The 253,482-nt window shown below is 45.7% G+C and overlaps 1 protein-coding gene, 1 long non-coding RNA gene and 2 pseudogenes across 5 annotated transcripts; 3 read left to right on the forward strand and 1 right to left on the reverse strand.

The window, feature by feature from the left end:
* Window positions 1-48,124: 48,124 nt before the first annotated feature.
* KANK1 (KN motif and ankyrin repeat domains 1) lies at window positions 48,125-226,443 on the reverse strand. Of its 4 annotated transcripts, none has more exons than XM_028150504.2 (13): window positions 226,378-226,443; window positions 170,100-170,225; window positions 111,538-111,656; window positions 77,572-80,253; window positions 62,432-62,629; window positions 61,670-61,778; window positions 60,265-60,507; window positions 58,723-58,810; window positions 55,465-55,684; window positions 52,996-53,138; window positions 52,122-52,322; window positions 49,790-49,888; window positions 48,125-49,171 (listed from the first exon to the last, which is right to left on the reverse strand). In XM_028150504.2, exons 3-13 carry the CDS (start codon window positions 111,572-111,574, stop codon window positions 49,109-49,111), a joined length of 4,083 nt encoding a protein of 1,360 aa, XP_028006305.2. In that variant the 5' UTR covers window positions 111,575-111,656; window positions 170,100-170,225; window positions 226,378-226,443; the 3' UTR covers window positions 48,125-49,108. The 4 variants fall into 4 exon arrangements, with proteins under 4 accessions (XP_028006305.2, XP_054583727.1, XP_054583726.1 ...); XM_054727752.1 differs by lacking the exon at window positions 226,378-226,443 and adding an exon at window positions 209,376-209,464; XM_054727751.1 differs by lacking the exon at window positions 226,378-226,443 and adding an exon at window positions 170,683-170,785.
* Window positions 144,389-146,514, forward strand: LOC129151780 (uncharacterized). The gene is made up of 4 exons (XR_008558415.1): window positions 144,389-144,449; window positions 144,786-144,866; window positions 145,049-145,133; window positions 145,918-146,514. It is a non-coding gene; the product is annotated as an uncharacterized LOC129151780 (long non-coding RNA).
* On the forward strand, window positions 149,406-178,741 carry LOC129151759 (uncharacterized; annotated as a pseudogene).
* Window positions 213,030-232,330, forward strand: LOC129151760 (lysine--tRNA ligase-like; annotated as a pseudogene).
* Window positions 232,331-253,482: the final 21,152 nt, after the last annotated feature.

Consider the following 253,482-nt stretch of genomic DNA (forward strand, 5'->3'; position numbering starts at 1 on the left):
TTTTTTACAGAGAGGAAGGGAAAGGCATGGAGAGCCAGAAACACCGACCAGCTGCCTCCTGCACAGCCCCCACCTGGGGATGTGCCCGCAACCGGAATCGAACCTGGGACCCTTCAGTCCGCAGGCCGATGCTCTATCCACTGAGCCAAACCGGTTAGGGCCTAACAGGTATTTTTTGAATGCCTACTAAGTGCTGGGCTCTGGGCAGGATACCAGGGCTACAGTTCTAAAAAGCATGGATGAGGAACTTGCTCTCTGGAACTTCCATTTTACAAAGAATCGTAGAAATAAATGTATTGTACAGATTGTGAGGGGTGTTCCGAATGAAAGTCCATTAAGAGGTGTGGCGACAGGTCATGACAGGCTCTCGTGGCTGTGGGATGAAGGAGGCTTTTTCTCTGAAGGATGCGCTCAAGTAGTCAGGCCAAGAGTGTGCACAAACGGCAGCTGGAGGGAACAGCAGCTGGAGGGAACAGCGCGAGTGTGGTTTCTCATCAATAATACACTTATCTGCAGAAAATGGTGGAGCTTTAGTTTCATTATAATAAGACCCAGCGGTTGGTGCACTTTGCAGCTTCCTGAGTGTTTTCCTGAAGTGGGGCAGGCTGCATCATTATTCCAACTTTCAAGACAAGGGAACCAAGACTCTGAGTTGTCAAGGTACCTGCCCAGGTCACCGATTTTCAAGAAGGATGGAGCTGGGGGACCTGCTCTGGTTGTTCAAGTATCTCGTGTTTAAAAGGAAACTTAAAAAAATTCCCAGAAACAAGCGAGTTTATTTCAGCAGCAGCCTGGTAGCTCATTTGACGCTCAACAGAAATAACTGGCGGTTTCCTGAAATAAATGGCATTTTGAATAGGACAGGAGTCAGGAGGAAGAGGTCCTGGCTGTAGATTTAACTGTAAGTCATCATCATAAATATAACTTGCTTCGTCAGGACTGTAATCAGGTTCCTCTGGTCGGAATGGACTGAGGGGCCGCCGTGCAGCGAGTAGGCCTGGCTGTCAGACTCTGAGTAATGCGATGTTAGTGCTACAGCCATGGACAACCGAACAAATTTCTATGGAAATTACTTTTAATATTGAGTTACTACAACATAATGGACACTTTTTTTAAAAAAAGATTGGCTAAATCAAAGAACATGAACTCCTTTCATCATTCATAAAATTAAAGATGGAGCAACAAAAAGGCTTGAAATCAACCCAATCAATAAAAAAACACTGTGTTGGGTCTTTCCTTTTGTAGCCAGAGATGCATCAATATGTTCTGTAAAAGGGCCTGCAGCAGCGTTCCTCGCCCTTTCTGTTCATTAGCACCCCCTAAGGAGAACATTTTAATTTAATAAATTTAAACCAATTTCTTGAGTGTAAATAAAGTTAAATTATACAATATAAAATGCATGTTAATTTAATTCTTTCCTAATGAGAGAAATTAAATATTAAGCAATAAGATTTTGTCAGATAGGGTTTGGCTTTGGAGGACCACAAACCATGGTAATATCTAGGACTTTTTTGTCACCTAAGAACCAATTTTCACTTCTCCTCCTGTGAAAATTCACGGCCTAAAGGAGAAGCAAAGAAAGAACACATGAATACACACACACACACACACACACACACACACACACACACACATCATAGAGCTACATTATCTGATTTAAAAAAATATTTTTATTGATTTCAGAGAGGAAGGAAGAGGGCAATATAGAAACATAAATGATGAGAGAGAATCATCCATTGGCTGCCTCCTGCACACTGGGGATCAAATCTGCAACCCGGGCATGTGCCCTGACCGGAAATTGAACCGTGATCTCCTAGTTCATAGGTCCATGCTCAACCACTGAGCCACTCTGGCCAGGGGCCACTTCCTTAAAAATAAATCTACTTCTTTCCCTCTCCCTCTTTTTTCTTCCCTCCCTCTTTTTTCCTCTCTCTCTCTCTCTCTCTCTCTCTCTCTCTCTCTCTCTCTCTCTCTCTCTCTCCTTCTCTTCCTCTCTCAATCTTTCTCTCTCCCTCTCATTGTCTCTCTCAGCGATATATATGTCCAAAGTCATCTTGGTTTAAAAAGAGGAAAACAGAGTATAACTTATGTGATAGTCATTCCGCTATCATGCCACCCTGACAACACAGCTGTGCGGTACGTATAATCACCTCCACTTCATGGATGAGGAAACTGAGACACAGAAGTTTAAGTAAAACTTGCCCAAGGTCATGAAACTATGATTGACAGAACCCAGATATGAACCCAGGACTTCCTGACTTCAGAGCTCCCTGCTTCCCAGACAGTAGACCTCCCATAGCTCCCTGATCACAAAGTACATGGTTTCGGGTGAGCTCATAAGCCACTGAGAACCCAAATAGAGCCTACAAGTGCTAATGCCTACAGAACACTTGGCCAGGCTGCAGGAAATGTTACGCTTGCATTGTTCATCTGATCCTCGTAACAACCTTATGGAGCATATATGATTACTGTTCACCTTTCATAAATTAAGAGGCTATTTAAATAAATTCTGAGAGGATAAGTGCTCCCAGCTTTTAAGCAGCAGAGCTGTGACTCCTACCCTTGTCCCCTCCGGTGCACAGCTGTAACCACTGCATAGAGAGCCTTCTCTGATATGGTTCTGAGGCTCTGGGCAGAGTTTGTCCTCGGGACCACGTTCCCTCCCCTTTCTCTTCACTTCCCTCCTGGTTTATTCTTCCCAACTCCCTTGCTCCCGTTCCTCACTATAAAACTTATTCATCTTGGGCCACGGCTGGGAAGCAATCTGCTAAACAGGTGTTAATATAGTTTGGAATTCCTAGCATTTGCCCTTCAACAAAGAATACCTGGAGCCCGGCCGGCGTGGCTCAGTGGTTGAGCATTGACCTAGGGACCAGGAGGTCACGGGTCGATTCCTGGTCAGGGAAGATGCCCGGGTTGTGGGCTCCATGCCTAGTGTGGGGCGTGCAGGAGGCAGACGATCGATGATGTTTCTCTCTTGTTGATGTTTCTATCTCCCCACCTCCCTTTCTCTCTGAAATCAATAAAAAAATATATTTTTAAAAAAGAATACTTGGAAACACAAAACTGTGGACAACAAACAAGATTGAATAGGGATTCCACAGGTGGGAGGAAACGCAGGTGGGGAAGGTGTTTGGAGGCTGAATTAGGGTACTGACTGGAAGTGGATGGCATCCTCAGGTGGGAAATACAAGGGAATTGACAAAAGGGACCATTTTCAGAGGTGTGAGGAGGGCTCTGAGAAACCCCTGAGGGATGGTGCGGCATCTTGGGGCTGACGTCAGCAAGAGCCATTCCCACCTAGACCTGAAGGAGCAAGGGAGGAATGATCCTGGGAACCCAAGAGAGTTGCTAAAGCTTTGAAGGGGGCTGCAGGGGCTGTGCCTTCAGCAGAGACCCCAACCCAGCCTCCGGCCACCCAACAGGGAGAAACACTAAGAAAAGAAGAATCCTTGCCTTTTTCCTGCCCTCACAGGTGGTATGAGTGTTTCCCATTAATCACACCCAAATTGGAAGGAAGGAAGGAAGGAAGGAAGGAAGGAAGGAAGGAAGGAAGGAAGGAAGGAAGGAAGGAAGGAAGGAAGGAAGGAAGGGCAGAAGTTCAATTGTAGATTAAAGAGATTAGGGGATTTGTAGACTCTCAGAGGACAGGAATCCACCTGTCTTGAAATCAGGGCATGACTAAGCAGTGCAACAACAATCCAGTAGGTGGCGTAAATAGGCCATTCATTTGGAGAGACTTCCATTCCTCATTGTCTTGAGATTTGGGAAAATTTTTCGTCCCTTTTCACTCCCCTTACTTAACTACAGAACCAGGGAAATCCTTACCAAAAGATCCACTGAACAATTAAAATACTTTCTTTTCATATCCCCGCTCCCCCAGGATTCTCAGGTCAAAATTCCTCGTCTCCAGGTATTTCTATGCACACTTACCATCTATTTTACCAAATATATGCTGCCAATTTATTTCACCAACAGAGATGAGAAGTTGTATATGATGCTAGATTTTGTATATGAAATTAGATTTTTTTTTAAATCAAAGCAAGCTACTTACAATTGGTATAATAACTAAGAACTTTCCAGAAAGCCAAATGCAAGTACGAGCCCATGGTATTTACTGAAAGGTCAATTTACACTGAGGTGGCCCTTCTGAAACCAATTATCATTATAGAGTTTTCCAGATGAAAGATTAAAAAATAGAATGCTCTTGCATGATTTAACACGATAAGTTTCTCTTTGAATTAGATCTAAAATTTCCCAAAGCAGATGCAAGTGTTCTTACTCTCTTTGGAATCTATGAAGTTGGTTTAGTAAAGGAACAAATTATGAATTTATCATAGTTTGGAGTATACATAGGGCTGTCCCTTTTGTGTTCACATGAGCATTTTGGAAGGCAAATAATTTTTTTAATGTTTTCATTATAAAATTGAGTAATATTATAGAAAACAGTAAAACGTTTAAAAGAAGGGGGGGGGCGTGGAATTACCCTACCTCCAATACTCTTTTAGAAAGTCCTGGCAATTTGATGTATTGCCTTCCTTTTCTTAAGCATATCTTCATTCATTCATAGAGCAGATATTACCTGACCAAAGTCTATTCTGGGACCTGGGGGTCTAATAGCAAACAATAAGCAATGCTCCTGACATCACCGAGTACACAAGAAAAGCAATAAATGAGTAAGCGAAACATGGAAAAGTTCAGTCCTTCACCAGCACTAGGGAGAACGCCGAACAGGTGATAAGGAGACGTGAGGTCTCTTCGTTAGATCAGGTGCTCTGGGAAAGACTTGAGTTATCAGGAAGGAGTTAGCATGTGAAGAGAGGGAAAAGAGCATTCCAGGCAGCGAGATAAGCATGTGCAAAGGCCCTGCCAACAAGCTGGCTGTGTGAGGAACCAGGAGAGGCGCTGCGTGACGGGAGCACAGTGCGGGACAAGGCAAGAGAGAGGAGATGTGGTCCGAGAGCCAGGCAGGGGGCCGATCATGCAGGCCTGGGCAAGAGTGTGGGACTGTATTGTTAATCATTGTATATACATTTGTCAGAACACACTTGTCATCCTGATTTTCCCCTGTGATGCTATTAATATACTTTTCCTCATGTCATGTCATAGACTCCAAAAACTTCACTTAAAATTAATACAGCCTGGCCAGCGTGGCTGAGTGGTTGAGCATCGACCTATGAAGAGGAGGTCATGGTTAAGTCCCGGTCAGAGCACATGCCTGGGCTGCAGGCACAATCCCCAGTAAGGGGCATGCAGGAGGTAGCCAATCAATGATTCTCTCTCATCATTGATGTTTCTATCTCTTTCTCTTCCTCTCTGAAATCAATAAAAATATAGTTCTAAAACATCAATACATAAAATTCTATCAGGTAGATATTTAATCATTTATTTAACTACTAGAGGCCCGGTGCACGAAATTCGTGCACGGAGGGGAGTTGTCCCTCAGCCCAGCCTGTACCCTCTCCAATCTGGGACCCCTCAAGGGATGTCCGACTACCCATTTAGGCCCGATCCCTGGGATCGGGCCTAAACGGGCAGTCGGACATCCCTCTCACAATCCAGGACTGCTGGCTCCCAACTGCTTGCCTACCTGCCTTCCTGATTGCCCCTAACCGCTTCTGCCTGCCTCTCACAATCCAGGACTGCTGGCTCCCAACTGCTTGCCTGCCTGCCTTCCTGATAGCCCCTAACCGCTTCTGCCTGCCAGCCTGATCACCCCCTAACCACTCTGCTGTCAGCCTGTTTGCCCCCAACTTCCCTCCTTTGCCGGCCTGGTCACCCCTAACTGCCCTTTCCTGCAGGGTTGATCACCTCCAACTGCCCTCCCTTGCAGGCCTGGTCCCTCTCAACTGCCCTCCTTTGCAGGCCAGGTGCCTCCCAACTGCCCTCTCCTGCTGGCCATCTTGTGGTGGCAATCCTGTGTCCACATGGGGGCAGGATCTTTGACCACATGGGGGCAGCTATATTGTGTGTTGCAGTGATGATCAATCTGCATAGTACTCTTTTATTAGCTAGGATAGAGGCCTGGTACAGGGGTGGGGGCCAGCTGGTTTTCCCTGAAGGGTGTCCCTGATCAGGGTGGGGTACCCTTGGGGCGTGGGACGGCCTGAGCAAGGGGCCGGTGGTGGTTTGCAGGCTGGCCATGCCCCCTGGCAACGCAAGTGGAGGCCCTGGTATCTGGAATTTATTTTCCTTCTACAATTGAAACTTTGTAGTCTGGAGCAGAGCCAAGCCTGAGGCTCCCTCCGAGGCCCGAAGCCATTTGTTTTGGGGTTATAATTGAAACTTTGTTGCCTTAAGCGGGTGGGCCCGGCCAGGGTGTGTGGAAAGCTTTGCTTCCCCTGTTGCTGGCGGCAACCCTGGCCTGCTCTCTCAAGCTCCATTCTGCCACCATTTGTTTGAATTTGTTTACCTTCTATAATTGAAACTTTGTGGCTTGAGTGGAGGCTTAGGCCTGCAACGGCTGGCAGAAAGCTTGGCTTCCTCTGTTACCTAGGAAACCTTGCTCACTGTGGCTGTAGCCATCTTGGTTTGGGTTAATTTGCATGCTCGCTCTGATCGGAAGGTGGGCGTGGCTTGTGGGCGTGGCTTGTGGGTGTGTCGGAGATATGGTCAATTTGCATATTTGTCTATTATTAGATAGGATTTTCCCTTTGGTAGGCATATCCTCTTAACAAACATCCCTGGGTGGCAATATGTCCTCATTGCAAAATTATCTCCTTTTAGACAAATAATCTGATTGCTATCTGTTTTAGTTGTTAATGATTTGAGTTAGTTAAGGTAGAGCTTTTTGCTTTCCTTGAGGAAGTTCATTTGCAGACAGTATGTAGTACAGGATCAGGCTTGGTTATAGCAAAGATTGCCGGCAAACCACCAGAAGGTAAGTGAAAGGCATGGGCCAGATCCTCCCCTCACAGCCCTCAGAAGGGACCAACCCCACCTCTGTGTGTCCTTTCTTGATCGGGGACTCCAGCCTCCAGCACTGTTGAGACAATACATTTCTGTTGCTTAAGCTGCCCACTTGGTGGTACTTTGTGTGCAAATCGGCAAACTAATACAATACCCTTGCCTGCTGGTTACCTGCTGAATGAGGGGTCTGAGAACAATGTGATTGTCCCTTTGGAAAGTGTGTAAAAAACCCCATCAAGCCCAGAACTACTTGATCTTTATAGCAGACCCATTTGTGGCTGTGGACCAGAGTGCCACAAATTGCCCAACTACTAATTGCAAAGGTTTCCTGAAATCCAACTGTGATAGCCTGTGGGGTTCCTGGAGACCTTGAATTGTCTGGCCTGACCCCGCAGGGGGTGTTCGAGACTAATTGTACTGCCTCATACAATGCTGTCGGGAGAAGCGAGGGTCTGAACTTAAGCATCCTGGGTAATTCTTTGTATTTTTACAGGTATTTCATGTTCTCATTTCTATGCAGTGCAGTACATGGTAATGGTTTTAAATATTGTTCCTTTTCTTTCTTAAAGGCTGTTCCCTTGTATTATGGGAAAACTCATATTACTGATCAATTTTATTTATTTATTTATTATTTATTTATTTATTTATTATTGTTTAAAGTATTATATATGTCTCCTTTTTCCCTGATTAACACCCCCCCCCCCCCCGCCACTCCCGCCCCCCAGGGCAAGCCCCAGTGTCCGTGCCCATTGGTCATGCTAATATGCATGCATACACGTCCTTTGGTTGATCTCTGACCCCCCTCCTGATCAATTTTAAACCCTTTTCTCCTAGTTGTCATTTCCTCCAGCTGTCCCCAGCCCGTCACTGGTAGTGACGTCACCGAGGGAAATGGGAGGTGGGCAGCAAGAGGGACAACCATCTCCCTCTGGCCCACTCATAGCGGGTGGAGGAGAGCACAGCGTGGGGCCACAGATACAACCACCCTTCCTTTCCCCAAAGCACCCGAAGGAGGTGACCCTTAGGGGAGACTGACACTGGCTTAGACAACAAAATCCCTTTTCGGAGGACTCGACACGGAAGTTCAAAGTCTCAGCACAAAACCAAGTGCTGAGACCTTCAAAGCCTTTGTCCTATTAAGGACTATTAACCGGAGTTGGCAGGTAAAATTATGTTCTGGAGGTGAAAACATGGAGGGCAGAAAGTGAAGGAATTGTGCACTGCTCAAATTAGACTGTCGTTCAGGCAGGAAACCCATCGCCTGTTGGGGCAGTTGAGGCCAAGGACGCCAACAGGGCCAGGAAGGAAGGAAGGGCTCTCCTGCATTTCCCGCATCCACCTCCACATTCTGTTCCCGAAACTGTGCAGGAAGAGTGGGTTCACCCTGAGCTGGCAGCTGAAGTCCCCGGCCCATTTCCGCGCCTTTGGTTTTTTCTCTCCTTTGGGTCTGAAAATGATTCTGGTTATCAGACCGCCTCAGGTGTTGGCCTGTGGAATGCCTTTGCTTTTCAGAAAGCAAGGAAATGACCAAGAATTACAAAAAGGCAAGCCAGAACCACGGCATTTAGAAAACAACCATATTAGTCTGCCAAGAGTGGCCTTTGGAGGGGAAAAATAATTGAATCAGTGACTCTGAATACTGTGCCGCTTTGCATGACTCATTAAACTGCTATTTTCAACACGTCTGCCTCATACTGTAAGAAGGACAGAATCCTAAAGCAATCTAGACATTTGAATTCTTTTATATCTGAAAAGCCTTGTGGTACAAGTGCCTTCAGAGGTGAGCACAAGCATCAGTTGAAATACAAGAGAGCCATAATGGAGCTAAACTTGATAAGCCACTCAAGCATGACCCAGCCTCTTAAATCAGAATGCACAATTAATTGCTGCTCTTTTATTTATTATCCTTAATCCCTCATTGGATACCATTGACTTGCTACTTCCTAAGATGAGGCCATAGCATAGGCGGGAATGAATAATTTTTAAAATTATGAAGCAATTTTTTTGGTTACAAACCTGGGCTCAGACAATGTAAATTCGAATCATTTCCTCTTCCCAGCACAGCAACCTCTGAACTTGAAGAGGGCATTCATTTTTTCTTCCTTCTCCCCGTAGTGGGCAGAAAGTCAGGAATATGCAGATCCTGGAGGTCACTGGTCTTGTTCTTGCCCTCACTAAGGAACTGGCATCATTCCCACAATTCCTAGGGACTCCTCATCCATACCCTGAAATCTCATTAAAGGCCTATATTCTATGAAAACTGGTAAAACTGTGTGAACTAGCCCTTTCTATAGCCCTCTTCCATGCCACCTCCGACTTGTTTTATTCGTTTGATCAGGAGATAAGGAGTTTTTTCACTTTGAACTGTCTGTGGTTTCGAGCTGAGCCAGCCTAATGAATCAACAGAATTTGATGTGAAGGGCATCAGGAAAGCCACTTTTCTTCCTGTTTATCCCACAGCTTTCTCCATTGTTTTGATGTTGCCTAAAATTCACTGTTAGCAATTTCATCCTTTGTCTTCATTCCCCTGTGAAATATATATTCTCTTGGGCAGCATAACACTTTAAGCATTACCCGCTGAGCCTGAATCAGTCTGTAGAAACCTATCCTGAGAGGAGGCCACGTGAGGGACTGAGAACAGGGACCTAGGGCAGCAGTGGTGGGGGAAGGACCACACGGAAGGGAGAGACCTAGAGAGCAGACAAACAATCCTCAACCCTCTGATTGGAAATAGCATTGGCCCTAATGTTGGGAGAAAAGGATTAGCATAGTTTGAAATATGTATATCCCAAGATGCCTTATTTAAAAAAACTAAAGAAAACAAAAAACTACTCCTGATTATAGAAGTCATTGACGCTTATTGTAGAAAACCTCATAAAATGTAAAAATACAAAAATGCCCATAATCTTACAATCAGACATATCTAATCCTTTGCTACAATGGCATGTAACTGATGTTATGCTTTATGCAAAGTTGTTTTTCATTCTGTCTTTCTAATTAACATTATGTTGTGAGCATCAATACATGGTGATTTTTCATAGCTGTATGATATTCCATGATTTATTTAACCAGTTCCCTATCAACCTTTGTCATTACAAATGCTAATAGCCAGCATTCACAAATCTTTCTAGGTCCTTTTCTAGCTGGCTTGTGTCAGTTAATTCATGCCATCTTCACAAAAGCCCAAAGAGGAGGCACAGGTATTAGTCCCAGGTTAGAGACGAGGGAACAGGCACAGAGAGGTAAGTCACACGTTCTAAGTCACACGCTAGCAAAGAGTGCACCCAGGATTCAAATTGAGATTAAGAGCCTGGCCTCTTAGCCTTTCTGCACAAATCTGATTCTTTTCTTAGGTTACGTTGCCTAAGCAGCGTCTCTGGGTTCAGGAGCAAGTTTTCCCTTTTTTTCTGGTGTGGCTCAGTGGTTGAGCATCAACTTATGAACCAGGAAGACACAGTTGGATTCCCGGTCAGGGTACATACCCGGATTTCGGGCTTGATCCCTAGTAGGGGGCATGCAGGAGGCAGCTGATCAATGATTTTCTCTCATCATGGATGTGTCTATCTTTCTCTCCCTCTCCCTCTCTGAAATCAATAAAAAAACGTATTAAAGCAAAAAAAAAAACAAGAAACGAAAACAAGAACACTTGTGTTGCTGCAGCTGAATGGCTCTGTTTACATTTTGCCTCCTATCGCTGAGCTGACAGGGGAAGGAGGGAGCCTGCTCAGAGACCCGAAGTCCTTGAATTGTGGCAGCGTTGGGGATTTCTGAAAGCACATTCTGGCCTGGCCGCCCTGTTCTTTGCGTTGCCTTGGATATGAGGTGAATTATCAGCGCCGCTCCTTGTGGGTTGCTTTTCACTTTTCTGTTTGTTTTCTAACCACGGTCAGGGAGTCAACGACCGGAGTCCTCCAGCCCTCTGTCTTCAGAGTACAGCGTGTGCACCGGGACGCCGGCATCGGGGAGTGCCCTGCAGCGTCAGCCGGGGCCAGAGGGCAGCCTGAGCTGGGAGGCCTGGGTATTCCCTTGGGTAGTTGTTTATCTGTATGTTTATTTGTTTTTGACAGAAAAGACTTTTAAATGTTTCAGTGGGAGGTTGGTTAACCGGATTTTGGACTACTCATTCAATGGAACGGTATAAATGAGGTAATTTGGCATGCACTGACATGGAAAGATGCCCGAAGCATTCTTTTAAGTAGAAAAAGAAAAGAAAAAAAAGAACAAGTTACAGAACAGCGCCCGTCATACAATCCCATTTTTAGCATATGTACCGGTATAGCAGAAAGAGTTCTCTAGAAACTGGGGTGGGGAGGACTTAGGGCCTTCCGTTTTCTATCCTGTGCATGCTTATATTCCTTGAAATTTTCAGTGGACATATATATTACTTTTAAAGTTACAGCTGACCCTTGAACAACATGCGTTTGAATTGCACAGGTCCATTTATACATGGATTTTTTAAAATTTAATTTAATTTATTTTTACATGGGTTTTTAAATGTAAGTACCTGTATTGTTTTTTATCCGGAGCTGGGAGTCTGCAGATGTGGCAGGATGACTGTATGCATAGTTCTGTGCTATTTTATACAGGGGACTTGAGCGTCCACAGATTTTGGTATCTTTGAGGGGTCCTGAAACTAATCTTCCATGGCTAGCAAGAGACAACTAAGTTTTGGGGGAGTCAAAAGTTATAAGCAGCCCTGGCTGGTTTGACTCAGTGCTTGCAGGGGTCCTCAAACTTTTTAAACAGGGGGCCAGTTCACTGTCCCTCAGACCGTTGGAGGGCCGGACTATAGTTTAAAAAAAACTATGAACAAATTCCTATGCACACTGCACATATCTTATTTTGAAGTAAAAAAACAAAACGGCAAAAACACCAGCATGTGGCCCGCGGGCCGTAGTTTGAGGACGCCTGGCTTAGAGCATTGGTCCTTGGATCAAGGGGTTTTGGGTTCGATTCCGATCAAAGTATGTACCTGAGTTGCAGGTTCGATTCCTGGTCCTGGGTCAGGACGTGTTGGGGAGGGAATCAATTAATGTGTCTCTCTCACATTTATGTTTCTCTCTCTCTCTTCCCCTCCTTCTGTCCTTTTCACTCTATCTTTAAAAAAATCAATGGAAAAAAATATCCTTGGGTGAGGATTAACAAACAAAGTTATAAGCAAATTTTTGAGTGTGCAGTGAGTCAGGGATCCTAACCCCTGCATTGTTTAAGGGTCATCTGTAATATAAAACCAACAGACTTTATAGGAAGGTAGAACACTTGGAGTGTAAAATTTTAACAAACATATAAACTCATTTACAAATAGGGAAGATACAGAGAGAAGAAAATGGAAGCTAAGGGAATCTAGTACAATTAGTTCCACAGTACTAATTGAACCAGTATTTGGGAAAGGGAAATATATTTTCCCCCTTGTGTTTTCAAACATTTTAGTAATCTCATTGTATAATCACTACACACTATTTACATACTTTAAGTGTAGATGCAAGAAAGCATGAAGTCATATTATAAGTAAACCCAAGGCAACTCTGAAAGGCAAGGAGCGAGTGTGGACCAGCAGCTAAAAGTGAAACCGGGGGTCCAGGTTACTTGGGTTCTTGCCCAGGCTTGCTGTGTGATCTTGGGCAAGCCACTTGGCCTTTCTGGGCTTCAGATTCCTTATCCACCGTCGAAGCGTTCAACCCTGACTGCACACCAGAATCACCCGGGGAGCTTTTAGAACACCCTTGTCCCGGCCGCTCTGGGGTGGGGCCTAGGCAGGCTTCCAGGTGATTCCGGTACTCAGACAGGGTGAGGGTGTTGGCCAGCCTGGGCTCAGGGAGCGTCAGTTCACCCACCCCCTCTCTCAACCCAGGCCCTGGACCTACTAGTGGTCGTTTCAACAAGCGAATAAGTAGATGTTTATGTAGCTCTTGGAGAAGAAAAGTTTGAAAGACACCATTTGGCCCGATCACCTCTTGGTTTTGAAAAGTGGTTGCTCTTTGCTCATAATAACCAATTTCCGTGGGGCTTTTCACCCGGCATTTGGATGTAAAGAGTATGCATTTTTAAAGCTGTCCAAATGCCTATTTATGCAGCAGACCATAACTCCTCTCTGGATAGGCTGCTATGCTTTATCAAGTAAATGATACACATTTACAAAACTGTCTGGAGCGGCATTTACCTGAGGGACTGTTATTATTGTGTTTGAATTTTTTTTTTTTTTTGAGCCCTATGGTTCATTGGGTAAATAATACCTTTTAACCAATTTTTAAATAGACGTGTCTAGCAAGATGCCATTTTATCAATCTTATCCACTCTCGTACCTTTCAAAGAGGGCTCTTTTAGATTGTTTTTATTTTAAATTTCACATTAAGATACTTTACCAAAACACAAATAAAAGGATCAAATCTTTAAAAACTGAGTCAGAAGCGTGCATCTGGCCTCTGAATTCCCCCGCCCTTTTGGTAGATAAAGAGACTCTCATAACTGTACCTTCCATGGGCTCCTTCAGTTTCAGGGCTAAATTCAAGACATTTTTGCCTTTGTGGGAACATTGCGGAACAAGGGGGACTTACTTAGGTAGGATTGTGAAACGGAAGGACATCAGATAGGACAGGGATGTGTCAGCATGAGTCATGCGACCCCTATAAGAAATAGGGCCAGGGCCTCAGAAGTGACATGGAGATCCCCCAATAGAGAAGGGAAAGACTCAGTAGAGGACTGAGAATGTGTATTGTAGATAAGACCAAGGACCTTGTATGGATCACGGTTCTTTGTTGCAGACAACAGAATCCACTTCAAGCTAGTATAAGGAAAACGGTTTTCACCAAAGGGTATTCATTGATCGACAGTCTCCAGGGAGGCCACACAGGCTTGGCAGTTACCCATAGGAACAGTGGAGCTAAAGATAGTGCAGCCAGAAGAAATGAGGAATCGGAGCTTAAAAGAGTGGTTCTCAAAGTGTGTTCTCAGACCAGCAGGATCAGCATCACCTGGGCGTTTAGTAGAGATGAAAATTCTCAGGCCTCACCACAGACCCACTGATGAGCAACACTCAGGATGAGGCCCAGCAATCTGCGCGTTAACAAGGTTTCCAGGTAATGCTGATAGACAGTGAAATCTGAAAACCACAGGCTTAGTGAGACTCCAGCAGAAGGAATCTGTGGCTGCTGCTTCCTATTCGTTAGCGCCTAGGAATTTAGGCACTGGATGCCCGAAACTCTGCCACAGCAGCCCCAGAAGAACCAGGTGCATCTGCCAATGCGTTTGCAAGAAGAGTCCATCCCCTTGCACATGGCTGCTGCCTCACGTTGCTCACTTCCGGCTCAGGGACTCCTGTAAGTCATCCTGCAGGTAGGAACCAGAACCGTATTACGTGCTAGCACCCTATTTGCAGAGGACATGAAGGAACATGATTTAGCTTTCCAGTTTATGGTACAGGAATAAGCTAGAGGAGATGGGAATGGGTGTTGAGAGAGCCAACCTTTGTATCTGCCATTAACCTGATGTCCCTTGTGGATGCCCAATGACTCTACGTACTAGCCAGCCTGTTACAGCAGAGGCGGGTAGCCAATGAAAGCTCTTGAGGCTGGTCGCCCAGCCCTAACCCATCAAGGACAGACAACACCCCACAGAAACCCCAGCTCTGGGACCTTCACCCCAGACACTGCCTGGAAATCAGACTTTCCCCAGGATTCAGGGAGCCTCAACTCGCATGTAGTCTGGGCTCACTGTAACTTACACATCCATGACAGAGGTGACCTCTGGCTTAAAGAAAATAATTTCCTCCCTAGCTCCCATTATTTAATTGCAAATTAAAGTAGAAGGTATTTCTAAAGGTGCCATGATAGAGTGTATCGCTTCCCCATACTGAACATTGAACAACATTCCATCCAACTATTTGTACTCACTTCCTTACAATCAGAGCAAGATCCTGATAAATAAATCTTTATACTTAACCCACACGTGTCCTATTAAATGACATTGCTATAGCAGTACTGATGGTGAAGTATGTCAGGGCTCTGAATAGCAACGGCAGTCTGTTTACTTGGTGAGAGCTGCCCAACCCCAAGGTCTAGGCTGGCCAGGAGGATCACGATTCTCAGGCCTGCTTCAGCCTGACAAAGGCTTACCTCCTCCTGGTTCAGCTCTTAATTCAAACACCAGATCCTTAGAGAGGTTCTCCTTGAGCACCCCAAAGTCGTGTTGCCCTCCCAGAAGGCACTCCCCATCACGTCACCCCGAGTCATCACCTTCTCATCCTTCTCACTCTCTGATGAGTTCATTTGGTTTTTTTAAATGTCTGTCTCCCCACCAGAACATAAGCTCCGTGAGGATAGTGGCTGCCCTAGCAAACTAATAGAGTAGCCACTGTGTACTGGGTGGGCCTCATTCCCTACTATCAGCTAACTCCTCCTGCTTTCTTAGACATTTTAGCACAAATGAGTTTAGGAGAACAAGACTTTAGAGTTTTGAAAAATGGTCTGATACCTTATTAGGTTATTAGGCATGAGAGCAGATTAAGGAGGACAATCAACAAGGCATCAATCGCTCTTGGACTCAGAAAATTATTTCAGCAGCAGCTGTAGCCCCACCAGCTGCTTTTGCTGTGACTCACAGGCATGAGAGCAGCACTGTGCAGTGAGGCTCCGGCACTGCACACACGCTCACCAAGAGAGACCCAGTGAAGAGCCAGCACCACCCAGTGTGGTGCCAAGGTGCCCCCCACATCTGCGTCCCACTGTGGGCCCTGTGGAGTCCATGTCCCTACCATGACGGTCTGGCTGGCCTCCAGCACCTTGAGATGTCTGTGCATTGAGTTATTTGCTTGCCGCCCAGCTACTGAGTACCACTGAGCCATGACATCACATCTGAAATAAGATCCGCTTCTGAATCTATAAGCTGGAGTGGCCTAATGAGAGGCTGATGTTGAAGGGACAGAGAAATCCAGAGATGGAGAAGGAGATGGACTTGATTAGAGAAACTCAGGGATAAAAAGCCAATCACTTTTCATTTTTCAAGAATCATGCCAAACTTATGGTCTGGCTAACATATTTTGCTGGAATGGAAGAAGTGTGCCTATTCAGGAAGCCAGCTGCCTCTTTCTGTACTCTGTGCTTTGGCTTCCTGATTACAAAGGCCTTTTCTCTTTGAGTTCAGTGACAGAAACCAGGGCATCTGCCCAAGGGAGGAGCCAGGGTGACCTTGAAGAGAGTGTTGTGGCCTTTCTGGGTCTAGGTGGTGACTTGACTGATTCCCCTACCTTGCCTAATTCCTTTGGGAGCCCTGGTCATTGTGAAGCCATCGCCACTGTCTTCAGTTCCCACAATGGCCTTCTCCCTCTACCTTATTGACCCCCCGAGAATGGCTATAAAATGATGAATCCTTAGAAAACCCTATAAAAATGTTTCTGTTGCAGGTTTGTTTCAACATAATTTTTGACATCTGAGTGCTATCCAATGGATCCTTCAAATGAACCTTCTCCAGGAGAGGCTTCCAGATCTGTGATTCGGTGCTAAATTGGAGTTGGTGTGTTAGTGCCACCGAACACATGTTATGGGAAACACAAAGTCTTATCCTTAATGTCATGGCCAAGAACACACTTAGCTATTCCTGTGATTGGTTTATAATCTCCATGCAAGTCACTGAGGAGTCAGTGATGGGCTGGAGATAGCAATACTGAGCAGATAAAAGAACCAAAGCAAAACTGTGGTCCATCTACACAACGGAATACTGTGCTGCCATAAAAAAGAAGGAATTCTCATCATTTGCAGCAACCTGGATGGAATTGGAGAACATTATGCTAAGTGAAATAAGTCAGTCAATGAAAGAAAAATACCACATGACCTCACTCATTTATGGATAGTAAAGAACATTATAAACTGATGAACAAAAAGATAGATACAGAGACAGTAAAGCGTCAAACAGTCTGTCAAATTACAGGGGGAAGGTTAGGGAGAGGTGGGAGAGATAAGAGATCAACCGAAGGACTTGTATGCATGCATATAAGCATAACCAATAGACGCAAAACTCTGGGGGGTGAGGGCATGTATGGGAGTGGGGTGGGGGGGACAATGGTAAGATATGTACACATATAATACCTCAATAAAAAAATTTAAAAAAGAGAGAGATGTAAATGCCGAACAAGGGAACCGATATCTTAACACCAGTCTGGTAACACAGTTGGTATTCTGTGCTAAATAAAAATAAGTTAAACAAACAAAAACAAAACAAAAAAGAACCAAAGCATCTTAGTCCCCCAGTCCTCAGCCTGCCATGAACCGTGGAGTCCAAGGTGGCCCTCTTCCTATTTGGTACCAACACTGGCCCCTGTTCTCTTACTATCCTTCCCCATCTGCTTCAGGCCTTTATTAGATCAATATTCCCATTTCAGCTTCCTTCCTTCCTTCCTTCCTTCCTTCCTTCCTTCCTTCCTTCCTTCCTCCCTTCCTTCTTTCCCTCCTTCCTTCCTTCCTTCCCTCCTTCCCTCCCTCCGTTCCTTCTTTCTTTCTTTCTTTCTTTCTTTCTTTCTTTCTTTCTTTCTTTCTTTCTTTCTTTCTTTCTTTCTTTCTTTCTTCCTTTCCTTCCTTCCTTCCTTCCTTCCTTCCTTCCTTCCTTCCTTCCTTCCTTCCTTCCTTCCTTTAGTGTTTAATTGAAAATTATATTTGTAGTTTCTAAAATATTGATCCGTAAACCACTTTCTTGGTAGCACGTGTGCCAATGAAAACAAAAGGTGAAGAACTGAACTAGTCTCTCAGTGCCTTCCAACCACAAGGGGGTGCGGACAGAAGTACAACATTACTGTGTACCAGATCAGAAGAGAACCAGCACTACAGGTCAATAGCACTACAGGCTACAACAGTCTGCCCACCTGGTAACCCAGAATTCAGTTCCCCCACCTTCTATACATAAATGTACTCATCCTTCTTTCATTCCCCTTAGAGCCCAAAAGTCCTGTCCAGTTTCAGTATTAAACAAAAAGTTCAGGATCTCATGACAGTCTATACTTTAGTGAATGAGGCAGCCTCATCATCGAACTTGAGTATGGCTCTCTTGATCTGGAAACCAGTGAACTAGAAAGATGAGCTATTTGCACCCCCTACTCCTCCCCCATTATGCAGTGGCTAAACACTCCCATTGGGAAAGGGACAAATGGGAGATACTCAACAGTCACTGGTCCATAGCAATTCTGAATAGGCTAAGAGTAGGCAGACACTCCAAGACGCCTCCACCCCTCCACTCCTACAGGGATGGCACATTTCTTCAATCGGCCCTGATTCAGCTCCCTGGAGGTCCTTCCCTTGTCTGTGTTCTCCTTTGCACTTGACTCTGCTTTGCTTTTACACCACTCGTTTTGATATGATCTGAATGGGACATGAGTAAATGACCTCCTGGCAGATGAATAGCTTTCTCAGCCTGCTTGCAGGCCCGAAGGTGGCTGAGGGAACCAAGGGTCATTTAAAATATCAAGCAGTTACAGACATTTTTTAGGCTAGGCTAGTGGTTCTTTAAAAAAAAAAACATTGATGAGAGAGAAACATCAATCGGCTGTCTTCTGCACACCCACCACTTGGGGTCAAGTTCACAACCCAGGTTGTGGCCTGACTGGGAATTGAACCAGCAACCTCTTGGTGCACAGGATGATGCTCAACCAACTGAGCCGCACCAACAGGTTTCAAATAGCTTCTTGATCCCTTGCTCTCTCTCTTCTCCTTCTGGTACCCCTATGATGTGGATGTTGTTATGCTTGACATTCCCAAGGCCCCTTAGACTTTCTTTTTTTTTTAATTCTTTTTTTCTTTGTGTTGTCCTGCTTGGGTGTTTTCTGTTATTGTGTCCTTTAAATTGCTTATCTAATCTTCTGCTTCATCTAACCTGCTAGTGTAATCTTGATTTCAAATGTTATATTCTTCATATCTGACTGGTTCTTTTGGTGATTTCTATGTCCTTTCTTATGCTTGTTATCTCTTAAAGTTCTAAGTTTATCCATTCTTTCACTTAGTTCCTTGAGCATCCTTATAACCATTGTTTTGAATTCTGTATCTGGTAGAGTGCTTATCTCCATTTTATTTCATTCTTTTTCTGGAGATTTCTCCTATTCTTTCATTTGGGACATGTTTAATTTTTAATTTTTAAATTTTTTTTTTTACTTTTAATTTTGGCTGCTTTTCTGTATTTGTTTCTGTGTATTAGGTAGATCTGCTATGTCTCCCAGTCTTGGTATGGTAGCCTTATATAGTTGTTGTCCTGTGTGGTTCAGTGGTGCAGTCTCCCTCATCCCCTGAGCTAGGTACTCCAGGAATGTCCCTTATGTGGGTTATGTGAGCTCTTTGTTGTAGTTGAGTTTTGATTGCTGTTGGCCCATCCATGGATGTAATCGACCCTGAGGCTGGCTGACTATGAGCATCGACCCCACCACAATGTAGGAGCTTTTATGTGGGGGCTAACCTCACAAAGTGGAATTAGCCCCAGCAGGGTCTGGTGCCTGCCAAGATGTCCTTTGGGTGTGCCACTGGTGGAGCTAACTGAGTCGTGCTCTGATGTTGTCTGAAGCCCACCACCGAGTGTATTGTTTCCGGGGTCTCTTGAGCGGCACTCCGGTGCAGGTCAATGTCAGACGCTGCCTGTGACCAGTCTTGAGCTACCTTTTGGAGCTACAAAGTGATCCACAGTTTGTGGCGGCCTCTGCTGGGCCTGAGTGCACTTGGAAGGAGCCAGGCTGTGTACCACCAGGACCTAGCCGGGGAGTAGGTCAGCAAAAAGTTTGTTACTTCAAGATCTGCCTCTGTTTGCCGGCTGCCTGTTAGGCTCAGTCACTGAAAGAGCCTCTGGCAGGAAGCGAGTTGTGTGAGTAGGTCCTCAGTAAGTCACCAGGTAGGGGGGGGGGTGGTGTTCACCAATGGTGTTCACAGACTCAAACTTAGCCAGTGCTGGGCTGAGGACACTCAGCAAACGTCTCAGGGGTACAACAAAGCCATCAGGGACCTTCCAGGGGCCTGTAGACCTTTGTGGTGGGGCGGGGTCTCAGGGAGCCCTCAGGGTGAGGCCAGCGAGTTCATTAGGCTAAAACAGTCTAAGATCTGGCCATGTGGAGGGAGGGCTCTTCAAAGAAATGGTGGTGTCAGTGAGGTATAGAAGGGAAAACTTAGTCTCTCCCTGCCCATCTCTGCCACCCCCTGAGTCTGCCCGGACCTCCTCAAGAGCCTTCCAAGAACTTCTGCACCACAGACCCAGGCTGGCCACAGCCAGTGACTTCTCCACAGGGTGAAGGCTTGGCAGGGCAGGGCCACAGGGAATTGGTAGGATAGGGCTGGTGCATCCCCCCAGGCTGATGCCATATGAAGCGCAATGCTCGACCCAGGAAAGATGGCATTTGTGGGTGGTGTGGGACATGGATGCAGCACAGGGACCTTGGCAGCGGTCCCTCCAGCCCTCTCCCTGTAAGACTCTGTTCTGCTCTGAGCTGCTGTCTCTCTGCCAGAGTCTGGGATGAGTGCCTGCAAAGATTTTGTGTGTTGTCCCTTTAAGAGGGCTCCTGGTTTTCTACCTTACCTCTCTTCCCTATCTCTACCTGGCAGATAGAATCCCCACTGGTTTTCACAGCCAGATGTTATGCAGGCACCTCTCCAGGCTGAGGAGCCCAGCGTGGGGTTGAGAACCCTCACTCCTCAAAAGGTACCTTGACAGCTGAGATTTCCCTGCGGATTGTCTATTGTCACACATGGGGTAGGGCTAGCCCTTTTCATGTCTCCCTCCTGCCTAGCACTCTGGCTGGGACTTCTTCTGTAACCCTTAGTTATAAGACTTCTGTTCATCTTCATTTGGTTATTCAGGATGACTGTTCTATAATTTGGTTGTCATTTGCATTTGGTCCTGTGAGGAGCTGAGTATAAGTTCCACCTGCTTCACCAACAACTTGCATCCCCCACCCTCTCTGTATCTTCTGTGCTGAGGTGTCTGTCCAGAGCTTATGCCCCCTGTTTAACGGGTTGTTTGTTTTTTTATTGTTGAGGATTAAGTGACATTTAAAAAATACGTAGATACCAGTTCTTTCTCAGATCCGTTTTGAAAACACTTTCTCCGATTCTGTGGCTTATGTTAAAACCAGTTAGAAGACAGAGATCTGCAAAAATGCCCTCCTCTCCCTTCTCTCCTGCTCCCCCACCAGCAGGGGCTTCTCTCTCTCTCTTTCTCCAGGGAGAGCCCATCTAGAGAGGATATATGTTCTCTGCTCAGACAGCTCCCATTTCTGAGCAGACAAGATACGTCGCTGACTGTGGCCTCACCTGGCAGCCTCACACCAAGTGGACTCCACCTGACCTGACTTTGAATGAGATGACGGCTCTCTCCCTCCTCCCCACTGAGCAGAGTCCCGCTCACAGACGCTGGATGTGCTGGGTGTGTGGGCTGGGCTGGCACAGGACTGAGGCAGAGGTCCCCGCTGGAGGACCTCTGTGGTTTGGGTGCTGTGACCTGCCCCAAAACCTCGATCCTGATGCGCTCACCTTCTGGCAACTTCCATGCGGCCCCTTACGAGATCCCTTCTGCTCACACAAGGTCAAGTGGGCCCTGCTGTTGCAACTGAGAACTCCCCCTGGATGGAGCACAGTCACGGTGGTCCTTGGCTGCCTCCCTAGACCTGCTTTCCTGACAGAGAGGAAGGAGAGAGGGAGCAGGCCCCACCCTCCAGTGTCCTGGGCGGCAGGGCCAGGCCGCTCAGCTCAGCTGTTCTGGAGCAGGTTGGGACTGGTGTGGGCTAGGGGTGGGAGTTGGGGAGAGGGTAGATGGATGGCTCCCAGCTGGGTTTGTCACTCTCAGGTCCCTTCATCTCCTCCACTCCCACCTCTCCTCCTTTCTTCCTCCCTGAGGTCTCAGCCCCAGGTCTCCTCACCCCTGCTTTCCCAAACAAGGCTCGAAGTGGACAATGTGACCTCAAATGTAGGGTACTGCCCCCAATACCCTAAAATCATGTTTACATTAGACCAAGAATCTCCACTTCTGGAGACCCGTCCTAAATAAAGATGTATGGACGCAGAAGTTCCCTTCAGCGCGATGATAGGAGTGAAGAATCAGAAACGGCTCATGGTCCACAGCAGGGGCGTTGGGAATTCTGATGTGGGGACACAGACAATGCCAAGGAGGGAGAGGACTGACTGGCAGGGTCCACCCCTTGGGAAATGAGGTTCTGGAAGGGAACATGATGCAGAATCTGTCCTGCCCACTACCCCCAAGTGCACACACACATGTGCACACATGAATATGCAGAGGCAACCATATATACATGCATAAGCATGTGAACACAGGCATCCATACATGTATGCATGAGTGAGGGAACACAGGTACACACCTGTGCACATGCAAACACAATGTGCACACATAGGGAAGGGGCTGGAACAGGGAGCACCCCTGTCAGGGCTCTTCTCCCTAGGAGGAACTCGTTCTTTACTTGATTCTGAATTGCTTACAATTCATTATTGTACAATAATAAGCCTTTTATTTTGGTCAGAAATACTATAAAAATAATTAAATGATATACTTTACTCCATAGATGACTGATCAATGAATAACATTGAAAACATGACTTTAATATTGTTAAAACTATCAGTCACACATGCATTATAAAAAAATTAGACATCATCTCACGCAGAAGATAAGAAATTTGCAGCTCCCACCCCAGAGGTGACCATCAGGAGTGACTTGGTGGGTCCCTCTCAGGCTCTGCCGCTCTCATTCTGTTTGTCTGTCTCTGTCACAGGGAGACTCATTCTCACTTGTATGGATCTGCCTGTGGAATTCACATGTGTGTGTTCTAACTGCTAGGATCCTGGATGCAGAGAGTTAGTTCACGTGTCTCACATGAGAGGACCCCTGGGGTCCTTATCTCTGGGCACATAGAGACCCGGGCACCCACTTGAGCAGCTGCTCAGCTTCCCTCCTCCATGTGGACCAGGATTGGTGGATCCCATGCCCTCTCCATGGACATTGGAGGTTTTATCAATTCCAGGCTATTTCATCAGTGCTCTGATGGGCAGTCCCAAAAATCTATCTTGGAACAATTTGGCAAGGATTTCTGTGGGGTAACCCCTAGGGGGAGCACTGCCAGGTGCAGGTGTGCCCTGTGGAGCTTTGGCAGGTGCTGCACACTGTTCTCCCAGACGGTGGCCTTTCCCCTCCTCCCCAGGGGACCTGCGGGGGCCTCTGCTGCTTCACTTTGTCCCCAGGGTGGTGGCCACCAGCCCAGAAGCCTGCCGGTCTGATGGCGACAGTGCCCTCTCCCCAGTGTCCACAGTGGGTGTGTCCCCATCAGGGAGGTGGGGCCTCTCTGACATGGAGAGGCGTGTACACTGCCTCATTGGAAGTGCATGTGTCTGCCCTTTGTCCCTTTAGAACACGCCTTTCCAGAGTTCTCTGCACCCCAGGGAGGTTACACCTCTCTCTGGCCTTGGGTTGTGAGGAATGCTTTACAGCTTGAGGTTTGTCTTTCTGGATTTCTGCATTTTTCTTCTTTTTGTTTTGGGCACAGGAAGAGCCAGCCTTTGCCAGACTGGCTTCTGGCCCTGGGGCCACACCGAGCACAGAGCCCCTACCCCAGAATTATGCACACACTTACTAAAAGGGCTTCTTTTTTCTTTTTACATCTGATCTCTAATCCATGTGGGATTTCCCTTTCAAATAACAAAAATGCTATTTCAGATAAAAACAAACAAAAATATGTGAGCACCTATTGTAAGATCCATGTGTAGGGAACGTGCAGAGCAGGTAACAGAGCAGAGACAGAAAGCAGGCCAGGGGTCTCCAGGGGCAGGAGGAGTGGGGAGTGAGGACTGTTGGTGCAGGGTTTCCTTCTGGGGGATGGAACATCCTGCAACTGGACGGTGGTGATGCTTGCCCAGCATCTTGAATGTCCTTCAGGCTCAAGAATGACACCATTTAATATACAAACTATAATTTTATTTATTTATGAAGTTCAATCACTCCAGGGAGAAACAATACATAAAATAAGAAAGAAGAATAGAGAAAAACAGAAAGACCCAAAAATACTCCGAATAATAACAATTAAAAAATAAACAATTGAATAACCCCATGAAGAAAAGTGAAACATAAAAAGGAAGGAAAATAGAAGGAAAAGGTCAACGAGGGGAGGTAGCACCAGTTTTTCTGAGGGGAGACGGCGAGCAGTCTCAGCCTGCGGCTCTGGAGCTGGCGCTGCTGGGCTTTCAGGAGGCAGCTCCTCCTCTGAGGCAGGACCCTGGGCAGGTTCCAGGGGGGGCTCCTCATCCAGGGGTGGTGGGGCCTCAGTCATGTCTGCAGGTGCCTCCCAGGCCGGCCCCGGCTCCACAGCTGCCACCGGAGAGGCTGATGGAGGTGGCAGGACCTCTGGAGGTGCCCACGCCTCCAGCTCTTCATCCGACTCCTCATCAGACGCCTCTGTCTGGACTTCAGGTGTTTCTGCAGGAGCCTCCTCTGCCTCCTGGGCCGGTGCTGGGTTGTGAGAGGAGAAAAGATCACCCACATGCCTGCATTTCCTTGTGCCCCCTTCACCGCCCTCCGCCCCCCAGGATAGAACCCAGGCCAGAGCCTTCCAGAGAAGCCACAGCCCAGGACCCACCACAGGACGTCCTCCTCGCTGACAGCCCAGCAGGTGGGTGGTCTGAGGCCGGGCTTTGCCCCTGGCCAGGCTCTGGGGGTGCTCCCTGTGTGCCTGGCACTGAGCCCTCCCCACAAGCTCACATGCACCTCCCCCCCCCATTCTATTCCCACCTTCTCACCCTTGGGCTCTGCCTCCTCGGGCTCCAGGGACTCTGGCCAGGAGTGATTCCCGTGGGCATTTGGCCGCATGTAGGCACATGCTGGGAACTTCCTGGGGAGCCTGGGCGCCTGCAGGCCGGGGCTGGAAACTGGATCCAGGGTGGACCTTAAAACTCTCTTCGGCCTTGGATTCCAGGTTGCATGCCACCTCCAGAACCTGGGTGGCTGCTGTCCCGCTATGACCCGAGTTAAGTCCTGCAATGACAGTGACCGGCAACCGGCCCAGAGATCTCAAACCCTGCCAGGCCCTAGTCGCTGCTGCTTCTGCCCCCTGGACCTTCTGCTCCCGGATCAGGCCCGGCCCTGTGTCTGCACAGACCTCCACCCAGCGGAAATGAGAGTCACCTCCAGGGCTCGGGATAGACCTCGGGCAGAGGGGGCCACCCACACTCTACGTCCACCCAGCCAGCCTTGACCTGGGGTGTGAACATGACTGGTCCACCAGGCTTCTGACCCCTCCTCAGCCTGTTCTTGCTCAGGCCCTTTCTATGTGAACCCCCTGACACACACACACACACACACACACACACACACACACACACACACACACGGAGGGGACATCGGGCTGCTCAGGTGGGGTCAGAGTGGTGGCCTGGCCCGCACACAACCCCCCTGGGCCTCCCTGTGTTACCTCTGGCTTCAACCATTTCAAGGGCGACACAGGTCTGCACTGAGGATCGAAATAGCGTGGGCCACTGCGGAACCCACTCTTATGGCTGCTTCTCTTGACGCCTTGGTCTCGGAACAGGGGGAGACAACACGAAAACATGGTGTCCTCTCCAACGTCTCTATCCGAGTGAGATGGGAAGGGGCAGTTATAGAATGTAGCTGCCTGGTTACCGGGTTCCGTTGGGCTCCATCGTCAGGAAGTGAGGTCACTGCTCTTGTGTGAGGAGGTGCTCTGGGTAGGGGACCCAGGGGTGACCTCACTTCCTGACGATGGAGCTCAACGGAACCCGGTAACCAGGCAGCTACATTCTATAACTGCCCCTTCCCATCTCACTCGGATAGAGACGTTGGAGAGGACACCATGTTTTCGTGTTGTCTCCCCCTGTACCGAGACCAAGGCGTCAAGAGAAGCAGCCATAAGAGTGGGTTCCGCAGTGGCCCACGCTATTTCGATCCTCAGCTCAGACCCGTGTCGCCCTTGAAATGGTTGGAACCAGAGGTAACACAGGGAGGCCCAGGGGGGTTGTGTGCGGGCCAGGCCACCACTCTGACCCCACCTGAGCAGCCTGATGTCCCCTCCGTGTGTGTGTGTGTGTGTGTGTGTGTGTGTGTGTGTGTGTGTCAGGGGGTTCACATAGAAAGGGCCTGAGCAAGAACAGGCTGAGGAGGGTCAGAAGCCTGGTGGACCAGTCATGTTCACACCCCAGGTCAAGGCGGGCTGGGTGGACGTGGAGTGTGGGTGGCCCCCTCTGCCCGAGGTCTATCCCGAGCCCTGGAGGTGACTCTCATTTCCGCTGGGAGGAGGTCTGTGCAGACACAGGGCCGGGCCTGATCCGGGAGCAGAAGGCTCAGGGGGCAGAAGCAGCAGCGACTAGGGCCTGGCAGGGTTTGAGATCTCTGGGCCGGTTGCCGGTCACTGTCATTGCAGGACTTAACTCGGGTCATAGCGGGACAGCAGCCACCCAGGTTCTGGAGGTGGCATGCAACCTGGAATCCAAGGCCGAAGAGAGTTTTAAGGTCCACCCTGGATCCTGTTTCCAGCCCCGGCCTGCAGGCGCCCAGGCTCCCCAGGAAGTTCCCAGCATGTGCCTACATGCGGCCAAATGCCCACGGGAATCACTCCTGGCCATTGTCCCTGGAGCCCGAGGAGGCAGAGCCCAAGGGTGAGAAGGTGGGAATAGAATGGGGGGAGGTGCATGTGAGCTTGTGGGGAGGGCTCAGTGCCAGGCACACAGGGAGCACCCCCAGAGCCTGGCCAGGGGCAAAGCCCGGCCTCAGACCACCCACCTGCTGGGCTGTCAGCGAGGCGGACGTCCTGTGGTGGGTCCTGGGCTGTGGCTTCTCTGGAAGGCTCTGGCCTGGGTTCTATCCTGGGGGGCGGAGGGCGGTGAAGGGGGCACAAGGAAATGCAGGCATGTGGGTGATCTTTTCTCCTCTCACAACCCAGCACCGGCCCAGGAGGCAGAGGAGGCTCCTGCAGAAACACCTGAAGTCCAGACAGAGGCGTCTGACGAGGAGTCTGATGAAGAGCTGGAGGCGTGGGCACCTCCAGAGGTCCTGCCACCTCCATCAGCCTCTCCGGTGGCAGCTGTGGAGCCGGGGCCGGCCTGGGAGGCACCTGCAGACATGACTGAGGCCCCACCACCCCTGGATGAGGAGCCCTCCCTGGAACCTGCCCAGGGTCCTGCCTCAGAGGAGGAGCTGCCTCCTGAAACCCCAGCAGCGCCAGCTCCAGAGCCGCAGGCTGAGACTGCTCGCCGTCTCCCCTCAGAAAAACTGGTGCTACCTCCCCTCGTTGACCTTTTCCTTCTATTTTCCTTCCTTTTTATGTTTCACTTTTCTTCATGGGGTTATTCAATTGTTTATTTTTTAATTGTTATTATTCAGAGTATTTTTGGGTCTTTCTGTTTTTCTCTATTCTTCTTTCTTATTTTATGTATTGTTTCTCCCTGGAGTGATTGAACTTCATAAGTAAATAAAATTATAGTTTGTATATTAAATGGTGTCATTCTTGAGCCTGAAGGACACTCACGATGCTGGGCAAGCATCACCACCGTCCAGTTGCAGGATGTTCCATCCCCCAGAAGGAAACCCTGCACCAACAGTCCTCACTCCCCACTCCTCCTGCCCCTGGAGACCCCTGGCCTGTTTTCTGTCTCTGCTCTGTTACCTGCTCTGCACGTTCCCTACACATGGAATCTTAGTGCCTCTTAAGCCTGCTCACATATTTTTGTTTGTTTTTATCTAAAATAGCATTTTTGTTATTTGAAAGAAAAATCTGACATGGATTAGAGATCAGATGTAAAAAGAAAAAAAGAAGCCCTTTTAGTAAGTGTGTGCATAATTCTGGGGTAGGGGCTCTGTGCTCGGTGTGGCCCCAGGGCCAGAAGCCAGTCTGGCAAAGGCTGGCTCTTCCTGTGCCCAAAACAAAAAGAAGAAAAATGCAGAAATCCAGAAAGACAAACCTCAAGCTGTAAAGCATTCCTCACAACCCAAGGCCAGAGAGAGGTGTAACCTCCCTGGGGTGCAGAGAACTCTGGAAAGGCGTGTTCTAAAGGGACAAAGGGCAGACACAAGCACTTCCAATGAGGCAGTGCACACGCCTCTCCATGTCAGAGAGGCCCCTCCCTGATGGGGACACACCCACTGTGGACACTGGGGAGAGGGCACTGTCACCTCAGACTGGCAGGCTTCTGGGCTAGTGGTGACCACCCTGGGGACAAAGTGAAACAGCAGAGGCCCCCGCAGGTCCCCTGGGGAGGAGGGGAAAGGCCACCGTCTGGGAGAACAGTGTGCAGCACCTGCCAAAGCTCCACAGGGCACACCTGCACCTGGCAGTGCTCCCCCTAGGGGTTACCCCACAGAAATCCTTGCACAATTGTTCAGAGATGGATTTTTGGGACTGCCCATCAGAGCACTGATGAAATAGCCTGGAATTGATAAAACCTCCAATGTCCATGGAGAGGGCATGGGATCCACCAATCCTGGTCCACATGGAGGGAAGCTGAGCACCTGGTCCACATGGAGGGAAGCTGGGTGCAGAGGTCTCTATGTGCCCAGAGATAAGGACCCCAGGGGTCCTCTCATGTGAGACATGTTGACCTGACCCCTCCTGTGAGACCATATACATGTAATTTTAACACACAGACCATCATATGTGAAAATGACATGACACTGTATGTAGAGAACCCTAAAGATTCCACCAAAAAACTACTAGAACTGATAACTGAATTCAGTAAAGTAGCAGGATACAAAATAAAAATCCAAAAATCAGTTGCATTTATGTCGACCAATAATGATTAGAAAGGGAAACTGAGAAAACAATACCATTTACAATTACATATAAAAAATACCTAGGAATAAATTTAACCAAGGATGTAAAAGACCAGTACTGAGAGAATTATAAGACACTAAAGAAAGAAGTTGAAGAAGAGCTGGACCAGTGTGGCTCAGCAGTTGAGTATCAACGTATGAACGAGGAGGTCAAGGTTCGATTCCTGGTCAGGGCATATGCTGGGGTTGGGGGCTCTATTCCCATTAGGGGGCCTGCAGGAAGCAGCTGATCAATGACTCTCTCTCAACATTGATGTTTCTATCTCTTTTCCTCTCCCTTCCTCTCTGAAATCAATAAAAATATTTTTAAAAAGAAAGAAATTGTAGAAGATACAAATAAGCGGAAGCATATACTATGTTTATGGATAGGAAGAATGAACATCATTAAAATGTCCATACTACCCAAAGAAATCTATAGATTTAACACAATTCTATCAAGATACCAATGGCATATTTCACGGAACTAAAACAAATAGTCCATAAAATTATATGCAACCACAAAAGACCCCAAATAGTCACAGAAATCTTGAGAAAGAAGAACAAAGTGAAAGGAATCACACTACCTGAAAACAGACCATCCTACAAGTTTACAGTAATCAAAACAGCATGCTACTGACACAAAAACAGATACGTAAGTCAATGAACCAAAATAGAAAGCCCAGAAATAAACCTACACTTTTATGGTCAGTTAATATTTGACAAAGGAGGTAGGAATATATAATGGGGTAAAGACAGTCTATTCAAAAAATGGTGTTGGGAAAAATGGACAGATACGTGCAAAACAAAAAAGGAAACTAAACCACTTTCTTACACCATACACAAGAAAAAACTCAAAATGTATTAAAGATTTATATGTAAGACTCAAAATTTAAAAATCCTAGAAGAAAACAGAGGCAGTAAAATCACTGTATTTCTCATAGCAATATTTTTTCTGATGTATCTGTTTGGACAATGGAAACAAAAGAGAAATTGAACAGGAGTACATCAAACTAAAATGTGTTTGCACAGGAAAAGAACCATCAACAAAATGAAAAGACAACCACTAAATGGGAGAACATACCCACCACTGAGACATCTGATAATTAATAATCAAAATTTATAATGAACTCATACAACTTAACACCCAACAAACAGTCCAATTAAAAAATGTACAAAGGACTTAATGTACATTCCTCCAAACTGGACATACAGATGGCCAATAGACATATGAAAAGGTGTTCAGTGTCACTAATCATCAGAGAAATGCAAATTAAAGCCACAATGAACTCCCTGGCAAAGGGCAAGGAGACCCCGATTGGTGGTGTTGCTCTTCTATCAGTCAGGGCAAAGCGGATGCACAGGCCTTACTTTATTCTAGCTTGATGCCTGTGTTGGCGGCTAGAGCTGTTTCATGCGTGGGGCACATAAAAAAACAACAACCACCACAATGAGAAATCATCTCACACCTTTTAGAATGATTATTATCAATCAAACAACAAATATTGGCAATGATGTGGAGAAAAGGGAACCCTGGTGCACTGTTGGTGGGAATGCAGATTGGTGCAGCCACTGCAGAAAACAGTATGGAGTTACCTCAAAAAATAAAAAATGGAACTGCCTTATGACCCGATTCCACATTTGGGAATTTATGCAAAGAACCCCAAAACACTAATTCAAAAGAATACATGCACCCCCATGTTAATTGTAAAGTTATTTACACTAGCCAAGACTTGGAAGCAGCCCAAGGGCCCATCAGTAGAGGAATGGATAAAAAAAGCTGTGGTACATCTTCACAGTGGAACACTACTCGGCCATAAAAAAAAAAAGAAGGAAATCTTACATTTTGCAACGGCATGAATGAACCAGTCAAAAAAAGCCAAATACCATATGGTTTCATTTATGTGTGTAATCTAATGAACAAAATAACAAACAAAATAGAAACAGACTCACAGATAAACATAGCAGACTGACAGCTGTCAGGAGAGGAGCACTGGGGAGGGCTGGGTGAAAAAGGTGAAGGGATTAAGCAAACACAAAACAAAACGCACCTCATAGACAGAGACAACAGTGTGGTGGTTACCAGAGGGAAAGGGCAGTGGGGGCAGGTAGAAGAAGTAAAGGAAGGCTAAATGGTGACAGAAGGAGAGTTGGCTTTGGGTGGTGAACACACAATACAACATGTATTATAGAATTGCACACTGGAAACGTATACAATTTCATTAACCAATGCTACCCCAATACATTCAATAAAAATAAAAATAAAAAGTATTGTACTGGTTTCCAAAACCTTGAAAACAAATGGAGAAACATTTATTCACAATGGCTCTAAAAGGTATTCATTTCTTTGTGAATTCCTTAAGTTATTCTGTGTTCGGATTGTGCTTTCTAAAATGGAAATGTGTTCAATAAAGCTAACAGAAAAGATAAGACCCATGTTTTGTCTGCTTTACAAAAAGACTTCTGAACCCTCACTCCAAATAGGTGAGGGGTCCTCATGATTACAGAGCACAGAAAACTGCACTCACTGCCTGCGGGCCTTGTCTCGGTGATGGTGCTGCCTCTTGACCGGCTCACCACGCCTTCGTGGGGGGATGTCCTTCTCAAAAAACACAACTGCACCTCCTCTGGCGGCCGTGCTTCCCTGCGGTGTGGTGTGGGGGTGGAAGAAGACCTCAGCCAGAATGTGAAGAAGTCGGGTTTTGGCTTAATATACAAATTATTTCTATAACATCAAGCAAGGAACCTCACCTCTCCGGGTTTCCGATTTTGTATATTTAAGTGGGAACCAAAAATGATACTGGCATCAGTGGATTCTTCAGAGGCAAATAGATAAGTCAGCCCACACATTTGACTTTCTCGAAGTTCATTGCCTAGAGCAGCGGTCGCCAGCCGGTGGTCCGCGGACCACTGGTGGTCTGTGAGGTCCGAAAGGTTGGCGACCGCTGGCATAGAGTATACCCGGAAGGGCTTTATTAACGCTCACAGCAGTTCCCTTCTAAGACCTAACTCTGGGTCTGGAGGAGGTTTCCTATCTGTAACCTGCTGCCACTGCTGCTTGGGTCAGGCTCTCTTGTGTTTGACTGAACACCCTCCAGAATGCCAGTTCCGTTTCCAAGGACCACCGCCTCCTTGGTTTCTCTCAACTAACACGTAAGATTCCTGGCAAGTTGCCTGGACCAAGAACCAACCACAAACCCAGGTAGGCCAATCAGTTTCTGGTCTTTAGGAAATTGGAGGTGGGACTCTAAGAGCTACTGCCTGAAGAACAGCCTTACCGTAGCACCCACCGTTTCTGCTCCTCATCTTACTCAGTGCCTCAGGAGAGACTTAAGCCCTGGGGCCATGGACTGATGGCTCAAGCTTCTTCCCAAGTCTGCCCAACAGTTATTCTACTCATTTCTTTCATTTGACCAGGAAGTGCTCATTGGTCTACGATTTATAGGCATTTCATTTATGATATTTTAAATTTTTTTATTGATTAAGGTATTACATATGTCCATATTCCCCATTGCCCCCCCCCCCCCACTCCAGAACATGCCCTCATCCCCCTGCTGTCTCTGTCCATTGGTTATGCTTATATGCATGCATACAAATATTTTGGTTGATCTCTCTCCCTTACCCCCACCCTCCCCTACCTTCCCTCTGAGGTTTGAGCATTTGATCGATGCTTCTCTGTTTCTGAATCTGTTTTTGTTCATCAGTTTATGTTGTCCATTATAATCTGCAAAGGAGTGAAATCATGTGATATTTATCTTCCTCTGACTCGCTTATTTTGCTTAGCATGATGCTCTCCAGCTCCATCCATGCTGTTGCAAATGGTAGGAGTTCCTTCTTTTTTACAGCAGCGTAGTATTACATTGTGTAGATGTACCACGGTTTTCTAATCTACTCATCTGCTGATGGGCACTGTGATATTTTCATTTACTCTTTGCAACAACATCACACCCATTTGGCTTTCTAGAAGTTCAATAATGAGAAATCCAGAGGCAGGTGTTACGATCACCTGCATTCTATAGATGTAGAAACTGAGGCTCAAAAAGGCCAAGTAACTTGCCACAGTCTCGGCTATAAAGGGGGAACCAGGGGTCTAAGTTAGGTCTTTCTGATTCCAGAGCCCTGTTTCCCTGGGAGTATGGCGGTGCTAGTTTTCCCATTCCACAGAGCTGAGGAGGTCTGTGGTCAGTCACATGGTGATGGTGGCACCATCCAGTGGTGGAAGGACTCCATCCTTCTCAGACACTCCTGAGGACAGTGCAGGGGCCAGGTGTAGACACAGGGTGGCAGAGACCATAGGACACACCGCTCCTCTAGCCTGGACTGAGTATAGTCTTGCTTCTTGCTTTCTGTATTCTTTTAAGTTAAGAAAAAGATATGCACAACTATTAAATACATACCCAAACTATAAATGTTTCATAATCTGCTTCATTAGTGAACAGAAACACCCAGCAGAGTAGGAGTCAGGCTTTGGGTCTAGTGAGAAATGAGGGGCTGGAGTTTTCAGCCACAAAATGGAAAGAGCAGTAGCTGTGATGATGAAATAACTTCCCGTCCTGAGATCAGCAAGGGAGGTCAGTGTTTGCCTGTTTAGTCTCTTACTTAACTGACTGACTGTGCATATTGCCTGGATTCTCTCCAGGTCATTGGATATACACTGAGTGGCCAGATTATTATGATCTCTGAACACACAATAATCTGGCCATTCAGAGTGTGTGTGTGTGTGTGTGTGTGTCTGTGTGTGTATTAGAGGCCTGGTGCATGAATTTGTGCATGGGTGGGGTCCGGCCAGCCTGGCCAGAGGGAGGGGACATGGGCAGTTGGCCGGCCTGCCTGCTGGTCAAACTCCTGATCGAGGGGACAATTTGCATATTAGCCTTTTATTATATAGGATATACACTGAGTGGCCAGATTACTATGCATTTAGAGATCATAATAATCTGGCCACTCAGTGTATTAGGAGTGTATTGTCCTGATCAATTCTGATTATCTACTGATATATCCACTGGTCTGGATAAGGCTATCCATTGTAATCCTTGTGGGAGGGGCATGCTGTCAACAACATGCACATATTTCCTCGGTAAAAAGACCAGTGTTTGATGTTCAGAAATGAGAGAACTCAAGGAGCCTGAACTCTTTGTGGAACACAGTGAGGAGAAGTTATGAGTAATAAAACGGGTGACCTGAGGGCTTACGGTTAAATCCCTGTGGTTTGGCTTCGTTGGAGAGTATAGGAGGAATGGATGGGCTGAACCCGAATTACAGAGGAACCTGCATCATGTCAGACCGCAGAGGAAGTGAGGGAGCCATCCAGTAGCTTTAAAAGGAAATAATAGCCCTGGCCGGTTTGGCTCAGTGGGTAGAGCGTCGGCCTGTGGACTGAAAGGTCCCGGGTTCGATTCAGGTCAAGGGCATGTACTTTGGTTGCAGGCACATCCCCAGTGGGGGGTGTGCAGGAGGCAGCTGATCGATGTTTCTCTCTCATTGATGTTTCTAACTCTCTATTCCTCTCCCTTCCTCTCTGTAAAAAAATCAATAAAATATATTTTTAAAAAAGGAAATAATATGTCCTCGCTGAAGGGGAACAAGGCTGGAGGTGGGGAGAACCGAGTAGGACCCTCCTGCAGCAACCCAGGGGTGGTGGTGCCCTGAACTGAGGGACCAGCAGTGGGAGAAGGGGATGGCCATGAGCTGTTGGGAGGTGGGACTGTGGACATGGTGACCACCTAGCTGATGGATTTCATGTTGTGCGTGTGAAGTGCTTAGCTCAGTGTCAGGCCCACGGGAAGGAACCGATACGTCTCAGCTGCTATTGAATGGGAGGACAGGTGAGGGAACTGTTGCAGAGGAGGGAGCCTGAAATATGTGGGATGGGAACAAGCCTTGAACATTCTACAGCGCAAAGTGGAGCAGTGGTGGCAACAGTTAGTCCAACGCTAAGATCACAGGAGCGAATGAAGCCCACATATCACCTCACAGCACATCCTGATGGCAGAGAAGACCTCCTCCTCCTCACACCCCACAAAGACACGCTGGAGATTCCTCAGAAAAACCTTCCCAACTGCCCAGCGGGCTCTTTTTCACCCACCAGAGCGGCTTGCCTGGGCTCAGCACCACAATGGAAAACCCAAATCTGGACATGGACATCTGTAGCTTACGTGGTCGCCCATGGCCCAGCTGTGGTTCATGCTCACCGGGCAGCTTGGGGACAACGTTATTGTGTGAGTGCCTGTGTGCTCTGGGGAGGGATGCCAGAGAGTGAACGTTGGGATGAAAACAACCTGACCGCAAGAGAAAGAAACGATCTGACCTTAGCAGGACAGCTAATACTTCTAGCGGGCCTGTGCAAGTTCACAAGATGTATTTACAAGCATGGTCTCAGTGAGTTCCTCATCGCTTGCTTTTCCGGTATCGCAGGCTTGGAAAGCAGCTGTGGGTGCTCTTTGGCTTTCACTCTGCAAGTTCCTGTCTTCCTGGTCAGCAAGTCACATGACCTAAATGTAACCGGGGCAGTTTGGGTGCTTGTGTGACTCTTCTGAGGCCTGCACCTGAGTGGCAGAGTGCTGGGTAGCCTGTCCGTTTTGCTGGGTTCCTGCTCCCACGGATTCTTTCTTGCCCTGGCTCTGGACAGGGTCTTAGGCTTCATTAGAACAGAGGGTGCCCTTCTGTGAAGACTTCTGGGCCAGAGGAGGTGTCACAGGAGCTGCTTACAGAGCTGGGGTTGGACGGGGTTTTACTGAGTGCCAGAGTCCGGCTCTGGAACTGTCGTCTCCAATCTGTGGCAGGAAAACCAGTTCCTTCCGTGGGCTGTTTCACCCTGATTTCTGTGGTACCTGACTTCGGAGGTAGGAGACGTGGGTTAACACTGGTGTGTTGAAGCCGAAGGGAAGTGGCTGGGTGCACAGAATAGCAGTCTTTGCTATTTTAGTAGGCGGTGGCTCCCCCAGGCGATGGCAGGGCCAGCAAACAGGTCACTTTGGAAGGACACCTTAGGGGAGTCTTGTCACAGCTACAGCCCGATGTGCCGCGGCAGGTAAATAAGTTCCGTTCTTGTGGACCCCTCAACTGAAGTCCTTAGACTTCCTGGCTGAACCCACAGCCGGGAGCACTGAGGCAGCCACACGCCAGGGACACGGAGTCCCCTGGGGCTCAGGCTTTCTAATAATACATTTTCTCAGCGGCGGCGCCTGGAAAGTAAGTGTCCTTGTGTGTTTCACTGGACACAGCCAACCGCCTTCCTATTGCCCTCGCCGTGGGGTGGGAGTGATTTCCTCATCACTTGCTTTTCCAAGTATAACTCACTGCTTGGAGAAAGCAGCTGTGGATTCTCTTCAGCTTTTTTCTACTAGTTTCTGTCTTCCTAGTCAGTGAGCCACATGACCTAAACATAGCAGGGCCAGGGTGGTTGGGTGCTTGTGTGGCTCTTCTGAGGCCTGCAGATACTGGCCTACCCCTTGCTGGTCCAGGCTGCAGTGGCCTGGGGTTTGAGACTCTGAGGCATATGGGTAACTGAGTACTTACACTTTTAGATTGTTGTGTCTTTGAGCACTCTAGAACTTTTTAGGGAACCGATTTTGGGCCCGAAGGACTTTTACTTGCCATGTAGTTCCTAGGTCACCCTGGTTAGGGGAGGAGACGGTCCCTGAGACCCAGGCAGAGGTTGGGGCCGTGGATGCTTGTGTAAAAGACCGGTGTCCCTCAACTTCCAGTCTTGTCCCTGAAACAAACTTGCCTTCTTGAGTTCATCTCAGATAAAGGGCACCTTGACTGATTTCCTTTTGGGATCAAGTCTCTAACATTAAAAATGTAATCCCAGTATGGTCGGTGTGGCTCAGTGGTTGAGCATCGACCTATGAACCAGGAGGTCATGGTTCGATTCCTGGTCATGGCACATACCTGGCTGTGGGCTCGATCCCCAGTGTGGGGCATGTGGGAGACAATGATGATTCTCTCTCATCATTGATGTTTCCATCTCTGCTTCTCTGAAGTTAATATGTATATTAACTTAAAATCCCAGTGAGACCTGTCGCTTTGGCCCGGCTTTGCCTTAACTGTGTGACCTTGACCAAATCACTTAACCTCTCTATGCCTCAGTGTCCTCATCGTTAAAAAGCAGAAAGTAATGTTGTACAACTACCTCATAGGTTTGTGGTGAGGAAAAAAATATCAGTTAACATATATAAAGCCCTCAGAACAGTACCTGGTATGTAGTTCAGTGCTATACAAGGATTGTTGTTTTTCACTATTTGAATCCAGAGCAGAATGTGAAATAAAAGGGTATCATAGCAAAAGCCACTCAGAGCTTTCGTTTCTCCATTTTAAAATGAGGTGGTGATATCAACCCAGGTATCCATCAACCGATGGATAAAGGAAATGTAGCATATGCACACCATGGAATATTATTATCTATCTATCTATCTATCTATCTATCTATCTATCTATCTATCTATCTATATATAAAAGCCTAAGTGAATGTCCAACCAGTAGCTATGACGCACATTGACCACCATGTGGCAGATGCTCAATGCAGGAGCTGCCGAGCTGCAGTGACCTGGCAGCTGCGGTTCTCAGGTGACACACCCAGAACCAGAGAAGAAGGAGCCCTATTCCAGGGTGCGGTCATCTGAGAACTGCCCTCTCACAATCCGGGACCCCTAGCGGGATGTCAGAGAGCTGGTTTTGGCCTAATCCCCGCAGGCCAGGCTGAGGGACCCCACCGGTGCACGGATAGTTCAGTCATAAAAAGGAATGAAGTGCTGACACATGCTACACCATGGATGAACCTTGAAGACATTATGCTAAATGAAATAACCCAGACACAAAGGACACATACGGCATGACTTCACACATGTCAGATATCTAGAAAGGCAAATGCAGAGACAGAGAGTAGCACTGAGCTGTCAGGGGAGGGGGCCTGGGAAATGGGTAGTTATTGCTTGATGGTTACCGTTTCTGTTACAGATGAGAACGATTTGGAAAGGGATAGTGGTGATGGTTACAGAACGTGAATGTACTTAGCACCACTGAATTTTACACTTAAAAGGAGTTAAAATGGCATACTTCATGCTATATCTATTTTACAATTAAAAATTAAAAATGACAAGAGGGAGAAATCAGCTAACTTTGAAAGAGAAGGCGCTTGCTGTAGATCCGGTTTATCAGGGAAAATCTGAGCTGGTAATGACATTAGTCTGAAAAGCCCTTTCCAGCCTTAGCCTCCTTTTCCTCCGGCACTTCCATGCCCTTTGTTTCCTTCATGGCACATCTTGGGACAAATCTCCCCTGCCCCCTACCCCCCAATTTCTGTTCCCACAGCTCTCCTCCCACCTTGGTGCCACCTGCCTCAGCCTTTCTCAGGTGCCTGCTGCCCTACAGCAGGCTTTGGGTTTTTCTCTACTTGTGTGGCTGTTTGTCAACTATGTCTTAACCCCTCGACGACCAGGGACTGCATCTTCTCCCGCTTTTATGCTGCTCCCTCCACTCAAGTCCTAGAGTCAGGATGAGTCCAAATGGGTGCCTGAAGATGACCCCCCCAGAAGTCCTTGCCACGAGGAACTAAAAGTACAAAGGACCTGCTTGCACCACGTTCTGGATCTGGGTTTTCCAAACTTTCCAAACTTCTACCCTACCCACTATCACATACCTCTTACCTTGCGACCCAGAAAACACACACACACACACACACACACACACACACACACACACACACACACAGGTAGTTTCATGAAGTGACACCATTATTATATGTGCTAAAATCTTAGATTGCTGGTTTATTTGGTTTTTAAAAAAATGCTTGTAGTTACATTGATTTTTTTTTTTGCATGTGTAACATTTTATTTCTTGAAATTGTCCATTAAAAATGAAAAGAAAAAGACTGACTAACCTGCTTGGTGAACCAAAGCTACACTTACATTTTCCAATAGCTGTCTCAGTTTCCTTATAATTCAACGCAATGCGTCATCTCTCTCTGAGGAATCCCTCGGCACTAAGGCATGTGAGTCTTGCTGAGAGCCATATGCCCAGATTTCTGTCTCACCATCCCTACAACACAGTGGGATCAGTGGAGATAACATTAGATTGATTTTTGTACCTATGAAATCTTGTTTGAAAAAATACCATTATTGGAAGACTGACTCATGCTTGGGTGTGCCCACTGCTGGCCACGAGGGGGAGCTGATAGGTCAGGCTGCACAGAGGAATCCTAAACCTGGCAAAGGGCTTAGAGGAACTGGAGGGAGTGGTCTCAGTGCTGGTGGGGCCCTCAGGAAGCCCATGCAAGCTCCCACAGCCCTTAGCAAGCCCCTCACAGAGGGACCAGAGGTGCTCGGTCAGAATTGATTTCGTTGAACAAACATGTCTCTAGTGGATTTAGTTGAGTGAACTTTTCCTGGTTCACCCTCTCCTCGGGGAACCATTTAAATGCAGTGTGTGAGCTTCTTGTTGCATTTTTGGCTCAGCACTCAAACCCTCTTCCTATGAAGCAGCATAGAGCTCAGCTCATCCCTTTCTGTCCTTCAGATGTGTGACCGGCTGCCTTCAGACTTGTCTTGAACACCAAGTAGAATCTGCCTCACTGCGCAGAAAACCCTGCTGTGCCAGGAACCCTCCTCTCCCTCAGTCAAAGAGGCCGGGTCACTTGCCACTTTGGTTGTGGGGAGGGAGGGATCCCTGGGAGGGAGCTGAGGCCGCAGCACAGCCTGGCGCAGGTGATCCTGGAACCCAGGCACAGAGGAGATCTCCGTAACATCGAAAGCCAACTGCGCTGAGGACGCCCTGGCCTGCCCTGGGCATTCTCCATGATGCGAATGAAAGGAAACATCTATCTTAGCTCCAGCACAGCTTCAGCGTCTGTCTGCAGCGAGGAACTGCGGGCCACTAGGCGTCGCAGCCTTCTTCAGTGAGCACAAGGAGGGGCAGCCACAACGGGGAACCGCCATTCTCCAGTGCCTCACAAGGTGCCAGCTGGGTATCATAGTTCTTCTCTTTGCTCCTCCCATTAGCTTCACTTTTCTCCCATCAGCACGGCTCTCAGGCTTGACTAAAGTGATGACCACAGCCTGCTCCATCTTTCTAGTAGGATGTGGGGTACATGCCCCAATATTTTGAGATTTCAGTAGAGAGCTTATATTTAGAGTGAGCCAGAAGGGTTATAATGCCCTTAAGCAAGGGAGAATTCTTCTCACTTCTCTGCCAACTCCCTGCCCCCTCTCCCCTCAACATCACTCCCCCGGCACGCCACAATGTCCAGGCTCCATGTGCTCCCATAGGCGGGGATCAGCTATCGAAGGGGGAGGGGTTAGCCCTTTAGTAGCTGCCCAGAGACTGAGCCAGAGGGACCTGGAAGACTGCCTCAGAGCAATTCCATGGACTAGAGTTCAGAAATGTCTGTGGGGCCTCTCCCTGTTGGCCACGGGACGAAGCCTGTGGTGAAAATCATGCTTGAAGGTCATGCTTGTCTGCTAAGAGCTTTGGGGGATTCTGACACAGCTCATGCCACTGTCCTCTTTGATTCTGCCGGCAGGAAGCCAACGCTGTGAAGGTCAGATTCCCCTGCTCTCCAGTGAAGGCTCCTCGGTGAGGACTGGCTGGAGCCATCTATCCTCCCTCCCTCCGTGGGCCTCACCCTGACCCTCCTCCAAAACAGCCTTTGAAACGCACTCCACGACTCTCATAACACTCTCCACTTCCAGCTGCTTGGGGCTACCACCCCCGTGATGCTCAGGTTACCATCTTCTGTCCACTGCTTAAGTTCACCGCCACGGGGTGCTCTGAGGCAGGTGACTCCAGGTAGGGGCTCCCCCATGGTGACAATGAGGCCTCTGCGTGGAAGAGGCTCTGCCACATGTAACTGTCTCCACCCTTCCCCACAGGTATTGGAGGAGGTTAATGGAAGGATGGCTCTTGAGCACCCTCCCAAGTCCCACTGAGAACTACTCCTGGGGGAGGACCTCACTATGATGAACTTATTGCTCCAAACTTCTTGTTTATAGCCGAACACTCTAGCATGCGGCTTTGCAATTCTTCTCACGAATTAAAGAGGCAGGATTTGTTTCCCAATCTCCTTGAATCCTGGCTGGCCTTGTAACTTGCTCGGGCCATAGAAATGATGAGGTGCCGGTTCTGAGCTTCAGTCTCCAGCAGCCTTGGCCAGTTGTCCTTCTTGTGTCTTTGTGCGAGTTGTGAGACCATGCTTGGGCTACTTGGCTGCAAGATCAGAGTCACGTGCAATGGAGCCGAATCGCCCTCAGCTCCCTGACCAAAGCCAGCCTGGAACAGCTGACAGCGGGGAGTGCCGGCCAAGGTCAGCGGAGCCACCTCACTGACCACCCAGACATGTAGCAATACATGCTTATTGTATGTCACGGAGGCTTTCAGGCCGGCCTGCTACACAGCATTACTGTGGCCATAATCCGCTCACATGCCCCCCTAGAAATTAGAGAACGATGCACCCCTTGAAGAAACCATATGTATTAGAAGCAACTTTCACCTTCAAATAAAATGGGTTCCTGCAGATTACTTCTTCCTTTGCATTGCTTGGAGCTGGTCTTCGACTCTAGATGTGTTTAATATCATGGCAGAAACCAGAGAATGAGCACCAGAATCGAAAGTCACTTTTTATTAGGCATCAAACGAACACACGTGGGAGAAGCAAAGCCAAGAAAAACGGCGCTTACTTCTGTTTGCATGGACGCCGGCTAATACGGGACTTCCCTGCCCAGGTGGGGTTGGGTGGGTTGTCTGTAGCAGTTACTATCCCTCATGTTGGCATCTGGAAAACTCCTGTGCATGTAGAGGTCATAGTATGAACCGATCACTGACAGGTCATCTTTATAAAACGTATTGGCGGGCAATGGCAGTGTGTGGCTTCCCTCATTTCAATGCGGACCAGAAGCACAGGTAAAAACCTGGCAGAGCAAGCCCAGGAGTCAAAGTCTCTTGTGCTCTAGCAACGGCAGGGTTACTGCCTCCCAAGCTGGAGTCACTGAACTCTCACACAGAAAGGTGAACTCTGACTGTCCTGCCTGTTTAAACGTGACACAGACCGGACCACACAGCAGGGGTTTTTTATGGCTGTCACCAAGCTTCGGGCTATTGGTGATATACTTGGTCATACACCCTAACGATGACTGAATGAAGCGTGTGGGACAACTTCATTCGTGTTCTCTGGTCATTCACCGCCTGCTGCCAATCAGGGTCAGCAAGCGTAGCTTCTAAAAGTGAGCCTTGTCTCTCGGAGATGAATTTAGAGGCGGGGGAGGACAGAAACAAGTGGCCTCCGGTTTCCCAGGGAAACACTGATTTCTCCACCCTCTTCTTACTCTTCTCAATTCAGTCTCTGGCCCCAGAGCTATGGGCACACCCTGCATGCCTCTGGGCAGGAGCCCCCTCGGGTGGGTTCCTGCTCCCATGCGCCCCGTGGCTTCCCTCACAGATGCTTCTGTCTCCGACCTTGGCGTGCGCATCCCGGAGGACGGCTGCCCTGGCCCTGCACAGGGACGCACTGTGGGCCTCTGCCCGGTGGCGGCAGGAGAACACAGACATGGAATTCAGAGGCGGCAGCTGCGGGAGGCTCCATGCAGCACGCCCTCGCCTCGGGCCCCCACTGGGCTTTCAGAACCAGAGGGTGATTCTTAAAGGAGGATCCACGAGGGAGGGAGCCGGCGCAGAGAGAGAGGCCCCGTGGGATTCGCGTGAAGAAAGATTTTCTTTCTTTCTAAGGATAATACGTGTGTCATTTTTCTTACATGGCGGCTGTGATTAAAGTCACGTCCTCTGGCCAAAGGCGAAAACCCAACTCTGGATAAATACAGGACTCTACACACTGGATATATTGTACAGGCTGCAGAGAGACCGATTTGCCAGTAAACAAGTGCACCTTTGTAAAATTCAGTTTTTAAATCGAGGAGCAAAGGGCCCACAGGAAACTGGCTAACTGCAAGGCTTAGTCACTGGAAACTGCAGACAAACAAAACCCCACAAAGCATACAAACACCAAGGAGGCCAGCAGGTGCCGCGGGTGGGATGAGGGAAGTCTCCTTGTAATACTGAACACGCCTTCCCCTGGAGCAGCAGTTCGCAAAGTGCGGCCTCTGGACCAGCAGCAGCAGCAGCACACCGGGGGACTTGTGGGAAACACCAGTCCCTGGGCCTCGTCCCAGGCCTACGGAGTCAGACACGCTGTGGTCTGTGTTGTCACCCTCCCCGCCCCGGGGGATTCTGGTGTGAACTCAGGTTTGAGAACTGCAAGTTTATGAGATCCAATCTGTGTCAGAAGGTACATAGCACATGGCTATCCTTCCCCAAGAGATGTAGCCTTAAGGCATCTATGTAACATATCACCCTCTCTCCTGGGCATCTAGGATGGGACTGAAACAGACCATCCTCAGGAAAATTAAGAAAAGCATCATTCGCCCGGCCAGTGAGGCTCAGTGGTTGAGCATCACCCTACGAACTCGGACAGTGGTCGGCAAACTCATTAGTCAACAGAGCCAAATATCAACAGTACAACGATTGAAATTTCTTTTGAGAGCCACATTTTTTAAACTTAAACTTCTTCTAACGCCACTTCTTCAAAACAGACTCGCCCAGGCCGTGGTATTTTGTGGAAGAGCCACACTCAAGGGGCCAAAGAGCCGCATGTGGCTCGCGAGCCGCAGTTTGCCGACCACGGAACTAGGAGGTACAGTTCCATTCCTGGTCAGGACACATGCCCAGGGTTGCAGGCTCGATCCCCTGTAGGGGTGTGCAGGAGGCAGCTGATCAATGATTCTCTCTCATCATTGATGTTTCTATCACCTTCTCCGATATCAATAAAAAATATCTTTTTAAAAAAGAAAAGCATTATTCCAATACTCTTCCATGTTCTGTAAGCCACCTGGTTACAGCGGCACCCACTTTCTATACCAATCAAGAAAACCTAAGCTATGCTGTGGCAACGAACCTCTTGCAGATGTCCCTAACTTAGCATGCTAAAGGTTTATTTCTTGCCCCCCATACACCTGGTGACACAGGTCAGCAAGGGAACGCTACCCATCACTCAGGAACCCAGGCTGGTGGGGACGAGGACATGCCAGGCCTAACTGCAAAAGCAGGCGAGCAGCACCCAGAAAAGGACGGGAGAACCTGAGGACAGCCCGGATGACCACTGTACAAGGTTACGCCTGGGCCACGGCAGCCATCGGATGCTACGCTGCGTATTAACAGTAAAGAAAAGGCAAGGCCAACACTTCTCAGTTTTAGAGTCAGCACCTCTTTGTTCCCACTGATCTTCACATCAACTAAGTCTATACCGTCCCCCCACGGTCTTTTTTGACCAAACTTTTTCATTCTTTATATTAAAAAAAAAAAAAAAGAGTATACACACAGGAAAGTGCACGAATCCTGAGGATACAGCCTGATGAGTTACCACAAAGTGAACGTAGCAGTGGACGGTCATCGGGCACTCAGCGGCCCTCAGGCTCCCTCCCAGCCATCTCCTCCCCCTTTCCTAATGGGAACACTCTCCCGATTCCCAACATCACGCTTCAATTATTATTTTACACACATGCATTCCGCTAGCATGTATCAGCCAGGCAGCAACTTCTCAGCCCCGGCAGGTGGTGTGACAAACCCAAGCACAGTAGCCGATCTCTGTGAGCTGCCTGGAGGAAGACTGGTTCGATGGGGAGGGGGGAGGGGGGAGGGAGAAGGTGGGGGTGGGGGTGACACTATTTTGGACAGGTTGGGCCATGAGCTCTCTGAGCTCTCAGGGACTCAACCAAATTAATGAGTATTGTCTTTACTACCTGTTTACTTGCGCACGTTCCGTATTTCATACCTGGGCAGATGCCCTCACAGCCGGAATCGCTGCTGCCTGACAGGTGACGAGTAAGTGACCCGCCCAGTCGCCACTGGGTCTCCCGCAGCCGACCGCTCCAGTGTTGAACACGGGTTGTTTTCTCGTTCTCCCTTTTGTACAGCCTCGCCCTTCCAGGTGGGTCTAGGGCTGGGTTAACTGGCTGGGGAATGAGGAACAAGTGAAATTGATTTTGGCCCAAATACAAGATTGGCTTTTGGTTTTAGGGATAGTCCTATGCAGCTTCCATTCTCTGAAAATTAGGAATATAGTTCCTATTTTCTTGCCTATTAACTGATCAAAGGTCTTCATGGAGAAGCAGTGGGCAGTTGGTCTCCTAAAATGCCAGCTTCTCCCCAGATGTCTTCAAAATCAGACACACCAGTACAGGCATGCGCCCATAAACATGGTGCCTTGCTTTCCTGCCTCTCTATAAAACCCCTGCAGGCATTCGGGCCCCATGTCCTGGGCACCATTAAATTGCTGACTAACTCCATCTGTCACAGTGAAGGGCTGACTGTCACTTCCCAACCTTCCCCCCACTTCTCTCCCCCCCCACCCCCGCCCAGGAAATGGCCAGGGACTCTGGTGGGTGGGCAGTGAGTGTGTGCAGCTCTGGAACACTGTGGCCAACCACTCAGCCACATCCTTTGTGGTCATCATCTTCAGCAGATGTGCCTTAAATATACTTTTATAATCAGCTGGCTTCCAAATGACAGCCGTGCTAAGTAAGCAGGGAGTTAACATATGATTAGTAATTTCCTCATGGCACAAAGGAGAGTGAAATAGTCTCTGGCTAAGGCTGGGGCTTAAAAAAAAAAAAAAAAAAACCCCACACAAAAACTAAAAAAAACCTGTGCTTTCAGTAAAAAAAGAAAATAGAAAACTGTCTTTATTCCAAAGCCAGAGCAACCGGTCACGGCCTTCTTCCTGTGCAGGAACATTGCTGCTTCACAAGGAAGTGGGGAAGGAAGAGATTAACAGGAAAACATTCCCAGAGCTGCCTGCCTGCTCAACTGCTGTCACTCATGTACTGAGCCGCCCCACCTCCCTTCCCCATCAACACACACAGATGGATCCGTGGCAGCAGGTTCCTGGCCTTCTAGAAATGACTCCTCCAGGCTCCACCCTGCCTACCTGGTTTAGAAAAGAACGTAAGGGTAGTGTTCTCATCATTCAGGAGTAATACAATTCTCAGCATGCACCAAAGGTCACACTGAGAGACCTCAGGGAGGCTCCTTAAATATTCCCAGACCTAAAGAAGCAGATCTGCAGGGTGGGGCCCAGAATTTGTATGCCCACCAGCTCCCTCCGGAGATTCCTATGCTGCCGTGACGGGGGAAGCTCACACACAGTACCACAAAAATAAAGGTATCTCTGCTTGCAGCAGGCTTCCCCCTCAAAGGGACCCTGAGCATTTAAAGAAAGATTACAGCTCATCTGTTTATGATTTCCCTTGAGGGGAAAATTGCAGTTTTCTGACCTGATTCCGTCTGCAAGCACTATCACCTATCTGCAGTATTTCAGTGTTACATAAGTCAGGGAGAAAACTGTGCTCGTGGGAGTATCGAAAAATTACCGGTAGGGACCCAACATGTCATTTACTGTGGGGACTAGTGCTAGATAGTGTTGGGGGTAACTTTCTCCAGAAGCAAGGCCCACCTCTGTGGTAAGTATGGGGTTTAGTCCATTCAGTCCTAACAGCAGGACAAGGTGTCAGTTTTACTTAACATTGAAGTCTCCGAGTTCCCATCGCTCTGTTCCTTTAGTCTTGGGGTCGACTCTGGCCTTCAGCTGCTTCTTCTTCTTCTTTTTTTTTTTTTAAACCCTCACTTGAGGATATGTTTATTGATTTTAGAGAGGGTGGGGAAACATCAATGTGAGAGAGAAACGTCGACTGATTGCCTCCTGTACCCACCCCGTCTGGGGATCGAACCCACAACCTAGGTAAGTGCCCTGGCTGGGAAATGAACCTGCAGCCCCTTGGTGCATGGGATGACCCTCCAACCAACTGAGCTACCCAGCCAGGGCTGGCCTTCAGCTTCTTAATTTCCAGGGCAAGGGTGTCTGGAAAACTGGCTTCTCCGTAAAGCTGGAAAATAAAATCAGGTCTCTCCAGCCCTCTGCCAGCCTCTCTTGGGGACCTTGCCCAAGCGGTGCCCCCACAAACCCCTTTCTGTATTTGTGCCTCAATAAACTGCAGCTGAGCCAATGGGCAGACTCAGGCTGGTTCATCCAGTGTGCCAAGACCCCAAGGTAAAAAGCCTTCAAAGGGCCCAGTGTGAGCAGAGCAAACACGGCACAGGAGCAGACGTTCCCCAGGAGCTAGATGTGTCCTGAAGACCTCACTCCGCGGGAAAACAAGCACTCGTTTTCTTTTCGCGAAATTCAGCACCAGAAGTCTGAAATGGCAGCACGCAGATGTAGGAATTCATTCTCTCCAGCACCGACAAAATCACCTTCCTTTCTCAAATGCAACAATGAAAATTCCCAGGATCACAAACCACCGGAGATACAGCCCCCCTTGCTCAAAAGGCATGTCAGGCGGTTAAGAGGCAGAAAACTCACAGCCCCACTTCTCTTCAAACACAAACACTCTTCTGCTTCAATTTGCTGTGCGACTTCAGAGCTGATGGAACTTGGCCTTCAACAACTACCTGAACCTAAGGTTAGCCCAAATCCCAGAGCTGGCAGATCTGTCCCAGGAGGGAAAGAGATGCTCGTGACCCCGGCACCTGTGGCCTCCTTTTCATGCTTCACGGCCCTTCTGCCCAGAGGCCCCGGCATGAACTGAGCCGTCCCTCTGTTACTGCCCCATGTTGGCCTGAATTGCCAGCAATGTTTCTCCAATGCCTCCAAAATCCTTCTCTCCAAGGTGCAAACGTCTGAGCTCGTGAAAACAGGCTGTCCAGTGCAAGCACGGTGATGACACACACACACGTCTTCTGTTGGGAAATTCTAGTCTCTGGCCTTATTCTTGAGCTCAAGAATGAATGAGCAGAAGAAAGGAAGGAGAGGAAGACAGAAAATAAAGGTTGAAGAAAAGCCTCAGGGATCTTTTGGCGATGCACCTGGCTCTCGCGGATGACCTGGGTTAAAAACCCACCACCAGCCACTCTGCCCCAACACCTCGTGTGCATTTTGGCCACCGTGCCTCTTCACCTTAATGAGATGGACTCGATCCCCATTACTTTTTAGAAAGGACTTGGAGACAGGTGCTGCCGGGCCATCGGCTGTCTGAAATGAAAAGCCTGCCTGGCTCCGTCTCTCCTTTCCCGTCCTCACGGGTTCCCACCAGCACCGGCAGGTGCGGCCAGACTCCGAATCGAGGTGCGGTGCCTCTGCACGTGAGAAGAGCGAGCTCCTCGGCTCCCCTTGGAGATGACCCGCCTGGTGAACTGCTTGCCTAACGAGGTCTTGAGTTTCAGACTCGTGACGTGCAACCCGAGTACTGAGCAGAGCTGGGGCGCTCTCAGGAGGCGTCTTCTGTTGTCGGGGTGCAAGCCCGGCGGACCGGGCACTCGGCCTCCCCGTGCAACCCATCAGCTGGTGCTGCCACTGCTGTATGTCAACAGCATCAGGCAAACGGCTGTCAGAGAGGACGCAGGGACGAGCAGAGAGCTTAATGAAATTTTATTTTGAAAATATGGCAAGAGTCTAAGGCACTTCAAACATTTAAATACATATGACCATGGTAAGTGTGGCATGGTATAAAGGAATCCATAAATACGTGGAGAACTACACAGTGTTTCTCTAGAGGCAAATATATAGCCGATTCCCCTAACACAATTCAACCTTTGTCATCAGGTAACGGAGTTGTGCAATTATTAATAAAAATATGGTACTGTTACATGTAGTTCTTCATGTCTTTTATTACCACGGAATATAAAAGTTGAAAATACTGTGTCAATTTTATATAGATACCTTTTATATAAAAAGTCATATAATACATCCACCGAGATAAAACCAACCGAAAAGATTTCCTTTTGTACGTGTTATACTCTTTTTTTTTTTTTTTAAGAGTTCCATCTTTTCATTTTAACCCAGAAACCTACCAGCCCAGGCCCAAGTTGCTGATGACCGAAGTCATCTCAACTTGCTTTAAAATAATACAGACAGACAAAACAAAACGTCAACAAAACCATCCTGGAATGGAATTTCTGAAGAGCTTCCCAATAGTTCCACACCAGTAAATACAAACGCTTGAGGAGAAACTGAGAACACGGTGCCAGCGAGAACCCGACACTCAGCAGCGGCGGTGGGGGCGGGTGGAGAGGAGGCGTAGACGTTGCCCGCTCAGGTCAGGTTACAGTTTCCTAAGACTGTTCATAACGGAGCAGAGACTCAACAGCAACAGCGACTGGGGTCAAGTGTGCCCTCCACAGAGGGAAGATGGCCGGAAGGGAGGCGGGATGTGCCCGCCGGCAATCGCTTGCTGGCTCAGCTTCCACCCTGACAGCTCCAGCCTTCCGTCCTGGGCTTTTTGCATTCTGTTTGCTGGTGAGCTCAGGCACAATACGCATACATTCAGTATCTGTCACCCCAACAGGAACAGTTAGCAGCTTCATGGTGGCGTGTAAATGGATGGCTATTTGTACATAATCAATCAAAAGAACCTCGGTGGGTGGGACCTGGAGATGCCTTCCTTCCAAGCCTAGGGGTGCCCTAGAGACCAGGAAAGGGAAAAAATGGGGGTTAGTATGTGGCCTCAGGCAGATGTGGCCTCAGGCAGATGTGTCCTCTGTGAACAGGAACTCCGTCTACCATAGCTGACAACCCCCGGTGAGCCAGAGACAGAGAGGGAGCTGGAACACAGAACACAGGTCCACCAGCAGGAGGCGCTCAGGAGCCAGCTGAGCCCAGCAGTGCTGCGGCCAGCTGTCCTGGGAAGTCAACTTCCTGCCAAGACTGGATTCTGGGACCACAGGCTGCTATTCACATTATCTGCATTTTACCAAAAAATGGCAGGAACGTGGCGGTATGTATTAGTTGGCTCGGGATGAGCCATTTGAATAATTCTGCCCAGAATAAGCCCTCCATGTGAGGGTGTGAGAGTGCGTGTCTCCTGAGGACAAGCAGGGGTCCGTTCTCCGCTGTGCTAACCATCAGCACTCCTGGCCTTCTGAGTGGGGAAAAGGGATGGACACTCTTGGGTTCCAGACTAAAACGTCCATTTTCTGAACCCTCACAAAACCTGTGCCTCCCGTCACCGCCCAGAGGAAGGGGGCCCACCTGTCTGGTGGGTTCCAGCCTGTTAACAAGTGCCAAGTGCACAACACTGACCGGAGACTGGGCTTTGGCGAAGTTGACGTGGGCATAGAGGAGGACGGCGATGTCCTTGTGTCCCGCTTCCAGAGCGATCGAAAGCGCGGTGCTGCCATCCTTAAAGGGGAAAGGAACAAGCCAGGTTGGACTTCTCAAGACGTCCAGACAGCCAGAGGGGAAGAGGCAACGAAACAAAATACCCTCCAGTAATGGATATGGTCCCCCAAATCTGGCCATTTGTTCCGTCCTTTAAAGGGGAACTTTTCTGGACCTCGATGTGCTCAGCTCTACGAGGACAAGGACAAATGAGGCACGGTCCCCGCCCTGAGGAAATCACGGTCAACGGGACAGTCACCCTGTGTCTTCGCCTCACAGTGGTCGGCGTACAAGCCTGCACACTGTGAGCCCTGGACAATGTAGGCTGCCCACGGAGAAGTCTCATTCAACCACTGTGCCCACCAGCGGGGACAGTAGGAGAGGATGGAGGTAGAAACGTATTTTAATCCCCCCCCCCCTTGTAATTACCAATGAGCAGCAGGCATGTACCATGGTGTATGTTTTGACAGCCTGCAGTTTGCCTAAGATCTCTTAATTTTCCTCTTGGGGAGAGAGCTGGTCCTGCATCCCTAACCACCCCTGCGGAATGCTGTGCGTAACATCAATGCGGAAGCACTGAATCCCGCTGGCTTGGATCTTATGGAGCCCTGGCTGTGTGGCTCACGTGGTTAGAGTGACGTCCAGATACGCCAAGCCTGCAGGTTTGATTCCTGGTCAGGACACATATAAGAATCAACCAATGAACGCATAAATAAGTGGAATAACAAGTTGATGGCGCTCTCTCTCTCTCTCTCTTCTCTCTCTTCCTCTCTCCCTTCCCCTCTCTCTCTAAACTCAATAAAAGTAATTTTAAAAAAAGAAATGTATCTTATGGAAATATGTGGAAAAGACTACATATGGGAAAGAAAAATTATCAGCAAAATGTTTGGTTTCTATTAAAACTGCAGGGATTTAGATGGATATAAAAGAGCATCAAGGCAAACAACACTATAACTGAGTTCCTGTCTAGTATTGGAATAAAGATTCCTTCAGTCACTGGCCACAGGAAACCCTGTGCATGAGGTCTGAATCTTACGGGCCCTCCCTCCCACTCGGCCTTCTGGGAGGCCAGCTGGGTGCCCGCCCACTCCTTGAAGGATGAGGAAGTAGACCATTAGCTGGTGACCAGGAGGTCTGGAAGTCACTGTGGCTCTAGGGCCTCATATTACCATATCCACAAGCTGTTCTTCGTTGAAAGAGAGTAGAAGCAAAAGCCAACCGACAAAAACCAAGACGCACGGAACACAGTGTTCTTGAGGGAATGAGGCAGGACTGCGGGGCCGCTCCTGCCCAGCCACCGCGCCGGCAGAAGCAGGCGGCCCTCGCGCCAGCCAATCCCCGCCACTGGCTGCTCTTCCTGCTGCCTGGGGCCCACCGGGACCTGAGGTCCAGTGCGGAGGAGGATGTTTTTTCCCTCTCACTTTTTAGTGTTTCCAGTTAAGAGGAAGCTCTGGTCCCAGCCTGTGCTCCACAGAGATAAACTTTTCAAAACAGAACCAACCCAGCCCGACCTCTAGGACCTCTGGACCTTTCCACCCTGTCACCACCCAAATGTTAGTTCCGACGAGAGGAGCAGCCTTCCTTAGGATGTTCCCAGTCAAGGGTTATCTGGGGGTGGGGGCAGCTTAGCACCTGCGAGAGGAGATTGGACAGATGACGATGGACCAGCCCGAGCAGGAGGGGAAAGATGTGCTGAAGGGAGCCAGGGCCGGCCAGCATCCCTGGCTGATGAACCGTCACTCCCGTGGGCCCTGGTGACGGGCACACCTGCCTTTACTTCATTTCCCTGGGCAAGTGTTTCCCTGTAGTCGTCACGGTTCTAGCCACCCAATAACCCCGACTTGTGATGGCTGGTAATCCGGATTTCCAAATGGACCGGGGACCTGGTCCTCTCAGTGGACTTAGAAGTTGCCTACATCTGATTCTGTATTGTAAATCTGTTCATTCCCCTTTACTAGTAAAGGGGAATGAACAGAGGCTGGTGGTTCTCGTGCCTGCCCTGCACCTCCTTCCTTTAGTCAATTTTGGGGTGAGGTCTATTTATGGCTCCGCCTTTGGCTTTAGTTAATGGAGTACTAGCTGGCGCACAATAAATGCTGCCAAGCGGGGCCACGAAGCGAGGTGGCCTGGGTGGCGACACAAATCCCCAAGGAGAATCAAGGAGGATTTGTTTTCTGCCCCCCGGCCAGGTGGCCCTCGCAGAGCCCCCCGCTGTGCCCTTGCGGCCCCCGGCCCCAGCGAGACAGACGCTCACGTTGTCCTCCAGGTGGCCGTTGCAGCCGGGCTGGGCCAGCAGCAGCTTGACGATCTCCACGTGCCCATGCTCGCTGGCACACATCAGGGCGGTGGAGCCCTCGTCGTCCTGGATGTTCACGTCAGCACCGCAGGCCAGCAGGCCCTTCACCATGTCTATCCGCCCATGGCTGACCGCCAGCATGAGGGCGGTCTGTCCTGCCTGCGCAGAGAAATGGCAGTGAACTTCAGAAGTGCGTACCGGGCCGGCAGGGTGTGGCCTATCAGTGGCGGGAGGGGCGGGGGGGAGGGAGAGGTGTGTGTGCTGGGGGTAAGGAGCGGGGGGAGGGGGGTGGAAGGAATGGGGGAGAGGCGGGAGTGTGATGACAGAGGGGAAAAATGGACGTGGAAGCATGCGGGTGGAGGCAGGCATGGAGCAATCAGCTTCTCCTGAGCGATGAGCTACGTTAATGTGTGAGATCATCAAGTATCGAGTCAGTTTCCCCCTTTAGCTTGGAGGCTCTGTCTCATTATATCAAGGAGCTGGAAAGTCAGCAGATGGTCAAGCACGTCAAACTAGGAACACATCTGAGCTAGGGGCACCCGGCATGCAGACACCTGGTCGATGTGGGGACTCGCAGTCACCGATAGGCAGGCTGACCTACAGTTTACGTGCACACGGCTCCCGGCAGAGGACGGAGAAGTTTCCAGTGGGGAGTTCAGGCCAGTATTCCATTGAGCGTTTGGTCGTCTGGGGCTGCCAGGTAGCCACGTGGACTCGGGGCGGGGCCGGTGGGTGAGTGCGCAGGGGTGGGAGGGGGTGTGGGGAGCCGTGCAGGTCAGAGCTGCGCTAGCAAGCACGGACACGAACGAGCCCGGGAAGGAAGTGCGCTCACCTGGCTAGCTTTGGCGTTCACATCCCCACAGCCAAAGAGCTCTTCCACAACCCGCATGTCCTTCTCCGCTTCCACGGCGGCCAGGGCTGCCAGCATGATGGGGGTGTAGCCCGCCTTGTTCTGGTGATCCACGTTGCACACGTCTGCAGCGACAGGGGTCTTGTTTAGGGATAATTCCTCTCCTAACAGGCACTGAGGGGATGGTGTTGGGAAGAGCCCAATGAAATGGCCTCAGGAGGTCCAAGCATAGGAGTGACTTGGAAGGAAATGTGAGGGGTGGTTTTATATCACACAAAAAAGTTACTCTTTTTTATTTCATGAGGCCGGTGAGCTTTCGGAACATGTCTCGTTTGCAAACTGGAATCGCGTGGCGGTCTGGGAGGCTGTTCTAAGTAATGGTTGCTGTGAAGGATAAACGATAATGTGGCAACTGGACGTTGGTCTGTGTTTAGGAAGTCACTGTTTTGGAGTGAAGAAGGCAGTGAGAGCTACAAGTGAAAAAGGTGTGTAAAGGCCTGTGCACGGAATCTGAATACGAAACCACGACTCATTCTGAGGCCCAGGCTTTCTGCATCTGACGTGTGGGAGGCCTTTAGAAGCAGAGTTTCAATCACACGACACCTACTCTGGGAATTGTGGTCTGAGCAAATGCAGTCAAGTCCCAAACTGCCAGGGACTAACAGACCCTGTAAACCAGACCTTTCCTATTCCTATAATTACTAAGAGGTCTTCTGGGGCGACATTATCCTCCAGGCCTTTTAAAATTCCTTCCGCACTAATAAAATGAAAGGAATGGAGGGTGCAGGAAAGACACTTGTGTGTGTGACCAAATGCAGTTAAAATGTCAGGATGTTTCTATCACATGGAGGAGGTACCATGAGACCTTCCCCTGAGTTCTGAAACGACTGTACCCCAGGGACATGTGGCATCTGCAGCCGTGCATATTTCTGAATGTAGGAGAGGAAAAGGCTGTGTGATGGAGAAGCGGGTGAGCAGACGTGCTCTGCGAGGCTCCTCAGCATCTGTGACGTTCGGTTCAAACACACTTTATGGAGCCACAATCTCAGCCTATAATGGTGGTCAAAGTAAATCCAGCCCAGCCAGTGTGGTTCAGTGGTTGAGCATCAACCCATGAACCGAGAGGTCGCTGGTTTGATTCCAGGTCATATGTCCGGGTTGTGGGCTGCATCCCCAGTAGGGGGACTGCAGGAGGCAGCCAATCGATGCTTCTATCCTTTTCCCTTCCTCTCTCTCTCTCTCTAAAATCAATAAAAACATATATATATATATATATATATATATATATATATGAAATCCACAAAAGTGATTAACCAAAGGCATCCAACAATGGAATTAACTAGAATCATTTAATTTACCAAAATATCTTGTCCACACAAAATATCCAAGGCTAGGTTAGTTTTATCCTAACATGGCCCCTACGCCGGGAACAAGCAAACTTAGAAGAGAAAAATGGATAAATCTGCCTGGTTTCTTCCCTGCATTCATCCAACATCCACCAAACAGAGCAGGAAAAGTTGGGCGGCTGGCTCAAGCAGCAGCATAGGAGAACTGGGCAACTTTATAGTCATGTCCTAAATCAGCCGTCCACATTGTGTTTTCATTAATCACACCCCAGGCACTGTGAACTCTGTATCAGCTACATAACTGAAGTGGAAATAGGGATTTCAAAAATAAATCAAATAAAGCCTGAAAGAGGGGCACAAAATGGGGGGAAATCTACAATAGTGTCAACAATAAAATAAATACATAATAAGTAGATAAATCAAAATGCTTTGGGAACTGGGCTGCTCCATTTGAATAACAAGTGGAAAGCTCAGCATTTCTCAAAGGGACCCTCCCATGTAGTGACCCCTTGCTTCCTCTTTAACACATCCTTTGGCAATATTCTGAGGTGGCAAGTTCCAGTCACAAACAAGAATCTCCACAATTCTCACGACTATGGTTCAGATACAAGAGTAACAGTTTCTTCGCTCTACGCCGATTTCCCAATAACGGGGTGTATTTTGGCGGAAACGCGGATGATTCTACCATAATCCATCACAGAGCCTTTGCTTGGTCCCCACACTCCTCCCCGAGCCAGGTGGCTGGAGGTCGTGGAGCAAGGACAGAGGGAGCAGCCAGGGGCACCAAAGCCATGCCCCTGGGCCCCGGGGCACAGCCTCCCGGGAGCCGACCCGCTACCCGTGCACGATTCCAGCGGCGGGAACTGCGGCCCAGGGATGCCCCTCGCTCGCCTGCAGCTGAACAGCAGCAAGAATATCCTCCAAACCTCCTCTCAACACGGATCTGGAGTCTGTCACCCCGTTTCGTTTCCACGCCACGCCTCCCACGCGGAGTCAGGCGCTCCCTGCCTCACCATGTGGAGGAGCAATGGGGAGGACTACAGGAGGGCACGGAATGGAGGCACTGACCGAGCACCCTGTGAGAGAGGAGCCCACGGCCACGTACCCGCGTCCAGGAGCAGCTTGACGATCTCGAAGTTGGAGTGCGACACGCTGTAGTGCAGGGCCGTGTTGCCGTTGCCGTCTGCCATGTTGATGACATGGCGCAGGACCTCGGGGGACACGGCCGCGAAGGCCGCCAGGTAGTCCCCCACCATGGCCGGGACCGCCGACTTCTGGCTGGACACGCGGAACCACTCGTGCTGCAGGGTGTTCAGGCAGAACCGCTGCCAAAACACCAGGCCAGGCCGTTAGTGCTTCTATTTATAGACTCCCTGGGACCCAGCTGGAAGCCCAAAGAACCAGCCTTGTACAGGCAAAGCCCATGCCCTCAGCTCTGGCTGCAGAAACAACAGCGAAACCCAGAGCCCCGGGGGAGGCCTCAACTTCCACACTGGGTCGTCCCTCCTGCTTTTAACCTCAGACGTATTGTGACTTCCCTAAGAGGCAAAGAGCCCTGTCCGAGAGTTCACATTCTGGCTCTGCTTCTCATGGGCTGTTGAAGACCCTGGGGAAGACACTCGTCCTGTGCCTCAGTGTCCTCATCTGCAAAACGGGGACAATAAACATACCTTTCCCTCCACGGTGTGTGTGGTAGAATGACTGAGGCAATACACGTAAAACTCTCAGGCCTGGCTCCAGTTATTACGGAACTATGAACATTATGTAGTTACGCTGGCCGTGCAAATGATCTTCACAGTAATTGGGACAGAAGACATTACTCAACCCACACTTAATTATGCTGCTCAACTCCTTCAACATCTCCACAGCATGAGGCTGGGAGACCATAAGCATGGAGCCGGCTCAATTCCCACGCCAATATTAAGGTCATGTTCAGCCACGGAAAGGGAGGAAAAAGCAGATCTGGGACAAATTACATTTCCCATGAGGATCATCTGCTTTTGCTCATCAGCCCCACTCGCCTCCCCCCTTAGGGTGTGGACACATGACATGTTCTTCATGGATGACCAGGTCAAACTTGCACCGCATGAAGTTCAAGGGGCACAGCCAGTGCTGGTGATGGGGATAACTATACTTTTCTCATGGGCCCTCTCTTGTGCGAGGGCACCATTCATCTGTGCTTTGCTTCTCTTTACAAGATTAAAAATGTATCAAAGAAAGATGGAAAGTCTATGTCAAAAGCCACAGAACCCAAGAAGTCCTCTTTCTATAGGCAGGTTGAGATTGCAGAGCTTCCCTCTCTATCTTCTTGCCCCTGGTTATTAAGTTTTAGCCCCTGCAACCATATTTTTGGTCACTCATTGAAAGGGGTCCTGGCCAAGAAAGAATTCTTCTATTTTTTTCTTCTTTTTTTCTGCCTCCTCTTTTCTCCCCCCCCCTCCCTCTTTTACACATTCAGATTTCTATTTCTTTGGAGTTATAACACGGAAGGAAGGGGAATTATGTCATCTGGTTGTCCTGACTCTTGTTATGGCTAAATATCCAGTGTCCTATAGGGTTATATGGCCCCTGACATTGTGACCATTCACATGTCCACTACTTTTCACAGCACAACACTTTAAACACTTTTTGCACGAAACCAATATTCAATGAACAAAAATGTACCGATCACGGAATGTGTGCCTGACACTATGCTTGGCAATCTGGGGTCGTAGAAATGTGAAGACTTCCCTGAAGACCACATGGCCTCGTATGTTGAGCCAGATTAAAGAAAAAATATATTATGGCTAAAAAAATCAGGGGCCTGAAAGCACCAGTTTTAAGTCCAGTTTAAACCTAGTGGGAAATAGTCACACATTGCAGTGATGTTTCATGGTTTGGCTATTTGTGACCAAGGTTCAGACCAGCATTTAGTGCATCACTGATAAGAGTTCAGCATGTAGTCTGATGTCCCCGCTCGGCCAGGAATTTGATGGAGCATTTCCTTCTGTAAACATCACTGCCACGCTCCTTTCAGCACACTGACTGAATGTCAGGACTTGGCTGGCTCTGATGAAGTTAAGTCTCTATAGCAGCACACACAAATATGAGATGACACCATCTTTCTTTTTTTTTTTTTCTTTTAAAATACCATATACTGAGATTATGTGATTTAGTTTGGATAAAAACAAAACAAAAAAACATGAACCCAGTACTCAAGACAGGTATAATCGAGCCCCAGCACTAACTAGTAGCTGCCACTCTAGACAAGATGTATATAATCTTTCGGGCCTCGGCTAAAGCAGGATGAACCAGAACTGAGGGGCCTTGTAGGCACACGCCCACGCACTTCTCACGCCTGCGACAGTCACCCCCAGCTCTTCTTCAGACTGTGTCTGCTGTTCAAGAAGGAAATCTAGTGGCCTCTCCAGGGTTAGATAAGTCCTTACATCCCTCTAGCCCTAACATTTTGGTTTTATAACTCTCTAATCCTGTGAGGCTTATCAATCAACTCCCGAGCTAGCTGCTGACTTAAGTTAACCCGCATAAAACTTCCCATTAAATCTAATGCTAAAATGCAAAGATTCAGCTGCACATTACTGTCTAAAACAACACAAAAAAACTACGTTTTCTCAGCGCACTGAATAGAGCTGTCAACACCAGGGCTGGTCTGACCTACGAAAGAAGCCACACATCGACTTCACCGACGCCTGAGAGGGCGACAGACCTGGCAATGGGTCGGATTCGCCACTGCCACGGGGACGCGGCTCTGTCCCATACCGTGCCCCTCGCGCTCACTACGGCAACCATCAGCCCCTTTGCTGTTTGCTTCTGAATCTCTCAGCCTGTGAGATGACGCCAGTGCAGTTTATTCCTAAGTTTAAAAATAGTGGCAGCCTGCATTCCACACCAGAACATAATATGCAGTTTCGTAATTAAAAGGAATGCTGGCCTTGGCCCAGATACGTTTTTTCTTTTTCTTTTTTTTAAAAACCCACACACATATGCTAACGTAAAAAAAAACACACATCTCGGGTGTTGCTCCCTGGATCACAAGGTTTTGTAAGTGGAAGCAGCACACGCAGAAAGGTGCCGAGGGACTGCAATTAGCCCTGCCCTCCCTGTGCAAGTATGCCTCGCAGACGCACCACCCCTGAGAAAAGTGCAGGTCGAGGGGGATATCCGAGATTGGGCCTCCGGGAACGGCTCAGCGTGACCCAGGGAGCGAGGCAGCAGGACGCGCGCCCTGCCCACACAGGCTAGAAATAGTCTGGAGCCGAGCATGCTGGCAACAACAGCTCAGGGGCGGGCCACAGCTGCGTGACCATGGTGTCCGCTCGGCACTTTGCACAGACTGGGGACAGTGACTGTAGATCAGACTCACCATATCCTTGCTGGTCAAAGCTTTGGGGTCATTTATGTTATTTTTCAGTAAGTTGCATGCGGACAACATCTTTTCACTTAATTCATACCTGAAAGTGGGGGAGGGGGGGAATAAAAAGAAAGAAGCTCACGACTGGCCATAAAAGAAAGGAAAGGCATTTTTATCTCAAACTCTGTAACACTTTAAGAGACAAGAGGCCCCACGCCGAGCCAAGCTCATTGCTCGGTGCAAGGTGCTTCCCTGGAGGGGGTCCAGGCGCCCCTGGGTGGCCGAGGGCGGATGCTATGATACGGGGCCAACGCCTCCAACCCGAGATCACCAGAGATCACGGCTTTTCACGGGAGCAGCTTTAGGCCTCACCAGTTTGAATTTTATGACATTATTGTGGAAGAACATTTGGATATTTTTCACCCCTTTCGTTCTGAGTTCTTAAAAGTGCTTTTTATTCTTATGGGGTTGAAGAGGTCTGAATGACCACATACCCATTACGCTGACCAGTAAACCACACGTCTCAACTCACATTTGGTGAGCCAGGAATTGTTTGTTGAACCCACATGAAGTGTAAACTTAAAAATCAGAGAACATAGGATATATACAGTATATCTCAATAAAGCTGTTAAAAAATCAGATGGCAAGACATCGAGCCATTTGAAAATACTTGGAAATATAAACGAAAAATACTTACCTTGTCTTAATACAGTTAAACTTTCACTTGCCAAATTTTAAAGAAGGCAAGCTTTTTAAAATGTTCTGTTTATTCCATCACAGAGTGAAAAACCACACTGAAATTTCCATCTGTTCATTCTCTCTGGTTTTATAGGCACTGCTGCTGTATTGACCAACTCTTCAAAATCGACTACATTTTATGTGCGTGTTTCAGCCGACCAGTGTTTACTGGATATTTCAGCTGCTGTTTATGATATTTCCAAAAACCATTCTTGTAGTGTTCCCAATCACTCAACGCACAACCAAAAATAGACGTGTGACTGGTTACATCATCTTTACAGTAAATATGGTCTTTGGTTGAGGCCAAAAAACTGTCCCTCTCACACACAACGATCCTGTAATAACAGTACTGAGAAGCGTATCAAGATAAATGACTGATGGTAAAATCTAAAACCTTAAGAGAAATGTGCTGGACACAAAAAACTCTTAACATGCCTTTACATACAAGATGAGTTGTTCAAACAATGGAACCCTTAGAGGCACTTAACAGCTCTATGGACGGTGGCTCCAGTATACAGTTAGATAACAAATACTTAAAGGTGAAGGAAATAAAGGTGACCAAACACATCTAGTCGTTCTCTTTGCTACTGTAAGAGATGTAAGAGTGATCACCTTCTTCTACACTTGTCCTTATCAATATCACGACAAGATGTATGCATCTCTGAGGAACAGACCAAATTTAGCTTCCCTTTGGAGATTGGGGAGAGATTAATAAGCAAATGAATACCATTGCAAAATCTCCCTAAATGGCCAACTCTACTGCCAAGTACATTGAACGTGGGAAGGGGGAGGGGAGGGAAGGGGAATGTACCACACCTCTCTCTGATTTCCACCTTCTCAGGTTCACATTCTTGAACCTGCATTTCATCTTCCACCCTGGCGGACTTGCAACCTTCCACATTAACTGCTTGGTGCCCTGCCGCCATGCCCCGAGTGTCTTCGTCCTCCTCGTCCTCCTCCTCTTCCTCGGGAGGGTACTCAATGACATCACACTCGTCATCTGACTCGGAAGAAGAGCTTTCCTCTGAGCTGGAATCATCACTTGAAGTTGTCTCATACCTAGGTGGCAATTGGGAGTTCAGGAGATGCACGGTGTGCCCATCAAGACCCCGTGACAGAAATGTCTACGAAGGGAACGCTGAGGACCGACTCCAGAAACCTCACCAGTGCTTTTAGTCCCCACACCAAGCACGTCAGACGTGCGGCCAGTGGGCTGCCTGCCTCGTTTATTTAACATGCCTGCCCTACACTGAGCAGTCCGAAGGAAGGTCTATTTAAAAGCCTGGTAGTTCTGAATGGGTTCTGACTGAAGAGGGATAACCTGCATTGCCAACTGGTACACACACACACACACACACACACACACACACACACACACACACACCAGAGGCCCAATGCATGAAATTCGTGCAAGGGGCTCGGCCCTCACAGCCGCGGTGGCTGCCTTGGCCCTCGCAGCCCTGGCTTTGTCCGGAAGGTCATTCAGCTGTCCAGTCTAATTAACATATTACACTTTTATTATTATAGAGGGAGAGAGAGAGAGAGAGCACTTCTTGCTTAGTATAAATCACAGGAAACTTTATCATATAAGAACTAGGTCTGCAGTTGTTCCTTTTTTTTTTCTATCCTTTCAATATAGATTGATTTAAAGGTTGGAAGACCAACAGGCGTAGCTATTGACTTGTGCCAATTAGAAGAGAAGGAACAAGCAGGTAGTAAACATTCTATAGAGAAAACAAAGAACTGACAGCAGGACCGGTTTGCTCTTCAGGGGCAAGGCCCTACAATTCTGTTTGCAAACACGGAGCGCCAAGCGAAAACAGCCCGTTTTGAAGGAGCGGGCGACTCTCCCTGGCCATGGAGTGACGCGCTCCGTCTCTTCCTGTCTGTGTCTGAGTTCTGATACAGGTAAGTACACGTTGTCCAAAAGTGCAGGGAACCTGCTGCTTTTGTCGAAGACTATTTTTTTTTTCAGGTCAAAGGTGAGAAGATGTAAATGGCTCAGCTTCATCGGGTATCCTTTCAAGAGTGACAGATCCTTAAAGATAGCAAGAGGGGGAGAGGAGAGAAGCCCAAGTGCCCCTTTCTTAGGAGGGAGTCTTCCATCACCAAGACGTGGCAGCATCCCAGGCTAGGCACCTCTGAATAGAACCTGAGCAGGCAGGAGGCAAAGGAGACAGAAACACCCCGTATAAATGCCGGCACCACCATCTTTCCTTACCCTCCATTAATGCCAACAAACTGGAGATTCTTTTTCGCTCCATTTGAATCTTTGTTGCCATCTTTCTTCTTCATGATGGACTTCAGCGTACTTTCATTGTTTGCGCATACTGTGAAAACATAAATCAAGGCGATAAAAATTAACATAACTCATACCCATACAAGTTCAGTGAATAGGTAATCTTTCTTCATGTACATTTAGATTTCCCCCCTCATTCATGTAAATACAGATCTTGGCATGTATATATGAGAAACCTGCACAAAGTCATTGGAAAATTGTGTGCATGCATGCATGCATGCATGCAAAAAAAAAAATTTCAAAGTTCCACTTAATAATGTTCTTTATGGAAAAGAAAAACCATTAGTACTTCCAGACATAACAAAAGCAGCAACTAGCGTGTGTACCAGACTTCACTGTTTATAAAGTGATGTCGTGTCTCATTTGATCTTCATAAACCATTTAGGCACTAAAATAAGGGTTATTATTATAACTTTTCTTCAGCTGAAATAACCTGGGGGAAATACATGCCTTCCAGACTGTGAAAGAGGGAAACGCTGTTTAAAATATTTTCTATTTCATAAAATCAGGTGAGTTTTCTTAAAGGGACCACAGAGCTCTTTCTTTAGTAATCCTAAAGCTCGCCTAGGTCCACCTCCAGGTGAGTTCGTTTGTTAGGCACAGGGACCTCAGGTTGGAACGCCGGTGCCGCCGGCCTGGAATGCTGACGCCGGGAGGGGCTGGGCTGGGCGGGAGGAAGGTTACCGTAGAGGCCAGCGGCTATCTGGTCATCTGTCAGGTTCACTGCAGACAGCGTGCTTTCCTGAGAGGGGAAGGTGTCCTCGCTGCAGACGGGCTCTCCTTCTGTGAACCCCACCTCCCGTCCGAGTCGGGATGTCTGCGTGTTTAACGGTCCTCCTGCCTGTTGGCCTCCACACCTACAGGTGTATTCCAAATTACTTCCTGTCAGGAAGGAGAAGGGGCAAGAAGTGTGTAATTCTGGAACCAAACCAAATGGACTAAATGGTCGAAAATAAAAAGATTCTTGCAACTCATCATTTTCTTAAGTGTTCCTCCCCCACCCCCCACAATTTCTTTTTGCATTCGTGGAACTACTATCCAAGCCACCCAAACGCAAACCCCCAAGGCCTTCTTGACTCTTAATCTTTTCCTTTATTAGCCTATCCGAAGCTTCTCATTCTCTCTGCTCACCGAGCCTTAAGCTGGGCCACCAGTATAGCGTCCTGACGGTCCCACTTCCTCCTTTTTCCCCCTCCCGCATGCTGCTGCAGAGCAACACTCCTGCTCAGCTCAAATCCCATCGTTACCTCAGCTAAAACGAAACCTAAAAAGTTCCCCATCACTCGGGAAACACAGAGCCAGAGAGTCTAGATCATTTGCAACCTGGCACCAAGGGACCTCTCCAAGTTTACTGCCCTCTACGCCTGGGGTCCTTCCTGGGGTGGGGACTGTATCCCGGCAGATGGAAACACTTCTGTTATGCCCTTCTTCCACCTGGCACGCTCCTCTCCCCCACCTCCACATGGTCAAGCCCTCCCATCATGCCCTCTTCTGAGTCTTCCCTCACCTCCCTAAAGAAAAATAGCTTGCCTTTCCCTGAACTCTCACAGCCCATCCTTCATACCCTTACAGGATCTATAACACAAGGCAGCAGGTGATTTGTGTGACTGCATGAGACTCCCCTCTAGTCTGTAAATATTTTAAGGACACCAAACATTTCTAACCAACTTTGTTTCTCTCACCACACCTACCAGATTGCTTTTGTGTATGTTAGGTACTTAATATTTGTTCACTGACTGAAGCAGAAAAAATTGGATGAAGTACTATGCAATTAATGTATATAGGTATATCACAGAATTTTCAATATGGCTAACATGGGAAGATATTTACAATATATGGTTAAATGAGAAAAGCAGATATTAAAATTCTCTGTATGGCATAATCCTATTAAAACATGTTAATATATTCACACACAAAAACAGAAAAGTTATCCGAAAGCTATGATGATTTTAACTTTTCCCTGTATTTGCCTTTATTTTTTCCTATAGTGAACATTGATTCACTGTGCTCAAAATCACTTTTATCAAATGACTTAGCAATTTCATTTCTAGAAACTTTATGCTGAAGATGTACAAAAAAAATATATAGAAGGATAGTCCCTATTTCCCTGGGTAAAACAATAAAAAGAGGTGAATATCACAGAGTGCCAGTAAGAAACAGATGTGGCCCTAACCGTTTTGGCTCAGTGGATAGAGCGTCGGCCTGCAGACTCAAGGGTCCCAGGTTCGATTCCAGTCCAGGGCATGTACCTTGGTTGCGGGCACATCCCCAGTAGGGGGTGTGCAGGAGGCAGCTGATTGATGTTTCTCTCTCATCGATGTTTCTAACTCTCTCTCTCTCTCCCCCTCTCCTTTCCTCTCTGTAAAAAAATCAATAAAATATATACTAAAAAAAAGAAAAAGAAACAGATGTGATAAGTCTGGTACATTTATACAACGAAATTCCACACAGCCATTCAAAATGTTGATGTAGGTGGACATTTATTAACATAGAAAGATGAGCATAATGTGTTAATGAGTTTTAAAAATAGGCTATAAAGATTAAGATTACATGAAAATAAAAATTAATAAAAATAGGCTATAAAATAGTATAAAGAAAAGAAACCTATTTTGGTAAATAATTATATTTATACCAGAGGCCCGATGCACGAAGATTCTTGCAAGAATGGGCCTTCCTTCCCCTGGCTGCCGGCACCGCCTTCGCTCCTGCCCGGAGCTGCCTTTCCACCTTCCCCCACTGCGTAGAGGCCCAGAGCGGCTGGGGCGGTACAGAACGCCTGCGTCCCATCCTGCCCCCAGCCGCTTGGCACCTGTGCATGCAAATTAACTCGCCATCTTTGTTGGGTTAATTTGCATAGTCACTCCTGATTGGCTGGTGGGTGTCACGAAGGTACTGCAATTTGCATCTTACTCTTTTATTGGTGTAGATGAACACATATTAGAAAAAGCCTGGAAGGATATGCAACAAACCTATTTAACACTGCTTTTGTAAGGCTAAAGAATTATGGGTTTTTATAATCTTTTCTTCATTGTGTCTCTATTTTCTAAACTATGCATTACAAATATAAGCTTCTAGTACAACCACAAAATTGAAATCTACACACAATAACGTCACATGGTAAGAATTTGATCACAACATTCTTGGACAAAAAAGCTTTGAAATCCCTTAGGAGAAATTTAAGTACTGATTGCATTTCGAGGCAATCAGAAGAAAAAGAACCATGATAGCCTATAAATCTCTTCTTGTCAAACTCCATTTTCCATAGGTTCACCTGGGGTATTTGTTAAAATGCTGATTCCCAGGCACTTGCTGCCAGAAAATCATTCTATAAATCAGGGCATTTCTGACCCACCTTCCCCCCTGCCTACACACACACACACACACACACACACACACACACACACACACACACCACTGACCCATTCACAAGCGATTTTGATGCAGCTGGCCCACTTTGGAAACTACTAGTTTAAAACAATACTGTAATAAAAAAAGGGTAGAGGGAGGAAAAATGTTCAATGTGAGAGATTATGAATTCTGAAGGCCAGGAAGGTTCAGTGACTTGAAGTCACATTTTGTAATTCTGTGAACAGCACTTTGTCCCCTAATCAAAAACACAATGTTCCCTCCTCTAGCTCTGAAGGTACCTCCTGGTAATTCCTTCACAAACCCACCTCCCTCCTCAGCTCACACACACAATACTGAACGCAGCTCTCCAAGTATTATTTAATGCCCCATAACCTGATGTGTCTCCCAGCAGCAAATATAAGATGTCTAAAACGCCTTTGACTTATTTTAAGCAAATAAACAAAACAGGGGATTTATCATCATTTATCTTCATTCCTCCTCCAAGTACATTCATCATTACTTTGAAATTACTACAGTAACCTCTAAAGTCTCCATAGTAAATCCCCAAGGCCAGAACATTCTTTCTAGAGAAACACCTTCAATAAGCATTTTCATAATTACTGTATATTTGCATGTTAAAAATAATTATTTTTAACATGCAAATATACAGTAATCGTTACTATTATTATTGAAATCTTAAACATAAAAGTAGATGGTGTAAGAAATCCCTGTGTTCATTCAGCGCTGGGGCAGCAGCTGGAAAGGTGCCAGAGACATCGAGGGAGAAACAGAACTGTCTGGCTTTGGGGGGAGGGTTGGAAGGGCAGCTTTCTCCCAGACAGAACTGCTGGCAGAAGCCATTGTTCCTTTGCTGAGCCCTCCCCCTAGAGCTGGCAGGAGGGCACCACGTCTGAGTCTCTTATTAACCTGCCTAACACTGTTAAGCCTGTCCTGGTGAGACCATGCCCCACCCAACTTGTGGGCCCACCAAGCCAATTCCAGTGGCTTTTCCATACAAATGGCCTGTCTTGGTTCATATGCTACAGACTTTCTTGACATCTCTCAAGGGTTCACAAACCCCCAAATAAGCAGCATCTGGCTTTGGAGTGCCCCAAAGCTCTTGCTACATAGCCCCAGGCCTGGCATGCTGGCAGCCAGCCTCAGTTCATGGTTTGGCCTTACCTGGGCACCTCCAAGCCTAGCACATGTAGTAGCCATCTGCAGATCGCTTTGTAGCTCATGCCAGATGGTTCCAGGCAGGGCACAGGAAGCGGCTGACCTTGGCCTGCACCTCTTGGGAGACCAGAGCCAGCACACCTGGTGGACAGCTTCAGACCATGCTGAAGTACCACCCAACCACCTCCAGGAGCGACACATTCAAGGGGCAGACTCCAAAAGGGAGGACTCATTGGGAACCAGAGCTCAGCTGAAGTGGGCCCTTCTCTGTGGCAGGCCAGCAGCAATCAAGGCTCAACTACAACAGGAGCATGCATACAGCCCACATGGGGTGGGGAGCTGGGGGGCACAAGTGGAGTACCTACTTTGGGTGACCAAGAAGGCTACACCATTGGGCATATAGGATACCTAGGCTACTTTGCCAAGACTGGAAGACATAGCAGCTCTATCTAATACATAGAAACAAACACAGCAAGACAGCCATAATGAGAGACAAAGAAACATGCCCCAAAGGAAAGAATAGGAAAAAAACTCCAGAAAAGAAATACATAAAATGGAGAGAAGCAATCTACCAGATGCAGAGTTCAAAGCACTGGTTATAAGGATGCTCAATGAACTTAGAGGAAGAATAAATGAACTTAGTGAGAACCTCAACAAAGAGTTTACATAATAATGGAGATAGAAAACATAAAAAAGAATCAGTCAGAAGTGAAGGATACACTAACTGAAATCAACAGTAGAGTAGATAAAAGAGAGGACCAAATCAGCAATTTGTAAGCCAAAGAATCAGAAAACCCCAATCAGAGCAGCAAGAAGAAAAAAGAATCCCCTCCAAAAAGAGGCCCTGGCCAGTGTGGTTCAGTTGGTTAGGCATCGTCCCATATGCCAAAACGTTGCTGTTTCAATTCCCAGTCAGGGCACATGTCCAGGATGCAGGCTTGATCCCTGGTAGAGAGCATACATGAAGCAGCAGATCGACGTTCTGCTCTCACATTGATGTTTCTCTTTCTCTCTCCCTCTCCTTTCCCCTCTCTTTAAAAACCAATAAAAATATTAAAAACAAACACCCTCCTCCCCCAAAAGAGAACAATGTAAGGAGCCTCTGGGGACAACTTCAAACATATCAACATTCACATCATGGGGGTGCCAGAAGGAGAAGAGAGAGAGTAAGGAATTGAAAACCTATTAAAAAAAAAAAAAAAAAAAAAAAAGGAAAACTTCCCTAACCTGGTGAAGGAAACAGACATAAGTCCAGGAAGCACAGAGGGTTCAAAACAAGATAAACCCAAAGAGGCCAACACCAAGTCACATAATAATTAGAAAGCCAAAGATTAAAGACAAAGAAAGTCTTAAAAGCAGCAAGAGAAAAGCAGTTACTTACAAGACAGTTCCCATAAGACTGTTAGCTGATTCCTCAACAGCAAAACTTTACAGGCCAGAGGAGATTAGCACGAAATATTCAAAGTGATGAAAAGCAAGGAGCTACAACCAAAATTACTCTACCCAGCAAAGCTATCATTTAGAATCGAAGGACAGATGAAGAACTGCTCAGACAAGAAAAAGGTAAAGGAGTTCACCACTACCAAACTAATATTACATGAAATATTAAAGGGTCTTCTATAAGAAGAAAAAAAAAAGGATAAAAATATGAATAATAAAATGACAATACAAACCTATCAACAATTACTTTAAATGAAAATGGATTAAATGCTCCAATCAAACGACATATGGTGGCTGAATGGATAACAAAACAAGATCCTTACATATGCTGCCTACAAGAGACTCACTTCAGAATGAAAGACGAATAAAAACTGATAGTAAAAGGGATGGAACAAGATATTTCATGAAGATGGATACAAACAAACAAAAGCTGAGGTACAATACTTATATCAGACAAAACATAGTTTAAAACAAAGGCTATAACAAGAGACAACAAAGGACCCAGCAAGTCCACTGCTGGGTACTGATCCAAAGAGTCCCCAAACACTAAATCGGAAAGACATCTGTATGTTCTCTGAAGCATTACTTACAATAGCCAAGACAGGGAAGCAGCATAAGTTTCCATCAACAGATGAATGGATAAAGAAGTTGTGCATATATACAATGAAATAGGACTCAGTCATTAAAAAAAGAAAAAAAGGAAAGAAATCTTGCCATTTGCAACAACATGAATACACCTGGAGGGCATTGTACTGTGCAAAGAACGACAAATGCCATATGATTTCACTTATATATGGAATCTAAACAAAGTATATAAGCAGAACAAACAGGCTCATAGATACGGAGAACACATCGTCATTTCCCAGATAGAAGAGGGGTTGGGTGGGGCTAGGTGAAAAAGGGAAGGGACTAAGAAGTACAAATTGGGAGTTACAGCACAGTTACGGGGATGTAAAGTACAGCGTAGGGAATATAGTCAATAATACTGTAATAACTATGCATGGTGTTAGATGCGTACTAAATTTATTGAGGGTGATCACACTTCATAAGATACACAATAAATGTCTAATCACTGGTTTGTACATCTAAAACTAATATAATATTGTACATCAACTGCAATTGAAAAATAAAAAAATATTTTTAAAAAAAGAAAGGAATCCCTGAGTTCACATCACCAGCTCCAACAATGATCAGAGCTATCTGGTCTCATCTTTACTTCCTCCACCCACTCAGAATTATTCTGAAGCAAGAGCTAGAGATCCTATCACTTGCATCCATAAATATTTTAGTATATATTCCTAAGACAAAGAACTCTCAAAAAGAACTATAATGCTAGAACTATCAAACCTAAAAAAAAAAAGGATAATTTCTTAAAATTACCACATTATCTGGTCAGTCTTCAAATCTGTCCAATGGTCTCTTGAAAATGTTTAAATCAGAATCCCAGTCCTATACTTCCATTGGCTGCTATGGTTTTTAAGTCTTTTAATCCATTGGTTCTCTTTCTTTTTAAATACAGCTTTCAAAAAATGTTTTAAAATTGAAGTATAATTTATATACAATAGAATGAAAAAAAATTTAAGTGTAGAGTTGGTGAGTTTTGGTAAATGCCCGTGTAACCACCCCCAAATTAAGACACAGACACTTCTAACCACCCAGTAAACCCACAAGTCCCCATCCTTCCAGATAATCTCCCCAGCCAAGGCAACCACTTCTCTTCACACAGCTTAGCTTTGTAAACTAGGGCTTTTTAAGGGTTCTCCAATCAAGGTCCAACTGCTCAAGCAGGCATTTGAGGATACTTCTTGATGAGTGTGGATCGATTCTTCTTGCCTGTGGGATTTTTTCCCTGCTCAGCTACTACCGTCTACTGATTCAGAGTGGTCTAGTGACTTAATGACTCCCACTTCGGTGACCTTCTCTACTAGACTGTTCTACAGGCCTGCAATTTCGGCTGCTTTTGCCAGTTAAGTTCTACCCACACTCTAATCAAGACTGGGCCCCAATTCTCTCTCTATAGCTTTTTCCTATGACACAATTCCACTGACACCTCTTTTCCCCCTCCTTGTCCTGACCAAAATATATCCTGCCCGCTGTTTTCTCTGTTTCATGTGAGTCTCCTCCTGGAGAATGTAAGCTTGAGTCTCTTGGTGCCATGTTCATATCTGGTGTGCTCTTCAGTGCTTAAAATAGCCCTGGACAATAGAAAGCCTTTGGTAAGTGCCTATGTAATTCAACTGAAAGTCACGAGGATTCTGTTTAGGCTGACTAGCAAGGCAAAGAACAACATTAAATATTAAACCAATTCTCATTCACTGAAATCAGAGGGAACTTGTCACCTTTATTGACAGAAAATGTTTTTCAGATGGTACTGAAACCCTGGCTGATCTTAAATGGCCCACAAACAGCGGTGTGGACTCGTAAGACCCATCGTAGTTATTGGGCACACGTAAGATCACACACGCACTAGCATGAGACTGTGACAGTTGACTGCTGTGTTTAAGTAAAACACAGGGAAAGTGCAGCCAAGAAAGCCAGAAATAAAGCGGCCAAGAAAATTCAATGGCCTCAACCTCAGCGCCTTTTAAAATCACCTGAGTTGGAGGTGGCACTTTTAAAAATACAGATGTAATGAACTAGCTGCAGGTGGGCCTAAATATTAGTTAGTTTGTTTTTAACAGCTCCCCAAGTGGTTCTAATGAGCATCCAGGACTGAGAACCAAAACAAAACAAACTCAACTGCTAAAAACAAGAGTTTAGACTTCCATCTGGTTTCAATCCATCAACTTGGGTCATGTGAGTTCTTAGGAATTACTGGTAATTTAGTTATTAACAGGCCTGGACCCCTAATGGTAGGAATCCCTGACAAGCAGTAAATACTACCCAAACAATATGGGAAAAACAACAAACAGGAGTAACAGGAAGCGCCCTCAGAATTCTGGCCTAGATGCTCCAAACTCCCACCTGGGGAGTAAGTGAGCTGGGGAGTGGGCAACTTTGGTCATGAACTCAAAATTGCCACAAAGGCCAATAAAGCACAAGCCTCATTTTATGACTTGACCAGATGTGATGGCTAAGAGAGCAAGTGACAAAAATATGATTTTCTCCTCGAAAATAAGAACCACTTCGAAACATTAATTCTTATTCTCAAGTGTACTTAGTGATTAATGTATGGATAGTTATACTAGCTAAGGCAAACTATAATGAAAAATAAGTAACCTGAAAACATTTTTTTTTTTTTTACTTTCTTTAGAAATGTTAAAAGCAAATTTATTTGGTAAGAAAAGTTATTCAATGAAAAATAGAACTGGAGGAGTTTTAAAGAGATCCCCTTCTCCAGTTTCCTCTGAGATGTTTATTCACCCAGAATGGGTATCTGTGTTAGGAAAGAGCAGTGCTTCTCGATCTGTTGATTTTTTAAAAAATTTACTAAAATAGATTTTAAAAGTTGCTCTGTTCACACATTCCAGCTCTTCTGGCATGCTAACTCATATTTTTATTCACAATGTCGAGTGCTTTCTGAAAACACAACTAGGGACAATTAACCATGTTACGGTGCCAATTTTGAGCTAGACACTGTGATAGGATTTTTAAAGAACACTTAGCTTACTTGTCAAGAAGAGGTAGGACTGAAATTTCTGAATCATTACGGAGGCCACTCAATGATTTAGGTATTTTCACAAAGTATAAGAATTCAAAGGGATTTGAAATAGTACTTCTAGTTTTTCCAAGAAGAAAAGAGCTTGCACATGAATTCACCCTTGTCAGCCCACACGTGGGTTTGGGGAATAGACAGAGGTTATTTATGAAGGATCACCTATTTTGGGTACCTCTTATGACTTTTTTTTTTTTTTTTTTTGGTGGGGGGGAGGAAGTATGTAGCTTTGGTGGAGAAGGGACAATCCCTTTCCGTTTCTCAAGCACCGCCTGAATGCCACTACAGGTGGTCACCAACATAAACAGTCAACTTGAACTGGCGATTAAAAACTTTCACGGCCAGAGCTGCAGTTTAATAATTTCTAGGGCCACTTTAATATTTTCTTGAGAAAATGCCAGACAGCTGTTATGAATGTATCTAAAAGTGGGTACTCAGAAATTAAAATGTTAAGAGTAGATTAAGAATCAGATTCTTCCTCACCACAACCCCACCCACATCTAATTACACACCATCCCAAGGCAACCCAGAAAACCCACACTGACAAGCTGCAGTGACTGAAGCTGGGTTGAGCAGATGTGCTCTCTGTTCCTCAGATTGAGCTAACGTCCTCCTCTGCTCCCCACGCTCATCCCCTCCCTTGCCTCAGAGAGCTTGATGCCAGCTGAACAATTCCAGCACTGTGTATGTGCACACTATCTGGGGGCTAACATATACTGCCAGGGGTCATCATTCATATTTGTGCTCTATGTCTCGGCTTCCCAAGTCCTTCGAGGTATGGGACCACTCTCTCTCTTTGTTGCAGTGCCACACTTTGCATATAGTGGACACTGACTGCATAACTATCAATGGACCCCAAAGGAGAAGGGTACAGAGCAGACTTGAGACATCTTTATTGAGATACAAGTGACTTGCTGTTTAGAAGAAGAATAAACAGCGGTAGCCATCATCCCCACTCAACAATCCCTTGTCATTTATGAATGGACGTCAGGAATTCAAAGCCATTTCGTTCTCACAAACCACTAATCTCTGTGCTTTAGCCAGAAATTGAACTGCACATTTTAGGATTCGGTCCGAGTACACGAGTAGGCGTCAAAGTAAACCTGCATCTTTTCCCCAGGCGGCACGTGCATTTCACTAGTACCCACTGAACATGATAAAGCATCGGTTTAAAAACCAGGAGGTCACGGTTTGATTCCCACTCAGGCCTGGGGTTGCGGGCTCCCTCTTCAGTAAGGGGCGTGCAGCAGGCAGCCCATCAATGATTCTCTCTCATCACTGATGTTTCTCTCTCTCCCTCTCTCTCTTCCTCTCTGAAATCAATTAAAACATATTTTTTTTTAAAGAGGAAGATTTTGAAATGAGTGTCAACTAAAGGGCTCACAAACGGGGTGAACAGATTTTAAACTCTGTAAAGGATTTTTCTCAGGACTGGAGTACTTTTCCCCAAGGTCTGAAACCGATCTGCAATTTCAATCCTTCTGAGGGTCGTTATCCCCTTTGAGACTCTGATGAAAATTATGCACTTTCTTCATAAAAATTCCAAACACAAAAATGTTCATGAAGCTATGGACCCTAGGTTAAGAAGCCTCACTCCAAGGCTGTTTATTCCAACAATATTTCCCTGAAATAGGGCCTGGGGTGTGCCTATAGGGTTGGTGATGGTGGTGGTGGATGACAGCAGGAAACCCATGAATTTTGGAAGAGTTCCCCAGCTGAATCTGATGGGCAGTCTGGTGAAGAGCTAGTTTCATATGAAAATTCTGCTGAAAGAGCCCCCTGCATGAGAAATCTAATGCATCCTTCTCATGTTCTCATGACACAGAAGGGCGTGGAAGCTCAGGCTCTCCCTTTCCACAGGGATTCTCCAAGTTCCTGGACAGCCAGTGCCAGGACCAGCTAACTACCTCTTGACAGTACATACTGCAGGGTGCCAGGAATACTCTGATGCTCTTGTAGCATTGATTAAAAGACAATTATTATTTAAAAAAAAAAAAAAGGTACCAGGACAAGTAAATGTTATTATTTGAACGAGGAGAAAACTAACTAGAAATGGTATTTTGTAACAATTTATTTCCCTGCTTTTGCTTTGGCTCACATCTCTGTCTACAAAACTGCTTTCACGATTACGGGAATGACTTCAAGTTCATAAACTTTTTAACAAACCCGAGATAAATGAACAGTGCAAATGTGGAAGCTGATTTAAAACGCAGTTCTTCTGTTTGAGTATGAGAGATAAATTTTCTATAACTCATGTGGCAGGCAGTTCAGTTCCACCATTATAGATAGTTTTGTTTGTATTTCCTCAGAGACAGTTATAATATATTTAGAGTATTTGTAACTGCATGTCATTTGTCTAGAATTTTCTCTCCTGTTTCCTCTTCCAGAGAGAAAGAAAAGAAAAGAAATATTAACCCACTCCTCAAACCAAAACAATCCGATTGATTTACAGGAAGCATAAACATTCTTTTCCTAAGGTTTCTTGGATAGCAGAAACTTATTTCTTCTTAAATTCTTAATTACAATCTACTTATTACCTATATAAATAATACATGAAAGTTCAATTACTAGGAATTAAAAAGTATTTTATAGAACATCTTTGGTCAGCACCAAATTCAGGGAAAATGTCTGTGATCTGTTACGTGACAAATGCATAGAATATGCATGATTCAACTTTTGTTTAAAAAAGTATGCCTCTAAAATACAGCCCCATTCACATACACACTTGTATGTACCCGACACACACAGGAGGTCACCCCCTGAGGGCATGAGGGAGAGGCTGTCATTCTTTATTTACGGTCTTCTGAACTGCTATTTGTTATGAGCACATACTTGTTATAATTTTAAGAAAATGGTCGGAGTTTAGGCATAATAAAGCTGCTAAAAATAATGCTCTTTTGCATACCAACAAGTTATACCCTCAAATCTTCAACCATAGGCAAGTTTAAGAGAATTTTCTAGACTGGACGCTAATATACTTAATTTAATTTTGGCTTCGTTTTGGGCTTTCACGCAGACTCTGAATGAGCCTGAACTGAAAATTTATTCTTCCTACTTCGTATTTTCCCATTTTTATCTATATATATTTTTTATTTTGATAAAATTGTTAGTTGGGGAGGCATAATATAATTGGGGGAAGAAGGCAATGGCCAGCCAGAATGATGAAGATGAAAATTTGGATTAAAAACAGAAGATCATTTGTACTATTTCTGTTTGGCAATTTGTTCTATGTCCACATTTCCATTTCTGGAAGTACTAAAAACAGTAATAGCAATGACGGCCAGCATTTATTGAGCATTTATATACTCCGTGCTGCAGACTGTTCCACATGCTTTCCTCTCACTAACTCATTAAATCTTCATTTCAACCCTGTGAGGGAACGAAGACAAGCTGTCCTAGTGGCAGAGAAAGAATCTGAACCCAGAATGTCTGGCTTTGGAGCCCAAACTTAACAGCTCCTTCGCACTAAAGTATTAGGTTGACATAACATACACAATCACTTATATGATCTTTTTGGTAGATGTCAGACCCAAATTCCCTATCATTTTATTTGGAACAGAAAGTCTGAAATGAATACCTTCCCAAACTCCAGTATGCCTTTTGGTACAGCAATATGCATGAAACACTGTGTGTGAGCAACACGGTTTATTATATGGTGTGCACAGTAAGCCTCAGGGCATTCTGACACACCTTTAATCTTCACAGCTTGCAGGTACCGCCGCTCTCGCTAGACCATAGATCAAGCTGCTTTCATTTTCAGTTCATAGAACAAACACCAGATAACAAACATTTAACATCCTGGGTTGAGTCCCTAACCGAATTCCTTCTTCATTGGAACTTTAAAAGCAAAACGCTTAAAATACAAATGTGATGTGGATTACAGAAATACTTTGAAGTTGTTCTTGTGCGTTCTGAGAGGGAGCTGCCACTACGACCCAATAAGTATTATTAAATATATTTATATTTTTGCTCACCAGTGCTGTGGCGCTCGTGCGTTTTAGCCGATTAATGAGGTGTGCATGTGCAGGGTCAGACCTAAACAGAGATGTGTGGGACATCGGTGTGACTGGAAATAGACCAAAACACACTGTAGCACAGCCAGACGCCACTTTCTTCCCCCTCTTGCTGTGCGGGGTGTCAGGCAGATTACCCCAATGGTTCAGCTGAATATTTTTGTCAAGAATGTGAAATAGAAGCCCCAGTTTGGGGAGGAGGGAGGAAGGCTGGCAGGAAAATGCCTTTATAATGGATGATCTACTGTACCATCTGTGTCTGGAGGTATTTTAAGGGTTTTATTTTGACTTCAACATCTGACATCATGATTTTTAAAAAAAGAAGTGGAGAGAGACATATTATTAGTTACTTAAGACTCTTGCTTCAGTCCACATATCATTTTAATCCTGTTTACTCTAAAATGACTCCCCTGAACATTTATTAGACTCCTTTGATTCTAAAAGGCAAAAACGCACACATCAGCTGTCATGGTCATGTCCATTTTTTTCTCCTACAATAAACTGTCTGTTCCACAGCACGGTTACTAAAAGCTAATATTGATTCAGTATTGAAAGTGGAAACGTAGGAAGATATAAGAGATATTTCAGTCCATTTCAGCCACCACTACTCTTTAGGCTATATATAGAGAGAAACAGAAAGACTTTGAAATTCTTGTTAATGGCTTACTTACAATTACGTCTAAAATACTGGACATTTTCACATTATAATTAAATTTAATGCATATTAGGGCCCTGACTGGGTAGCTCAGTTGGTTAGAGTGTCATCCCGTTACACCAAGGTTGCAGGTTCAATCCCCAGTCAGGGCACATACAAGAATCAATCAATGAATGAATGAATAAGTGGAACAACAAATCAATGTTTCTCTTTCTCCCTTTTCCTCTCTCTCTAAAACCAATCAAAGAAAATAAGTTTAAGTTTCATCTACATCACACAAATCACACGAAGCATTTACATTCGTTTTGCATGTCGCCTTTGGTCAGAGTTGAGAATATGTTTGCAGTGGCCTCCCGAACCTCACACTGCAGTTTAGCAGGTCAACAAAGGAAACCACATTCAACATGCGACTAGCACAACCACCAATGACAGCAACAGTGACCCTGTGCTCACCACATGCCAGTGATCAACACGCTGACAACCTTCTAGGATGAGAGCCCTTCCAGGCCCCACTTTACAATGCCCTGGAAAGAAGGCTGACTTTGCTTCCCCAGGTCTCGCTGGCTCGTGACACCAGGACAGCCAGGAATGAAGGCCCGTCCTGGGCGGATATTAGCACTCTTAGAGACACACAACACTAATAACAAGGGGAGTCATTCTAGTGAGGCTTCTAGGGAAATGTTATATGTCATGAAATCTTCCAGGCTAATTTCTCAATTATTAACTTCAACTTAAAAAAAAAACAAAACCAGGGGGTGAGCAGGAATCCCCATGAATAAGGGCAAGGATGAGGAAGACAAAACTGTAAGCACAGATCAAAACAAACAGTGGGCTAGGGCTCCCTTCTCTCCGAGTTCTGGCTTATCCGAGAGGCCTTCCTGGGCCACCCCATCTCAAACAGCCCCCCCTCAGACCACCACCACTCACTATTCCTGGACCTGGAGTTCTTTTCTTCACAGCACGTATCACCACCTGACATAGGTTAGGTCTACCGTTTATTGCCTGTGCCCCCGACTGGAATGTCAGGACAGGAGCTGACACCTACGCCTGAAACAGAGCTGGAACTCAATCATTATTTGCTGGATTAATATGAATTAATGGAGTCTCCCTCCCCTCATAAAAAGTTTTAATTGACAACATTTTCTACCAGTATTTTTTTTAATCAATAATATACTGGTAAAAAAAAAATACACTGGTAATTGGGGCTACAAACATGAAAGGACCTTTTATAAGCCTTTCTAAATTAAATGAGCAAGTAAATAAATAACTGGAAGACATCATATCAAAGCAGCAGTCCCAGGAGATTAGACCCTAGGCCAGCCAGCATTCGTTTGCTTTTCTTCTTCTAGCCTTAGTCCTCGGGCAGAGGCCAAAGAAGCTACCAGCCAATGAGCAACAGCAGATTTAACCACGGTTTTCAATCATTCTACCAAATGACCACTCCAAAGCTTTCTCCGGGGTTCTAGCATTTTGAAATGGTTCTAGAAATACAGTCCCCACCCTTCCTCATCCCCAGGTCCCGCAGAGCGCTACCTACCTGCGGCTTTACCCAGACTCGTTTTGGGGAAGTCAGGGTTCCTCAGCTCTTCGGTGCTTGCAGACTTCATGACGGAATTGATGGATGACAGGGTGCTGATGAGCTGCGAGTTGAGCGAGCCAATCTGCGAGTGAGGCTCTCCAAACGCTTCCGCCAGTTCACTATAGTTCTCAGCCAGCAGCGCCTGCTGTTCCACCAGCAGCTTCTGGACGCGCTCAATGTAGTGATCCAAGCCGGTCACCATTCCGGAAGGAGCCTGAGGCTGGGGGCCCGCCAAGCACTCTCCTACAGGCTCATCCCCAACACCTACACTCCTCCTGCTGGCCATCAGCCCCACAGTCAACTGGGGGGGCCCGCAGGCTATGGTCCTCATTTTGAGACCAACCAGGTAGTTGTCATTGATATTTATCTGGCCCACGCCGGACTCTTTGGTCTTCACGGCTGATGGCCTGTCAAGCCCAGAACTGCCGGAGAGCACCGTGCCAACTCCAATGGACCGAGTCTTGGTGGAGGGGTTAATGTCCTTGACGCGGCCTTCTCCTATGGCCACGGTCCGCGTTTCCACGGTCCCGGTGCTGGTCTGCTTGTCCGAGGTGCTGAGGGAAGTGTTGGTGCAGGACTCGACAAGGGTGGCCGTCTCGGTGTTGGTGGACTGGTTCACTTGCTCCAAAGCTGTGCTGGTGTGCTGGCTGGCGGTGTGAGGCACTGCCATGACAGCAGCTTCCGCCCGGCCCGCGGGCTCCGTGCTCACGCTCCGGGAGGTGCGCTCCTTCGGCGGGCAGACAATCACATCGACGGAACAGTCTCCACAGCCGATCGATCGCACTTCTTTGAGGTTCAGGTTGGTCTTGAGCAGTGTCAAGTCGTGTACAGATTCTTCCGTGTTGCTGCCTGTTTCACAGACGCTGATTTCCACGCCCACGCTCCTATCGCACGTCTCCACGGCCCTTCCAGTGCACTGGTCACGCATTTCCACCCTTTCTTTCACGATCCACCAGTCCATGGGCAGCTCCGGCCCCGTGACTTTATTCTCACAGTGGGGCCGGCAGGAGAGGCCTATGCTACTTGTCTGCACAGAGGTCCCAACACACGAGTCAACTACGTCCACGTGACGGCCAGCCATCTGGTCTCTCGTCTGCACCACCGCCTCCACCATCTTGCTGAAGACAAGCGGCTGGGCCATCACGGCTTTATCGATTTTTTTCCTCGATCCAGCAGCCTGCAGCTCTTGCTTGAGCTTGGTCATCTCTCGGTCATGGGTGGTTTCTTTGAGCTGCACTTCCAGGCGGTAGATCTTTTCCTTTAAGGCTTCTATGGTCTGCTGTTGCAGCTCAATTTCTTTGTCAGCTTCGGTAGTCACCCCAAGCATGGCCTCAGTCACACCGACCCCGGAATCCCTCGTCTCCGTGACTGTCCCCACGGCAGCATCTTTCCAGGACCTGGAGCCTCTGTGGTACACAACCACGTCATGCATGTTCTCGTCGGCACCCGCAGCCACGGACCGACGCTCTCGAGGCCGACACTCCCCGTTCTCCCTGAGGTCCGAGGGGGCCTCGTAGCTACTGCTCTGGATCTTCCGCTCCAGGGCCTGCATGTCTGCTGTGAGCTGCCGGAACTCCCTTATCCTCTGCGTGCTCTGCTCTACGCTCTCTATCTCTTCCTCTTCGTAGTCGATGTGTAATTCCCCGCCACTTCTCGGGTCCTTGGCGAGCCGTTCCAGCTGGGACGCGTTCCCAGCGCTGTAGGACCGCTTCCGCACACCGCTGAGGTCGCTCTGGGATGCAGCTCTTTGGTTCTGGTTTTTCAGCTGTGAGGCCAACTGCCTTTTCTCCTCTTGCAACACGGAGATCTTCACCTGGAGCACAGGGATTGTCCGTACCTGTTCCTCAAGCTCCTTCAGGCGCTTCAGGGCGATGGCCATCTGCTCCCGGATGTGCTGCAGGTGCACGGGGCTCACGTTGGTCACAGGAGTGGAGATCCCTGAGCTCAGGGGGCTGTGGCGGAGAGAGCTCCCCATGGAAGAGGTGGTGGCTGCAGCTGGGGCATAGCCACCATAATCCCCGTTGCCTTGGTACCCATTCTGAAGCTGGTGCATGACAGGATTGTGGTTTCCAGAGCCCATGAAGGAGGAGAGAGAGCCTGTGGAGCCCATCCCTCCAAAACTGGCCAGCCGGGGCCTTCGGAAGTCACCCGGTGTCGCCTGCATGGCGACCCTCTCCTGCTCCAGTCTTCTCCGGGTCTCCATCAGTGTCTTGGTGACATGAAGGTTGTGCTTCGGGAGTTGTGGTGAGGGTGGTGGCAGCTGTCGACTTTCTGGGATGGTGAAAAAGGTGGGCGAGCTGTCCAGAGGGGTGGGCAGCCTTGCGACTGGAGTTGATGTCGCGTGGCTCCTGGCTAGGAGGAAGCCGGGGCACTGCTTGTTGTCATTGCTATTGGAAGACGACAGAGACTCCGTGGAAGTCCACACACCCTGCTGGCCAGGCGGGGGCCGGCTTTCCGGACATGGCACGGATGGCTTCCGCCTCTTCTGGATGTTCAGTTTCTTGATGGTGTTTCCTTTCTGTATGTCATCCACGTATTTGAGGAAATCTAAATCTAGTTGGTAACCGTAGGGAGTCTCCACAAAATAAGGGTCTTTCTGCTCCTTGTCATGGTCCCCGTTTAGAACATCATCTGCTTTTCCTGAGGGAGAAAGAGAAGACACTCTTTTAATGCTATATAATACACTTAATGGCAAAAGCTAGTGTGTGTGTGTGTGTGTGTGTGTGTGCGCGCGCGCGTGTGAAGCTGGTATTATTTAACCAGTTCACTGCCACGATATCTTGAATTTAAGTAAAAAAGGTCCGCCGATTGCATCTATAGACGCTTATGGCGTACAAATGGTTAAGAGTTGACAGACCTATGCTCGAATCCTGGATCTATAACTTTACAGCTGGGTGAGCTAATAAACCTTTGGGAACTTCCGTTTCCCCTCCCCCCAGCAAAAAATGAAAATGCCAGCATTTAACCCATAAAGCTGTTAAAAGAATGTAATGAGATAATGATTTCAAAGAGCCAAGAACTTAGCAAGTCCTTACTAAATATTTTTATTTTTTAAAAGAATCATTAAAAGACTTAAAAGCATTTCCAAGTAGATAATTTCTTTTGTTATATACAGTCCCTTGAAGTAGGATAGCAGCCACGAACACTCCTATTTCATAAAGTACACTCTGAGGCACAAAAGGCAAAAAAAAAAAAACAAAAAAAAAAAAACCAACACAAAACACTTAGCATAACTGACCTCCTCGTGCAGATCATGCCACCTTACCGAACGGTGGCCCAGGGGTCCCCGTGCCTGATCACCTGCACAAGATCACAGCTGGCCTTGGCTCCTTCCTCACTGAGAGAGCCGAGTGATGACCGCCAGCAGCAGGGATGCAAGAAGGCAGGGCACACACTTCAACTCTGCCTTGTGTTTTCCCGTTTAAAACACAAAGGCCAACCCTGTGCCAGCCGGAGGAAACAGTTTCTCCAACTTTGACTTCTTGTGGACAAAACATCCACTGTCCCAAGAATACCTTGCTTTGTAGCCGCGGTGCATGCAAACAGATGCAAAGGAGGATGGAAATAAGGGCAAGCCTCCGTCCAAACCCTGGATCATGTGGCATTTGGTAAATGCTACTTCTGCCTAAACCAGACATTTAGCAAAGGGAACACAAGTCCTTTTCAAGGCACAGAGCTTGCGGCTGACCCCGAGCTGTGCTTTTCAAACTGAAAAGCAAGGCCATTTTTGTTTTGTTTAAATTGTTGGATTTCCCCCTAGAGTCGTAATGAGAAGCGCTGCATTTTTCGGAGCTTATGGAAAGGACCCAAAAGCAGTGAGTGAGAACACAAGGGAATACAGACCCCACCGGACTGCTGTGGAGGGCCCAGTACTTCCAGCAGTTTGGGCTGCCAGCCTGCCCTTCCCCACCGCCCCGCGGCTGGACATTTCTACCCGATATGGGAATGCTCTGAGCAACCCCCGTCCGCCCTCTTTCCTCTGAAATGCTGGAAAGAAAAGCACACCGAGATGGTTGCCAAGCAGAGGAGTTAACAAGTTGTGTGTTCTTTGTGCCCCGATTTAAAACGGTATCAGACGGCTCCAGCTGTTGGAACTCAGGCATTAGCTTTCAATTCCCAACCACGCAGGGAAAAGCGCTTCCAAAGGGGTGCACAGCACGCAGCACTTTCTAACCAAAGAAGGGTGCGTTGATGCAGGGCGCCCGCGCCTGGAGATCTGTGCTCACGCTTAACAAGACCGCGTCTTTCCACCTCTCCTTCCCTTTTAACTCCACATGGACAGCACGTCATTCAAAATATGCAGCCGGACCTGTTTCCAGGCGCTGCCTGAAATTCCACAAGCGAAGAGAAACTGCAGGCTCCGGTGTCAGAGGCAGGCAGATCTCTCAGACGCCACCAGCCCGTGGCTCTCAACCCCCCTGCAGGGTCCTGGCTCCGGGGAATCCAGGGAATTCAGCCCCATCGCACCCCCCCCCCACCCCCCCCACCCCAGGATGAGGCCCCCAGGCGGCCGGATTTGCTGACCCGCCCGCCCCCTGGCTAGCCAGCTCTCCGCACACCTACCAGGCGCCCGCTGCGCTCCCCGCAGGCTCGCCCCGCGGCACCGCACACCCCGCTCGGTGGCTCCGAGGCCACGGTCCTTCACCCCGTATGGAAAGGAGGTTCAACATTTGCGTAAACTTAGCCGGGTGGCCAAGCGCAGATGCCATAGGCCCAGGGTGCACCAATGAAGGCTCCCTCCGCCTTCGGTGGCGCCACCCCCAGCACACTCAGGGGTTCGGCATTCCCGGCTTTCTTAATGAAAACAGGAAACCGGGAGCTTTTGAAAATGTGTGCGCTTCACCCCAGGGCTGCCAGAAGTAAAAAAAAAAATAACGCCGGCCGCTTAACCAGGGCCACAGAGAGGCCCTGTCTGCGGGGCCAGCCCCTTCTCCATGAAAGAGCGTGTGTTCCTGTGTGGAGGCCCCGCAGCCTCGGCCCCCGGTCACCTGAGCAAGGGAGGCCCGATCGGCCCCCCTGCTCCCTGCAGGCTGAGTCCCCAGCAGCGCCTCAGGGTGCAGCGCCCTGCGGGACTCGCACCAGCGCTGGGCGCTCCACCAGTGACAAGAAGTTATCCTTTAACGTGAACCTCCACTCAGCTTGTGCCATTGTTGAACGTTTCTTTTTTAAAAAAAAAATTTAAACACCCCTTTCCATTTACAAAAGCAGTACATGTTTATAAAAAAAAATGTCAGGTATAAACTATTTAAGTCAGAAAGTCACTCATCCCGCCATCTAGTGGCAACTGTTGATATTTCGTTGTTACTCCTAGATTTTTCTATTTCTTAACATATTTACTTTTCCCACGTAAGCTTTTTCAATAGGAAAGGTTAATTTTTTTTTGTTTTCCTCCAAAAATATATTTTTTTAATGCACTGATTTAACATCAGGATTTAAAACACAACGAAATACATCACATGTTTTCAGTGAACTTTAACTGTCACATGGTGTTATACCTGAAGTTTACAAAAGGCATGGTCACAATGAATTACCCTCAAGTGGACTCTAGACTCCTAAATCTGGGAATCAGTAGAGGTCAGAATTTTACCAGGTTAGGATGATTTGCTAATACCGCTTGAATCAGAGTATCCTAAAGCTTTGTAATTTTAAATTTCATGCTCAGGCAACTAAAAACTACAAGCTGTGTTCCCAATGTGTCATTCTTACAAATGATGTCCACAGTATGAATTGTTCTACAATTAGAGATATCCAGTGTCATTACTTTTTATACCTCTTGCTTTCTAGTGTACCTTTACAAACATTAACACAAATATGACACACTTATAGGGCCCTGACTGATTTCCCAACTTTTCATGTAGGTAGTCTTATCTCCCTATGCTAGACTATAATTATCTTCAGAGCAACGATATAATATTTAAAATATATTCCCCCGCCCTAGCTGGTTTGGCTCAGTGGATAGAGCAAGCATGAACTCACAGCCTGGGTTCGGCCCACCGGCCACGAGTTTGACATGCTTGGATAGAGCGACAGCCTGTGGATTGAAGGGTCCTGGGTTCAATTCTGGTCACGGGCACGTGCCTTGGTTTCGGGCTTGATCCCTAGTAGGGAGTGTGCAGGAGGTAGCCAATCAATCATTCTCTCTCATCATTGATGTTTCTATCTCTCCTCCCTCTCCCTTCCTCTCTGAAATAAAAAAAATATATTTTAAAAAATAAAATAAAGTATGTTCCCCCAACTATACACATCAATTAACAAGATACTGGGAACAAAGTAGATGTTTAAAAATGTTTCCTGGCCCTAACCGGTTTGGCTCAGTGGATAGAGCGTCGGCCTGTGGACTGAAGGGTCCCAGGTTCGATTCCGGTCAAGGGCATGTACCTTGGTTGTGGGCACATCCCCAGTAGGGAGTGTGCAGGAGGCAGCTGATCGATGTTTCTCTCTCATCGATGTTTCTAACTCTCTATCCCTCTCCCTCTCCTTCTCCCTTCCTCTCTGTAAAAAATCAATAAAATATATTTAAAAAATAAAAATGATTCCTGAAGGAATAATTGAATATACAGTATAACATAATAAGCTTTAAAAAAAACACACCTTAATGCTCTGTCGACAGATTTGCTTGCCTTGTATTAGTGTTAAGGACTTCTCTTGCACGATGCTGTTTCAGTAGTTACCTTTAGGCTGTGGAATCATGGGTGGTTTTAATGTTGATATTTATATTTTATAAATTTTTATAACACATAGGTATTTGTCTTTTAAAAATATGATCCCAAGAAGGTCACTATTTGGAAAGCAAGAGAAATGGGAGGTGGATGAAGGAGGCAGCCATGGCAAAAATAGCTAGATGTTCCTCAGTATGTCTTATCCCATTCTTCTACACTCAGAACTATGTGTAGCTGGGCAGATACAAAGACTATTTCTCTAGCCTCCTTTACTGCTGGTATGGCCTTAGCAGACATGTCACGAGGCAACCACCATTAACCGCCCTTAAAAGACACAGGAATAGGTCTATGGCCTCCTTGCTTCTTTGATCCTCCTTCCATCCTGCTGCCAGGAGTGCAGATGTGATGACTGGAACTCCAGCTGCTGTCTTGGACCATGAGTTCTTACACAGGGATAAAGGAACAATGTGCTAGATGGAGCCCGGGTCTCTAAGAGCTTTGTGGAGCAAAGCTGCTCTGCTACTTCTAGAAAGCTTATACCGCCATCCTTTTATGGGAAAGAGAGAAACTTCTTTTTAGTTTCGTCACTGTATGTTTTGGGTCTCTGTTACTTGTAGCTAAACTGAATTCCATGTGTCTACTCCCCCACAAAAAAAAAAAAAAAAAAAAAAAAAAAAATTAAGACAGATCTTGAAAAGAAGAAAAATGCTAAAGAATATCCTGGGGAGATGGTACAGTAAAACTTTTTTTATTACAAACATTTTGGTTAATTTAAGAATTACAGAAATGTAAAAAGCAACAGTTAAAAAAAAATCTCTAAGTAGGTTATAAGGAGACGCTTAACTGGCGAAAAAGCCTTATTTTGGACTAACAGAGCTATGCCTGCCCCTACACAGCCAAAAACCACTGGCTATGTCTGCAGCTAGAATCCTGAAAGTAACAGCTTCCAGCTAAATATCCTGGAATCGGAGGGCTGTCCCTGGCGTTTACAAGAATTTTCTGAATGTCTGGAAATCCAGTGGTGGAGACTGCTCCTGGCACCACCTCCACCTTCATTATACAGCATTTACCGAAAGCTTAATTGGGTGCAGAAAATGGTCCTATTCAGTGGGAGGAGTAGGCGGAAGGGTTTATAAGAAATAAAATGAGGTAGAGTCTAGCTGGGAGATAAATGCCAAACACCCTAAACGCGGCACTAATTGAGATCAGTTACAAAGGCATATTATCAACAAGAACAATATGACAGTATGTGAATGAGCGATCAAAACGTAATGGAGTTAACCGGGAGACGAGTTCCGAAGACAAAGTCAGTAAGTGATGACAGACTAAAAGGAAAAGACAGGTAAATGGTGGAGGAGAGCCAGGGCGGGGCCTGTGGTGAAGCTCAAAGAAAGATGAGGTTGGAAGAGATGGGGATGGCCGAGTGCAGCAGAGGCCACCAGACTTGGGTCCTGGACCAGGGGAATCTTGTCCACTGAGTCACTGTGTCCTGGCACACCGGGCCCTGTGCTAGGGGCTCAAAGGTAGCAATGAAGACTGTCTTGATAACTGTGTGTGCATTAGACTGAGGTAAGGAAAGAGATTAAATTCAAGGGGACTTGTTAAAATGTTATAATCCCCATGTATGAAGTGAGGACCAAATAAAAAATTTATTAATGCATTCAACTTGTATTTAGAACTATTGATAAAAAAGCAATCTTAGTCCTTTCTCCCTCCCTCCCTCCCTCCCTCCCTCCCTCCCTCCCTCCCTCCCTCCCTCCCTCCCTCCCTCCCTCCTTCCCTACCCTTTCTTCTTTACCAGGCACTGTTCAAGGAGCTGGGGACACAGTGTGAACCAAAGGGACAAGGTCCCCACTCTCACAAGGCTCCCAATCTTGTGAAGGCTGGGGTGCATGGAAAAAAAACAACAACATCCAAATATAATGCCAGGCGGAAGTGAAGCAAAAAGGTGGAACCACCAGAATTTGTACCAGTGTGTCAAAGTAAGCGAATGGACTGCTAACAGTGGGCCACAGGGCTTCTGGGGTTGATGTCACCCTCAAGCTGACCTACTTCCTAGACACCAAGGGCCTCAGAAGTCCCTCTTACCCGCTTCTCTCTCCCTACCCGGTTGGCACAGTCTGCAATTTGGGGTAACCAAGCACCAAACGTGGCAGTAGCAACTAGAAACAACTTCCCACGTACAGACCACATTCCCCTGTGTTCAGAAAGAAGGTGAAATCAACAAACTGACTGGCAACTCTACTCTTTATTCGTGTGTTTACTTCCTGGTACAACTTACTGCCCTTGTGAGAGGGGCTCATTTATAGACTCAAGAACAATGTGAAATTTCCTTGCACGAACAAGGTGAAATGGAGATAGGAATATTTCAAAAACCATGTCATTTAAGCTCATCAAGTATTATATGACTTTAACTTTTCAAGGAAACCAAACTTAACCGTCCAGACAACATTTGGTTTGGAAAGACATACAAATTGATGTACCCACTGGAGGTGAAAGATTAGATGGTGGAAAGGAGCAAGGGCACCAACCTGCTAGTGGGGTTCACACCCGTTTGCCTCCAGGGGCCACTGGACGATGTCTGGAGACATGGTTGGCTGTCTCCACCGGAACGGGGGCTGCTGCTGCTGCTGACATCTAGTGGGTCGAGGCCAGGGACGCTGCTATCGACTTCCCACCCTCCCCAACAAAGGACCATCCAGTCCCAAATGTCTCTGCTGAGAATGCCTACCCTGAGGACAGCGAGCAGAGTAAAAAATCCACATGCAGCAATGGAGGATTTGGCCATGTCAACTGTGGGCTTCCGGTCTCTTCCGCTTCATGTTCAAGTGACAGGGCGATAAACATGCCACTTCGGAGTAAGAACACACTGAATACTCTTCCACACACTCGACCACAACGAGCCATTCTTTCATCCGAGCAAACACGCTGCAAGTTTCTGAAACAGTGTGTCCCGGTGGACTTTTAAATGGACAGAACTTTTGATATTATTACTTTAGCTGTTAATTAGGATACAATGACGTCTTTGTTCTGGTCTCACACTGCTGCACACTCCAGGCCCAATTACTGCCGACTAATGGCGCCATGAAAAATAACTACGCCCGTGTGCCGCAACTTCCACACGCTGTCTCTGTGTTTTTCTTCGCCAGATATCCTACCTGACCGGTGAAACCGAAGAACGCTGCTAATCCCCATAACTGTATTGTCTCCTCTCACAAGAAGCATGGGGACTCGGCTTAGAGAGCTGAGTCAGTCCTGAGAATCACATAATTGTCATAGGTTGCCATATTTAAAACCAGCAGAGCGCAAGCATCTTGCTGTTCGAAGCAGTCAAAAAAAGACTCCAAGTCTGCTAAGGCGGCGGGGGCGGGGGGGGGGGGGGGGGGACCAGTAGGCTGACTCCGTGAGCGAGATAAATTCCCATGAAGTTAATTACTCACAATGTGAAAGTAACTGAATTAGCAAATCAACTTTTCTAGACACGGAGCAGTGGGATAAAGAAGACAGAGATGCGGAACAGGACCCAGTGAACAGGTTTAACTGGAAAGTTCGCCTGACGACACTGTTAGCATTAGGACCTGTAGACCAAGGAGCTTCCTTGTACCAAATCTACGTGAGGAACTCCCATCTGTTAGAGAACACACAGTGAAGAGGAGGACGATGTAAGTGTTCTTCACTCTGTTTTAAAATAATGTGTGGCAGGTGAGATTTTCCTATATCGCTCTTGCATGTGCCAACGAGTCTTTTTAAACGGGCTCTTACCCCACCCAGCCAACACACCCACCCCATCATCCACGCAAATGCCGAGCACCCACTAGGTGTGAGGGCCAGCTCTGTGAAGCCTGCCTCCCTGTCCCATGGAGTTTACCTACCTGCCTGTTTTCACCTAGACCTCAGCTCGGGCTGCAGCTGTTTCAAACAGCCACCTTAATGCTGTGTGCAATTAAAACGACAACATTAAGGAAAGCCAAAGTGTATGCCGGAAGTGCATAGCAAATACCAGGCCAGCTGACATGTCAGATGTCACCTACCTGCATGGTTTGTTTAAAAGGCTAAGTTATCACGTGGTATTATTTCTTATAGCTATAACTCTTCAAAACTCCATTTAGCGTCCCCCTCTAAATCTTTAGATTGCCTCTCACAGCTGATCTTATCTCCGCTTCCTTAACCTGTCTTCACAGACTTGACTCTGCACACTCTCCCTACACCTCCACTGTCTCCCATCACTACCCTTTCCAAACTGGCTCCACGTTCTAAGTCTACCCATTCCCACACCCCACAGAGGGAATGCCGATCCCAGGGAAGATGCAATTATCAGACCGCAAGATGGTTTTAGTCTTTCATCCAGTAAATATTGATTAAGTAGCTTCCCTGTGCCAAACATTGCCAAGAGGGGAGCAAACTGGACACAGAGCCTGCCTGGACAAACCTGCGACCTTTAGGAGGAGACAGACAAGCAGCTGCAGAAACAGGTAAATAACAACTGTGGTAAGTGCTGTTACAGTAAAATACAGGAGGTATGCTAGGAGAGAGCAGGGACCCCACTGGGCTGGCCAGTGCTGTATTTCGGAGTCCACCAGGCCAAGTGTGCAGGGTGTGTGAGTGTGTGTGTGTTTGGTGAGGAGACTGGTATAGGAGAAATTCTAGGCAGAGGAAACAGCATATACAAAACCTGACACTTTTAGGAATCGAAAAGGGGGTTTTGCCTGATAATAAGGATAACCCCCTTAGTGATTCACAAAGGGGACAAAGCCCCCATCACACAGGGCCCCTGGAGTCAGGTTTTTGGCCCTTAAGTGCACTGGTTGGCTACTGAAAGGTTCTAAGCAAGGGAGTGAAATGATCAAATGTGCCTTTTAGTAAGACTTGCTCTGGCTACGTGCTGGAGTTTGCACGTAGGTTCTCTTCAGTGTCCTCCTCCATTTGGTTTTCCATGAATTGTTCAAGTCCCCATGAATTTTCCTCTAGGTGTCACCAATTCCTTGGCACCACATGAGTTTTACTTATTTTAGCCATAGTGTTAAAACCGCCAGGAGGGACAGCCTGGCTGAATTTGGGACGCCCTGTGGTGTGTGTGGTCTACACCTTCCCCAAAACACTGGAGGGGAAACTGGGAAGGCCTGACACGTCTGAGCTTCTCAGGGCCGAGCTGGAGCCCAGGAGCAGGCCTTTGCACTCGTCCTTCGGGGCTCTGTCCATGACCTCATCCTGCTAACAAAAAAGAAAATATTTTTCCAAAGGATGACTCACTGCAGAGCAAAATGATGAGATTTCCTTTTCTGAAGGTCATTGAAGTATGATAAACCTAATCTGAAGGGACAAGTGTGGCATGCGTGAGGGCAGGAAGAAAGACAAGGGGACATTTTAGGGAATGCACGCTCTGACTGAGCATGTTGAGGGGCAGAGTGCAAACCTGCTCCGTATTTGAAACTAGGATGGGAATAGCAGGGACTGAGAGTGTCTGTGAAGCAAAAACAACACTGACCCTGGCAGCCAGCAAGTGTCTCCGTGGAGGAGGGAGAGAAAAAGAGGTGGCTGCCAACACTTAGTGCTCCCGGGCCTAGTCCTTACTCCTCTGCCCACATCTGACTGGGGCTGATTTACCCAACAGGGAAGGCTAAAGACAGAGGACAGGGCCTGGGGGGCAGCTAAGACTTCTACCCACAGGTCTCTGGCCAGCTGAATGTCAAGTTGGCTTCCCTCTGGAGTCACCTGAGTGTTACTATCTGCCTGCCTTGCAAGGATCTTGCTGTGGGTGACCCTAACAGTCTGAGTTACATGTACGATCCAGAACTCAGACGACATATGCTGCCTGCTAGTTGTTAATTCTCTATTGTCAGCGCACATCGCATGAGCTATTTAAGACAGTGTCAGGAATCTATTTGGCTCAGAAACTCTATTTTGGGCTTTCACTGTTCAAATGTGGAATAATCTGAGCATCAAACTAACATGATCAACGACAGTCATAGATTACAATCCAGTGAGCAAATTAGGTATCTTGAGTTGATAATGTTGTAAAATAAATACAGTAGTGTGCCAACTAATAAATAATGAAGGAATTGTGGAAACAAACCACCACTTAACAACCATTATAACAACGGCTGATTCATGCAGGGATGGTGAATGCACACTGAGGCGAGTGGATAGAGACTGCCCACTGAAGAAGAAGATAGTGGTTTGGCCTCAGAATACCTCCCCCACAAAACACTAATCAATCCCAAAGGGAAACGTGGCGACTCTCAGTACAGACAGCTGACGGACAACCACCGGGACCGGGTGATCGAGGCTACAGCATCACGTGCCGGATGCTCTGAGAAGAGCACAGCATCACGGCTGTGGTGCTCCTGCCTGGGAGGCAGGGCCTGAGTCTAGAAACACTGATGGGATTCCACTTAGAAAATATCCTACAAAATAGCAGGCGCCTCTTTTTAAACCGCCAAGGTCATGAAGGAAAGGGAAGGCTGAGGCTGAGACCTGTCTACATTGGAGGGCATTAAAGAGATGTGACAAATGCACCACATGCACGTACGCACACACAGATGCAGAAACGACGGAGCAAATGTGGTCAAATGTTACCCACTGGGGAATCTGAATCACAGCAGCTATTTAAAGACAGCGTCAGGCATCTATTCGGCTCAGAAACTGTCTTTTGGGACCTTGCTGTTCAAATCTGGGATAATTGGAGCATCAAAATAACAATGTTAATCATTGTGTGTGTATGCGTGTGTGTGTGTGTGTGCGTGCGCGCACACACACACATCCACATGAACAACTGTAAACTGTCCTTTGCCCCGCTCTGTATGTAAAACCTGCCTTCGCTTTGCTGCAGCGTCTCTGGGGTACGTGAGGGCCGTCAGCCAGTCACCAGGGAGCACAGCCAACACTCCACTGTTGCTTGGATGTCACTAAAGCAGCTTTTAAAAAAAAAAAAAAACAGGGGCTGATGTCTCTGCTCTCCAGTATTACACATTCTTTGAGGAATTTTACATGTGTTTGAGGTATCCCTGTACACTTGTAGAGCTTCTCAATTATTAATCTTGCAGACTGATGTGCCAGGAGCCCCCTTAGAGAGACTGCAGTCTGAAAGATCCTTTCTGTGGCACTGAAAGTCTTCAACAATTTAGCCCCAATCCAGCTCTTCCCCGTTTCCTCCCCACCCTGAACCTCAGTCCACCGGAGTGACTTGCCAGCCTACCTGCCTTTGCTAACTCGGTTTCCTCTACCAGCACACACGCCCTCCCCCAGCCTCTGCCCCCTGTCAGAACTGGCTGTGTCCACCTTAGGGCCAGTCCTTTGTCAAGTCTTCGCTTACCTCCAACTGCTCTGTTCTGGGAAGAACTGGTCCCCTCCTTCCCTCCATTCTCCTAAAACACTTTGCCTATACGTATGGACACGTGTTACAGTTAGCAGGCACATGGCTGCCTTCCCCTAGCAGACTACAGGCAACCTGGGGGCAGGAACCACGCAGTATTTATTTTTCTATCCCTCACCGCATAGCATGGCGCTTGGCACACAGCATATTCAATGTTGGTTGAAATGAAAACTCCCATGTCTAGGCATGTGCCGATGATAATAAGTGTGGTGGAGAAAAGAGTGTAATGATTAAAATCAGACACTCTAGGGCCAGACTGCCTGAGTTTGAATCCTGGCGCTGCCACTTTCTAGCTGTTGGCAAGACAGATTCTAGCCCAGTGGTGCAGCTGGGGACAACAATGGCCTGCTTTGCAGTCCTGCTGTGGACCACCGAGAAGGAGGCCTACTGTCCTCTATGACTGGACCACTCTGTAGTCTGGTGACGCAGACAGGCCTGGCATCCCAAGATGATCCAGAACTCCCCTCCTCCACCCTGCCCTGCACCCCACTACTGGCCTCCTGAGAAGGTAAAGCTTGAAGTGTTGAAATGTTTATTCAAAATCAATTGAGTTTGCTAAAATCTTGAGGTCTAAATTGGTTTCTGCTTCCCAGAGTGGATGAGGGAGATGCTGGCGGGGCCGGCAGGAGGCTGTGCCTGTGCATGAGGGTACACACTAGGCTCAGGGACAGTGAGGTGCTGGAGCTGGTCAGGTGGAGAGGGTGATCGAGGCTATAGCATCCACCAGGCATTGGAAGGAGGTAAAACAAAAATTAGCAGAAGTAGGCAAACATCCTCCAACCTTTAAAAGTATTATTACGGCCCAAGTTAAAATACTTCCTTGTCACAGGAAGAGGACAAAGGTAGGCCCGGATGTTTCTGAACAACCTCATTCTCGGACCTCTACCAAAGTCGTATGAGCAAAGCGCTCTTTAACACAATGCAGAGACGTGCGCCTTAGACCCAAGGGGCGCCTTCCCATCCAGCCAGGATGGCTGCCTAAACTGGGGGAGGTATGATTCTTTTTTGTATTGTTGTTAACCCTCACCTGAGGATATTTTTTTCCCATTGATTTTTTAAAGAGGGTGAAAGGGAGGGAGGGGGGGGGGGGGGAGAGAGAGAGAAAAACATTGATGTGAGAGAGACACATCCAATGGTTGTCTCTGGCATGGGCCCAACTAGGAACGGGGAACAAACCTGTAACCCAGGTGTGTGCCCTTGACCGGGAATCGAGCCTGCAACCCGCTGGTTTGTAGGCTGACGCTCCAACCGCTGAGAAACACTGGCCAGGGTGGAGGTAGAATTCTTTTTATAAAACAAGAACAGGAGCCGTCAATTATCGCCCAGTTCACACACACGCAAGGGGAAGGAGGAATCTGGAACCGCCCCATGCCGCAGTAAGGTCTGTATGTGTGAAATGAGGGGGTTGGTGGGGCTCGGTGATTTCCAAAGGTTGCTTCCAGCCTGTGACTCTGACGGCACGTTACACAAAACTTCCTAACACCTCATGCTATGTGATGGAGTGAGGAAAGAAGCTAATTGCAGCAGCTGTCAGACCAGATGTGCGGGCAGGCAGAGGCCCGTGGCCTTGCTCTCTTCCCAGGTCATTTCGCAGCACCTTTCCAGTTGCACCACAACACCGGGCGCCACCTCAGGTTCCCCACACGCCACTTCCCTGTGCTGCATCTCCAGTTCTACTCAGGGCGGGTCTCAGGCGCCCAGAAGCCAGGCTGCAGGCGAGCGGCTGCGAGGGAAGGAAGCGGAAAGAGTTGCGCCGTTCCTGGGAACGGAACGGGCTGTGCCTTCATGGAGGGTGCACGACGTTAAGAGGGCCCGTGACATTATGTTAAGGTGCATCCTATTCCAGAGGCCTCGAGGTTTACACAGAGGCCCTCTTCTCCAGGGGTCAGTGTCAACCACAAGATGCAGTGACTCTTTACCCCCAAAATCTGCCTGAAAGAGCCAAGATGCCAGCCGTCAGTACTTGCCCTTCACCAGCTTAGGCAGTGCTGCTCTTCAAGGCCCACTGTCTGAATGGAAAGGCCTTGGCTGAAACACAGCCCGAATGCTCATGCACGCACCCAAGAGAACTAGCTCGGGAACTACATGCTATTCTCCAAACCTTCTTTAAAAATGACACGTTGCTCTCCCTGGCCGGTGTGGCACAGCTGGTTGGAGCGTTATCCCGTAAACCGAAAGGCTGTGGGTCAGACTCCTGATCAGGGCACATACCCAGGCTGTGGGTTCGATCCCAGGTTGGGGTGCATACAGGAGGCAAAAAAGGTTGATGTTTCTTTCTCTCTCTCCTTTCCTCTCTCTCTCAAATCAATAAACATATCCTTGGGTGAGGGTTAAAATTTAAATTTAAATAAAGTAACAAGGCTGCTCTACGCATAAATGAGAAAATGTGCCAGTTCAAAGGGCGATTGTTGAAGAGCTGGGAATAAGCATAAACCTGGACTCTGGGACAGAAAGGGCTTTTCTCACACAACAGAAACAAACCGGGGAGGGGCTGAGGGGGCTGAAGTAACTGTATGAGTCTCGGGCCTTATTTTGTTTTATGGTGTTTATATAAGAAAAAGAAACCAGCTTTAAAAGCACACTGAGCAGCTCCCCTTAGAAAAACGGAGCTGAAAACACATGACCAAAAATGGATTTAGCAACAAAAAGGGAAACTCTGGGATTTAATTAAACCATAAACTCACAAACTCCAGCCTTAGCTTACAGTACCACCTTTCACTCCTGTAACAATGATGGCTTTATGTTAAAGCCCCAGCTAAAGCTGAAATTTCCACTGAACCAAAAATCAAGCTCTGAGTGATTCTTCCCAGCTTGTTGTTAGCAGGAGCAAATATTTTACATAACATACGGAGCCCGAGTCTCTACCCCCACCAACCCCCACCAGGAACGTCGCATTATCCTGGTCTTCTTTACTGGGGCTTCCTCACGTACCCACCCAGAAACAAAATGACTGATTTTCAGCAAGCAGGAAGCCAAGTCTCAGGCACGCTTCCCTCGGCATTAAAGGGACTACACACACACGGGCAGGCAAAGTGCCCAGGAGCTGCTGCCGAGAATTTATTTATACCCATTTGGAATTTCCTGACCAACCAGCAGCCTCCTGCTGGCCGCGGGTTTAATTCCAGGACTCTCAGTGAGACAGCAAAAAACTACCAACGAACGAGGATCTTAACACAAGAGGCGAAGACAGACCTCTCCCACGCCCCTTCTGAGTATCCTTTATGAAATGCTAACCTAGAAGTGCAGCTGTGGACCTGCTCATGCGAGGAAGACTTAGAAAGGCAGCAAATGCTTCCATAAACCCCCACCCCCCCCACCCCGCAAAGCCTCCAGGGCTGAGGAAGGCTCCCTGCTATAATCGGAGCCCTGGCTCAGCAGCCCTCTTAGGGAGGAAATGATTCCGTGTAAGGCTGAACCCAGGCTGGGCTGGAGGCAAGTGGTTCCTTTCCTGGTGTATTTTTATTTAATGCAGCATGCAATCTGAAGGCTAAAAACACCCCCATTTGTAAACCACAGACCCAAACCTTTTTTTTTTTTCATGTTCCCTTAAACATGTTACCCAAATTACATCATGTGACTTTCTAAGACACAGAATTCGTGTCTTCCCCCCCCCCCCCCCCCCCCCAAAAAAAATGCATTCTGTTTTAGGGTGATCATATATTTGAGCAACCTTTGGTTTCTGTGCAAAAAGTTAAAGGACGATATATGTCCCTCTAATGATTTTATTTCAATACACCACCTTTAAAAAATAAGAAGAGTTTCTTTTAAATCATTCGTCACCTATGCCTCAATACACTGGGTAAAAGTGAATCCAGAGGAAGAGATTGACAGAATTTTCTCTACAGGACAAACAAGCAAAGCCAGTTCTAAACAGTAAGGCAGAGATTACCAAAGATTAGGGATGACTCTAAATGGCCTGCTTTGTAACGTTCAAAACAGGAGAAAGGCCAAGTTTTCAAGCGCCCACTGCCTCTGCCTCCTTGGACTGGTTCAGGTTTAGTGTCTGCACCCTCCCCCCATCACCCCATTTATCTTCCCCTTCCCTTCTCCCAGCCCACATCGGGGGGCTGGGTACTGTAAGGGATTCTCTTTGGCACAGACATTTCTCTATGTGAAGCTACCAAGATTAAACTTTTTAAAGATGATGTGGGACTCATTTAGGTTTGTTTTCCACAAAACAAACAGACTGACTGAAAGGGGAGTAACAAGCCAAGAACAAAGCCTCCAGGGCCGGACACTCGGAAATACAGGGTCCAAATAATTCCACATTACGTTCCCCAACGCCTCCAACATCAGAGGTGAGATGTGAGTTAGGTCTGTCCTTATGATTTTGGGGGACTTCAGAAAACTTCATGGAGCTATTTACATTTCATAAAATTCACCCCATTTTAAGTGTACTGTTGGGCGAGTTTTAGTAAATATATACCATTGTGCATCTAACACCACAATCCAGTTGTAGAAAACATCCGTCATCATCCTTAAAATTATCCTCAGGTTTGTTTTATCATTTGCTTTGTTAACAGGTAATTTTTCTTCTCTGGGCTTCTGAAAAAAGCCTGGTATTATGTAGTCACATTAGTATTGTCCCAACTAGATACTAATATCAAAAGCCTTGTTCTCAAGAATTAAACTGAGGAAAAGCAACAGAGTGTAGTATTTCTTAATCCTGCAAAGCAAAAATATCCTGCTAAATTTTTATTTTCTTTTATATTATGTTCTGGGAAGAATAGAGCTTATTCTACAAAGCAGTTGAAGGTCATGATCTCACACGTAATCTTCTATGAAGGAGAGGTCTAGCAGAAAAAGACATTGTATGCAAATAAGTCTCCAGTCCTCTGGTAGGGAGGATGACAAAGGGTGTAATGGGAGAAGAATTAAAAACAGGAGAGTCACAAAGGTTCCCATTGTAGTGGCAAAGGCACACCTGTCCGCCTTTCCTCTCTCTTAACTTATGTACAAAAGAAGCAGCCAGATGCAGTCTGGGAGGATGAAGATGTATGCAAGACTTTTCCTCGGCTAGGTGGAGAGTAGGCAGAAATGGTGACTCCCAGTGAGAAGGGCAGTGGGCCGTAGACAAAAGGCTTCTGTGTTTCCCAGGCTGGCTGAGTGAGTGCACTGACAGTCTTCCCAGGAGGGCGGCTGCAGAGTTCTCAATCAAGCACACCTGAGCCTATGCTTCTTCTACGCCTACTTAACAGGATTACTGCATCAAGATCCTTCTCCAGAGGGCCTGACCCCAGGTCTAGAGATAAAGCCAAAATCAAATGAAGTATTGACTGGTAACAATGAGTTCTATTTTGGACATTTCAAGATGCACATATCCTGGGATGCCCTGCACTTACCGTCCTCTTCCTCTCCTTCATTTCTTACCACCTTCCCAGCCTCAGAGACACAGCACAAATGCACCCGGGTTATCAGTCTCACCACATCTTTCCCCACCATGCCCTGCGCACAATTCTTCTTGAACGCACGGTTCCACGTGTGTCATACATTTATATGAACCTCATTTAATCTTCACAACAACCCATATTGCTACTCTACTACTCTAATGCTCCCGCCTACTGGACTGCTGTATTCATGCTACACTGCACTGGAGAGCCACACAGCAAACACATTCTTTCCTGTCGCCCTTAGAGGGCAAAGCAAGCTGGGGAAGGGGAGGGAAGCCGACATTTCTGGTGGATGCTGTTTCAATGCCTTTGCTTGTACCATTCCTTCCCCTTCTGATGCACACCCCACACCAAACCTTCTCGGACAAAATATTTCTAGTTTGCAAAGATCAGCTAAAGTATCGGTTCTGCCTTGCAGTTGTCTCATCTTCCCAGCCACCTTTTCCAGCCAGGCTCTCAGAGTAGCAACTTGTTTTTCCCCCTGTTCCAATCTGTGCACACACCTTACATTCCTACAACCTTACAGGAGCTCTGTGCTTTTCATCTCAACCACAGCTGTGCCCCAGCCCTGCAGGTGCCCAGGATGCATTCGGTCAATTGAATCCCTTCGTGAGGAGCCAAACTTGGGAGTATTTCCTCTTAACTGCATGAAAATGTCAAGGACTCTGAGCCCTGGCCCTCACTTTACCGCTGAGGCAGGACAATGGGTGAGGGGACTAACATCACCTTTGCCATTCAAGGTGAAGGTGCCAAGGCTGGAACCTCCCAGAGCAAGCATGTCAGAGCCACAGGTTCTCAACCCCGCCGCACAAAGGGCCTGGGCTGTTTCTAAAAATGCCGAGTCACCGTCCCACTCCCACCCCAATGAATCAGAATCTCCTGGGGTGGGGCCGGAGGCATCAGCAAGTTTAGAAGCTCCCAGATGAGTCTATGCCACAGCCCGGGAGGAGACACTGGGCTAGAAATCAAGCAAAGTCTGAACCTCAAAGTGTGCTCTTCCTTTAGGCTAAAAAGAAGCCGAGAGCCAAATTGGGGGCAGCCCTTCAAGCAACTCAAATATCTTCAGAGTCCAGATCACAAGTTCAAATACCTTTAGAGTCCAGGCCAGGCGTCCTCAAACTATGGCCCGCGGGGCCACATGCGGGTGTTTTTGCCGTTTTGTTTTTTTACTTCAAAATAAGATATGTGCAGTGTACATAGGAATTTGTTCATAGTTTTTTTTTAAACTATAGTCCGGCCCTCCAACGGTCTGAGGGACAGTGAGCTGGCCCCCAGTTTAAAAAGTTTGAGGACCCCTGGTCCAGGCCATCGACGGAAAGGAAGGGGTCTGGAGGAAGTTGGGGGAGACCAGAGAGTCCCTGTCCTCTCCAGTTGCCTGTGGACCAATGGAATATACACCCCAGTGATGTGCCAGATCTTTTGACTTTTCAAGAGAAGCTGAAGAAATCAGTATTTTTCTATGAAATTGCCTAATTTCAAAAACTTTGACAATTGATGGGGGGAAAACTATATTTACCAATGAAATACATAATAAAGTAAAAAAAAAAAAATTGGGGGCAATTAATTCAAATTTTAAAAAAGCTTTGAGTTGGTCAAACAGAACATGCTCCCAGGCCTCGGTGTGGCACCCAGCAAGGACTTCCCGGTATTCATTCGGGATCCAATTTCATTCCTGCTCCCATCCCTTTTCTTTTCCCACTTTCTAAGGGGCCAACTTTTTCTCATTTTATATTGTAAGAGTCCTTGTTGGAACAAGCTATAACAAATTAGAAAAACCATTTTAATTCTGGTGCCTATTAACTTAATTGCTTCTGTTTAAATTGAGCTCTTTTACTACTAAGATGTTAAAAGAGAAAAAAATCTCATGGGTACAGACAACAGTGGAGTGATTACGAGGGTGGGTAGGTGAAGGTGAAAGAGGGCACGGGCGGAGGGGGGGGGGATAAATGGTGATATAAAAATAAAATAAAATAAAGAGAAATAAATAAATAAAGACAAAAGCAACCATCAAAGCAACAGTCCAGGATCCCTTGCGCCATTTCTCTCACAGGTAAACTTAATGTGCAAAATCCTGATGTATAAGCCTACCTGTAAGAAATCATCTTAAAAAGAAACAGATCGAAGGCAGGATGCTGTTACCACTTTTAAAGAGGGCCTGAGTTATTTCTGCTGTATTTGAGACTTCTTCCCAACCCCTGAAGAATTCAAATACCTTTATGAGCTACTTTACCCGTCTTTTCTCAGACTGTGATGGGTGTGACACCAAAAGCTGGGTGTCTAAGGAAACCGCGGTGAGGGAGAAAAGCGGGCGTAGTTCCTGTCCTTGTCACCATAGCTGCTTCTCCACCCACATCCACCAAAGCCTAAGGGACTGGCAGGACTTGAAGGGATTACAAGGACAGGTCCGGCAAGGGCTCCCAGCTCTCTCTTGCCCTGTGAGGTGAGATGTGTACAGTGTTGGGTGTTGGAAGAGGACTCCCTCCTGTGTGGGACAGGGATTAGAAGGATCTGCTCCTACAACTGAATGCCAGGGGAGATTTTCCCAGGAGAGGCCACAGTCAACAGGAGGAGGGTGTGTGCCCCGTGGAGGTGTGAGATTCCACTCAGGAGAGTGAAATTAGGAAGAGGATGCTAAGGAAGATGGGCCTGTTTTAAAAGGCCAGAAAAAGTCCTCTTTCTTCATTATACCCTACTCAGCCGAGTGCATTTCCCCACACATATTTGAGCCTGAACACTGGGGTCACAATGAATTCATACACATGAGGCTTCCTTTTCAGTCTGGGTTGCCCCAGGATTATTACTTTCATCCAATTTAAACAAGAGACTGTCACGCCAGTATTCCTATTGCTGGGGAAACTAGTCACATACCCTGGTCTTATATAATCACAAATGGAACCAGGATCTCACAAAACTCTGGCTTTATTGTAAAGGATTACTTTAGTTATTTCCTTTAACTAATAAAAAAAAAAAATAAGCAGTGCAAAAAGAAGAAAAAGAGACTGTCACGCAATATGCTTTCATCTGAGATTTAAAATCAACACTTAAAAAAGTCAAATGGCCCAAGCTGGTTTGGCTCAGCGGATAGAGCGTCGGCCTGAGGACTGAAGGGTCCCAGGTTCGATTATGGCCAAGGGCACATGCCCGGGTTGCAAGCTCGATCCTCAGTAGGGGACGTGCAGGAGGCAGCCAATCAATGATTCTCTCATCACTGATGTTTCTATAACTCTCTCTCTCTCTCTCCCTTCCTCTCTGAAATCAATAAAAATATATATTTTTTAAAAAGTCAAATGACAAAATTAACTGAAGCACAAAACCAAATAAGGGAATTAAAACTTTAGATTACCACAAAGACTATAAAGGCTGTAAATAATCAGTGATGATAAGGACAGTTTTTCTCATCTAAAAGGGGTGACAGAACTGCAGAGACCTTCCCAAGAAAACCATGGGAGAGAAGGAAGGTAGATCAACCGGCCACACTCCCACCTGAGAGGTCACCAACTCAGGTTCTCATCCAGTTTCAACCAGCCACCAAACCAGACTAGATACTAGGCCTGGGACAAAAGAAACCGACCAGAGTTCCACCTCCTCTCTCCCTGGCTGGGTTGCTAACAAGCAGAGAAAGGAGAAAGGAGAGAGGCCATGAAAGAACTTTGCAAACGGCCTGTGACAATAACCCTCCCTGGACAACCACATTATATCAGGTCACCTCTCCCTGAAACCCAAAGCATTTAACAGACACGATCATTGTAGGCCTCCCTAGAGTACGTGATGGAAAGAAGGCAGATACCAAAACTTCCACTTAGAGGAAGAAGAAAAGCAAGCACGTGTGTGTGACAAGTGAGAGCCACCTGTTCATTCAGGCTGGGAGAAAACTGCAAAGGGCGTAACAATATAAGACTGGCAACTGGCAGGGCTCAATCCCACAGATTCGTAAGTAGGCACTGTCCTGCGTTTTGCTCTGTATTAGATGCCCAGCATTATGCCAGCACCAAGCCGGTGTGCTGCAAATATCTCTTGAACACTGAGCATGTTGACGATGGGCACACCAAGATGAAGAAGACACGGAATCTTGTGTCTTCAGACCTCAGAGCCTACATATTAGTGGAGGTACACATCCATAACTCTTACCTAAAAGCAAGAGATGACAACTACTTAATAGAATGCAAAGCTCCCTGGGAATAACGAAGAGGAAGGGTGACTTTCCATTGGGAGTGTCCGAGAACACACCTGTTGGAAAAGGTGAAGAGAAGAAGCAGGCCGTGAAGGACAAGAAGGGCTTATATGAATAGATAAGGCAAAGACGTCCAGAGGAAGAGAACAGTGCTCTGGGCAAAGCCACTGAGAGGGGAACAGGACAGAGTGGGACAGGGGAACAGCAGCTGGGAGGGTGCAGGGGACCGCGCCTCTTTCATAGCTCTTTGGACAGAGCTGGTGTCTCGCTCCTTGGAGCCGTGGAAGCTGGGAAGGCTCACCATGATTTCTGCACGCATGAGGACTGGAGAAACAGAAATAGACCCCGGATTCTATCAAAATAAGGCCAAAAACAACAGCTCAGAGTTAAGAGAAAGGAACAGAGATTAAATTGAGTGAAGGATAAAATGGTTGGAGAGAAAGAAAAAAATAACAAAAGTATAGAAAGCTGAATGATCCTTAATCTTGACAGCCATCCTTAACCAAACAAAATCACAAAGCAGTGAGAGTGAGGCAAAGACAGACCCACTTTCGCAGGCCCTGAGGACTAGAGCGTTCCAACAGAGGGAAACAGCTGCCTTTACTGCCACATGCATGAACGTGCAGTCACTTAAAAGCCAGCTACTGAATGAATGAACTGGCTGAACTGAAGTATTTCTACTGAGTTCCGAGTCATTTCTTCCGGTAGTCCCCAAATGACACCCCCATTTAACTTCACCACTATTTGGAAAGTTTACTTTTTCATCATCGAAGTGTCCAGAAGATGGAACACCAAAGAATAACACCCCAGAGGAAAAGCCCCCGGCTCTGGGTCCCCTCTACCTTTCTGAAGATGTTCTGGTCTTGGGTTTCTTCACTTAAAAGCAGTATCCAGAGGTGGCGTTAAGTTCCAGCAGCTTTCTGGTGCCCAAAGAACGTCTGTGCACCCTTCCTCAGAGATCACACAGTGTGTGTGTGTGTGTGTGTGTGTGTGTGTGAGTGTGTGTGTGTGTTATGCAGGAGAGTGCAGAAGGCAGTGCTCAGGATCTGCTGGGATCCCTTACGGGACTGGCTTGACACCGCTTCCCCTCACACGGCCAAACAGCGGTCCCTGGGGCAGACGTGGAAGCTGTGGTGCTAATGGAAAAATCTGGTGGCCCAGGACTTCGGTGTTTTGCAATGTTTTCCTGTAGGCTGCTGCTGCTGCACTGCTGGAATGGTCTGACATGCGAACCATTCCCTCCTCCCCTCCCCGCCTACAGACTTCCAGGTCTCCACCCCGCGTGCTATAAAAATCAGTGTCTCATCGGGCTGATTCACCCCTGGAAGGGGCGGAGTCCCGGTGAGGGTACATGCTGCATGGAGCCGGCAGGTCTTCTGCCTCCTCTGCCAGGCCAGAGAAGACAAACCCATCTTTGTCCTCACAGCTGGAGGGGACCACACCACACGGGCTGCCTCAAACACATGTCCCTGGTGCGCTCCCAATCTGAATAAAGCATCCCAGCCACTGGATCTGAAATGCTGGGGAAAAGGAAATAAATGTGCCGTACCTTGGCAGGTGTGTGGAATTAGATGAGGGGGATATTGAGAGCAGAGAGAGAGAGTGAACTATTTTGTGAGTCAGTTATAAAAACGTCAGAGTTGATGCGCACGGACTAAGGTTTTAAAGGTATTAAGCAGCTTGATTATGAATGATTAGAACTGTCACATCTGTCTCCCCCTTTTTATATTTCTAGTCTGGGAATATTCTCCCCTTCCTTCTTCCAGGAGACTCTTAAATGTGCCTTCCGGACAGAAACACTCCTAATGCCTTGGCCTGATGGGCGGTAGATGCCAGAGGAAAGGGCAGCAGAACATGGGCAGGGATGGGAAAATCGGGCAGGACAAGCTGAATCAATGTTTTCACAAACTTATCTGCAAAGCTGATGGGATTTATCCACTAAACTTTCGAAACACTGTGAGACTAAATTTAGAGAGTCACATGACTATCTCTTGATGCTACCTAACAGAAATCTCGTCCAAAATATAAAAGACCCCTTCAAGAGAAAACTTTTCCAATTAAGTAAAATTGTGAAAAAGAACCTAAAATAATCTCAGTATTTGTGACTATTAATAGCAAATGGCTTCCATAAACTATTACTCTAGTACCAGCTCCTTTAAGTAAAGATTCACATGTCAAATTGCAACCACGGCCACCACCTTTGATCCAGCTGGGAGAAATGTCACGGACCACTCAAATCGGGCTTGTCACAAACAGGACGGAGCAAGAGCAGGACAGAGGTTTAACTTTCAGGATAAGAACAAATCCCATGAATCCAACAACGTGTCCCTCAGCCCAGCTCTCCCACATGTCGATAGTTTTGCTTTTCTACCTGTTGGTTGGAAAGGCCTTCTGAATGTTATAGAATATTATTTAACCTGAATTTTTAGCCATGGCTTGCTCCAAGAACTGCTAGGATTAGAAATCTAGTCACATTTTTTTTTTTCAAATCCTCAAAATAGCAGCATGCTTATTTTTAAGTTGTGAGATCACTAAGGTTATATGCACAAATGGTCTGCACAGCTTAAAAACTTCTCATTTTTCAGGCTTCATAATGAACTGCAACCCAAAAGCAGGACCAGGCTTTGCCTCCAAAACACGAGCACAGTCCTAAAGCATATGGACATGAATAATCAGCTACACATCACTCCGAAAACATCCCGCAGAGAAGCCAGGAGAGGAAAAAGGGAAACACCAATTTATTTTTAATTAGAATTTCGAGACGTGTTGGAATGACTCTTAACAAATCTGATTTCCTGACTGGGTCTTCCTTGAGGTTTTTATTAGAGCAGTCTCCTCAAAGCAATTTTAATTAAAATCTGTTGCCAGAAAAGAGCAAGAATTCACTATTCCTCTGAATTTGAGGACCATGCTAATATTTTTTCGTGCCAGATCAAAACAAACAGCTTTTCTTTTTATTTATAGAAAAGGACCCCGGAGCAGAAACCGAGAGCTTCAGTCACTCATTCCCCAAGCCCATACAAACCTTGCTCAGACAGGACACAGAGGAGATGAACTGGAATTATCCAGCACACAGGAAGAACGCAAACCCTGGAAAAGGAAGCTGGTGAGTTCCACTCCGATGGGCTGAGCTGGCTCACCCAAGTCCCTCAAGAAAGAGGGGGAAGTGCCTGATCAGAAGTCCATGCCAATACTCACGATGGGAAGTCGGTGGGGGAGCAGGCACAGGACATGCGCGTTCTTGGAGGAAGGGCTGTCTTAATCCTTTGCCCCAAGATGCAAGCTTAGAGCGACAGCAACAGCTCACGTTCTCAACACAGAGAATCTCCTTATGGGGTTTTTATTTGGTGTTTTTTCTTTCTTGCTGGCACCCACAAAGCATCTAGGAAGAAGTCTCCAACCAAAGGGTATCTTTGCCCAGCACCCGGATCCTGCCCTTCCTATACTTCCTACACTCGCTGGAAGTACCTTCCTCCGCCTAGCGGGAGAGGTAATCACCTGTTTGAAATCAGACGCTTAACCCATTAAGACGCGCTCAAGGTTTGGAGCAAGAAAGCGTATTGGGTGAAGCTGGCTCTGGCTTGGATTAAAACTCAAGCCCTGTAAACAGGCGAGCCCCGAGCAGGCACCGACCTTTGAGAACCTCTGAAGGGGCTGCAAGGAATCCTGGGGTTTTGTTTGACCAGAGAGGCAGGACCCCGAAACCCAGGTCTCCTGTTTGTAGGTAGTCTCGGCATTTCCACCGCTAGGAAATTTCAAGGACAACGGCTTTTTACTTAAAAAAGGTAACTGTCTTCTCATCCACCACCCCTGCGAGAAAATGAATTATTCCATTTGTAAACGTCAGTGTGACATTAGCCTTCAATAAACTAACAACTAACAGCTTCTTTTAAAGCTGAAATGCACAATCTAACTAAATTCAATTACTAGATGCATATAAGGTATTAGATATATTTTAATTTGCCTCTATAAAATAATTCACACGAAGAGAAAATAACTTAGCAACATAACCCCTATCATGAAGGACGTTTCATTCTTAACCATGCTACTTCCGGGTTTTATACATTTTCTGAAATTACATACTTCCCCTGGATCCGTTTAATCAGGACGTCACAGACACCACCCTTCTGATTTTAATGTCAACAGAATGCCGCACGCAAAGAAAAGAGACTCTCCCTATTGAACTTCTGGCTTAGCCATTAACGTTTAGGTGACAAGTCGTGTTGTAGTCACCTAAAAGTCGGGCAGGGAGACTGGACAGGTAGAATCTAAAAGACCCCCCCCTCCTCTCGCTCTTACAGGTTTTTGTTCCACCCTCTCAGCGCTCCCGATAGATACACCACTGAACACACCACCAAGGGGAGAATGCAAAGCACAAGTAGGAACACACATTGGATCCTTCTGCACACGGGACCAGGAGACCCCGGAAGGTCATGCCGGCCACCCACAAACCAGAGCAGCCCCCCGTTTCTCATCGGCTCACCCTCTGCCTCTGAACCAGCACCGACGCGGATGACACGCCTGGGACTCGCCACGGAGAACACACCGCCTGCCTCTGCTGTGCCCGGAGACTCTCCCCACAGATGGCCTCAGAAAACACCGGGGTGGTTCCAGCCAGACCAGTCAGTGCAAACTGGTCTTGCACTTGACAAACAGCAGGCAGTTCCTGCTGTCAGGGTCACCGCAGTGGGCTCAGAGTTCTGTTTGAGAAATGCTCCTGCCCAGGAAAAATATTGACACAGCCGAGAGTGGGCTGCGGGCGTTCCACCTGCACTGCCGGGAGTCGCTGGCTCTGAGGGACCGGGGGTATCAGTGGCCTTTGTACCTCCTTGAAGATCAGCGTGGAGACCAAGCCTGGAGCCGAATCACTGACGGGCTCACGTATGAAATGTATTCCATTAATTTAAAATGACAAAACACATTTTCATGCAGTTCAATGAAGACTTTAATAAGTAAATAATGCATCTGTCTGGGGGGAAATGTATATATTTAGGCTGTGAAAGAGAAACAGCAAAAGAGGGCAAAAAACTGCAAATAAACTAGTAAAGGCAAGTATTCGCAAAAATACAAGACGGTGACGGCAGGCATAAAAAAATCGCTCCGTAGTGCTCCTCTACTTGTCTCCTTTAACTGCCGGACTCAGGACAGCAGCACAGCTCCTGCCCCAGGGCCTCAGCATCCGCCAGGCCCTGGCACGGCGGCACCTGTCCAGGTGTGTATTAGATCAGGAGCGCGCGGCAGAGGCAGCAGGAGGGCAGTGATGCCCTCTGACATCGGACCTGCACCCTACATCTTAAAAAGTGTTTTTTATGGCTATGGTTTTATTTTTTTTCTCACAACAATCCTGTGAAGAAGGCAGGACAGGTATTATTATCTTCAATCTGACAAATAAGCTACTTATTATTTGGCTTCTGAAGAGATTCTAAACTCTAATTAACGTTTCACAACATTAATTAGTGTTTAGAGAGGTATCAATCGGTGCTTCCAGTTTACAACACGATTCAGAAACTTGGGGAAAAGTGGACCGCCCCATCTGAAAAATCTGCAGAAATACAGCAATTTGCCTAATCAATGACACCCCCCTAGGTACTTCCTAATTAGCTATAAGAGAACAGTCATAATCAATTATGATGCTCATTCTCATCACATTAAAAAATGACACAGGGCCCTAGCTGGTTTGGCTCAGTGGACAGAGCGTAGGCCTGCCGACTGAAGGGTCCTGGGTTCGATTCCAGTCAAGGGCACGTGCCCGGGATGCGGGTTCGATCCCTGGTAGGGAGCGTGCAGGAGGCAGCTGATCAAATGATTCTCTCTCATCATTGATGTTTCTATCTCCCTCTCCCTTTCCCTTCCTCTCTGAAATCAATAAAAATATATACTTTTAAAAGTGACTTTAGGGTACTCTTACTGACACCATAATAAAATGTTTTAAATTAATAAAAACAAAACTGCGTCAGTCATCAGAAGTCCGATGAAGGATCTGGTGAAAAGGAGGTAACACCGACAAACGACTGACAGTGACAGGGGGGGCAGGAAGAAAAAAGATGAAACCGGTCAGGTTGCCAGGCTTAGCAAATAAACAGAGGACACGCAGTTAAATCTGAATTTCAGGTAAACAAAATACTTTTACAGACTCTGTCCAGAGACAACCTTAACTTCCTCTCGAAGATCAGATTCTTGAGGGTAGGGATTTCTGCCTGTATTGTTCATTGCTGTGTCCCCAGGGCACAGAACAATGCCTGGCACATGGTAGGTGCTGAGTGATGTTATCCATATTTATCAAGCGAGGTGATAAGGGCATGGGTGCTTGCTATGTAACCCCATTTTGTAAGCCTGAAATGGATCCTAACAAATTTTACAAGTGACAGTATTAACTAACTGCTCTTACTTTCAAATCGGCACCTTTTATCCAATCTCACTGAAGGGCGCACGGGGCAAGTCAGAGTATAAAAGGACCCGTGACTCGTCCCTCACCCAATTGCAACTCTAAGAGGGGACCTGAATGTGGGATGATCAGTCGTCAGATGGCTTCGCAGCCAAGGGCGCGGTGTGGCCAGGTGGTGTTTTTTTCAGCTGCTCTACTTTTTTGTTTTATTCTTAAAACCATGAACAGTGTTTCCTTTGCCAGGAAACTTCTCATGGGATATCTTCTCAAGTTCTATGGAGCCCAAAGCAGTGATTTTTTTCAGGGGGATAGGTGGGAGGACCCCTTTTGGGCGTAATACATCTAGGGGAAGTATAATTTTAAAAGCGCATATTTAATATTATATCATATCTTTGGAAAATAAAAGTAATATCAATTACTCCACACTTAAAACTCCTACTAAACTACCCAAATAATTTATCTTTTTCTCAGGGGAAAGATTAGTAACCAGCCTTCATTAGCTGCCTAAAACCCTCTTCATCCCATCTTAATCTAAGGCCTGTAAATTTCATTTCAAAAATAGTATATTCATAACAAGCGTATAGTTTTGCATTGTTTGAATTTGCCTAAAAAAAAAAAAACCAACAACAACAATGGGTGTTTGTTTTATAATAAAAAATGGGAAAAGAAAAGGTAAAATTATTTTTATGAGCACAATCTTAGCTATGTGAAATATAGGGTGTTCCCAAAAAATGTATACACAAACTTAGAATAATTATAAAGGGAGTGTTTATTAAAATATATTTCATTTTCAAAATTGAGCTATCAGCTGTTAAAGTGTATATACATTTTTTTGGGACACCCTGTATATAAAATATAAAGACCATATGAAAATTGAACAGAACATTTATTTCTGGGAGGTGGTATTACTAGTAATTCCTGCTTTATTTTTTTAGACAATGCTACACATCTATATTTTAAAATGTTCTACACTGAGCATCATATATATGTATATGTGCTGCCATGTATATGCAGATACAATGTATACATGTTTAGATAGCTGTATGTGTGATTAAAGTAATTGTGTATGACTGAGCCTCTAATCAGATTTGCTTTCAGGCTTGCTGAGGTCATGGTGATGAGAATAAACAAAAACCTTCCCTTGCCTGGTCCAGATACCTGCGTACATGAACAAGCCATACCCTGAAACCCAGAAGCCGCAATTGGAGAGCTTTCCTTTGCATTCAAACTCGGTGCCCAGGCCCATGAGGCAGGACATAGGGGAAGAGGAACGGTTACAGCTGGATCATCAGATTCGGGGAGCAAGAGAAAAGAGAAACTTCAGGAAAAGTCAAGTGGGACAAGGAATTAGGGACAAATGGAGTAAATGTCTAAAACCCTTGAAGACAGATATTGTCAGAGACTCCAGAGGGTGGGGTTGGAGCCCCCTTACCCCCCACCCCAACAACAACTCCAATTCCCACCTTCCTTTGAGCGTGGGAATGGAAGTGAGGGCAGGGAAGGGAAGGAAGGAAGATAACAGCATCGCTAGATTGAAACCTGCCCACGACTCTCAGGAAATTTCACAATGCTTCAGTCTCCTTCCTTATCAAATATTTCACTAGAGAAACCAGTAATAATCCCGACTTTTTTCAGTTCACTTAGGTAATTTACTGAGCTTCGCTGTGTACCACGTAGGGATGACAGTTGCTGGCGATGATGAGAACAGCGTCCCTGCGAGGGTTAAGTATGATAATGCAGGCAAAGCATCTTGGTCATTGTAGTGTTCTTTACATGTTAGATATTGTCCTTCATATTTTATTGTTGACAGCAGTCCTAAGCAAAATTTAGAGAAGTCCCAACAAGTTGGGTAGTAGAAAGGACAAGCAATAGAATGGGCAAAAGAAACAACTGAGTTTATCTGGGTTTGGTTTTCAGCAAACTACATCATTCTTGCCAGAGAGGATACTTACAGCTGGGATTGCTGGAATAAAAAGTCACATATGCATACCTCATACAAAAATAAAACTCAAAATGGACTAAGGACTTAATTGTAAGACCTAAAACCACAAAACTCTCAGAAGAAAACATAGGCAGTAAACTATTTGATATCAGTCTTAGAAACATATTTTCGGGTATGTCCCATGAGCAAGGTAAACAAAAGCAAAAATAAACAAACGGGACTTCATCGAACTAAGAAGCTTCTGCACAGCAAAGGAAATCAACAAAACAAGAAGACAACCTACCGAATGGGAGGATATATTCGCAGATGATACAGCCGATAAGAGGTTGATATCCAAAACATGTAAGGAACTCACACAACTCAATAATGAAAAAATAAGCAATCCTATCAAAAAGTGGGTCGAGAACCTGAAGAGACATTTCTCCAAAGAGGATGTACAGACGGCCAACAGACATATGAAAGATCTCAATATCACTAATCGTCAGGGAAATGAAAATGAAAATCACAATGAGATTCCACCTCAGAACAAAGAGTCAGTAAGTAACAAGTGTTGGCGAGAGGTGCACTGTTGGAGGGACCAGAAATTGGAGCAGCCACTGTGGAAAACATTATGGAGATTCTCAAAAACTAAAATAGAACTAAACATAGGACCCAGCAATTCCACTTTTGGGTATTTATAAAAAAAAAAAAAAAGAAAGAAAAAAAAAGGAAAACACTAATTTGAAAAGATATATGCTCCCCTATGTTCACTGCAACATTATTCACAATAGCCAAGATATGAAGCAACTGAGGTGTCTGTCAATAGAGGAATGGGTAATGAAGATATGGTACATATATACAATGAAATGTTATGCATCAATAAAAAGGAATTAACCGCCCCCTACTTGCAGCCACATAAATGGACCTAGAGGGTATTATGCTAAGTGAAAGAAGTCAGGCAAAGAAAGAAAAATACAGCATGATTTCAGTTATATGTGGAATTAAAAAATAAATCAAGATAAGAAACAGACTTATACAAACAAGGAACAAACTGATGGTTGCCAGAGGGGTGTGGGGTGGAGAGATGGGTGAAAAAGGTGACATGGAAATAGTCAATAACACTGTGATAAATTTGCACAGTGACAGATGGTTACTAGACCGTATGGCGAGCACATCGTAAGATGTATAAATGTTGAATCACTAAGTTGACACCTGAAACTAATATAATATTGTCTTCCAACTGTAATAAAATAATGATTGCTTTGGGGGGAAAAAAAAGTCACGTACATGGGCAGGATGTGCCCACTTCAGGTCTCTCCTTTCTGCTGTTACCTTTAAAAGGACCCCTCTTTGTTTTACAGTTTACATACTGCATTTGCTCTATGAATTTCTCCCAAATTTTAGATAAGCAATGTTGGAATAGATATGTAAACTATATAGGTCTCCACTGTAATCACGGTGAGAAGTAGAATGCGAGTCTTTATGATTCAGAAGGTGGCTTGCTGCACAGTCCCCTGGGAAAGTCACTTCAGAGAACATACCCTTCTCTTGCCCCCTCCCTTTCCCTTTGTGCAGCAACATCAAACACAACTGCTCGGGAGTAGATCCTAGGGATTGGTTTTAAGCATCCAAACTCATTTTCTCTCCCATCCTTCAATCCCTCATACAGAAGTACCAGGGGAGTATACATTACACTTGCATCAGCATTCAGGAGTTTACATTTATCTTTCAACACTTCAATAGAATTAACTGAGGGAATAATTTACCTCACTGATTTCTGTACATAAAGACTCTAAAGATAAAAGCAAGTTCTCTAAGAGATTAAAAATCAAAACAATCCTCTCCCCTCCCCAATTTTATTGGATAGAACATCGCTTTGAAATTCTAGTTATCTAGGCAACTTGCTGTTATCTATCCATTTAGTGAAAGAGAAATTAGGAATTGGTTTGAGCATAGATACACACACACACACACACACACACACACACACACACACACACACACACACACTCCAGAACACAGTTACCTGAGGCACAGCCGTTAACCTTTGTGGTGTGAGCCATGCTGGCTTGAATCCAACGACAGATCTAGAAAGGAGTGAGGAGTCATGCAAATTTATGCATCAAGTTCCCAAATGCATTCAACCTGAAACAATAAAGAGAGCCCCATCAAAATGGATCATTTAAAAGTATGTACAACACTAAATCTTAGACTTCTGTTTACAAGGATGATTGCTAGTGGAGAAAGCAAATCTGAAAGGGGGCAGAGAGCCTGTGGCTCAAGGGGGTGGCCGCCCTGGACCCGCCATTCGGTGCTAAGGGAGTAGTAACACGTCGACAGGTGCCCCCCCCAAGGACAGGCTCTGAAAGCAGGTCTCCAGTGAATACTCTGATGGGAAACAAAACTGGTTATCCAGGAACGCGACTTTTTAGGAAGGTGGTCTTCAAGTACAAATGACCTCCTAATGTGTATCATTCTGTAGCACTTCACAGACTTTTGGTTTTTAAGCTTATCCTCCTTTCGAAATGTTGGTTCAGTAGTTTCATTTACTCAAGTTCAACTTGAAAGCAGTTGTTACACCGCATGGTCACATTGTTTTAAAAAAAGATGAACTTCATGCCAATTTTTTGAGATATCTCAAGTCTTTCACCTAAACACAAATGTAATCCAGTTAATCCCCCTCTTAAAAACAAAACAAAAAATCTTCAATATTTCCCATTTTCCTGTTGGATAAATGTCAAATGGCAGTTTTTTATTTTCCAAATGGCAGTTTTGAAATATTAGGGTTCGTGTTGAGCAACATACTGGTGTTTATTTTACATTGATTCTCTATTAAAAGTTAACTGAGATTACCGTAACGTTACTTATGTTACAATCATTGAATTTAGAACAAATGGGGGGGGGGGGGAAAGCAAGAAAAAGAATAGAAAAAAACATTACTCCAACCTTTGCAAAGCAAACCATGACACAGACAGAAATAGTCCATTGTTCTAACTCTAGGCCCATGAAATCAGAAGAAATTGAGCTTAACAAATTCCAAGCTCAGAACTGAAGTGTCAATTTAAAAATCTACCATGTGACTCCTAACAACAGAATGTTAAAATAACAACATATCCATATACACTGTAATCTAATGCAGCCATTGAAATCATTTACAAGTTTTTAATAATATCGAAAAACACTCAAAGGACATTGATTTTAAAACTATCCTATCACAAACATAATTTCATTAAAAACGTGTACCCGAACGATATGTACACAGTTAGACATGTATTTAAAACAATCAGAAGTAAATACACCGAAATGTTCATTGCCCCAGGATGCTGTGCAATTACAATTTTACCTCCTTTACTACTTTTGTAATAATAATTATTACTATTAAAAAGCATTAGATACTTCCTGTCAACTTTGTTTTTGTTTGCTTTAAAAATGCTATGCAAAAAGCAGCTATCAGACCCCAGTCATGGAGGTTCTAAGAGGTCAAAAATGTAAGTAAGTAAAAAGGAAGGAAGAGGAAATGGCTGATCACTTGGCTTGTGAAATTTCCCGCATTGTTTGATGGATTTGTGCAGTTCAGAGCTAACTACTGCGAAAGCGACTCCGTGCAAGCGCGAACGAATGGCTGCTGCTGACAGGAGTGCCCCCTGCGCGGCTTTTCCAGCCGCAATGACTGCGGCTCAGCTCCGGCAAAGACCCAAAGCTGGACCTTCCACGGGAGGCCTCCCCGTCCCCTCGCCGGCTCCTGGCAGCACACTAGGAGGGGAGGGGAGCTGCAATCTCTCTGACTGTGTGGCAATCGCCCGACATTCTGCTGGAAAGGGGCACTGGGTCAGGTCCCGGGCATTGAACGTGGAGAGCAATAACCTCTGTGCACAAGCAGAGCCATCTGAATCAAAGCAGGCTTTAGGGGTAGAGTGAGCATCATCTTTGAGAACAGGAATAACTATACATGTCTGACAAATGTGCCTTTGTAAAAAAAATAGGAAAGAAAGAAAAGAAACAAATGGGGACTGGTCGGACTGAAGGAAGGGGAGTGGGGAGATAAGGGGGCCAAGAAAAGAAACCCAGCTTCTGGAATTATTCAACGAATTATACTTTTAAAAGCCAACAACAAAAACCCAAGTGAAATCCCTCTTTCCTGGCCCCTTTTGAGCCTGGTGTGTTTGTACTCTTGCTTCATGGTGGCTTGTAAATACCACCATTTAAACTCTTGAGGGCGAGCAGAAGGCAAGAAGGAACAAGCTGCATGGGTTATGGATGCATGAAGTATGTGTCAAGGTATGTGGATGGAGATGTGCCCAGGATCTCCCTAATCAAGCTTCATAAACTGTGGTCCAAGATTCACTCATGTTGTTGGACCCCTTTCATCCGGCAGAAGATCTTTATCTCAGATCCAAATGGGTCCCCCCCCACCCACTCCTGCAAACTGAACAATAAAGTCAAAATGAGGGGGAGCTTAAAGTTAGGAACTATAAGCCTATCAGTGGTAAAATAACAAGACATGCCTGTCACTGGGCGTGGATCCTGGCAGTGTTTGTGCAAAAACAAGTTTTATACTGTGTATCGATTTTCCTCGGGTATTGCTCATGCCTGACAGGTGGCCTCAAATTGGGAGGACTGCGTCTTCTTAGTGACATGCAGATTCTTAGGCCGGGGTATTGGATAAGCCGGAAAAGGTTTGGCCAGGGTCCACTCTCTGTTACAGATCAATAAACTGCTTCTTTTCTCCCTCAGAGAAGACTCAGACCAGTAAATCTTAACTGGTACAATGGTGGCTTAGTTCTGCTTACTAAGAAAAGAGCACTTCTTTGAAAGGATTTAGGAAAATACATCAATAGAGAAAATAAAGAATTCGTCTTCTCTATTTATTTCAAGAGACTGATCTGCACTGAAGAACATGTTAGTAGCTCCCCAAGTACAGTGCAGAGAATAATGCAGAGATTATACGAATTAACCCCTAAATACTTTCCATTAGCTTAATACAATAAATATAAAAATCAGCTAAAAAAGAATCAGCTCCCTAGGTCTTTTCTAAGAACACATCAATAAAAACAAATAGATGAAATTGAGGTTTGCTATGGACTCTAGGCTAGCACGGCCAACCAATCAAATGCCATGTCTCGGTTAGAACCACACTAATGACGATGCCACCGATGCCACGGTTGATGACAGCCAGTATATATTGCGCTCTTGCTGCTATAAGTTATTGGAATCTAAAACATAACCCACTTTAAGGCAAAAATAGTTATTGGTGATTAAATGGTGACAAAATGCTTTTTTAAAAATTACATTAATTATAAGACACATCCTCATTTCAGAAGTGTTACCATGTGAAACTTGTGCATCTGAGAACTGGCGAAATTATGTTACATTCAAGGCCCTTTTTAAGGCACTGATTTAAACCTCAAAACAACCCTATGTAACATAATCCTCGTTTCCCATTTTATAGATAGGAAACTGAGGCATAGGGAGGTTTAGAACTTGCCGAGGTCACACAGCTAGTAGACCTACAGGAGAGAGCTACATTCGGGGCTAAGCGAGTCCTCGGTTTAGAGTGAGGACACTACTGCTTTAACAAGTAAGAACTTAGATGCACAGGTGAGTGAGGTCCTTTTTAAGGTAGTCAGTCACCTGACGGATGTATATGCTTTATTGCAAGGATGGCTTTGCTCAAATCTTTTTTTAGAAAGAAAGTTATGTTTCAAAATTTATGTAATTGTTTTTAAAGCGACTGAATTTCCAATTTTATTCCGCGGGGTTACATGTTTCAGAACTTAAAGAGGTACTTCTATGGCACACAGGAAATGTCTCAGCACTTAACCATCACACTTTCTTCTAGACTCCACATTCAGTCAGCTTGAGTATCGGCCTTGTTCCTTAGATTCGGCTACGAATGTCACTTGACTCTTTCAAAAAATTAAGTACTTTTTCAACTGAAAACATTGTCCACCACTGAGGACAGGTCGGAGGCTCTCAGTGGAATCATAGTGGTTTCAAAAATGGATAGAATTAGACCTGGCTGGGTAGCTCAGTTGGTTAAAGCATCATCTCCATATGCCAAGATTACGGGTTCGATCCCCAGTAAGGGCACATACAAGAGGCAACCAATGATGCATAAGTAAGTGGAACAACAAATCGATGTTTCGCTCTCCTCTCCCTTCCTCTCTCTTATCTCTAAGTGGATAATAAATAAAAAGAAAATGGACAGAATTATGGCAAATAATTAGAATAAGAACGCTGCTGCTCGAGAGGACAATTATGACAGGAGAAACAATTTTGATGCGAAAGTTCAAGAATCTCTTTTATAACATGTCACAGTATTTTTTTCTTCACTTAATGAAATTAAGGAAGCAATATAGTTTTACCTAAAATCTGGAAAGGACAGAAGATACAAAAAAAAATAATTTATTACCTCACAATCCTAATGTAGCCATTGTTACCACCTGAAGCTATTTCTTTTCAATATATTGTTTGACTGGATGTATATTTTAATTACCTTAACATGTTTTAAAGACCTATAACATTCCAGAATGTGCACCAGCTGTTTTTTCTGAGATACGAGAAAAACTAAAGTGCTGAGCCATTCCCAGAAGTTCAGCCACTAGCACTGTGAAGCCCACGGAGACACAATGAAAGGAGAAAGCCTAGAACAGCTGTGTACACCATTCGATTCCAATCCATAGTGCGGTCTTACTTTGCCCCAAAAGAATGAGAGTGGCCAAAGAATGTATTCACAAGAGACCACTGGGCCTAAGTCATAAAGGATAACTGAGTGTGTTTTAGGGTGAGAAAGATGGAAGGTCATTCTAGGCAGAAGGAACAGCACTTTTTAGCACATGCAAAGGCAGAAGAAGAGAAAGTGCATGGCAAGTACAAGCATAGTGGCTAGAGCACTGTCTACATCCATGAGGGCTCAGCTGTAAATAAAGTGAACTGACAGAGAGAGAGATGATGTCAGGAGACCGGGTGCTAAAGAGAAATCTGAAGGAAGTAGGTGCTACAAAAAACCAAACTGAAAATCTCTCTCTCACACACACACACACACACACTAATTTAAAAAAAAAATGCCAAGTTCATTTATTTCTTTAAAGAAGCCAGTCTTTCAAACAGGCACTCAAAAGCCTATCTAATGTATAATATACCATCTATGAGTGTCCACATATTTCTGTCAAGAATTTAATTAAAGGTTATTTATTTAAAAGTACGTTTTGTGAGCAAATTCTGGCCCCAGTTCATCATCAGGTTACCTTCCGTTGATTTTGAATATTGGCTCCTACTAGAAGAATTGTGGTGAGTAGTATTAACCAGCTCCTGGTTATTTTGCAACCAAATTGCCTAATTATGACCCAATCCCATTTGGTTTCCTCAAGTATAGCAGATAAGTTTTCTTTGTATGGGTGGGGTATAGGTAAAGAGAAATCTCAACTATCAATCCAGATCTAAATTAAAATTTTGCATGGACACTTGTTTTCATTTATAATGTAGGAAAATGGCTGAGTTTTACCCATGAGAGAAATTTTATGCTATGCTTGTTCGGTTATATTTTCAAACTTATTCCTTGGAGTAACATATTTAAGAGGCTGAAGGAAGTACCGTATTTTCCAGCGTATAAGACGACTGGGCGTATAGAAGATTTTCCTGGGTTAGAAAGTCGTCTTAAACGCCGGAAAATACAGTACTTAAACCACAGGAACGATTTAAAATGCAGACAATAAAGACAAAATATGAAGAAGCAAGAGTAAATAAATTCATTCAACAAATGTGCCGGGTACTGTTTTTGGCACTGAGGATACAGCAATGAACAAAGCAGACGACCCACCTCATTCCTTTCCCAAAATAATCTAACCGAAGATCTGTGCTTTGGGCCCAAAGATAATTTAGGTCACAGTGTACGTCACAGATTAGCTGTACGAAAAGCCAATTCCTGACTTATCCTTTTTGCCTTATTTGAAAAGACTTCCTATGTTAAGCTCTGCCTCCCAGTGCACAAGAGTGGGCAGGAGTGTGCCCACAGGCACTCGGCACCATGGAAGCACATCAGTATCTCCCCCAAGAGTGTGCATAAGGGCAACGCTGTTAACAAACGGGTTAAAACCTTCTCACAGCCTGCAAATACTTTCCGAGCCCTGCACTGGCTCTGCTCCAGGGGGGTTGCCGGGATCCACACAGCTTCCTGAACACTTAAAAAGAACTGATGCTGGCAGATTTTCTTTCCAGGAAATTTTCTGTGATGAAAGTTTATCAGATCATAACAACCTAGGCTGAAAACTAACTGCTTTTCTCAAAAGAAATAGGGAACAGACTGGAGAAGAACAGATAAATGAACATTAGAATTGTTCCCCTGACTAGTGTTAGAGTGTCGGCCCACGCACCAAAAGATCGAAGGTTCCATTCCCAGTCAAGGGCACATATCTGGGTTGCAGGGGCCAGGGTGCCACCTTTCCATTTTTTGTTGACTTTAGAGTAGGGGCGGGGAACGTCTGGCCCACAGGCCGTATAAGGCCCACAAAATCATTTGGTCTGGCCCTGCCAAGGAATTAGGGGCGAGTTAATTAAATGTTTGACCAAATACAGCAGGCTAATTTTTTAAGCTGGTAATTTTTTATGGCCTATGAACGGTGTTGTAAATATCCAAATGGCCCTTGGCAGAAAAAAGTCCCCCATCCCTGCTTTAGAGGAAAGTAATTTTATGACTCAGTTCAGTTGTAAGCACATAAAATAGTCTTTACTGACTTGCTTTGATTCATCTATAAATAGTTTAAAAACAGATCATAGCAGAACCCTCATCTTTGATTTTATAAATTTGTCCATATTAGTGAAGTCTTGCTCTTACTTAGTAAGCATCCCTGGTAGAACTTTATGAGTTAAAATACCAGTGCTTTTGCCTATTCAAATACTAAAGAACCAAAACGTAACAGACACAGATGTAAGAGAATTAGTTCACGGTAGTTTGAAGGCTTCTGTTCATTCCCTATTTAAATTATTTAAAATATGCAGTTATTAATACTATTTACTGCTATCATGGACATTTTCCCTTTCATTCCTCTAGGACTGGATTCTTGTATATTCTGTGTGATTACTCTTAAATTAATTAATACACTATTAATGACAAGTTCAAGGGTGCCTGGGACTACCATTAGGTAAAAGAGATCATAACCTTGAAACAGGGGTTCTTGAAGTGCGGTCCCCAGACCAGCAGCATTGGTAAGGTCTTCTGGAAACTTGTTAAAAATGCAAATTCTCACACCATCCCAGACCTACCAAATCATGAACTCTGGGGGTGGGCCCAGCAGTCTGCAGTTTAGTAAGTTTTCCAGGTGACTGTGATGCAGGCCAAAGGTTCTCAAAACCACTGGCTGTAAATATGTAATTGGTTAATTGGGGGGTGGGGGAGGGATGAAGTCATAAGGCACCTAGAGCCGGGAATGTCCTTCGATTTTATGAAAATGGTACCCAGTAGTTTAGAAAATATCCCCCAAGAAGCCTTAGTTTTTTCCCCCCATTAATTTATTGAAAAGATATTGACTGGACACTTAGCATGTAGCAGGGACCCTGCTGGGCACCATCGTGCCAAACAAAATAGACTCAGTTCCAGCTCCTTGGTGCTTATAGATAGGAATTACACACATACACACCAGCAAATTATTAGCAAATCATGCTAAATACCATGAGGGGGGGAACAGGGTTGAATGAGAGTAATGGAGGCCAAACTCCTTGGGACTGAAGTTGAGGATATGCAGATGAATGGGATGGGTGGTCTTTACAGGCTTCTCTCGGGAAATAACACGGAAGATGAGACCTGAGAGATACCTAGAAGTGAGCTGCAGGAGGTGGGAGATAAGAATAGTCCAGGAACAGAATGGAGCTCAAAACAATGCTGCCACGTGATTTTCTCCAATGGCATATAAAACAACTCAATAGAAGGAAAGGCTTTTTATGAAAAACTAGTGGCCCTGTGCACAAATCTGTGCGCCAGTAGGTCACTGCTGCCCTCCTGTAGCTCTCCACCTACTGCCATGCTCTCCTGTACCTCCTCCCATCCCCTCTCATAGCGTGCTGCCCTGCCCCCTCCCGCAGCTCTCCGCCGCCCGCTTGTAGTTCGCTGCCCCACCCTCCTGCAGATCCATGATCCAGTCGTTACGTAGTCAGTCATTACACCTCACAGCATAACGGATAATTAGCATATTCCTCTCTTATGATATAGGATTATATAGAATGGTGCTACAGCAATTGGCCACGTAAAGGCAAAATAATGAAACTGATCTTAGCCTTTCCCCTTACACAAAAATTAAGTCCAAATAAATCATAGTCTTGAATGAAAAACAAAAAAATATATAAAGCTTTCAGAAGAAAACAGAGATCTCCAATTCTTGGAAAAGAGTTCTAGACATAACACCGAAAGGAAGATGGATAAAAGTAAAAATGGATCAGGCGGTCTTCATCAAAATTAAAATCTGTTTTTTTTCTTTCTGTGAAAGAATGGCCTGGAAGCTCGGGGTCAGGATAAAGCTCTACGCATCTGAGCAACTGAGTTTATTAAGAGACGGAAGGCGCGCCTTGGGCCAAGCGGAGGCGCCATTATGAGATTTGGCCACAAGAAGGAGAATGGGTTTTATTCTAGGTGCAAAGTAAAGTCAGGGAGGGTTTTAAAGCCAACGAGCAACATACGATAAATGGCCTTATCTAATCTAATAATAGACAAATACGCAAATTGACCGCACCTTCGCTACACCTAAGCCACGCCCACCAGCCAAGCCACGCCCACCAACCAATCAGGATGAGTATGCAAATTGCCCCAACAAAGATGGCGGCTAATTTGCATATCAAGACAGTGTCCAAAGAAGCCAACAGCTGCAGAAGGGAGTAAAGCTTCGAAGAAGCAAGCAAGTGGGGGGGGGGGGGGGGGAGAGAAGGGCGGGGCGGAGGCAGGGCCGGGGGTGAAGGGAAACGCGGGCGGGCTGGAGGAGAAGGCGGGGCGGGGGACAAGGGCGGGGCGGAGGCGGGGCCGGGGGTGAAGGGAAACGTGGGCGGGCTGGAGGAGAAGGCGGGGCGGGTGACAAGGGCGGGGCGGAGGCGGGGCCGGGGGCAAAGCGAAACGCGGGCGGGCTGGAGAAGAAGGCGGGGCGGGCGGAGGCGGGGCCGGGGCCGAAGCGAAACGAGGGCGGGCTGGAGGAGAAGGTGAGGCGGGCGAACAAGGGAGGAACGGAGGCGGGGTAGAGTGCAGCAGGAAATCCTATTGCAGGATTTTTCCTGCAACGGGAAAGCTAGTTTCTCAATATTTTGCTTAGGCTTCTTACCATCTTTACGGAGAGGTAGGTTGGGGCTGAAGAGCTTTAAAAATTTTACTTTCCACTATTTACTGCAGAAAGGCCCAGCCATCCCTAAACAGAGACTTCCTAGATGCTCCTGTGTTTCCCCATAACTTCTAAGTTCCTAGTTACTTCATGGAAAGTTAAAGGAGGGCGAGTGCCCAGCCCAGGAGGTACTCTGTAAGGTGCGGCCGAGCACAAGTTCCCAAACGTTAAGCTGTGTCATCAATACAGCAAACGCACTGCAGCCGAAAACGGTTAGCGTATGGGAAAAGCTGAGACCAGACACGCAACGCAGAGACTTAAAAAGGCAGAACCTGCTTCCACTGTGTCCCAGCCACACTCAAGTGCAAGCGGCCCCTCACGCGTCATACAAGCTCTTCAAGCAAATCCCGAACCCGGCTTTCCTTTAGTTGTGATAAATCGCACTTGAGCTCTTCCCTTTTTCATAGAGGAGACTCAGAACATTCTGTGCTTTTTTTTTTTTTTTTTTTTACTGTCCAGGGCTTCCCTCCTGGGACAAGCACACTGCTTTCATGACTCGGCAAAAGTCGTGCTGCTTCACGTCCCCGTCTACCCTTGCTGGGCGGGCCAATTTCAGGGCGTGGGCTGGGGTGGGGGCACTGGCATCTGCCACAAAGATTTCATTTAGAAAGAGGAAATGACTAAAAACCCTATTTCCTGCCGGAGTCCCATCCCCCTGGGGAGATGAATAGCAGTCTGGTGACAACCTGACCGACGAGGCCACACCCAGGAGGGAGAGCCTTGTCCCCTGGGTCAGCATCGGAAGGGAGGACCCCTGGGATGGGTCACACCAATTTCAATTGCCATCCACCACCTGACCCTTCTGCTGGGAAATGCAACAACAGGCTGGGGGAGCCGACTCAGCAGCTGGGACTTCAGTCCCTCCCCCCTCCCCGGGAGGTCCTGCCTCTCCCTTGCCCCAGTTCCCTGCCCCCTTGGAAAGGCTCTGAGGGCAACGTCTCAACTCCAGCACCCTAGGAGAGTGCCAGAGGGTGGAACTGCCAGAGGAAAAGCTTCACCCCTAACCCAGGACAGAAAGGTTGGGCTCAAGCCAGAAACATGGGCTGAAGCCAGGTCCCAAGAAGGCTGGCTCTCCCCGAGGGTGCCGTAGGGCAGCACAGAGCCAGGTGCCACCAGCTCCTGAACGGAGGGCCTTGGGCACTACTGAACACCTGGCCCCTGGGTGACAACACCGAACGGGCTGGGTCTCAGGCAATGATCCCAAACTCAGAGTGAGCTGGAAGGCAAGATCCCAAACTCAGAGTGAACACTGAGATCTAGATAAAGGGGGGGGGGGGAGGGGGGAGGGGGACACTTTTAGTATATGTGTATCACACTAAAGTAAAATTAATACACAAACATTTGTTTGAAACTACAGGTAAAGGGGGTAGGGAGAAGCAAAAGCAAAAATTTATAGCCACCAAAGGAAGGTAGATGTTCACTAATGGAAAACTGTTATTTCCAGTTTAAGGTGTCTGACATCTCATTGACATTGTTCTTATTTGTTCTGCACTTTAAAAAACAAACATAAAAACTGTGTTGATAGGCACCTTCTAAGCCCCTTGCTATGCGAAGCGTGGTACCTAGGCCGACAGCAGCATCTACTTGATGCTGACTTGTTTAAAAAGCAGAATCCGGGGTCCCACTCCAGACCTACTGGGTCAGAATCTTCATCCTAACGAGATGCCCAGGCAATTTGTATACACAGGGACGTTTCAGTTTGGCCCTATTTGCCTCATCAGGCCTTATGCTTCCTACCCGGTTACCTTCCCTCCTGAGGGCCCACAGCAGTGGCTCACTACCTTGGCCTATCACCGAATTATAGCCTAGACCCCACCAAGGACCAATTAAATCCCTCTCTGAGGTGGGACTCAGACAGAAGTGGTTTTTGTTTTTGTTTTTAGATCACATATTAGAACTTTATTTAGTTGAAGAGGAGCAGAAGTATTTTTTAAAGCTCCCCCAGGAGATTCTACTGCACTATGCTTGAGAGTCACTGGTCTATTCGAGTGGTTTTCAAAGTGTGCTCCCTAAACCAGCAACATCAGCATCACCTGGAACTTGCTAGAATGCACATTCATTCTCCGCTCCTCCTTGTCATATTCTCATCCTCCCTTCTTTCCTCCCTCCCTCCCTCTGCCTCTCTCCCTCTCCTTCCCCACCCCCTCTCTAAAATCAATAAATAAAATTTTTTTTAAAAGTTAGTTCTCAGAAGGCAGGCATTCTTGATATCGATTTTGCGCAATAACTAGGCACCTGGAAATTTTTTTTAAATTATGTTTCATAACAATAGCTTAAAATTCATTTTAAAATGAGGATGAAGCCAGGAAGATACACTTCAGGGGCTGAGGGGTTCAGAGGGGCAAAGCATGCAACAGATGGAGACTGTGGTTTAGAGCAGCAAATGATTTCTACCGTCCCAATAGCAATGATGCTTCCCCAAATCTGACCACACAGCATCCCAAGCCTCTCACAGAGATTCTGATTCAGGGAGTCTGGCATGGAGTTGACATTTATGTTTTTCTTTTTCTTTTCTAAATATATTTTATTGGTTTTTTACAGAGAGAAAGGGAGAGAGATAGAGAGTTAGAAACATCGATGAGAGAGAAACATCCATCAGCTGCCTCCTGCACGCCCCCAACTGGGGATGTGCCCGCAACCAAGGTACGTGCCCTTGGCCGGAATCGAACCTGGGACCTTTCAGTCCACAGGCTGACGCTCTATCCACTGAGCCAAACCGGTTTCGGTGACATTTATGTTTTTCACACACAACCCCAAGTGGTTCTTGTTATCAGAGTCTGGAAAACACTTTGCCTTACGGGAATCCTATTCCCTCGGCCGCTGCTTCTCAGAGTGTGGCCCTGGACCAGTAGTGTCGGCACCACCTGGGAAGGTGTTAGAAAAGCATTCTTGGGCCCCACCCTGGCGCGCTGGGTCAGAACCTGCAGGTGGGCCAGAGGTGGGTGTGTTCCCTAGTCCCCCAGCTGGTCTGAAAACCATGGCAGCAGGCCATCTTAGGTCGTTAAAGTGGGGAAAGTGGAAGCTCCTTGCTCTTACTCAAAGACCTAGTTTTTGGTGCGAAGCACAAAGAAACGCCGGCCTCGTCCTGGGCCTTGGCCAGTGTCATTCTTATGGAAGGGGTTGCCCTGTCCTTTGGGAGATGCTGAGGACAGTCTTTGGATGCAATCATCAAGTATTCGTGTGGCTAGGAACCGAGTGGCGCACACTGCCACATGCTAGTATGGTGGGCATTTTAAAAATATCATAAAAATCTACCCTTATTGGATAGACAATCTAACAGCAACAGGAAACAAAGGTCGCACTTATGTGGCAAGGCATGTTCTTCTTCCTAAGTTTCCATCCTTCCCTCCTCTCTTTCCATACTATTGTTTTGGCACGAAACATTTACCACAAAGATACGAAAATGAGTTCACGGTTCCATGATGTCCAAATACAACAGAACTATGAGAAAACTCGAGGACCACAAGACGAGAAACATTTACAAAATAAGGACAGGTTCCAGAAGGTTCCCCAAACCTGCAAAATCAAATGCCTAGTTTTGTGGTTTTTAGGAAACACACATTGTTCAAGGAAGAGGTTCTGCAGTCTTTGTTAGATACTCCAAAGAGGCCAGGACCCACGGGAAGTCCAGGACCTCTGAACTGCTACAGATTTCACTGGGGACAGATCAGGACAAAAGGCCTAACAATGTCACAGTCAACGGTCTGAGAGAAAAGGCACTGCCTTGCCCGGAACCTCTTTTTCTCTGGACTTAAAAGCTGCTCCTTGTCACTGGGGCTCATCCACGACGGCAGAAATCTGGGAAACACAACGCAGCAGCCTGACATCCATGTGTTCATTTCAACACGGCCTTGAACTCCCTCCAGGTTTCTGGGGAAGTGTCTTCAGTGCTCTGGGCCTCCAATTCCTTGTTGCTGAACTGGGACAGCCGTGATGACCCTTCCAGGCGATCTCTGGCTCTGCCTGTCTACATCCCAGGCCCCCGGGGAACTACAAGGCTCCCGAGGGCCCACGTTGGCAAATAAAGAAAGACCGTAAGGAACACTGTGTATGAGTCAGCAGGACAGGTCTTGCCTCACAGGTCCCACTGCCTCTGGAAGGTTTTCCTGGCACAGCGCGACCAGAGAATTCCCACCGGAGAGACGCTGAAACAGTAGAGCTCTGACTTCTCCTCCAACCCAGCTCGCAGGATGGCTGCTTTTTTCTGACCCCTTTCTAACTAAGTTATCTCCTCCCCCTCAATGGAACAGTACTAAATTTTCAACAATAAAAGTGTTAAGAAAGAAAGTGAAAATCAGCTATCATCCCGCTACTATCAACATTTTGGTGTGTATCTTCCAATTCTTCCCTGTTCTTTTTATTATTATTATTATTATTGATTTCAAGAGAGGAGGGAGAGGAAGAGGGAGATAGAAATATCAATAATGAGAGAGAATCATTGATTGGCTGCCTCCTGCATGCCCCCTACTGGGGATTGAGCTCGCAACCCAGGCATGTGCCCTTGACTGGAATCAAGCCCCGGACTCTTCAGTCCACAGGCTGTCACTCTATCCACTGAGCTGAACCAGTCAGGGCTCTTCCCTGTTCTTATGTACACATTTGTATGCATATAATTTTTTCTAAATATGTTATTTTATAACTTCTAACATTATTATAGCCATCTTTCTAAGATAATACCAATATCTCTTTTTAATGCCTGCATAGTATTCCCTTTCCCATTTGTGCCATATTTGGACCTTACTTTATTATTGAAATAGTTAGGTTATTTCCAATTTTTTTCATGTCACAAACACTTTGAGGGACATACTTTTACACAGAGCTTTGTGTACTTGTCCAATAATTTGCCATGGACCAACTCCAAGAAGTAGAGCTCTGAAACAGAGGTAGAGCCTATGCAGTCTGATGGGTAATGTCAGGACGCCCTGCGGAAGGCACGGACTTAAACTCACCTAAACCACTGGGAGGGCCAATGAACCTGGAATCCATGCCGAGGTCCACTGCCTTTAATACAGTAAACACACCTCAAAACAGTGCATGGACATCTCTCAGCAGATGATTAATATGCTTTCATTAATTGTGAATTCAATACAGCCATTTTAGGTGTTCAACAGGGGATTCTACGTCTACTCTTCATCCTTGGCTCAGAGTAATTTATATTTTATAAAACTCGACTCCTGTGTATAATCTGAACATTTCCTCTGGGGGTAAATTTATAGAAACATTTTAATTTTCTCATCCAGAGGTCTGAGAGTGAGGAATCCTTGATGTGGATTGCTCCATTACTCACTACACTATAGTATAGTGAGTAATGGAGCAATGGGTTTGATGTGTAAACAGCTAGCCAGAACAGAGATGGGAATAAATTCCAGGCTTCTGTCCTAAGAAGGAAGTGGTCACTGTGTTGAGAGGACACACTTGGAGTGCACACAGTTGGACCCACTAGCAAGCACTTCTTTATCCACTCAAAAGAGCTATTACACATATACCCCCCCGCCCCCAAACTAGCAGATGCCTAGAATAAGTGCTAATAACCATTTCCAGCTATTGCTGCCACTGTGAGGCTGGATTCCACAAATTAGTTTCCTATTTATTTGTTAGTATTACAGAAGCAGAAGTTAATACAGCTAACTACAGATTCCATTAAAAATTTTTTGAAGCTATGGAACGGGAGGAAACTGAAAATTTCCTCACACTTTCTAAGTTCTTGTAGCTGGGCGAATAACTAAATTAACATGACACAGATTCGCAGGAGAAAATGTCCGAAATGTACTGGGGCTGGACATGCCGGTGCCACAGAATGTGAGACCCCGGGAGACATTGGGAAGTTGAGGATTACAGGCCATTTTGAACCAAGGGAAGAGGGACCGGGGCCTGGGATTTTACCGGGAAGGCAGGTAATTCGCAGGTAGATGAAAAAGCAAACATGTGGTAAATGAATTCTTGCTGGGCCACCCAGAAACAACGGGGACGCAGAGGGAAGTCTAACGAACAGGCTTTGCTAGATTTTCCCCATCTGCCACATTTAGTTTATAATATGATGCTAAGATTATTGCTCCCTTCCGCTAAACAGGTTTTTCCATCTGAATTCCTCTAGGCAGGTAAAGGGTGAGAGTGGAAGATTCTAAGTTTTTTGTTTCTTCATAACCAGCAAAAATCAATATCCCAAAAGGCATATTATGGGGTGGGAAAAGTTTGGTCCTCCTCCTCAAAAAAAAAAGTAGATTATTTTTAAAGAAAGAGAGCCAGGTACATAGGGGGAAATGCCAAATTTATATATACAGGGGGGAGCAAAAGTAGGTTTACCAGTTGTGAGTACGCGAAACACAGAGTTAATAAAGCTACTGCGATAATCATACCCGGCATGCCTTTTTCCATACAAACAACTGTAAGCCTACTTTTGCCCACCCCTGTCTATTGCACATAGTTATTTTTGGAGGTGCCCTTACGGAAATACAACCACGTTCTTAAAAGACAAAAATATATGATACGTAGTGTCGTACGGTCATGAAAAACTCTCGGTTGCTGAGCTTTAACCATCTAAACGGTTCTGAAAACCGCCTACATTCCGATCCCTCTTTGGTGGGTGAGGACATTTCCTGAAATAACAGAAGTGAAGGAGCCAGGAGAGAGGGAGGCACAGCGCAGCTTTTCTTCCTATGCTGGAAGCAGGCGGGAATAAAACTTGCTTTGCTGGACGTCTTCTCGTTTCCTGTTTATGTCCTCACGCTCCCCCTTCCTCAAAGCCCTTAACCGAGAGAAAAGGAGCAGTTACTGGAAGTCCACGTCCACGAAGTATAGATTTCTGTATGCTTCTCATGGGCAGGAACACTGAGACAGTTCCTCTCTGCTCTGCCCTCTCGCTGAAACAGAGCTCCTGGCGGCAGCGAGGGTCTCGTGGGTGTCACTCTGACTTGCCTGTGGCCCAACAGTGCCATCCAGAGTCAGAGCCGGCTGAGGCGCACGCTTTCCCGACAGCTCTCCCCTCCAGGTGTGGCCCAGGGTCCCGCAGCACCGGCAGCCCTGCAGCTGGTCAGAAATGCAGCACCTCAGGCCCTCGCCCCAGACCTGCCCTCTCGGAATCTGCATTCCCACAGGAGCCCCGTGTTCAAGTGTGAGAAGCACTCCCTGTTTCCACAGAGATCTTTACCCCACTCCGGCGCCTCTGGGAACGTAAAATGGGGATAGCCCTAAGATGACCCATGGCAGTGGCTTTTCTTTATTTTCTGACCGTCCACTTTCACTTGACAGATGTGAGTCATTTCTTTAGAGCTCAGGAGCTCAGAGGCCAACCCCTAACTCCAACAGAGCTGTCTCCACAGAGAAAGGCTGCTCGTTATACATTTATTCTTGACCAGGCATAACCTGCATGGAAACTTTACTCAAACTGCCCTGCTGTGAAAATGCTAAGACTGCATATACTAAACCAGTAAAATATCCCCTTGGTCTCACTCATCCCCTTGGTCTCACTACCAGAGCTGCACGGGCGGGGAGGGGGCCAGAGTCATGTTTTGCATCCCCCTTGGTTGGCTGCCGTGGGTGAAAGATGGCCAAAAGCAGGATCGATACCCTATGAATGCATCTGCTCACACTGAATGAAAACCCTGATGAGCCTTTAAGAAGGAATGTCAGCCTTCAAGCTCCAACAAGCCCTGCCGGAGTGCACACTGTTGAAGTGTCAACGCTACTGTTCTGAGCGAGAGTGAGCAAACACATGTTTTAGTCTTATCAGCTGCCCAGGAAACCTGCTGGGATGTGTACTGATCACCAGACACCATGCACTTAAATCTGAAAGCTGCATTCCAGCATATTATTGGACCAAATCCACACCCTGTTACCGTCAGTCCAGTGGCTGGGGTCAGTTATCACAGATCTTTATAACTCCACTAATTTGCTAGCTCCTTATTTCATTTTTGTAATGCCGGGAGCCAGGGTGGCTATATATAACTTATGGTCCAAACTGGGCCACTTTTGAGAGTGCTAAAACGCTAAATAGATGGGATGTTGGGACAGCAGGCATAAACCAGGACTGTCCCAGGCAAAGTGGGACATATATAATCTCCCTACCTTTAAAGAGCTAACAGAAAAAAAAGGTGCGGGAGAGCAAGAACAGTAGGTAGAAACACTGGGATACTGCTATAAAGACAGTCCAGAACAGACTAGCAAACAGGCACCATGAGACCCAATACATTCTGATTAATGAGATGCAGTAAAAATGCGCCGTGGGTACGAAGAAAGGCTGACAGTAATGTGTGATGTCAGATGTGTCTGTGTTATTCCCAATGCCATCAACACTTAGCATAAGTGCCAATGAAAGGAGTTCTAGAACGAGAGGCTCCTAATAATATAATCTCAAACATTCGCCCGGGAGCTGCATCACCCCCTTTACCCTGAGTCTCATAACTGGATTATCTAAGAATAAAATTCTCCTAGCTTCTATTTTAAACCGGACAGACACGTCCACAGCTTTACAATTTCACGTGCATTATCTTAGCTAAGTGTCAAAACAGCTTCGTGAGATACCTTCCCCCAGTAACAGATAAGGGGACTGAGGTTCAGAGAAGTGCGCCCCACGTGGCATGTGGCTCTGAGTCAGCACTTACTGGACTGGGCTTTCCTTCCCAGCATGCCGCTCTTCCCCAGTGGGCTTTACAGGTGCAGCGATGTTCAGTGTTCTGAGTATCCGGCTCACAGAGTCTAGGATAGCCAATGCTCAAAATGCTTTTTAATTAACTAATTGAAAATTATTTTTCGCATGACTATATTAATTCCGTAAGAAAAGGAATTGGTACCTTTCTATTCCTGTGTATAAATTCTCACTGGATGACCCAAGTCCAGGCAAATCATATACACAGATTATTTTTTAATGTAGTGAGAGCGTACTGTTAGAGGAAGGTACGAGCAACCAGGAATCTACCACTACTATGTAGTTAATACAGCTAGAAGGAGAAGGAACATCCAGAAGTCGAGGTCTCTGATAGGCAGATTAGCTGTGTGAGGAGCGTATGAAAGCAGAAGGCTGAAATGCACTAGATCTACTGAGACCCTGGAGTTTTAGGCCCAATTTCCTTGGACTTCAACAACGGCTCTGGGTAAAACACGTTCCTCAAACTACCCACTGAAGGTCCTGGATGGGGGCTGGTATTTTCATGCCCCCGGCCACAGACATGCGGGCCAGCAGGAAATCGGAGGTTGCTCGGCGCCTTCTTCAGTATTTGCTCTTCTGAGTCAACAAGGAAAAAATAGCTCGGAACAGTTCACGAGATCACGGCAAAACCTCTGTGCCTGACATTCCCCTTTGGGTGCTTCTCCTCATTTGACACCACAGTAGTTGTTTAAGCTTCAAGACCACTGCCTTAAAGCAAACTGATTTGTTAAAAAAAAGTTTAGGGATTAAATACACATTTAACGGGAAGAGAGTATCGACACTAAAACACTACACTTGTTTTCTGTAGTTTTCATTAATTTGAGACCTGACCAGTGCCAAGGATAAACAGAATGAGTTGATTAAGTTGCATGGGAAGGCAGAGAAAAATCCAAAGAGGTACCAAGTGACAGTCTTCGTACACTGAAGCTTCTGTAATTGCTTGTCTCCTATTTCATCAATAAAAGTAAAATACAGCGCACTTGTTTACAATGCCAAGAAATATTATAAAACATCATTATCCACCCAGTACTTGTCTAGCCACTCTGTTTGGATCACTAACGAGAACAGAAAATCATCAAGTAAATAGATAAAAGTGTCAAGAAAATAATATCCATGACCTTAGCTTATACAGAAACCCTAAGCCCATGGCCAATTCACTCACTCTTCTTTCACATATGGTCAGATTATAAAGTCGTGGGATTGTTTTAGAAAGTCTAGGAACTCAAAGAAAAAGTCCTATCGCAAGGGAACACATTAAAAAATGATGCTTACAAAGCAGAAAAGTTGGGGCAAACAGCCCTATAAAATGTTCCTAGGGACACTTATTATTACAGCATGATGCAATAATTATAATTGACAATGACAGACCTGACTTACTAAAGGAAGCTTAAATTATGTTCAATATATATTTTAAAAAGTCTATAAGTGTGTAATCAATTTCACAAAGTTTTCAAACAAGTAGTTAAAGTGAGAGAGGAACAGAGAAGACAAAATTAGAGGGATAAATCCTGGGCCACTTGGAAAGCTCAACTGTCCAGAACAGCTTATTCTCTCAAGGAGAGACAGCATCTATATTTTCACTATAATTTATTTTTAAATATTAAAAAAATACTTCCTTGTGGTGCCTGGTAATATTCATATTTTCCAAAGATCTGTATGATTGTCAAAATAGGTATCCTATACAAACTTAGGAAAACATAAACAAAGGGGCAAGGAATGATATTTTTGGGTGTCTGCCCTGCCCTGTGCTGGTAGCGCCTGGGTAGACCTCCGGCTTTAAGTCCTCTTGTTATTCCTGCACAAGTTTGGTCCAGTGCTCAGCACAGAAGAAGCATTCAAATACTTATTGAAACAAATATTTCATTGTGTGGCCGAGTCATATCATTAAGGCCAACAATGTAAGCTGTGGTCAAATCATGAAACACTTACTTTACCCTTTACCTTGTTCTCGCTGCACAGATCAATGTACACATGTGCATTTTTAAATGCGAGGGATTTCATTTCTTAAAAATGGGATCTCTCTTATTTCACTGATTATTAACTTACAGCCTAATTCTTAAACTCCTAAAAATATCACAGAAGAACGCGGCCCCTTTTTTACCCAGGTTGATAGTAATTGATGCTTCTTTTCAAAACAGTAGCAAGTCCAATAAAATCACGGTTACTGATCATCTTGGTTGAAACCATGCTGACCACACTGATTTTTAAATCTGTGCTTTGTTTAACTGTTTCCCAGAGGACAATATAGTTCGGTCTCCAGACACAGCGAGTCGGGATCTATTCTACTTGTGTTCCCTCTGTTTCAGAGGTTAAAAAAGACTGGCTTTCCCACAGACACCTCATGAGGAAGAGCCCCTGCAACCGGGGTGAGGAGCGATATGGACTGCACTGGAATATATATTTTCCCACATGCAAAACAGAGCCAAGCTAAGCCTAGTTCATCTATGGTAAAAGTCCTTTCCTTTTAAACCAAATTCTCTTGGGAGAAACCCCCTAGAATTTGGATCACTTTTGAGTGAACAATAAATTAAACAAATAAAAAATATATATTGCAAGAAGGATTTTATTCTGCAAAAGAAACATTTAAAGAATTAACGAATATTGAAAATTGTTTATAAATAGTAAAAAGCAGATCTTAAGATAACTACAGTAAAAAAGAAGATATTTTAAGGCAGTGGCGTTGAAAAGCTTATGAAAGCGATGGACCCTTTCATTAGAAAATTCAAATATGTACAGACACACAAACACACATACAAATCTATATGCAATTTCAAAGAAAAAAGAAGATGGAAGACTCCCCCCCACCCTCAACGAATCTGTGGTTCAAAACTTTTGTTTTAAAGTGTAAGATCTTTCCCAAATTGAGATCTAATCAGATGCTTAAAAATGACTCTGCCTTCACTGTTCTTATGTGTCTCCGGATAGGCTTTTCTCTTCTTTTGTTTATAAGAAAGTTCAAAATATATTAAATATGGAGTTAAAGTAGGCGAAAAAAATATAAACTTACTCATGTAAACATGCAACAAAAAGACGTTCTAGAACACCATGGATACTTACACCCTCGCCATCACGTCGACGCTGGCTTACGGAGAGAATAGGCTGCCAAGGAGAGGCACAAAAATAAAACTCTCAAAATACCAAAAGGAAGCACTAGCTTTCTTCCATCTATAGTAGAAGCTCGTCAGATGGAAGAGAGAAAAGATGATCAGTACCTATTTACTGTAAAGGACATAGAGAAATTAATTTCTCTTTAGAAATTCAAATAAATTTAAAGTCAGAACACACACACACACACACAGAGTTCTGTCTAGCTTGAATTTTTCTCCCTCTTGAAGATGGTGAATTCATGGGAATGCAAACCATCTCTCAGTTCTGGAGAGTGGGTAGGTCCATGAAGTTGAAATTTGGGGTAGGAAATTTACAAAAGCAAGCTTAAACACTACTAATTAAATTTCACTAATTAAACACCTAAACTTCACCCTCTTCTTTGAGTTTTTTAGTTTTAACCAAATGTAAATTGATTCATAGAAGCTGATATAAAAATGATATCAGTTTTTTAAGGTGAGAGAGAAAGAGGGCATGGGTCTGCGCATGTTACCCTCAAAGAGAAAAGTTATCCTCTCCCTCCCTTTGTAAAGCAAACCTGAGGTGGCCTGAGGATGCCTCTGTTGCAAGTTCTTTAAGTGCTGCCGTAAGCCTTAAAACTCTTTGGAATCTCAATGCTTAGAACACCCTGAACGCTGCTCCGTTTGTGCGTTAAGGATGGTGGCGGTGATGCTCTCGTTAGCCATTTCACACAAAGAAGCCCACGTCCTGGACAGGATGTGAGGAGAACTAATAAAAAGGGAGGGTTACCGAGATGGATGCTCTGGTTACCTCAGTGACCACAGCCAACATGTGAAGAGATGGATTCTAACACAGGAAACAATTAGGTAAAAGACTTTCATTTGTTTATCTGATAAAGACAGAATATACACATACATGCCCAGACTACCCCTAGCCACACTGCAGCACACACCTAATTGCATTAATTATACTTCCAGGGGAACCTGGTTTCTTACAGCTGAATTGCTCACCCTTGCAGGACTTTCCCCCACACGGGCCTACGTGTTTCAGGCTGGGAAGTATCATTGGTGGTAAACAGAAAATCGGTTTGGGCTAGCAACACAGCTCTGGGCAACATCTATTAACAACCTGACATCAAAACTGAGCTCTCCCTTTTCAAAGTTCATTGCGGTACAGACTGACATTTTAAAACGCTGATGTGTGTCCCAGAGAGGAACTTCATTCAAAGGAATTTCATTCAAATGAATTTCACTTTATATTTCACAAAGTACAGGATTGGGGATGAGAGCTTTTGGGACCCTAACTCAGGTGTGGAGTTATTGTAAAACTAGAGGCCTGGTGCATGAAATTTGTGCACGGGTAGGGTCCTTAGGCCTGGCCAGCGATCAGGGCCAATCGGGGTCTTCCAGCTGCTGACTGGGGCCTTCCTTCTGGCTGCTGGCCTGGGCCTTCCTTCATTCCGTGCCACCCCCTGGTGGTCAGCGCACGTCATAGCGAGCAATTGAACTCCCGGTCTCCTGGTCGATCTCCCGAGGGGATAATTTGCATATTAGGCTTTTTATAGATACATTTTATATACAATTTTTCTCATTGTATAGAAGCAGTGCACAATGAGATATGGAGACCTCACACCTGGAGCCTCAAAGAGACATACAGACAGACAGATACACACAGACTCAAAAGGCAGAAGGCAGGGGCACTGTTTGATAAACTCATCTAAGATCAAACCTGCATATGGAAAGAAGATGGGCTCTAGAGAAACTGATTCCTGCCAAGATAAGAAGGAGAGAACATTATAAGGGAAGTGTACATTTAAGTTAAATAGTGGCACATAATCCCAGCTCAAGTAAAATGACAACTTGAAGACTACCCTTGAAGCTGGTGGAAACAAAGTATTTACCATCAGATCTGGGGGGTGGGGGGGGGGGGAGCGCATCTTAAGAGAGTTTTTATGGGGCTCCTTAAGGAACGCAGGACTTACACTGAGGTATGGCTTTTTACATATTATGCATTTTATGAATCTTCTAAGTCATTACCCTTGTTTAGGTGAATGTATTATAACACACAAAATTAAATACAGTCACATCCATTTGCTCAGCCTTAGGCTAGAGGGAGCAGATTGTCCCTACACTGTGGACATCGTTATGTTCCCTGTTCTATCTGTTCCTGGCAGTGGCAGTCAAACTGAATGGCAGAGTCACTCCATGGAAGAGTCAGAACAGGACAGGGGATGAGAGAAGGGCTGGGCAAGTCTGAGAGGACTCTGAGAAGATTGCTTTCTGGGCCTAAGGGAAGGTGGACCTTGGATTAAGGGCTTACAGAATAGAATGCACAGCAGGCATGAAGCTGACCGGAATGTTCAGGACCGAGGCAAAACTACCCTGCTCATGGATAATGACTGAGCCTCCAGGACATCCTTAATGTTGCCTTGAACACTACGGAGCAGAAGGAAGAGGAAGAGATGCTTACAATCCAGGGGGGAAGTGAAAAAAGGGAAGATGGGTCTTAAACATGCAGGAAATAAGCACCTCTCTTGCATGGCTTGGCATGCGAATGAAGACAAATGGTAAGATATGACGACAATCTGGACAAGAATTCCAAAAAAGTTTGAAATGATTCACCAAGAAGGGTTTTGCATATGGATATCTAAAACCAGAGTTCTCAACCTTAGCTGTCCATTAGAATCTCCTAGTTCCCATTTTATGAAGACAGACTGGGCCCCACCCCAGACTACCTGCCACTGAACCTTTGAATATGATGCTTGAGTATGCATACTATTTTCAAAAAGCTCCTCCAATAACTCTGATGTACAGTGAAGACTGAGGACCACTAGGTCTGAAAATATTAGGAAAACAGTGAAACTAAGAACACCCACAGCCTATATGTACCAATTGAGCTTGTGACTCTTTATAAAAGGGATAAGAAGGGATGTGGGTGGATGAAAAGAGAATTATTAATAAATTGTGAGTGCTACTTTTACATTTTCCTGTTCCACTAATATGGAATTCTTTCTCTTCTAGTAACAGAAGGAATGCATAATCTATTTTAAGAACTGCCTCTAGTCTTTAAAAGGGATTATTATGAATAGGATGTAAGAACATTTTCTTCCGTGGGTTATATTCGTCTTAATTACATTTAGGGGAAACCTTGGCATGAATAAAGTCAGGGTCTATGGCTCTCTAAAAAGGATACTAGGGAATAGAGACACACAGGCACGCCCCAATGACCTACGAAGCTAGCTGCAGAGATGTGGCCTTCCCACAGGTACCAAATGAGCAGAGCAAGGGCAGTTCCATGAAGCAGAGGGAACCTGGGTGAGGACTGGGGGTGGTGAGAGTGGAGGGCTAGGATCTGGAGGGATAGAGAGGAGGTGTGGTGGTAGGCAGGTATAAGGCTTTGTAGGGCCACCACAGAAAGGCCAAAATGGCTGAGGTAGGTATGGGAAGTTAGGATACACAGGGGGGAAGTAAGGAAGCCCTGTAATCCAGTCCTAATGGTTGACTCTCCACTTCCATTCCAACTAGGTTGGTTACCATCGTAGCCTCATTCCCCTTGCCAGTGATCGGTTCAGGAAAAGCCATGTGACTCAATTCTGGTCAGTGACACAAGGAGACATTCTCCAGGGCACTTCTGGGAAAGGTTTCCTCACTCCTGAGCGAGACACACCACGTTGTCTGGATGGGATCCTGGCAGTTCTGCAGCCATTCCGCCACCAGGAGGAGGACACGCCAGCAGAGGGTGTGGTGCACAGTGGAGCGGAGCGACAGTCACAAGCTGGGCTTCCGATGACATCATTACGTCCCTGGGCCAGCCTCAAGAGCTGTCTCCGGACTTCTGCTGTGGAAAAGATGGCCGTTCCTTTTTGTATACGGCAATTTGACTTGGGGTGTTCTGGGGTTTTTACTTGCACCTAAAACTATTCAAACATCAAGACTGGAAAGATGAGTTGGACTGAATTCTTGAGGGCTCACAGGCCCAGTTTAGCAATCTGGATTTTGCAATATGAGCAGAGGCATTATTAATTAGGAGTCTTATGAGTAAGGGTGGCACTGTTGGCAGTAACCTGAATAGCAGGGGAAAGCGTAATAAGTATTATTACTTAATAGTCCATAAAATCTTTTATTCCCTAATTGTCTTACGGGACACTAAAAAATTAAGTGTGTAAAAAAGCCAAGATTGGGCACAAAATGGTACAGAAATGCATAGCCTATGGATGGAAAGAGCCATGTGGCCGTGGCCTGTTTGCTTTGCTAAAACACTCACTTTCATCATCTTCTTTGATGAGGCCCCCAGGCCTCCGCCCTGTGCTAATCAAAGTTGAACACTCAACATAGTTCATCAGAATGGAGATGTCCCTCTCCCTAAACACACACACACGCACACACACACATACACACACACACACACACACAGTCAAGCTACTGAATTAATTTTAAAGCCCCATCCAAAAGGAAGGCCATGCTCTGTGCCTCACACACATGCTCTGTGAAACCTACACAGGAAAGTAGTTGTGAAAAACAAAAACAAAACAAAAATAACACCACACACATAAGCTGCTTTATTTTGCATGAAACCTTCATTCACACCAGTTACAGTACATGTAATAAGCAATTATCTTCTCCATCCCAACAATTATCTTCTCTAACCAGTTTTTAAAATATTTCCCATTCAACTCTCCTTTCAGGATTAACAATGCAATTACTAAACCAGCGATTCCTTTAACCTCCTCTCTTAGAATCCCAAGGTAAAGCACAATTATCCAGACAAATAATTGCATGCTGTGAATGTATCATCCCAGAGGCAAAAATCTGGGGAAGTATGGAATTTCAGTAATATTTTTGGCCAAGAAAATCTGGAATAGGTGGCTGGTGGTATCTGACGTTAAAGGAAAACGTGAAATCTGACCTTAACAGAATTTCATTGCTCCTTTCTAAGGCTGGATCAGTGACTCGTCATCCTTAACCTGAAGGCCAAATATCCCTTCCTTTTCATTCAAATTTTTATGAAGCGACTGACTATTAAGGGCCAGATACAGTGCTCGTTCCAGGGAGGAGAGGATCAGTGCTACAGCCCCTGCCCTCGTGGAACGCGGAGGGATGGAAGGGAAGTTATTATGATTCTGTAGATGTGAGCTGAGAGCCACAGAAACACAGAGGAGAGGTAGACACCCCAAACTGGAGTGTGGAAACGAGTTACTGGAGGACATCACTCTTGAAGTGAGTTTCGAAGATGGGTAAGCTGGCCCTGAGCAGGAGGAAGCGCTGTGCTCAGAGAAGACATGCAGCAGATGCACAGGCAAGAAGAGACCGCAGGACGGGGTGTGCATCAGGGAATCGTGGGAAAGTAACTCTGCCAAGGCTGCATGACTAAGGGCTTTGTATGCCAAGCCAAGGAGTTTGGATTTTCTTCTGAAAGCAATGGGAGTCCCTGAAAGTCACCTGAGCTTTGAAGCCACAGCACTGGGTTAAGGTTTTAGGAATTCCTAAATTTTCCGGCTGAAGCGAGGAAAAGGTCTTGCCCAGTGGAGGTGTACAGTCGTGGTGGGGGTCTGAGGGAGGCCTGGGCTGGAGGTGCAGACAAGGGGCAGAGCAGTGTGGAACGGCTGAGCCCAAGAGGAGAGATGACAACCATCCTCTAAGAGAGAGGAAAGGAGAAATCTTGAATCTTGGGGTGGAATCCTGTGGAGACCATGGGACTCTTCTGGTTAAGGCTGCCCAGGAGAGAAGCCCCATGAAACCTGGGGTGCTAATAGGGCCATTTTTTTTTGTGTGGGCCATATGACTTTCATCAATAATTCTCTTTGCTGGGCATAAACTGTATTGTATATTTAATGTTTCCAACTCAACTTGTCAATTCACACCCTTGGTCTCAAGGTGAAGGAGTAAGAAAATATTTGTAGATGGTATGCAGACGTATTAACACTGAGCAGAAACAACCACAGACCCCTATCACTCCTAGAACTGCTCACTCCAAGATGTTTGTTCCCACCAGCCGGTCACGCCTGGAGTTTGCCTTTTTGTTACACGACCTTCAACAGCCAGACCTTGACTAAGCTTTCGGCAGCCTCGCGGTTCCCTTTTATCACCTTTCCCCTGAAACTTGTCGACGCTTTCAGTTAGTTATTACCTTTTATTCCTATCATTAGTCCCTTGGTTGTTAAAATGAGCACTCATAGTCCACCAACAGAAGAGCTAACGTGTGTGAAATACCTAGTACAGTGCCTGGCATATAGCAGGCACTCAGTAAAGAAGTTATTGTTATTATTATTGTCTGCTGTTTACAACACTTTCCTCTCCCTCATCATAGGCCTTGGGAGTCCATCAGGCCAATTCTCCTCTCCACTCTGTTATACCCATTCTTTCCATAGACACACAGGAGGTGTTATCTCCAACATGTTTTGACGGTAGATTGCAACTGTGAAACACAATGAGCTGAGCGAGTGAGAACTAAGTAGCTATTCTGGACTTCCCCTGAGAAGGGAGAATCAGACATCCCTTGCTCTTCATGTCTGCTTCAAAGACCAGTGCGTTTTCTGTAGGACAAGGGTTTGGATACGTATAATTTGTTTGTCTGTGATGTGATTACAGGAGGCACAAGAATAATTAAGTTACTGAATCAGAAAATGTCATTGTTTTTCCTAGCATCCCATCTGAGCAGATGGCAAATGATTTTTTTTTACGGCTTGTTTATTACATGTAGACGTGTGTATTAACATTGTATTTCTGTCACATGTGTGCAACCCAGCAAGAAGCCAAGTTAGGCAGCTGCCCGGAAGGCTGGGGGGAGGGGAGTGTCTGTCTTAGCAGGGGAGCAAGGAACACCCACTCACTCCCCCCTAAAGCCAAAAAAACAACAACAACTAAGCGTGGCAGCACAAACAGCCACTCAGGGTTACTCCTACCACCTAAAGTCACATTTCATCAACTCGGATTTGTCATCACCACAAGATGAACAGTTTGTATGTACCTCTGAGGAAGCAAAAGCACCTGAGATGGGGAGTTGAGTAGGGAGCCCCACATGAAGCTGGGGCCCCAAAAGGCCACAAAGATATAGGCCTGCCACGCAGAAAAGGGTGGCAAGGCGCCCTGAACGCCTGTGTGTGTAGCTCTATTTCAGGATGTGTCCATAAGGGCTATTTTAGATACAAACCAGGTAAAGGCAGATTCCTGTCCAAGACACTAATTTTCAAAGCGTGATTAAACAATCTCAACTTCTGGTCTTTTCTAGATATGCCTTACAGAAACACGCACTGTAGAAATAGAAAACCTTTAACAGCGGATAACTATCAAAAGACCCAACCCACAAGTTTCCTGTGGATTAAAAGAGAGAAGAAAAACAAAACCATGAAGGCCTGGGCTTTGCCCAGTAATAAACCTTTTTTTTTTTTTCTGGGAAACTTGAAAACAAGGTTTATGTCACCTCAGGCTAGCATTTTTGTTGGACTCGAGTTCTTTAAGATTTAAATGTTTCCTATTCTCATCTGTTGGCATACAGCTAAGTCCTTAAGGGTTTTTATCTGGGGGCCCTACTTGATAAAGACTTAGGAAAATGTACTAAAAATTGTTTAAACAAATCTTTCTCGTGACAGAGGAAATCTGGCTTTTAACTGCTAATCTGTAGGAGTTTGCTGTCAAAGAAGAGATACCTCTGTGGGCTTATGGGGTCTGCCCTGGACATTAATAACCCTAATTGTGTATAACCATAGTAGCACCATTCGGACCCAGAACACCTTACAGATGCCAATTTCTTGGACATTCATGTTAGGCTCATTGCCAGTTTATAATTTAGAAATTAAGGAACATAAAAGTTGAGTAGTTTGCTCAAGGGCATAAAGTCAGTCCAGTCAAGACTGAAGCTTTAAACTAAGGATTGTCTTAACTCAGCTACTACTTACGAGACGGGCTCTCACTGGTGGTTTAATAAAAAGTTTATTTTGTTTGTTTTTAGTTGCATTTTTAAAGAAGATACTGGTTTGTTGTTTTTTAATGCAACTTTTAGGATGCCTTTTGGCAGCTCTCCAGGTACATACTAGATTCATTTGAGATTTCAATGGTTATTTACACATTGCTCACTGCTCCCAATGGATTTTAAGCTTTTTCCAGGAAAGGACCTCATGCCTTATTTCTCCTTGTAGCTAGCTCTCTCTCACATGTAGAGCAGTGCCCCATCACACAGAACCTGAGAGGGGCATGAAGCGATGAGATACACCGATGACTAGGCTCTTTTTGCTCCAAGGGAAGTCTGTTATAGAGACTGAAAGCACAAGTCATCAATTCCAAAGAAATATAACCAGGTTTCAGGGATTCCTCAACTGGAGCAAATTAGACTGCTCCCTTCTCCCCACTTCTTCCCATACTTGGTAAAGTCCCATGACACAGCAGGGCAACAAGAGCTTTAAAAGCAAACTGTACCTAGACGTTTAAAGAAAGTTTGAAAACAATTTTAATGAAAAATAAATTTCAAATAAAAACAATGAGTCAATTTCAGTTTTTGAAAATTACAACTCAGCTTTTGGCTCTCTGAGCTGCACCATGGGCGTCGGCAAGAATAAGCGCCTTACAAAAGGCAGCGAAAGGGAGCCGAGAAGAAAGTCGTTGGTCTATGTTCTAAGAAATGTTGGTGTGGGTCCACTACCCTAACCTCCCATGGTAATCCCTGTGCTCCTTGGAACTGAAGAGACAAGATGCTCCTCAACCAATGGGTCCACGTTTCCATTCTGGGGAGAGAAAACAGTAAGTAATTGGGCCAATTTCACTGGAGACAGAATTGTGCAAAAGCCCTGTGACATGCCGAGAGGATTCCACAGAAACCAGTGCACGGCTGGGGAAAGGCAAATCCACCCAGAAAACCTCTTCCAGATATCCTTCTAATCTTCTTTTGTAGGCTCTCCCTCCAAACAGTTCAAGGGCTTCGATATTAACTTCTATAGGAGCTTCTATAGGGTTAAAAAGCAAACGAATCCAACAGGTGAAATTTTAGTTATAATCTGTTTGTCTTATCAGGGAGAGCCTATCGTTTATTCCTGACAGAAGATTCCTAAGGCCGTGTTTTGGGTTTGTTCTCTCTATCTTTCTTCCCGAGAGGCTTAAGCAACAGCAGAGGTGAACCCCAGGATAAACCAAAGCCACCTGGCAGAGCATCTGGGTTTCTTCATCCCCCATGTCTGGACTGCGTCCCCTCCACTGGTGAGCGCACAGCCCACATGTGAAGGTCAGGATCCATCATAGGTAGTGTAGGGAGAGGGCAGTGAGCAGGCTGGGCTGGAAAGTGGGAAACTGTTTAGAAGAGAAGAGGACGATGGAGGAGGAGGAGGAGGAGGAGGAGGAGGAGGAGGGGGAGGGGGAGGGGGAGGAGGGGGAGGAGGAGGGGGAGAAGGAGGAGGTGGGGGAGGAGGAGGAGGAGGGGGAGGGGGAGAAGGAGGAGGGGGAGAAGGAGGAGGGGGAAGTGGGGAGGGGGAGGAGGGGGAGGAGGAGGAGGAAGAAGGAGGAGGAGGAGGGGGAGGAGGAGGAGGAGGAGGAGGAGGAGGAGGAGGGGGAGGGGGAGGGGGAGGAGGGGGAGGAGGAGGAGGGGGAGGAGGAGGAAACAACTCCGGCTGGAAGAATGTCTAAGAAAGGAAGAGATTATCATGAAGTTTTAGACTTTTCACCTCTAATTGCCTAGAATTGCTGTTTCTTGAAAATTTAGGAACAGAGCCGATTCATCAGTATGAAATGACGGAGGACTGAGGCTGTTAAGTCTTCCTTTTTCTCAGGATAATGTGCCACGTGATCAGAATTCTCTGTGTGAACTTTGTCATGACTTGAGAATTTCCAGAGTGCTAACACATAATCTGAGAACTGTGACTATTCAGTTATCCTTCTCAGCTGAGGCCCAAAGGTAACATTCTTTTTTTTAAATATGATTTTATTGATTTCAGAGAAGAAGGGAGTGGGAGAGGGAGAGAGAGAGAGAGAAGCATCAACGATGAGAGAGAAATCTTTGATTAGCTGCCTCCTACAGGCCCCACACTGGGGATCGAGCCTGCAACCTGTGCATATGCCATGACCAGGAATCGAATCAGCAACCTCTCGGTGCATGGGATGATGCTCAACCAACTGAACCACACCAGCCAGGGCCCAAAAGCAAAACCCTTAAGTGGGCTGAAAAGAGGGGAGAGTGAATTAAATACCTTAGATTTCTGGTATTGGGCATTCTGACAGCACTTTGACAGTTTGGCCCTTAAATAAGGATTCAGCTGGACCAGATGGGAGGAAACAAATAAGAAAATTTGACCCAAGAGGCTTAACTCCGATAAATCAAGCAATGACTAATTTCAATTTGGAATTTGATCAATTCAATTAGCAAACGGGTGCCCTATATTCAGGTCAAGAGTAAAAATGCCCACAGGGCTATAGTCACTGAAGAAAGACATGCTGCTCCTTCTTCCTTCAAACTTTATATCCCTGGTTCTACTCTATCCCCTTATCTAATTAAAGACATTTTTCTTTCTTGCAAAGAATTACTTGTTGCTCACGTGGGCCCGTGAAGGAGGTGTTAGGAGAGGGGTGGTTAAAGAGTTCCTGTTCCGTTCCAAGAACTGTGGGGAAGGAATGGGACGTGATTGCTGACGCTGAGTAATGGAGAGTTAAGGGCATTTCAGAAGACAATAGTCCTGAGCAAAGTCTCTCTGGCCTGCCTAGACCTGAACTAGACAGCTGAGAATACAACAAAAGAATTTCAACCAGCTAAACAGATTTGGGAAAACAATACCACCAGAGGAAGATTCTGTTTAAAGTATTTTAGGATTATAGCAAATTACTCACGTTTTAATCAATTTTTAACATTTTAATATGGGAGTATACTGTATATGAAAATTACAGGAAGGCTGACTGGAGGAAATCTGCATTCTGTAGTCCGTGTGCACCCCATAAATTAAAGGCAAAGTGACTTGTGGATCACCAAATATCATTACTCTGTCCCTCGCTGAACGGTGGAAAGCTATAATGAGTATGTCAGAGCTCACTTGATTCTAAAAGAAGTGTAGATTTAGCTATTCTGAAATGATGTCAGCTCTTCTTTGTGTAAATACTACACGTTTTCAAAATTTAAAGCAACTGGACCAAACCAAATACGATATGTAAAGGGGAAATTATATATAGCTACCTGTCCCAAAGAAGAAGTTGCTATGACAACAGCTCATTGATGCCCGTCTTGATTTCACCCTACCTATTCTTTCACCTTCCACCCAACTAGATAAATAAGACTATGCATCGTGATAACTTTAAGTACTGTAGGGCTTGAAAAAGTAACATTTATAAAAACTATTCTTGAGGCATGGATAAGATCCCCAACACCCTGAATTCAGAAGCACTATAAAACCTCCCCTACTCCTTTGAGAGAAATATAGACTCTGAAGAAAGAACTTAAGATTCTTCCCTTGGGGGGGGGGGGGGGGTGCGGAGATGGAGAGGGTTCTAACAAACCAGGGTGAGAGCATTTCTTTAAAGGAGAGAGCCCTGCATTTACTTATGGCCATTTTTCCCCCCCCCCCCGCCCCCAAAGGGTGCTGTGGATTTTCAGCAACAGATAGTGAATATAAGTTCAGAAAGTATTAAGTCCACATTTAAAAATTCTTAAGTCACAATGTAATCAAATAGGTAAAGTTTGGTCATTAATTCTCTACTTCTCAACAACTTTATTCTCTATTTTCAGTGGCAGGTACATTTTTTTTTTTTTTTTCAAACCTGAAGAAGTCACAGATTGTTCGTGGGATAATAGGGTGGAGTGATTTGGCCTCAGGACAGATAGGAGATGCTAGGAGCCAGAAGATAAAAGGCTTCCTCCCCACCCAGCTGTGCACAAGCTTTCCTAGGGAATCTAAGCATCCTTTCCCAGGTGACAAATAGGGGTGTAGTGGCTGGAGATTTATTTTTTAAGTTGAGCAAGCTCTATCATTAACTATCATTTAAAGATTATTTCATGATGCCTACTGTGTGTGTGAAACAGTGAATCAGATGCCTAGGAGTCAGCATGTTTTAAAAAATTGCACTCTGTAAAAAGAATTCTGTCCTGATAAACGTTTTGGCAATGAGACAATACCTGTTTCTTGCTTAAAAAATGGGTTCTGGAACCAAAAACACTCTACCCTTTTCAATGAATGCCACAGTTTTACACGAAATGGGGTTCAGATTGGTCTATTTTACTCTCGGAAATGTTGTTCTTTATCCACAGGAAGCTGAACTCCATGGGCAGAACCAGTAGAAATAATCTCCAGGATGAAGTCCTGTGTGTGGGGTGGATAACAGCAGGCAGGTGGGCCAAACTTACTTCTTTGATAACTGCCCACAATAAGCTTGGCATCCGGAGGGGTGGTGCCATAAACACTGTTGACTGACAGCAGCCAGGATTCTTTTCTTCCTCCACTCTGCCCACACCCTCTTTCTGTCAGATAGGATATTCCATTCTATAAATACGTGTTTTCTTTTTGACAAAAGTGATAAGTCTTGAGTGGAGCCTACTCCTGAGAGAAACCTGAGCAGAAGAGAGGAAAACCGAGCAGGCAATCTGAAGTGCGTATGGGTATGTGTCAGGAACTGGCCTGCTGATCTGAGTTTCTGCCAGGGAAGATAGGTGTGGAGCGTCAGCCTATCTGCCTCGGTTGATGGTGGGAACAGTTCAGCCCAGGAAGCAATTTTTCCTACCAGCCCATTTTGCTTGTCCCCCTTCTCCCCGCAGCCAGGGAGAGAAGAGTAGCTGGCTCCTTATCACCACCCAGGCGCTGTAACGGAGACACTGGGCTCTCTTCCTGCCAGGCTGGCTTCTGGCCAAGAGCAAAAGTAACTTTTAAAAGTAAACAGGTGGACCCACCTGAGCAAGTGCTGGCATTCATTTAGGGAGGGGTGCTATTAAGGAATTAAAACCCAGGGTATTAGACATTTGTCATCCCTCGTTCCTTCTTCCCAATCCTTTCCCTCAACTGATTCCATTTAGCTTTGGAAGGCAAAAGATATGTCTGGTTTTGAAAAATAAATGTTTAACAGCAAAGCCAACAACTGACAGTGGTAAGAATACAGATTGTTAAATGAAGCCGCTGATAACTAATAAATTAAGCCACAGTAAAATAACTTTAAAGATAGCTCAAGTATCTCATGACTACTATGCTTTATTAAACATAATACGAGATTACTTGCAAGAATGGGGGGAGGGGGAAATATCAACCTAATGGACTCACCATTCTCTTAATGATACTGTATTTTGAAAACTACTCTCTGAGGATATTGATATCTTCCAGGGTGGGAATTGAATTTTTAGACATATCGTAGATTAAGTCACTACTCATCAAAATTTCCTGTCTCTTCCCAAGGGGAAATTACATATCCTCACACTCCTGAACTCAAGCACGGCCACGTGATTTGCTCTGGGCGATGACCACGCATCAGTTCCAGGGGGAAGCTCGAAGTGGAACTTCACCTCGTTCTCTCTTCCTCCTCTGCTCTGAAGAGGAGCAATGATGCAGACAGAGCTGCTCCATCAATAGACTGAGGTCAATACAGAGCAGAGCTGCAGCTGACCCACAAGGCACATGCAGGAAGGACAACTGGGCAATCAGTCTTTGCTTAGAGAGCCGCTGAGATTTTGGGTCATGAAGTATCATTACCATCTTGACGGATATTGAGTGTCTTATACGGGGCACTTAATAAAGCTTGGGTGAATGGTTGGGTAAATGGTAGGAACTACTCAATGGTAAAATTTGGTAGGTATCAATTGAATATAAATCAAATATTTCCTTACAGGGTGTGGAGACCACCGGCTTTTAGGTTAAATGACAGCTTGGAGAAGTGGCAAACAAAATAAAGGCCCTGTAAAGCGAAATAAAGATCTGGGTTGTGTAGTATGATAGCCATTTATAATCAACGTATGAAGTGTCTAGTCTAACAATCAGCACAAGATCTGCCCTCTCTAATCCGGTTGCTCCTAAGATGGCCAGGGAGAATACCAACCAGCTCCCTGAGGAGCCACTGAAGTGACTGTCAAAACAGCTTCACTCTCGTGCCATGGATGCACCTTGCAATAAGGCAGCTCTGGGGACTGGATAAATGTGAAAAGCCTAGTGACCCAAACAAGTCCCCGAGAGGACCTAGACCTTGACAGTCCATCTTGTTGACTGAATCCTTTAGCGGTGAACGTAATTTCTTTATTGAGCTTTACTGGGAGGGCAAGGTTGGGAGGGGCGCCAGCGTGGCGTCGGGTGGTTGGTGAGGTAACACTGGAATGAAGGGAGCAGAAGAGTCCTTGCTGCTCCTTAACACGAGAGACTTTCCTTGGGCTTTTGAGCCTGAAGAGCTTGTCTGGGCAGGCAAGTGGCATCAACTCAGGTGCACAACATCCATGATCAGTTGGCATTGCCTTTGGACCTTGGCACACCAAGGACCCAAGTAGGCCAGCATTCTTCCACCTGGATTCAGCAGCTGTCTTCCCTCATCTCTCTTTCTTACTCAGGGATACTCTGTTAGGTCAGGTGCCACTTGGGATCTCCTCTACCCCTATCTTCTATCTTCATACATCAAAGGCAAGATATAAAATCTGCTCCTGCCCTGGCTGGTGTGGGTCGTGCCACGCACTGGAAGGTTGCCGGTTTGATTCCAGGTCAGGGCACATGTCCGGATTGCGGGCTTGGTCTCCAGTGGGAGGTAGCCAATTGATGTGTTCGCTCTCACATTGATGTTTCTCTTCCTCTCCCTCTCCCTCTCCTTCTCCTTTCCTCTCTCTAAATATAAATAAAAATATATTTTAAAAATTTAATTACAGGCAGGTTTTTAAAAAATTTGCTCCTAATGTCTTGGACATATTTTATGGTGACCTAACCTATATCTAGAAGCTAATGTTAACTGTACCAATGCAAAGACCAACCAGGGAAAGTAAACTGGGAACATCCAATCAACCAAGGCTTTACCTATGGACAGACCCTCTGCTAGGTACCGTGTGAACGATTAGAAAACCTGAACTCCAGGCCTTAAGCTCAAGTGGCAGTTTTAGTCTAGTTGATGAGAAAAGAAAGAGAGAAAAGAGACAGATTATTCCTCTTTCAACTAGCACAATCTAAAATTGAAAAGGCATGTGGAGATGCAAACCACCCTCAAGGGCAGGTGAAATCAGAGAACAAAAGTAAGACTTCTTCCCACTCAATAAAACATTTCTGGGAGGGAAAAGGGGGAGTGGACAAAAAGAGAACATATGATGCCAGATGAACTAAAACAGCAAAGAATACAATGCAACCCTAGGTCGTTTGTTTATTAATAATTTCAATTAAAATGCAAAAAGAGACTTTATAGATCTCAAAATGATACTAAATTTCACAGGAGAAAAAAAAATAAATGGTTGTAACTTTCAAAGAAAGTTATTTTAAAAGGGGAAGGAGAAGCAAGGTGGAGGAGAATGGATTATCTGGACATGACGTGTAGACTAATAGAAAAAACAATCAGGAGTATAAGAAAAAGCACCTGATAAGGTTATATAAAAAGTAAACCCTAACCCTGGCCAGTGTGGCTTAGTTGGTTGAGCATCATCCCATGCACCATAAGGTCGCAGGTTCAATTCCTGGTCAGGGCACATGCCTGGGTTTCAGGCTCAATCCCGAGTAGGAAGCATGCAGGAGGCAGCCAATTTATGTACCTCTCACAATTTATGTACCTCTCTCTCTCTCTCCTTTTCTTCCTCTCCCTTCCTCTCTTTCTAAAATCACTTTTTAAAAAATTGTTTACAGAGCCTGGCTGGTGTGGCTCCGTGGTTGAACATAGACCTATGAACCAGTGGGAGCTCGATGCCCTGTGTGGGGCATGTAGGTGGCAGACGATCAATGATTCTCTCTCATCATTGATGTTTCTCTCTCTCTCTCTCTCTCTTCCTCTCTAAAGTCAATAAAAATATTTTTAAAAACAATTATTTACAGTGTACCCTCCTAAAATTATGTGTGCAAGTTTATGCTTTGTAAAAACCGTGTTTATGCAGACTTAATCGAAATCACAACCCATAAATAAACGCAAGTGGGAAGTTTAAGGTTATCAGAAAGTTATTAATGTACAGTCTTTTAACGAGATTATGCCCATTAAATTCCACAAGTTCCTTTCCTTACACAAAACCTCTCGTCCCAGCAGCTCTCAACCCTGGGTAGTGCCACCACCTTTCCCTACCGCCCTCCAAGGAGACCTTGGACATTCATGAGCTATTGGGTGGTATAATGACCGAGGGACATGGACATTTAGAAGTGAGCAGGGGCCAGGGATGCAGAATACCCTGCAGCACAGGGGCCAGCGCCACACAGTGAAGGACGGTCCCCCTCAGAGCACCAGCAGCCCTGCTGTTAGGCGCCTGGAGGAACAGGACAGAGATCCCTTTTTCTATGACTTCTCCCGGGCCTCCCAAGATACACTACAGAAATCCTCCAATTCCACAAATATCACTAACTTTATGCCGTCATGATGTAAAAACAAACTTAACTTTTTCATTTAAAGAAGCATGAAAAAAGTATGTCATCTCTCCTCAAAGATGGGCATAAGCAAAAGGTTTTCATATAAACAACGAAATCACTTCATTTCCTCACATTGCTTTGATGCTAGAAATGATAAAGGAGCAAACGCTGGAGGTCTAAAAAGCATCCCCTCTTATTAAACCTTTCTGCACCTGATCAATACACCATGACCCCACAGCTGGTCCCAAGACTTGGCCAGTAACTCCGGCCCTACAACACCCGAAGGCTCAAACAGAAAGCAGCAAAGGAAAGCGGCTGGAACCTGCTGCACAGGGCCGAGGACCTGCTGGGAGGTGCGCTCCTGGGCAAAGGGCCACCCAGACATGACGGCAGCTACCGTGCATAAGCAGCTCCGGAAGCAGAAGGGAGGGAGAAATGGACGCTTCTGCTTCGTGGAGAGTGCTAGAAATGAGATCCTGCGTGTTTAATTAAGCGGCTTTCCCGCTTTCCCACATTTTCAGCACTTAGGAGATTCAAGATCCGGTTTCACTTCCAAGAGCTGTTGACACTGCCATCTAGTGAATCCAGTCCTTTTTACACCAGAAGTCAACAAGTGAAGAGCTCGTGGGCCCATTCTTTCTAAGGTAGAGTTTGGGAAGTATAGTAAGTAGTGTATCCTGTTTTTAATCTCGTCTGAAGTATCCCTTATTTTACCTTGAGACGAGGGGAAACGTTACCCATAGAAAGTCTGCGGTCCACGTACTGTTCCATGTAATGGACAAATAGAAACAAACACAACAGGGTCAAAGAAGCACTTGACTGCGCATGTGCGGGAGGCAACCAGTCCATGTCTGTCTGTCTGTCTCTCTCTCTCTCTCTCCCCCCCCCGCCCCCAACTTTTTCCCCTCCTTCCACTCTCTCTCTAAAGATCAATGGAAAAAACATCCTTGGGTGAGGATATGTTTATAGCTTACATCAGGGTGCTGTTGCCGGCATGGCCCGCTTGTCCCGTGTCATGGGTACTTGTGCTTTTCCTGAGTAACCAGGTTACTGAACCTTAAAGAGCCTGTGAACCATGCCTCCGGCCCCAGTCCCTCTTCGCCTTGGCCGCTGAAGAACACAGCGCCAAGTCAGTGGTCTATTTCCCGTGTGTTTACAAGACCTTACACAGTACATGCCAGCTCTATCTTCAGCCTCACTTCCCTCTGTCCCAATAGCCTTACCCACTGACTTTTAGTTTTATTTTGTATGGCCTTTTAAGCCACCGTAATTTTTTTCCCCCCCCTGAAACAAGATTGGGTACATATAAAACAAATGCCATGCCCTAGCCCAGTGGTCGGCAAACCGCAGCTCTTTGGCCCCTTGAGTGTTCTAACACCACTTCTTCAAAATAGACTCGCCCAGGCCGAAAACCAACTTCGGCGCATGGGCCACGAAGTTTCAATTGCACCCGCACGTGGTATTTTGTGGAAGAGCCACACTCAAGGGGCCAAAGAGCTGCATGTGGCTCACGAGCCGCGGTTTGCCGACCACTGCCCTAGCCGTTTTAGTAAAGTGGATAGAGTGTTGGCCTGTGGACTGGAGGGTCCCAGGTTTGATTCCAGTCAAGGCACATGCCCAGGTTGCAGGCTCCATCCCCTGTAGGGGGGCGTGCAGGAGGCAGCCGATCAATGATTCTTTCTCATCATTGCTGTTTCTCTCTCTCCCTCTCCCTTCCTCTCAGCAATCAATAAAAATGTTAAAAAACAACAACAACAACCCGCCATTACTGTTATTTGTATGATGGTCCTGCTGGGACCCTGATCATGAAACCACAAGTACATGGAAGACCAATATCACAGTCCACGGTGATTCCTGCCTGAGGTGACTCTTAGGGTTCCCTCTCCACTAGCTAACTCCTCCTCATTAGCAGCACTGCTGATGGCCTACACTGGGGTTGAAGTGCTGTCATCTCAAAGACACATTATCACGTGTAACTGCTGTCTTCTTCATCGTCCAGATCAGCGGTTGCCAACCAGTGGTCTACGGACCACTGGTGGTCCACGAGGTCCGAAAAGCTGGCGACCGCTGGTTTAAGGAAACCTTTGTGATGGCCTCCTGCGATGTCTGTTCAACGCCTGACGCTTCTCCACCTGAAGGGACTACTTCTTCATATCCCGTATCACAAAAACACGGAGACGCACTGTTTTACACTTTGTCCCATTTCTAGATAAAAGATTTATGACTTTAAATTACAAAGTTTTTATATAATATTTAAAAAAATATTGGCGTGTTCAAAGGCAGAATATAAATTCATGGCCATGGGCATGGAGACGACAATACTGAAACCCCAAAGGCTCTCCCTTCTCTCTCAAGAAGTATGTAGGACACTGCTGGCTACCTTATCACCACTGGAGCATACATGGTGCTTATCTAAAGTCCGGCCCACATGCTGTGGAACTGCACTCAATCACTGCTGTTTAGATAACACACCCAGTGAGAGTTCACCCCTGGGGCATCTCAGACTGCATACCAAAATTCCCTTTCACATCTCCAGTCACTGGCTATTTAGAAATACAGATTACAAAAATTATATCCTCTCCCTGGTTGGTGTGGCTCGGTGGGTAGGAGTGTTGTCCCGTATACCACAAGGCTGTGGGTTCGATCATGGTCAGGGCACATGCCTGGGTTGTGGGTTCAATCCCCAGTCAGGACATATAGAATAGGCAATAGGCAACCAATTGATGTTCCTCTCTCTCTCTCTCTCTCTCTCTCTCTCTCTCTCTCCTTTTTCCTCTCTCTAAAATCAATAAGCATGTCTTTGAGTGAGGATTTAAAATTTATATAAATTATATATATATATATATATATATATATATATATATATATCCTCAATCCTACACCCAAGAGTAACAACACTTGGCTCTGAACTGCCAAAAGTGCACACACAAAAAACCTCAAATAATTTCTTATTAGCAAAGTAGAGTGAAGGAAGTTTGGGTGGGTTGGTGTGGGAGGTAATATAGGTAATCTGTGTTCATTCTGCAAACAAGATCAGATTTTATTTTAAAACATCATATTTTACACAAAAATGATCAAGGTGATGAAGGTCACTGAGAGTAGTCATCACTGCTTATTACTCCGAGGAAGACAAAAGACAGGGGGATAGGGGGAACGTCTCTGAAAAACACTACATCTTTTTTATAACCCTCTAATGTATATTATAAAATTCTCCTCTTTGGTCGCATCCTTCTATTCCTACCAATGTATCACATGTTCGGCTTTTTTTAAATACCTGAGAAATTCAACGATGTCATCAGCTGAAGGTCAGAGAACTGGCATCCGAGGTTCTGAATTCCAGACATACTCCTATCTAATGAGGTAGTCACTCTATTTTATTAAAAAGTGCAGTGAAGCGTAACTTTCCCAGTGGCTTCTTTGTTTGGAATCCAGCTTCTGTGCAGGCAGCAAGTGCTGAGACATGTCTGAAAAGCTTGACAGACGGGGGACTCGGGTGTCGTGATCTTTATTCCAAGTTCAGCCGTCCCCTGAGGCCTCCACCTCTTCCCATCTATGTCCTAGCCGGAATCCTGGAGGTAAGTCTAGACACCCAATTTCAAAAACGGGAAACTAATGCAGAGTCCATGAGGAACTTGGTCCCGTTAGCAGGACTCTCGGTTCAGTGGTAATTATGCCTGTGACTGACCAAAAGATTCCCTAGTTTGCCTGTTGTTTTTATGGTAGAAAGCTGTGAGCTGGACCTAATGCTAGCAAACAGGACTCTGTGGCCTAACAGCTAACATCTCTAAAGGTCAAAAAACCACCATGTGTGTCAGGCCGACCTTCCCTTCAGATTCGGGGATGGAGACAGGGCTGGTGGGAGGAGTGATAAGGTCACCTAATTACACTCAGGCCAGAGTAGCAAGTGAGCACATATAGGACACAGAGGATGCCTCCTTTTAGAGACAAATAATTCAAAACAATTTAATGAAACAACCCAATGGGAGAATATCATTGCATTATTCTTCTAAAGGCTCGTACAGGAAATGAACACGTTTGTAAAGAGTGGTCTTATACACTGAGTAGCCATATTATTATGATCTCTGAAAGCATAATAACCTGGCCACTCAGTGTGTGTGTGTGTGTGTGTGTGTGTGTGTGTGTGTGTGAGTGTGTGTGTGTGTGTATTAGAGGCCCGGTGCATGAATTCGTGCATGGGTGGGGTCTGTCCAGCCTGGCCAGGGGGAGGGGACATGGGCGGTTGGCCTGCCTGCCTGCTGGTCGAACTCCTGGTCAAGGGGACAATTTGCATATTAGCCTTTTATTATATAGGATATACACTGAGTGGCCAGATTATTATGCGTTCAGCGATCATAATAATCTGGCCATTCAGTGTATATTGGTTTCTTTCCCTTTGCTCAGCCACAATTCCCTACAAATGGGAAAGACCAAACACTTGATTTCTGCCTAGAAAGGTGAAATCTAGAAGAGGAAATCAAATTTCAAAGACACACGGGTCACAGGCACACAGCCTGAAGCCTATTCCCTCCTTAGCACACTTGAACTGCCTCCACGGACCCTCCCAGCTTCCCAAGTCCAGTCATCACTCCAGGGCCTGGAATATACACTTCCTCTCTTATCTACAAGGATTCCTCAATGACCCTTAAACCCAGGAAAGCTGGGGCCTGCTGCTTCCAGCCATCTCTTCTTAATCAGAGTCAAGGGGGCACAGACGTCACTTAACATTATCTGACACAGGAAACTGCACTTTCTCAAACCAGCTGCTTGTAACCAACACTGGACACCTCTACGTCTTGTCCAAAGAGGGCACTGCTCAGATTCTGTGGTTACAATCGTACAAGTAAAGCAGGCCTTCGTTTTACTGTTTAACTAGATAGCACACGTCACCACTTGCACATCATTCCACTGCTCAGAACCTTCTTACCCCTTTCTACACAACCTTTGCTCACATGGGGGAGTGGAACTGAGGTCCCACAGAGAAATTTTATTTTCTCTACTTCTATACCATTCTAGTGTGTTAGGATGATTATGTATTATTTTTATAATCTAGCCCACCAAATCAAAACATGTTCATACCTGTGACCTAGTTATTCTTGTTAATTTATCCCAAGGAGATAATTTATTACAGCATAAAGATTTCACTATAATGATGTCTTGTCTAATGTAGCAAAGAATTAGATACAATCTACATTGTAAACATGAGAAATATGTTTCGTAGATTATGGTACACAAATGCGACTGAATATTATTTATCATTATAATTATAAAGGCTTTTTGAAAATGAGTGGAAAACTGTGATAACTACAGTGAAAGTAGTATTCCAAATAGAAAGTACACCACATAAACAAAATGTAACTAAGATATATAAGATCAAAAAGTGTTAGAGTGCTAGGATTTATATGCAATTTAAATATCTTACTAATTTCCTTTAATAAATAAATATAAAACACTTGCTCACTGGTGATATGATGAAAATTAATTTTGCCGTAATTCCAAAATAGGGTATTAACCAACTTCTCCTTTATTTAGAGTTAACTTTTGTGGGAATTTGTAAGCTTTTCTAAATTTTACTGAAGTCCACTAAAGGAAATGGAGAAAGTACCAATGGGTTAAAAGGCAAAATAGGGTCTCAGGATCTATGTCTATTATATCTATTTTTAATGGCCTTGAGGCACCAATCAGAAGTTTAAGAAATTCCCTAAGAATTTACAAACCCATTTAACTTACAAGCTAATTTATCAAAGTACTTTCCTAAATTAAAATGCTGCCATAATAACTACCACAATGATCAGTTTCATAACATGGTAAATCTAGTCAACAACAACTATTTATATATATCTGGAGGGCCTCTTTAAAAATAATAATATTGTTTCAACCAACTTTCTGAAGGGTAAGAAGTCAAGTTTTCTTTCCTTTGGGTTCTTAGAAATTAAGTATTTTCAATGATCTTACAAAGGCTCAAGTCCCAGTGGGCAGCTGGGGGACAAAGGCAGTAGGGGGCCAGCAGTGACCCCGAGAGCTAAAAAGAAGCGTGAGTGCGTGCTCATGTGCTGTTTCCCATGCTTCCATCCAAGAAAAGGCTGTATTGAAGTGATGGGTATGAATGCACCCATTATGTATCACCACCACGGCCTTATCCCACTCAGTCTTAACACTGGCTTAGTTCACCTCCCTTGGAGACAATCTGGACCATCAACTGGGGTGGAGGCGCTTAGATAACTTTATGAGTTGGCTTCATCGAGCTAGCTTCTCAGGTGTGGTTCCACAGCCACGCCCTAAAAACTGAAAACCTTTTATAACAATTTGTCAAGTCTGTTTATCCCATGGGCTTGACGAAAGACGGATTGACCAAGTCAGCCTGGATGATAAGTGCACTAGTCACACATAGCCCACCCTTTTCAACCTGAATTCTCTTGATAGTGCCCACATGCAAAGGCCCCCAGGTTAACCCTCTTCATCTCATATGCTCGGAAACAATGACATTTTTCTATTTATAACAATGGTCAATAGAGATTTTTATAAAGCCAAAATACTTCTTATAGGTTTTAAGAGAACACGCAAATATTAATAAAAGAGATTTGGTCTACTGTCATGTAGAATGTGATACACATCAAATAGAGTCATTATTATTACAATTTTCATATTCTTCCCTCAAAGATTCCAAGGTACCTCTCTCTCTCCCTCCCTCTCTCTCTCTCCCTCTCCCTCTCTCTCTCTCTCTCTCTCTCTCTCACACACACTCACTCTCTCTCTCACACACACACACAGATTTTTTTTTTTAAAGAAAACAAATGTTACATTACAGACAACTAGGTAATGGGCCAGGAACATGAAAGAGGATTGTTATGGTGCTTCTAGAGAGCAGAGCCTAAATTCAGCACCACATCCATTTCAATATTCCTCCTTTGTCTAAAAATCCTTGCCACCCTCCCATGATATTCCCCCCGGCACAGTAAGTTAGGGGAACGAGGAAGGGGAGAAGTGACAGAAGTTCTTACAGTCCTGGAAGCAGAACCCTACCTCTGGGCTGGGTGAGGAAAACAGGCTGGCCCTCCTGGGCTGGGGTGAGGCAGGTATGTGCAGCTGGTCCTGGAACTGGGTGGAAGCAGGAATCTGTACAAGAACCAGCAAGCCCACAGGAGAGGTACCCAACTGAACCTGTGTTTAGCAGACTTAACCTTCTGTTTTCAAGTGGCTCATGATACGCCAGATTTAACCTTAGTGCCATTCTGAATGACCCAACAGCATGCAAAGAAATTACGGAAGATGAAAGAGGGTATCATTTATTAGTTACTGGTCTAAAACCCAGTTTTAAAGAATGCCCCATGAAAACTCATAAAATTTAAATTTAAATCCTAGCCCCAATATTTTTTCTAAAATCTGAGTGGACAACTATATCTCACCAGTTTCTTCTTAGTTTTTAAAACAACTCACTAGTCTGTCTTATCTCGTCCAACCACTAGAACGTAAATTCCATGAAAGTGGGGACTTTGGCCTTTAAAAGCTCATTGATTCTGGTCCACCTTTCTAGCTGCAGTGGTCATATGAAAGCCATGACTTATAGGGCATCTTTTACTTTTTATATATAATATATACGGTATATTAAAAATATCGTAAAATTCAATGTTAGATACTGGGGAAAAGCTCCATAGTTTTTCTCCCCTATGGTCTTTTATTTTGTTTTTGTTTTGTGTGATTTTCTGTTTGATTTTTGTTTTTGTTTCTCCCACTATGGTCTTTTAAAGAGGAAAACATACTTATGACTAATTTGATAAAATTAGCTGAATGGTTAAAACCCACAACCAGAATTCACTGTGTAGCAAAGCTCGTTTAACCACCAACCACTCTACTAGGAAGAGTCAGCACAGGGGGCCCATGCTGTGGGCCTGGTGCTTCCCCCAAATCCCATGTGGGGTACAGAGACAAGTTAGTTCCTGTTACCCTTTCTCTTTCCCATCCTGGTCACAGCCTAACCTATAATAAAATAATTCTCACCGCGCATCCATTCACTTACACAACCACGCTTGCCTACCATTCTGGGCACAGAGACTGTCTTGAGTAAGCTGTTCGTTTCCCCACAGACAAAGCACTAAGGGAGAGTGGTCCATGGGGGAGGTCTCCTTCACCATCCCCTCTTTCCCCTGCCACTATGCTCAACATTGCTGGCCTGGGCGATCCCATTCACTTCGTGGGTAAATGTGATCATGCTTCTTTTCAAACTCAGAATTGTATGGCATTCACAGATATTCATTGTTGGGTCTCTCTCCACCTCTTCAGCTGCAGAGAAGAGTTTAAACACTAGCTTCCAGGTGTTTGCTGCTCTCTTATCCCTTTATGCCTTTGCCCTCTCCTGTGCTTCTCCTCCCACTCTTGAAGACCCAGTGTAGGCATGTCCTCCCCCAGGAAGCCTTCCCTGACGCCCCCTACCAGTTTCAGATACCCCTTTCCTGTGGCTCCACAGTTCCATATGCGTAACTTCAAAGAGCTTCACAAACTGGTGATTGAGGTTTTGTTTTTACCCTTCTGGTTGTTTATTTGGGTTCTTTCTTCAATTTACCCATTAGTTCCTTTGGGGGATGGGGTCTTCTTTATTCCAGATCTGGCCCATCAAGCACAGATCCTCTAAACACTTGTTCATGCATGAAACATGGAATGAGCTCGAGTTTGCTTGTACATATGTTGATGACTTCCCATATTTTACAGAAAATGGCGTACTTCAATTTCTCCCTTTCATCACTTGGAAATCAGATATCAAGTCTCCCTCTAAAGAAACACTATCACGGAAGGTCAAAGAGGAGCTGGCAAACAGGAGTTAAACCTCTAGGAATGCATTTTTCTGTGGACAGCATATCTTTGGCAACATTTTTATTATACACTCATGGTGCACTCTGTCTAAAACATATTTAGGACACATTCTTACAGCAAGATCTTCTGTGGTAAAACGTAGTTTAGACACTTAGCAGATGGTACCCTGTGTACTCCAGCCACAACACTCTGAAGTTGCTTACTCCACTGCTTGGAGTTTAACTTTCCTGTACTTGCCATTCTTACTACTGCTCATTCTTCATGACCCAGAATCAAATGCCGCTCTTCCATGGAGCCTTCCTTGATCACAGTAGACAGAAAGCATCCCTCATTCCTCCAGCACTTGTCTCGTTCATCTTTGTATCATCTGCCACAGTATCTGACGCCACGTGTGGCACATACACAGCAGATGCTCAACAGTTGCCATAGCAAGAATGGCCCTTTCTACATATCCCTTAGTATTCACCATAGGGAAAAACTAGAAATAGACTAAACAAATATCAAACATTAGGGGGAGAGTTTAGCAAGAACCATGGTATATCAACGTAATGGGATATTATGTTCCTAATAAAAAGGACCATTATATGACTTCTGGCCATTCATATAAAATAATGCTGTGTGGAAAAAAACACACACAGCATATGAACCACTGCCCCATTTTTTTACATTTCTGGATGCACATTAACAAGGCAATTTGGAGGCAAATCAATACTTTACATTAATTAGCATTTTTAAGCTTACATGCACAGCATCATATGACACTCATATTAAATTCTCCTGCATTTAGCCCTGACTGGTTTGGCTCAGTGGATAGAGTGTCGACCTGCAGACTGAAAGGTCCCAGGTTCGATTCCGGTCAAGGGCATGTACCTTGGTTGCGGGCACATACCCAGTAGGGAGTGTGCAGGAGGCAGCTGATCGGTGTTACTCTCTCATCGATGTTTCTGACACTCTATCCCTCTCCCTTCCTCTCTGTAAAAAATCAATAAAATATATTTTAAAAAATTCTCCTGCATTTAATATGTAGTCAAAATAGCTTCACTACCTCAGAAATCATCAAAAAGTGTCTCCAATGACCAATGGCTGGGAATCCTCTTAAGAGCTTTAATGTAACATTATTGTTTTAAATCAAAATCTCAAACATGGACTCAGAGAAGCTTGACTCACTAGTCCATACCTACTCGAAACATACCTTATCCGAAACCATCAAACCAAGTCATACAAAAAGCCGACCCTCGAAGCTGACTTCTGTACCCCTGGGTTTTGTTAAGAGCAATGGGTTCGGTGAAGAGGAGTGTTAGGCCAAGCACGGTGCCAACCAGTCAGAGAGGAAAGGATGAGAACCAAAAGGGGGCAGAGGGAAAGGGCCTCTGTCATGGTGTGACTGACGGTTATCTGCACCCAGCAAGGAGGGCCGAATTCACGCTTCTTCCATGAACATTTGAATTTGTCACTGCACCGGGATCACGGAATCCAAATGTTCAGAAACAAGGAAATTCTAATGATATAAGGTGAATCCCATGTCATAATGTATCTGACTTCAGCAAGGCAGGCTCCAGTAAATTCTACTTATGTCAATTCCCCCCAATTTTTAAGAGTTTACAAATAGCACATTTATAACAACCTTTTGTCCTGCTATTTCAGTCAATTCTTCTAGTCAATTCTTTAGGTGCGATTTAAGATATAAAGTGGTAATGAGAAACTTCCCAGCACCACCACCACCACCAACAAAAAAATCCAGACCAGAAATAACTATTTCTTACCAACATAGTTGGATAATTCAGTGACAAGAACTTTCTCTGAAGGATTAGTTGTGAGCGAGTGGTTCTGTTATCCATACAGTAAATACAAGATACTCTGATAATTAGTTTTTCATCTTATATTCTAAGCATCACTCACATGAACGTCACGTGATTTTTAATACTTCAACCCAATAGCCAGATAGTGTCTTTCGACGTTTAAAGTTATTTGTGATTGCTGTGTTTATGATCTCCGCCACTTATCTTCTTAGCCCAAGAAGGGAGCTTTCAGACCATGGAAGCTGGATAGCTCCTTTAAGTCCCGAACTATCCCAAGTCACTTAAACTGTTTTGCATCTTAAGACCAACACCTCTACCCCACCTATCCAGTCCCGTAAGGCAGGTTTTTAATTATATGAAAATCCACTCTCCTTCTTTTCCCAAGAATCCCTTCTTCCAAAGGAAGATGTCACCATGAGCCCAGTATAAGCAGAAACTCACACATTAGAGTTTAAGTGGAAGGGGGGTTGACGTTAGAGCTTTTTATTTACCCCAGACACGTTCCCAACTGCATCATTTTGTTGGGCTTCCTAAATCCAAACTCCGTACACAATGTCACTGGCTACAGGGTAAGGCCAGCAGCATTCACACTAAAGGTCAAAGCAGTTATAACTAACTAATGTTTACAGTCTACCTACTGATGTGTTTAGTGCTTTATTTTCTCTGCCATTAAATATTATGTGCCACCAGCCCAAAGCCTGAAGTTTCCACTCACAGAAATTAAGAACATCCAAGAGAAAAGTCATATTCAGCTTTAAGAAGAGTCATAGATTTACCACACGGGAGCAAAATTACCCTGTCTCATATCTAGTATCTGATGCCTAGAACCCAAAAGCCTGACAATAGCTGAATCCCCAAAAAGCTAGCATTTAAAAATCATTGAAAAATACTCTGAAGTATTTTACAAATTTAAAAATATTCTGAAGGAAAGGCAATCATAAAAATATTCTCATCTTTATGACACGAGGACAGCCATGGTATATTACATGGAATGAGCACTGAACTCAAACAAAATCCAAACAGTTCTCTGACCGACTAGCTATGCAATCTCATGTCTATACTTAGACATGCGTAAAACACTCTAGTAGGTATCCTTCAGATAGCATTTACCTTCTATAACTAATAGAGAACCAAAAGTTATTCTCATTACCTTAAAATAGGTAATGGACTAAAAATGAGAGTCAAAAATACAAGAATGTTAGGGATATCTGAATGCTAACACAGGCCTTTCACTATTAAAGCACTTTTCCACAAAAAGTTAACCCATTCCATTTACAGTCAGAATACCTACTAATATTTGTCTAGGGGCCTCCCAATGTGCACTGATTTTTAAAAATGTATATTTTTACTGATTTAATCAATGATGAAAGAGAATCATTGATCAGCTGCCTCCTGCAAGTCCCCTACTGGGGATCGAGCCCACAACCCAGGTATGTACCCTGACTGGGAATCAAACTGTGACCTCCTGGTTCACAGGTCAATGCTCAAGCACTGAGCCACACTGGCCGGGCTGTGCACTGACTTTCAAAAACCCACCAATAAGTGGCCTAATCAAAATGATTTTACATCAAAATGATTTATTACCCTGCAGTGTCAAGAGCAACTTTCAGTCCTGCTACATTCATGCTCACAGGGAAGAGTGTGCTTTAAAATTGGCGGAAGTTAAAAGCACTGGCACCCCAGTTGCAATGTGCACACCTAACACACAGACACTGGGTTCTAAGCACCATTCTCCAATAAAAAGATCCAGGATTCTTGAGGAAATGATTGACTCCAGGGCTAGGGCAAGGAAAATATAAGATAAGGCTGAATACCTGGGGGTGCCACAAAATAAGAAAGGATGGGAACATGTCAAAAGACATTGTGGCCAATCTAAAGGAACTCCCAATGGCCAACTCTGGAACAATTTAAGCAATTAAATAAAATGACAGAATTGGATTAGAACCCATACAATAAAGTAACTATCCATGAGTCCATACTGCTGTGTGTGTGTGTGTGTGTGTGTGTGTGTGTGTGTGTGTGTGTGTAAGAAAGGGCAGCTCTTCCTTATAGAAGAATTACAATAAATATATAAATGTATAGGAATAAAGGAGACATAGAATCACTATTAGGTAAATAGTATAGTGATAAATATTGCAGGCAAGATCTACCCCTAGATGCTAAAATCAGTGGGTAAAAGTTTGAGAAGAAATAGGATATTTGTCCAGAACTATAAGGTAGGTTTTTAATTATAAATTAAAATTTTAATTTGCATAGTCTCAAAGTATCTTCCCCCAAGACATTTATTAATTACAAAGGGAATAATAGTCACTTTATAGTGGAGAAATCCCAGAGAAACTACCTGAATCAAGTGATCAAGGTAAGCATGGCCTTTAATAAGAGAACACGACATCAAGTCACCACTTGAGGGGAAAAGACATCATCGCTTTTGTGGTATTCTTCCCCAAAACGCATAACCTCAAAGTAAATATTAGAAAACATCCGAAAACCCCAAATTCAGTGTCATTCAACAAAATAACTGATCAGTACTGTTCAAAAGTTTCCATATCGTGAAAGACAAGGAGAGACTGAGGAACTAGCTGTAGTCGTCTGAGGAGATCCTGGAACTGGAGGAGGACATTAGTGGAAAACCAGATGAAATGCTAATAAGGTCTGTAGTTTAGCTAAAGGTACAGTACTAATTTAAACCTGATTCTGGTAACTATTACTGATTACAAGATGCTAACACTGGCAGGAGCTGGAAAAGGGTATATGCAAATTCTGTACTATCTGTGCAGCTTTTCTCCAGGTTCAAAATAAAAAGATTTTAAAAACTGATGGCAGAGGGAAGCAACTATGTGGTTACCCTTATTCCTCACTTCCATCTGGCTTTCTTTGGCATTTGACTAAAAAGGCCTTCCTCTGCTTTAGTCAACCATGGAAAAGCAGAGGAAGGCATGAGACACGGGACTCGGACACACAGAACATCACAGTGACTGTCTCAAAAATTAGGTAGAGCCTGCCTTCCGGAGTTTAGCCTGTTGGTCCTGAACAAAACAAAGTCATTAACTTTAGAATATGGTAGTGAATCCCCAAACCGGTCTTGGATGGTGCCAAAGAAAAGAACACTGGGTATTCACAGAATCTGTCAACAGCAAAAGATCTTTTGGCATAAAATCCAAAGCTATTTAAGAAATGACTGCCAGCATTATTGGGGGCGGGGGGGTGGGGGGGGGCGGGGAGAGAGACAATGAAAGATAGGTTAGTAGTGGGGTGGGTTTGTACAAAGAGAAGAAGAGAGAAAAGCCCAGGAGGCACATTATGCGCTACTAGGCGCTTCATCACCTAAAAATATTAAGTTAGACGAACAATGCATTTAAAAACACCTTGTTTACACAGCTCATAAACATACCCGAAAGGAATTTACTTTTTACATTCTATTTAAATTATATGTGTTACCACATTGTATGTCAATAAAAGGAGTTAGACACACCCTTCCTTTCTCCCCTTTTTCTAAGACTTTAATTACTCACTGTGAATTCTTAGGTAATAATGGCTAGCATCTACATCTGTAACACACAGGCAGTTAAAACAAAACAAAACAAGGATCTCCTGCTATCCATCTAAAGGTAATATGCACATACTTTTGGCCCTACCAATTCTACTTATAGGAAACGACCTTAAAGAAATACGTAAGTATACACTGATATAGGGACAAGATTGTTCACTGTTGCATTATTTATAATAGAAAAGAAGCTGAAAACACACTAAATGCTCATTTTAAAAAACCCTTAAAGTATAGTACATATGTACAATCTGCAGTGTTTAAAAGGAATAAGTTAATTCCAGACGTACTGAAACAGATATTCACAATCTATAATGAAGTAAAAAATAAACAAGTTAAAAGGTAGACCAAGTATATTATGATTCTACTCGAAGGAAGAAATTGTATTTGTACATATATGCATAGGGATGATGTGTTGTGGAATTATGCCCCTGAAACAGGTATAATTTTGTTCACCAGTGTCACCCCAGTAAGTTCGACAGAAAGGAAATATATGGAAGGATACATGTCAAACTTAAGAGGGACCATGCTAGCGAACATTTGAAGGGATAGTGGAGTTCTTACCTGCTTTTTAAAATAACCAGTAGAGACGACATGTGGGTTTTTTTGTTTGTTTGTTTTTAATTAAAAAAAACAAACACCTAATTTAGTCTCTCCTCCAGAGGGCTTCCCAGGCAACAGAAAGTCACACCAGAAAAAGCAGTGGCCTCCTAGCCACTTATTTTCTGGGTCACATAAAGGAACTTTTAGTTAATCCTTTTCTCAACTGATACCAACAATCACATTCTTATTTACGCTATTTGGTTTCAGCATTTCGATGTGATTACTAGGGAACAAACAAAAGAACTTCAAATCAAGAGGCAGCTTTTCAACACGTTCTAAAGTCAAATTATTTGGATGTCATGTAGAACTTATATATCTTTACTTGTTAATTCTCTTGATAGGAATAAGTAGGTCATCATCAATACAAAGCAGCTAAATCAAAAGAATTCATTTTACATGCTAAAGCAGGTTGGAAGAAGAGGGACAGGGAATCTTAACTCTCCAGATTTTTATGTTCAATTTTTTTTCAAATTTTTGTCTAATTTTAAGTGTCATTATTAAAAATTACTAATGCTTTTTAAAAAATTCTAGAACAGTTGAAATCCCATTCAATGTTTTGACTACTGAAAAATATCTACACTTGTAAATCTGATTTTAAAGGGGGAAAAAAGTCACTCATGAATACTCTAGTTTATTGCATTAAATCATAAGACATTTTACAAAATATAAATAATCTCAAGCTTATTAACAATTTAAGATTTTAAAGTATTTCTGCTTCACTTTAAATCCATGGCAGGGCTGGTTCCCATCATTCCATCGAATTCTTGAAATGAGAACTCTATGCTAAGGTGGAGGATTTAGAGACTTACAAAGTCAAAAAGAAATCATAACTCCTGCGTTTTTAATCATCCATCCTCCTGGTGTATGATTTACCTCATAATTCCCTCCAAGCAAATGAAGAAAGTTTTGAAGAACGAGTTATTCTCAATGTAAATCTCCAGCCAGCCTCTGTCAATCATGCTAGCCTTTCCCCTGGTTAGCCTTTCTCCACCTTCTGCCTGAAAACTACACTACTATTTAATTGCTTTGTGACTTCCCATTTTATGAAGAGGCAGAAAGACATAAAGAGCTGAAACTAGGGGATAAGCCCACTGCCGTAAATTGTCCCCTTAAGCAATGAAACTTGCCTCCCCAGCGTAATAAGGCGGGCACGGTGGAAAACCTGACAAGTGCAATTCTGCCTAAGTCCAGAGCCCCCATCATCACAGAAAGCCTCACAGTTAGTGCTCTGGAATGCAGTGCCATAGATCAGAAGCCAGGCCGGCCGCCGGCCAACGGCAGGTTTTCTCATGCCAGTGTGAAGGGCACAGCCCGGTGAGTCACTGCCCTCCCCCTGACTCCATCCCAAACTTTACCTTCTATTCTCATGGACCAGTGACAACGACAAAAAGGCGAAAGAGAATGAGAGAAAGACGGTGTTATGAAAAAACGTGTACCCTGACACAGCACCCCATCTGCCATCCCGTTTCCCTGGAAATCCAACTATGTACTTGTTATACGTATAACGCAGTGAAAAACATTTCCCTCAGTGTACGTCCTCATGAACTTAGGAGAATTTCCTCCTTTCCCACTCCACTGGCTCCCCTTGTAAATCCCTCCTTTCTTCCTCTCGAGTGAGAGGGAAATCATGATCAGATTACACCACATTCCTGAAGGTGCCCGGGCCCCTGCCCCCCGGAAGGTTACAGCCAGTGCTTCCAACACACTAAGCAGGACTTGGTGTCCGAGGCCCTGGGAAAATATCCATTAGTGACTTCTCTAGGACGCTGCCAGCCGGAAAACAAAGGCTGCAAGTGTTGTTAAGGCCCATTGACATGTATAAGAAAGTGGGTTTATGACATTGTTCCAAAAAAGTGTGTGTGTGTGTGTGTGTGTGTGTGTGTGTGTGTGTGTATGAAGACCTAATACAGAGTGGGCAAAAGGAGGTTTACAATTGTTCGTATGGAAAATAATACAATTAATAAATAATAATACAATAAACTGTTTCACGTGCTCACAACTGTAAACCTACCTTTGCCCTAGCTTGTATATTTACTAAGCATAAAAACAAAAGTCTAAAAAAAATACACAATAAACTCAGCAGTGGTTATATTAAGGGGGTGGGCCAGAAAGTGGGAAGCAAGAGTCAATTTTTTTCTGTGTACAACATTTATGGCTTGAATATGTGACAATGGGGATGTATTATTTCTGTCATTAATTTTAATTTTAAAAGTTAAAATATGGAAAAGCCCTAGCCAGTTTGGCTCAGTGGCTAGATCGTCAGCCTATGGACTGAAGGGTCCCATGTTTGATTCCCGGTCAAGGGCACATGCCCAGGTTGCAGGCTCAATCCCCAGTAGGGGACGTGCAGGAGGCAGCCAATCAATGATTCTCTCTCATCTTGATGTTTCTCTCTCTCTCCCTCTCCCTTCCTTTCTGAAATCAATAAAAATATATGTTTATATATATAAATATATATGTATATATATAAATATTTATCTATATATATATATGGAAAAGAGTGGTGACCAACTTTTCCAAACCACAGACTACAATACACGGTCTGCCAAAGCATTTTTGTCCCTCATCTAAGTGCAGGAAGCAGTTAAGGAAAAGTAATGTAGTCATCGGGATGGTGAAGTCTCCAGGTTTCAATTGGGTTTTTAAAAGGACAGTCAGAATACCTAAAACAAGTCTGTGTGAAACACCTAGCAGTTTTCAGCATTACTAGTAGCTACTGAGCAAATGGAACAAGTCCCTACACTGGTAACGTTATGTCCTCCTCTTGGAAGCCAGGCCGTGGCAGTGACCCCAGGAGCATCTTTCCTGGTACGGGGCCAGCACGCTCACAAGAAACTTGACTCAACTGGATGAACAGTTTCTGTATTTACTTTTTGCAAAAGAATTACTCAAGAAGAGAAAAAAAAAAACAAAAGAAACATCAGAGTTCCTAAGAACTGTAATTTAGATTGAAGCTTTCTTTAAAAGAAATTATAAAAGCCCAGCCGGCGTGACTCAGTAGCTGAGTGTCAACCTATGAACCAGGAGGTCACTGTTCAATTCCCCGTCAGGGCACATGCCCGGGTTCCAGGCTCAATCCCCAGTGGGGAACATATAGGAGGCAGCTGATCAATGATTTTCTCTCATCACTGATGTTTCTATCTCTCTCTCCCTCTCCCTTCTTCTCTGAAATCAATAATAATATATATAATATATATATTTTTATTTTTTAAAAAAGGAAAACACAAAAATTGCAATTGGCTACTCATTTGGGGGAAAAATTAGTTTTCATTCATATCTCAAATTACACTTCAAACTAACTTCTACACAGGTGAAATATTTTATAATACGAAATAAAACCATCATACTACAGTAAGAAAACGTCGGTAGCATTTCTATGCAATCTTGTGGTTGGAGATGTTGATTTTCATGCACTCATTCTAGAAACACTAGAGGCCAAGCAGCAGAGAGCTAGCTGTGGAAAACACAGACACAGCCCCTGTCCCTATGGAGTCACAGGCTAGAGGGGGAAATTGAAAAAAAATAAAATTACATAATGATCCGTGCACAAAGGGGGAAAAAAGCAGGACTATGAGGAAGAGAATACTGAGGAAATAACCAACATTGGACAGCACTCTGACTGAGGTGAGATTTAAGCCGACGATCTTGTTAACAGTTACCATGGGTGTGCAGTTCTACGCACAGGGCAGTTTTCTAAGAGCTTTGCATGGATTAACCCACATGGTCCTCCGAAACGCCGAGACAGGTACTATTACGATGACGATTCCTGGGTTACAGGTGAGGCAGAGGTGCGGAAACTTGCCCAAGGAAACAGAGCTAGGGAACGGGGCAGCCAAGGGGACCCGAGCGGCCTGCTCCAGAACTCTCTCTGGGAACTGCCCCCCGGGACAAGGAGGAGTCGGCCATAAGAAATGTGTGTGTGAGCACATGTATGCAAGCACGCACCTGCACATGCACAAGCACATGTTCCAAGCAAAGGAACAGCATCCTGGGGGCAAGGAAGAGCTTGGCCTGTCCCCTGACTTGAAAGGAGGCCAGTGGGGCTGGAACATAGTGTTCTAGAGTGAGTAACAGAGCTGAGGCTGGAGAGCCGGCGAAGCCAGATCATGCCTGGCCTTGCAGGCCTCGGTGTGGAGAATGTCATGCTGGGCTCAGGCAGGGGTGTGCCAAGCCGTGATTACACTTCAAAGAGATCACTCTGCTATGTGAAGAACAGATTCCAAAGAGATCACTCTGCTATGTGAAGAACAGATTCGGGGGAATACCATCAAGGCATTCCTGAGTCCCAGGGAGTCTATGTGGAAACCACAGGGGAAAGACTCGACTTCTAGGCCTGGGTATCTACACCTGCGCCTCCTCAGTTCATCTCTGCCATGAAGCAGCGAGATTTACAGACACCCCGCTCTGTCACCGACCACATCCATGACCTTAAGTGAGCAAGTCACTTAAGTCCTCCAAGTCAACTTCCTCCTCTGAAACCGAGGTTAATAATAGCTGCTCCACCTCCCTCACAGCTCTGTTGTGAGGATCAGGTAAGATAAAGCATGTGGAAAGTGCTCTGTGAGTTTATAAGGCACTTTTACATTCTAGTTATTCCTGTTAGTTCTGTTTCCTCACTATCCTTGACCTCCCAGCACCAACGGAGGCAGGAGTGGTTATCTGTGACCTTCAGGTTGGTCACGGTGCTAACACAATACTACAGTGTCAGCCCTGTGTCTACTGTGAATGGCAAATTTGGTAATGATCATATTTCATTCGAAACAAGCATAACCTTTGGTTTTTAAATGATACAAGCATGGACTTCTGGAAGACAACAGTAGTAGCTAACAATGATGAGCATGTACCAAGAATCAGGCACTTTATATCAAGTACTTTACATCAACTAGCACCACGACCAGAGTGGTTTCATCACTATCATTTTATTGATGGGGAAACTGAGGCAAAGCAGTACACCCAGGATTTGAACCCAGGTACCTAGCTCTAGGGCCCAGGCTTTTACCCTCTGCCCTGCAATTCTGTTGTGACAAGGTGTGGTCTAGTGTGGAGAGAAAGAAACCGGTCAGGGGGCCATGGCTCGAGTATTAGAGGCAAGAATACGGACCTGAACAAGGACACCTGGAATCTTTTTAAAAGGCCAACAAAAGTGTCCAAGTTGCTAACTACCAATACTGCTGAGGACTTAGGGTCACCAGGCACTTCCATACACTGCTAGTGAGACTGTAAACTGGCACAACTTTTTGAGGAGACAATTAGCAGAGTGTACCAAACCCTGGACAGTACATTCCCACGTTCCCATTCACTCAGCAATGCCACTTACAGTAATCTGCCCTAGGGGAATTATGGCTGTGCACAAAAGACGTGCACTGCAATGTTATTTCTAGACGTAAGTATAGAAAAACAAATAAATGTCCAACAAAAGGAGAGGGGGGTAGAGAAGCCACTGCATTCCCATCGTGGACACAGTGTGCTCATTTAAACTGATGCGATAGGGAAAAGGGAACATGCATTTTATTAAGGAATAGAAGTGTGTAAAAAATCCCATTAGTGTAGACTTTGGCACCTAACTACTTCAAGTTCTGAGTGGGTTTACCAGCTGTGTGAGCATGGGAAAGTCATTTAATTTCTCTGAACCTCAAGTTTGTTATGTTTAAGTGGGGAATGAAAATGTACCAACCTCACAGGGTAGCGAGAATTAATGAATTAATGTACGTAAAATGCTTGGTACAGAGCCTAGCTCGGTACTGAGTAAGCATGTGATGACGCTCATTTGAAAAAAAAATCTAGCAAATGAACACATACAACACACATATCATTACAAGTATTTGTGATACAAACATTACAATCAATGCAGTACCGTTTTAACCTTGATTATATCTGGGTGTGGAATACCAGATTTTTTTCTTTTAAATTCTCCGTATTTTCTAGGTTTCCTATACTTGAATAAAGCCAACAATATATTAATATTTAAGTATCTCCATTTTTTTCAAGTAGCCTTAATAATACTCCTTTCCATCTATTGATTTTCTCTAGCATAATCCAACTCCATGCATATTGCATTTATGGAAATGGGATATTTTATTGATTTAATCTGAAGAGTAATACATTTTCCTCTTTATTCTTCAGAGTCAAACAGCTTGCTCATATTTCACCCTATAAACATCGTCTTTTCTGCACCCATATCTACATTTGCAGGTTAGGAGCACTCTGAAGGATTACTGGGGCACAAAAGGTTGGGGAAAAGTGGATTAATGTCCCTTAAAAAGCACAGTTAAAAGAGGCAAGCACAGCAACCTCATGACAAGTATACGGGAAAGAGTATAGCTTACCTCAGTTATGGAAGGCCAGAAATTACTGCAATAAATATTTCAACTCCATGGACAATTTCCTCGTGTGGTCAAAAGACGGAAGGACTTCAATAGTTCAGCAGTCTGTCCAGTACAGTGACAATCATTCTGAAAGACAAAAGAATCCGGTTGAGGGAAAGGTGATGGAGAAATAGTCCTTTCTAGGCTGCAGACCTGCAGGGAAGGGGAATCAACCGTGTGTGAGAGCCGGCTATGCAGTTCAGGGAGCCAAGGACAGTGAAGTTCTTTTCCTGCTGGGGTGGAAGGGGCAGGCCAGAGCCAAAGAGCACCCGGCATCTCATGCAAACACAAGTCTCCTTGGCTTTAGGTCACGGCTAGTGCTTGCTCTTGGGGTGTATCTTCACCATCACGTCAAAGACGTAGGCCGCTCCTCGTGGCCTTTCACCTTCACGTCCACTGCTGTTCTCCGTGCGCTTACCAATATGCATCAGTCAGCTCGTGGGTACCATCCATTTCATCGTCTAACATTGGTCATTTCACTCAGACCACCCCATAAAAAAACACATGGCCTTTCTCTTAAAAGTAGCTCCCCTTGAAGACTCACTCTATAAATGGCAGTCCCTTGGGATTAACCGCGGGATCCTTTCCAAGTCATCCCTCTCCGTCATCCTTTACTCCAAGATCAGTCCACCACAGCGTTCCCTTGTCTGTCCTACCTCTCTCTACCTCTTTTTCATTCCAATCCACCGCTATCACCAAATTCTTTGGCACCCCTACCTGCTTGTAACAGCAGGCTCTGACCTGTTCTTATTCTCTCTCTGCGGATCACCATCTATCCTCTCTCTCTTGCAGACAGCTGCTTCCATCCTATGTCCTGTATAACCTTGAACAGTCAGTCCCCTGTTTCCTGGGTCTCAGTTCTCTTCACTGTAAAACTGGATTTGGTGTTGTCCATCCTCACTGTGTTTTGAAGGCATATGTCCCTGGGCTTGGATCCTGGCCTAGGCACATGCAGAACTTAGACAAATTCTATTTCCTCAAAACTCAGTGTGTTATGCATAAAATGGGAATAATATCACCTACCCTTGCGGTTGCTGTAAGAATAAGGGCTGTGAGATCTTGCACCTGACATACAGCAGGTACTCAACCAATAGTCATTCCCACCCTACCTTACAGAATTATCTCCAACTTTGAAGCTCTCTGTTCTAATTTCCAAGTCTTGCATTCTATTACATCCTTATCCATGGTGGTAATAAATTTCTCTTCCATAAAACAAACAAACAAAACACCAAACATACAAAACACAAAGTTCAGTCTAGATCTGCTTTATCTTATCTTCCTCCAATTTCCAACAAACACCCTCTGTTCTAATCAGATAAGTCTTTGCTCCAAAGAATGCATACACCCTGCCTTTGCAGCTATCATTCCCCAGGCAAGATACAGCTTTTCTTATCCCTTCTGGCAAGGCCCAGATCCAGTTCTGGCAATGCCCACCCACCTTTCAGACAATTTAACCCTCACACTGAGAGGGTTAACAGAACTATCCATTGTCTTGTGTTTATTGAGCTAGTTGTCCAATTTGAAAAGGACTATTCTGATTATTTTAAGTTAGTCTTGCACTTCAGCATGGACAACATTAGGATTTTTACAAATCCGGGATTTTTTGCATCAGCTCTGCAAATGCTTTTGAAATTTACAAGCATTCGTGCCGTAAGGTAAGATTCTTATTCATTACACCATTTTCTTTTTCTCAATAAAAAATTTATTGTGGTAAAATATAGATAATGTAAAATTTAACATCTTAACCATTTTTTGAAGTACGCAGTTCAGTGATATTACACGCATTCACACTGTTGTGCACCAAGTTCACACAAGAAACTTATTCCACCATCACGAGTAGACCTTCACACACAATCCAGGGGCCTCTACATGGAGCCAGGAGATGAGCTCCAAGTACGTCCAATGTGCGCAGATTTTGTGTCAAAGCGGATGTGTTCTAATTCCAAACAAACATTTTATGTCCAAACTCCCAGCAACAGCAGGGATGACTCACAGCGGGGAAAGACTGTTTCTTAGACTCTTAACTCAAAAAAGATGGTTGAAGCCCCAAGACTAAATGAAAATTCTAAGGGGACGGAGTAGAAGATAGTGAAGGATGAAGGGAGGCAGAGGAAGAACAAATAAAGGAGGCACAGAGGGGTGGTTACAGAGGTAGGAGAGAGACCAAGAGAGTGGAGAGGCACATTAGCCCAAAGATAGATGAGTGACGTCAAAGGCTGCAATTTTTTATTATATAGGTAACAGTGAGATGGATATCCTCAAACACACCATTAAGTATTTGTTAGGGATAAGGACATGGGTCAGAGGTATGGAAAGTACATGGATTTGATATTGTTGATAACTCACCCTATACAATGTTTCAGCCACTCTATGCTCTAGCGGTACATGAGTAGTACACTTCTCCGCACTCCCTCTAAAACGGTGTAATATTATATTTTTAAATACCCTATTTTATAGATTTTAAAAGTTCATTTTCATTAGCATATCTGAGTTTGAACATTTTTTACTTTTTTGCGCTTCTTGTGTATGTCCTTTACTTTTCTGTTAGAACGCTCGTCTTACTCATTTGTTGTACTGTTTTGTCTATCAGAGATATTACTAACTTAGTACCCTAATAATGGAGAGAAGATGGTATATTCATTGGGAACCTTTGGCTACAAGGAGCAAAGCCCATTCAAGCCTATCAGGGTCGGAAAGCATCCTTACCATAAGGTCATGGGGTCGCCTTGTATCAGGATGCTACATACAAACTTTGCCTTGTGTGTTGCAAATATGTGTTCCTCATTTTTAAAATTTTATCTCTAAAATGGAAACACCACTACTTCACTGGTCTATTCCGAGGGTTTAAAGAACATGCAGGTAAAGTCATGACTGGAAGTAATCACTGTTAAAACAAACAAGAAATTGTTGTTACTAAGGTGCCTTTTTTTTTTTTTTTTCAAATCCTCACCTGAAGAATGCTTTTTTAAATTGATTTTTTAGAGAGAGTGAAAGGAAAAAACACTGATGTGAGAGAGAGGAAAGGAAAAAACACTAATGTGCCTCCCACATGTGCCCGACCTGGGATCAAACCTGCCAGGTGGCTGTTGACTGGAGCATCGATCCCTGCACCAAAAGGCTGTGGGTTGGATTCCCTGTCAGGGCACATACCTAAGGTGCCTTAGTCTTACAATCCTTACAAAGAGCCCATTAGGCAGGTGCTGTCATTCCTCTTTTCCAGGTAAAATGTAACAGGCATCCACAGTTAGCAAATTTATAATTAGGTTTTTATTTTACAAATAAGCTTTGTACGTATTGATCTATTTTTCTTGATTTCAAAGAGGAAGGGAGAGGGAGAGACAGACAGAAACATCAATGATGAGAGAGAATCATTGATCTCGATCGGCTGCCTCCTGCAAGCCCCCTACAGGGGGGGATCAAGCCCGCAAACCAGGCATGTGCCCTGACCGGGAATCGAACCGTGACTTTCTGGTTCATAGGTTGATGCTCAACCACTGAGCCACACCAATTGGATGCCATCCATTCGTTTAAGTTCCATGTGAAAACTCTCTTCTTCTCCCTCCTCTGTGATGTTGTATCTTTATGCTTAAGTGCCATTTTGGTAACAAGATAAATATTTATGTTTAGAAACCAAAGCCACTTTATCAGTCACTACAAACCCAACCCCAGGACAGGTACCTGACTTTCTAACATTCCAAATACCATTCAAGGTTCTTCGGCAGCTCGTCCGTTAGTGATGCCTGCAGTGACAGTACACACCTGAACCTGTGCTCTTGTCAGGGGTGAAGCAGCACTGTGCTATGTAAATATTTTATGTACTCCTTGAAATTCTAGATGAAGAAGCATTCACAGATCCTCTGCAACCCCCTGGTTGCCCTGACAGCATTGTAAAACATATATATTTTTCGTTGATTTCAGAGAGCAAGGGAGGAGAGAGATAGAAACGTCCATGATGAGAGAGAATCATTGATCAGCAGCCTCCTGCATGCATGCTCCACACTGAGGATTAAGCCCGGACCAGGTTCATATGTCAACCCTCAGCCACTGAGCCACGCCAGCCGAGCCCTGATAGCATTTTTTGGGATTAATGCCGTGTGCAAGCTTTACCATCTTCACCTGTTTGCAGGTACAGGCACTGTATTAAATCAAGCTCTAACAGTAAAACTCCAGGAGTCAGAGTGCTCTGCTATTGGTCCTTCCCCTTGGACAGGCTTGTCACCTTAGCATAGCTCAGACCTGTATCTCAAATAAAAGTTAAATATACAGAGCGGAGAGAAAACAGTTGTCTAGAGAGCTCTGTTTTCTAACAGATAATGGTAGGGTAAGGATCATTTTTCCCATGAACATCCAAGCACAATTTCTTCAAATGGAAAAGCATGTGGTAATATCCAACATGGTAACGGGTATTTTCAAATTTCATAATTAATTTTTCCTTAAAAACCTTGCACTAATGTTAACAATATAGAAACAGCTAGATTTATACATCTATGTATGTTTTTTTAAAAATCAACTATGGGCCCACAACCTCTGCTCTGTGTTCAGAGTATGTTGTGGGACCGGGCATGCCTGTACCAATAAACCCTTTGCTTTTTGCATGAGAAGCCTCTCTTGGTGCTTTGTGAGTGCGGCCAGCGTTCCGGGCGTTACATTTGGAGGTCCCACCGAGATTGCTGCAGCCGCCTTCAGGCTCCAACAGACGCTTCTTGGGGTAAGTAATGGCGCCTCTCGGATAGCGATCGCTTGTCCTTGTCTTCTGTTTGCTGTTTAGTTTGAGGGTTAAGGCTAGCAAATCTGTTTGGTCTGGTGGCTGTCGGGGAGGGGCGTAAGTCTCCCCCGACTGCGACGACAGACGTGTCCTCGGGTCGCAAGCCACATCCCTGGGGGACGCCCTGGTGGAATCTGGGGAGGCCCAGGGACGCCTGGAATCCTCCCATCTGGGGAGGCCCAGGGGCGCCTGGAATCCTCCCATCTGGGGAGGCCCAGGGGCACCTGGAATCCTCCCATCTGTTAGAGTACTCTGAAATTCTGTTGCCAGCCAGGTCAATTGGTGCTGTGAGACCTTTTGGATTTTTGTCTGAGCGTGTTGTGTTCGTCCTTGTCTTCTGTTCAATGTTTACTGTCATTTGTATGGTTCTTGTCATGGGTCAGTCCACCTCCACTCCTCTGTCCCTGACCTTGGATCATTGGTCAGAAAGCCTTTCTGGCTCCTCAGTTCTCTCCCCAGGACCCTGCCGACGACGTCGCAGACCGTGATGTTGCCTGTGAAACCAGCTACCCCTTCCCCGCCGCCCTCGATCCCTCCCGTCCACCCGGACTCACAACCTGATCTGATCCTTTTAGACTCTCCTCCGCCCTATCCTAGGTTAACAGGTCTCGTGGAGCCCTTAATGTTCTCCCGTCAACCCATTTGGGATGGCTGTCAGCAACTCCTGGGAACCCTCTTCACCACTGAGGAGAGAAACTAGGCTCCTAGAGGCGCGGAAAAATGTTCCCGGGCGGGACGGACAACCAACGCAATTGCAAGACCGCATTGACGACATCTTCCCCCTGCGCCGCCCAGACTGGGACCCTAACACCCCGGAAGGTAGGGAGCATCTGTCCTCCTACCGCCAGGCTCTTGTGGCAGGTCTCCGGGCAGCCTCCAGGCGGCCCACCAATTTGGCTAAGGTAAGGGAAGGCGTTCAGGGGCTCCCCCGAATCGCCCACAGTCTTTTTAGAGAGGTTAATGGAGGCCTATCGGAGGTTTACGCCCTTTGATCCGCAATCAGAGGAACAGAAGGCCTCGGTGGCCATGGCCTTTATTGGCCAATCAGCTGCGGATATAAGGCGTAAACTACGGTGCCTTGATGGGCTCCAGGATTTGACTCTCAGAGACCTAGTTAAGGAGGCAGACAAGGTTTTTCACAAAAGGGAGACAGAGGAGAGACAAGGCATTGACTAAAATCCTGGCCACAGTAGTTAGTAACACAAGAGAAAGGAAGTAGAAAGGGAGGAGACCTGGGTCCACGATGGCGGTCAGATTTGGACTCGGACCAGTGCGCATATTGCAAGGAGAAGGGCCATTGGAAAAGAGACTGTCCCAAAAGGTCCAGGACATGACGGCATGGCTTGAGGAATACCCAGATGCTTGGGCCGAGAAAGCCGGGCTAGGGCTGGCAGAAAATCAACCCCCAATGGTGGTTACCTTGAAGACCTCTGCAGTCCCAATTCGAGTCAGGCAGTACCCCATGAGTAGGGAGGCTCGGGAAGGAATCAGACCACATATTCAGAAGCTAATCCAGGAGGGGGTTTTGAGGCCCTGCCAGTCAGCCTGGAACACACCACTCCTCCCTGTCAAGAAGCCAGGAACGGGAGACTACCGACCAGTACAGGATCTGAGGGAGATTAACAGTAGGGTACAGGACATACATCCCACTGTACCTAACCCCTACAACCTTCTAAGCACCCTCCAACCTGACAGAACCTGGTATACTGTATTAGATTTGAAGGATGCTTTCTTCTGTCTACGGCTTTGTGAAAGCAGCCAACCATTGTTTGCCTTTGAATGGACTGATCCAGAGGCCGGGATAGCGGGGCAACTGACCTGGACAAGGCTACCCCAGGGCTTTAAGAATTCACCCACCATTTTCGATGAGGCCCTCCACCAGGACCTGGGTCCCTTCAGAACCCGACACCCGGAGGTGACTCTGCTCCAGTATGTAGACGACCTACTGTTGGCTGCACCGTCTCAGGAGGAATGTGAGTATGGGACCCGTTCCCTATTGCAAGAGCTTGCTCAGCTGGGGTACCGGGCATCAGCTAAGAAGGCCCAGATATGTAGGCGGGAAGTAACTTTCCTAGGATATACTCTCCGGGAAGGAAAGCGGTGGTTGACGGAGGCACGGAAAAAGACTGTTGTGCAGATTCCCGTACCTGCCTCCAGGAAACAACTCCGAGAGTTCCTGGGGACGGCCGGGTTCTGTAGACTATGGATCCCGGGGTTTGCGTCATTAGCCGCCCCACTTTATCCACTTCTAAAAGGGGATGCGGAATTTTCCTGGGGGCCAGAACAGCAGCAGGCCTTTGATGACATCAAGAGGGCCCTATTGTCAGCCCCAGCACTGGCACTCCCCGATGTTGAGCCGAGAAGTCCTAACTCAGACCTTGGGACCTTGGAGGAGGCCAGTGGCCTATCTGTCCAAATGTCTGGACTCAGTAGCAGGAGGATGGCCCCGTTGTTTGAAAGCTATAGCTGCCGCTGCTCTGTTGGCCAAAGATGCTGATAAATTGACTTTGGGACAAAAATTGACCATCATAGCCCCGCATACTCTGGAAAGCGTCATCAGGCAGCCCCCAGACCGATGGCTCTCAAATGCACGCATCACCCATTATCAGAGCATTTTATTGGATAAGGATCGGGTAACCTTCGGGCCCCCGTCTACCTTAAACCCTGCCACCCTGCTCCCGGACGAAGCTGCGAATCCGGTCTTGCACTCCTGCCAGGACATCTTGGCAGAGGAAGCAGGAATTCGCCGCCACCTGAAGGACCTTCCATTACCTAACTCAGAAGTAACCTGGTTCACGGACGGTAGCAGCTTCCTGCGAGATGGTAAGAGACATGCGGGGGCGGCGGTAGTCAGCAGAACTAAGACCATATGGTCAGCAGGGCTGCCAGAAGGGACCTCAGCCCAGAAAGCGGATCTAATCGCTCTCACGAGAGCCTTAGAATTAGCTAAAGGAAAAAAAAAAAGGCCACCATCTACACTGACAGCCGCTATGCGTTTGCTACTGCTCATGTACATGGGGCCATATACCAGCAAAGAGGACTACTAACCTCAGCCGGAAAGGACATTAAGCATAAGGCTGAAATCCTTAGGCTACTGGCGGCAGTTCTGCTGCCCACCGAATTGGCTATAGTCCATTGCCCCGGTCATCAGAAAGGATCAGACCCCATAGCCGCAGGGAACCGGCGGGCAGATGAGGAAGCAAAGACAGCAGCCCTTCGAGGGGCAGAAGTTCTAGCACTAATAACTGAGACCCAAGAGGAGAATCTGACACCCACAACTGTTACAGCATGTTCATCAGCTCACTCATCTAGGTGCCAGAAAATGCAAGAACTGCTGAGGGAGCAACCCTTTTCCTTAACTGCTACAGAAAACAAGAGGCTGACGGAACAAGTGGCTAAGAATTGTCAAGCCTGCCAGGTTGTGAATGCACATCCATCCCAAACCTCAGAGGGAAAGAGACTAAGGGGGAATAGGCCTGGCCAATTCTGGGAAGTGGACTTTACTGAAATCAGGCCAGCCAAGTATGGGTTAAGATTTCTCTTAGTTTTTGTAGATACTTTCTCAGGATGGGTAGAGGCCTACCCCACCCGGAGGGAAACAGCCCAAGTGGTGGTAAAGAAGATTATGGAAGAACTTTTTCCTCGGTTTGGACTTCCCCAGGTAATTGGGTCAGACAATGGACCTGCTTTCGTGGCCCAGGTAAGTCAGGGAGTGGCCAGGGTGTTGGGGATTAATTGGAAATTACATTGTGCCTATCTTCCCCAAAGTTCAGGGCAGGTAGAGAGAATGAATAGAACCATTAAGGAGACCTTAACTAAATTGACCTTAGAGACTGGCGTTCAGGACTGGACCTTGCTCCTGCCTTATGCTCTGTTTCGGGCTCGAAACACGCCCTCGTCCTCTATCTCACCCCTTTTGAAATTCTGTATGGAACCCCACCTCCGGTCTCAAGAATATCACCCATTCTAGGTAAAGACTCATTACCCTATACCCCTCTGCTTGCCAGGTTAAAGGCTCTGGAAGGGATCCAGTAATTTGTCTGGAAGCCGTTGGCCTCCGCTTATCAACCAGGAGACCTTAGAGTGCCCCACTCATTCCGAGTCGGAGACTCGGTGCTCGTAAGAAGACACCAGACTCACAGCCTAGAGCCCCGGTGGGAAGGACCCTACGTGGTGCTGCCGACCACCCCGACAGCAGTAAAAGTAGATGACATCACGTCTTGGATCCATGCCTCCCATCTCAAGCCTGCGCCGCAGCAGCCGGGACCAGAATGAACGGTAGAAAAGACTGACAGTATTAGACACTTGGGATCTGGGAGCAGTAGAAGACCCCACCAAACTCCCCCTGCTCATACGAGATGATGGGCACCATCCCAGCGGTGCCCATACCTCAGGGTGCAGTGATTCCCGCCAGGGGTGTGTTCTCGGTAACATTGAATTTTATGTATGCCCCGAGGAAGGGAGGGAATGAGGAAAAATAAGGACCTGTGGGGGGGCCTGAATCTCTATATTGTGCTGCTTGGGGGTGTGAAACAACAGGGGCAGCCTGGTGGATACGAGGTCCCCCAAGGGACTGGATACAGGTATTGAGGAATATCACGGGAAGAGCCAGCACTGATTGTGAAATAGGATCCCCTTGTGGGACAGGCATTCTATGTAACGGGTTAAACATTTCCCTCACTGAGAACGGGAAAAAAATCAGAGAATCTACAGACATGGGGTCTTAGATTCTATACTCTGGGCTATGATTATAGATTATGGTTTACAATAAGACTGAGACAGGAAGCTGTCCCCGTACCTGTGGGCCCAAACCTTGCCCTTCGCCCACCAGCATCACTTTAATCAGGCAGCAATACTCAGCATTAGATGAATCTGAAGGTCTCTAGGATTAGAGACCGGCCACAGAAAAAGGGGGGAATGAAGAGTTGTAAAATCATAAAAGCCAGCATTTCAGTAAGGGCCTGAGGTCAGTTGAAGACAAGGTCAGTTGAAGACAATTAGAATAAGTCAGCCAAGAACTTTGAGATAGAAACCAGATAGCCATCTATGGCTGGGGGGAACTGATACCAAGAGTTTGTGCATAGATAAAGAAAAATGTTTATATGTCAACAGACTTAATTGTCTTAACTATTCCAGGAAGCAGAAAACCTGCTGTGGAAAGTTACCGGGTTGTAAAATGGAAAGACCCTGCCCCCTAAAGTGTATTTAACCTGTGTTCAAACCCTGCTTCAGGGCCCACAACCTCTGCTCTGTGTTCAGAGTATGTTGTGGGACCGGGCATGCCTGTACCAATAAACCCTTTGCTTTTTGCAAAAAAAAAAAAAAAAAAATCAACTATGAGATACACTCTCAAACTGTTATACGGTTCCAGGAGAAAAAAATAAAATAAATATACTCAATTTTTAAAATTTTGTACAGAGGATCAAGAAAATACCTTTTTTCCTTTAGGATTAATAAATCAGAAATGAAATGTCTGACTGACTGCTATCCATGCAAACGATACTGCTAATACTTTTTTTTTTTTTAACCTCGACTGCTTGGCAAAGGCCAAAAAAAGTCACACTTGAGAGAGATTACAGAGGGAATAAAGGGCACTCAGGCATCCAAAGCAACTTCCTTTCCTAATATCTAGATATATAAAGTAGGGAGAATATTTCCACTTGAAGCAAAGGAAACAAAGGCCAATTTTTTTTCTTTTTTACTGTTCAGATCGGAAACTGGATGGAGGGTTTGGTCCCCAGTTGGGGCAAGAACAGAAGGCAACCAATGATGGGGTTACCATTTGGCTCAGATCTACCCTTTAAACCACAAGCCCCAGGACAGAAACCTCCGGATTCTCCAGTGTTTCTCCTCCTTCCGTTCTCTGTAGAGGAAGTGACCACATCTGGGGGTGGCCGGGGATGAGGGGGCAGGAGGCCCCTCGCTGTACTCTGAGTGAGGGAATGACGTTCTAGCAGGTAATGACCAGCAGGTGGCGCTGTCAGGTGGTTTGGAAGATACCATAAGGAGCTTCAGTGTGTGTTCTTATCCCTAAAGTTTAAATGAGAAATATCTTAACCTTCCCAGAGAATTATTTATAAAGGCACTGTTAGCCTGGCTGCTGTGGCTCAGTGGTAGAGCATCGACCTATGAATCAAGAGGTCTCAGTTGGATTACACATCAAGGCACATGCCCCAGTTTCAGGCTTGATCCCCAGTAGGGGGCGTGCAGGAGGCAGCTGATCAATGATTCTCTCTCGTGGATGTTTCTATCTCTCCCTCTCCCTTTAAAAACCAATAGAAACACATATATTTTTTAAAATTTAAATTTTTAACAAGCTTTCAGAGGATGAATGATGCTGGCCCAGGCACCATAGTTTGAGAACCATTCATTAAGCTTATCCTTTGCTATTATCTAGAATATTATCTTCTCTGATTAATTTACTACATAAAACAGACGTCTCTTACTAAAGGACTAAGAATGTGGCTTTTGTTATCAACCATCTGACTTACCTCAAGCAAGTACTATACTAGCTTTCTCTGTGCTTTAACTTTCCCTGTGTACAGTGAAAATACCTACCTCCATAATACTGTAAATCTGATTGGAGGGTTATTACTATGTAACTTTAAGGATGTCACCAAATGATCAGCTATGGCCTTGTCTTTTAGAATATTGCTGACTGCTTTAATCGAAATACTTTGTAACATTTAAGCTAAGTACCAGAGATCTCTCATTTACCAGGCAAGATGGGAGAAAACTTTATATATATATTTTTTAAAAAGAGCCTGGTCAGAGTGGCTCAGTTGGCCGAGCATTTCCCTGTGCACTAAAAGGTTGTGGTTTGATTCCCGGGTCGGGCACACGCCTGGGTAGAGGGTTTGGTCCCCAGTTGGGGCGTGAACAGAAGGCAACCAATGGCAACCAATGAATGTTTCTCTCTCTCCTCTCCTCTCCTCCCTTCCCCTCCCCTCCCCTCCTCTTCTCTTCTCTTCCCTCCCTCCCTCCCTCCCTCTCTTTAAGCATGTCCTCCAGTGAGATTTAAAAATAAACAAACAAAAAAATAAACTAGATAAAACCTAGCAAATGTTATCTATCTCAAAATTATGAATACTCTGAAAAGATGCTTTTAATTCTTCCTCGTGAAAACAAATGACTTCAAGTTCTGCCGCGTGTATAAAGACAGAATGCAACACATACAGACTCCCATTTAAAATATATATACACTTAAAAAAGAGAGTAGTAGTATTTTCAATAAAGAACTATAAAACAAAGGCTTCTTCCCTGCTGAGAATGGGGCAGTGCAGGTGCTGGTTTCAATATTAACAATCATGTAACTGCCACATTTCGCTCTAGGGAAGAAAGAGAGGAAACCGAGGCCGGTTGCCCAGAATGCCCCCGTCAACTGGGTCAAGCTGTAAAGTGTGCCAAGGGAATGTACTCTCAAGCCTCATTAGCTATCAGAGCCCGGGCTCTGGTATTTCAGCACAGACAGCTGGCGCCCTGCCCAGTCACCATCCTACTGCTCCTCAGCCTTCCGGAATGTTAGGCCCAGAACTCCTGTCACCTTTCCCGAGAGAGGAGTGAGTCTGAGGTGAGCCATTCAAATAAGTGCAGCCCAAGGGCCAAGGCAAGAGGATGCTAGTTATGCCTCGATGAGTCCTACTTCTGTCGGGCAAGATGACTCCTTCCACTCGCAAGACAACCCGGGTTCCCATGGCAAGCACCCTGGAAGCACAGAGCAGAGGTGGGTGGGCACAGCCCCCCTGATCCTCCTGCCTGACCCCTCCAAGCACCTCCTAGCGTTCTCCTCTGAGCCTCTAATTGAAGCTCGGTTCAATGACAAAAACAACAAGTGTCCATCTACTGTTACCCCAGGCTGATAGTCAAGTCTCAGAGGGCGCATGCATCTCCATCTCCATTACCGTGTAACGGAGGAAGCCTGACCCTTCTCCATCAATCACTCTTACAAGGAAGTCATTCCTGTCTTTGCAGGCAGGATTTTTAAAGCGAACATCCATCAATCTCAGGGGAGAGGGGTGAGTTAGAAAACACGGTCGACCATTTTCCTATCATCTTTAAAATAAGAAGAAAATGCCTCTGACGTCATCATCCCTGCTACCCTCACCACCTTCCTTTTCTCACTGGCAGTGACTTACATTACTTCTGGCCTAAAAAAATTTGGCTTATTTATTGGATACATTTAGAGACTGGTAAGGCAGCAAATTTAATTTCTTGATCTAAGCCCTCCACATTCACAAGTTCTCTCTTGTTCTTTGATGTGAAGACTGCCTTTGGTGATGGCGTTAACTCCTTAGGAGGGAAAGGAAGCACCTATCCGGATATGACGGCATCAAGGTTTCTGCGAGTCAGACTCTTCCGCCTGCCAGTAATTAAAATCTGCACCAGCTCAAGTATTTTTTTTCTCAAAATGTGCTGGAAACAAATGACGAGTCCCTGTTAAACCTCACCTTCACTGTACTAGGATACAGATTGTAGTCAGACAAGATGGCAAAGAATGAAAAAGCAAGTCCTAAAGAGATCTGCCACTTGATACAACCTCACCACGTCCTAGACCAACAAGAAATCATATTTCAGCCCTGGCCTGCATGGCTCAGTTAGTTGGGCGCTGTTCCGTGCACCAAAAGGTTGCTGATTCGATTCCCAGTCGGGGCACATGTTGTGGTTGTGGGTTTGATCCCCGGTTGGGGCGTGAGCAGGAGGCAGCTGATCGATGTTTCGCTCTCGTGTCAATGTTTCTCTCTCTCTCTCTCTCTCTCAAAAAAAAAAAAATCAATTAAAAAATAAAATAAAATAAATCATATTTCAGAAATTTTCTAAAAGAAAGAACGGAAGATCTTTCTGCTAGAAACAGCCATTGTTAGCTCATCAGTTAAAACATACTGATGCAAAGAATGCACTGGCATACTAAAAATTCCTGCTTGACATGTATAGGTGTCCCAAAAAAATGGATCCACACTTCAATAGCTGATAGCTCAATTCTGAAAATGAAATGTTTTTTAATAAACACTGCCTTTCTAATTATTCAAAGTGTGTGCATACATTTTTTGGGACACCCTATATGTCCTTTAAAAATTACATATGTATTTGTAATCACTATTTATTGCAAAAACAAGGTGGAGATATGTAAGTGGAGGAAAAACACTGACTTTCCAGTTCCAACTTGTTTTAAACCAAAATACCTGACAAAAGGAACATGGACATGTCCTCCCAGCGACCTCCTGGGCGGAGCGGCAAACACACGCGCTCCCAGGCTGTGCTGCACCTACCCCCACGAGTTAACTGGAAGAATGTCTCGGGGTGAGTTTAGGACTTGATTTTATGAGCCAAAAAGATGAAGACCAATATCTGCGTCCTTACCAAATACTCATCCAGCACTTTCCTAAAAACGCATCTTTATTTTCTAAATCATCTGTGTACTGCCTTTAAACAAAATCAATTGCCTTTAATTTTTCTGATAAATTAAGAAACATCTCACTTTAGGTGTCTAAATTTCTCAGCTGAGGTTCTGTGCTCCAATTGCATTTCAGCGTTCATTAAAAAAAGCAGAACTATGTGGTTTCTTATTGTAAATTTACATGGGATTACAAGTGCCTGGTTTTCACTTAATTTTAATGCATACCTTGCTGTTTCCTTACTAGAAATGTATTCTCTCTTTAATTTTTATTTTATTTTAAAGTGAAACATGGCTATTTCCTTGCATATTAAAAAAAAAAGAAAAGAAAAAAAGCAACCTGCCTTATTCAACAACATGGGATCTCCTTTATTTAAATCTTAACAATCAATGCATTCCTAAGGCTTTTTATGTTATTACTAGAGGCCTGGTGCATGGATTCGTGCACTGGGAGGGAGGGGGGGCCGGGGGAACCCTCGGGGAACATCTGACTGCTGGCTTAGGCCTGATCCCTCAGGGGGATCAGGCCTAAGCCAGCAGTCAGACATCCCTCTCACAGCCCGGGGCTCTTGCAGTCTGGGAACCCTCACTCCTTACCACCCGCCTGCAGTGGAGGCAGGAGAGTCTCCCGCCATGGCTGCTGCACTCGCCAGCCATGAGCCCGGCTTCTGGCTGAGTGGCGCTCTCCCTGTGGGAGCACACTGACCACCAGGGGTAGCTCCTGCGTTGAGCATCTGCCCCCTGGTGGTCAGTGTGCATCATAGCGACCGGTCGTTCTGTCATTTGGTTGATTTGCATATTAGGGTTTTATTATATAGGATTATACATATTTCCCCAGTGTGGGTGTTCAGAATTTTCATTTAAGAAGGGCTCCAACATTAGAACAAATCCATGAACATGTGGTGCCAAAGGAACACTAGGTAACTTCTGCACCGCCACAACCTCTAGCAATTGTCAACAATGCCCCTGGTGAAGGTTTTCTCTGGCTCTGGCGTGTACATAGCGGTATCAAGTAGCACTGTTTGCCTTGGTAACAATGCCTTTTCTTGTGGAGGAGACACATGACACCACTTTGTCACACAAACACCCCACAGAGGAGCGGGTCCAGGATGGAGCCTGCAGCTGGGTGTGGGAGCACCAGAACCATCCATCCCCTCCCCCCTCTATGGGCTGGTCTACAGGGAGTCGGACACTCACAGACCACCATGGGGGTGGACACGGGTCCCTCCCATTTTTAAAAGGTATCAAACCAGTAAAATGCATCAAGGGCCTTTAGAGTGGTTACAGTTTTAAAAATAAATAAAACTTCTGACCCTATAATTTTACTTCTAATAATACACACTAAGAAAATGTTTAAAAATAAAACCCACAGACTTAGACACAAACATATTCACTGCCCAACTATTACAGAACCAAAAGTCAGAAACTTAAAAAATTGTTAATTAAATTATTATGCAGACATTAAGCAGTTATGAAGAGTTTATTAAGATGAGTAAATACTTAGTTTGTAAAGTTAAGTGAAAACTGGGTATGCAGTTTGAAGAGTTGACATAAAAATATGTAAATAATTGAAAAGAACTACATCCATTTCTTAATAGTTTGTTCTTGGTCTAAAAGCAATCTTATGAAACTGATTTTTAAAACTTCTGAAACTTAAATGTGGTGAGAATGAATAAAGAAATGTGTGTTAAAAGCTTACCACCACTGGCATATAGTTCCCTAAGAGAAATGTACGCTATTATCACACAGGACCACCTTCTACCGCACACCTGACCTACTAGTCTGGGACTTTAGCCAAATCACAACTTCTGAGCTTTGTCTGCCCTCCTGTAAAGTGGGAATGATCATAGTTACCTCTTAGGGGCAAAGATGAAATAAAACAAAAAATGCAACGTGCTGAGCTTAGGCACTCAATGAAATGATAGTTCTCTTTCTTTCTCTTAGAAGATAGACATTTCGTTCATGCTGGATAGTCTTGTGCCAATTTTAAAAATTACCTCTAAATTCAATACACACGGGCACTGAAAGTCACAGAACAACAAGAACATACTCAAATGAGAAGGTCTGGCTCTGACAAGCTCATGCCCTGCTCCAGGGGCCCAACAGCCTTTAAAATGGGCCAACACTGCACTCAAGTTCTACGAGAAAAGGACTGAAGAGTGTGCCTTTCCAAAGAAAACATTCATTCCCAAACATGCGCTTCATTTATATGGCAGTTCCAAACTGGGAAATACTGCAGACGCTTTCTTTACTGGCTCCTCTCTATGCAGAAGGGACTTAAGCGAGTGGTGTTCTGCACAAGAAATCTTTAAAGGCTGAATGGGAGCAAACATGAAACCAGTCTTTCCTGTTGCAAGAACTATGGGTTAAGTCTCAAAGATGGCGCTGCTACCATTTCCTCCCCAGTAGTAATGAGATAGGAAAGGTGGATGTGTGGGTGGGGAAGATCTTCCGAGGCAGGAATGGTCTCTGGTTTATTTAAATTACAAAAACTTTGCTTAACATGCCTAGTGGTCTTTAAGAGGATATTGGCACGAATTTGCAAAGGAACAACAGAGTCAGACTGTGGTGTCTCTTCTACTCCCACAGACATATTAGTGCAAGGTGAGGCCGGTCACCATTCTAGCCACACCAAGCCTCTTCTCCATAAAGCTGTCCCACCCACACTCCTTGCTACCTGAACAGCTATGTTTGTGCCAAGTGATGAAGTCAAAACCAACAGTTTATCAAGGAGACTTACATGAGTTGACCTGGCATAAGGTGAACCGGACCAATGAGATCCTGATTCTCGAGAATTTGAATTAAGTATAGAGGATGTTTAACAGTGAGGGCATCTGCAAAAAGGGTGTTAGGAGGCAGGAGGGGAGCCACAGAAAACCAGAACTGCCGCAAGCCCAGGAATGAGGAGGACGAAGGTAGGGATGAGCAGAAATAAGTCTAGATTGCGCCTTTTGAAACATTAGCTAATGTAAATATGAAGCCATTATGGTTATCAATGCATTTTAAAACGTGGCTTTTCATCTTTCTTATTTTAGCACTAGAGGCCCGGTGCACAAAATTCGTGCACTCGTGGGGGGGGGAGGGGGTCCCTCAGCCTGACCTGCGCCCTCTTGCAGTCCGGGAGCCCAGCCCTTGGGGGATGTCTGACTGACAGCTTAAGCCCACTCTCCACTCATCCTTAGTGCTGGTACGGAGGTGGGAGAGACTCCCGTCACCGCTGCTGCACTCGCCAGCCGTGAGCCTGGCTTCTGGCTGAGCGGCGCCCCCACGGTGGGAGCACACTGACCACCAGGGGGGCAGCTCCTGCATTGAGAGTGTCTGCCCCCTGGTGCTCAGTGCATGTTATAGCGACCAGAAGTTCCAGCGTTCGGTCGATTTGCATATTATCCTTTTACTAGAGGCCCAGTGCACGAAATTTGTGCACAGAGGGGGGTTGTCCCTCAGCCCAGCCTGTACCCTCTCCAATATGGGACACCTCGAGGGATGTCTGACTGCCCATTTAGGCCCGATCCCGGTGGGCAGTCGGATCCCTAAACGGGCAGTTGGACATCCCTCTCACAATCCAGGACTGCTGGCTCCCAACTGCTTGCCCGCCTGCCTTCCTGATTGCCCCTAACCACTTCTGCCTGCCAGTCTGATCACCCCCTAACCACTCTGCTGCCAGCCTGTTTGCCCCCAACTTCCCTCCTCTGCCAGCCTGGTCACCCCTAACTGCCCTCTCCTGCAGGGTTGATCACCTCCAACTGCCCTCCCTTGCAGGCCTGGTCCCTCTCAACTGCCCTCCCTTGCAGGCCGGGTGCCTCCCAACTGCCCTCCTCTGCTGGCCATCTTGTGGTGGCCACCTTGTGTCCACATGGGGGCAGGATCTTTGACCACATGGGGGCAGCTATATTGTGTGTTGGAGTGATCGTCAATCTGCATATTACTCTTTTATTAGATAGGATAGAGGCCTGGTACAGGGGTGGGGGCCAGCTGGTTTGCCCTGAAGGGCGTCCCGGATCAGGTGGGGGTTCCCTTGGGGTGTGGGGCGGCCTGAGCGAGGGGCCTGTGGTGGTTTGCAGGCCGGCCATGCCCCCTGGCAACCCAAGCGGAGGCCCTGGTATCTGGAATTTATTTTCCTTCTACAATTGAAACTTTGTAGCCTGGAGCGGAGCCAAGCCTGGGGCTCCCTCTGAGGCCGGCAGCCATTTGTGTTGGGGTTATAATTGAAACTTTGTTGCCTTAAGCGGGTGGGCCGGCCAGGGTGTGCGGAAAGCTTTGCTTCCCCTGTTGCTGGCGGCAACCCTGGCCTGCTCTCTCAAGCTCCATTCTGCAGACATTTGTTTGAATTTGTTTACCTTCTATAATTGAAACTTTGTAGCTTGAGTGGAGGCTTAGGCCTGGCAAGGGCAGGCGGAAAGCTTGGCTTCCTCTGTTACCTAGGAAACCTTGCTCTCTGTGGCTGTAGCCATCTTGGTTTGGGTTAATTTGCATGCTCGCTCTGATTGGCTTGTGGGCGTGGTTTGTGGGTGTGGTGGAGGTATGGTCAATTTGCATATTTGTCTATTATTAGATAGGATTATATGGGATTGCTATTATGTGTACTTTCTATTATCATTATAAAACAATCTGAGCATGTATCTTCAACATAGATATATACATCTATATAAATTTATAAACGTGTCTATCTTGAAGACGTGTGCTCAAACTGTTTTGTATGAATGGGGACGTCTAATCAAGAGTTTAAAGATTTCTACTTTGATCTAGACAGTACATGTTGCATTACTGTGGGAGACAGAGGTGAGAGAAGTCAGGATGCCAAGAAATGAGTAAAACATAGTCCTGGTCATCTTTCTAGAAGCTCAGGGACCATAAGGTGTTATAGATAAGAAGAGAACATGTGATTTCTATCAGGTCTCCAACAAATATTTATTTAGTACCTACAAGTACATGGTACTAGTCTAGGTACTTCCCATCACTTTTTAGTGACATGGCCACTATACATCAAAACAAGCTACCAGGCTGAATTGAATTTCCTGGGTCAGTGGTCCCTAAACATTTCTGGACCATAGAGTAGTTTGAGATTCTGATTTTTAAAAAAATATATGGAACCTCTCTCTAGCAAAGCACACATATCTATACTAATAAAAGGGTAATATACTAATTAGACCAGGTAGACTGGACATCTTCCAGTCATCTGGTCCTCCTTCCAGACAAAGCCACAGCGGCAGAGGCCGAGGCAGAGGCGGTTAGGGGCGATCAGGCCAGCAGGGGAGGGCGGTTAGGGGCAATCAGGCCAGCAGGCAGAGGCAGTTAGAGGTGATCAGGCTGGCAGGCAGAGGCAGTTAGGGGCGATCGGGTTGGCAGGTAGAGGGGTTAGTGGCGATTAGGCAGGCAGGCAGGCAGAGAGGTTAGGGGTGATCAGGCAGGCAGGCAGGTGAGAGGTTAGGAGCCAGCGGTCCCAGATTGCGAGAGGGATACCCGGCAGTCAGACATCCCCCAAGGAGTCCCAGATTGGAGAGAGTGCAGGCCGGGCTGAGGGACCTTCCCCCCATGCATGAATTTCATGCACCAGACCTCTAGTATACACATAATTCTAGATTTAAGACACTGACAGTTCTACCTATGTGAAATAGACACATATATATAATCATGTAATCCTAAAATGAAAGACTGTTGTTTCAGCAATGAAAGCACTTATGAGGTTTATTCATAGGCTTATCTTTTCAATGTCATATTATTAGTGGCAATGAGAGAAATCCCATCAGAAATAAAACAGCACATTTATTCTCAAACACAATGCATGGAACTGACAGACAGAGTATCACTCCAGTGACACAAAGGCTATTCAGAGCTCTCAGTTAATAGAATAGTCACAGTTTAAGACCAAACACAATGCACAAAGAACAGAAATACAGACAAAGTTGCCATATTAGGGACGTGGGTAACAGAATTAGCTCTCTGGTAACAGAGACTTTGGTGAGGGCAGAAATAAAACAAACAAAATTATGTTCTATTAATGGTCAGTAAATAATAAAGCCCGACAAATATTTCATCAGTTTGCTTTAAATGGTTTTACCCAACAGAGCTATGTACCACAGGCTTGTTTCACCTTCTCTCAAACAATCAAAGAAAGTACTTGATTAGAAATGACCTGAAAATGCATGATCTGGCTATCGGAGCGATTTGAGGATCAATGGATCTGTTTCCCCCATTTGTAAGATAGAAATAACAGTACTTACTCCACAAAGTTCTCAACACCATTCATCTCACGGGAGCTGGGCTTTGGGTTACAAGGATAAAACACGTGCTAAATCATTTTGAGCTTTCTATTAGGAACATGACCTACAGCAGCTTTCTGCCTGTTTCCATCCTCCCCAGAAGCAAAGGTAATGTGGGGAAAATGCAATTTACTTAGATTAGCAAAGTTCTCAACTTTGTGGAATAAGTATTGTTATTTCAAGGGGGAAAATGTTGTTCTATACCAGCTCAGCCTACATTACACAAATATTTCCTTAATTCGTTCAACACATATTTAGTGAGTTGCAACTATGCACCAAACATTAAGAACACAAAAACTGCCCAGCTAATGTGGCTCAGTGGTTAAACACTGACCTATAAACCAGCTCATGGTTCGATTCCTGGTCAGGGCACATGCCCGGGTTGTGGGCTTGATCCCCAGTGCAGGAGGCAGCCAATCAATGATTCTCTCTCATCACTGAAGTTTCTCTCTCTCTCTCCCTATCCCTTCCTCTCTGAAATCAATAAAAATATATTCCTAAAAAAAAAAAGAACACAAAAATCAAGAGAAATCGGGCCCCATTTCTTCCTTGATAAAGCTTACTATTGCCTTTATCCATTAGAAAGATTTAAGGCTGAACGTTCCATTAGCTGATAGTGACAGCTAACATTTGTGTAGCGTTCTACAGATTATAAAGTACTGTCCTACATATCATGTCATGTAATCCTCACAATAACTCCTTGAGAAGTACTGATCATCGATAATGATTCATCTCATTTTACAGGTTAAGAAACTAAGGCTTGAGAGATCATGTGGCTTAGCCCAGCTCCGGAATCCACTGCCCGGACGGCATCAGTACACCATTCATCTCACGGGAGCTGGGCTTTGGGTTACAAGGATAAAACACGTGCTAAATCATTTTGAGCTTTCTATTAGGAACATGACCTACAGCAGCTTTCTGCCTGTTTCTATCCTCCCCAGAAGCAAAGGTAATGTGGGGAAAATGCAATTTACTTAGATTAGCAAAGCTCAATCTATATAAGTTATAAAATGGGTAATTTCCCAATGGTTACCTGCCATGGGATCTCAGGGCTGAATGACCCTTTGCTATTCCTATCATACATAACAACCTAACAGCACTGAGTTGCAGCCTGAGATATGCCTTCCTTCACTGGTTGATTTCTATAGTGTTGTTTTTTTTTTAAAAAAAACAACTTTTAAAACTATTTTTAAATTTTATTTTTCAATTGCAGTTGATAGTCAATATTATTTTGTATTAGTTTCAGGTGTACAGCATAGTGGTTAGACATTTGTATACCTTACAAAGTGATCCCGGGGGAGGACGGGAGTGGCTGGAAGAGGGTAAAAGGGGGGAAAGGAGGACCTTACTATTACAAAAAAACAAGTGCTCCCCATGATAAGTCTAGTACCCACCTGGCATCATACGTAGTTATTAGATTATTATTGACTATATTCTCTTTGCTGTACACTTTACATCCCCGGGACTATTTTGCAACTACCAATTTGTACTTCTTCATACCTTCACCTTTTTCACCCCACCTCCCTTCCCTTCTCCTCTGGCAACCATTAGTCTCTCATCTCTCTACAGTGTGTTTTGATTGCACAAATCTTCTGCATTATTTTCCTTACAGACTCTTAACAACTAGTTTGCTACAACAGTAGGATTGACATGCTAAGACTGAAACATGACATCTCTGGGTAAAATAATCACCTGATCCTATGTAAAATGTCTGTGACATCCTTGAAGGGATCTTAGATCACTGTCCAGCATACAGCCCACTGCCCAAATCCCTTCTATTGCATGTCTGCCTTGGGGTAATGCAACTTCTTCAACACATCCAGTTCTATTGGCAAGGCAGTTTGGTAAGGCAACCCAAAGCCTTAAAAAATGTTTTCAGGGACTGACTTTGACCTAGCCATTCCATTTCTGAGAATTTGTCCTAAAGACATATCCTGACAAGTACAACAGTGTTGAAGATATTTCAAAAATGTTCATTGTAGTGTTGTTGATGGTATTAAGAAACTGGAAACAACCAAAATGACTACCAGTAAGAGATGGTTTTAACAAAACAAGTGTGTGCATTCATAAAATGAAAGGCCATGCAGCCAATAGATATGACAATATAAATCCATATGTATTAACATGAAATGATACACATTACTTTTGGTTAAAAAAAAAGTCAATTACTAAATAGCGTACTAGTATATGCTCCCATTTTCTGTGTGCATACACAGAAAACAATCTTGAATTAATTGACATAGAAAAGAATGTTCTTCTATCTGAAAGTTCTAATTCTGCCCCTGAGGCTGAGGAATGTTTGCTCTCCTTTCCACCCAAAGGCCTTTCAACTATTCCCGTATGGCAAAATTTCTAGTCCAGTTACTCCCTGGCTTGCCTCTAAAAATGCAGAGCTCAGCTGAAAGCAAGCCCTCAGAGGCGGCCTGGCCAAGGAAGAAACAACGGGACGATTCTCTCCTTGTTCTGAACACTGCGGCATTAACGCTGCCGGAGGTGCCGACCACGTCACACTATTGGCTAAAACCTTCCCTCTTTTTTAGCATGAGCTTCTCTAGATCCAGGTCTCCCTATTCCACAATACACAACTTTTTTCCCCCTATCCTATAAATAAGAAAGTGGTATTCAGTGGAGCTTAACGGTATATTTGCTCACCTTGATCCTCTTCAAGTTCTGAAGCCTTTTTCTATCCTGATTTCTAGCATCCATTTGGTTCACTTCCCTCCCATCACTGGGACAGACACAAATTTGATCCCCCATTCATGATTTCAGAGAGGAAGGGAGAGAGAGATAGAAACATATGTGATGAGAGAATCATTGATCAGCTGCCTCCTGCACGCCCCCTACTGAAGATCTAGCCCGCAACCCAGGCATGTGCACTGGCCAGGAAATGAACCGTGACCTCTTGGTTCATAGGTTGATGCTCAACCACTGAGCCTCGCCGACCCGGCTGATCCATCATTCTTTTTTATCAAAGACCAATTTCTCTAACCAGTCATTTTGGAAGGGCTATGAAACCATTTTACTTTATGATAATTTGAAATATTTTTAAAGCAAAACAAATATGAGTGTGTTGAAAATAAAATACAAAGTGGATTCATCTTTGTGCAAAAACATGAACTTTCAAGGACATTTAGCTCCTGGTTATGCTTCCCAAGTCCCCCTACATCCCTGTCCACAATCTACCCCTGCACCTTCCACAGCACCACACTCTCCCCAAAAAAGTACAAACTTCCTTCCCTCTTCTTTAATGGAAAAATGAAAATAGCATTGGCAAGGTAGTAAATTACACAACATCAAATAGTTATTAACCTGCAACACATCTATGTATCTTATAATCACGTCCATATTTTCTTTTCACTTTATCTATAAAAGGATCCTAAACACCTCGTGTTACTCTGAGATCCCAAAATGACATTACTCAAACTCTCTCTCTTTAATAAATAACTGATTTAAAAAGAAACAAGACTATCCTTGGAAAACTCATGCTGACTTTTTACAACCACTGATTCTTTCCTTCGTAATTACAACCCATCCCTTCTTCCCTCTATTTAGTCCATCCCAAGATGGTTTCACACTTACTATTTAGAAGACACCGAACTAGTTCCATGAGAGATAAAACAATGAGTAAGACAGAGCTTATCTCCCAGGAAAGAGAGAGATGACACACATTCACATAAGTACAACACAAGATGAAACTGCTCCAGGGACAGAGAAGCACTTATCTGCAGGAGGGAACAGCTCTATCTGGCTGGACCACAATATGCGTGAAAGGCAGTCATAAAGGTAAAAATAGGGCAGAGGGCAGATAGTCACAAACACATCTAACCTAAGACGACTCCAGCCCTAGCTGGTTTGGCTCAGTGGACAGAGTGTCGGCCTGCAGACTGAAGGGTCCTGGGTTCAATTCCCAGTCAAGGGCACATGCCCATGTTGTGGCTCAATCCCCAGTAAGGGGCGTGTAGGAGGCAGCCAATCAATGATCTTTGTCATCACTGATGTGTCTATCTCTCTCTCCCTTTCTTTTCCTTTCTGAAATCAATCAATAAAAATATATTTAAAAAAAACAAACAATTTTGCTAGGGAATCACCTTAGGGTTTTCTCGGCCAGACTTGGAAAATCTATCATTTTCTATTTCAGAAAATTAAAATGTTTTCAATTTCTGAAGAATATCTGCTTGTAGTTTCAGTCCTTTGGGCCTTTCTCCTGTTCTCCAAGATTGTCAACAGAAGCCTACAAATCATAATATGCTCTAAACTTGTGACAGTATTTTTAAGTTTACAAAGCATTTTAAAAGGGATTACCTCTGACAAGACTTTTAAGAATCCTAAGATATGATTAAACTGGGCCTGGACACTCAAATTTGATTCACTACATACTCGATCACCTCCCTCAGCCTAGGCATCCACCCATTTTCACCTACATTTATTTTGCCCTTTCCAATTAAAAATCATCATCCTTGAGTTTTCTGTGTTGACTGCAGTGCACAAAAATTTTAATGGATAACCACTGCAAAATATTTGCAAGAAATTCTAAGTGGCCACTACCTTTGATTTTTAGAGTTTAGAATAAATCTGAAAGGCCATAAGAAGAGACTAGATAATTTACAAGAAGCTGACAAATCTTTTGGGGGGAAAATTCAACAGCGATGGGTAGGTTACCCAAAAAAGGCTTGCTAAAAATACAGTAGATCCTCACTATTATTCAAGTATTCTGTATCTGCAAATTGGACTGCTCACTGCAATTCATTTGTAACTCCCAAATCCATGCTCATGGTCGTTGGTGGACATGTGCAGAGTGGAGAAAGATTCACGTCATTCTACGCACACATTCCCAGCTGAGGTCAGACAAGGCAACACTCTGCCTTCTTGTTTTAGCTCTCATCCCATAAACAAGTATCCTTTTCACAGCTTGCATTTGTGTGCTTTTTGCCGGTAATTTTGTTGCTTAAAATAGCCCCCAAAAGTAGTGCTGAAATGCTGTCCCGTGTTCCTAAGAGCAAAAAGGCAAGGATGTGCCTTACAGAGAAAACACGTTATGTTAGGTAAGCCTCATTCAGGCGCTGAGCTATAGTGCTATAGGCCCTGAGTTCAGTGTTAATGAATCAACAATACATATTAAATAAGGTGTCTTTAAACAGAAACACACACAAAACAAGGCTATGTATTTGATCAGTTGGCGAAATGTTATGACCGAAAGCTCAGAGGAACCTTAACTTGTTTGTTGTTGTTTTTTAAATCTCTAGTAGCTATGGTTCAGTATTCACTAATTCAGTGCTCATGCCACTTTACAGAACATAAACTAAGCTAATAATACGAATGGACTATGTTAACAGTGGGGGGAAATGGGATTTCCTCTCAATTTTTCTGAACTTCCTACAATGAGTAGTTTTGCTACCTCTGGGTCTCCTGTTACATTTCAGAACAACTCCCAAGTCCTGGATCAATCCTTTCTTGCTATTCTCCACCTTGAGAAACTTTTAAATATTTCCTAAGGTGTTGGCCCATCCTAGACTTGGCCTTCTCCGCCTCCTTCACAGCTCCTAACTCATCTTCTGCACCTTGGTTCTCAGACATGCCCACCACCTTTTGCGCAGGTTCCTTTACAAAACAGAGCTCCTCAGCAGTTCCTGGGTGGCCTCTGTGACTCCCTGGGCTTCCTTCCCCTGCCCTTCCCTCACCCAAGGATTATGTCACTTTCATGAACAGTCTTATGAGTCTGTGGCCATCCATTTGCACCTACATTTTTGCCTAATTGCTTGAAACTCATTTTTTAGTAGCAACCTGCCAGATCGCTCAACGTATTCAGAATCCTTACTTTATTTCTCTTGCAAAAAACAGTAATATAATAATAATAATAATAATAATAATAAGGCCATGCAATTTATCCAGATGACAGCTAACATTCAGATTATTTACTAAGCCAGGCACTCTACAACCACATGATAACACCTATTTTTAATGCCTATTTTACAGTTGTGGAAACTAAGACTTCATGGTTCAATGATAGTGTGAGGGTCACATCTAGTAACTGGAAGCACTGGGACTCCAAAACTGGCTAAGAGTCAACTCTGGAGCCTAAGACTCAATCCACACTCAGAGGCCAGCACAATTCAGAAACCAGGGTTCCCAGTGCTTCATTGGGATCACTGAACGCACACTAAACTTCTCCCTCTGCAGCGGATACATACATACATACATACATACATACATATATACATACATACACACACACGGGATGTTTTTACAGAAGCAATTCATGTGCATTCATGAAAACATGAGAAAAAATTAAACAGCATAAACGCAATAGTAAATACTAATATGTCTCAAACTTTTAGAGTAATATGATTAAAAAGTAGTTGTGAGCAGAGTTCTGAAAAGTTTAATGATTACTTTAATATGGTCAGTGATGTTTGTCTACAAACAAGTTAATCCTATATAATAAAAGGCTAATATGCAAATCGACCAAAGGGCAGAACAACCTGTCGCTATGGCACGCACTGACCACCAGGGGGCAGACGCTCAACACAGAAGCTGCCCCCTGGTGTTCAGTGCGCTCCCACAGGGGGTGCTCACAGCTGGCGAGCGCAGCTGCGGTGGCAGGATCCACTCTCGCCTCTGCAGCAGCACTAAGGACCCCGCGGGGAGCGTATGTCGTGCACTGGGCCTCTAGTGATGTTATAACATAATGAAGGTTAAAAAGTTAATGATGTTATAACATAATGAAGGTTATTGGTTATTTTTTAAATAGAAAGGTTTGGCAGCATCTTTATCACCACTAAAGAGTAATTTCAGCATTTCAAAGGAATTGTTTCCTAATCGTATTTTGGGAAACATATTTTCAAAAACATTTATGCGCTGGGAACCTACAAATCTTGTTAAGTCAAATAGTTCATATTCCAGTGCAAGTCTGGGCATATCAAATCTGGAAGAATTTCTTAAGGCTTACTAAATCACCCTATGTGATTTAATTCCCAAAGGGGAACCTGAAACTTTTAGATTATTGCAGCTAATCGTCAGGAACAGCAAGGAGAGAAGGAGAAACCCATCAAAGAAACCCATTTTGGCACTGAAATGTCCCGGAGGAAGGACCATCTCCATAACATACTCATCAGAATTAATATTCTAACTAATGGGTTCCTGGGTTCTGAATTATGTTTCCTCATTGACTTATTCAATTCAGCCATGTGGGCAACTGTCATTCACCTAGCAAAGTGGGAGCATTTAATCATTGTAGGGTTAACAGTGTGTACATCTGGCATATCTAAGTCATGTGCCATCATGTACACGGTGGTTGGGGTAGGGGAAGGTCACCCCACCGATTTCCCAAAAGTGGGAATGGCTCCATGGAGTCACTGTCTCACTCTTTGCCCTGGTGGACTTCAGGACAGCCTTCTGCTTTGGGTTGTGGATGTGGTCTGAGACTGGGACATGGCTTTTTCAAGGGCTAGCTATTGGCCCATCTACTTTCATTAGCACTTATTCCTGCCCCCACATTAGTAATTCTCAAAGTGTGGTCCCCAGACAGCAGAGTCAACTGGGGACTTGTCAGAAATGTAAATTCTCAAACGAGTTCTAGAACTCTTGTGGTCATTTATTGCCCTGGCCAGGTGGCTCGGATGGCCGGAGAGTCATCCCATACAACAAAGGGTTTCAGGTTTGAGTCCTGGTCAGGGCACATACCTAGGTTGCTAGTTCAATCCCTGGTCAGGTTGCATACAGGAGGCAACAGATCAATGTTTCTCTGTCATATCAATGTTTCTCTCTCTCTCCCCACTCCTGCCCCTCTCTCTCAAGTCAATAAAAACATATGCTTGGGTGAAAATTAAGAAAATAAAACAAAACAAAAATAATAAAGTGATCATTCATTAAGACTGCCAATATAGCCTGGACAGTGCGGCTCAATGGTTAAGCGTTGACCTATCAACCAGGAGGTCATGGTTCGAGTCCATCAGGGCACATACCTGGTTTGCGGGCTCGATCCCCAATAGGGGGTATGTAGGAGGCGGCCGATCAATGATTCTCTCTCATCATTGAGGTTTCTCTTTCTCTCCCTCTTCCTTCCTCTCTGAAATACATATATATATATGTAATTTACATTAAAACTAATTCACTGATCTTCCAATATTCCCATGAGTAAATTCAAATAGAGGGATATTTTGAACTTACCAAAAGTTCAGGGTAAGAGAGTGACTAATGTGAAAGTTGAGGGCTGGGTGAAAAAGGTGAACAGGATTAAGAAGCACAAATGGGCAGTTATAAAAACAGTAACAGGGATATAAGGTTCAGCATAGGGAATATAGTCAATAATACTGTAATAACTATGTATGGTGTCATATGGGTACTAGACTTAATGGAATGAGCATTTTGTAAGATATTTAACTGCCTGATCACTACGTTGTACACCAGAAACGAATGTAATATTGTATGTAATAAAAAAATTTTAAAAAATTTAAAGCACACTGCGTGGCACAAAGTAGCCCTCACTCCACAACAGTAATGGTATTATTAGCTGACAAAACCATTCCATTGTAAATACTTCTGAACATACTTAAGTCTCTAGAAAGTAACAGTTGTAAACATCCAAATCACTTTCTATAGAAAAGCACCTGATAAATGATTTTTTAAATAATGGTGACAAAATTACAACCGCATTCATTCCTAACAAAGGATCCCATGACTGAAAAAACAGCTCATTCTACAGTAAATGCAGTATACACAATACCTTACCGCAAACACTCGGATCAAGAGAAAACATTTCAAAATGTTTCCTTTAAAAGATCCCCAAGCTGCCCGAGGGGGGAAGCCTAGGCACAGTGCCGACTTGCGCAGGTTAGTCCAGAATGTGATTGGATGAAGGAAAGAAATGACGTTTTGGCAAGGCTGGAGGAGGAGGCCAAATTTCAAGTTTCTGCGGGTTCATTCAAATGAGTCCTTCCCTTCCTTTTTGCAGCTGATTAATTCAACACACATTTCACATTGTAATTAAAAGATCGATAAGCCACGTCCAAAGAAATCTGTCAGTTAAGAATCTTTTAAATATGTTCTAGGCCAGTGGTTGGCAAACTCATTAGTCAACAGAGCCAAATATCAACAGTACAATGATTGAGATTTCTTTTGAGAGCCAAATTTTTTAAACTTAAACTTCTTCCAACGCCACTTCTTCAAAACAGACTCGCCCAGGCCGTGGTATTTTGTGGAAGAGCCACACTCAAGGGGCCAAAGAGCCGCATGTGGCTCGCGAGCCGCAGTTTGCCGACCACGGTTCTAGGTTAACATGAATGTTATCACCAAATGTTGTTCGACAAGCACCGAGGAGATGCTGCCTTACCTTCCTATAGACCTGGGGGGGAGTGAAGGCTGGCTCACTCACCAGCTAACAGACCTTGGGCAAGATCCCAAGCTTCCTAATCGATGTCCTGCTTCGACTTCTGTCCTCCTGTCCATTCCCCGGGGACAGCAGTCACAGGACCCTAATCTGTTCCTCAGGGGGGGGGCGAAAGCCTCCTTCCGACCGCAGGGCCGTGGCACAGGCGGCTGCCCACGGTTCTCCCGCTCTGAGCATCTACTCCCAGTCCTCACCCAGCCAGTTCTGAGTCCTTCAGGTCGACACACGTTGGGACCACTTAGGTTTTCAGACAGGCAATACTGCCAGATGAGAAAGTCAATTCTTTCAATATCTCTCTGGTTTCCAAAAAACAGAAGCTGGTGAAAGCTGAAAAACAACGCTGGGCCTTCCGAGTTTAAGCAGATGGCGAACTTCAGATTCAAAATTCTGAGGCTTGGGCTGATAAAACCGAGAAACCCAGTGTACTGGATTTGGCATTGAAAACCATCACGGGTAATGACTCTTTCTCCCACCTAGTCATTCTGGATAAAAGAGGGAAGTAAGGAAATGTTTGTCCTTCTCCCATCCCCCACCCCAGCTTGCCTTCATTCTCACCGTGTCACTCCCCCTTTATTATAACTGGGGAAAAGCTCTGGGGAGGAGGCGAAGCTCCAGGGTCCTCTTATCACCATCTTGGTTATACAGATCCACACACGTGGCATTAGCCAGGAACCGCCGTTCCCCATGCCCTGTTCCTTAGCCATTCCCCTCAGTCTGCAGTGTTTCTTCCTCCCCTGGCCCTCATCTCTTCTCCAGCTTTCTTTCCCACTCAGCTTCTCTCAAGATGTGCAACAGACACGGTGACGTGGCAACACGAGGGGGAGGGGGCTGGATTTTAAAAGGACTCCTGGAGCGCCATTCTCTTAGAAAGTATCCTGGAGCCTAGGAAAAGGGGAAGGAGGGTTCAAAAAAAAAAAGTCAAAAGGTAGAAAGTTCAGGGAAAGAATGGAGAAAGGAATGGGATGGAATGGAATGGCTGACTGCTGGGCCTGTGTCTTATAATTAAGCCCCTACCTCTCACAACCCGAGAACCAAGAGCAGAGAACGTGTAGGCCTTCCCAGGTGTACAGCCTCTGCCTCCCACTTCTGAGAACGCTTAATCTGATAAAGGAGTCCAGGTTCCTTTCTGATAATGGTGTTTTGAGAAGATGACCTGTCTGTTCTTGCCGCTCAGCCTGAAAAAAAATATATTGTTAAAGGTCTGTAGTCGGCCTTGTGTATAGATGTGGGAGGAACAGGTGGCCAGCACCGTGTTATTAAATAATGAGTGTTTGGGGGGTAATAAACACCTTAATGGCTATCATAAAACCTGATTCAAGACTGGAACTTCTCTCTGAAATTACCAATATCTAAAAAGATACTAAAAATTAGGACCTCGAGGGGAATCTACCACCGTTTAAGTCGGCTTATTTATCCCACCTGCACTGTGTGTTTTTTAAACAGGAACTCGTTATTCTGAACATCTGCCTCCAGCCCCGTGTTCCTGAGACTGCGGACATTCCTGACATGCTCACATCGGAAAGCAAGGTCAGGCTCCAAAAGGCCTCAGCACTATGTGGAGAGAAAAGACCAAAACCCACAAGGAGGTTATCCCCAGGGAACTTGCTGACCCCAGGGCTGTGTGTGTGTGTGTGTGCGTGTGTGCGTGCATGCAATCCGCCAACCCCAATTAAGGGTCATTTTGCCTCCTAGAAGCTATCAGAAGATGAAAGCAGTCCCTGGTCACTTCCTCCAGACAGACAATCGGCAGCCACCTGCTTGGGGATTTAGTCACCAGCCTCCGAGTTCCCATGTCATGGAGTCACGCAGCCACTGTGGAGGAGGAAGAAACAAAGGAGCCAGGTGGCTGGGCAGAGGAGTGGGGCGGGGGGAGGGGTGGGGAGGCTCTTTCTCACACTCCCACATGCAGCAATGGGCTTGTGGAAGCCAGGTTGCTCCCCATGTCCAGCTACGTGCTGAGGCGGCTGTCTGAGCTGGGACAGGAAAAGGGAGGAAAACAGTCCTCTCTCAGGACTCCTTCCTGAGGCCTGCCTCGTCTTTTCTCTAAAGGGAACAAGCATTGCTCAACATGAAACAGAGCCTGTCGCGGAGCGTTCCTCCACCGGTTTAGTTCGAGTCTGCCATGAACAAGTCCTTAGCAGTCCTCTTCACTGATAAACTGGAGAACCTGCAACTAAACTAAGTCCCCCACGGAGACAGGCAGGGTCACTGTTTACTCAGTGAAGCGCTCTTTCCCCACAGGGCTGAGTGGGGTGTTAGGGAGGCAAGTGGCCCGCAGTCACACCTGCTATAGGCAGTTAGGGGACGGATCTTGCAGGAGGGTTCTGATGGGGCATCCTCCACTCGCTGTGGAAGGCTTTGGAACAAGGGGCCTGGGAGAAGAACTATCAACTAAGAGAAAGGAAGAAATAAAAGCAGAGAAGAAAAGTTGAAAATTCGCATATGTGAATTTTCCATTCTGTGCAACAGGTGAAAAAATTAAAGAAACGTCTTCGAAATTATTGGTGAAATTAAAACAAAAATATTAATTTTACATGATATCATCTATAATTTCATGCAATGTATACTCTGTAACCAGATTACAAAATTCCTGCCATTTATATATTTACTTATCTTCCCCCTCTATTTTATTTGTATTGGGTAAAATATAACATGACTATTACAAAATGTTTTAAAATCCTGATCAGAAAAATTTAAATTGCTACAATTCCAAAAGAAACTTTACCACTGTTAACATTTTAGAATAACATCCTACCTTATAATAGAGAAACATGCAAATTGACCGCACCTCCGCTACGCCCACAGCCAATCAGAGCGAACAAGATGGTGGTTAATTTGCATATGCGGGTGCTGAGCGGCCTGGGTCCAAGAAACATCCTCCAGACCCAGGCCGCTCCTAGCCTGTAGGCCTGTGCTTAGGTCCTGAGCGGCAGGGGTCCCAGAATGCCCCCTGGCCACTAAGAGCCTATGGGTGTAGGCGCCAAGCAACCTGGCGGGCGGGATGTTCCGCCCCACCCCCAGCGGCTTGCAAAGGCTCCTGCACAAAGTGGCGGTTTGGGGCCACGCCCCCAGCCAGGCGCCCAGGACCGGGGGCTGCCGCTGGCCTCTGGGGTGTGCCGAGACCCTGGCGGCCACTGCTGTGTGCTGCCCGGGGTCCCTGCAAGCCCTGAGCCTGAGGCCCATGGTCAGGCTGGCTGCTGGCCTTGGGGCGTTTGGAGACGGGGATGTTCCCGCCCCGCCCCAGAGGCTTTCCAAGCTCCAGCACCAAGTGGCAGTTCGTGTCCATGCCCCCAGCCTAGCGCCCTCCACAGGGGGATGGCTGCTGGCCTCTGGGGTGTGCGGAGACCCCGGCAGCCACCACCGGGTGGCAGGGACACGCCCCTAGCCCAGTGGACACAACCCAGGGGCTGCATGAGCTGCAGAGGATACACCTTTTTAAAAAAATTTTTATTGATTTTTTTTTTTTTTTTTTTACAGAGAAGAGGAGAGAGGGATAGACAGTCGGAAATATCAATGAGAGAGAAACATCCATTAGCTGCCTCCTGCACACTCCCCACTGGGGATATGCCTCCAACCAAGGTACATGCCCTTAACAGGAATCAAACCTGGGACCCTTCAGTCTGCAGGCCCACGGTCTATACACTGAGCCAAACCATTTTGAGAGTAAATACCTTTTCTGACAACTCATTGGCTAAGCTCCCTGTAGGCCACCAATTGCAGTGTTCTTGGTAATTTGGGTTATAAGAATCCAAGAAGGTAATCTAGGGTTTTTCCACCACACTCTTGAAGGAAAAAATGAAGGTCCCTTGAGGGGTCCCAGATTGGAGAGACTGCAGGCTGGGCTGAGGGACAACACCCCCCGCTACCCCCCTCTCCCCGCCGTGCACGAATTTCGTGCACCGGGCCTCTAGTCTCTATATATAAAAGCCTAAGCGACCAGATGACCTGCTGGTAGCTATGACGTGCACTGACCACCAGGGGGCAGACGCTCAATGCAGGAGCTGCCCCCACTAGTGGTCAGTGTGCACCCACAGTGGGAGTGCAACTCAGCTGACAGATGGGCGCCAGACACCAGGCTCATGGCTAGCGAGTGCAGCTACAGTGGCACAAGCCTCTCCCACAGACACTCCCCCTGCGCACCTGGCAGGCACAGCACCCAGCCTGGGCTCAAGCTCCTCCCCAGCCGCCTGCCACTTCACGTACTACTTTGTGCTGTTCAGGACTGACGTAGACAGCGGGATGGAGCCTGATGAGCTGGCAGGTAAGGCCGGGCTGCGGCGGCACGAAAGTCCACTGATCCTCGCAGGCCAGGTTGAGGGACCCCACTTGCACCGGGCCTCTAGTTTTATATATATATATATATATTTATATATATATATTTATATATATATATTTTATTGACTTTTTACAGAGAGGGATAGAGAGTTAGAAACATCGATGAGAGAGCAAACATCGATCAGCTGCCTCCTGGCACACCCCCTACTGGGGATGTGCCCAGCACACCAAGGTACATGCCCTTGACCAGAATCAAACCTGGGACCCTTCAGTCCACAGGCCGACGCTCTCTCTATCCACTGAGCCAAACCGGTTAGGGCTAGTTTTATCTTATTTTTTTCTATGCAAACATACACACACAAATAAATACGTGGTGAGTTAGTTAGGGAGATGTTAATTTATAAAAATTTCCTCATACTATACACATTGGATTTTTTTTCACCCATGTTGTGAATATCTGTTTGTTCAAATAAATGTCAATTTGTTTGCATTCTTTTTTTTTTTTTTAACAATTCTTGGCAAATAGCTCTGCTATTTACTATTATAATAGTCCTATGGAGCAAACAGGAACATCTGTATGTGCTGCTGAAGGTTTAACAGCATAGGAAGTACCAAGTTCACCTGCAGCAATCACAAAATCAGGAATCTCTCATATATCACTGACAAACCTTTAGAAAGCCCTCCTCAGTCAATAACTAAAATGACACCAAGAGCAGAGTTTCTTTCCTACATATCTTCTTCCGGCTGCCTAGAGTGAGAAAAACCTTTAGTAATCTTTTTCACTGGGGGCTTACAATATGGTTTAGGACAACTACTGATATTATGAAGGTATAAGAAAGATCTTAATTAGTTTCCCTTAAGTACTTATCCATTTAAAGAAAACAACACAAAAGACAAATGAGAAAGTTTTTTTAACCACAGATAACATATGCTATTGTAGTTATAAAGAAAGATTATGAATTTCATAGTATGGAGCAGTTTAAAAACAGGATAAATGTTTACCAATATTTCCCACAGTCCTGATTAGGGAAAATGTGAAAATGTGAGATGATCTCAAGCTCTTTCCTAACTGTATGACCAAAGACTGCCATAACTGGAAGATTTTACATCAACATTCTTCAGCCCCAAACTTCCTGCTTCCTGCCCACCACCATTTCCCCTTCCACAAAATGGGCTGGTCTACTACAGGAATTTAAAAGCTAGAGTGAGTTTTACTATTTTAGGGGGTTGTAGACTGAGTAGTTAGGCTGTATGTATACAGATACACAAGCATGCCTATACCATTGGTATAACGGTACCATACAGGAGAATTATTCTTGTCATTAGCCCTATCTTTTAAACTAGTTGAGAGACAATTTCATAGGAAAGAGTTTAAAATACATCACCATGTACAGTAACTTATTCAGAAAGAACATGCCCACAACCAAGGCATATCTCACATTCAATGTGCCAGTAATTCATTTTAATTCATCTCTGCTACCATGCTTTTCTTTAAAAAAAAAAAAAATTTTAATCCTCACCCGAGAACATGCTTAGTGATTTGAGAGAGAGAGAGAGAGAGACGAACATTGATGTGAGAAAGAAACATTGATCGTTGCCTTTCTGACCAGAGATCAAACCTGCAACCTAGGAATGTGCCCTGACTAGGAATCAAACCTGCAACCTTTCGGTGCACAGGACAACGCTTAACCAACGGACCGGATAAGGCCATCATTTTAAAATTAGGACACTTCCTGTTCTTAACCCATACCTCCTCCTTATCTTGAACACACTCTTTGCCAAAACATAATATTAAGCTTGTTTTCACTTGTCCAAATGGGTTTAGATTTACCCACTGTGGCAGGGTAAGATATTTCTGAAAACAGAGAAGGCAACTTTGCCCTTTAAACTGACCCAGGACTGTCCAAAGCTGTTCTGTGAATTCAAGTGCCTCCCCATGGACCACACGTTACAGCGAATGTTCCTGTTCATTGGGCCCGGGACACTGTCCGCCTCACGTGAGAGGGACCACAAAGTTTAGCCAGCAAACCTTTTGTACCGTGTAAAACACAGGTTACCAAGTGAGCAGCCAGCATGTCTGGGGGACTTTGATGCTGCAATCTGAGAAGGCTGAAAAAGGACACCAGGAGAAGGAGCTGCTAATGAATCCTCCTCCTCCTCCGCCAGCCCCACATGTTCAAACAACAACTAATCTGGGAGCGCAGTTTGGACGTTGTTGAGATAATCACTTGATTTGTTCCCAAAATGCTGGGAGAGCTGCTGCAACCCTATCTGGTGAGAACCATTTGTACTCTCTTCTTCCCAACGCCAGGAGCAAGGCTTGCTTCCAGAGACAAAGGGCTACTTCCCGTCTTTTTTCCCAAGCCAGACAGTCAAGGAGGTGACTGAGCAGGCATTAAAGCCTTACCAACCTGACGCTGAATCACACACTCTACTCTAGAGGAGCCAAAGCTATGTCCCTCTCTTGGTTGCCAAAAGAATTTCCTGGCCAATGGCATTAAAATGCAGATGTCGTACAAAGAGCCCAGAAACAGAAATTAGGATACAGGGTTCCTGTGCCTTACAGTATTTAGTGGGGGGCAGGAGTCGGGGGGGGCGGGGGGGGAGGTAGCTAGTGAAAATGGCTACCAAAGAATAAACAGAAGAACTACGACCTGATGAGTACGAATTACGCGGTAGAGAGGTGAGGCGGCAAGATGAAAACTGGCACCAATGAGACTGCAGCCAAGTGGCGCTGTCCCCAGGTCCACCTTTAGCTACCACCCCCCCATTCCCTCCTCCTCACAGAACAAGATCTCGAAAGGCTCGCCTACACCACGGCTCCTGAACCTTTGCACCACTGACATTTGGGGAGGGACAGTTCTTGGATGTGGGCTGGCCTGTGTGTTGTACGATATTCAGCAGCATCCGTAGCCTCTGCCCACTAGATGATTGTAACACCCACCACCCTGGTTCAGCTGTAACCTCCAAAATGTCTCCACACATAACCAAATGTCCCCTGAAAGGTTGGGGGGAGGCGAGGGGGCAAAACTGTCTCAGCTTGAGAACCGCTGACCTACCCGAAGGCCCCATGCATGGGGGTGCAGTTTGCACACTAAACAAGGGCCCCAGCTAAGGTGGCAGGTGGGAGCTGAAGGCTCATCCATGGTCCACCCACCAACTCATGCACCCCAGGACTGTGCCCACCCAGAGGGGGCACAACTTTTTCTAACGCCCTCCAAGGGCCACACAGGCCAGCAGAAGCACCTTCCTCACACCCCACTCCCCCCTCCCCCTCTGCCCTGGGTCCATTAGCCATCAAGCCCCTGGAACTGTTCTTGCTGCCAAACCCACAGATCTGTCTGAATTCCCACGCTCCAAAGCACTGGACACTGGTAAGTGACCCCTCTTTGAAACGCAGGCTTGCAGGTTTCCTCCAACCTCCCTGGCCGACCCTCCTCAGCGGACTGCTCTTCAGGGCTGGGCCCTAAGCCCTCTTTCCCACTCTACATCCTCCCCCCCCGCCCCGCCCCCCCAACTTAGTGCTCTTATTACCTCACAGCTGCAATGATCATCAAGGTGCGGGACACTCCCAGAACCCAGCTCACTGTGCCCTTTCTCTTTCCTCAACTTTAAATGCACATTTCCCTCTGACCTCCCGCAGGCCCTAGAACCCAATCCGTCCCAAACCGAGCTCCGCGTCCTCCCCCACAAACCTCCCAGGCTTCCCCTCACCGAGCAGCAGCTGGACCTCCCAAAACCTGGGCACTGCACTGGACGCTTCCCTCTCCCCATCCAGTCAGCTCAGAGACGCTATCCGAAAGCCCACCTTTCCCTAGCACCGTGCCCCGGCTCTGGCCTGGGCTCCCATGCCCCTCGCCTGGGTATCCCTGCAGGCACCTCCGTCCTCAGGCCATCCTCACACCCCCAAGCCGAGGGAACCTTCCTGCCTGCACTTCTGATTACATCACTCACCAGCTTCAAACTCTCCAATGATTTCCCACCACCTCTGAGATAAAGTTTAAAATTTATTAACAGGGGCCTGCCCAGGTAGCTCAGTTGATTAGAGCATCGTCCCAACACAACAAGGTTGCAGGTTCAATCCCCAGTGAGGGCACATCTGAGAAGCAACCAATGAATGCACAAGTTAGTGGAACAACAAATCAATGTTTCTCACACTCCTCTTCTCCCATTCCCCCCTCTCTATAAATAAATAAATAAATAAATAAATAAATAAATAAATAAATAAATAAATAAATAAAATGTATTAACATGGTTCACCAAGCCCTTTATGATCGCGCCCCCCCCCCAACACACACACACACACACACACACACACACACACACACACACACACCTCACTCCACCCTCCAATTTGAAGTCACATCCTAAACTCTCTTTGGTTCTAAACACAGGATGCTCGGCCCCCTCAGCCTCTTCCCCAAACCTTCCCCTTCACCTGGCTAACTCCACCTCACCCAACAGGTTTCAGCGTAAGCTTCTCTGACTCCCACCTTCCACTAATGTTCCCAGTATTATGTGCCCATAACAGCCTGTTCTCCTTCAGAGCACTTGCTCTGCTGATTTGCCCTCCTCTCCACCCATCAGCGTCAACCTTACTTAATCCTCTGTACAGTGTTAGCCAGATCCTCTAATTAATTTCTTATCTCAAATTTGTTATGGCTCATCATCAACAGCAAATATAAGCACCAAGGCTATAGAACGCCCCTCTGTGTCAAGTTATTATAGGGATATCAAAACATATGCATGACATGGAACTAGTTTTCAAGAAAAATATCAAGGCGAGGAAACAACGTAACATGAAATGTTATACTTACTAAGCAGCATGTCTGTCTACAAATGCAAATCAGTAGAGGCAGCTTGAGAAAACACGTAGTTAGGAGACTTAAAGTTGAGACAGTATCAACACGAAGTACAGACAATGGGGTGGAGGTGGGGAGAGATCAACCACAGGACTTGTATGCATGCATATAAGCATAACCCATGGACACAGACAGTAGGGGGTGAGGGCATGTGCTGGGGGGTGGGAACGGCCAGGGAGAGGTTAATGGGGGGAAAAGGAGGCATATGTAATACTTTAAACAATAAATAATTTAAATTAAAAAAACTGGGAAATTTTCAAACAATAACTTTTACAGGTATGTTTATGAAGTATACTTACTATGCCAGATGCCTCACAAAAACGCCTTCATTTTTATTTTTATAGCCATCCTCTGAGGGGAGTATTACGATGTCCGTTTTACAAATGGGACAACTGACGCTCTGCCCTGAACAGAGACAGAATTCTCTGTCCAACTGACTCGGATCTCTGTTCTAAGCTGGCTCTCAAACAAGTAACTGGCCAGAAATAGCCTTTGCCAGAGTCCCTAACTGCGAAACCCACCTGTTTGAAGGAACTTTTGCAGGTTATCTATAATTAAGTCTGGATTGTTCCAACTTAAACTAGTAGCTGTCAATTCAGTTTTAAAATAGCTCTGGCCTGAGGCAAGCCATGCCTCTTATGTACTTCAGATGTTTTGTTGATCTTTACTTTCAGTAACCTTTACTGAAAAGCTGTTAAGTTCTTTCTTTCTCCTTCCAGGAGAGGTGAGAACAATCCCTGAATGCTGGAGATGTCTGCCTCTCCTTTATACGCAACTTTTTACCAAAAAAAGGGGGGGCGGCGGGGTTAGGGAGCCTTTAGGCCCCTCAGACTTTGCTATGGTCTCCTAATCAGTTGCCTGGGCAAGTAAGGCATTTACTGAGCACTTAATACATGCCAAACACTTTGTAACACCATCCCTCTTGAGTACATATGATACCATTGTAATTACCTAGTTATTAATAACAGGAACGGAGCAAAGGGAAGATGGGTGGAAACCCAGTAAAGCTGGGGGGACTAGCGAAGGTGCTTTCCTGTCCGTCACACCTGGGAATAAAGGTCATTGGTCGGAATGAGCGTGCCGTGGCCACAGCGAAAGCGAGGAAATTTGGGATACTTACCGTATTTTCTGGCGTATAAGACAACCGGGCATATAAGATTTTCCTGGGTTAAAAAGTCGTCTTAGCCGAAACCGGTTTGGCTCAGTGGATAGAGCGTCGGTCTGCGGACTGAAGGGTCCCAGGTTCGATTCCGGTCAAGGGCATATACCTTGGTTGCGGGCACATCCCCCGTGGGGGGTGCAGGAGGCAGCTGGTCGATGTTTCTCTCTCATCGATGTTTCTAGCTCTCTGTCCCTCTCCCTTCCTCTCTGTAAAAAATCAATAAAATATATATATGTATATATTTTTTAAAAAGTCGTCTTATACGCCGGAAAATAGGGTAATTCCCTGAACAAAGAAGCTCACATTCTTGCTGCTTGTGTGCTCTTGGTTCCTCTTATGCTCTTAGGGCTCTTATTGCTTGGGGCGTGCTCTCCTGTCTTCACGTATTCACCCACACGGCCCACGCCTACGCGGACCCCACACACACTGGACTAATGGACTGCTGCTAACCTAATGCTGAACTGGACCCAGGTCCAACCTGGAAAGGAAACTCTGGGCACTGGCTTTGCTTCTAGCTCTACTGAAACCCCAGCTACACTTCTTCTATGACTGGACTATGGGAAATGGGACTTTAGGAACTCAGAGATGCGATTCCACGCAAATGAAAACCACTCAATCTCCAGTGCGAGTCTCAGAAAATTCTTTTTCTCAATATATCATAGGGACTCCATCCCCAGCACCCCGTGGGGAAGAGGATAACCCAGTTTTTCCGGTACCACAATCACCCTCAATTAGCTGTTTTACGACCCCTCCATCTTACAGATAGGAAAGTGGAGACGGAGTACAGGCAAACTCTCCACACCGTGCTGACTCTGCCCAAGTCAGCTTGTCAACAGTGCCCCAAGAACTGTGCTCTGAGGGGAGAAAAGAAGGATGGAGCCTTAACAAAGGTGGGAGGGGGGAAAAAAGTCAACCCAACTGATAAATGTTCGAGCCAAAGAAGGGCAGGATGCTGTGATGAGTGAGAAAAGAAAAGAAACGGACCCTCAGAGAAATTAAATCTATGTGCAGTGTGAAAGACACATCCAAGTAAGAGAAAAACAGAAGGCGGTCCCTCTGGTTTCTCATCCTCGGCACTGTTGGCATTTGGGGCTGGATAACTTCGTTGTGGGGATGTTTAGCAGCATCCCTGGCCTCAAACCACTAGCTGCCAGGAGCACCCCTCCCCTGAATCATGACAACCAAAAATGTCTCTGACCCTGCCAAATGGCCCCAGGGGGCCAAGTCACCCTCCCCCCCCACCCACACCAAAGCCCCTTGAGACACATTGCTCTAAATGAGTTAGGTGCTGAAATTACCGGTTATTTTAGGGCCTTATCTTAGGCCACAAGTTTTCAGAGTTCTTTCCCAACATATTAAGACACGAGTCAGTCAAATGCAGAATTATAATCTTAGGGAAAAAGAGCCCCCAAAATGACTCGTTCGCCAAGGACATCAGCAGCACTTCAGAGACCATGTTTACGTTCTCCCAGACCTGTGGTCTGTTGAAAAATTCATTTACCCCATCCACGCTTTGATCTCCTAGCAAATTATTTCCCGAGACAAGATTTAACTTGTAAGGGCCGTCCAGGCTAACCAGCTGCCAGAGGGGGACCAGCATCGCATTCCAGGTGGGGAAGGGAGAGGGCCTTCCCGTCCTCCCAAAGGGACCCTACTCAGGAACACGCCAAATGCCACCAAGGGGCCCAAGGTTCCCACGAAAAAAAACGTTCAAACGACAATGCAGACAATGCAGCGTGGCTTTGTGCCCGAAGGGGAAAGAGCCGGTTAGGAAGAGGGTCAGTTTTACATCCCAGCACTAGTACGCATTTCGTTAGGAAAAGCTTTTGCTGCTGCTTCCGTTTTCTTTCTTAACGTCACATTAAAGAGGAAGAGTCACAACCCACGTGGTCCCCTGGCTTCCATGGCCTGTTTTCGCTGAAAGAGGGGAGGGAGCTTTCGGCCTTTCCACAGCTCCCGCCCATCTCTCACCTGCCCCGCAAGGTGGGTGCCGCCAGCCAGCTGGAGCAGATGAGCCCTGAAGAAAATGTTAGTTGTATGAGTAACCACGTGCTTGGCCTATAGGAATGCCGGCTGCAAACGAAGACCAGAGATTAAGTTTGCTGTGTGTGTATACCTTACCTTGTGTGGTAGGCAGAATGACACAGGCAGGCAGGCAGGCAGGCAGGCAGAGAGACAGACAGGCAGGCAGACAGGCAGACACACACCAAGAGGCTCAAGTCCTAATTTCCAAACCTATGTAATTTACATTACATGGCAGAAAGGACTCTGAAGATGTGATTAAGGTTAAGGACCTTTAAGATGAGCAGATGTGCCTGGGTTATCCACATGGGTAGCAGGTAACTAGAGGAGTGCTTGAAAGCAGACAGCCTTTTCTGGCTGTGGTCAGAGAAAGAAGGATAGATGACAGGAGAAGGAGCAGGAGAAATCTGGAGCATGAAAGGGACTCCACTTCTCCTTGGCGGCTGTGAGGGTGGAGGAGGGGAATCAGGAGCCATGGACCCCGGGAACCAGCCCTGCCCCTCCCTGGATTTGATTCCAGTGAGCCCTGCGTTGACCTTCTGACCTACGGAACTGTGAGATCATACACTTGTGTTATTTCGGGCACTAAACCTGTCGGCTTTGTTAATGATGGGGTAAAAAGCACACAGATTTTGGTGCCTGGCAGTGGGGTGCTGCCGTAACAAACACCACGAACTGTGGAAGCGGCTCTGGATTGGGCAGTGGGTGGAGCCTGGGAGGAGAATGACAGAAAAGTCGAAATTGCCTGAACAGAACTGTTAATAGACGCATGGACATTGAGGACTGCTCCAAAGGAAGTGAAGAGCATGGTAAGCAAAGCATGTATTATCCTGGAGAGGCCTACACTGCTGAGAGCAGAGGATGTCAGACACCTCTATCCTACCACACTGCTGCGCACCACGAACGTGACGCCCCAAAGTGGGGGACCAGCCCTGCCCCCCAGGGTTACTGCACAGCCCACCTCCCTGCTGAGTGAGTCGACTGCTCTCTCTGGAATGCCACTTCCTCACCATACGAGCCAGCCGGGCAGACGACCTCTGAGCCACACTTGGGAATGATCCTAGCACCCACACCCCGGGATTGTCATGGGGATTAATGAGGTCGCACAGGGAAAGCCCTGGAGCGCGTAGGAGATCACAGGTACTCAGGGGCGTGAGCCATCTTCCTGACCTAGAGTAGAGGGAAAAGTGACTGGGGAGGACACTCTCCTTCCTTCCTCCCACGGGAAAGCATCTGGAGTCTTCCCTAGGGAAGCCTTGGGGCATAAGCATGAAAGAAGGAAACAGGAGAGCCTGGGGGATGTTCAGAAAGCCACCGCTCTATAATCTACGGCAAGGTCTGGGGCTCAATGGGGATATTCCAAAATGCAAGGGACAGATGGACTGAGGCCTGGGGAGGCTGCCCCAGAGTTCAGAGAAAGAAAAAAAAAAGGGGGGGGGGGGTGTTTCTCTGGGTGACTCCATTGCTGGAAACTTGCCAACTGCATTTTGAGAACACTGGGCAGAGATACTGTGCCACTGTCAGTGCCAACTTGGACAGGAAGTGATGCGCTGGGTCCCACGGTCCAGAAGCCAGCAGGAGGGGGCGACGGGGCATCCTCAAAGAAAGACATCAATTCTCCAGCCTGGCGTCCCACCTCAGCCTTCCCTCTCCCCGCCTCCACCCATCTCCGTCCACGGAATTAGAATACACATAGAAAATGAAAGGACCACGATTGTTCCTACATGAGCAAGGCAAAGCCAAATTTTACAGAAACGCATAGAATTTTCTACTTAAGAAGAAAGAGAGGGTTTTTTTTCCTTATTGTAAAAATTTTTTTAGATTTGGTGCTTTCCTAAGGTTTCTGGGAGAAGACATCATGGGGATGGGAAAAAGACACTAAAAGCACTTGAATATCTTTTCTGTCTCTTTACATCTGTACCCCTGACCATAAATTACAGTGGTTCATTCTCCGGGATTAACAGTCGATGGTTAAATGTCAGCCAGCAGCCTATTGCATAACTAAGAGGGGGGAAATCACCTTAGGAATGATTAAGATAAAACCAAGTGGTGAAGAATTAAATCACTCTCTGCTAGTATGTTCATATAACAGATGTGTCTGCTGCCAACACAGTCAGCATTTTCTACATAAAAGCTGGGATTTTCCCCCTTTGTTCCCTCCCCCCCCCCAAAAAAAAAAAAAATCTCTTCGTGCTTGTTAAAAAAGACATCAGCTCTTACATTACTTTCTGTTGGTAGTAAAATCCACAGCTCAACCCCGCCAGCAATGTGGTTAAAGCACACATTTTTATGAGCAAAGCACATGTACCCACTGAACACAATAATGCTTTCAAAAAAAAAAAAAAAAAGAACAAGTCTCAAAAGTTCTTCCTACAATCCCATTGTTTTGGATTCACAGGCTGGAAAAACGTACATTTCTGCATGACATTTTCTGAATTTCCACACGTTGGGTGGGTCTCAAGGCTCATTCTTCACACTCCCACTATTCATTACTCAGTGCCCTTTCCAAGTAAACCCAGACAGGCCGTTATCAGAGCGGAGGCACTATTTGGGTGCACAGAACCTGGTCGTCTCTTCGCCCCCTCCCCCCTTTCCCCTGCTCCCCCAGCTGCAAACCCCTGCTGACCCCTGTGAATAAAAGAGCACAGTGGTAGCAGCTACCGGGTGGCTTTTATTCTCCTTATCTCAACCCAAATCTGTAGAATCAGGGAGCGTCAGCTAATGAATCTCCAGATCCTTCTAAAAGGATGATGTGAGCGCCTAGTAATTTTGTTTTGTTTTTCATACACATGGGAAAGGGGAGGTATGGCTTGGAGACAGTTGGATAATGAACTCTGTCTCTGAAAACAAATGCCAGCCTACTTTCTGCAGAGGAAAAACAACATCATGGGTAGGAACTGTCACATGACCTTGGCATCGGCCTCCCTCACTCTGTCAGGAACGAGAAATGCCCCCGGGTTTGATGGACTGGCTGGAAGAGCCGGCCTCTGTTATCCCCGACTTCTCACTGGGCAGGACGGTCCTCCAGGCAGGATGGTCCAGACATCTGACTGTGAGCCAATAGAAACGGTTTGGTATTCAAGTCAGTCAAGTAATTCAGGACTGGAAGACTGTAATAGTGTTTTGAAGGATAAAAATATATATGGTATGTATAAAACTTTCCATTTTATATGCCTCGTCTAGGGGCATAAGAGGTTTCCTGTATTAAGTACTCAGACTGTTGCCAGACACTTTAAATGCGTTATGCATTATTCGATCTGTTCCTTACAAAGAACCCGGTAACAAATTGCCACTGTGTTCATTCTTCAGACGAGGAAACAAATTCTGCGTAAGAGCTGAAAATGCTGACTGTGTTGGCAGCAGACATATGTGTCCTATAAATATACTAGCGGAGAAAGATTTAATTCTTCACCACTTGGTTTATCTCAGCCACCATTCCTAAGGTGCTTTTTTTGAGGCTTAGGAAGTCACAAATCGGCACACCTAAACTTAGAACCCGAATTCATGCTCTTAACCTGGGATTCCCTTTTGGGATGTACCATGATTACCAAAGGATTTTTAAAAACAGTTAAAACTCCTCCAAACTGCCCTGGGAATGCAAGAAATTTCATTGACAAAATTAATGATTACCTCCTTTTTCCAACAACCTTTGTTCCTGCATATGAAAGCCTCACACACCCTGCTTTGCCTCAGACCAGCAATAAGCACCAATATCTTCCTGGCACTGGTTTCAAAGCAATGCGAATATTCAGAAGTGCCTTTCTCTTCAAAGAGTCGCCATCACTGCAGGACAAAATCCAATTCCAAAGCTGCTGTGGCCAACGACTGCATGGGGCCAGATGCCCCATTATCTTCCGCAGGCCCTGGGGCCTCCGAACACAGCCTCCTCCCGGCTCCCTCCTGCAGCTGTGTACACAGGCTTATTATACCACAACCCCAGCTTTTGTTTTCTGGCCAAGAGATAAGAAAAACACGGTTGACTGAGATGCCACCGCTGGCAAGGAAATCTCTGATCTACTCCAGAAATCTGAAGTGCATTTCTCCACTGTGAACTCAAGCCGTTTTCAGCCTCTTCCAAGATACTCCAAAATCAGCGATTAAGACTGCATTTTAGTCCCAGCTTAACCAGCAAGCTGGATGCCCGGGCCAAGGAGCTAGAGAAGAGTCTCAAGTGAGCAAGGCTTAGCTTCTGAGGATCAATTAGACAAGTCGAATGGTGGTTGCCAGGAGCCAGGGGGAAGGGGAAATGGGGATCAGTTGGCATGGGCGCTGAGTTTCGGTCTGGGGTGACGAAAAGACTGGAGATGGATGGTTGTGGTGGTTGTACAACCATGTAAATGTACTTAACGCCACTGAAGTGTACAGTTAAAATGGCAACAACCACAAAATCAGGGTAACATCCAAGTGGATGCTCCGCTTCTTTCCTGAAACCACTCACCTGTGAAGGGAAACGAGACCAGGCGCCTCGTCAAATAAATCACTGAAGATCTTGGGCCCATTCCAGGCACTACAGGGAAGGCTTTAGACACAAGTTTTAGGCTCAGGGCTCCTAAAAAAAAGATAGTGCGGCCTCTCAAGTTACTTTCGGATCTGTACGTACTGTCTGCCTTAAGTGGTGCCTACGTCCCCCGCGTAGAGGCTTCTGAGAGAACTGGCCACAGGGGCTCCGAGCAGCCCACTCGCTATTTTACAGTCTGATTACGGACTGAATGCCTGTGTCTGTCCCCCTCCCAAAATTCGTGTGAAAGCCTTAACCCCCAACGTAACGGAAACTGCGGGTCTGGCCTTTTGGAGGTAGTGGTTTAAATTCACTACCTTCGGGAGAAAAACAGTTTCCACAATGACTCTCGTCAGCATGCACGGTGGGCACCACAGCTCGGGTGGGCATGTAGACAGGTGCTCTTCTCTCTCCCGGTGTCACCATCTAATACGGTAACAGTCTGGCTCACACAGACACGCGCACACTTCCTGGGCTATTTCAGAGGGATGACCGAGGAGAGATGCCAAAAGGCTGTCAAGGTTCAGAAGGAAATGGTCTGCGGTCCGCTGCCGGCTCCTTTTTCGTCGCAGACAAATAAAAGCTTCTCGCTGAAAGGAAATCGGCGCCGCGGCTGCACTCCCGCGGACTACTGATGGGTGCTCTACTTCCATCACCTGAGTGAACCAAGAGCTGCATCTCAAATGACCGAGTCCCCACAATCAAGGCTCTTCATCCAACTCTCAAACTCAAAAGAGTTTCGCTTTGCAATTATTGACCTATTTAATCCTTTTTTTTTTTTTTCATCCCTCAAGGTTACATGTTCTGACCTGGAAGCCAATCTTAATCCCCAAAGTGAATAATTAAGTCCTTCTTATCCATGGTTCTGGCATCCTGTTTGCCCTCTTTGGAAAAATAAGTAAATAATAAACCTTGAGTTAGAAAACTCTGACTTTTACCAACGTAGCTCAGTATACTTCTTTTGAATTACATAAAATTCTGATTGGTTTTCTTTAAATTTTGAATAGTTCATTTTCAAATGTCACTGCAAAATTTTTTTGGTTAGTATCAACCCCAACAATAAAATAAAAAACCTGATCCTCACAAACACAAAAATATGTTAGAAAATCCTTAACAATGAGAATAGTAGTTCAATTAAAACATGAACAGATGGGCAGGTCCAGAGAACAGAAGAGTCAGGAGATGGAAACAAAGTCTGTGGGATTTGGTACATGATAAAGGGATAAACGGATGATCAGATAAGTGGTTGAGAGAACCAGTGGCCATCTTTTAGAAAGTAAATTGAGATTCCCTACTTACTAAAATTAACTTGAGATAGATTAATAATCTATATATATAAAGGCTAATATGCTAAGTGTCCAACTGTCCAATCGGTCGCTATGACGCACACTGACCACCATGGGGAAGATGCTCAACCCAGGAGCTGCTGTGACATGCACTGGCCATTTACAGAGAAACAGCACCGTGGACCTGGCACCCACAAAGCAACACTCGGCTTCCCCCAAGTGGGACACAAGCCCTGCCACCACCCCAGAGCAACAGCCCACCAAATTGCAGCTGACGCTGCCAAGACCCCATGGTGCAAAATGCGGCCCACAGCCCAACCCAGCCCAGATACAGTCACTATGTTCGTCCGGTCGCTGTGTCCGTCCGGGTAATGACATCACGTAGCAACACCCAGCTTCCTCTCCCTAGTGACTAGCCTCCTTGGAGTTTCTTCAGCCCAGGAACACGACTTGCTTTATAGCTAGGTGCAAACATTTTACACTTTAACCAAATGTCTGTGAAGCGTTTTCATGTGCCTCATCTCATTTGATCCTCACAGAAGTCCTGGAGTAGGTAGATAGGAGACTTGGTGGAATTCTATTTTCTTTTCATTAGCCAGAAAATGGAGATTTAGAAAGCTTAGAAACTTGACCTGACTGAAAAGAAGTAAGAAATGGTGGACCTTGAAAATGACTTCAGATTTTCTCAATGCACAGAATATAGTCAAACACTGCTGCAGTTAAATATTTTACCCTTTATTCTCCCTGCGTGATCTACAATAATAATCTAGATCGTGTTGATATTTACTGATGTGTTGCTGACAATTACCTGAAAGAGAAGTTGGGAGTGCTTCACTGGGCTGGAAAAAGTTTAGCTAAATCAGAAAGCAGGTCTAATTAAGCAAGTTTATTCTATCCTATCTAATAAAAGAGTAATATGCAAATTGACCATCACTCCAACACAAAAGATGGCTGCTCCCATGTGGTCAAAGATGGCTGCACCCATGTGGACACAAGATGGCCGCCACAAGATGGCCAGCAGGGGAAGGGCAGTTGGGAGGGACCAGGCCTGCAAGGGAGGGCAGTTGAGAGGGACCAGGCTTCCAAGGGAGGGCAGTTGGGGGCGATCAAGCCTGCAGGGGAGGGCAGTTAGGGATGACCAGGCCGGCAGAGGAGGAAAGTTGGGGGCGACTGGGCCTGCAGGAAAGGGCAGTTGGGGGGGGGACCCAGGCCTACAGGGGAGGGCAGTTGGGGGGGACCAGGCCTGCAGGGGAGGGCAGTTAGGGGTAACCAGGCCTGCAGGGGAGGACAGTTAGGGGCAAACAGGCTGGCAGGGGAGCAGTTAGGCATCAATCAGGCTTGCAGGGGAGTGGTTAGGGGGTGATCAGGCTGGCAGGCAGAAGCGGTTAGGGGCAATCAGGAAGGCAAGCAGGCAAGCAGTTGGGAGCCAGCAGTCCTGGATTGTGAGAGGGATGTCCGACTGCCCATTTAGGCCCGATCCCAAACGGGCAGTCGGACATCCCTTGAAGGGTCCCAGATTGGAGAGGGTGCATGCTGGGCTGAGGGACACACACCCCCGTGCATGAATTTCGTGCACCGGGCCTCTAGTATATATAAAAGGCTAAGTTGACTCATGCATGCACGATACATATAAAGCTCTCGCTGGTGCCAATCGCACGCGTGTGTTTTGTTTGTCATTGTCGATCGTGAATTTGGTTGACACTTCCATTATAGAGAAAAGGCGAATAGTGATATTAATATATTTCTTCTAATTAATTTCCTTTCAAAGTGCACAAATTTGTGCACCAGGCCACTAGTTTAAATATAAAAACTGAAACCAAAGAAGTGTCAGAAGAAACTCTGGACAATTAAAAAATAATTTTAGAATGGGGAAGGCCTTTATGGCATTAAATTTAAAGGCCTTAAAATAAGAAGCTATAAATTTGTCTACATGGAGAAATGCAACATAATCCAAGACAAAAGATGAACAATACATTCTTACCATAGGTAAGGGTAGATTTCCTTACACATAAAGTGACAGAACTTGATCGCTAACAGCCAAATAGCAAAGGACAGAACAGTTCACAGAAAGGCTCTTAATAGATTCATGAAAAGATGCTCACCTTCCTATGAGAAATGCAAATGAACACCACAGGAGATACCATTTTTCACTTATCCGATTGGCAAAGATTAAGAAGTTTCCTAACATCCCATGTTGGCAAGGAAGGAGAGTAACAGGTACTTTTTGTACCTTGCTGGTGAGCCCATACATATTAGCACAGCTTCTAAGGAAAACACTGGGGGTGACACCTATTATAAGTACAAATGCACAGAGCCTTTCAACAGGTAATTCCATATTTAGTTTGTTATCGCATGTGAACGAGAGAATGTATGTACAAAGTTATCCCTTGCAGCACTGCTGCAAATAGCAGAATCAATAAGAAGCCGATTTAACAAAATATGGAGCCTTTAAAAAGAAATACTATGCTGCTATGTTTAAAACTATAAAAATAGCCTGGCAGGTGTGGTTCAGTGGTTGGGTCAGGAGGTCTCTGTTAGATTCCCGGTCAGGGCACATGCCTGGGTTACAGGCTCCATCCCCAGTGGGGGAGGGGTGTGCAGGAGGCATCAAATCGATGTTTCTATCTTTCTATCCATCTCCTTTCCTCTATCTAAAATCAGTAAAAATCTATAAGAAAATAATCTAGACATGCCAAATCTCAAAAAATGTGTATACCTCTAAACCTCTCTCGGAAGCTGCCGGCAATGCCCTCTACCTACCAAGGTACGAGACCAAGAGAGGCCACCAGGAAAGAGGACCCCATGGGATCCAGGAAAGAAAAATGAAAAGCACCTCAGGGTTGAGGAAGACAGTTCAAAAGGGATGCCTTCGGGAACTGATCAAACAGATAACGGCTGCTCCTTCAGGCGACAAACTCAGTTTGTTAATAAACTGGTTGTGCGGTTTCTAAAGACTCACAGTGAAATTCCCAATCCCAGTCCTAACGGCTGAGCCACAGCCAGGGGAGAAGGGCGCCGGGCATAACCTCGTGTCGCTTCCTCTCCTAGGTCCTGCCACTAACATCACCACAGGCTGCTGACATAAAAGTCCAACACTTATTAGAGTCAGTAACTCAAAGTTGGCCAACTCAGAAATAGGAAATTCTACACATTTTTGCAATCTATGTGACAGCACTTGCTAAGACTGTTCAAATTCTAAAGAGAGTTCTCCAAAAATTTCAAGCAGAACTGAAGTTCCAGGAAGACGGTTAAGCCTATGGCTTTGAATACCCCCTAAAATTGCCCCCATCCGAAAAGCACACACTAGGATATCCATTTTTTCAGACTGAACACCCTGCCATTAATTCAATCCTTTTGGGGTTTAGCCAACAATTCCTTTTATTAAACAGTGGCAAGAAATTCTTTCAATGGGTATTATGTCAGAAATGAGGGTCCTTGGGTTTAAGAAGCAAGAGTTTGGGATTGACAGTAACAATTTACAAGTATATTAATACAGGTCTAAGTGTAATTCAATCAAATAAAAGCCTACAGAGAAATAGAATACCCAAAGTTACTGTTTCAGAACACTGATCAAACTAGTAAGTTGCATACTACCAGAAACAATGGTGCTGACCCTCGCTGAAGTTCAAAAGAAAACCAGCTATAAGCTAAGACAAACAAATCTTTCATAAGCCACTTACAAAGGTTACTTATAGGGTCTAACAATAAAAGACTGTTGTTGTCAAAAATGAAAATAACTACAGAACAAGTTTTCACCCAGTGAAGGCTGGAGAAGGGGGAAAGGAGGGGAGGGTTGTATGTTTACCGACATACTGAAGCAGAGAGTCACTATCACAACTGAGCATAAAACAGTTTTTGGCATCCTAACAGCCAAAGCAGAAAAGGAAATACAGCTTATACAACTTATATAACTGGGGAAAATAACAAAAAGTCCCTGTTTATCAGGGAAACAAATGTTTTCCTAACAGTGAACTGAAACATACACTTCCTCACAGGAGGGGTTCTGAAGGTCTCCTGAATCATTCCTTCACTCAACCACCAATATCTATCAAGTCAGCGCCACCTATCTTTCCAGAGCCCGTCCTAGGAATTTGGTAACCATCAGCCAATAAACCAGATAAAGATCCCTGCCCTGGGGAAGCCCGCAGGTACTGCTGCAGTAGATGGACAACACACACAACAGGTAAATTACACACCATATTGTTATGCTATGGGACAAAGGAGGAGGAAGGGCTGGAAAAGGGAGGTCAGGAGTAGCAGAAGGCAGACTGTACTTCTGAATTTTAAGGTATTGAGACAATTGACAACTGACACCCCAGTAAGGACGAAGAGTAAATCTGGAGATGAGATTGCTTCAGGCAAAGGCCCTAAGGGGAAGCATTCAGGTGTGTTTGTGGAAGAGCAAGGAGGCCAAGCCCCAGAGGGGGAGGGAGAGGACAGGGCGAGGATAGGAAGGTGAGAGAGGAAACAAGGGAGCAGCTCATGAAAGCCAGGGAGTTCACTGTGAAAACGCTTCCCCTTAAGGAAATGGGAAACCAGCAGAGGGTTTGAGAAGTGCCACCATCTGACTTCTGTTTTCAAAGGGTCATGGTTGAGAACAGACTGCAAGGGCAGAAGCAGGGGAACCAATTATGAGGCTATCGCAGTCATGCAGGTGAGCGAGGGTGGTGGCAGTGGAAAGGGGGGGAAGGAGGCAGATTCTGGATGTATTTCTAAGGCAGAGTCAACAGGATTTGCTAAGATTGGAGGTGGAGTGTGAGAGAAAGAAGAGTGAGGATGAGCGTACCGTTTTTGGATTCCATCAGCCATCAAGACAGGGAAGACTGTGGGAGGAATGAGACTGGGGAAACCAGGAACTGTTCTGGCCATACTGAGTGTGAGGCGCTGTCAGACATCCAGATGACGATATGAGCAGGAAGGTGGACATGTAAGAGTGGAGGTGGGGAAAGGAGTCAGGGCTGGAGAAATAAACGTGAGAATAAGCAGAATCGATAGTAACTAATGCCGTGAGATTGGATGAGGTCACCAAGGGAGTGTCTACAGAAAAAACAAAAAACAAAAAAATCAAGGACGGAGCCCTAGGGTCCTCCAAAAATCAGGGAAATGAAGAACCAGCACAGGGAACTGAGGCGTGGCCAGTGAGCCAGGAGGCGAACCAGCAGGTGTAGAAAAAGTTAACGTGATCACGCTTTACGTTATCCATCAATAACAGCAAAAGGAACAGCATCAAGTCGAACCACGTTCAGGGAAGATGCTTCTACGGGAAGCTACTGCACAGCTGTCCAGGTGTTTAGCTTTGGGTCCGTTCCGGCTAGATCACCACAGCCGTCAGCACCAAGGAGGAGTCGGAGAGGAAAGGCCAGCGCAGGCCGGAGGCTGGAGGTCAGGAGAGCACAGGCAGGCACACACTGCGGCCCAAGCAGAGCAGAGTTTGGAGAGTCCGCTGGGTTAGATGCCAAAGTGGCTCCCTGGGAAACACCAACTCCAAATCCAACAGTTAGCATGCCGTCCCTTCCTGACCTGCCCCTGCAGAGGTGCCCATCATAGCACTGGCTTCTGCCAGTTCAACCCCACCTGGGCCCCGGGCCTGGAGCACAGATGCCCTGGCACACCAGGAGCCCCTCCCTCATTAGCAAAAGGGCCCTGGGTCTGAGTACAAGGGACAGAGACCCCAGCATCCCCCTGAGCACACAATAAAGGAGATAAGGGGAGCGCACAAGGGAGTGTTATCTGGTATTCATTCTCTCTCTCTCTCTCTCTCTCTCTCTCTCTCTCTTTCTCTCTTTCTACTTCATATGAGCATGGCCCCTCTTAAAATTTTCAAATACACCAAGTAAGCATGACATATATATTTATATACAGCCTTGTTCCAAAAAGGGCTTCAGGCAAATCTTAAAACTAGATTGGCCGAAACCGGTTTGGCTCGGTGGATAGAGCGTCGGCCTGCGGACTGAAGGGTCCCAGGTTCTACTCCGGTCAAGGGCATGTATCTTGGTTTCGGGCACATCCCCAGTAGGGGGTGTGCAGGAGGCAGCTGATCGGTGTTTCTCTCTCATTGATGTTTCTAACTCTCTATCCCTCTCCCTTCCTCTCTGTAAAAAAATCATTAAAATATAAAAAAAAAACAAAACTAAATTGAACTATATTGACCTTAATTTTTAAAGTCAGGAAAGAAAATATCCAATTCAGAACAAGGGAAAGTACAATGGAATCGTAAATGAGGCCTAAATTAGTCAGCAAAAAAGATACCGTAACGTCCAACATGGCTGTTTGCCAGTGGGATATAAATTTGGCCAAATATTGAAATCACAATTTCTTACAGGACTCACACTGTTCGATCAATCAAATGTTTTCCCAAGAAATGTCCCAGCGTTACTCCACCCTACAGCAACTTTTCTAATGATTCTTCTAAAAAGGGCTGCGAGAGACACAAAGGGGATTGGGAAGCGGGAGAGTTTCCTGTGGCTGCTTCTTACACTGTTCCCCATCCTCAAAGATCACACGTACTAACTCCACAGAAGAAATCAGAGGGAAAAGGAAGTACGGCATTCCACGTACCCAATATTTCGATGGAACAAGTGTGTAAAATCAAGTTTTCGTTAATAGCTGGGGCAGGTCAAGTGTGCAGAAAGAGCCCCGGGTGTAGCATTCAACATCGCCAATGGAGGGTTGGTCCACCTACTGTAATAGGCAGCCACGCGGAAATTCTGACGTTCACATCAAAACTGCAGAACCTGCCCAGCTGGTGTGGCTCAGTGGTTGAGCATCGACCTATGAACCAGGAGGTCACAATTCGATTCCCGGTCAGGGCACATGCCCGGGTTTCGGGGTCGATGCCCAGTGTGGGGCATGTAGGAGGCAGCCAATCAACGATTCTCTCTCACCATTGATGTTTCTATCTCTCTCTCCCTCTCCCTTCTCTGAATCAATAAAAATATATTTTTTAAAAAGATTCTGATTTTGTACTTTTTGTTATTGTTAATCCTTATCTGAGGATATTCTTCCATTGACTTTTAGAGAGTGGGAGGGAGAGGAAGAAACAGAGAGAAAGAAACATCATTTTGAGAGACACATCAATTGGTTGCCTCCTGCATATGCCCAGACCAGGGCCAGGGATTGAGCCTGCAACTTAGGTACCTGTCCTTGACTAGAATCGAAGCCAGAAACCTTCAGTCCACGTCCCAATGTTCTATCCAATAAGCCAGCCCAGCTAAGGCTGGTTTTGTACTTTTAAATAGTAAGACAGACATTTCCCAGTAAGGATATTAGCAATAGCTCAGCAATTTCACTTTTGGAAGAAAAAATACCAAGGCATATTTTACTGGGCCCTAATAAATTTTAATTCCACCCAAAGACCTCCATTTCTCTACCCTTCTCTTGACAGAACCATCTGCCTTTAGTTGGTGGCCAAGACCCTACTAATTCAAGCAGTTAAACAAAAAAAAAACAATGACCAATGAGATAGCAGTAATACATGAAAAATCAAGAACTAAAAGTCAAGAAAGTAATAAGAGTAATTTCTTGATTAAAATACAGGCCTAGACCTTTGATGAAACAATGAGTGGAAAGTTACCAAGTTTCGGGAACAGCTTTCCAGCTCATAAAAGATTAATCAGCCCTGTGTACAAAAATCAGACCCTATTTTCCATATCTAGGCAGATTTCTGAAGCATAACCTTTTCAAAGTAAACCCTGAAATACAGATTTAATCAATTCTAAAAACGGTTTCTGCATCAGCATACAGGCCATGAAACTCTGAATTAAATATAGGGTGCCACTGTGGCAGATTATGTTGTTTCAATTACTTGCTGCCCGCCCCATAGAGGATGATACCTCCCACTGTCAGGTGACAGTGTCCTCAGGTGGAGGAATTATTCTACTTCCCCACGTCACCGCTGGGCAGGCTTAGCCAAATGGCCTGCTTCAGCCACTGGTCCTTTCCTTTCTTACCCTTTGCTGCTCCCAGGAGAGTATGTCCCAGACGGGGGTGGCCCGTTCAGCCTGGACCTAGAGTAAAGAAGACTCCTGGAGCAGAGCCATAGCTATCATGTAATAGGAACAAAGACACTAAAATGTTGTTTTAAGCCACTGAGCATCTAAGCTTGAGAAATGAAACCAACACATTACTTTTTAAAACGTTTTTATGCTCCACGGAGTAATCAATACCTAATGAAGGTAGATGGACATGCAGGTCTCACTGCCAGTGAATTTTCAGGCTGCCCATCTGCATAACAAATATAATAAACTGAAAATAACACCTCCCTTTTTCTAATTAAAGTTTCTTGCCTTATAAATACATGCTTTAGGGGAAAGGGGAAACTTTAAGTTACTGACCTTTGGAAGACCTTCTTGAGAACAGTGGTAGGTTCAAAGAAGATAAAGTTCAACAGCTCACCGTCCCACAGTCCCGTAATTAATCTCTAACTGATAGGGGGATAAAACAAGAATCAAGGTTATAAATTTAACCTATACACCAGTCTCCCAGCAAAACAAGGAAATGTAACTGCCTGGGATTTTATGGGACGTAGAAATCATCCCCCCAAAAAAGGTTTTTTTGTTTTTTGTTTGGTAGCTGTTCTTGACAGATTCTGCACAAGTTGCTTGTTGGATATAAAGATGACAAATATATTCTACCTTGTGATTTGCCTTTTCACTCTTAATTTTCACTGCTGAATGAAAGTTGTTAATGGTAATGAACATGAGAACAGGGAAAATAGTACATGTTGCTATGAGAAATAGACCCAATCCTCTTGGTCTATACAACCACTGATTTATGGGAAAGTTAACTATATAGGACCGGGCCTATGGATAGGCCCTAGACTACAATTACAATGTTACCATCCTCACTTCCCCAAAGCTTCAGATACAAGGACTCACCAACTTAACCTGCGGTTTATCAAGGGAATTTATGCATTATATCCTGGAAACATTGTTATAAATAGTGAAGGATTTGCAACACCAGCCCTTAAAAGCCCCACAGCATGCTTCCAGCACAGCTCAGCACAACCAGCAGTTCTGTAAAGCATTTCCCAGAAGAGATGTTCCCAGAGCCAAGTACCCAACACCTCAACAACTTCCCAGCAGTGACCAAGATCCCATTATTCGAAACAACCAGTGAAAGTTTCCTTGGCAGGAGGGGCAACAAGCTTCTCTCTGAGTGAGCAGATTTCAACAAAGTCTGGGTCAGGCTCACACACATTATCTATTACCTCACTGATCCTCTCAGCTCCTCTGGGCACTGTCTCTCTCCTCATAACCATCTTACAGGCAGAGAAAGATTATTACGCTCAGCCAGGACAGTGGAAGAGCCTGAAGAGAAAGCAGAAGAGTGGTAGCACTTCCTGGAGTTGGGGTTTGCCCCGGGCCCAGGCCCCTGGGCCTGCCTTTGCCCTTTTACATGTCCCCAGGGTTCTTCTTCCATCCACTGTGGGCTACCTGAGATCACAGCCCTTTCTCTGGCCGTAAGCAAACAGACAGCTCTTTTAAGAATTTTCCTCCCAGGGAGTTTTACAGTCAGGAAATACTATATCCTGGATGTCCCTTGCTTTATCTTCCCTCCCTGCTCTCCCTGTCCCTTTTCTCCTCCTCCCCGCATGACACAAACACAATGGCTTAATGATATTAATGTTTCTTTTCAGGAAGAAGCAAAGGAACACATGCCTGGCAGGAAGCAGTAGAGTTAAGAGTCTAGAGCCCCAGAGTCTACCCACTGCCCTATATTGAACCTCCTCCCTTCAATATGACCAGACTAAAAGTAACGGTTAAAAAATGGGGAAGAAATGGGGAAGAAAGAGCTCTTCTGGGTCCCTGAGGGTCAAAGAAAGAAAAGGAGATGCTCGGGATGGAGCTGGATTTGGCATCTCCAACCCGGCCTGGGGCCCAGGCAGACGTCACACGTGACTCAGAGTGGTTCGTCAGGACTCTGAGCAGGTGAGCACAGGTATTCATTCGGTCAAATAGGATGTAAGGCCAGAGGTTTACAACACCTTTTTCTTTTAAAGAAAATGGGTGATTCACAAACTATAAACTATATAAACTTCAAGCCCCTTAAGCAGTATTTCCTGCCTTTGCAAGGAAAGTTGACTGAGCAGGAAGGAGTGACAGTTTTTTCCATTGCACTAAAGCAAATACTTTCCTGAATCATGACGGCTGACTAAGAGTCCTCACGGTCTTCTTACTCATTCTTGACTTCAAGAGGTGAGCCGTTGGCACACCCTTCGCAACAACCACAGACCTGAGCCGGGCACGGTGGCACTGTTTCTGGGTGGGATGCCTTGGCTCTCTGGACAGAGTTGAAAAGCTCTATGAGCACATGGGACTCCGTGAAAGGAAAACCGAGGCCTTTCGCTGGTTGGCATGAGCATCCAAACAGTGGCCTTTTCTTGCCTGGGGTTGGCTAAAAGAACTCCCTTCCTATCCACCTGCCACCACCCCCCCCCCCCCGCCCCCAAAAATAAAAGGAGAAACAGTCTCTTTCTCTATTAGCCTAAAAATTGATTAAAACTCTCCTGGAGCCCTAGCCAGTTTGGCTCAGTAGATAGAGCGTTGGCCCATGGACTGAAGGGTCCCCCCGGGTTCGATTCTGGTCAAAGGCACACACCTTGGTTGCAGGCTCCATCCCTGGCCCCAGTCGGGGCGCATGCGGGGAGGCAACCAATCCATGTGTCTCTCTCACATCGATGTTTCTCTCTCTCTGTCTCTCCCCGCACCTATCATTCTATCTAAAAATCACTGGGAAAAATATCCTCGGTGAGGATTAACCAAAAAAAAACAAAAACAAACAAACAAACAAAAAACAACTCTCCTGAAAAAAGAATACACTGAATTTGGGGAGGATAACTTACAGCACCCTCGTGGCTCTAAGTTCACACACATGAAACGGTGTGACCGGGGACGAGGGGTGGAGAACAGCAGACTCAGACACACACCTGGCAGGTAGGGCCACATCTTATTAGGACAGATCTCTTTATAACCAACATGTGTAGACTTCAGCTGACAGAAGCATGGCATTCCTGCCAGGCTGCCATGCAGCGGGCACCAGACCCCGATGACAGCTGGTGAATCTAGGCCTTCCTGCAGCTGTGGCAGCCTTAGTATATGCTACTGATGAAATTACATTCCTTCAACCACCACCTGGCCCATCCATAAAAAGGCTATTCCTCAGGTCTCTGCACTGTGCCTCCCACCCACACTGCTTCATTCCCAGCGTTATGAACAGTTCTCAGATCCCACAACTTCTCCCCTTCCCTCCCCACTCCCCCTCCCCCGCAATAAAAATCTATTCGTACACAAGTCCATTTGATTTTACTGGAGGAATAACCATAAATCCCCTCAACTTAAAAAAAAAAAATGTTTCAATATACAAAACTTTCCTACCAGTAACTATTTGAATCGCTTCTCCCACTTGCTACTGAAACCCTGCCAAGGCTAAGAAACTTAGTAAATAAAGTTCAATAATTTCTCTCCCAATCTCCTCTCCCCTTGAAGGGATCCAGCAAACTGGACTCCCACGCGTGAATTTTAATTCTGAACTGAGATCAAAGTGTGGTGTCTCTGGAGGCAGAGAAATCTTATTCCGTCCTCAAGGTCGGAAGCCTGGATTCCCCAAAGACACGTGAGGCATGCCCCCCAGGATTTAATCCTGCCACTGTTGTGGGGGGGGGGGCGGGGACAGCACTGGGTGTTAGACTGGTGGGGGGGTCCGACTGGACCTGGGTTCAGAACCAAGACCCCAACTACAAGAGAACATTTATTTATACAATTACAGAGGTAGAAGAAATAATTCCTAGAAGTGGGCTGAGGAAATGAGTTATGGAGGCAAAGGAAGGGTCCTAGGAGCTTGGGAGTGAGGAAGGCAATGGTAAAGTTGTGGTGAAGGGAGAGAGGGAGGGGGAGGGAAAGGGAAAAGGAAAGATAAAGAGAAAGGGAAAGGGAAAGGGAAAGCTGCAGGCATGCTCTCTGCTCCCAGGGAGAGTGCACTGGGTCCTCCATCCTAAGGGTTTTAGGGGTGGAGATTTTAGGGGAGGTTCCAGGGCACGATCTCAATAGAATATTCATCAGCTTTCCAGGTGAGTCCTTTCAGGGTAGGGATCTCCCCTGATTGATTGGCCAGCACCAGGGCAGGGCGTTATTATCCAATGAAGCTGCTCTTGAGGTCAGCTGTGGTTGCTTGTCTGGTTTTGCTGCTTTTCTGGGCCAGGAGCTAAAATACAACTGAGGCCTAGATGTTATCTCTAGGGAGGAAAGTTGGTGTGTGTGGGGGGGGGGGGGGGGGGGGCTGTCCAAACCACATGACCATGGACTTGCTAGGGGAGGAAAGGCCACCCTGGGGGTGAGGTCCCACACTGCAATTGTCCTTTGCTAGGCACCTGGGGCTTTCCACCCCGTGGCCTTCTGTATAGTCCTTGCTCTGCTCATGTCGGTTGCAACACATGATATGAACAATCCGAGCCCCTAAAAAGGGCTTCTTTTAATTAGTTTTTTTTTTCTTTTTAAATAGGAACAAGCAGCTCTGTTGAGAAGAATGAGTGAATGAGAATGAGAATGAATGAATTCAACCTTGATTTCTACTTTTGCTCTATTTTTTCATATTTTCCCCGAGGTCAAAGTGAGACAGGCTAGTAAACCAGGAAAACGGAACAGGGAAACTGAGACAGACAGTTAAACGGCCAAGCAGCTTACAGCCATCTAGTAAATCGCAAAAGTCCTATCTTCCCTAACCCAAGGACACTTAAGAGTAAATGATTCATACTTCTCCCCAATCAGAGGGTAAATAGCTTAAATCACCCTCCTCAGGGTGACAGTTCACAGAAATCCAACTAGTGCCACTTGCCAACCACACCCAAGGTCAGATGAAGTTAAGGGAATAAACGGCATTTTGACACATTAGCATAAAGTTAATGAATATCCCATTCAGATCCTCCCCAAGACCTTCCCTAAACCCTCAGCCTTTAAAAACCCTCAAAAACTGAAGGTCCAGTCCTAGCCAGTGTGGCCAGTTGGTTGGGCACTGTCCCATGAACCTGGAGGCTGCCAGTTCTACTTCCAGTCAGGGCACGTTCCTAGGTTGCTGGTTCAATCCCAGTAGAGGGCGTGCAGGAGGCAGCTAATCTATGTTCTCACCAGGATGTTTCTCTCTCCCCCTTCTTCTCTCTAAAAATCAATTTTAAAAATCGTTAAAACAACAAAAACCCACAAAGGTCCCAGCTCCCAGCATGCTCTCCCTCCCAGGATCACATCCATGCCTTTCCCTGTCCCCCTCCCTCCCCCACAGGTATGCATCTCCTAAACTCTAAGGGACCCTACAAGGCTCGCAACCAGGGAGCAATGGGCAGTGGCAGCTTGTCCCGGGCTAAACCCTGTCCCCAAGACCCCCTTTTCTCTGACTTCTTACTGAGCCAAAGCAGCCCAGCCCACGCTCATCTCCCCACCGAGTCAGCCCCTCACCTGTTGCTTCTTCTATCCTAGGCCCTTCCGTGCTTCCGGTCCCCAGCTTTAATAAACATCCTCGGGAAGTCACCTGGACTCTTACTGTGAGATCTTTCCTGCACAAAGTCAAGAACCCACCCAGGACCTCCGGCTCACAGATTTCAGGGAAGGTGAAGCACGTCACGCAGCTACAAGGTCACCTACCATCCAGACGGCCTGGAAGGCCAAGCCTAGGAGACTCACTCCACCCCACTCTTCCGGAGAGGAGAATCGGCATGATAGAAGAGTTTGAGAAAGCCTTGGGGGTGAAGCTGCCAGAACCTCTTTGAAACTGAAGAAACTGGCAAAATTCTCGGTGACATCTGTGCGGCAAAAGCTCTGGAATGTCCTCTACCTGGGACCACAGCCAGTCTCCCAGATAAGCTTGGAAGTGACATACAGCGATCCTATATGCATCTGTGATCACCCCCAGATAATGGGCCCTTTGGCCAAAAAAAAAAAAATGGCACGGCTCGGAAGAAGGTCCGACTGAGTCCTTTGAGCTCTTTGTCACAAAGAAGAAACTATGCAACGCCTACGGGAGCTGACTGTCCCGTGGGGCAGCGGCAGCTTTTTGAAGAACAGGCCAAGGCCAGGCCGCTGGCGATGATGAGGCCACGTTCACAGAGGTCAAGGGCTGCCCCCCACAGCTGGCTGGGGCGCGGGCATCCACCGAGTCACCACGTTTCTCACAGACTCCAATAACGGTAAAATCAAGGAAGCACTGTTTGCTGCCATGAAACCGGAAGACAGGGAGGAAAATGTAGCAACTGCTGATATACTGGAAAGCACAACAGCTGGCACTCTGTCTAGAAAATAATAACTGCAAGTCACATGACTCAGGCATCTTTGCATTTCTGCAAAAGATCAAGGACTGGCAAGGGGATTCTTATATGTCGCTAGTCATTTGGCTCTTGCAGCCACCAGGCAGAGAAAAAGGAAAAAGAATGAAGACTTCCTTTTTTCACCCCTTGTTACCAAATAAACCATTTGTCTCTAAAAAATAAAATAAAAAAGGTAAACCAACAAGAACTGAGGTTCTTGTGTGCTTCTCAGGGGACCAGATGATCATAAAAAGGGGGATTAGAATGCCTTCTGAGAGTTAAACTAAGCCCCATTGCTCAATTCCATTAACTAAATGGATTTAAAACAAAACAAAAAAAACCAACAGAGCTACAGGCTTCCTGACACTTTGAAATATATAACAGTTTCCAATTAACTGATTGCCGCTGTAATGAAAAAAGCATGGATTAAGTCACCTGCTATGCTCACGCAGAGTACAAACTCACAGGCAATTCACATGTCTAGTGGCTGGAGTGTTTTCATAAGAGCCTCATTGTCAGGCTTCCCCTTCTGTTTTCTCCTTCAGGGCCCCTCCCAAACACAAGATAACACACACACACACACACACACACGTGAACACGCCAACAAACCTGAGTTTTCCACCTCTCCATGGCCTTGTCAAGTATAAAATGCTTTACTGAAAATTATAAAGGTAACTAAAAAAAGAGGAAAATCTATAATAAGATAAAAATAAGAGGGTATCTAATAAATACTGTACTGGAAGGCAGAGGGCAGAAGAAGAGAGGGAAGAGGTAATATAACCCCCTTAACAGGAAATTGATAGCTACTGTCAAATTTGCAAAGTCAAGTAGTTTAGACTGTGGCAGTTTAACATGAAGGCTGCAAATGCTCTGACGTTCTTCTCATCAAGGGGAGGGTCTCTGTTCCCTCCCCTTGAGTCTGAGCAGGCTTGGTGACTGCGCCACCCCACAGAGCCTGGTAAAAGGGAAGTCATGTAACTTCTGAGGCTCAGTCATAAAAGGCCAGGAAGCTTCCCACCTGCTCAGGTGAGGTGCCCACAGCTTGAGTTCCCTGTATGTGTCAACACGAAGGGTGTTTGGAATGAGATCAACATTTTAATCGGTGCCCTTTGGGTAAAGCAGATTGCCCTCCGTAGTCTGGGTGGGCCTCATCTAATCAGATGAAGCCTGATGAGGACACAAAAGCGGGCCTCCCCAAGCTAGAGGAATTCTCCAGCAGACGGCCTTTGGTCTTCAGCTGCACCACTGGCCCTCCTGAGCCTCCCATTTTGGAGCCCACGTGGCAGATTTCGGACTTGTCAGCCTCTATCGTCACGTGAACCATTCCTTATAGTAAGTCGGCTTCTATAAACATATACACATCCTGTGGTTCTGTTTCTCGACCGAACCCTGATAAATAGTCATTCACTGCATAACGATGTTTCAGTCAGCAGCACCCATCACATATTCCATGCTGGTCCCCTAAGGTTATAATGGAGCTGAAAGTTTCTTATCACCCAGTGATAGCATAACCATCATCAAGTTATAGCGCAATGCATTACTCATGTGTTTGCAGGGATGCTGGTGTAAACAAACCTATTGTGCTGCCCATCATATGAAAAAATAGCACATATAACTCTGTATAGTACATAACACTGATAATGATAATAAATGGCTATGTTCCTGGTTTATATATTCATATACTATATTTTTCATTACTATTTTAGAGTGTACTTTTCCTACTTATTAAAAAAAGTTTGCTGGGCCCCCGCCAGGTAGCTCAGTTGGCTGGGTGTCATCCCATGCACAGAAATGGTGTCAGATTCCATTCCCGGTCAGGGCACATACCCAGGTTGCAGGTTCAATCCCTGGATGGGGCACATATAGGAGACAGCCAATCAATGTTTCTCTCTCACATCAATGTTTCTCTCTCTCTTTCTTTCCCTTCCTCTCTCTCTCCAAAATCGATAAAAACATATCCTCAGGTAGGGATTTTTAAAAGAAAGTTTGCGCTCTAGCCGGTTTGGCTCAGTGAATAGAGCGTTGGCCTGCGGACTCGAGGGTCCCAGGTTCGATTCTGGTCAAGGGCACATGCCTGGGTTGCAGGCTTAATCACCAGTAGGGGGCATGCAGGAGGCAGCCGACCAATGATTCCCATCATTGACGTTTCTATCTCTTTCTCCCTCTCCCTTCCTCTCTGAAACCAATAAAATATTTTTTTTAAAAGTAAGTTTTGCTGTAAAACTATGCTGTGTTATGCAGCCAGCAGCCTCATACTTTGTTTCTTGATTGCATCACTTTCTCGTGTGCTTGACTTAATCTTGTGTTTTGTACAGTAACATGCTGTTCAAGTGTTTGTATAGGAACAACAGTCTAGGTGTATAGTAGGCTACCATGTAGGTTTGTGAAGTACACTCTTTGATGTTTGCACAACAACAAAATCACCCAGCAGACTGTACCCCCATCGTTACATTATGTCAGGGGTAGGGAACCGTTTTTCTGCCAAGGGCCATTTGGATATTTATAATATCATTCCTGGGCCATACAAAATTATCAACTTAAAAATTAGCCTGCTATATTTGGTCAAACATTTCATTAACTCACCCCTAATGTCTTGGCAGGGCAAGACCAAATAATTTCGCAGGCCTTATGCAGCCCACGGGCCAGACACACCCACCCCTGCATTATGTGGGGCATGACTATACATGGAGGAGTCTGGTGGCCATGTAAGTAATCTGACATCCAGGGCCACCATGCTTAAGTTACCATATGTATGTCAATAGTCAACACTGAGCCCAGCCTTCTAGCCATCCCCTGCCAAGGCATACAACGCCTTCTTAGACCCAGACGGGCCCATCCACGAGCTAAGTGCCACAGGAACCTCAGACATCCTGCAGAGCAAAGGCACCCGGCCAAGCCCTGCCTGAATCCACACTAGCATGAAACAATCGTTTAAGCCACTAAATGTCAAGGTCATTTGTTCAATGATAACCACCAGAAGACCTAAAAACATAGTTGACAGTTAAGACACCTGAAAAGAGACTATACTCTGAACTACGATCAGAGGAGTGATGGGATTTCGTTTTCATTTTAAACCCTTCTTTGTTTTTTTGCATTCTTACAATGTGCAAACATGACTTCGGAAATTTAATAACAAGGTATTATATAACTGAAATTTGCTAAGACAGTAGAACTTAAATGCTTCTAACACACACAAAATATATATATTGATGATGTGTTAACTAAATGTGTACATATATCAAATCATCATGATGTACACTTTAAATATCTTACAACTAGAGGCCCAGTACATGAAAATTCATGCACTGGAGGGGGTGTCCCTCAGCCCGGCCTGCCCCCTCTCACAGTCCAAGAGCCCTCAGGGGCGGGAGGCAACCCGGTGATCAGGGAAAGACGACGCCCCATCACACCTCTGCTGCTGCCACTGCCAGCAGCGTAAGCCTCAGCCGGCCCTGGTTAACTGAGCCTCAGGCTGGCCTCGGGCGGCTGGGGGGCTGAGGGGACTGGGAGACTCTGGAGGCAGGCGCACAGAGCAGCCAGACCCACCTTGGAGTGGGCCCAGCCTTGACACGCGCCTGCTGCCCCAGTGGGGCTGAGGGGACTGGGCACCGCCATCTTGTGGCTTTGAGGGCGTGCCAGTCAATTAGCATATTCCCTCCTTATTGGCTGTGGGCACCACCATCTTTGTGATGGCAGGAGGGTCAATTAGCATATTCCATCTTTATTATATAGGATTTTTTAAAAATATATTTTATTGATTTTTTACAGAGAGGAAGAGAGAGGGATAGTTAGAAACATCGATGAGAGAGAAACATCAATCAGCTGCCTCTTGCACACACCCCTACTGGGGATGTGCCCGCAACCAAGGTACATGCCCTTGACCGGAATCGAACCTGGAACCCTTCAGTCCGCAGGCCGACGCTCTATCCACTGAGCCAAACCGGTTTCGGCATAAATAGGATTTTATTTGTCAATTATATCTCAATAAAGCTGGGGGAAGATTTTTAAAAATTAAAGGAACAATAGTGAACATACTTAGTACATACTGTGTATCAGGCAGTCTTCTAAATACTCTATGTGTTTTAACTCATTTAACCCTCAAAATAATCCCATGAGAGGGGGGTGATTTTATTTTGCCCATTTTAGACATGGGAAATGAAGGCACAGACAGGTTCCGTAACTGTACCAAGATCACACATCAAACGGCAGAACCTAGATTCAAACCAGTCAGGCTGGGTCCAGAGCTGCATTTCCACAAAGATCAGCAGGCTCGTCCAGCAGTCACAAGCCACTGGATGAAGGTACAGTCTCAAAGCGCACTCACCTGGTCTCCAAGCATGTGGCTGCCCACACTTACTACACGTCAAGCACTGCCGGACTGCCTTGTTTCCCCAAAGCCTACCCAAACGGCAGTGCTCTCTACTCTCCCCCTGTACAGTTTTCAAGGCCCAAGGTCCCTAAATGTCACCCAAATCTCTCCACTCGGCATTAATTTCTCCACCCCCTCCATTTCCAGAATGAACCATTTATTCCATCCTTCTGACTCCCACTACAATTCTGTATCTATCTCCCCACTTGCTATGAACTCTGTGAGATTCTTTCCTCTAAACGTTTCTTCTACCTTTACATTAGTTTATCTTCAATATCTTCCAGACAAAGAACGGTCCGGAAACAGCAGCAATCCCATGGGCCAGAGTCTATGGACCGTTAATCTCTCCCCCTGAGATGGCTCAGTGGTCTCTTTTCTTTAAAAATACCTGCTCCCTAGCCACTTTCTTTTTCTTTTTCTTTTAAATTTAAATTCTTTATTGTTTCAAGTATTGCATATGTCTCCTTCTTCCCCCCTGGACCTCTCCCCACCCCACTTTCTAAAGACCTCTTTAAAGCTCAGCTCAAGTCTGACTGTTTATGGAAGCCAATCTTAACCGACCAGGCAAGAAAGGCCTCTTTTGACTCAGAACTCATATAAGTATTCCGTATCTGTTAAGTAAACTAAACACTCCTATGTCACATATAAGAATTCTGCCTAAGTGGTATTGTTAATTTTTATACAGCATTTCTGATCATACTTAATGGTAGGATTCTTATATCACCTAAAGCTCCTAGCTTCGGACCTTTGCAAAGAGCATCCTATAAAGAAAAATACTACGTGATTAGTAAATGAGATTACAACAAAGTCACATTTACACTATTTATCAAGAAGATATCAGGGTCACTGGCTGGTGTGGCTCAGTGGTTGAGCACTGACCTAGGAACCAAAAGTCTGGGTCCAGAGCTACATTTCCACAAAGATCACCAGGCTTGTTCGGCAGTCACAAGCCCGGGGTGTGCACATGCCCGAGCTGCCGGCTCGATTACCAGTATGGGGCATGCAGGAGGCAGCTGATCCATATTTGTCTCTTGCCAATGTTTCTATCTCTCTATTCCTCTCCCTTTCCCTCCCTTCGTCTCCCGCCCTCTCCCTTCCTCTCCCTCCCTCTCCCTTCCCCCCTGCCCCATCTCTCTCTCTCTCAAGTCAATACAACATATCCTCAGATGAAGATTTAAAAAAAAGAAAATACAATCATTCATAAATAATACAAGAATAAGCTGTTTTACATACAACTGTAAAACTACTTTTGCCCCACCCTATATACCAGTAATACTACAAAATTTAACACACATTTCCAATGTTGGGTAAATTATTAAATGAAAACATAACCATGACATTGTGGACCTGTATAAGAATTAAAAGTCATAAAGACTGGAGCAGCCGAAACCGGTTTGGCTCAGTGGATAGAGTGTCGGTCTGCGGACTGAGGGGTCCCAGGTTCGATTCCGGTCAAGGGCATGTACATTGGTTGCGGGCACATCTCCGGTGGGAGTGTACAGGAGGCAGCTGGTCGGTGTGTCTCTCTCATCGATGTTTCTAGCTCTCTATCCCTCTCCCTTTCTCTCTGTGAAAAATCAATAAAATATATTTAAAAAAAAATAAAAGACTGGAGCAACATTAAGATATAGTGTTAAGATACAAACAACATACAAAATTGAATTTAGGATTATGACTCCATAAAAGTATGAACAGACACAGAAAAGCACTGGAATCGAACACAACGGAAATAATCAGTCTTCTGAGACCGATTAATATGGGTCACCTTTTGTCCATTTGCCAAAATCTCCTTAAGTCTACTGCTTTTGCAATTTAAAAAAGGATGCGACAGCCCTGGCCTGTGTGGCTCAGTTGGTTGGGCGTCTCCCATGCACTGAAAGATTGCTGGTTCAATTGCCAATCAGGGTACATGCCTGGGTTGCAGGTTCAATCCCTGGTAGGGGGCATGCAGGAGGCAGCTGATCTAGTGATGTTTCTCACATCTCTCTCTCTCTCTCTCTCTCTCTCTTCCCCCTCCCATCCCCTCTCTCTCTAAAAATCAATTTAAAAATCTTTAAAAAATAAGGGGGGGAGGGTAGGACAAAACTCACATGCACTGCTGGTTGAAGTATAAACTATATTGCAATCTGTTTAGCAATATATGCTAAACTGAACACTAGAACTCAGCAATTCTACTCCTGAGGACATTCCCAATACAAATACAAATGTGTACATGTATATCAAGATATATACTAGAATGTTCAGTCACACAATTCACCAACGACAAAATTTGGAGATGACTGACTCAATGCTCATCAACCCTAGAATGGATAAATAAATTGGGGTATAATTACACAATGGAGTATTGGCCAGCAATGATAATTATTGAACTACTAGAGGCCCAGTGCACGAAATTCACAGGGGGCGGGGGTGTCCCTCAGGCAAGCCTGCACCCTCTTGCAATCCGGGACCCCTCAGGGGATGTCCGACTGCCAGTTTAGACTGCAGAATCGGGTCTAAACTGGCAGTCGGACATCCCTCTCACAATCCGGGACCACTGGCTCCTAACTGCTGGCCTGCCTGCCTGCCTGCCTGCCTGATCGCCTCTAACCACTCACCTGCCTGCCAGATCACCCCTAACCCCTCTGCCTGCCTGCCAGATCACCCCTAACCCCTCTGCCTGCCTGCCAGATCGCCCCTAACTGCTCTGCCTGCCTGCCTGATCGCCCCTAACCACCTCTGCCTCGGCCCCTGCCTTCACAGCTTTGTCCGGAATGCATCGAGAAGGTCGTTCAACTGTCCGGTCTAATTAGCATATTATGCTTTTATTATTATAGATAGCCATATGCAATGTTGATAAAAAGAAACCATATATAGCCACTTCTTTTGGATTATTAGGCAAAACTAATCTATGGTTAGACTATCCCTTGGGAATAGTGATTAGAAAGGCGCATGAGGGGCTTTCTGCAATAAGGCAGAACACAATGTTCTGTTCCTGCATCTTGGTGCTAGTTATAAGTTTATGTTCATTTTGTAAGTATTTGTCATATTGTATGTTATAGTTCAATTTTGTAAATTACACTTTAAAAAAAGAGAGATGGCATAAGCCAAGCCACCCACACATGAGGCATAAAATTTCCTGTAACATTTGAAACCAGTTGGCTTCTTTATTTGACTGGAGAGCGGAAGAGAAGTGTGGTGGCTGTTGCGTAATTTACCTAGCTTCAAAATGTGATTTTTAAAAAGCATGCACAAATAATCCAACAAATGCCTGAGTAAAATATGTGTTAACTTTTTACTGAGATCCCTTTGGCTGCCTCTGAATCTGCTCATCCCACAGCTACTCCACTTTAACAGGCCTGGGCTCCCACAACACTCTTGTTTCAGCCAGACTCCTGCCCCCTCCCCCATTCCTTGAATTTGACCCTTTCCCATCCTCCTCCTCCCTGGGCTAGGGGATTAATGCATGAGCAGTTTAGTTCATGTGACTATCTATGAGTAGAGGTTGATACTCACGAAATGAACCTCTTCTACTGAACTTTTGCCTGTGATTTCTTTCTTTGGGGCCATTTTGGATAATTTAAAACAAAACTATTTTTAAATTTGCAGTCCCTTTTTCCCCTCTATCATCTCCCCTCCCCTCTCCCCTCCCCCCTCCCCCGCAACTCACTTTGGCTGAGGCAGAACCTCAACTACAGTGATCTGTGGACTTGGCAAACTAGAGTGCAGAAAGTGTCCCAAAGCAACCCTGTGGCCTGTGAGGATAAATCACATTCCTAATTTGTGTATTCTTACATATATTTCTTTTTTTTTTCTCTTCTCATTGATTTTAGAGAGAGGGGGAGAGAGGAGAAAAAAACATCAATGTGAGAAATATCAATTGGTGCCTCCAATAGCCACCGAGACTGGGGAAGGAACCAGCATCCTGGGTATGTGTCCTGACCTGGAATTGAACCAATTAATAGGACAACTAAGCCACACTGTCCAGGGCTAATTTGTGTGTCCTTAAAGGAGGCATTCACTTCTCCCCTAGGGGATTCTCCTCCATCCTTACACATTTTTTAAAATATATGTTTATTGATTTCAGAGCGAGGAAGGGAGAGATAGAAACATCAACCATGAGAGAGAATCATTGATGGGCTGCCTCCTGCACCCGGCCCACACTGGAGACGGAGCAAGTGAGCAACCTGGGCATGTGGCCTGAGAGGGAATGGAACCATGGCCTCCTGGTGCATAGGTCCTCGCTCAACCTCTGAGCCACGCTTGCCAGGCTCCTTAGACATGTTAATCTTGACACAGGACAGCTCATTCTTAATTTTTCTTGCACTGCCTCAGCAGCAGCACCTTCCCCCAAATCTATTAAGTGGAAAAGGACTGAAGGTAACTTCCCAGTTTGCTCAATCTCTATCTTGGGAAAACTTCACCTTACAATGAGGGAGTACCTAGGCTGAGGAGGAGAAATGGCGAGTGACTGCTAATGGATAACTGCTAATGGGTACGAGGTTTCTTTTTGGAAAATGTCTGGAATTAGGTAGTAATGATGACTGCATAACTTTGTGAATATACTAAAAAACCCTAAATTGTACACTTTAAAAGGGTAAGTTTACGGCATGTTTATTATATCTCACTTTTTTAAATAAATTAAAAGTGGATGAGTGCCCAACTTTTTTAGAGAAAGATAAAAGGAGCACTAACAGGTCAAGTGCTAAGTACCACCTAAAAATCAAATTGAATAAACTCATGAATTAAAAATGAGAAAACCGGCTCTGATTTCAATCCAGCTCAGAGGTAGGACACGGGGGGGGGGGGGGGGGGGGGGGGGGGGGGGGAGAGCAGTGGATGAAAGTGAGGCAAGAAACTGCACAACGACAGACCTGCATGATGAACCTCCCTTGTTAGTCTCGCGCTCTCGTCCTAATACAACATTTCATTAATCCAAGAGGAACCTCCGAGGAGACTGTGCAGAGAGCGAGCACTGGGGGACGCCAGAAGTTGTTTTTCATGATTAACTCGGCCAAAGCCCTCACCCGGTCACCCCGGCGCAGCAGAGCTCTGGCTGACCTGCCGGACTCACCGCGGAGCGTGGCCTCGGGGAGCCCCGCGCGGAGCCGGCGGAGAGGATGAGCGGGGAGGGGGGCGGGGGGAGGTGGCCGCCTGCGCGCGGCATTCCCTGCGCGTCTGCCTACGCGGCGTGTTAGAGGGGGCGTCCAGGGGCCAGGGCCGCTTCAGAGCACGCGCACCCTCCCTCGACCTGACGTGGCGGACCCACCAGAAGCCCACGCCGTCCCGACCGAGTTCCCACACCCCTCCCCCACCTCCCGGCCCCTCCGACCGCGGCCGGAGTCATCTCCGAGTCGGCGGAGGGCGACTCGAGGCCACCTGCCGCTCCGGAACAGAGATGAAGAGGTCGACCGCCTGCCCTCCCGCGGCGCGGAGAACTTCTCGGGGAGACGCCTCGGAGGGGATCTCCCACCCCATCCCGAGCGGATTAAAGGGCCCGGGGGCATCAAAAGGCCGTGCGCTCCGGCCGGACTTTCCCGCTGCCCGGAGCCAGGCGCGCCGCGCTCCCCTTCCACACGGACCCAGCCCCGCGGCGCGGCGAGCGCCAAACCCCGGCGACCCCGTCCCTAGGCCCGCTCTGGGGCTGCCCAGGGAACCAGCGAGAGGGATCGGCGGGGCTGCCCTCCGCCCCCGCCACGGCCGCCGTGCGCCCCCGGCGCGCGCCAACTTTGCCCAGTTGGGCGGAGGCCGGGCCGGCGCAGCAGTCGGAGCCCGGGTGGCCCGCGCCCACCCCGCGGGGAAAAGGGCGCAGCTAGTCCCCGGCTGCACTCACCTCCGGGCGCTCCTCCTGTCCTGCCGAGCCGGGCGCGCCGCTCCCGGGCTCCGCCGGCTCCGGGACCTCGGAGGAGGGCGGGGCGGAGGGGGCGGAGCCGACCCGCTGCCCAGCGCCAGAATTAAACGCCGAAACGCACGGTAGCCACCCGGCCCTGCACACGCGGCCATGGCGAAGAGGTCGGGGGAGGCTGGTCAATCTCAGACGCCGGGTGAGGAATGCTTGTGGCTGCGTCCCCGAGCTCGGCGGGAGGGAGCCCCAGGCGGGAACCCCGGCTCTGCGAGCGCTTTGTACCCCGGGACGGGCCGGCGGCGGCCTCAGTGCGCCTGCGCGCGGCCCCGAGCTCCCCCGAACCCACGAGGCACCTCTGCTCACCTCGCCCGAGGTCCCCGACCGGGCCCGCCAGCCTCTGCACCGCCGGAACCAGGCCGAGGAATTCCCTCCGCACTTTCCTCGGCCCACGTGGGTTTGCTTTTAGCCCCGAGGGAGGGAAATAGCCCATCCCCCGCCCCCTTGAAACTTGCTTTTATCTATTATCTCTGACCCGGGGGCGCCCCTGGACGCCGCTGGGGTGGCAGGTTAACACTCCCATCCTGTGCCTTTTTACTGCAGCCTTTCACTCCGCTAAGAATTTGCTCTGCGGCGGTGGGGTTGTTTTCTGGCCCGGGGCGAGAAAGGGAATCTGGAGCGCGCAGGGGTCTCGTCTCCTGCAGGTGCCCGAGCGGGACATCTCTGGGGCGGCAGCACCCTCCCGCCGTCCTCCGAACCGGCCTCGTGTCTTCCGTGCGTCCGCTCCTGCCCCGCCTCGGGACGGAATCCTCCGTGGAAAGCAGAGGATGCGTGTCCAGAAGGGCGCAGGTGTTGGGGGGACTCCAGGGAAAACGATTACCGAACTAGGACGTCTGACACTGGATTCAGAACAATCTCTGGGTGCCGGAGAGACGAGTAGGGATTAAGAGGCCTGGATTTGAGGCTTCTTTCAAATTGAAGATGGTTTGAATAAACAGGACGGGAGGACCGACATAAAAACCAACTAAGACAAAAACCATTAATGCCAGCTCTCCAATCACTGACCTTCTTAAGGGGGACAGAGGGGGGCTCTCCCAAGCTCTCCTGCGGAGCGCACGCCCCGCTGGGCCTTACACACGGCACAACTTTTTGCTAGTAGGTTCAAGTGAAGAGTCATCAAACGCCACAAGTTGAAATGCTGGCCTCTGAGGGGGACGAGGCTGGCAAACATCAATGCTTCCCTACTTGTGCGTGGCAGAGCACACCTGCAGATTCCTGAAATTGATGGCCATTGCCTGTTAAGAGACAGGCAAAGGGCAGCTCAAAGATACTGGGGACAGGAAATCTTATTTTAGTCTTCGCAGGTGTGCTGGCTCAGCAGGTAACAGTAAATAAACCTCTGGGCCTTCTGTTTCTTCATCTGTAGAACAGGGTGTATGGATTCAGTAGGTCCTTTCTAAAATACCTCCCCCCACCCCCAGATGTCTATGAAAAACACACACAGAGACTTCTTCACAAGGTGATGAGTGGGGAAGGAAAAATCGGGGGGGGGGGGGGGGCTCCTGCATATACAAAGTGCACCCTATATTTCTTCTTCCTTTCCTAGTCAGTAAGCATTTATTTCATAGGCCTTCAAATGATGGCAACTCTAATCAATCAAAAGTATGGCAGATCCAGAGTTTTTAGTGGATTTATATTTGAAAAATCTTCATTTTTCAGTCATTTTCCTGTTGAGATACAATTCACATAAATTTACTCTTAAAAGGTATAACTCCATGATTTTCAATTATTCACAAAGTTATGCAACCATCACCACTTATCAGATATAAGTAAGGATCTCTTACAACCCGATGATACTTCCAGAACCCTGTCAGCACTCCAATATGAAGAAATCTATTACAGTCATTCCCCAGTCCTCCCACCCTCACCTTCAGTCCCAGATAACCAGTAATCTACTTTCTCTCTCTATGGATTTGCATGTTCTCACATTTCATACAATAGACATCCTTTGGGTCTGGCTTCTTAAATTTAACGTAATATTTGCAGGGTTCACTCATGCTGTTGCATTGGTACTTCATTCCTTTTTATATCTGAACTAGAGGCCCGGTGCACGAAATTTGTGCACTGGAGGGGGTGTCCCTCAGCCCAGCCTGCACCCTTTCCAATCTGGGACCCCCTCAGGGGACGTCTGACTGCCGGTTTAGGCCCGATCCCTGTGCCTTACACACGTCACAACTTTTTGCCTAAACCGGCAGTCGGACATCCCTCTCACAATACGGGACTGCTGGCTCCTAACCATTCGTCTGCCTGGCTGCCTGATTGCCCCCTAATCACTCCCCTGACAGCATGATTGACACCTAACTGCTCCCCTGCCGGCCCGATCACCCCCAACTGCCCTCCCCTGCAGGCCTGGTCCCCCCAACTGTCCTCCCCTGCAGGCCTCGTTGCCCCCAACTGCCCTCCCCTGCTGGCCCAATCACTCCCAACTGCCCTCCCCTGCTGGCCCAATCACCCCCAACTGCCCTCCCCTGCAGGCCTGGTCACCCCCAACTGCCTCCCCTGCCGGCCATCTTGTGACAATGTGGGGGCAGCCATCTTGTGACATGAAGGCATGAGGGTCAATTTGCATATTACCTCTTTATTATATAGGATAATGTTCCCTTGTATGGACAATACCATTATTTACCCATGCATGCATTGATGGACATTTTAGATTGTTCCTACTTTTTAGCTCTTATGAATAATGCGGTTATGAACTTTCATGTACAAGTTTTGTGTAAAACTTGAGTGTATATCTAGGAGTAGAATGTCTTGGCTAAATGGTAACTCTATAATTAACTTTTTGAGGAAGTAAAATTTTTTCAAAGTGGCTATACTATTTTAAATTCTCATTATGAGGGTTCTAATTTCTCCAAATCCTTGACAGCAGTTGTTACAGTTATCATTTTGATTATTTATATCCTAATAGGTATGAGGTGGTATCTTCTGGTTTTAATTTGCATTTCCCTAATGACTAATGATGTTGAGCATCTATACTAATAATAGAGGAATATGCAAATTGTCCAGGATGCCATCACAGTAATGACCGAACAGCAGGCTGCATGGGGCGACAAGGCCAGCAGGGGGTTAGTAAGGGATGACCAAATGACTGAACAGCAGGCTGCGTGGGGCAACCAGGCGGGGGGGGGGGGGGGGGCAGTGAGGGGCGACCAAACGACTGAACAACAGGCTGCGTGGGGCAACCAGGCCAGCAGTGGGGGCAGTTGGGGACAACCAGGCCAGCGGGGGGGGGGGCAGTTGGGGGTGACCAGGGCGGCAGGGGGGGCCGTTGGGGATGATCAGGCAGGCAGGCAGGTGAGCAGTTAGGAGCCAGCAGTCCCAGATTGTGAGAGGGATGTCTGACTGCAGTCGGACATCCCCCAAGAGGTCCCGGATTGGAGAGGGTGCAGGCTGGGCTGAGGGGACCCCCCACATGCACAAATTTCATGCACCGGGCCTCTAGTCTTTTCATAATCTTACTGGCCATTTGTATATATTTGGAGAAATGTCTATTCAATCCTTTACCCATTTTTAAATATTTATTGTTGAGTTGTAAGAGGTCTTTACTTACATCTGATAAGTGATACTAGTCCTTTATCTGATATATGATTTGTAAATTTTTCTCCCATTCTGTGGATTGTCTTTTCACTTTCTTTATAGTATCCTTTGAAACACGTTGTTGTTTTTTTTAAATTTGATAGTCACTAACAGTTATGTTATAAGTTAACACAATAGTTTTTCAGACTATAATAGTAATACATACCCATTATAAGAAAAAAAACTCTGGAAAAATATAAAACAGGATAAAGAAAAAATAACAATCACTTATGGCTCCATCTCCTAGATATAGCCACTGTTAAGATTATAGAAGATTTCCTTCAGCCCCCTCCCTTTTTTAAACTTTATTTTTATTGTTGACACTATTACAGATGTCCCCATTCCTCTACCCCTTTGCCCATCTACACCCAGCCCTTGCCCCCCTTCCCTCTAGCCACAGGCCCTTTTTTCACACATATTACTTATTCATTTGATATCACCCCCAATGGCCCTGCTCTCTACACGTGGGGTCATAATGAGGACTGTCTTTATGGCAGCGTCTCCCATGTTCAGAACCTTCCCCTCTCCCTCTTCCCATCAAACCTAATTTGGCTAGTGTGCATCCCCTCTGGATTGAGTTAAGCTCATCTGGTACATTAATAACACATGTCACCACAAGTTATACAAGATTTGCAGTTAAAGAGCATCTGCCCTGGTTCTTTGATATACTACTACACTATCAGACTACTTGCATGGTGGACCTTCATGTAACGCAACTAGGTATCTGCTGTGCACTAGGAATTGTGTGCAAATAGCAGCAGCCAGCTCCTTGCCTATGAAATGGGAATAATACCACTGTGCCCGCTTAGCCAAATGGCAGTGAGGATCAAACCTTGCAGAGTGAGTGGGCCCGGAATGGGCCTTGGGTATGTTGCAGATAGGAATCTAGACCTCTGAGTGTCCTGTACACCAGGCCCCTAAGGTCCATGGCAGCAAGAAGATCAATCAGGGGAGAGTGAGGAAGACACCCAGGCAAGAAGTCACCAAAGTCCTACCAGACCTTGGGGGCAGGCCCTGGAAGTAACTTCTTTCCTCATACTTGTCTTCATTTCTCCTTTTTTTTTTTTTTATAGTGGATTCCACAGTTATCACTGACATTTTTTAAAAGGTTTTGTCATCCTCAAATATGTTAGAGATGTAAGGGTAGGGTTTTTATCTGGCTTCATGAAAGAGAAACTGTGATAGCAAGAATATGAGTGTGTGTGTGTGTGCACGTGCACTCCTGCCCGAGCAAACCTGGGTCACAAGTGAGTCTCAAAGAAAAAGTAAACTCGGGAGCAGGGAGGACTGTGCAGTTGCCACAGCAGGATTCACCACCTGCTATCCTTTTCCGATGTTGACCTTGGGGTTCTAGATTTTACTACGGAAAGCTGTGTGTTTCCTCACTCTTGCCAAAGTCTTACTGCCACTAAGGAGTCTTCTTTTTAAGGAACATATATTAATATTACAAAATGCTAGTCTGTGACTCACAACCTGGAAGACTTGCCTCCTGCCAGTGGTTCTTGGTTTCCTCTTCCAAAACAGTGCTGTAACCTGCCTGGTTGGAGAAAGCTAGAATGGGACGCAGAAGGGAATGGCCCATATGGCGGGCTCTGCTCCTTTCTGTATCTCAGAGCTCAGACCTCAGATTTCACTAGCTGGTTTGCTACTTAGTTATAAGCATTATGAAGCTTAGGAAATGTCAAAGCTAGTTGCTGCCTAAATCAGAAAACACATAAGGTAATTCATCGAAATCTAGAAGGAAAAGAGGACCTAATTTATTTCAATCTATAACACGATAGCCTCACACTTGTGGTTCTTGGAAATAACCATTGGAAAGAGAAAGGACTCGATTCATTTGCTTTCAGTATTTTACAAGTAAGTTGCTGTTCAGTGTGCATTATGCTAAAGCCCTGTTTGAGTACATTTTATATGTTGCTGAAGGACAGAACCCTAGTTCAGGAAATGTGAGCTAAGAATAGTCTTTATTCTTAATTATAATCTTCATTATTTCATTGTTACTATTATAAAATATTTATAGAGGATTCAAAAGGTATATGACATTCTCCTAGGATGCTGAGTGGAGGGATTATGTGTATTAGCCTGTCCCTGCAGAATCACTACATTTAGAACATTTATTTATTTAACAAGTATTTATTGAGGGCCTACTGTGCCCAAAGCACTGGGTTCAGCTTGATCAAGGACACAAATAACCCCAGGAAACTACCTGTCTTAATGTCCCTTGATAAAGTTAAGTGTAGCTCCCTTTAATCATGAATTATGTTTGCATGTTAAAGATGGCTTGCTTACCTGGCGGTCCTCAACCTTGTGAGGGAAGCTGGGTAAAGTCAAAGATTGAGCACCAGGACTGACCAAGGTGGAGAAATGATGGCTCCCTACTCAAGAGGCTCTGGTGACAGACAGAGCCATTTACTGAACACTGTGTTCAAAGGAGACCTGATGCGTATAACATAGTGTTGGATTTCAACAAAGAAGGGCTTAGTCAACTCTTCTCTTCCGGGCACAATTGTACAACCTGACAAAGCACAGCCAAAGGAGGGGAGGAGAATGCTGAAGGGGGACGAGGCAGACACAGGGTCTGGGGACAATGGCTTTAGTTCAGGGGTAGAACCCTCTTTGAAGTTCAGCTTTGAGACTTGGAGCCAAGGCAGTTACTTATAGGATTTTTCCAAGGTTTTATTGTCCGCTGTCATTCCTAGGAATGACAGGAAATATACAGAGTTCTAGAAAGCTGTTACCATTGTTATTTTACTATTATTTTAACAAATAAGTTCACCCAGCTCCTTTGCACTCACCTTAGGTTGGCCTAATGGGCAGTTCACTTATCTAACCAGTGCACATATTGTACGTATTCACTACCTGTACGAGTCTGTATACCTTAGGAGCGCGGTCCTCTCTGTGTTGTCCATCTTTTATGTATCTAAGAGCTCTCAGTACATTGCCTGGCTAATTGGAGCTATTTTTTATTGTGCCAGTTATTATTTTGTTATATTTTGCAACCTGAAAATAACACAAATGTTCTACAACAGGGAATGTTTGAGATCGTTATGACATAGGGAAGAATGCTAGATAGCCAGTAAAAACGCTAAGAATGTTGAATCTGCTGGTACTTGTGAAGTAATTCTAAGGGGGGAAATCAAATACCAGGTAGAGTGTAAACACTGATAACAACTATGTCAAAAAATAAATGCTTGTGAACTACCAAGGATCAGGAGTGATCTTCAAAGATCGAAAGTGATTGAAATAGGTTAAGGTCTAATAAATTCTTTATCTTCAAAAGCTAATTAAAACATATATCATTGTATTAGTTATTTTATTGCTGTATAAACCCATCACCCCAAGACTTGGAAGCTTGAGACAATAAACATTTATCATCTCACACACAGTTTCTAAGGGTCAGATTCTGGGAGCTGCTTAACTGGACGGCTCTGGCTCAGGGTCCCCCATGAAGTTGCAGTCACAGTGTCCGTGAGGGCTGCTGTCATCTGAAGGCTTGTCCATGGCTGTGGGTCCACTTCCAGTAAGGCTCTGACTTTTCCTTATCATGGGAACCTCTCCTCTCCACAGAGGGCCTCTCCATAGGGCTGCTCGTGACAGGCAGCTGCTTCCCCCAATGCAAGTGGTGAGAGAGAGAGAGAGAGAGAGAGAGAGAGAGAGAGAGAGGAGCCATGATAGCTGCAATGTCTTTTTTAACCTAATCTCAAAAGTGACCTACCATCACTTCTGCCATATTGTATGGTCACATAGACCCACCCTGGGACGATGTGGCCGGAGACTAAACAAAGGACAGGGTGAATACTCAGAGATAGGGGTCACCGGGGATCATCTTGGAGGCTGGCTACCACAATTATTAATAACAATAACATGGCTCAAAAGCATGTTTTGGTTATTAAATATACACTTCAGGTATACACTGAAATATGCTTTTCAAAAATACCTAATCCTCCTAATTATATATTGTTTAAAATAATCATGTTTATTTAGTACTTTCTATGTGCCAAGCACTATGCTAAGCATTTTCCACGGACCCTCTCCTACAACTCTCACAACTCCAAAGGAGGCACTGTTAGTTGCCCATTTCACAGAGATGGGACTTGAAGCACAGAGAGGTTAAGTGACTTGCTCAAGGGCACAGTAAGGAAATCAGAATATGAACTCTGATCCGTGAAAACACATACAGCATCACTAAGCTATATGGATTCCCTCTACTCATAGTTTTGTGAAAGAAATCCCTAACCTACCCATGCTTTACAGGGACACAACCATCATTCTAGGTAAGTGGTTCAGGATTTCCTTGCAGCCACAGAGTAAATAAATAAAGACTAAAAACTGGAGGTTAGGTTCATGAGGTCCTTTATCATGATTAAGACAATAAGAGTTACCTGTCATTTTTTTTTTTTTTAATCTTGGAGGATATACTCTGGTAAGGCGCATCATATATTTTTTTAAATATCGTTTTATTGATCTCAGAGAGAGGAAGGGATAGGGAGAGATAGAAACATCAATGACAAGAATCATTAATTGGCTGCCTCCTGCATGCCCCCCACCGGGGATCCAGGGCATGTGCCCTGACTGGGAATTGAACTCCTGATTCATAGGTCAATGCTCAGCCACTGAGCCACACCAGCCAGGTAATTTTTTTTTTAATGAACATGCTACATTTGTTGCCATGTATGTTATTTTTTAACCAGAGAATATGTGTTAGAAATTTCTAGAAACCACAAAAACTCTAGAAACAAAAGATGCTTTTATCCTAGAAGAGAAATAAGCTAGGTCAGGATTGAAGTATTTCCATTGCCCAAGAAATAGCCTGTCGCTCTGTAAAGTGACTCTATAAAACCTGAACAAATATTTACCTTCAACATTAGAAAAGGCCAGGTCAGCAAATGACATTTCATAAGGGATGAAATGAAAGAACTTCCTTCCTTTAATCCTTTATGTAGTATGTTTTGTTTCCCCAGACATAGAGGTATTGTGTGATAAAAGGTCAGCATTCAGTCTAACTTGCCCAGGTCTACCTAGAACTATTAACTGTACGCTTGGTCATTTCAGAAGGCCAGTTTACTAGTTGACAGTGTATTCAATAAAGGTCTCATTGATACTGAGTTTTTTTCCTTAAACCGACTAAATATATCAACCATAGTAATAACTGCTAAACTTTATTAGGTTAAGTGCTAGCCGCCATGACTATATTATCTCTAATACGTTCAGCCATTGTACAGGATAGATACTGCAGTTATAAAGCCCAATGAAGTTAAGCAATTTGTGAAGCACACACAATCAGGGCAGAGACTAAAACCAAGATTATCTGTCTGATCCCCAAATCTGGGCCAGTTTCAAGGTGCCATCAGCCTAACCAGTAGCCTTACCTAATTAGCTCTATATAAGTTGCAACAGCCAAATATCATGTGGAACAGATTTACACTAAAATGTACATTGTTTATCTGAAATTCAAATGTCTTGTATTTTTATTTGCTAATTGTGGCCTCTCCAGGTGGAAGGAAACTTGGGGCTTCTTGAGGGTAGTGGCTCTCAGCCAGGGGTGCTTGGCAAAACATATACAGGTTCTACCCCATATGCATGAAGCTTCTGAAATGGATCCAGGCCTGTGAATTTTCAAAATGTTCTATTCATCCATTAAAAATATATATTTAATGAATAGCTACCCCGTATCAAGTGTTTTTCTATGTTTGGAAACAGAGCAAGAAACAAAATAAAATTCTACTTTTGGGGATCTTCCCAAGTGACTCCACAACGTCAACCCTGTTTAGAAGCAATGGGTCCAGCACCCTCATTTTACAGATTGGGGGAACAAAGGCCCAGGATGGTGTCATGATCACTGATAGAGGAGGGACTAGAGATCAAGTCTCCTAACTCCTAGACCAGTATTTAAAAAGCAACAACATGCCCAAACCGTGTGGCTCAGTGGTTGAGCGGCGACCTATGAACCAGGAGGTCACAGTTCAATTCCCTGTCAGAGCACATGCCCGGGTTGTGAGCTCAATCCCCAGTGTGGGGCATGCAGGAGGCAGCCAATCAGTGATTCTCTCTCATCATTGATGTTTCTACCTCTCCATCTCCTTTCTTCTCTGAAATCAATAACAATATATTTTTTAAAACAACAACAAAACCTCTCTGCCTTCAATTTTCCAGAATACATCCCTTTTAGTATTTGATTTTCTTTAAAAGTACAATCTTTGGTTTGCAAAATATGGTGTCAGAAGCTAGGTCATTCTTAAAATAATACACTTAATACTGCTTGGGGCTCTCATTTGTAACCATAACACCAAGATTATAGTTGTCAACAGAAAACCGTAACAGAGAATCCTGACCCCAAAAGACAGTGGCAGTCATTATTGGCGCTCCATTCTTTTTTTTTTTTTAATATATTTTTATTGATTTCAGAGAGGAAGGGAGAGGCAGAGAGAGATAGAAACATCAATGATGAGAGAGAATCAGTCATCAGCTGCCTCCTGCACACCCCCCACTGGGGATCAAGCCCGCTACCCAGGCATGTGCCCTTGGCTGGGATCAAACCAGCGACCCTTCAGTCCACAGGCCGAAACTCTATCCACTGAGCCAAGCCAGCTAAGGCGGTGCTCCATTCTTTACCCAGCAAGTGAGCAGCATTTTTCACGTGCATTGACTCATGCATTCCCCCTACAACCCTGTCTCCTAGAAAGGAGATAGAAAAGATGGTATTATAACTGCCCTTTACAGTTGAGGTAACTGAGATGAGCTCACACATCAAGTTCAATCAACTCATAAATGGCAGAAACAGGGCTCAAGTCCAGAATTTCTCTCTCCAAGTTGGCATAAAATAATCTGAGGGTGAATGACAGTTTTAGCTTCTTTCTTTTCTTCCTCCTTCAGCAGGAAAGGGCAGCAAAGGTGGGAGAAACCTGTTGCCAGTGCAGCTCTGTCCTCTCCTCTCCAGCTTCACATTCCAGCCACTGGACGGGATGGTGTGAGGGCATCGCACTGATGGCGGGAAAAACTTCCATCCAAATGCACACAAGGCACTCAGGAACTGTGCCCCACTCTGCCCCCATATTTGTAGGGATTGACGGAGCATAGTAACTAGTTAGTACTTCATTTGTAGGAAGTGAGCGGACACACTGGACTGTGTTTTTGTTTTTGTTTTTTTTTTTTACAAGATGGATATGAAATCATGCAGGGCCACGGAAGAAGGAAACGGGGAAATGAGAGCTTGGGAAAATGGGGCCTAGGCTTGCTGGGGAAGATACTGACTTCTTGTCCATTTTCCTGAATTCCCAAGGCAGGCACACCCTTTCCACACGAATTAAAAAAAATAAAACTGC

Source organism: Eptesicus fuscus, chromosome 15, assembly GCF_027574615.1.
Source record: "Eptesicus fuscus isolate TK198812 chromosome 15, DD_ASM_mEF_20220401, whole genome shotgun sequence".
NCBI classification, from domain to species: domain Eukaryota; kingdom Metazoa; phylum Chordata; class Mammalia; order Chiroptera; family Vespertilionidae; genus Eptesicus; species Eptesicus fuscus.

Excerpts from the sequence above, each read along its gene's own strand:
- KANK1 (XM_028150504.2), bottom strand. The coding sequence starts at position 111,574 with ATGGCTCACACCACAAAGGTTAACGGCTGTGCCTCAG. Across the intron at positions 80,254-111,537 it reads GGTTAACGGCTGTGCCTCAG|GAAAAGCAGATGATGTTCTA; the intron begins GTAACTGTGTTC and ends TTTCTCCCTCAG. Across the intron at positions 62,630-77,571 it reads GAGTCTGGGTAAAGCCGCAG|GAAGTAATTTGGAATACACC; the intron begins GTAGGTAGCGCT and ends CCTTCCTGACAG.